Source organism: Molothrus ater, chromosome 7 (genome assembly GCF_012460135.2).
Source record: "Molothrus ater isolate BHLD 08-10-18 breed brown headed cowbird chromosome 7, BPBGC_Mater_1.1, whole genome shotgun sequence".
In the NCBI taxonomy this organism is placed as follows: domain Eukaryota; kingdom Metazoa; phylum Chordata; class Aves; order Passeriformes; family Icteridae; genus Molothrus; species Molothrus ater.
The window spans coordinates 10869133-11137648 of NC_050484.2; the positions used below are offsets into that span (position 1 = coordinate 10869133).

A 268516-nucleotide genomic window follows, 5' to 3' on the forward strand; every position below is an offset into this window, starting at 1 on the left:
AAAGGCCTCACACAACCAAAGAGAGCAGCATTTGGGTCCTGCTGCTGTTGTCTAGGCACCTAATCACTTAATCAAAGCTAAACTCACACCAGTGACCTAGGACAGGAAAAAAGGGCAGAGGTAAGAGATTCTGCCAACAGATTCTTAATGAGTAGCTAACTGTGACCTCACTCCTTTGAAAGTCTCCTTTACCACCAAATTTTGTGTGCTTTGGAATGACAATCCAGCCTCAAAGAAGAGGTGTTACATTTATTGCTTTTTAAGGATCACATCAGACTTTTGAAAGGAATATGTCTCTAATATAATCTTATCAGATCTGCACTGAAACCAAAATCAAACATAATTACTTCTCCTCCAAACCTTGTAGCAAGGCACTCCAGGGAGTGTTTACAGACATCAGTGCTGGCTGTCCTTTACCACCAGCGATAATCCTTGAGCTACCCTCACATGAAACATTATAAAAGGCACAGCAAAGTTACCACCCCTCTGTCTCTGCTGACCTCGCCACCTGTACAAAAGGCACTGTCCCAGTGAACGCAGCAGCAAACACAAGAAACATATGAAGCTGACTGAGCAGCTTAGGAGGAAAAAAAAAAGTTATTTGTAACCCATAATAAGCTCATAGCAACCAGATGACATACTAATTTACTGGCTGCTTTACACTGTGCAGTCCCCAAAACTAGTGTAAACAGTGCATTGCAGGAATGATACTTGGCTATATATTTTCTCACCGAACAGTTCTGAGTTACAAATGTAGAGGTTGGTTTGGTTTGTTTCTTTAATGTATATTGCCCCAAGAAATACCAGCAATAGTAAGACAAGACAAAAAAATTGCCAAAGACTGGTTCAAACATTTAATTTGACACCTATGCCCCAATGCAAGATGATCTCTTAAGTTTGCTCCCCCCATCCTGACTTCATTTATACCTTTCCAAACATGTAGTATCTTCCTCTTGGAATGTGCGGACCCTAAGAAGCCAGAACTGTTGCCAATTTCATCCAGTTTCATTCAAAGACTTTTCCAGATTCGAGTCTATCTGTTACCACTACATTGTGTGCTAAACGTCCTTCTTCCAGAGTCCTCATAACTTACATTCTAGAGTTTGGGAAAAGCATCACAGACACTTGGCCGAGAGCAGCAAGCCAGCCCTGCCTTTACCAGGTCTTCCCATATTTAAAGGGCAAATAAATTATAATATTAAAACAACAGGTTTTGTTGAGCCATTTCTAGGTTCTGAGAGAAACTTGCAAAAAATAAACTTATCTACAGTAGTTTGTGGAGGAATTTAAATTACATCTGGCTCTTAGCCAAGTTCTGCCATTAGAGAGCACTACGCTTCCTTGTCCTTGTCTGTATGCGTCCAGCAGAGGAAAGCCAGAGGACAAGCACTGCATAGCAACACCCCGAACTTGTGTTCTCCGGGCGAGCCTCAAAAGGGTTCTCTCATCCCAGCAGAGCATCTGTCCCAGGCAAATTAGTGCTAGATAGCTTGAAAAGAAACAGAATAACACCTATACCTCCACTTGCCCCACCCAGCACACAAAAAAGCTTTTTTCTGCCTCGCTTGCCTAGAGCATCACGACAGAAGAGGCAGGTCTGACCCTCGCAGGGATCAAACAAGACATCTCATGCACAGTTCCATCTCTTCTGCAGACACACGGAACAATGGCTGAATGGCTGTAAGAAGCAGCACAAAACCCAACTGGCATCTACTCTGCACAAGCTCAACCTCTTACTACGTGAGCCACTTCTATGTCCAAATAACTACCCCTGTTTTTCTGCAAAAGGACTCCTTTTCACACCACACATGCGTAAAGCTGTTATCCTACAGTTTCTCTTCAAATACAGTGCAGCCTTCCAGATTATTCTACCTCCTCCAGAGCACAAAGGACCCACTACTTCTCCTCTTTTTCCCAAAGAGACACCACCGCCATCCAGCATATACAATAAATACACAAAAGTACACAAACAAACCAAAATAAAAGACATTTCCAGACTAAGGCAAAAGGTCTTACCTCAGGAAGATAAACGTGCACTGCCACGCTGTGCTCCAAACAGGTGCCTCTCTCCTGCCTAACTGCTATCAGGCTCCAGCCAGCCCATTAGCAGCTAATTTAAAAGTTCACAGGTGTTAATAGGATAAGTATCAGAGTATTCTGCCGATTTTGGTGTGGCAAAACCCTACCGCGGGGATATGGTGCACTCCATGCAGAAGAGGTGAAATGTTTTCATCAAACTAGATAAAAAGTATAAGAAAGTATAAGAAAAACCTCTCCAGCTCAGAAATCTTTATTTTTCTTTTACAAATTTTAAAATTTTGAAGCCACTGACTGTTTGCATTCTCCCCCTCAGATGATTAGAAGATTGTGGGGATTTCTCTACTTCATTTTCACTTGCCCTTAGCTGTCTGAAACATGCACTTTCTAGCTATGCAACAACATGCACTTTCTAGCTATGCAACTTAGTACAATTGCTTCCTTACCAAGTTTCTTGTTTTTTTCTTCCACACCCCCCCCCCCCCCCCCAATACATATAGCTCTCTAGTGCTGGTTATGCAGAGGGCCAGAAAATATTTGCTTTTTTTGCTTTTGCTTCAGGTTGAAACTTACCTTCTGTTATGATTCCAGATGATGCTGGGAGTAAGTTAGAGACAAAAAGTTAATAAAACATTATTTTCTGTCTTGATTTCCTTTACTTGGACAACTTCGACCAAAAGAGGAATTTGCTTAAAAGGTTATTCTACCTGCTTTGGTTTCCCAGGCTATTGCCAGGAATTTGAACTGAAAAGATGTGGGAAGAATATGCTGTATAAAACAAGGCATGATAATGAGGAAAATACACTGCTGAGTTACAAATGCAAGTGGTTTTGACAGTTGATGCTAATAAAGCCTTTCTCAAATCTTCTATTGCCTTGTTAGGGCTGTGTGGGCAAGACGAATGAAGAAAGCACAAAGAGGCTTTTGGCCTTTGACTTCCACCCAGGAGGTACTGGATTGTGCTGCTGAAAGCTTCAGCCTAATCTGTGTCCCACGGCTTCTCCACAGGATAGACTGAAAGGAAAAGTGATTCAGCAGGACCAATTTTACATGTGGTTTGCATTGTCATTTCCAGGCAAATCCCGCACCTTTCTTGAGCTCATATTCAGGCTGGTAATATATCTTGTACCTATGACAAGAACACCTAGCAGCCTGTTTTCTGGCCTCTACCTAGATCTCAGAGAGAAGTGGCCAGGTGACAGCCCCCAGCACATCCTCCCCAGCATCTTGGGAGCATCTCAGAGGTGGAAGGAGAGAAATAGCACTGTGCAGTTCACCAAGCAACAGCCAGATTATTTCATATGGGTTATTGTGTCCTCTGCCTGTTCCATCTACCCAAAACATGAACTCTGGTTTAGTGGCTGCATAAGCCCAGACCCAAATGTTTTAGATCACCCATATGGAAATGAGTAATAATGTCCTCAATTTGTACTTTTGCACTCACACAACCGTTTTTCACCAGAAGCTCTCAAAATTCAGTCGTTCCCCTTATATGTATTCCATAGAAACAGCCCTTATGTTATTACCCCAGAAACCATACACGTGTGTTTCTTATGTAGTACAGAATAGTTTCAGCTGCACAGTTCGCAGCCTAAATACACAGATTAAACAACAAAAGGCATGGGAACAGAAAAGTAAGGTAAAATCTCTAGCTCAAGACCAACGATGCTACAAAACCAGTTCCACTCCACCCACCACCCTTTGCTCTATCACTTTCTCTTGCACTGCTTTAATTGCTCTTGATCGTTTCAATGAAGCCATATTGAACTGGAAAATGATGATTCCTTCAGGCCATTCACATTATCTTAGCAGACCTAATGGCCTCTTGAAATAGGTTTTTTTTTGCTTCTACTACTAGGAGGATAAATGCTGGAGACTTGGTCCTGCACACTGTTCTACACCTGGGGTGCTAACACATGAATACTTCAGTAGTGGGATAACACCAGTTCCTGCAGAGAGAATGTGGGCAGGGATCCCATAAGTTATGCTTGAAGAAGAGCTGACAAGGGATGCCAAGTTTTGTCCGTGTGTAAATTTACAGTTGGTGGCATTTCCACTGTAAGTGCCATTGTCAAGATTTTAGGATTGGATCGCAAAAAAAAAAAAAAAAAAGCATTTGACTGAAACTTGCCATTCAACTTCTCATCATCAGAGTAAAATACCATACTGTACCAAGAATGAAAAGAGAGAGAGAGAGAAAACAACAACATTTAGCAGGTTTTAAAATTATGCAGATATTTTTAATGGCTTTGGAGTATTCAGACACTCACTCATATGTCAGAAAACAGATTTGATTTATAGGAATGACATTTGGCAGAGCAATTAATCCATACTATGTTCTAATCATGTTTGGTATAGGGAGAGGAAAAAAAAAAGTCTAACTTAGGTTTAAAGCTGATTGTGCCAGGAATTATTTTCAAGGAAGGCTCATAAGGGTTTTCAGTAAGCTCAAGGACAAAATCTGGTCTTTTATTCCTTCCCCACTCCATCACCCAACAGAAGAATGAAGACTACATCCCACTTGCTGGTTGAAACTCAGCAATTAAATCTTCTTGCCTTCACTACAGGTGAAACAGGAGTACTGACCTCTTTGGCTTTTAGACTCTTCCCACATTATTCTTCAGCTCTAATAAGACTGTCTAACAGAAATCTTGAGAGGGAAACTATGGGTGGTTCATCAAAAAACGTTGAGGTTTCATCCAGCAGAACAGAAAATTGCCTTTGCACAAGCACTCTTTGGTCTGCTTTGTCTTTCCCAGAATGAAACTTTAATTGGTTTCCATAAGGTCCATTTTAGAAACACAGTTTGAGACAGGAATTTGCAGCTCCCCACCTGGCACTGCTTAGATCTCCACTGCCAGAGCATTTACACTTGGCTATGGGGGCTCCTGTGCTGCAGGCAGCAGAGCTGCTGCTCAGGCACCTGCAGCAATTTCCACTGCAGCACAGCACAGGCCAGGGGCAGAGTGGCACCTTCCCATCTGAGGCCCTGGGACCCCGTGTTCCCAAAAAAGGGTGCTCTGCTGAGACCCAGAACACCTGGGAGGGCACAGCTCCTTTGCCCAGCACCTGTCCTCGCTCCCTGAGGTTCACCTGTGGCTGCTGACACCTTCTTGTGCTGTGCTGGGTTTGTGTAACCATGAACCTGTTTCTTTTACTCTGTTTGAACCCCTGGTGTTTCACACCCAGTGTGACAGACCACTAAGGAAAACTTCTCTGACAAATCCATTATGTAACACAAGAGCAAGCACTACATGGTAGTTTTCACTTACGGACTTTGCAAAAGCCACGAGCTATCTCACACAGTAACTGCACCATGTCTAACACAGCACTCGTGCCAGTTTGCTGGAAGAAATCTTTCTTAAAGGCTATTTTGTCTTAAATCTATTGGATTTAAATCTAACAGCTGTTCCACAACATACCAGAGCTTTATCTGTGCCTGAGGATGTACCCTGGACTGCTCTCCACTGGTGGTTGGACATTTACCAACAAGCAAACAAAAAAAATGCAACACATAATTTGATTTTCCTGTTGCTGTGTTTTTTTTTTTTTTAAATTATAATTTTTAAAACCAGACCTCCTCCCTTTACTAACTCTACTAACTCTCCTTTACACCCCATCTCCAGGATCTCCTGCTTAATTTACTCACAGATGAAAATATATTCCTCTATACTTCTTCCAGGCTAGCTTTAAAAATCTGAGGTTACACTTTCAAGACAAATAAATAATTATTTTAGCATAATGGTTTTAACACCTGCTATGAAGATTGCAAAACCATTCACATTCTACCTATAACTCAGTTTTGTGACACCCATAACTCAGAAAATATTTGCCTCTGGGTTTAATAGCTTCCATACTCTTTTCTGTCTGAAGATGTATCGTTAAATATTATTACTACTGGAGCTATGTTTGGGCAATATCTTTCAGACATTTTTGAATTAAAGGGGGAAAAATGAAAAATTCTGACCAGATAGACTATTTTTGGAAGATGAGTACAGCAAACAGCTGGCCTGAGCTAGCTTCTACTGAAAATTATACCTCCAGAAAAGAGTAAGATAAGAGAGAAAAGTTCAAAAGACCTTCAGGAGTAACTTTTGTGCCTCACGTAAGAGTTACTGCCTCCTTTTGCAGGCAAACAAGGATTCACCCCTTAGCAGGTTTGTGCCAGCACACACATAAGAGCTTCCTTGCTGCCATACCTGGGCAACTCGAAACTTTTGTCTCAACTAATCTGCCCTCAAAACCCTCCTGTGCAGTCTCGTGCCTGGGAGAGGGAAGGCAGCACTGGGGCAGCTGCTGAGATTTGCTCCTCAGGCTCTCAGGCCACACTAGTTGGGGGGCAAGAGCACACACACAAATGCCCCAAGGATGCCACCCCTTGGGCCACCAGCCAGCCTGGAGTGGAGCTGCTGCTGTCTCAACAGAGTAGAGACTCATAGTTCTGCCCTGTCTTTCTATTGCCTTTCTCTTGGAAAAGCTCCTACCTGTCCAGATGTTAGTCTCTGTGTGTCAAGGACAGTCCCTTCTCTCTTTGCCCCTTTCCCAGCAGCCAGCTTTGTTCAAGCCCTGGCTTTGATCTCAGCATGATGCTGTGAGCTGCTTTCACTGTGTGAAGTCAGCTGGAGGATGGGTTACCCAAGGCACAATTCACAGATGACTTTTAGCACAAATAGTCTGACACAAAAAACCCCCACAACATAAAATTAAGAAAGAATAACCAAATGTGGCATTTCAAGTTCCCTGCCTTTTCCAGAGGAGCATCCCAGGCTGTTATAATCCCACACAAATTACTCAGATAAAATTCAAACAGATAAAGATCCCAAATCAAGCAATATTTTATGTGCAAGCAGGAGGTCTGGTCCAGGGCTCAGCTGAGTCAAAATACACCTATTTGCCTCTCCAGGCCATAGTAACCTGGTGTCTGATTTACATATTTTCACATATAACTTGATATTTTACCATGAAAACATTGCATTATACCTGTCTGAAGCTTTATCTCCTAGATTTACTACTGATCAGTGCTTTTTCCCTGCACTGACAGACAGGCACTGTCTGAGGAGTCATTATTTCTCATACAAGTACACAAAACTGGTGTTTTAGGTTTGATGTTACAAGTGCTCACTGTCACCTTGGTATCTGCTGCTGACAGTTATTCCCTCCACAGAAATCTTTGTCAGAGTGCTTACGTTTTTGCTGGAAGGCTTTCAAGTTCTCTTTGAGAGCTGAAATCCACATCACACGCAGGCATGCACACACACTGCTTTAAATATCATAACAAATGATACCATAAGCCTTTCTGAAGCATCTAAAAGAGCTCTTCTCTTTCACAGGATAATGTATGTGGATTTTTCTGAGGACGATTTACACATTGTTTTTTAGTTGGCTGGTTTGGTTGGTTCCTTGTTGGTTTGGGGGCGGGAGGTGGTTGTTTTGTGCTTGGGTGTTTTGTTGGGTTTTTTTGGTGTTTTGGTGGGGCTTTTTTGTGTGCGTGGCAGGGTTTTTTGTTGGGTTTGTTGGTTTTTTTTTAATAATAGGAAATAAGTGTTTCCTCAATGCCTGGATTTTGAAATCTGGAGTGTGGGTTCTTCAGTAGATGTGGCAGCATGTGGGTATTCTCTCCTGTTTTTAGAACTCAAGTTGCTATAACAACCTACAGCATCTGCTCAGCCCACTACCTAAGCGGCCTTTTTTCTTTCTTTCTCTTTTTTCTTTTTGGGTCTCCTATTCTTCTGAAGTCAAGTGCTTTGCTTTGATTTTTATTTAAGGAGCTAGCTTATGCTCCAATGTGTATATGCAGAATGAGCTGAAAGAAGCCAAAATCTGTGCTGAAAAGATCACAACTTTTGGAGAGTATCTGGCTGAGTGGGACGAGCTCAGGGCTGGGCCCTGTTCCCACTGAAGTGAAGACACACCAGTTCCTGCTGTGAGCCTGAAATTCACTGCTGCGTCTCATGAAAGTGGGGCTTACTCTGTTGAATGACAGACAAGTGATGGACACTACCAGGGAGCCATTGACAGAACAAGAGCCAACAGATGGACAATCTTGTATAACTGGCTCCATATAATTATTATGTTTCCTCCTTATCAACTGCTTTCTTCTCTTCTGGAGAAAATTTTGATTTTTTTCTTGAAATGGATTTTTTCCAGATTGATGGAGGGTGGGCAAGGAAGAAAAAATAAGGAAGATTTTTTTTTTTTTTAATTCATACCAGAGCAACAACACTATATCAGTACTGGGGTTTGGAGGATATCCCACCTCCTCCGTGGGTTAGCTGCCCATATTTCATGCTTCATCATAGAACTCTGCCTGTGAAAAAGAGGAGTTTATCACTGCTAGAATCCCTGGCTGCAGTTCATCAAAGAAGATACAGGACAATTTCAAAGTCCTAAGCACATAAAAGAATGGGAATGTATCTACAATTCTCATAAAGAAGACAGACACTGGCTCCAACAGGAATATTTCTGGTTTAGGATGAAACATTTTGGCTGTGAATTTTTAAAAATACTTAGGATTTTCTATCCATATAAAACCCTTTCATTAAAATTTTTCCACAAGAAATGAAAAAGCTTTTCACAAAAGCATTTGCATTTTTCCATCAGTCCAGCTCCAAAATGCCTCTACTGTCAATCAGCAGATAAGCACTGGTGGGCATACACAGGTCTGCCCAGCCCCATAGCCATGGCTTGTCAGGAACCAGGAAAGGAGATGGCATTCCTTAGGGGCTTTAGGGGTCTTAGGAGCAATGGAGCAGTGTTCAGAGCAATCTGCTGAGCAGCCAATTTTGCATTTATAATTCTGCACACAAGTAACTTGTCAACAAACTGAGGTACAAATTGCCCTGTCCTGACCCAAATGCACGTTTGGCTTTGTCCCCAAACTAAGGCACTGCCAAGGCATGTGCTCAGAGCTGTAGAGAAGGAGACAAGGCTCCTTGTGGGTAGGATTTGCAGGCTCTTGGCTGTCACAGGAGCTCTGCAGGGAAGCAGCACACGAAAGAGAAGCTCCTCGTTATCTCATGCAGCTGTCCCTGCCTGCAAGGAAGCTCTGCAGCATAAGGAGATCACACAGGTGTGAGAGGCCAGGTGTGCTTGAGTGATGTATGGTGTCACTCCAGCCCTGGTCATTCCATGCCACTCTTACATCGCATATTGAAGGCAAGAGTTCAGAGGGACTAGGAGGCTCAGCAGCCCGCAGGGCTGAGCCACACAGGCGGGAGATGGTGCCTTTTGGATGGGAAGAAGCACTTCTGCAGGGCAGGAACTACTCAGAGCTATCCCAGGGACTGGGAGCACAGCAAGTTCTCTCAAGACTTGCCTTTCTCCTGTGCTACCACTAAACCCAATCTTCACTTGTACCTAGATACAGTGCAATATGCACATCTACTAAGGGAAGACATATTCAAGATGTCCTTCACCTCACATAAGGACTTTTAGAACTAACTGTTAAGTGATTCAGTGCCATGAAAACTCCCATGAGGGGCAATGAACCTGGTTTCCCATTTTTCTCAGGAATCATGAAATAATATTCTCTGAAATCACACCTTTCTCCTTCAAAGCTTCTGTGTATATTTGGTAACTTGTACATATGTCATTTCTGTATGACAGCCACAGCTCCCACCTGGAGTTTTGCAACATTGTCCACATGTTACCTTTCCTGGAGAATATAAATGTGTTACTGATACTATTTTTGCATTACAGAGAGAAAATGAGAATAAAGAAAAAAAAAAAGCAGAAGGAATGAAGTTGCATGCCAGCTGCCAAACTGGGACTCATCTTGCCCTGTGGAAGAAAGACAAAGAGGAGACACCACTCCCCTTCACCTTCCAAAGACACAGAGTCTTTCTCTGGGCACAGGGATGAACACCATCCTGATCTTCCAGCAATGCTGTTGCTTGTCAGGGTCCTGAGGAGACACGTCTGAGCTGCCACACCTCACCCCAGCAGGTAGCACTGGCCTCTGAGAAGCTGCAAGGCTGAGGGCACTGCCAAGATGGGAGCGTGAAACCCATCAGTGCAGGAACAGGCAGTGAGAGAGGACCTTCATTCATCAACAGCCAGCAACAGCCTTGGCCCGAGAAGTGCCTGCTGCTTCTTTCCCATAGCTTGAGGGCAAAAAACCTGTGGGCATCCTCACTGTGATTCCAGCAGGATTTTTGTGGAACTGCTTGGAAAGAGGTGGAAAAGCACAGGAACAATTTTAGATATCATAGAGATCACATAACCCAAAGTGAAAGTGGGAAGTGTATCCCCAAGAAAGATTTCAGTGTTAGGGCAGGAGCCACATTTAAGAATCTAAATAGTGTGCCAGCTCCAGATCAAGAGCCAAAGAGTAACTGCAGATGGATTTATCCTGCAAATGCTTCCTAGTGACAGCAAGTTTCACAGTGCAGCACATGGATCCTCACCTTTGGAGACACTCAAGCACACAGACTCCAGAGTAGAACAACAAAACTGGGCTAAGAATTGAAACCATTTTCAATGTGCATATGTTTGGTTCTGCTCTACAGGACAATGACTTCCTCTTAATCTCCTTCAGTCTTGCCCAGGGTTGCAGTAAATGAGCACAAGTTGGCTTTGCTGTGCTCGTTTACATTAGCTGAGGACGTGGCATTCAGTATAAAAGATGTGTGACAAAACTTTACAATGTTCCCAAAAACTGGTTGTTGGAAGGGCAGAAATCTCAAAATTAGTCTAGTGGAGAACACAGCCACACATAAATTTGACTTTCACTTTGAGAAATGCTAGGGTGACCAAAAGATAACATCTGAATATTTTAAACTTACCAATTTATTTCTGTTCTACTTTACCAAGTGTGTGTCTCACTGATTTGGGCAGGGAAGAGGACATGTAGGCATCTGTTCATTCATCAACTTTCTCCAAACCCAGGATTAATAGACTACTACTACTATGAAGCCTGAGCAGGAGACAATATTGCTAGAGTCTGACTTTAGTGTAACTTAATGCCCCAGTCACAGAAGCATGACCTGACTAAAGCCTTAACTCCTGAGTGTAGATTATAAACAAATGAAATAAATATTTCTTTCATTGTAGACATAACAATTTTGATCACAAATGACTAAAGCTCCTTATGAAAAGTTAAGTAAACAATACTAAGAAAACTACATCTTTAAGCTTTGTTTCAAAATTTGATACTTCATTTTCATCCCTATTCTGCCAGAGTTTGAATCCAGACAAGTCAACCAATCTTCTGGTCCTAGCTCTGCACTGATACTTAGAAATTGCAGATATAAAAGAATAGAGCTCCTTTTTTTAATAGGAGTTGCACTAAAGCTTTTAATAGGAGCTGGACTAAAGTTCTGATGAGAAACATCCTGATCAGTATGGCTGTCCTCTAAATTAGGATCCAGAACTGGGTCTCAAATCTACTGGATGTCTTTGGAGGTCACACTGGCTGCAGGAGAATGTGTTCCACCCTGACAATCAGGCAGAATTACAAATCCCTCTGAATATTTTGAGTATTTGGTTCTTTGGTACTGTTTTGATTTCTTTGCAGTTCACTTCAGTGGCATTAAAATCTGGACTCTTCCCTATGTGCTTTCCACTTCAGCACTGACCACTTGTTAAAAAATTCTTCAACCTAGCGAGATGAACATAAGATTGCCTGTGTTCCTTGGGCAAGTTGTGACCAAACACAGACCAAGAGATGTTTAAAAGTATTTTCATTAGGCAGCATTTCCAGCTGCACTACTAACACTGCTCAAAACAGAAAGCAATTCTCTCCCTGGCACTGTTTCAGAAGATTTAAAATGCATCATTCTAATTACTGCCTGACAAATAATCCCGGAATGCTAGCTGGGAAGTTTGCAGTGCAGACAACAGATATATTATCATCACACTGGTATATTGAACTTTTTATGATGTCTAATATCTCTAGATTATAAATGAGGGAAAGCATCCTTTGCCACTGGCAGAATACAGCCCTCGCACACAAACTGAAGGCTCAAACATTATCGTGACACAGCTATAAACCCAAGGTCATTTTGTGGTAAAACAGTCTAAAAGAGTTGCCAATTCTGTCTTTGGACTACTCTTGATCATTTTGGACAGCGATTTCATTCAGTCATTCTAGGAATCCATAGAATTCCTTCACATTACCCATACTCTTTGCAGTTCTGCTGTTTTTATAGAGTGACTGCCTAATCTCAGGAAGATCAGAGCTTCCTTTATCAAGTCCACAGAAAGACCTGAAACTCTTTCTAGAAGCAGAGCTCAATTCACACCTCTTTGAAGGTCAGAATAAGTCATTCTTTCCCCTCCCCAGATTTCAGGCAGCAGCTGGGATTTACAGGTTCCAAAATACCAACAGGAACTTTGTTCTCTTCTTATGTACAGCATTGCTGTGGCAGTTCAGGCAATGCAGAAACTTCACTGGGCCGTGCATATGCCTGCTTTGGCTACATGTTGAGGAAGCTTCCATGCCAACTCTTCTAAGCACTGCCTGTCACCCACGTGAGGTGCACTAAGCATGCAGAGCTGATTTAAAGTCTAAGTGAATCCAAGTGAACAAGTGTGATTCACATGTCAGGAGATCAAAAGAAATTTCAAGTGGGAAAAGCAGCCATTAGGAGAGGTAAGAAAGTGAAGAGAGATTAAAGTCCCCCACGCCCCTGCAATGCCTGTACAGTCATGAACCAAACTGAATAATGTAACTGAAAATTTTGCTAGCTGCCATCTGTAAACACCTCTGGCAGTAACTGCTTATCACTCGGGCTAGCAATGTGGACTCATTAAATGACATTCAATTAATTTAAGCTCCCCTTTCTCTCTGCCTTTTTTTTTCCTTCTCAGAAATAACTATTTGACATAAACATCTTTGTTTGGCATATCACTAGATCTGCTGCTAATTATAATGCTGAACCCAGATGCTTGGTGGAGGAAATTAATCTACGTCCTGCATAGTTTGTTGGGCTTGTTTTAGTAGGTTTGCCAAATATTTAGTGAAACCCTCATATGACTTTTATTATCTGGAGATAGATATTAAAGGGCCAAGTACTATTCTTATTCTCACTGGTATAAACCTGGACAGCTCCATGAAGGGAAATAGTTACATTACTATGGATTTACGTGATGATAGTCTAGATTTGCAGTATTGTAAATCTTCAGCAGTGGAACCAGGAAGCTAAACCACAAATACTCCATCGTGTAAACCTGGGCTCTTCCCTTTACTGAAAAGCACAGCCTTAATCCTAAGAAAAATGACAGTACTCATAATGTATGTTGCTAAATTGGCATACAGAAATCACTCTTTTCTTTTGCAAGTTGGCCTACAGAAAACACCTGTGGAATAATTGGCATCAAAATTCCTCTATTCAGAAAAGCAAAACTGTTCCATTACAAAACAGTTGAAACAGTTCAAGCTATGAGCTGCTTCAGGAGCCAAAGAACTCATTTGCCTGCTTGGCTCACCTGAGCTTCCCATAAACCCTGTAGCACATCACTAGTGGAGGAAAGCTGCTGGTGGTGGAAGCTGATTGTGAAGGCACGACAAACCCAGGATTAGCACTGGCCTTGGATACATGGACTGAAGACCTGAAGTCCGAAGGAACACCAAGAGACCATTGGGCCCAAGAAAACGTCACATTCCCCCAAAGGAAGTTTCACTAGAAAAAATAGTCCAACCATAGAGAATACACATTTCAGCTACAGAAAAATTGACTATATCTCTGCAGAAAACACTGGGGTTTGCTAATTGCCCTTTCCCCCATCCATTTTTACAATATAATATTTTCCCGGTGAATGAATGTTTGCAGGCAACCTGCAAAATAACTATTATTTCCCACACAGAAAACAAATGTAAACTTTTGGCTCTAAGCTTTAAAGTAACTAAAAATAAACAAAAAATGCCAACAAGCTTTAAACCAAAACCCCCTAAAGTCAACATTTCCCAGACAGAGGCCAATATATGTAGTGAAAAGTGTATTTTCTATGAGAAACAGAACTGACAGAAAGCTTTCCATTCTACTTGCAGACAAAACTGAGTAAGCCAGAGGAGCACTCCTGTATCCAACTGACATTTGAGGATCAGTATCATTTAGGCAATACAGACCTAAAGACAGGAAATTTCTGAGAGAAAAAAAATTTAAAACCCTGCTGAGAAATTATAACCTCTGGTACAATGAATGGCTATTAGCCCCAGCTGGTCATAGTTTGCAGAAATGTCATATACCTTAGCTGGGGTGATTATTTTAGAAAGAAAATACATATTTTTAAAGTAATAATGTATTTTTTAAAATTTAAATAGATAATTTGGCCTAATCTATAGCATTTACAGTGCACAGTTAATTGTAGTTACACTGTTGGAAAGTCAGTTTTCAGAGAAGCACCAGGAGCTATGATTATGAGTGTGAACCAGACTGCTGCTGTCAGAAGGGGCAGCAAGACCCCTGCCAGGAAGGCACGATTTCCCATCTCATGGAACAGGCTGAGGAGCTGAACTCTCACAAGTTAAGAGATCCTCAGGGATCCATGTAGATCAAAATAATTTACAGGAGCCTGAGGCTAGAGCTGTACAAACTGAGCAAAGTCTAGTTCTCAGCCCAACAGTAATTGAGTGGGACAGATTTTAGGCAAAACAAATTCCTGCTTTGTGCAGTACTTAGAAAGCCTCCCCACTTTGTTCCTTCACAGGTACAGTAAGCAGCAGCAGAAAAAGTTCCCTGTTGAGCTGATCCTCTTTCATTGCAGATTTGAAGACACTGCCACCAACTAGTAACTTCAGAACATTTCTCTCTTACATCCTTTTGCTCTGATATTCTCCATTAAGCTGTTTGCCACCCAGGTTTGTTCTGCATTTTGCCCAGACCACACAGGTTTAATTTTCAAGTGTCTTCTCCAAGCAAGAAGGGGAAAAGTAATTTGCTACATTAGCAGGAAGTTAAGTATCTCTCCATGCAGTGGCAAATGCTTACCCTTTTTGATAGATGTGTCGGGAGCAATGGAGGGTAAGTTCATCTTTGATGTGGGTTTGGAGAGCTCCAGTGCTTTGTGTACTCTTTTGGGCTAAAGCAAATACAAAATAATTTGCCTTTCTGCAGCATGGTTTCAACTCAAGCTAGAATTTGGCACAGAAAAACAATGCTAATAAAGCAAGTGTGAAGGAAATCCAGATATTCATGTTGTGCATGGCAATATCGTCTACACTCCTTTGAACATTAGAATAAAAGCAGGACCTTAGACTTGCAATATTTTGCTAAAAGCCCAGCTACACATCACAGCTTCCCCCTCAGTACTATCCAGAAACCAGAGTTCAACCTTGTTTTCTAGAGGCAGGCCTACAATTAACACCTCATGCTGCAGCTGCTGACAAGATAAACCTTTCTCCTTGCTCAGGGATCTGAGGGACAGAGATTTCCCCCGGAACACCTCTGAGGACAGTAGTAAGAGTACAGAACCCCCAGACTATTCTAAAGTACACTCCATATATGCATGAATGGAGTGAGGGTATAGAGGGTGCAGTTCAAAAACCAGTCCAATTACCAGTCTAAAGGGAAAAAACAAGTTTCAAAAGCAGTCCAGTTATGAGTCTAAAGAGCTGGGAACAGTGCTGTTTCTCCCTTTTAAACTGCAGCAGGGCTTCCAGAAATCTCAGCAGAAATGCGGTTGCCGTACATTTAAGAAACTGACTTCAGGTGGGCAACCTGCTCCAACAGATTTTGCATTAGCACACCAAACTGTACTTGCTAACACTTCCCATGGAAAAGCAGGTGCCTGCGCAAGCAGCAAACCAGGACTCCAAGCCATGATCCAGTTGGAGCTCACTCCAAGGAAGCATGGGACACTGCCAGGGTTCGAACATGAGGCTTGGCTCCAGAAAGGATGGGAACCACTAGACGACACACTCTTTGGCACAGGTGGAGCACAACCCCAGAGATCTGGAAGACAATCAAGTACAGACAAGCCACTGCAGCCAGCACTCAATACAGCTTCACACAAGCGTCCTTCTGTAACCCTCCAGCTTTACAATCCTTTGCACGGTGAAATGGCAGCATCAAACTGCAATATACAGAGCAGCCATGCTTTCAGAAATCAGTGTGATATACGGCCCTGTAGAATAATTCTTCATACAGGTAAATGTTGTCCAGTTATTCCTGTTGCATGCTTTTGACTGTCATTCGATCCATGGTGAATGCTATCAGTGGAGGAAGGTAATAGAGCTGAAACCTTAACTATTATTGATAGTGCCCTGTATCTAGTCCTTTATAATCTCTGCATAGAGATTGTGGAGTTCATAATAGCTAGCAATAAAATATTTTTGTTCATAAAGCAGGAAGATAAACAATGCACAGATACTTTGCTTAGAAGTACTCAATGTTTTAAAATGTAAAAATATACAGTTCTTGTTCCATCTAAAATGGCATTATTGTTTCATTAAAAATTCACTGTCCTTTTAGTTAGAAATTTTGCTTTTTCAAGGACAATCTAATACAGAGTCATTTAAATTGCTGGCACTTATATCTCTCATAAACTGTAACCTGATAATCAAGGACCATAAAGGATTATTTTTTTCTCTTAAATTATTCCAGAGCAGCTGTAAAAGTACAAAATCCATGGAACTGTGTGTACCTAGTCCTAATGATAAACACAGGGCTTCATCCTTCTGGCCTCAGCAAAACCCAATAGACCGGGCCTCTGAAAAGACTAAAACGGTTGTTGCCCTCAAATATTTACTGATACTTCCTCCTTTCTCAAAACAGATGCCAAGCCCCTGCTGCCTCTTCATTTTCAAGAGTGTTTGGCTCTTTGTTTTAACTCTCCTGGTGCTCTGCAGGAGCAGGAAGGCCTGGTGCAGATTGCACCCCCTGTCACATTCACACCAGGAAGGGACTGGGAGGAGAGCTGCCGCTTCTCTTTTACGAGGGTGCTCTGGGCGTTGGCATCTACATACACAAAGGGGCTGTTTTACTTCCTCACAAGGATAGATTTTATTGACTTACTTATTATGCCTTCATTTTACTCAAGGTGAACAGAAACACTCAGTTTAGATTCACTTTTACACAGAAATCCAGTAACAGCAGGAGAGCTATGGCTCCTGGTGCTAATACAATGAGAACCTAAAGATGGCCTCAATGAGTTTACCCTGTGCCTCAGCCCGACCTGGGATCTTTCTCCAAACATTAAATTAAATGCCCTAAACTCTGCATCAGCCAGATACTGATGATTTACTTTGTTCACCTAATTTCCATCCACTCTGAGTTCCAGCCATCAGCACCATGTTCCCCACACCTTTCTCCTCCCTTTCTTGAATGCCCTTTCCCCATTTACTTTTTGTTGCCTAAATTCAAGCTATAGGATAAATTTATGAGAAGAAGAAAATAATTTGTGGGCCAAAATAAGCCAAGACAGGTCTGAAAGTAAACAAGGTCCATCCTTGCCTTGGGCCAGTCACACATTCTTGCTAATATGGGGGGAATGGCATTGTTGGCAGGATATCTGTGGGGAGCACAGCTGCCCCATGTGCTGTCTCCCCAGAGACAGACAGCATCACTGCTACAAGATTCTCCTGGCCTTTCCTGTTTTAAAAGGACAGGTAGGAGATGACTGTGTACAAGCAATATAAGTAAGTCCAAATAGAGATGTAATTAGCCTGTCTTTGCAACAATACCAAGAACAGCAAAATCACAAGTCTTTAGTAACAAATGACATTTTTGGTCTTGAACAGATTATAAGTGCTATGGAATTGAAAGTCAACATGTTCCTTCCATTCACTAGCTCACATTTCTCTCACAATGGAGCCCCCTTTATTAGCTAATCACAGTCACCACATCCAAGGAAAGGAAGAAGCAAACTCGCCTACAATCTTCAGCTCTGTGAGATAGCAGCTGCATGAAAGATTTCAGGGAGGGGTGAACTCAGCAGAGGCACACTGGGGACACCAGGGACAGCTGCAGCCCTGGGTACTTCTGCTACTTAACACTCACCAGAGTAAAGGCTCTGAGAGCCACAGCCATCTAGGAAGCCAATAGCTAAATCCTCTTTCATTGCAGTTTTTGTTACTAATGATTTAATTGTTTCTCCGCAGCAATGCCAACAAGCATTCATTCTTCTTCCTCTTTGTTTCCTTCTGTGCTGGTATCTCTCTTCTCAGTTGCAATTTCCTCTGCCACCCAGAAAAGCGTGCACAGGCCACGTGCAGTCACTCACACCAGTGCACAGCAGATGAAAATTGCTTCAGGATCAGGATGGCATTTGGTACCTTGCTGCACTGCAGGCATCCATCCCCCCTCAGCCAGATGTGGTGCAATGGTGATTCCAGCCTCAGGCCTTTAAAGGCTGCAGCTCTGCTCTGTCCCATTCCCTTGCCAAAGGGCCTGTCTATAAAGTTTTCAGCAAGACACATTTATTGAAACTCTGAGTAAACCAAAGATTCATTAAATGCCCTATCAGATGTAAAATACATTTTTCATGGTCCTGCAAAGGAAATTTAGCAGTAAGATTAAAAGAAGTCACTGCCAAATATTTCAGAAAACCAATGTTTATAGATTGAGACTGATTCTGTCCTCCCTGCTGGAGCAACAGGCACACAGTCAGTGTAAGCCCAAGCAAAACCAGGTTCTGGCTAATTTTAAAGTGATGCATTGCTGAACCTCTAACTAGGCAGGGCAGGAGGGTGGAAAAGCTATTAGTAGCAAACAGATAATTTTGGCTACCTGGGAACTAGGAACTCAGGGAAGAGAAAAGTGGAAGGAAAAAATACATCAAGAACAACCAATCACCTTAAATGGGTCAGCATTTAGGAATGCAGAAGTTTGTCATGCCCTTTTAATTATAAGGGTAAGTTTAAGAATAAAAGACACAATTACAGCTGAAAAAACACTTCACTTAAAGACCAAGGGAATAGTTATGCTTCCTGCAACCTTCCAAAAGAAACATTCTAATACATATATACATTAAATACCATCAAAAACTCAGTAACAATTCTTTTATAACTTCTGACCCATGCAGGAATCCCTTCCTAAGAATGTACTCTAGGTTTGGAAAGTGACTTTGTAAATGCATTATGATTTTACAAAGGCTGTGTGTTGGAGCAGAAGTGTTCTCCAGTCAAGCAAAAGAACAAGACCAATCTGTAGAACTCCCCAGGGACAGTCATCCTGTCCCCAGCCACAGCATCTCTCCATAGACCTTCAGAGATGGACTAAGCAACATGGCACAACATTCATCCTCTGCTAATATCAGGCCCATTATCTAGCCTTCACCTTTTCAAGTTCTGGATCCCAGTTCTGCTCACTCTGGTATCAACAGATACTAATGCAAAACTCCTTCTCCACTACTTTACTCCCTCGTTTTCTAGCCATAATGCACCCAGCTAACATGGGAGTCACAAGCCTGCACAAGGAACTGCAGCTTTGGGTCTTCAATTAGGTTCTGAGGTTTCCCTTGATTCTCAGAATTTTGTAATTTTAAAGTCCGACCTCAAGGGGGAGATGCCAGAGTTAAGGATTTTCATTGATCAGCATGCGCATATTGCAATAATCCTAAATTTCAGGAAGGCCCAAATTGCATTGCCAAGATAATCCTTCTCCTACAATTTCCCTTAGCCCTTGAGCTGTGCTTTCAGTGACAACTCACACTGACCTTCTGCCAGCTGGATGCTGACCACCACTCCTGAAACGTAAATCTACATGGGTGAGTCAATTCCACAAGCCAGTCTTGAAACCCATCCTTGTCAATGGGTTTCAGGAACTGAAACTGGCCCCATTGCTTGGAGCAGATTTATGCATCAAGCATACACTGATCATAGGAATGCCAAATGTGTTGCAGGATTACATCCTTAGTTTCCATTAATTTGCAGTGCATCTTTCCAGACAGCTAAAGCAGTAATCTTCTGCTTAATTTTCCACAGTTTGAATGAAAACACGGCTATTCAGCATCCTGCTCTCAGCAGCATGGACATCAATCCAAGCCTGGATCGGTTAAATTGATCTATACTCTCAGCTTCATCTGGCTCCCCATGGCACATTTGGCTTTCTCATCAGGACAAACTTGATGCCATGCACTTCATGTCATCTATGGCACAGGGCAGCATATTTACAGTGTTTGCAAAAAAGAAAATATTTACCTTGTTCATTTGATCAGGGTGCCCACAGACTCCACATTTCTAATGACAGATGCACCACCAGGCTGCTTTAAGGAGTCTGAGGTAATAGGGAAGATCCTTGACTCAAACTGAGGTCAAAAACCTGTAGATGGTTTTCGGATAGATTCACTAAACTGGAATGCATTAGGTCAGCAATACCTGGAGAATACTCCTGCAGGGGATTTTGTTACTGAATATGAGAGGGAGTACAGATGCCTGCAGTTTCTGGGCTTGCAGGAAAGCAGTCATGCAGGTGATGAAGCAAGGTGGATCAGTGAATAACAAACAAAGGCTTAAATGTATTCAGAATATCTGGTCCCAGACACCGTCCCTACATCACAAGAGTACACTCAAAAAACAAGGCAGACATTTGTGCGTGGGTCAGGACCCTGTCTCAAAACTCACAGAACTTAGATGAGATTCAGGGACAGAAGATTCTGACAGTTGAAGCTGAGTTTGGTTCAAGCCTGATCTCATCCTTTATTAGAAGTTGGACTTTATCCTGTTCATTCAGTATGGCAAAAACATGCACCTTCCTTTCAAACTATGGCCACATAGAAAGATCATATTTCAAAGGTCTTTTGCAAGAGAAAGAAGGACTCTTCTCAACCATCATAAAGTTATGGGCAATTGTATTTTGTCCTCTACATTTCTCTAACATTCCCTTAAATGTAAATCTGTGCTGTAATCATGACTCATTCTTACTCAGCTTTTCAGAGATTTCCATAAGCAAACACTTGAAGCATTTGCATATTTGTGCACTGAACATAACCTGACTTGCCTAGGTCTAACATCATATAAAAAGCTCAGTATTTGTATCTAGCTCTGGCATAACATTCAGATTTGCTGAGGAGGAGATTGGAAGGTAATTCAGGGGGTTAATATTCTGGTGTTTTTCCAGCAGTCCCCTGCAGAACAGGCAGGCTTTCTCTAAACAAAACCAGAAGGGAAGCCATCCATGCTGCTGGCAGCAGCACACACTGTTTGAGGTGTCCCCTCCTGCAGGCAGAGCTGGTGGGGAGCTGTGTGGGTAGAAGGGAAAGGCCAGCACAGGTGGGAATGTGGCCTCTGCCCAGCTGGTCACACGCTGCTCCCAGGCAGCCCATGCAGTCACACTCTGCATCCATGGCAAACTCTCAGTGTCCAGTGCACATGGTGAGGGCTGAGAAAGCAGCCAAGCTAAGGGCAGTCTCAATACTGTATCATTTGTCCATTCAAGTTTTCCACAAATATTAATGGGACAGATGGAATAAGTGATTGGTCTCTAAGTGATCCAGCTTCTACTGGCTCAAACTGGAGCTTGAAGTTAACATGTACAGGCAATAAACTCTTTAAAGAAGATTTACAAAGCAACAAATAATTTGGTTGAACAAAGCTGAGTTATAAGACATTTGCAAAGCCCCAAGCTCACCTAAAGGCACAAAGAACTCAAGAAAGTATCAAAAAAGTTATACTAGGAAAGAGAGAGAATAAAATAAATTCCCCTAATGTACCACAAATATCAACCACCACACACTACCTACAAACCATATGTTTTGCCCATCTGTTCTGTTATCTTCAACTAAATTTATAGTATTTGGGCTATCGGAAGAATTGTCAAGCCTGAGCTGGGCAGGATTATAAAACCTAGGTGTTATTACACTTTAAAAGACATTTTCCCCTCCCCCTACCACACCAGGCACAAGATTATACATTTCTCTTGCTGCCTCCTGGCTCTGGTACTACAGAGGATGCTATGCTTGTTCCCAGCTACAGTAAGCAGTAGGGCATCCCAGCCCCCAACAAAAGAATAGTTCCTCTGCCTTTCAGATTTTGCTCTTTTCCCCATCCTTCACTCCAGACAGGTCTAAGAAAGAGGTGCCAAGGCTGAGTGTGCAGGGTCACTTCCTGTGGTGCTGCAAACCCCTGAAGCTCACGTTAAGTCAGGAGAGAGCTCCTAGCTCTGCCTCAGCAGGGGTCAGCTCTCTGGGGCAGGGCTCCAGGAACAACACCTAAATTATCCTGCTGCTGAGACAGAGTTTCAAATTTGAAGCATCAGGGGTTGTAGATCAGGGCTGTGATCATAAAATGGCAGTGCAGGCAAAGGATTAGAGCAGGAGAGCAGCCATTTACTACAAAAGCATATGTGCAGTGGATGTCTCCTTGGGAAGAAAACAATAAGGCCCCCTAAGTGAACCCTTCCCACCAGTCCAGATGCATCATAAGCCAGAGAACACTGTGCTCCTAATACAGAGCCTACTTCCACAGACTGCAAGTTACTGCCACTGAGAAAGCCAACAGCTTTTAAGCTGGTCTAGGAAAAAGCGCTTCGAAACACAACCTGGAATGGCTCAGTCTACTTCTTCATTGCTAATCCTATACCCAGTCTCTTGGGTAGAGCTCAGCATGCCAGATATTCAAGACTTCAAAATAGAGCCCAAATCTTGGGGGCCTGCATTTCTAAGGGCTGTTCTCCACTGCATGCTTCCATCCGTGGTTTGTTAGCTCTCTTCTGCATGTACAGCAACAGTGCTTTTCAGAGTGTGCACACACAGAGAGAAACTGCTTGGAAAAACTCAACTCTGTCAAGTCAAATAACAGACCTTACTGCTGAACCCTCCCCACCTTGTGCACCAGACCCTGCAGTTAGTGCATCGCTTGCAGCAGCTGTCTACCTCTCGGCACCTCCTTCCAGAACACAAAGTGACTTGCACAGCTCCAAAAGCTTCCTAGGAAGTCCCCAAATAAGTACAGCAGGGAAGATTCCAGTTTGCTTTTTCACTTGCAAGGATTAGGATAAACGTAACGATTTTCCGCACAGAAGGGCTTTAAAGAGTGTGCAGAATTCCAATAGGTGTCTCATTAATGCCAAGCCGTGGAGCACATGGTGCTGCACTCCTGCTGTCTGGTCCACCTGCCCAGTGCCAAGTGGCTCTCTCCAGTGCTGCCTCAACCTGCCCACTGCCAGGTGATGGTATCCTGCTGCCCTGGGCCCTGCTGGGCAACCAGTGCTGCCTTCACCATGTTCCCTCCTTTGCTTCAAGAGCTGATTTCTGAAAGGTGCTAAAGCTCAGCATCGACCCCTGGGAGAGTCCAGCTCCCCTTTTGCCCTTAAACAGCATGTACAGAGGACATGCTGGCACAGCATCATCTCCCTTCTGCTTTCCAGGATGGATGGCAGATTGCAATGCAATTTTCCTCCCAGTCCCTCTGTATTCATGATTTCCACCTATTGTAATCAGCAGTCATTTCTGAACCTGTCACTGTCACAGAAGAGGCAGATGAGTTCAGAAATAAGTGAGAAGTGCTGTTCCATTTTTACAAATATTGCTGCACACAATGGAGTTGTGGATATCCATTCAAACTGCACGAAGTTGAGGACTGGGTTTTATTTTGATTTGGGGGTTTTGGGTTTTTAATAGACCTTTTCAGTAAGGGGAAAGACTTGCATTGTGGACACCCATGTACTAGAAAGGAAGGCTAGGCTACACAGTGAGTCCTTCTTATACTGTTCAATCAAGTCCAGGCAGGTGGAGCATCAGACACCCTAGAATGCCCTGAAGAGTGGTAATCAGAGCACAGAGGCAATGTGGAACAAATCCCACTTCTAGGCAATAATTTCCCTGGCTTTTACTACAAATAGAGCTGCTTTCAGTGGCTCAGAAGAAATACTAAAAAATTAAATTTTACAATGAATAGGAAGACTTAAGAAGATCTGCTCCTGATGAAATGTTTCCTTTTTCAGCCCTCTGAGAAAAATCACCTAGGTTTAAAAGAAAAAAAAATTCAAAATATTCTATCCTTTTTCTTTAGACAGCAGGAAAAGATATATCCATTTATAAATCTGAGTTCTTAAGCTTGAATTGTCACTGCAGAAAAAAAACCTCCATCTCTACTTTACAAATGCCCCAAACTTAAATGCTTTGAGAAGTACAGAGCAGAGGTTTTTTTATACAGGTATAGCTATATGGATATAATACAAACTATTTCAACACTTCTAGCCAAAACTATTAATTGAATTTGATCCAAAGTAATATCTGTCTTTCATTGCTTCAAAATTGCATTTGTGGCAAATTAAATTGATTAGGTAACAAGAATCAATTTTTTAGCTAAGTTGTTTGTCTTTTCATAGGTTTAAATTCAATGTTGTATTACAAACATACTAAGGTCATAAAAGCTGTTCCATCCTTCAAATCTTCCTAAAATCTTATTAGCAGGGTTGGGTCACTTTTTCCTGCACACATCCCCATTAATAGCTCTAAATATGAGTCCAAACCCCATCCCTCATAATATCTGGGCTGAAAAAGTCAACCACACAGGCAAGAGAAGAGATTTCTTAGAAAGGAATAGCTCTGCTCATCTTTATCCAAGGAAGTGGGCAGAGGGTTATGAAACATCTTCACTTCTGTAAAGCTAAGAAATCTGACCTAGAACTGGCAAATGTGAATCCAGGAGTCCTGCAATGCCATTTGGACAGAGTCACTTTGAGAGTGGAGCAGGGCATGGAAACCACCCATATTTGAAGGAAATAAAAATTTTATTCCAAACTTAATCCAGGATTTCAGAAGTCTTTCTGTATATATGACATGAAAGAGTTCATTGTATGGGATAAGCAAAGATAAAATCTTGCACAAGGGCAGGAGAGCAGGCCTTGGCACACCAGGATTTAGGAGCAGGGCTGTGCTGCATTCATTCCCCTATGTGTGCACACCTACAGCTGTGCTCACACTCTTGCTCTGTCCATCTGAACCCTCTTCTCCTCCCAGGAACTGCCCCTCAGGAGCACCATGTGCCGCCGATGTTGCAAGACAGGACAGTCAGTCTGTGATCAACCAGCCAGCCAGAAAGAACAACACCACTGGGGATGTACAGCTTTGCCTTTTCCCACATTGAATGGGGCATTAACTTCAAAGTCTATGATCCTTTAAATCTTTAACAATAATTAATAGGAGAAAGATGACTAATATTTGTGTTTGCCCTTAAACCTGCTCTTGGGAGAGAAAATAAAAGCTCAAAGAAAGTGACATTTTGCCAAGCAAAGTCAACAGTATTAGTTATTCCTGAATTAGTTTGTCTTAACTCTGGTGTTAATGCTTTACTTGGCCTTGTGCTCCCAAGTGGAGTGAAGTGCATTTAGCACTTCAGTTCCTGCAGCATGAAATATTTCACTGCATGGATCTCCCAGTGCTAACTAGAGCAACCTCAGGGCTGCAGCAATGTCTGCTGGTTACCATGGGCTACTGCAGCCCTAAGAAACTGTCACAGTCCAAGGAAAACCAGCTCACACTGTCCAGTCCACTGGATTCCAAGCCTGGGGTACCGGACCCTTGCTCCAACACACTAAGTGGGCTGATGCTTTCCTAGCCCAGAGGAAGACTCACATTATCATCTCTAGGCATTGGCTTCAGCACTGCTCACAGCCAGTCAATATTTCACTTCAGAAAGTTTGTTTCCTTAAGATATAAATAGTCTGGTGGGGTTTGGGTTTTTTTCATCCATCAAGACCAATGTATCCTAGTCTAGACTGTAAATTTACAAAATGAATTTAAGAGGACTCTGTGTTCATACCATATCCAAAGTGCCACCTCAGGGAAAACTGTAAAAAATTGGAAAACTGTTCTTCCAGAAACAGCAACCAGAGGTCTTATGGGCAAAGCCAGGTTTCTCCCACCCTGTGTGTAACAGCCCTACCAAGAGACATATGTGCACATGTAAAGAGTTCAGAGTCCAAACCAATAAAAAAGACAAACTCTCCAGTTTTTTCCTGTGCCAGCTTTAAGCAGCCCAGGGAAAGAGAAGTAGTAAAGTTGTATTTTTTTTTCCCTAAGCTTTCACTGCAGATGCACACAGGGCCATTTTAAGATGCTGCCATTGCTGACCAGATCCTGGCATTGCTTTTTGCATACCAGTATGTTAAGCCAGGTCAGCAGATTCCCTCCACTGCTCAATCCTGAGCCAGGGACAGCAGGCAGTGAGAATTTGTTCAAGTCTCCTGCAAAGATCATGGGGAAGTTGGGATATATAGGAATGTCCTGTGGTAAGGAGATTTTCATATCCAGCTCTGCTGAGTGCTCTGAAAGCACAATCTAAAGACATGCCAAAACAAGTGGAGCCTGGGCCAGAAAGCATGGAGCTAGCAATTGCATTCCATGCTCCTTCTGTCCCCTGTTCGGGAAAACTTGCTACCACATTCAAGATTAGGATGAGCCCCAGGATCCAGAAAATAACTGGATGAGTAAACTAGCACTGCAATCCAGCCCATGTTTAAAAGATGTCAACTTCCTCTGGAATTTTCAAGCCCACAGTTTGGGGTTTTTTTTGTTATTTTTGCTCTATTTTAGGCATCACTTTATGCCAGGCTGCCATTTAAAGGCTATTTAAATTACTGTAGGAAAATTTAAAATCGATTTTGTCCCATTTCAGATTCCTACCAATCAATAATGGAGAAAAACTGAGATGGAAAATGAATGTCCCTTATTTGAGGAGAGCCCACTGTGAAGGCCTGATCCAAAAACCACTAGGGAGTTAATGAATTACATTCTTAACAAGTTTCAGATGATCAGTCATTTCCATCAGTCATTTGCAGAGATGGGAATGAACTTCAAAGGGTTTGATGTAGAACTGAACTTCCAAGGCTTTCTATCTGAACATCCTGGGACTTATAGGTATGTTTCCAATCATCTGCAGATGCAGCCTGCAATGAAAGGAAACAGAACCCTAAAGGCTCTGTATTTTGCAGACATAGAGGTAAAAAAAAAGTGTTTTGTTTGCAGGAGATGGCCAGTTCAATCTCGCACTGATTCTTATCAGGCACTCACCAAAGCCGGCAGTGAACCACAAACAGGAGCCAAACTACTGGAATTTAATGGCTCATTCTCCAAAAACTGTATTGGCTTATAAAGATACACTGTGTTCTCATTCAGTGCTAATTTACTTTAACAATAAACTTATTGTGACTTGTATTCCACTTCAAAGAGAGTTTTTATGTGGCAACTGGGAGGGGCATAAGTGGGAGTTTTCCTCTGTGAATAAAATAAAGATACAGTAAGGTGAAGGAAAAAAAGCTCAGTAATTATCCTCCATAGGGTGTAAGGCTATATAATAGCAATACCTCAAATTATTTGCAGACATGTCCATGTATTTGAGAGAAATAAAAGCTTTCAGAGGATAACACACCTGTGCCATGGGTAATTGCCTTCACTTGCAAACTAGAACTGCCCAACAGATGTTTATTCCACCACACACAGACAGCAGAAGCAGTAGGAAAACCTTACCTCTTTGAGAAGTGGAAAACTATTAAGCTCACCCTAAACTACAGAGTAGCTTTGCCTTTACCTCCTTCTCTGGTAGCTGCTTCAGCCAGAGAGCTGCTCATCCTTTGACAGGACAAGCCCGGGTGCGAGCTGGCCCAGAGGCTGCCCGTGAGGTGGGCAAAACTCCGAGGGGACGAGAGAGGTACATCTGCACCTATGGGAAAGTGCCACCAGGCAGGGACGTGCAGGGAGAGCAGCCTTGAGGTGCCCAAGGAAGAGGCAGGTGCAGGAGGGCTCCAGCATTCCTACAAGACTCAATCAAGCCCATCATGGAGCCCTGGCAGCAAAGGTGCTCATTGATTGCTGAGGCACGACCAGCCCACCCCATCAGAACAACTTGGATCCAGCAGCCTGAGCTTAAGGCAAACTGACACTTCAGCATTTTTGAGCCACAGTCCAGGATTTTCCAGCATGTTTGCAACCCCACTCCAGCATGTCTGGCTGGGCTAGTCCTTCACAGCCATGCAACACTGCAACACATTGAGGGATGGATTCCTAAAGGCACCTGCGGCCTACTCCCATTGATTTAGCTCCAAAACCACAGTGTGAATATCTGTGAATAGCAGGGTCTAGCATCTCCCCTTTCTGTTAATAATATGCCCAGAGCAAAAGCATTTTGCTCTCCTCTCTCCTCCTAAGCAGTCCCAGCTTCCTTTCACAGCATTTCATTCAATCCAAGCGCCCCTGGAGCACAATGCCTCCCCAGGCTTATCAAAAACTCTACTCTGGAAGAGCAACCCAACAGAAGAGCTCTTTGCAGGATGCTGGAAGAGACAAGGTCAGCCTGACTTCTACCCCATGGTCCACAGCTGCCTAGAAAATTACTGACTAAAACAGTTTTTCTGGAAAAAGATCAATAACGTTTTGTTCAAACCAAAATGTTTGGGGAAACATGTCGATTATGATAAAACTGTAATGGGGAAAAGAGTCCAAACATTCCACTGCAATCATATAATATAGTTTATGCTACAGTAAATATTTACATTGACCCTTTGTAGCCGTGCATTCAATATTTATTATGACTATTACATTTAACATTAAAACAAATAGAACAATTTCTGGGGAAATAATCAACATTTCCCTGAATTTGCTTAACACAACATGCTGAGATTTTAATTTTTCACTTCAATTAAAAGTGAATTTTAATTTTTAGACACTTAGACTTCCTGCCAGATAGGAACTTTGGCTCCTCACCACCAGCAGTCCAAGGTCAGAGTAGTTCACTAGAATTGCTGATACACCTCCAGCCTCTTGCTCCTGCAGGAGCCACTGGGAGGTGGTGCACCAAACAGGTTGTCACAGGGCAAAGATGCTGCAGCACAGAGCTGACACGCTCAGCACAAGTGAAGAGGCATTTGTCTCCATTGTAATCACTTAGCCTAGCAAAATATAAAATCCCAGAAGTATCTGTTTCCTCCCTTAATGGTGGGCATGGAAAGGTGCTTAATTAGGGGCATTTAAAGCATGTTTAGAGTAGTCTTTGAAGCCAGCCACATTTTCTTTTCTCCAAGCCCATCACCCTTTCTTCCTCTTCCTTGCCTTCTGACAATTTTCTGAAATGCCAAGTGCACTGCCTGGTATAACCAGCCTTATTTTTCATCAGAAATGCTCTAACTGATCCTGCTTTTCACATGGAGCTTGTACTAGATGGTCTCAAGAGGGCCCTTCCAGCCTTGCCTGCTTTCTTTCAACACAAAACCAAACCAATGTGGGAGAAAAATCTGAACAATAAAGCATTGTTACTTCCAAAGGAAAAAACTCTGTTCTTCCTGCTTCATTCACAACCTGCTGCTGCAGCCTTTTCCAGAATACCTCCCAATACTTCATATAGTTGAAACCTGATGCATTATCTATCAGCTGGATGCAACTGGGAATCTCGCCAAAATATTTAACAGGTGTCTTGCAATATTTGTCAAGCATCTTACAGCATCAACTGTGAGTCAGGTGAATCTGGGAGAATTTTAACTTGCATTTGTTTAAACCACACATTGGGAAGCTGTCCCACTTACTGGAGTGGGTTGTGCATGCTTAAAACAGAAGCCCAGTGCACCTGAAAAAAAAAAAAACAACCCAGAAACTGGGAAGCAGTTGAGGTTCTTTCACTCTAAACTCTCATAAATTTTACTATTCTATTTGGTGTGCCTGAGTTTACCAATAGCTGGACTTGAGAATATTGATATTATCAACTGAGAATGTTTTTAAAACATTATAATGTAAAATAAATAGCTTTGCCTTATAACTGTCATTTTTGTGAATTGCATGCAGTACACATTATAAAATCTTTCAACTGGATTAGGAAACCCAAGACTCAAAGGAGGCCAAATAAGATGCAGGTAATTTCCTGGTATTTACAGGGTAATTTGAGGAGCTTCTTTTCTCTCTTCTCTTGGTTCACCAAAGGACTGTGACTATGCTGACATGCCACAAATCTAGTACCCTAGAGGGGATTTCTGACCAAACTGTATATGTATAATTCCAATTCTGCTTTGGCCATGGTGAAAGTTAACAATTTTCAGGTTTTTCCAAATGATGCTTTGTTTGTATCTACTGATATTTTATTCAGGGGAGGAATGAAATGATACCTTTTAGTTTACCTTTTTTACTCTGCAAATACCTCCATGCCACCTTAGACACTTCTGAAAATGACAATTCTCTTACAGGCAGTATAGATGCCCTCCTTGGGTATGCTTGTGGGTGCAGTCAGGTTGTCAGTTTATCAAGAGAATTTGTCTACAACACCCTACACTGACCATGAAATCATATTGCACATTATTTTCCTTTCCCTCTGCACTTCCCATGAACCACAACAATCTACAAGGAAGCATGCCTTAATACTTCCAATGCATCTTTGCCTGACAGCTCTGTTACTTGAATATGCTCTGTACTCCCCACCTGGTATCCTCCAGTCCCCTCTCCCTGCTGGCACAGAGCTGCCCACTCTGGTCTGCTCCCTGCCAGCATCCATGGGCAGTCATGGGATGCAAGGGCAGGGATTTGAGGCAGTGAGTTGCCACAGGCAGCAGAAGGAGCACCTCAGACACTGACATGGCTTCACCCAGCACTCACTGGGTGAATAGAGCTGCACTGTGCTTGGGCTTTTCTTGCTCCTGCTCACCCTGTGAAGCAATGCTTATGTTTTGTTTTCCCTCAGGAAGATTCATGCCAGTGTTTGTGTGGGATGGAGCAAAGGCTTTTGCACCCCTGTTCATGCAGCTCACCCAGGCCTGCCATGGTTGTGAACTCCACACTGCTGTTGTTGCTAGTCCTCTATGGCCTTGACCTTACAGTTACTCCTGTGCCATTGAGGTGGCTTGGCCTGAGCAGAGGAGCAGAAAGAATTCCTTAACCTGGCAAATGAAAAAGGGAAGACTTAAATGAGGTGCTACTCAATCAAGGGACTTTGCAAGGACTTCCTTCTGGGAGCTCCAGTCCAGGGGGCACAATTTTCCACAAGAGAGAAGAGGGAATTGCTGTATTCAGTTTAACCTGCTGTCTGTGCTCCCATGTGCTACCACCATGATAAGAGTCCTAAGAAGCTGCTGATAATGAGGGTATGTACATTCATGCTCCTCCTTCAGCTGCAGCATAGAAATACTCTGAGATGCCCTGTGCCTCAGTTTATCTGTAAATATAGCCTACCTAATAATATTTCCCTATACCTTATTTACAGCTGAAAGGTGCTGAGATAGCAGAACATGGGGGGGGTGTAGGACTACAGCAGTGATGTGTTCTACAGCTGACTCAGGTTCTCCAGGTAAAGGTGTGAACCACCACTGATTGAAAGAAGTACCTTATATCAGACCTATTGCTTTAGACAAAAAAACAAACAAACAAAAAAAAAAAACAAAAAACAAACAATCAAAAAACCTACCACAAAAACAACAACAAAAAAAAACCAAAAAACCCCAAAAAACCCCAAAAAACCAAAAAAAAACCAAAAAAACCCCAAAAATAAAAACAAAAAAAACCAACAAAAAAAAAAAAAAAAAAAAAAAAAAAAAAAAAAAAACAACAACAAAACAAAAAACCAAAAAAACCCCAAAAACCAAACCAGGAAGAAAAAATAGAAAGGTGTTAATGTTTATAGAACAACAGAACAACACCATCTTCTAACACATCTTCCACTTCCACAGAAAGTTTTATCCAGTTATCCAGCATTAATGTCAGTGATATGAGAAACAGGTGCTCTTTCTAGGAGAGGTCCAGCAGCAAAGGCAATTTGTGTCTCTGCCATTTAAAATGACATGTCTGCAGGAGAGGAGATGAGAGCTATTAGATGAACATTCATTTGCTGCATTTTTAAACTCTGGCACACTGTATCAGAAGACACCTTAGCCTACCTGGGATTCTGGTATCAAGGAGGCAGCCTGTCAGTTAATGAGTTACTTAATAGCTCATAAAAGTATCCCCTAGACTCCCCTCAAACTATAACCATTCCCATGCAGCAAACCAAGCATTGATCACACACTTACAAGCATTTTCCTTATCAAATGTCAGAAAGCAGAAGAAAGATGGTGCTAAGATCCAAGATTAAATTCTTGATACTTTTTGCTGAGGAGTAGACTCAGGCAGGGAAGACTGGCATCCTGTCTGCATGCTGGGGGACAGACCCTTCCAGGCTGCCATTTCGTTTGGTCACCAAAATGTGGAGAGACAACTACTGTGTAATCATCCCACTTCAGCCCAAGCATTATACCAGGATTCTAATACTGAGCTAAATCAAGACACAGTTTCTCTTTTCCTGGAGAATAGGCGCAGCCTTTGGTGGCTCACACAGACTGCAGCAGGAGGAGAGTGTGGCAGAAGCTACGCCTGGCTTCCTCTGGATCAAAGGGCACTATCCATTGGCACAATAACCCCAGCTAAAGTGTCTGGATGGACTTTGAAATATGACAGAAAACGTGAAAGTTTGCAAATTAACTTTTATGTTCCACCCTATTTGGCTTGTGTGAAGTGCATAAATGCTACCATGGAGTGTGTCAGAGAGGATACTGGATGGAGAACATTTAATATGAACATCTGCACTTACAGGGTCACTGGCAATAGCAGTGGTTATCTAAGTGACTGACAAGCCAATCCTCCAGCTCAAAGGTTGCTATTTAATTTGTATCTGTGATTACATCCTACTACTAACACGTATTTCTTTCCTCATACACAAATCCTCAGTAAGAAGCCTATTTAAGTAGAGCATCTGATCAATAGTAGAATATGGTACAGTCATAAACTATAAAAAGTATTAATGAGAATTTGAAACTATCCAGCATGTACTCAGAGAGCTATCATGCTGTCCTAAAGGGTTCCAGGAGAGGTCTGGGGTAAATGAGTATTCCACATGTAATGGCTTATGGATATGCAATGTATGCCTAAGCTAGTATAGCAAATAATAAATGAAGTCTTAGCAGGAGACCACAGGTCATTTAGGAAAGAAGGTTTTTCCAGACAACTGTGATTTCAACATTAGAATTATAAAATACTTCAAAAGTCAACATTTCTTCATAGTACTTGATTGCTATACTTCACAGATTCAGCACTGCATGCAAAGCATGAATCACAAATGATGCCTGCTCACAAGCAAGTAGCTTATCTGTAAACATGCATCCTCTGAACACATGCTCTGTACCTGTGCTTGCAGGCACAGTTTGCAGCATTCAATGTTCCTTAACTTCCAGAGAATCTGTGGGCTGTTTTAACAAGAGAATTAAATACCCTTTTCAGTAATAATCTCTCCTTCCTCAGAGCCTTCTTGAGAATTTTGTTGGTGTTTTTTGATTATTTTTGCTGCCAAATGCACACAGAGCTGTGTAAGGCAGCTTTTGTCTTCCACAAGAACAAGCTTCATTGACCCAAGAACCTCCAAGGCAGTGTCACTTCACTCGTGTTAGTATGCATGGCTGTGCTGCTGGAGCTGCAGAGAAGGCCTCCAGAGCTTGGCATTTCAGCATGATGCCAGCAATGACATCATCTCTCAGTGAAACCTTGGAAGAACCTCATAAGTTTGGACTGGGCTGAGCAGATCTGGACAGGTGCTGGTGTGTGGTCAGGCAGAGCTTTCCAGGAGCAAGGCAGAACCTTGTCCCACTGCAGGCTCACGGAGCCCAGCGTGGCCCTGGAGCCTCAGTGCACCCACTTGGGTGAGCTCATTCCTCTGCTACAGCTCCCAGGAGCCCCTTCTTGCTGCTTCTGCCTTGGGCAGAGTGAAAGGGGTAACTGAGCTGGAGGAGGCCTGCAGAACCTCTCTGTGCAGGGAGACATGTGCCAAGGAAAGAAGCAGGTTGACTTCAAAAGTGTGACGATGCATTTAACCAAGCTGACAGAACAGGAAGAACGAACAAAGAAACAAACTCAAGGCAAACTGCATTTGATCTGGAAATTATTAATATTTGAGACAATAAAGGCAGACCCCCTGAATACTATTTGCATAGAATCCCTCCTCAGAGCCAAACCACACTTTAAAGCACTTCATCTCGAAAGAGCTCTGCCAAATTGAAACTGAACTACTACCATGACTAGAGGGTTTTGGTGCCAAAAGATGTCAGATTGAACACAAAACAGAATTTTCATTCTTTTGTGTCCTCCATAAATATTAACAACTTGACACCCCATAATGAAAGCAAAGTGCACTTAAGCACGGGCAGAAAAACAAAACTAGCCAACCATTCTTCTTTTAGGATTACAATTGGAAATTAGCTGTAGAGGTCAGAGTTTTCCAGCATCACTGTAGGTTGGGATTAACTCCACCGGACATTGAGTGCCCAAGAGGAGAATGTGGCATTGCATGGTGCAAGAGGATTACAATTCCATTAAATAACCACCCCATCCTTCCAGCCCTTAGCTGGATGGAAGCAGCTGCAAAATCCTTGTCTACCAACTGGCCTCAGCCCAGACTCATGGCCAATGGGCAGAGGATGGAAATGCAGCACAGGGTGGCCACAGCACCTCGCTGGCCTGCTCAGGACCCCTCCTGAAGGGACCCAACACTCTCTGTGTGGCCAAAAGGCAAGAAGTGACAGGAAAAGCACAACAGCCAGGATTTTCTGACACATTGCTTTGATTCACTTTTCTCATGTAACTGATAAAAGTATCTGAGTCTCTTTAGGGGGGAATAAAATGTACCTCAATTTAAAGCAGAAAATAGTATTTTTGTATTCGTCTCCATGCCCATTAAAAAAAGGACACTTCCTCTAGGCAAGAACTTCCACTCTCCAAGGCATGCAACAAAACACTAACTGCAGTGAGAAAAATAAACACAGAGTGCCCTCCTTCTCCCAACATCCCCCCCACCACCACCAAAAAAAGAGAAAAAGGCAAGAAGGTAAAACCAAATCAGTCTTGGCTATCTACAAACCAGAGGATGTTCTCAATTCTGTGTTTCTCTTCAAATATCTCTCAATAATATTTTTCTAAATAGCCCTTGCAGAGAACAGAGGAAGGCAGGAAACTTCCTCTGTAGGAAAATATTGGGGAATAAAAATAGGGAAATATTTGTTTCAGTTATTCCTCCTGCGCAAGCCGACAAAGGCTTTTGCACACACTATAAGGAAAGAAACATTTAAAACACTGAGGTTCTTGACCAGAGCAGCACAATTCACTAAGTAAATCTCTGTAGTACCTTGATGTTACTCAAAATAATTTAAAAAGCAGAACATTGCTACTACCATATTTACTGGTACCTTCAGATATTTTCTTCCACCAGTTTTAGAGCCAACTTCAGAAAACAAAATGAGAATTAAAGGAGCACTGGTGCATCCGGCAGTAGAAGTACCCCCCAGCCAATCACAAATATTTGAACTTTTTACTCTTCAGGCTTTGCAAGTGCCCAGAGAGTCTTTTGAATGCCTATCCTGCTTACCACAGAGTTTCACTTGCTGTGTGTGCAGCAGGAGCAAACAGACCTCACTGAAGGCTTCCAACACCAAAACAAAGAGCAGCTTTGCTCAAGGAGAGCTCCTTCTCAATAGTGAGGGCATGCATGAACGCTTTGCCTGCAATGTCCTGCTGCAGGAATCAGGGCCTGCCTTAGCTCCAGGTTATGTTTCCACATTCTCCAGTACCAAAGGAAGGGACTGAGAAGTCTGTTACTTCAACAGTTTCTTTGTGATTAATTTCTACATGGGAAGAGGTAAATTTCTGAACCTCAAACTACATGCTAGAAAGATGGTCCCAGCATCGAAGAAACACAGGAGACAACAAATCCTGTTGTTTCTAGCATAAAATGAAGTTTGTTTAAAGTCTAGGGAACCCAGCAAACAGCTCTGTGAGGGAGATATTTCTGCAGTGAGTCCCTAAAATTATCTGTGGTACCAGTTACTGCCATTGCCCTGGCTCCTTCTTTAGCACAACCTTGGAAATGCTGACTTCACCCATCAAACACCTTCCGTAGATATCTCAGACCCTCCTGAAGGGAACCCAGCCCTGCCTGGAAAGTCCTGCTGTCTCCTACTGAAATAAATTTTATTTTCATGCTCCAGTAAATACAAACTGTGGGTGTACCCCCTTCAAGGAAGGGTTAGAGCTCTGCTATGTTCCTAATCTCTAAATTGTTTAGGTAATTTCATTTGGCTTTGCTGATAGATCAGGAATGTATTTTGCAGAATCATTTACTGATTGCCCATTTCATTCCTTTTGAAGTGTTTCCAGAAAGGTAGGGAAAGGACAGGGACATTTTTAATATTGTCTTTCCTCCACTTGCACAACTATGATATTTGTTCTTAGGTGTTCAAATATCCTCTCCAAGTGAAAGAGGATGTTCACTCTCTGGCCCCTGGTGCCACCACTGCCTTTACTGCTCCCTGGCAGCTGCTTTGGGGGGATGTGCAGGAGCAGCTGTAGAAGTGCCAGGGGAGCAATGACCTCTGGCAGAGGTACCTCACACCAATGCTTCTAAAAGGGGCCACAAGCCATCTCTGACACCATCACCCGTTTAAAACTCCTGCCACAAAACTGCTCTGAGTTCCCCCAGCTGCCTGTACAACACAGCCTCCAATGTTTGACCAATCCCAAAAAGCGTTTCCCCAGGTCAACCTACATTTATTTAAGATCATTTTGATGAGGTTGTGCAGGTATTTTACTGCACAGTCAGCAACTGTTCAGGTGAGGAACTTCTACTCTAACCCCAGCAACCAGATCCCTGTCCTATCCAGCAGATGCTACTACCCTTCCCAGGTTTATTTGATCCAGGCTCAGGTTTATTTGATCCAGCTTTTATGCAAAAGCACATAAAAACAATATAAACACATTTATATAAGAGACAAATGTGTGTGTTTAAATTAGCTCATTCCACAAACACAGGCTATTGAACAGCCCCATCTGCACATGGGGAAGGCAGCAACGGCCAGGTGCACACGTAGGAGAAAGGAAGGATGAAGCAAGGAGGAAAAAAACAGGAACAAGAGCTAAGTGCAACATGAGGATGTACAGAGAAGGAAAGAAGATAGACCCTCTTGTGTCTTAGCCACAGATGGGGCTGACCTGTGTCACTACTGCTAAAGCTGATGTGGAAAGGCAATTCCAGGGCTGTGGGTGGGGATCCTGCAATCCCACCACCATCAAGCTTCACTCCTCAAGGGCTTTCTGCAAGATGCTGGGCCTTGGCAAATCTGGCATTCACCTGAGTGTGTCTGGCAGCCCTGTGGGCTTCTATGCTGTGATGGCCGTAGCATTTTACTGGGAATGAACAGGAGTCTGAAAGAGCGGTAAAAGAAGGAAAAGATAAAAAAAACCTATCCAAAAATCGTGGTGCACCTGCCTGCCATCTGCTGACATGCAAGTGGCCTGTCCAGAGAAAGATTTATAGTAGCCCTGAGAGTGGCCAGACCCCAAACTTCTCTGGGAACACCAGCTGAGACAGAGTCCCCAGCATTACTTCATGAGTTTGACTTAGATATGTCATTTCAGTTTGAAAGAGGTTTTTTGAAACATCCTAAAGTTGAAGTAGAAAGTTAGAACTTCCAAAGGGGCATCTTCAGCTCTGACCAAGAAGCCAAGATGATAGGTGCTCAAGGGCAGCAGGGCTACACCAGAGCAGAAAACCCCTCCTCTTGAAAAGGAAAGCTGCACTGAGACAGAATCCATAAATACTTGATGCCTGGAGTCTGGTCTGGATGAAAACCACAGCAAATGCCCTCAGGACTTAGTCTAACACTCCATACTTTAATGATACATATCCCTGCGTTGTTAAATCTGCTCTTTGCTAAGGTCTGGACTAGCTGAGCACTCCCTTGGAAAACCTGGGCATTACATAGCCAAATATTTGAAATTTAATGGACATTGGTCCCTTAACTCCCACAGGACTCATCTCAAGAGCTTATTCTCAATTCCTATGCATCTCCCCCTTTATGTGTGTACTTAAAATGAGCAAATATCACTGGATCATATTATGAGTATCACTGAAATTGACATATTAAACATGCTTGTCCTGAGCTGGCCTTAGACAATCCTAGCTTTTTAACAGAGAAAATGTCAGTATTTTTTTTTTAAAAAAAAACCCTTTAAAATATACATAGATAAATTACTCTGTTAAATCTTTTGATACGAATTAAAGCCACCATTTTAAAAAAAAAAATCACAATGTTGCTAATTTAATTTAAACCAGCCATGAAAACAAAAGATTTAACTACAGTGCAGTTAATGATTCCAATAAAAAACCCCAAAAAACTAGCTTACTGTTTACATGTTTTACACAAAGACTTTTCTGGCCCCTTTTAGCTGTCCATACAATACATTGTTAAGTTAACACTTAATAACATCAGCTTAATATATAACAGAGGGAAAGTGCACTGCAGCCTCATTTGCTCTACTTAGCAAGTCCTATTAAATTCTGGTTTTCTCCCTCAGAAGATTGTAAATATACCAATGTTCACCTTTGAGAATGAAAGTCCAAAGTGCAACATAATATGGGCAAATCACTCAACAAGTAATTTGTGACCCTCAATTTGAAACCACATTAAAAGTACCTATTCTGCTAAATAGGGGATCCAAGGCCAACTGGAGCATGAAGCAGAAGAAGGCATAAGTTGCCATTTGCCCTCTCTCCCGAAGCCTGAGAGCCCAACTGAGAGCCAGGCTGACTGTGACACTGCGTTCCAGCCTTGGCTCCAGAGGAGTATCACTGTGCAGACTGGCACAAGCCAAATCCCCCAAGAAACAAGTGTAGGAGGAGAAAATACATTCTGGCTAGGACTTCAGCAGAGACACTGTTCTCTTGTCAATAGTTGGTGGAACACCTTCAAATGTATGAAAGAACTATAAACAAAGCTACAAATACATCTGAGTTTGAGTAGCAACAAAAAAGCAGAGCTCCTGCTAGTGCATTCCTGACAGCACTGACTGACACTCAGTGTGGGTTTTGGGTGTTTTTGAGGGTGGTGGTGGTGGGTATTAGCTCCTTTGCTGGAGTCGAAATTCTTTCAAAGGATATTTTACTGCAAAGCACTTAGTGCCTCAAAGCCTTGCCTGAATTCCCAGACAACACAAGCACCCTCAGACAGGAAGTTCCAGGTCCAGCTCTAACATGCATACATTTCTTCCAGTTGTTCAAGGTATAATGTAATTAATTATAACAATTCAGCAGCAATTGAGCATGCATTTTACACAATATTTTAATATACACAAATGAAGAGATAATTTCCAGACACATCTTTTCTTTCTAAACTTCAAACTTTTTTGTGATTTGTTCTAAATGAGGCAAATTGATACAGCTGCAACATTACCAGGGCTCTCCTGCCTCATACTGAGGTTTGGCTGGCAGAACCTGCAAATTCCCTTTGTTAGGAAGAGCAGAGAAAGCCTCTATGCCCTTTACTTCCTGGTGGCTATATTGTAAATGCAAAGCAGAATCTACAGCTACCCCAAACAGAGAAATACAGGACATTTCTAGCTTTGATTCTTCATCACCAAGCTGCACTTGGCACAGGTGGTGACTGAATCGTGCAATTCAGTTCAGGGCAGACACCCAAGGTCACTGGGGACCTCAAGTCCAGCAGGGTGCTCTGCCCAGGCTAATTATTTGGTCTGCAAAGGACTAAGGCAGCTCAGCTGCTGTCCCACTCCTATCTCGCTCCAACGAGCTGCTCTGTGCATCTGTTCAAACCCCAGCCAGCCAGCAGGTCAGCTGGGCTGTAACTACGGCACGCATGAAGCAAAACACAGAGGCAAAAACTGCAAGTTCTCCCTTCAGGAGGCTGTACTGGGTTTGGCTGGGATAGGGTTAATTTTCTCCATCACATAGGTTTATCATGCTATGTATTTGATTTGTGTTGAAAACAGTGTTTTCATTGCACCCCTGACATCCCTGGTTACTCACTCCTACTAAACACAGGCCTGCTGCAGAAGAGCTGTTCCAGCTAGAGAATCTCAAAGGATTTTTTTGCCTCAGAGATTCCCTGGTGTCCCCTTGTGAGGATTAACTCCTTTTGTAGATGGTACCAGTAAAAGTCACCCCCACTCCCCCACACATGCAGCACTTACACTGTGATCCAGCTCTCTAGAAACTGTTGCACACAGCGTGTAGGGATGCTGTGGATTTCATGAGATGCAGAAGACATACAGCTATAATATTGATACAGGGTGGATCACTGGGCTCTACATTTGCAGAGACATTCCATAATCAATTGTCATCCAACACTACAAATTGCTGGCCTTCAGAATCTCTGTCAAATGCATAATTGGGAGTTTTAATTAAAAGACTACCCACAGCTTTGTAAAGAGCAAAAGATCAAGAGCCTGCAAAAACTGAAGAGAGATGAGGTTTGTCTTCTTCTTTTTACCCTCAGATTCACTACGAGTGGTGGCCATGTACTAATTACAGGTTTCTTACAACAGCACACTGGGCAGTCTTCCAGACTGGTATCTCCACTGCAAACAGAGCCAAACTGCAGCTTATCAGACTCTGTTCACTTTGTCCCAGCTGGAGATGTTCTGACACCTCAGCTTCAGTTCTGGGGAACTAGAATATTTTATGCTTCAGGCATTTAAGCTCTATAATGGATAAACTGATGGATTTATTTCTCCTTCTGGATGCTCACCAGAGCAAAACTTATTTTGAAGAGGCTAAATGAGCAACAGAACCCACATCAGTAGTGCCAATACACCAGAGGTGATCATGCAGTTCAGAGTGCCTGCACTTGGGGCAAGGGGGGCTGAAACCCAGGCTGGCCATCTCCCAGCTGCAGAGGCATTCAGACAATTTTCAGCTGCCAACTTTTGGCATAGAAAAGATTTGTGGAGAAGCATTGATAAGGCAGAAGAAGCCAGAACAGCTGCAGAGACTGGTGAATGGATCGTTCCCTCATGTAGGTGGAAAACATAAGAGTTGCTCCTTTAGGCCTGAGCTCTGTCCCCTTCCTGCTTGGTAGTCCCATGAAAGAGCTCACTGCCAACTGCAGCATTAGCTGCTTGAAATACACACCTTGCATGCATGTTACTTCCCCCAGCTAATTTGTTCTTCTGCAACTATTTACAATTCCATTGCCTAGGCATCCACTAGAAAAGGAAGGTAGAGATTTACCCTATAAGACTTCAGTGGATTTTCCCCTTTCTCTCACCTGATTCTCCCCACATTTTCCCAAGGCTGGAGACCCAGTGTTATGCCTAGGCTCTGTTCCTCAGCTGCTGCAGCTTTCCTGTACAACCCCTGCCAATTAATTACCAGTCAGTCACACTACAGGATGGATGATGAGAGATTCTCATGGCTGGGCTGGAGAAAGCATGGGCTGCAGAGCAGCACTCACTGGTAAGCAGCACGTAAAATACCTGAGAGCAGCACAAGGACGTTGGACAAGGCACACTATTTGAGCTGAGTCTAGTTTGGTAAAACCCAAAACATGTTTCATGCCATAGCATCTTCAGGTTAGTGGACAGCTGCAACAGCCCTGATTGTGTTTGTCTTTCCTCAATTCTATGGTGGCAGCACCAGAGAAAAGGTCTTTCTGTGAGAGCAGAAATCTTGCTGCATTTTGCAAGCTAGCCTGATGTCATACAAGGGAATGCACAGGAGTCTTTTCTAACGGCTGTTGAGCCTCCAGAGTTTACACAAAGTGTGGTTTTCTCTCTACACCCTAAAACATGTCTACCTTTTGCTAACAGTGATGTTTAGAGAGATGTTGGCATCTGATTGTACCATTTCATATAAGCTTCAGGTGCTATTTGCAGTGGACTCCCAAGGTGTCTGAAAATTTTTGTTCAGTTGCCTTTCCAGATAGCAGAAATTCTAAATTCTCTGCATTTGGCGCTGCATAATCTGTCAGAGACTGAATCCTAATGCACAAAACAATGACTATACATCCATTTACCAGTGGAAATTACATATTAACAGCTGTTAATACACAAATATAACTAAATTGCTAATTCTGAAGTTTATCTCTGTTCTCTTGGTTCACTTTGGTCCACTAAACCCTATGCATTTGTGAGCTGCTCAGTAAGGATTCACAAAATGTTCTCTCAGAAAAGCAGTGTCAGATTTCAGTCAGGATTCACAGCTCTCCAGAGAAAGACTGCTTGACATTAATAAAGAGGAGAGCTGAGTCTGTGTAATGAGGGCTCATATCACATATTACCATGTATGCTTAACCTGCTGTCTATAATATAGACAAGAGCCTGTAGTTCTGGCCACTGCATGTTTGGCAATATATAGGTTTAGATTTTAAGCATTTATAGAACAAAACTAATTCCACTTTGGAGCTAAAAAACTATTATAGGCAAGAGTCTTTCATATCAGAAATCCTTCACATGTTTGCTATTACATGAATCCTCCAGAATATATTCTAGCAGAAATACTTGGCACTATTAGAAAGCTCCAATGTACTTGTTCAGTTTAAAAAAAAAAAACAAGCTAAGATTGCAAGGCTAGAGATGCAGTCATATCCCTGAATATAACCTGAGATGCAGACAAACCAGTAGTGGGAGGACCATTTATACTTAGTGACTAGGTTGTCAGCGTGAAAACCACAAGTGGGTTGTAAGTGTAGGGTTGGCTGTATTTAGCTTTTTTGTATTTGCTGATTCAGCCCTGACAATCAAGGGATGTTGTTGCTCAATCTGACTAAGCAGACAGTTTTGTTTGCCTTATCTCAGTCCATTTGGCTGATAACTAGGCCTGACAAGAAGCACCAGCATTTTCTTTAAAGATCATCTTCTCCAAATCTGATCTTGCTTGTCTTCACCACCCTTGAAACCAGACACATGCAAGAACACACAAAACCAGAATTGAAGACACTTGGTTCACAGGAAGGATTTGGATGCTAGTGTCAGTTGTGAAACGCACTGCCAAACAGATCAATAATTTGGGTTTTTTTCTGTTTCAGAAGTGTTTTTAAAGTGTTCATTAAATGCCAAAACACTTCACACCATGTTATTCTTCAAGCCTGGCTGTATGACACATGTTGACCTTGCCCACAGTTATTGGTCCCTATTAATCAGAAACAGCTCCTCTTCCTTTTCCCCTTCATTCAGGAAACCTTGTTCTCAAGCAGTTTTGGTGCCATTTTCCGAGAAGCAGTTCAAAAAACTAAGGACTCGATTTTTTTTTTTTTAAGGTCTAGTGCTATTTTGAAAGTTTATAAACAGTCAGAAGTGACATCACTTTTCTAACATATGTTCTTAAGCATAAGTGGTGGGTATTTCAAAGCCCATTCAGCATTGGTCTTTTTTTCTTTTCCAACTGAATCAACAGTCAAACTTCTATTGACCCTAATGGTAACTAAATTCAGCAAATACTGTAAAAGCCTCACTCAAAGTAAAGCAGTTAAGGAGTTTGATAAAACCTGCAGTCCTGAGTTTCAGGATTAAAGGCAGCATAGAACTCTTCACGCTGTTCCTCTTCTCCATTCATGGCCAGCACCATCTGCGCTCCTCAGACAGTGTGTGCCTCTGCACAGCCAGCAGACCTGGTCAGGGGCTACTGAAGCTGGGTTGCCTGCCTGAGCCCTCCTGCCTTCATAAGGCTCTCTCACCTTCCTACACAGTATGAAAAAAATAATAAGGCACTGTTTTGATAGAGACAAAATGGTTGTTCAAATACTTCTGCTAATTTCACAAAGATGCATGATAATGTTTCACATATGGCTCTGTGCCTTTTAATAACAGAAATTGAACACACATTTCAAGACACAAGTTTTGTTGATATGCTGCTGATAGTCCAGAGTAACTGTTTGCCTTGTGGTTTTAATTATTCTAAAGACAGCCCAGGGATCATTTACCCAGAGCTAATGGGTTTACAGGCTCTTTAAGGAGCATGATAAGCCCACAGATGTGGCAGGGAATGGCACGGGGGTCAGAGCCACCGTGGGGGCCTACACTCTGGAGGATGAGGAGGTCATAGGGAAGGCTTTCTCCAGCAGCCTCCAGCCTCTAATTATCACATGGCCGTTAGGATAGCTGTGTTCTGTGTAAACATCCCTGTTTTCTCTGGAGGGGACTCTGATCTGCAGAGCACAGTCCACAGCCTCCAGAGCCGTTTCCTGGCTTTGCGGCAGCACACCCGGGGACAGGGCCAGAGCGCTGGTGTGGGGGCAGCCCTGAGGGCCGGCAGCCCTGAGAGCCGGCAGCCCTGATCCCTCATGGAGCCCCAGCATCTGCCCCAGCAGCCACCCTCACCTGTGCTGGCCAGTCCCCCACACCGCCACAGTGCCTCAGGAGCCCATCTGCTGGGCTGCTCTGCTCTCCTCACGCAATGCCTGCCTTGCCAGTGCCTCATGCCCATCCTGGGCCCATTTGAGCCGGGGCGGAAGCGGGCAGCTGGAACAGGACTGGCTTCAGCTACTTGTACCAGCTAAAATGACAACGTTTTGGCTACATAGAGAGCTTTGGGTTGCCCTGCACAAGGAGCTAGGCAGTGTTGTCACTATCTTGGTCTTCAGCTGCACAGCTCACAGGGAACACACCTGGGCATTTCCAGAGCCAGGAGGACAACCTCTCCCATGGCTACAGCTTCCTAGTTGCAATGCTTTTACCTGGATAGCAAGTTTGGAGGGTTTAAAGCTGTATCAGGATGTTTTAGGCCCAGCTCTCACTTAGCACTGATCTAGCACAAAGTCATGGCTGCGATTCCTAGATCACACACACAACAGAAAAAGGTGGGTAGGAATCTGGCCTCTTCTATAAAGACTATGTTACACAGCTTCTTTTAGAACAATACTTGTTAATTGTTCTAGATAATGACTTGTATTTTATGAATTAAACATAATGAACTTATTGTATAAACCCTGGAAACATTTTGCAGGCAGAAGATGATTTTATCAAGCATATGAAAAGTACAGGTACAGAATAGATGAAGCCCTAGCAGGTAGACACCAACAATATTTTAGGATTCAAAGTGAAAAACAGATTTAAAGCACTGGAAAATGCAACAGGTCAATTCCCCCTGGACTGGGAGTAAGTAGGAGGTCAGCAGCTTCACAGACAGAACACGCTCATCCTCTTGTCAAGAACAGAAGAGCAATCAGACTTGCCAGCTGCAAAGAAATCTTTGCAGTTCATGTGGACCTTAAGAAAGGGATCAGGCCTGCCACATTATAAGTTTCTCCTTCTTTGCGAGAGACCCTATCAATTTTGCAGAGATTTTCAGCCCATTATCACATTACAGGTAGACAGTTGTCATAAAGCATTAGATCTAAGCAAGGCTGACAGCATAACTGCAGGCTAGCTCCAGGCTTGGCAGTCTGTGCAGCACCTGCAGGCACAGGACCAGAGTGTGCTCCATCAAGAGACAGGCTGGTGTAATCTGCTGTGAATCACTTTGAATTGCTGCCCTTAATTGACAGCGCACTCAAGACCTGGCCCACTATGTAGACAAAACTCTAAGTACGAGTATACACACAGTCTTGCCAGAAACCTGCCTGCCCTTGGATGAGCAATGGCTACAGACCCACCTTTTTCACTAGAGCAAGAGCTCTGTATTTTGCTCTGCTCCTTCATTATTGCAGGCTCATCAGCACTGCAAGAATAAGCAAGAACAATGTTTCTCCTAAAAATTGCTGGGGGTTTATGGAGGAAGAGGAGGGTAGGGATTGAGCAGTCAATGTGCTACTGTATTGAGGAAAAGGAGGCACACACAGAGTTCAGACAGGATCAGAAAGCCCAGATCCTGGAGAAGTGCACAACCAGTATCAAAGTGCTATAGGACAAGACCCTTGGAGTGACATGACAACCCTCTCTCTCTCTGGGGATACCAACATCCCAATTCAGGTATCTCAGCATCTTTTCTTACAGAGTACATAGGGAAAACACATCCAGACAGCAGAGGCCAGAAGGCTTAATTGTCATCCTTGCACTCCACCTGAGCCTAATCCTGCTCCCTCCAGATCTGCAAGCATTTGCTAGAGATTTAAATAATCGGGTGCTGAAACTTCCTTGGCCAGGTGAAGAGGATTCCTCTTATGACTGCTGTCTCTAAAGCAGTAATAACAAACTCTCACCTCCTTTTGTCCCAACCTAGGTTGTAAGAGGGACATTTCCTTGGGCTTCAAAGTTTGTTGTCGTCTTTGATATCAGAATTTTAATGGTCTTTTAGATCCAAATTCTTACATGTGCTCTCCTGGAAGCATCAAAAAATTGAAACTGAAAGTGCTTAAATGCCTGCCTCTCTGCTGCCAATAGAGGATGTAGAAAGGCCAGAAAACAAAGGCAATTCAGGCCTTAGAAGCCCTTTAAGAGTCTCAATTTTTAAATTGAAGTTCCAAAAATGTTTGCTGAAAAGATAAGGAGGAAACACAGAGCATGCTGGGTGGGACATTCTGGTTGTTGAGCCAAGTCCCTTCTCTGCCATAGATGCAGTTTCTGGCTTCCTGGGGAGAAGCCAGCTGAAAGAAAGGCCACCAAGAGATTGCATGGCTGAAGGAGCAGTTTCCATAACCAGAAAAACCCTTCTCCTTATTCTCTCAAAGTCTGCAGGGCCCAGACTACAGTACCTGACCAGACTGGCAGCAGCTTGCTCAGAGCCACATGATCAACCCAGGGCTGCCTGCTGCATCCTGCATAAGCTCTGCCTCCCTCAGCACCCACAGGGATCCCTCAGCATCCAGTCCCATCTCCTTGGCATTTAACCCCACATGTTCATTTCAAGAGCAAATTTGTATGAGGGACCACCAGCAATAATGTCAGATCTGGGTTAAGACTTGGTTGAAGGCATTTAGATAGAAGAATAATCGCACAGAGATGTGGTTTACTCTGGAGAAATAGAGGCTGTGTTTAAATGTCTGAAATTCCTGGTGACTCTAATAATTGTAAACTCCACCTCAATAAAATGCACAAATGATGTTACTGAAACATTTCCAATCAAAAGGTATCATTTTTGGTTTAAAACAGATGCAGTAGCCAGTATTTAAAAGCAAGACGTCTGGGCGGGCTTACCTCTTTCAGGGGAAGAGAAAACTACTGGAACGCTGGTCTAGTCTCTCCTCTGTTTTTATAGCCTTCTTATTACAACATTATAACCTTCATACAGTTCCTCTGTTGCTTTTTCTTACTAACCAGAAAGTAGCTCTACAGTCATCCACTGGAGAGCTTTTTACACTAATATGTGTTTCAGAGCTTGACACGGGAAGACATTACATCCCTGGAGAAACACTGTCCCTGCAGTAGTTGAGCATCCTCAGTACCACAAACCCCAGTGGGCACCAGCAGTGCTCCAAGCCTGGTTATCATGCCAGTCTAGCAGGCACCAAACAAATTCAGGAACCTGAGAGCCCCTTGCCAATTTTGACTTGGCAGATCACAGGGCTATGAAACAGTGGCTTGTAGGATGAGGATTTTATTTTCAGTGGCATCTTGAGACTTTATGACACCTACAAGGAAGTCTCAGAAGGTATAAGATGGTAAAGTGGCCACCTGCAGCTTTAAGTGCTTAAATATCAAGTGCATGTATTTCTTCTGAAAAGAGACTTCAGGATCCCCAGCACTCTTGGAATTTTGCCTTGAGCTCTCTGCTGACCTGCATTGCTCACATGAACAAAGTCAGATGCATCTCACAGAAGCTGGCAGAAATTGGGCCAGTGTTTCATGATTCACATGCCTATAGGATTAGTTATAATTAGTGTCTTCAAGTAAGACAATAACCATATCATGCTATTGCACTCCATGGATGCACTATCAGCACATATGGAAGACATTTATTGCTATAAATATTCGGGCACTTGATAGTTATCCAAAAATATAAAATCAGGTTAATCATTCTATCCTACAATCCCTGGCAAGAGATTTGAACTCAGGTTTTTCTGGCTCAGCCTAAAGTTTCACATACAGGATCACTTCTGCCAGCTGGCAGCACTTAAGTCTTAGGCTAAAGTTGTTCTCCAGGAGCCAATCTGCACAGTAAGGTTACAGAGCTTAGCTTTTTGCATGCCATATACTACCTAAAGCTGTCTTGCTGTTGCATGGAACTATGAAAGTTTATGTAGGCCAGATAGAAGAATTACTTTTCTTTTCACAGTTAATCATTAACATCTCTCAGGGAAATAAACAACTGAGGTTATTGTCTTATTTCCTAAGGTTGCCCTGGAGCTAACGAAATAGTCAATTTTCCACATAATACAAGGGTAGCTATGCTGTCCTCACATTTATACATGTAAAATTGTTTCCAAAAACAGAAAGAGAATAGATAAAATGGAAGAAAAAAATTCTGAAAATGTATAGCTACCCATTGGAGCAAAGGCATGGGAGAATAAACGAACAAACTTCCCTTTTCAAAAGCCACCCAGCAACAGGAGCATCAGTGCTTATTTGACTTCCAGTAACACAGCACGCCATCCTTGGACTCATCAAGTCTCCAACAAACGCAATAAAATTCAATGGCCATTTTACAATCTATTAGGTGTCATAAAAGCTACAAGACCCATGTATTCCTCTCTGGTGCTGCTCTTCAAGGGAAACTGCTGGGGTTTCACAGTGTATTCAGCTCATGATTTGTGAAGTTACAGCAAATGCAGGTCTACCCTCAGCCTCTGGACCTGCCTCAGCCCACCTGCAGCATCACCCATGTGTATAAAATAAAGTCACTTCTCAGATACCAAATATTCAGAGGCCTGGCTGTAGTTCATGAGCCCAGTCCCAGCACCACATAACACACAGGCCAGGAGTGCTACTTTCACAGGACACAGAGTTAGAGCCAAAAAAAAAAAAAATAAAAAGAGGCACTGAAGGATCAGTGCCAGCCCAGCATGGAGGCACTCCTGCAGGGAGCTTCTTGAAGTGGGAGGCGGGCGCAGAACCAGCAGGACCCACACACAGCCAAAGCCTCCAGCAGGAGCCAAGCTGGCTCTTTACAGAGGGTCTGTGACACATCTGTGCCCCATCCTTCAGTGCATCCCAGAGTGGATGTACTACCTAGGTTACTGCATCAGCCATCAGCTTATGGGCAGTTGACAGAAACCAGAAAAGTTGCTGGAACCTTATTGCAGATGATCATAAAAAGAGAACAGCAACTGACACCTGGACAAAGTGATGCTGGTGTCTCCCTGGGGTGGGGATTCCCCCCAGTCACAGATAGCTGCTCAAGTGTTTGCTTTTGAAACTTTTTTTTTAATGAGCTGTGTCAACCTGGCATCCTGAATACCAAAACTTTCCTGTATCATCAGAATAACAAGGTGCCAGTAGAAAAACACTCACCCTTTGAGCCACGTGCAAAAAGGCTGAAGCAAGTGAACGCATACAAAGGTTTTGCGCTACATAACATAGGACCTCATGTTCTCTCCATTCACTGGGAAACCTCAAGTAACTCAAATAACCTGTCCAAGGAGGTTCAAGTTTCCCTCTTCCAGCCTTCATCTATTTTACAGCTTAGAGACTCATCTCCATCATCTCACATCCATGCTCAGAGGGCATCCAGGCTCCTCCTCTTTGTCCTGTTTGCTTTCAGAACGAACCCACAAGCATTCTCACCTTCTGTAGTCCTTCCTGCTCCTCCATCAAAATGCTGTAGGTAGGTTTCCCCTGCTTGGGGTGGCAGATCAGCACATACCCGCAGGCTGCAAAGATCCCAGGAGACCACCTCTTTCTCTTGCCTGCCACTCTCCTCTGAGCCCTTCATCACCTGCTCAGTAAAAGAGCTGCCTCAAGCCCTGGCAGCGAGGCAGTGGCTGAGCTAGTCAAACCTCCTCACAAACACACCTTGAGGCATTTGAGTGGCCCCATCCCACACACCCACCTGGGTCAGGTCCTACAGCTGAGTGAACCCCTCCCTGGGCTGAGCTGCTCCTTTGAAACATCTCCACCTCCCAGTTCAAGCAATGTACCTCTCCCTGCACACTGCTGCTCTTTGGGCTGGGGGACAAAATACCCAGGGCACTACACTGCAAGTTCTGTAGCTCAGGGGGGAAGGCTGGATCAGCAGCTGGATATTGTAGTGGTTGATGTGTTCCTTTGCACACCATACATGCAGGATATGCTGCATTTTACCACATACATGCATTTGCAAGACAATACATTCTTTTTTTTCCATAGAGCCTTAACTAACATTGATCATGCATCATAAAGAAAGAATGATTTGCAGAGGATAAATGCCTGTTAATCATAAGCTAAAGGGGAAAGGAAAAATTTTAAGTGATATATAAAGGGAGGAAGTGACTCAGTGGGTGGGAGGGAGGGGACAAGCATTCCAGACAGATGGGACATGAATAACTTTTCCCTCTCCCTCTCTCTCTTCTTCTTGCAGGAGCTGCTGTGTTGAAATAGTCAGTCATTAACTATTTGATGAGGTTTTAAAATCTGAACTGAATTCTCTGGATGTAACCACTATTATTACAGGGTCTGCATCATAGCAATGCAAGTGCTGGAGCCCTTTGGCAAGGCACAGCACTGAGGGCAGGATGGAGCACTCTGGAGGAAAAGCCACTAAATGGCGTCAGCTGTGTAGCTCTGCACAGCCCTGGGAATGCTGAGGGAATCAGAGCAGTAGTGACTGGTGAGCTGCAGACCCGCTGTGACCAAGCAACAGGGCATCCATGCACACAGCCAGCGCTGCTCATCCCACGGGAGAGACACCCTGGGCACACTGGGTTTCCTCCAGTGTGGAGGGAACTGCTGTGCTCCTCCCAAAACCCTCTGCCTTTTGTTGTCCTTCTGCGGGCAGTCCCTGGGGCAGAGCCTCCCACTTAACAGCATCCACCTTTTCAGAGGGCTGGGGCACAACAAAAATACCCTTTTGGAGCCAGTTCAAGAGCAGGATTCAGACCATGGGGAACCTCTCCTGCTCAGTCCACCTTATGCTACAGAAAGAGTGTCTGAGGAAACCTGAATGAAGCCTTTCCTTTCATGGATGCCAAAGGCTAATTGACCAGCACAAGACCTGCTGAACTTGGTGAACCAGGGTGGATATAATCACTCAAGAGAGCCAATAACCAATTAACTGAATGGCTCCAGCAGTTTTGAGGTCTGCCTTTTTATTCAAGAGCAAATCAAAGATCAATTTCCTAATAAGCTTTGTAATATCTGCTATTCCTTCTCATTATTATTATTAGCTTTGCAGCAGTGTTTTGTGCATATAATGAAAGAGTGAGATGAGTTGGAGTGACCTCAGTGGTAGGAAAGGAGTGGGTAAAGTCTCAAGCCAAAAAAACATATACACATCCACACACATATATAAAATCAGGAATGCTGTACAAGCCCTTCATAGCACAGCTCAGGTCATGAGGGGATTCCGACCACAAAATAAGAGTCTACCCCTGCTGATAACTTTTGCCAGTTCATCAGGTTTTGCACAAGGAAAAGCAAAAACCTTGATTACATTCATCAAGTGTTGCAGTGTCATGGTTAGCCTGGCTGTTCCAGCACTGCTGCACTGTGCCATGGGCCTGGTCAGTCGCTGCCAGCAGGCAGAAAGCAGTGGGACCAGTTGGGAATTGCATGGCAGCCCAGAGTCTGGCTGCTCCCGGCCCTGTGGCAGTGACAGAGCACAGCACGCAGGGCACAAGGACATGCTCCCTTCTGCCACAGGCCTCTGACAGGGGGTGGGGCAGGTAATACTTTCCTCTGTTTCCATCACATCCACCAGAGCCCCAGGAAATGTGCTCCTCAAATCCCATCATTGCATTGCCCTGCAGTTCCCCTATGTGTTTTGCTTTTGAAACTGCAGGTTCCAGTTCTCTCTGCAGCTACACCACCAGCTCAAATCATGTTCCCTTTGTCAGAAAGTCTCCAGCACTCAATACAGTCTTCTCTCTTGCAGTAAGGCAAGAAAAAGTAGCCCAAGGTACAAATTCCTCCCCTGCCTCCCGCTCCCTCCTTTTTTCCTCCAGTGACTTCAGGGCTCTTTGGAGATAATGATCTCACCTACAAAGATCAGTATCATTACATTTTTCGGCATCTCCAATATATTCCATTGTGTGTTATCAGGCAGCCTTCTGGTGAGAATGAAGCTTTCCCTTTTGGCTACATGGCTTTGCATGGCCCTGGGAAAGTCCCCTCCACAACAGCAGTGCAAGACTGCTTTCATTTCTCTCACATGCATTTTAGCTCAGTGTTTTACTAGACTGCACAATAGGAAAAACATTGCAAAATAAGTCTCTGAGTGAGAAACTGAGAACTCGGGAGGAAGGGGATGAAGCTGGAGCCCTTTTTTAGAGGAGCTGTAGCTGGATAATTGTCCAAGATAGACTGGCTTGTTGACTTTCTCACAGCAAAAGGCACAAGGCTGTTTAATTGATTTTAGCCTGTAACTAAACATATACTTCTTTCAATATAATGAACAACAATGCTACAATACTGCTCTCCTAATGTAAATTGATCCATTACAGATGAGTGTTTAGATCAATGTGTGATGTCCTGATTGAAAATAAAACTGTTTGCTCAAGATCACTATAAAGACAATGGGCACTGATAGATGATATTTATGTGACAAGGAATGGCTCTTCAAAAGGAGATTGCCAAGACCATGTCCATCAATTATGAAACCAGCATTCACCCGGCTGCCATGCAAGTATTTTGAAAGACAAGAAGAAAGGAAAAGATCCCAATTACTTCTCTCAGCCCCACAGTCCGGCTCACTCTCCAGCATGGAAACTCCTTAGCTCCAGGCTCACTGGTGTGGGAGCCACAACCGCCTGGGCAGGGCACCCAGCAGCCTTGTCATGTACGGCTGAGCAATGCTGTTCATCTGCCTGCATTGCACTGGGGCTCATTTCCTCCCAGAGCAGCTGGCTTCCACTGGGGAACTCTGCCATGCTCTGTGCCCTGTATGCTCACAGCCCGTGCTTTGTCATCTCCCTGCATTCAGAGAGAAGCTAATGGCTCCAGATACCTTCCCAGTCCGTGGTGATCAATCCACGTGCCTCTCTTGCTGGTGGCTACTCGCTGTGGTCTTACATTACCTCCCTTGCATGGGGCACTCCTGGTTTTCCCTTGTGGACTGAGGGGTTGCTGGAACACGGGCTTGCCTGGACTGCGTCCCAGCCATTCATTACCGGGGCAGCTGCAAGCACTTCTCTCTCTCCTGGGGCTGAGCATCTCCTCCGAAGGGCTCTGTCAGTGCTCCTCAGGGCTCTCGGTGGGACGGGGCAGCTCCTGCGCCCCGCCGGGGCCCGGCAGCCTCCTGCCCACAGGCAGCCCCGCCACAGCTCGGGGCCGGGAGCGGCGGGGCCGGAGCGGCGGCCGGGAGCAGCAGCCGTGCCTGTCGCTGCGGGCCCGGCAGCCCCAGATGGCCGTGCTAGGACAGGGCTGGGCTGGCTCGGCGCAGGGACACCCAGCTTGCAGGGGGTGCAGTTGCTGTCTATGAATATATTGGGTGGTGGGTGGCCAGAGGTCAGGAAGGGACGCTGGGTGGGGGAAATTAAATGAAAGGACAATGTTGACACAGAACAAATGATGCTAAATGGCTTGTGAAAATAGATCCATTAAGGGAATGATATTCTGCAACAGCCTTTTAATACAAATAGGGGAGACAAATGGCCTTTAAATACAAACAGAGGAGACTTGGTGGGTTTGAGAAACCAAAGGCTGAACCCTGTGGTGAAGGACTGCATTTGCTGGTCATATCCTGCTCCACTTCCCTTGCAAGAGTCTCCTTCATGTCAATGAGACCAATCTGCTCAATTTTTTCCTCTCGAGGGCTAACACATTCCAAACACTTCTCTAGTCATCTCTGATCATAAATAGCTGAGTCTGTGATGAGTGTAGCATGCACTTCATCATATGGTAAAGGGGGACCAAGGCTGGACAAGCAGGGAACAGTCTGTTAAGGCATAGAAGAGTGCTCTCTCTCGCTCTCCCCTCTGAAAGCCAAGGGAATGTAGTCCCGCTGACCTGGTCAGACTTGGGCCACAGAGATGCCACCTCCTACGTGTTCTTGTAAGGAAGCTGTTAGGGGACATCATGGTCGTTGTTGCTGCTCAGGCATCATGGTTGATGCTCAGGCTACTCGAATATTTTTTCTCCCCAAGAGCAGATGTCCTGAGGCTGAGCATCACCTCCAGCGCTGTGTCCTGCTACCTCCACAGCTCTGCAGTGCACAGAGAAGCGTGACAGGAAACGGATGAACACTGCAATGGAAACAGCTTTTGAGTGAGTGGCTGTGCTTTGGGGCAATGGCAGCAGTTAACTTTGTACTTGCAGTCCTACCATGGCATGGAGCACATCCATTTAAACATGAGACCATGGGTTAAGGAACAGGCAGGCACTGGCCTGCTGACAACACCTCAAACAGGGCTCAGACTGGTGTCGCCTCTGCAGGGGTCGACAGAACTTTCTGTCTCAGAAGGATTGTGGTCCATGCATGTGCACTTAGTTTGTGTTTGGCTGTCCCTTCCCACCCTGAAGGAAGCCAGTTCCCCAGAAAGCCCCCGGCTGAAAGTCGTGCCCAGAGTCACTCGAGAGGAGACATTGGCTGGTGGCACGTTTAGTCTGGTGCTGTAACAGGAGTGAACACCACCTACATTTCTGCTCTTACAAATCAAAACTGTTAAGATTGGTCATAAAAATAAAGTCTCTTTTCTGAGAATATTTTGTTGGAGATCTTCACCCTATGCCAAGGAATGTAATTCTTCATGGCTATGAGATGAAAATCTACAGTTATGTAGCATTTATGCAGAATAGAACTAAGGATACCTTAGATGTGACAGATACTTTCTGTGAGCATTCCAGTCTCACTAGCAGCAAATAGCCTTTTTTTCCTAAAGCTTTTCTTTCTGTCATTATCTCGATGGACTCTCAAAAGGAGTACAAGGGGGAATTCCCTCACCAGCCAAAGCAAATTTTTCTGTGAAACAGCCACAGCTGAACAATAAGGCCTCAGTTCAGGAAAATTCATTTGATCAGGACAGCTACTTCTGAGGGAAACAAATATCCTTCATTACCAGGAACTTTGACCCAGGAGAGAAAAGCCTGACAAAAGACAAAACCAGGAAGGGAAAGCCAAATCCCCCTTAGAATATGGTAAAGATTTAGTAGGGAGAGAAACCACCATTCAAACAAACTACTGAGGGCAACAGTGATTTTCCAGCTCCTGAGGTCTTCAAATCAAGACCAGATCCCTTCTGAAGGGTGTATTACACCACTCCTCTTAGGAGGAACCAGCTGTAGCTCCTGAAACTGTACCACGGGACAGAGGGGATGACTCTCTCCTTGAGCGAGCGCTGCCTTGCAGACAGAGCCAGCAGTTGCAGGGCTGGAGCGTGTTGTGCCTGCTGTGTGTTCCTGACCCTGGCAGAGGGGAGTGCTCAGGAGAGCCTTCCAAAGACAGACCTGCCAGGGAGCAGCAGCCACAACTCACAGCTCAGCAGATGAGCTTCACTTTGCTTCCCACCACCTTCCTTCACCCTGGCTCTAGCGAGCCACCCCTCCCAGTCAAGCAGGACCAGTGTTCCCCAACAACAACCAAAAATTTTGGAAGGAGGGGAGAGCCTGCAGAAATCTGCACGTGAACCACTGCTGTCTGTCCCTCACCCAAATGCTCTCTTTGCCTGAGGTAGGGCTGACTCACCCCGAGCACGCTCTGCTGCTGGCAGGCTCCCACCGCCCGCACCGCCACCAAGGAGGGAGCACACAGGTTCCTGACATCCCAGAGACGGGGCTCTCACTCCTGCACTGTCTGTATGTGAGCAACAAACATGGGGGTCTTGGCAGGGATGCCAGAGCCACCTCTTTCCAACCTTGCTTCTGTGAACTTTCCCAAAGGTTTCAAGGGTATGGCCTGCATTTGCTGTTCCCTGTTGGCTTTGTCACATTGCCTGCTCCCCAAGTCTCAGGCTGCCAGTGTCTCTCCCCTGGATGACTTGGCTTGTGTTATTTTGTGTTAAAACCAGTATGTTTTTTTAATGGCTATAAATAAGTTAAAACTGCATCTTTAATTAATCACTGCACTTTATATTGTAAGTGGAGATTTTTCGTAATGATTCGTTTATGATTTTAAGATGCCATTTGCTTGCTGTCAAATGTATCCAGCTTTTATCCCTCTATGTTTAACAGGTTCAGGATAGAAACAAAATTTCATCATTGAGGGATTTTAATCCATTTAGTCTAGAGCAAATAATTGGTAATTAAGTGGGAAGAGATTGAGTGGATACTTTTATCTAAGCAACAATGAACTTGAGACACTAGTCAGTATGTTCATCATCTTAAAACATTTTAAACTAATCTTAGTATGTTTATTTTTCACTGACACAGGTTTGAAATTGGAAATACATATGTCTGGATGACTAAAACATGAACAACAAATAGGAGAAGCAGCATGTAAAGTATAGAGAAATAGAAGCATTAATAGAAATATTTCTGCTATAGCAGCTATTAAATGTTTTTTTTTTTACGGTTTGGAAGAAGAACCCATATGTTTATAGGATTTTCCCCCCAATTAAACTATTTGTGTATGAGTATGTCTTTCTCTAAATATTATTTAGCTACACACACACACACAGGGCTCATGTATAAAATTCTCTCCCAGTGAAGTGAGTGCTGCTTCTCCTTTAGTTTCTTGTCCTGCTGCCAGGCAGAAAGGACAGACACCCAATCCAACACCATCAGCACCTTCACAGTACCTGCAGGAGCAGTTTTCAAGGCCAGTTTGTGCCCTCTGTCACCTCCCATGCCCGCTAAGGCCGGCAGAGCCCCAGCCTTGGGCCACCTGCCAGCAAAGACTGCCCAGAGTTCAGAGCAGAGGCAGCAGAGCCAGGCACCAGATCTGGCTGTGCCAGCCAAGCGCTCCTGTGGGAAGGGCACAGGCAGCCCAGGAGCCCTCAGGGGTGAGTGCAGGGACAGCAGTTGTGCACCCCAGAGAACATCACAGCACTCCACAAAGGCTGCTGTGCACAGCTTCAGGTGCCCAGACATTCCCCGAGCACACAGAAAGATGCTTGGTTTTCCCTGGTCTCAGATTAAATACAAGTGGCACACACGTGGCTGGGTACACAAGGATGTGGTTACTCCTGAACCTTCTCTTATTTTTTTTCTCAGGAGAGCACATAGATATTTTATATAGAATATAAATAAGCCACCAAAAAGGGAAGAACTATTGTATTGGAACTACAGAAAAAATAAAAAATTATTTTGAAAACTGCTGTACCTCAATTCCTAGACAACTCAAGTTTGATGTGCGGTATATGATTTGTCTGCTAGGATTGAATCCAGATACTTACCACTTTGTTAGCTTAAGAATTTTGAGCAATTTTTTCCATTTATCTGTATTCTCCCCAAAAACATTTCACACATTTCTCAGATACATCGATCCTTCCGGCATTCCTCTACGCACTCAGTAGGATGCCCTGCTATAAATACAATAAAGCCTTTTATTATGTCCATTAACCATGGACATGTGTGCTCCAAAAGTTTCCTGACACGCAGTCATTTGTGGCTTTTTAATTATAAACAGAAAAAAATCTACCAGTGAAAGAAGACAGCAGACTGGGAGTGGATCTTTAAGTGTGTGTTTTGAGTATATTCTCCGACAGGCTGAAGGCACCCCTACCCTCCTTCTGACCCCACCAGAAACACCCAGTGCAGGCACCTACGAGTGCACAGAGAGCCCCTCACACAGCAGGTTAGTCCTGGTCATACTCATTTGTCAGATGTGCCAGCTCCAGGGGACTTATGCAGGTTTTCAAGATCCAATAATATTGATCAAAGCTTTTCTCAACATGCAAAAATATGCCCCCTCCATCTTGCAGACCTTGTTCCACTTGAACTCAGGAGAAAAGAAAAAAGGCCCAGTAAATTACTTGACAAATTAAGTCATATTTATTGAATGCGTTTTATTTCAACAACCAAAAAATTCTAACAGCCTAACAATGCACATAAGTTAAAAATTAATTATCACTTAGTGATAACGAAGATAAAGTTGATTTACATGGAAAAATGAACATTTACAATATGTTAATCCTTATTCACATTGTTGATACCGCAATAAAACACAATTTGTTTTTTTTATTTTTTATTTCACAAAAAAGGCGGAAAATTGTGCTTTGTTAAGAGGCACTACAAGAAAAGTTTCTTTCTCCAAATAGATATTATATGATGGATATTGAATAAATAGACATATATGCATTGTAATTCGCAAAGTTCTGGCAAGACCACAGGCTAAAATGCCCACAGATTCACTTAGAACCACTGCAAAATTGGCAGTGAAATTAAAAATAAAAAGGCAAGACTCAGCATTGAAAAAATACCTAATAAAATTTTTGGTTGAAGTGTAAAAGATACCAAATGTCGATGCCATCATCAGATGAACAACTTACATAGCTTGGCAAAATTCAGTTTCCTTTCAAATGTATGGAGTGATTTCAGCTACAGGATAAGAAGACAGTTTTGAAAGCATAGCTCTGAGAGAAACATAAAGCAGCAACCATCAAAATTCTGATTAAAGCTGCAGCATACTACAGAACTAAAGGATGAAGAGCAAAAGGGGCATTAAGTAAGCAACCCACCATAATTTTGCAAAGGTATATGAAATTTATGCAGAGATACTCATGTTTCAAACATTAGCTCTGAAAAAATCTCATAAAAACTCCAGAGGTTACTGAGCAGCTAGAATTAGCTTGTATTGCAACGTCTTCTCCCTGTATATTGTCTGTTCTGAGTAAATATCTACACGTAGAGGTTTGTTTTTCGTTTTTAACTCCTACCTTTTATACCTTTCAAATATATAAATAGTATTAACAGTTATATTACATTGCCTGGTGTAGTAAACAGAAAGTAACTTTCAAAGTGATATTGCATGAGGTCTTTGTCAAGATTACATGAAAAGCCCATGTGAAAAAAGGAAGAAAAAAGCCAGAAGCCTTGTTGGTACCGTTATAGCTGCAGTTAACAGGCGTCTGAAATCAATCCAGCTGCAAGGTGAGGTCTTTGTCTCGGAAATCATTGCACGAAGTGAAAAGTAAATGCTACTTGGCGTCTCTCTCGACAGGGTGCCTCAGAGCGGGTGGATGCTATGGCAGACTGCAGCTTTAGTGCTCAGGCCATCCAAGAGTCAGTCGGGACAGGCTCTGCTCTGTAGCTGCTACCTGGGCGCTGCGGAGCCTCGGCCCGGGCGGGCTGGGACCTGCGGCTGAAAACACTTCATTGCACTGGCACGGAACGCGGGACACGAGGAAGCCCAGCTACAACAGGAACACGGGGAGGCTGCGAGGAGGGCGAGAGGGAAGGCAGCAACGCAAACCCTCGGGCTGTCAGCGATTTACCTGGCCAGGGTTCTCGGGATTGTGGCATTTTGTCTCGCAATGTAACTTTACATGTGTGTGTGTGTGTGTGTGTGTGTTTCACTTCAGTATAAACAAAAAGCAACAACAAGAAGGAAGCTTATAAATTTTAAGATCTGAAACAGAGAACAGGTAAATAAAATCCACGGTAAAATGTGGTTGATAGTATGAATTCCATACATCAAATCTCAACACATTTATCTTTTTTTCCTCTTTCTATAAAGACCTCATTAATGGACAAGTCTTCTATGCACTGCATTTCTGCTTTAGTCATTCTGAATCCCATGAAAACTCATCTGTTCACTACAGAAAGTACTATCTGGAGAGTGGAACATGCTGTATCCTTTTAAGTGTGCATTGTGTTCAAAGTACTTTTAACTTACTAGTTTTCTTTTTAAGGTGCCCTGATTTGTTTTTCTATTTTCTCTCTTTTTTTCCTCTTTTCTTTTTTTGGCAGTGTTGATTTATGTCTTTAAATACCTCAAAAATTACCCATCAAGTTGCCAGATAGGAAGCCATATAATAATGAAAAAAAAATCAGGGATAAACATAGAAAATAAATAGGAATTCAAAAATAGTCACCACACCCTGAGAGCAGGCGGCAGTTTATCAAAAAGCCAAAGCAACTCATTGTGAAGTGGTTTTAAAACATAAACAAGTCTCATCTTTAAAGAACTCATTTCACAGTCTATACTTTCAGGTTGTAAAGTTCCGTCCCATGCAATTTAATATATATATATATATATATATATATATATATATTATGTAAATATATATATACACACACAAAGTTGTAAATTTCCCTTCACTGATTTCATAGGACTTTTTCTTCCCATTTACTTGCTAGCTGTCCCTTTCATAAGTGCAAGATTGATGAAGGCATAATCCTATGTGACTACAACGATTGCTTCAGTCAGATGTAGCAAGTGTAACACTCGAGTGTCTGTGTCAAGGCGGTGTCTGATCGGGCAATGCTGAATTCATTCGGTTTGCACATGGATCGTGCGCAACGGAAACAAACAAACAAAAAAGGAAAACGAGGAAAAAAATCAAAAATAAAACCAGAAAATCCTTGTATCAATGTATTGCTTTCTGCACTCCTATCTCACATTATCTCTGGTCGATGTCTGCTGGAGCTGCCTTGCTTTTGTCAGGATTCTCCTCCTCAGCCTCCACTTTGTACATTTCCTCAGAGCCTTCCTCACTGTCGTTCTCCTCCGACTCCGTCAGCAGCTCCTCATCCTTGTACTCTGCCACGTCAACCACCGTTCCCAAGTGCTCTTTTAGCTTCCCATGGTGCTTTACGTGGTAGCGCTGGTTCTGGAAGAATTTGATGATGGTGTGTTTGGGGAGATCCAGCTGAGCAGAGAGGGTATGGATGGCTTCCTGATCGGGGTAGAGACCCACGTCATGAATAAAGCTTTGAAGGATACCTAGAGCTTCCAAGGAGATCTTGGTACGGGATCTTGGCTTTTTGGCACAACTGTCCTCAGCAGGTGGAGGAGGAGCCTCTTCTCTAGGTGGGGAATTCTCCTTGGCAGGCTGGGACTGCTGTCTGTGCAGCACCTATAAGATCAAACAGACACACACTTCACATGTTGACCCCCTCGGTGCTTGACATAAGGGCACTTGTACAGGTCTGTACACAGGACATACTTTGTTCTGGTCAAGAAAAGTACAATTAATGTGCATTTTCCACTGCCCTTCTCACCTGTAAGACAGCTACACCTGTGTGCACAACCAGACTGAAAGGAGGAAGTCATATAAAAGGCAAATGATATAAAATAAATGCAAACCCAAAAATAAGTAAGAAATACAAAATATAAGTAATAAAAAATAAAACAGCCAAAATAAAAATTAAGTCAAAAGGTATTACAGTCTCATTGTCATGATGATTGGCCAGTTGTCCCATCCCAGAAAAGTCATTCTCCTGCTTTGCCCCTCTTCTGCCCACCCTTGTTTCCTCTCATCTTTTCAGGCTAGACACTTTGACCATTTCTTTAAGATTTCAAGTACCACGAAGGCCTAGGTACGTGTGGGATTGTCAGGTGCTACTTTATGAATAATGCTTTTGCATTAAAATCCATCACAACTACTTTATGGAAGAAAAAAAATAGAAGTGCAGAGATTTGTTAAGATTTCCCTTCTCTCAAGAGAGACAACAGAGTCAATTCAGTTGCTTGACATAGGTAGCTTTAATGTGTCTCCTGAACAGATTTCTCTGTATTACGTTCTCTATAGTAATTTCACTAGTGGAGGAGTTCTGAGTTCAAATAATAACAGCCCTCCATTCTGAAACACCCTCTGGGCAAACACACTTTGCAGTCTTGTAACAGATTTTCACCCACAGTATCTCCTTTTTGGCAAGTTTAAAGAAAGCATATGTAGCTCTTAATCTTCCTAACAGCCACTTAAAATGACTAAGAAAGGGCCTCGTGCTGCCCTTATTCCAGGGGAAAAAATACCTGCTCTGAATCGTTCAAAACACAGAGGAGCTCCATACGCTTTCCTTAAAACCAAATCTATACAAGGGAGATTAACAGAAAAAATCCCCTACAGGACTGAGGGCTGTATTTGCCCAGGGGTTTCTTCAGATGCAGGGAAATAATTATTAGAGCTTGACACTCAAAGCTAACAAAATCAATATGGATAACTATTTTCTTCCACAAGTAAGAGGGAATTCTGGCTCTTTATCCAAGAAGAAAATGTCTTTGCTTCAAACTGTAACATCCAGAGAATCAACCCTACATTAAAGCTCTCTAAAGAAAAAAAAAACCCAAAAGCATAAGGATAAATAATGGAAATGTGCTGAGAACTTACACTGAATTTTACACACATACCGAACCCCCAGTAAAATCCTACACTAGTCAAGTTATTACCGCAAGAGGGAAGTCCACTGTGGAATATCAGCCTGTTATGCAAATAAATGAAAAGGCTCTGTGCCGAAGAGCCCTTTATTCACTTCCTCCATCAAATGTTCCTGCCATAACGATCTGTAACATCAGCCATCTCCAGTCACAGCTTTCAGGAAGCAGATCGCAGCCCGCAGGCGCTGCCCACCGCCGAGGAGCCGAGCCTGCCGGGGATGCTGTGACCGGCCCGGGGCTGCAGCCGGCCGGGGCTCTGCTCCCCGGGGATGCTGTGACCGGCCCGGGGCTGCAGCCGGCCGGGGCTCTGCTCCCCGGGGATGCTGTGACCGGCCCGGGGCTGCAGCCGGCCGGGGCTCTGCTCCCCGGGGATGCTGTGACCGGCCCGGGGCTGCAGCCGGCCGGGGCTCTGCTCCCCGGGGATGCTGTGACCGGCCCGGGGCTGCAGCCGGCCGGGGCTCTGCTCCCCGCGGGGCTGCGGCTCCCCGGACACGGAGGCAGCACCCGGCACCATGTCCCGGTGCCTCGGCGAGCAGCGAGGGCGAGCGAGGGCTGGCAGTGCAGGAACACAGCTGCACATCCTGCTGTCCCCACGGGCACAGCCGTGCCAGGACAGTGGCAGGAACACCCCAACACGGAGCAGCTCCACACGGACAGCCGAGAGCAGGTGCCAGCACAGGACCTGCCACCCACGGGTGAAAACTGAGGCTGGGCAGAAACACCGCAAACTTGTTTTGGTGCCAAGGTGAACATTTTCCTCCCAAGCCTGTAAATACTGATGGTGCCACAGAAATGGCTAACCAAGGAGCGGGGGAAAAGGGGGAGCTCAAATGGAAATGACAGATAATCTGGTTTATGTTTTATTACATCTCTTGCAATAAAAGAGCATAATGTTCCAATGAATGGAATCGCTCAGCTGCTCTTTGAGGATTTCTTTTTTGTCCATGGATTGCTTTCAAAGAGAAGGGCTGACGTTTCCAAACAGACGGTTACAGATGAGGGTGGGATCCGTACCTACGTCAGTGGGGAGCACTGAAAGCAGCAGAGCCAGGAACTCTGGCTCTAGCCAGGGACCAAGCCCCATAAATGTGTCACACAGACCCTACCTAGTCTCTCCTGTTGTGGCTTCTGGCCCTGTCCCCTGACGACGAAGTAAGGCCCAGAGCAGCCAAAATCGAAAGGATTTAACACCACAAATAAACTGCCAGGGAACTTAGAGACAGCGTCACACAGAACGCTGCAAGTAGCATTGCTAATCAGAAGCTGGATTCAAGTAGCATCTAACAGAGATAGAAACACATCCAGAAAGGGTGTGAATTACTCAGTTCATTCTTGATGGAGTTGGAAAGGGGCTTTTTTTCCCCTTTTCAGTTGACAAATAGCATGAGAAATGATCCAGCTTGAAAAATGTTACAAGACTTCCAATCAAATATAATGATGAAAAAAATCCAACAATACAGGATCAGCAGCAGTAAAATGTTTAATTTGAAGGAGATGAAGAGATGCCTACAGCATCTATAAAGCAATCAACCAAAGAGAGGGCTGAGTGCAGGAGGGAAGAATAATTTCAATTAACCCTTCCTTTTCCATTGTGACCTCACCACCTTCTCCAAAAGGGAAAATGCAAAACGTGTGTGTTATCAGTGTAAAATACTAGAAGAAGGTTGTACTTTATTTCACCTCCCGTTATCTTAGGTAATGAAAAAAACTAAATCTGCTCTTATAACAGATAAATTTCATTATTTTACTAATTTCTGGGGGTCTCCCTAGATTGCCAGTAGCATTAACAAAGGATTTCAGCCACACTGTATTTTTCAGCAATAGAACTTTAGCCATGTACAGAGAGATGGATAAATGCACAGGATATCTTCAGATTTGGGCTGTGGTCAGTTTTACAATCCCTTCTGACAGGACAGGCTATTTAGCACAAAAGAGAACACTCTTCCATGCAAACCAGATCAACTGCTAAGCATACAGTACAATATGAAGCCTAAATTACCTTTATGTTAAATATTTGCTTTAAACAACACTTGATTGATGAGTATGCTGGCCAGTTTGAGTGATTGGCTTACTTCATGTCTGGCTCTGCATGCCACAGCCTCACAGAGGAAATGGACCATTCTTGGAGTTGCAGATTTTCAGATCCTGGGTCATTAATAGGCTCCTACATCTGCAGGTAAAATGTCCAGCAGCTTCACAAGCTGCTGTGCACACCCTGCCACATGTCTTTGGGTTTTGGGTCAGTGCTGCTCTGCCTCTGCCCTGCCAAGAAGGAAACATCCCTGATCCTCCATGTGCAGGGGTGCATTTCCCAGTGACCCCTCAGTGGTGGCCGGACCTACCCCAAAGCACCACGTACAGGATGGGCTTCTGAGATAAGGGATAACAACAGTGGCCCTGCTCAGCTTTCCCTTTCCCAGGAAAGCTGCTGCTGGGCTCAGAATGGTGCATTTTATGGCACAGATGTCCCAGACCCTCCTTCCCCACTCCCATTTCCATCCCACATGCCCTTCCCCACTGCTCCCCAGCCACAGGTGGGACAGCCTCCTCCTCCTCCTCCTCCACAGCCAGCACCATCTGGAGCTGACTTCCCTTCCCCTTCCTGACTTCTCATCTACTTTCAACAATGTGAAGATACAGATTTCCTTCCATGCCCAGAGGATTTATTCTTTTCATTCCTTCAAGAGATTTAATTCTTAAACTCTACAGATAGGTATGGCTGCCTTTCAACATTTCAGAACAAAGTATCTCTGGCAGATGCTGCTTCATGAAGGTTCATTCAGGTAGACTTTCTCCTCACAGACAAACTTATCTTTCTGAAACAAATTCACCAGCCCTGGGAGAAAACATGCAAGAAAATGACTGTGATGGAAGTTGACTTTAAATGATAAAGTGACTGGTCTTAGATCGCACTGTACTGAAATATGATTTAAAGGCCACAATGAAAAGCAGCTGGAAGCCATGTGTTAAATATAATAGTACATGCCTACAGGGAAGGAAGTGAGATATTGAATGATTGAATTTAGGAGAGTAATGTAGTGTATCATTACGGGAGTGATCAGGATTATTTGTAATAAGCTAAGGGTTTGTGGTCTATCTAAAATCCAAAGCCAAGAATTATCGGGGGAAAGGACTGTTGCACTGTTTTACATGCATCCACTCCCCATGTCTCCGTGTGCTCCCTCAGGAGGAAACTGACTTTGGTGCTCCCACAGAAAAGAGAGGTGACCAAACCCAGCTGTAAGATGAATGTCAAGTAATTGCAGTCTGTGCCTGTACTGTATTTAATTTTGGCTGGATTCACTATGCCACTGATGTTTGTTTCCATTTCCACCCACTTTCTAGCTGGAGCTACACACATGACATTGGTGAGAGGCTAAGGGAGCCAAGCAGGAACACACACACACCCGGGCACCACCAGCAGTGAGGCACCAGCTGAAAACACCAGCTCTGGGATGTGTCACCCTCCATTGCTTGGACAGCCTTTTGAGCACACTGGAATGAGGAACTGCATTTCTATGTGAAAACCCCAAGCTCTTTTGTTTCCTAGTGTGGTTCTAGTTTTGTTTCCTAGTGTGCCCTTCCCTTTGCAGAGAGGATCAGTCATGTGAGCTCCCTTCCACTGGGATTTGCTGAGATGAGGAGATGCCCCTTGCTAAGAGAAACACGAAAAATGTCACATTCTTGAAAGACTGCATTTGCAACAGAAACTGCCCCTGCTGAACAGGCACCATCTGCCTCTGTGCACAGCCAGTGTGAGCACTGACAGGTACCTTGATGGCATGAGATAGTCAATATTAATTTTGATAACCCAAACCCACAAGGAGCAAAGTTCAATGGACTGGCCTTCTCTTTGCCAGAGGAGGTTTAAATTGGATATTAGTGAAAGGGTTGTAAAGCATTGGAACAAGCTACCCAGGGAAGTGGTAGAGGCACCATCCCTAGAGGTACTTAAAATATATGTGTAGATGTGGCACTTAAGACATGGTTTAGTGGTGGACTTGGCATTGGTGGATTAATGGTTGGACTCGATAATCTTACAGGTCCTTTGGAAAACCAAGTAATTCTACCAATCTAGTCTCAGTGGTGGGGAGGGGTCTCACCTTTCAGCTTTTCTTCACCTTTACACTGCTCTCATAACCAACCATAACACTGTATCACATCAAGGACTTCTATGTCAAAGACAGCAAGATTTTAGCCCACTTAAGGACCCCAAAATAAAGGCAGAGAGAACAGACACACACTACAAAACACAGGTCCAGAACCTTCATTTCTTGCACCTAACACCAGTGATCTGTTACTGTCCTTACAAGCGTTCAGGGCTCATCAGCAGGAGCTGCCACCAGTTTTTGCCTCCATGCAAAAACAATTCATCACACCCCTCCTGTCAGCAAGCCACTGGAAAAGCTCCTTCCCCATGGCCAGCTGGGCTCAAAGGCAAAGCAGAAGACAGGCTTAAACAAGGTCTCCAGCTGCATTTTACTGAGCAACACCACACCTCTGTAAGCTGAGAGCCCCTGGGCAGTGCCCAGCTATCCTGGTAAGAGTTTACCGAAGAGACAAACTTCATTTTGTTGCAACAAAATCTCACACTGAGAAGGAGACGCTGTCCTCTTACCAGAGTTTACAGGAATAATCTGCAGGAGATTATCTATTCAAATAAACAGCCTTACACTCCCTAGCCCTAGTCTCTCTTCACATACAGAAATGTGCAAGAAGAGAAGAGAGGCAGCAGCTGCCATAACCAGGCCTCCACCCTGACAGCCTCCCAGGCTGGGGCTCGCAGGGGAAGAACATTAATTACACAGCCAAGACTCTTTACAGGTTTCTAGGAATGTCTGTACAAGAAACTGTAGCAGAAGTTACAATTTGCACCTGTGTTCATTTCTTTCCTATTAAAAATGTGGTTCTTAAGACTACTCTTTTTTCTTCCCTTGCAAAAATACATTCATTTGGGTAAACACTGCAGCACTAGTTGCAGCACCAAAGGAAGTATTTTCTTTGGGCTCATTCACAGAGTGATTTCACACCTTGACACCATAAAGCTGTGTTAAAGACTGTGGTTTAGTTTCCTTGCTTTTCTTGGATTATACAGTATCCTAAGGTCAAAACTCAGGGAAATCCAAAACTGTTATTAAAAAAGAAAAAGTATCTATGAAGTGATGACAAATTGCAGACTACAGGTGTTAGATTACATTTTGACTCCAGGCAGGTTTAATATACTTTAGTTTCCTTCTACAATTGCCCTAGCAGGTACTGTTATCGGTAAGGGATTTAAAAAAAGATATGGTACTCAATAAAAGAAGACTGTGTCAAAAGAAATCAATATGAGCGTGCAAAATGGTAGGAAGTCTGACATGGATAAATATGTTCACTTTCATCTAACTTCAGTCTGAGCTTCTTTTAATTTTGTAGCTCAAATGCTGGCTGCACATCCTGTGCATTTTCCAGTGCAGCTTAGTAAATGCTTCACAAGAGCAAACACCCTTATTAGAGGTAATTAACACATCACGTCTGTGATGTGATGGACCCCATCTCATGAACACCAGACCAAACCAGCCAAGAAGAACTGGTGGCTACACACCACCTTGTAAGCCAGCAGCCCTGGGTGCCATTCATTTTGTCTGCAAAGACAAAGCAGTCACACACTAAAAAACCCCCAAATATTCAAGCCTTTTCTATCACTCTTCATCTGTTCCTGACCACCAGTGGAGCCAGTATATTGGATTAGACAAACTGTATCCTAAAACTATCGGCTCCAAGGTACAAGTCACGCCAAGCTACACAAAAAGGGACTTAGAGAGGACTCTTGAGGAGAGAAATGAGTTCCACAGGGAACCCAAAGTCAGAGGCAAGCTTGGTTTCCAGGCTGGAATGTAAGCTGGGTGAAGTGATTCATTCCAACATCTTTGGAGCACACTCGCCACATGCTTCCCTTTGCTTTATGGCGGCTGCCTTGCTCAAGGGCAGGAAATAGGCAGGGATTTGAAAGCATGGCAAGACACTGAACACACAGCCTCTGAAACAGCAGCCCCATCCTGCAATTCTCCAGGACCGAACTATCAAAAATGGTCAAAAAGGTGACAAAAAAAGGCAACAGGAATTTAAAAAACCCACAAATTTTTCAGCTGTACATTGCTTTTGGCATCCCACACAGTGATAAGCATAAGCAAAACATAATTAATCTTGACTTGAAGGCAGGGGGAAGGTGTCTCTCCCCCTCCCCAGCACACACTGCTTCCATTAATGCTAACAGGAGCTTACCATGCATCAAAGAGCAAATCCACCACAAAACATTTTTAAGTGCTATCATCACTGAAGATAAAATATAAATTACAGTCTGATTACACTGCGTTGCTAAGAGGCTACATGTGCATCATAGCTTGCAATGACAACTTCAGATGACCAGATAACTTTGGGACAGGTCTGTAGGTTACTGTAAAACATCTGTGCAGTGGAATCTTTCCTTGTCTTTGCTTTCCTTTCAAGAAGCTGTGGCACTGCTGTCTGCACAGTTGTTTGAAGAATGTTTACAAATCAGCTTGACAAAGAGAAAAAAAACTTCTGCCACCACTTGACCACAATCATGATCTTATTCTTCAGTAATGCGTGGTTTATTTCCCTTTCCTGATCTCTGTTAATAGACAGCACGTGCCTACACAATAGCCACTATTTTGTCTGTATAATGTTAAAAAAATAAATCAGAAAACTCTGACAATGCAGAACAGTGTCCCGGTGTTTCCTGGGGTAACTGCTCTCCCTCGAATGCTAACTCAACTCTTCCCACAAAAGCTCAGGCACAACTTTCATTGCTGTTCAAGTGCCTGAGAACTGGCTGATTTTATGGGGCAGCATAAATGAGCTCATGCTGATGAACATTCATGCATTAGCTCTGAATTTCCCATCTTGGGCTGGTTCAAGCCAGATCCTTAGGTTCACTGCAGAGTAACTGCAACCAGCACTGGGTACCTCTTTCTGAAATACCTGGCTGCAGCCTGGGAGAGCTGCCAGCAGCTCCTGGCCAGCCCTCAGGTGGAGCTGGCACGTCCCTCCTGTGCCCACAGGCGACCAGCCAGATCTGCTCCGGCTGCTGCTGGCACAAACCAGGGCCCTGGTGACAGAGTGGCCGATGCGGTCAGGAAGTGTTGCACAACCTCGCTGCAGACTCTCTCCTGAAGGCATCACTGATGGATGGCTCCATTGTCTGGGGATGGGGCACAGCCAGCACAGCTGGCACAGGGGCCAGTTTGCTGCACCCCTGGCAGGCAGGCAGCACTCTGCTGGCCCTGGAGAAGCCATGCAAGTCTCTCTTGCCTGTAACCTGTGGTAGCGAGGCAACCTCATCCGCAAGGGAAAAAGCAACAGCCCCAGAAACACTGCCCTTCTTCATGGTGATGCTGAGTCCCCTTAAGTGGGACTTTTCACATCTGTGTGCACCTTGAGGGCCACAAACTTTCCAGTTAACACTCACCTTCTCCAAAACTAGACCATAAGCTCTGTGGGCCTCTGACTTGCCTCTTCTGTGCTTTCTCTCACAGCCCCCAGCAAGGCTCCCTGGGGTGCTACGGTGTGCAGAGCTTTGCTTAGCACTTTACACACAGAGCCTGAGCTTGGTTATGGCTAAAGGGAGGGTCTGCCAAAGATTTCAGGTCAATTCTGCATTTCCCTGTCCCAGCCCTGATAATCCTAATGAGGAGCTGGCAGAATGTCACAGGAACTACAGAGGGAACAAAAAGTCTTTTGGTTTGGTTTTCTGCAGACAAAATACTTTGGGTGTCCTCTATGCTTTCTTGTTTAATTAGCACTACACACGTTCCCCTCTTCTTTTGAAAATCAGAAGAGTATTTGTGGGCAGTGTGAGCAAGATCGACCCTGACAAGCCCCAGCCCAGAGTCATGCTTAGGGTCAAGCCCTAAACCCCTAACTATGGTGGCACGAATGGCGCCACTATAATCACGTTGTTTTCCAGTTACTCAGACCAGGAGTAGGCACTGCATTATTTCAGGAAGGATATGTTTGGATTAGACACTGGATTCTGGTGGGGGGGTAATTATTTGTCCCATCAAACTGTTTTAGGTCCTTACAGATGGCTATTTGGGGTTTCAAGAATACCCAACTGTACTGCTAATTTTTACAATGGGAGCAGTTAGAAGTCAGGAGAACCTGACTGTTATGGTTAGTGAAAATAGCAGATTTGTGCTGATAAAACACTACTCAGCATGTTTTTTGGCTTTTGAGATGTAACCACCAATGCACTTAATAACAGGACTTGTGCAAACTATACTGTGTGAATCCAACACATAAAAGTATAAATATTCCTTTTTTTAGAAAGCAAGTCTTAAAAAGTGCATTATAATCAACTTCCATGGTAAAAGCAAAATATCCAGTATTACCACACACACAACTGGCATAATGTGCTTTATTATACCCTTAGCTTGAAACTGGATAAATTAAAATCAAATGACCAAAGTACAGTCTCCTGCACAGATTAGGTCATTGAAGACAGGACGCCTCAGAGAATTAGATCTGAAATCCTTTGTCTTCCTGCTAAAGCCTTAGAAAAGGTGGGCATGTGCAGAAAACAGAGGAAGCTACCCTGGCATCTCAGCCCGATGCTGTTGAGCTCCATGTCTCACTACTCTGACCTGTACCTATTTTACAGACTCTGGATGCTGGTAGAAAATTACTTTATAGAAAGTCAACAGCACGTGCAGTTTATAGTCACAGGTTTTTAGTTTGTTTAAAATAAAACAGTTTAATGTAAGGCCAGAGGGGTAGTATTAGGACAAAGCAGAAGATGACATGGTTATGGCCCTGGGATCCATCCAGCTTTGCTGCTGACTGCTGTGGGGAACTCCATGGACTGCTCTGTCCATGGCTGGCTGCACACATGTAATCGCAGGGGTAAAGCTCACGCTTAACACAAGCCTGCAGCTACTGTAGGTCTGTGTGGAAGGAGCCACAGGCTTTTGCTAGAAATGCAAAACACTATTCTTTGCTTCAGTAAGGTTGGGATTGTGTGGCATTTTTCAGTCAAAAATCTTTTGGTCAAAAATGTCGGCTGAGTGACATCAAAGTATTGACTAAGTAAAGTCTACTTTGCCAAACTGTATGCCTGGGGCAGCAGAGGGGTGAATATTCTGACAAAGTTCAAGCAGTTGTTTAGGCATTTTTCATGAAACAGCATATTTTGGTTGCTTTTATTCAGAAAAATTTTTGCTCTTCAAGTTCTTCCTATTTTCCTTCAAAGCATTATGTTGCTTGTTGCTCTAAACTGCCGCAAACCTTTTTTTTTTATTTGAACTGAAAATAATAATTTAGAAAGGACCAACATATTTTTTTTCTTCCAGCATTTCAGAAATGTCAGCAACCCCTTTAACTCAGCTCAAGCAGTTCTATAGCTCTAGGCTGTACCACCCAAGAAAGAGAAGCAGCTCACTACCCACCTACGTCCTTCACCATCATATTTACTAAGGGCTGTGCTGATGGGAGCTCTGAAAGAACAAAATGTAATGCAGTTTATAAAAGGAGATGGATGAGAATCTTTTCGATCTCAAAATCCAATAAAGCTTACGATTTTTAAGTCCTTTGGTTAATGTAACACTGATTAGCAGCTTGGCCAGTAAGTCTGATAAAACCAGAAAGTACTTCCTAATATATTCTGGCCAGAGACACCTGGGAGCAAAGTGTGAGTGTGGCAGCTGATGGCCCCAGGGTCACACATGTACCTTGGGATTTCTTCACTTGTTCTGTTCTGTCTGGCTATGGTTTTTATGGTTCCATTCTCTCCAGAAGTAACTATTCCAAACCTCTCTTATCCTTCAACCTTCCTAAAAAGGGAGTATCATCTCAAAACTATTCCCCCTCACCTTTCCAACATGCATGAATGAAAACAGAAGATTTACAATCTGATTCAGGCAGGGGTCCAGACTGGACTTTAATGGATCCCAAACATAGCAATGCAGCATTCTTACTCCTCATCTCATTTAAACAAGTGAACACCAGGAATAACATTACTTCAAGTCAGCAGTACTTCCCTGGTGCTAATCAGGCCATTAAAAAGGCATAAGCAGTTTGTTTGATGCAGAGGGACAAAGAGAACCACAGAAGTGAATCAAAAACCAGAGATTAAAAATCAGAGATTAAAAGTAATAATACTCCTTCCAGCAAACCACAGTCTGAATGCATTATAAGTGGCTAAAAAAACCAATCACTGCAGATCTAGAGACAAAAACGTGTCTCCTGACTGCATGAAGTGTAAATTAAACTTGCTCTGATACAGAAGCATTTCCTTCACATGGCAGTTAGTCACTGCTATCGGGAAATCCAGACCCTTTGCTGCAAACGAGAGCTGCCATAGCTGACCCTCCCGATCCCGCCTGTGGAAAACACAAACGCTCCGAGTCAACAGTTGGAGGGAAAGGAAGAAAAACCCAAATGCGGCAGACTTGCTAGAAGAGATTTCCATGGAGGTTTCCTCCCCAAATAAGCAGATGGTTTCCAGTTAGTCAGGGTCAGGGACTGCCCGTGTGGTTTCCTGCCTGCTTGCCTTTGTAGCTTATCTGGGCCTCATCAAGATATACAGTCCAAAAAAATTAGAATGGCTAAGTACAGGAATTAGGGAAACTAAATACAAATGAGCTCTGGTCTGCACTTGTGCAGAGGAACAGGGGAATTCATGCCCGGGGGTGGGATGGAGGCAGCAGTGCCAACCCCTCTGCCAAGGTAGCCACGCTGGGCTGCAGCACTGCACATCTGCAGGGCCGGGTCAGGTCTCGTTAATGCTGCAGTGCCTCTCCAGGCACCAAAGCTGTGCCTGACTCCATCCAAAGCCCCCTCGGCAACAGCCCAGCTGCTTTCAAAGTACCCCTGACGTCAGTTTACAACCCTGCCTGCTTTAACTGTGATGCTGCTGCCCGGCGGCAGCCCAGCTCCATGGCATATTCCCAGCCCAGCTCCATGGCATATTCCCAGCCCAGCTCCATGGCGTATTCTCAGCCCAGCTCCACGGCGTATTCTCAGCCCAGCTCCACGGCGTATTCCCAGCCCCGCTCCATGGTGTATTCTCAGCCCAGCTCCATGGCGTATTCCCAGCCCCGCTCCACGGCGTATTCCCAGCCCCGCTCCACGGTGTATTCCCAGACCCGCTCCATGGCGTATTCCCAGCCCAGCTCCATGGCGTATTCCCAGCCCAGCTCCACGGCGTATTCCCAGACCCGCTCCATGGCGTGCTCCCAGCCCAGCTCCATGGCATATTCCCAGCCCAGCTCCATGGCATATTCCCAGCCCAGCTCCATGGTGTGCTCCCAGCCCAGCTCCACGGCGTATTCCCAGCCCTGCTCCATGCCGTATTCCCAGCCCAGTGCACGGCTACGAGATTTGCAAAGCTCCAGGCACACACTGGCTCTCGTAATGCTGTGCAGGGGAGCAAAGCAAAACTCCACCAGGAATGTATGCACAAGCTGCCATATGGAAAGGGCATTCTCAAATTAAACCCTGAAACCCAGATGAGATCTGAGCGAAGGACAGTTTCACTTAAAGGAAATGTCTGAGGTCAACCAGCAATTAACTGAAAGGTTCTGATTGAATACGCTATTGACTGCGCTCACATCAGACAGCTTCCTGTTTATTATACCTTATGGGCTGTCTAGGTGCCAAGACATTAAGCTGTCAATAATCTATTAATACTAAACAGCTCCTCCCTCCTCACTCCCCCCTTGCAAATCCTCTTAGGCTAAGAAACTGCACTAAAAAGATGGAAATTTTTGAAGTGAGATGGAAATTAGCTTTTTAGGGGATTTCTTTGCTTGGTTCCAGCTGAAAGTACAGCAACATTCATAAACAATATAACACGCAGTCTATAACTACATGGAAAAAATTGTGTTAAAAAAAATCAACCATGATTGAGACCATATCCTGAAATCTGGCTTTCTTTTCCAAGACATCTTTAAACAGTCTAAGTTAAATTTAATTAACAATTTACAACAAGGAGAGAGAAGTTATTTAAAGACAGGCCTACAGGTCCTTAACATTCAGTGTCTGGGAAACAGTTGTATATAAAAAAAAAGTTTTAATGAATTTAATAGAGAAAAGCACTTTAATTAAATGCTGTCAAAGAGGATTGTATTAATGACTGCACACAAAGGAATTTAAAGCAAGCCAAGTATATTTAGCAAATAGGAAGTAGGCTTTCAGAGGCTGCAACTATTTATGTTTCTGCCATTGCAATGCATCTAGGAGATCATGTTGCCAATTGAAAGCAGTTATGTTATTAGATATGATTTTATTTATTATGGATTATTAAAATTTCAAATGCTGCAGGGAATACATTTATTTCACTTCTCAGATGAAAGAACAAAGATATTTCCTCCTTGTTCAGTAAGAGGAAAAATAGGAGAGGAAATAAATAATAAATAATAATAATAACTTAGCACTTAACTAGTAAAGTGCTGTCCAGACAGATCTTTTTATGGGGCTTGTTGAGTCCTGAAATTTTAGTGTGTCTCTTTCTTTCTGCTACAACTGGATGGATTTGCAGTTGCTACCACAGCTTCCCTCAACACAGCACAGAAAGAGGAGACAACTCTTTCTTCTCATGGGTACAAGGGCCATCTTTGACATCCTGCATGGTTCAACTCTAAGGTACCAAAACCCCAACAAAATAAATCCTGGCTGCGAAGCTTTAGCAAGCAAGACTGAGAATATCAAGTTTTTTCAGATCTAACCATGAGACTTAGCCACATACTGCTCATAAAAAGCCAGAACAATTATGGCTCTGCACTAAGACTTTGTGCACAATGTGCTCACTTTCCTCAACATACACATGATGGAACTTGTAGCAGGAAGGAAGGGGCTCTTCACAGCTCTCTGTGCCCATGTGCCTTGGATTCAAGTGTGGCACATCAAATGGGCATGGCTTAATAATCTGAGGAAAAAGCAGCTAGAAAATTCAAGGGTGTCAACATTATTTTGGACTATATTGGCACAATAGTATAAAATAAAATTTAGCCTCAACAGGAAACAGAAAATGTTTTTAACACAAATTAAATGAGATGGCTGCATCTGTAATATCCAGGATGTGTTCTATGATTTACCACATCCTTTTTGCCATATGTAATGGTAAAAGGTTAATAATGATTTTAGAAGACTCAAACTTCCAAATGTTCCACCAGAGGCACCTTATACATGCTTGTATTCCTTTACTTCTGAACACCAAATCCTTTTTAAGTTAGGCACCACAGTAGTCCTAAATTACTGGTGTTTAAATGTACTTGTTTGTAGTTAAGATTTTCATCTTCTCATTTGCAACGTGAAGAAGAAGTGAATAGAACTGGGAGAGAAGTCATTGGAAAGGAGGCACAAGGGGATACCAACTTCCTTTCACAATGTGAGTAGCATCATAAATGATGAAGTTTAATTTTCTAAATACATTATCTGATTTTTGTTTAAGACTTTAATAAAAGTCATGTGTGATGTGTGTTGAGAATGTAGCCTTTGTTGTTCCACAGCTAGGGATCTTGCAAACAGCTTCACTTTGTCTGTGCCAAGATATTTTGGAATATTCTTTGAAACACTGTAAGCATAGATGACTGTGAGAAAAAATATGTGCTACTGTACTTCTGGATACTTCATGCGTGAGAATAGTGCATGCACACAAAAACACTTCTTTCAATCTGCAATTCCTATAAAAGTCCATACAAACATGGAACAACATACACAATATACTGACCCTGAAAAAAACCTTATCTCTGCACACATTACAGTCTCTGGGTATTTCCAACCATTCAGAGGACCAAAAAAAAAAAAAAAAGGAAAAAAAAGAACACACCAAAGAATTTCCAAAAAAAGACTGGCCCTGGGCAAGGAGACTGACCATCTCTGTCCTGCTCTGTCACAGCCTAACTCCCAGCACTGCCCAGAATCTGCACCATTTCCCTGGAGGATGCTGTGCAACGAAGAAGGAAGAGTAGCTCCTTGAAGGTCAAGCAGTGCTAAGTGCTCTGGTAGCACTATTCTCAATGGTTTCCCTCCCCATGTAATTTTTATAATTGCCTATCTGCAGAAAAAGACCAGCTGAAATGATCCAGGCCTCTAACTTTATCCCAAGATTTTTGCAGAGAGCCTGAGAATAAAATGTTGCATACAGCCAATAACCTATAAACATTTACACATCTCTGAAGCCTGATACTATAATTTATGAACAAGTGTGGGGGACACAGAGTAATTAGGAAGCATTAAAATTAAATTTAAAAGAGCAATATTTTTAACTGCAAAAATTTTCAAATGTAAATGGAACAGAGGCTCATCTAGTGGCTTTTCAGCCTTCAAGGTTTGCCTGCTGGCAAGCTTCAAAGGTTATGTGAATTTAAAGAGCTTTATTTAGTGATCTTGCTCTCTATGTTTGCTCATCCTCGACCTACTACAGCTCCTTAAAACACTAGCAGCTTAGCATTTACAACGGGGCCAGGACTGTAAGAAATGAGGACTAAATCTGGTCAGATTGTGTGTGAAAGGCAAAAGGGTGAGACAACAGGGGCCAGAGCTACAGTGATGTCATTTGCTAAAACGACAACTTGTCAGAGCAACACCAACACAAACCACCACCCTGCTGCTCACTGCCAAGTCTCAGCAGCGCTAAATCTGCACATTCAGATTTTAGGGGAAGCTTCTGCCTGGAGCATTTTGCCATACGAGCCAGGGCAACCCAAGCAGAGCTGCTTTGGGACAGCCTCACAGAAGATGTACCCTCAGAGTCATCTTCATTGTAAGATGCTGCTGAAGAAAAGCACTAGTCATATTCTCAGGGCTCCTTCATGTCCCACCTCATTCCTGCCCTGTTCTCAGCTGATTCTGGACTAAACAAAAGCTGTCTGGGAACAGGTGTCACTGAAGTGGCCTCATGGTTTCAGGTTCTGTACAAATGCGAAAAGGATGTACTATTCTGACAAGACTAAACTTGCCACCACAGGAAAACTTGAAACTGCAGTTTACTTGATCTCCCATTTCTAGGGCTAAATGGAGCAGTACTAAACCTAAACTAATTTCAGAACAGAGGCAGTTTGGCTTTAATTGGAAGTACACTCCCAGCTATCATTCAAGGGGAATAACAGGCCTAACGTTAATAAAAATCAGCAGCATTTTCAGCCACATTAGATATCCACACTAAGCAGAAACAGCTGAGATGGTGCAGTAGGCAGGTTTGGCTGCAGCAGTCACAGCTCAGCACTGTTCCCTGCAACTGTGGCAACTATCAATCACAAGATCATCCGCTGGATACTTCAGAGTCAAATGTAAGGGGGCTGTTATCTGATTTGTGCCTCTGTTGCCTCTGTCAAACTTGTGCAAGGCTCCTGAACTACTGTGACCCATCAGAAAAATGGTGTGCACCAAGAGGATGGAGAACCAGAGCATGCAGCCACAGCTGGTGGCTGAATGCACCATCTCTGGCTGTAGGGCACAGGCACTGGAGAAGCATGAGAAAGCAGCTCAGAAGTGGAAGATGCCTGCGATTTTTTTTTTGTATGTACCACATGCTTTAAAGACAGTTCCTTTACTCTGACCCAAAAGCAGTCACACACACAGTAGAGATAAATGCAGTGTGAGTGACATTTGCAATAAATATTACTTTCAGCTTTAACACTGCATAGAAACAGAAGTTACATAGTTTGAGGCTTTTTTTAGTGGTTTTTAATAGTTTAGACGGAAAGGAGATACTGAAATTGACTGTTGTCTAATTTCGATGAGAGAAAGAATAAAACTCCAAGTAACTAACAACTAAAAAAGAGAGATATTCTCTACTCACAAAATTCACAGACCTCATTCTGACACACATTTCCCTCTGTAATTCTAAATCTAAGAAAAAAAATAATCGAAGTGCAACCCTCCCAAACCAAAGCTCTGAGCATTTTGAGTGTAATGAATAACCTACAATACAAGTTTCTCTTGAAGTCCACCTGGGTTTGCTGAGTACAAGTTGTGTCACCAGTCTTGACCACTCCTGTCTGAGCAGATGTCACATCCAGCCATGGATTAAAGAACTGGGGAGTCAAACAGCAGTGGGTATCAATCTATGGTCTGTATTTTGGGAGCAGAGAAATGATCAAAAAGCAAAACGATCACAGCACAGCCACTAAGAATGAATCACAGGGCACAGCATCCCCGCAAAAAATGTGTATCAAAACATTAAGGACCAGAGTCAGAGAGCTAGCACGGTTTGGGAAAATAATTTTGTCTAAGTCTCACAGACAACTCAGTCCTAATTTCCAGCATGCAAAATCCCCTGATGTAACTCAGATAAACACAGCAAAACCTCACTGTGCACATCATCCTATGGATCATTGAGCCCACCATGTTACACTGTGGAATAACACAGCTTTGCTTCACTTATCATCTAAGATTTCCAAAGTATTATTAATTAATATTATTTTTTAAGAAATTTCAAGTCTTGCTGGTTTATCCGTGTGCTATGCATTATGTGACCCATGAACTCCAAGACATTATTTAGAATCAGATATTTCATTAGGAAGCACTACTGTGGTGTTCATCCCCCTCTTTATTACTTCTAGAAAGAGAATATGAAATTAGTTTCATTGGATTGCCACTGCCACTTGCCTTGACCCATTTTTATGAGGGCTCCATGTTCTGCTCTTTTGTATTTCATTGTTATTTCTAAAATACTCATTCCCTTCTATCCCTCACAAAATTATAAAATTAGTATTTAATTTACTTCTGTGCTGTGTTATTTTCTGCATATTTAAAGAGAGATTACAATGTTTGCAGTGAACATACAATACAGAAGAGCTTTCCTAGAGCTTTTTACTATGCCTTCTTTTATTTACTAAAGTTCCTCCACAATTTATGATCTGAACAATTATATACTGCCAGATTTGTCTAAATCAAAGCTTCTGAAAAATAAAAGGGTGGAGGGATGTCATTTTTAAAAAGTGACAAAAGTAACAGTGTATCAGAAAGCAACATTTGACTGCTCTTAAATACGTATGTACCTACTAGCTTCAGATCTACTTGTCAACTTAGAGAAAATGAGAGGCAAGGCTCCCACATTCTCTGAATAGAAGGTCCTTTGCTGCAGTGGTGGCTCATTACTCCAGAGAACCAGCTTACCCACCCGGACACTCCAGAGACAACAGCCTGATTCATGGCCCTCCCAATGGAGTCAGGTTTCTCTGCCCCAGCAATAAACAATGAATTAGCACTATATTAAAGTGCCAGGCAAGATGGTTACTCTCTGGAGTGGTCACCTTGGACACAGCAGACAAACAGTGGGAGAAGGGAGAGAAATTAGATTTACTGTGTCCCAGCATGTCTGTAACAAACACGGAATCCCTGGCTGACAATGGGAAGCAGCTGTAGGCACTTGTCAGCATTAACACTCCAGAAAGGTCCAGTGCCAGCAAACAGCCAGGGAATGGTGGGATTTAGCAAGGGATGGAAAGACAGGGAAGGAAGGTTCACCTCTGCAGAGCACAGAGCTAAACACAGAAGCATGAGGACTGCTTGCTGCAAAGGGACTACTTGGCACACTGCTAAAAGCCAGGCCAGATCAAAGGGCCAGCGAGGATCCCACTCCTGCTGGTAGTGGAGGGAGAGGATGAGAACACAGCAAAAATGTAATAATGCTTTCCAGGATACCCTCCCACCCTCCAGGAACCTGTGGCTTAGGCACTGTGTAATTCAGAGGTGATGTCCTTATGGTACCCAGCTAGCAACAACCTCACTGCTCTTCTTCCTACCAGCACTTGGCTATTACACCCCTGCATGGAATGAGGGAGAGCCTCTTAATGGATACCTCAATTTCCTTAAAAACCAAAAGAGAGGCTGTGGCATGCTCAGCCTGCATGCACAGCAACATGTAGGTGTAGCATGGATGCCCCATAACCAGCGTGTGAAGGAAAATCCACACTCTGACATGTCCATATGGCCACACCCAATGCTGCCAGAGAACACAGCCATGTCACAGAGCTCCACAGGGCTCACATTTTACGACTCTTCAGCACAATAACAAACAAATCAAGTATACAGGGAGGAATTTTTAAACACTCAGCTTCCACTATAGACATTATTCATTTCAGAAACAGTAAAATAATTGATTAAATGGATTAATGTATGGCCAATGGAAAAAATGTAATGGAAGACAGAAAAATAAACATGTCTGGTTTTAAAACACTGAACTTAAAGCTAAACAGTGAAGTGCAGGCTAGTAATACCAAACCAGTGAGAGCAAGAATCTCTCACAAAGGAAACAACAATCCCTTAAAACATGAAGAACCAGCCTGTGTCCAGCTGACCTCCTACAGCACAACTGCCCCACTGAGAACACCCTGCCTTATAGAAGACAGAAACCATACCCAGGCCTTGGGGTAATTCCCTCACTTGAAGTGTCCCCAACCCTGTAAGCAGCAAGTGAACTACACAAAACCCATCACAATGATATCTTTGCCATTTCCAAGAAGCCATACTGATGAAAAGGCTGCAGTGTAGCCACATCTTTTGCCTGGTCACGCCTCTTGTGATGATAGCTAGGATATTCATCCAAGTCTGACAGGGGATGTCCCCAGCCCAGACAGGGTTAAGTCATGGGGGTTGGTTAAGTCTGGCAGCAGTGTGGGACAGCCTCTCTGTTTTCAGGCTCTCCCAGTCTCTCAGCTGAAGGAGCAGGACACTCAAGCATCAGAGAGAAGTTACCGTAACACACCTAAGCCATCAGAGCAAAGAGAAAGATGGGCTAGGCAGAGAGAGAGAACAGAGGTAAGATCCTGCCTGCTTCTATGTTACAGGTCTGCACCTGCTGCTATTCACAGCACCGCTGCTTGTATCTCCTTCAAAGGGCTGTCATTTTGCCATCAAGGCTGCAGGTAAGGGCTTGACTTACAGCACACTTCTCACCAGCAAACCTGCAAAGCAAAGTAGGTCGGTGACTGCAGCTCTTGGATGTTTTCACCCCCTGCTAAAATGCAGCCAGGCACTGTGGCAGACATTCTGCATCCACCACTGCTTTGAGAAGGAAATGAGAGTTGCTTTCCCACTTGACACTACAGGGGGAATTTCAGATAGGCAGAATGTAATTACTTGGCCTGGATTTCAGCCAGGAGCAGGGCCCAAGACCCCTACCCTTATGTAAAGTGTCACAAAATCTCCAATGACTGCAAGTGTGAGGACCTCGGCTTTACATCTCTGGCTGCTGTCATTGGTTTTTCATGGCTAATTACCTAATAGTGACCCTTGCAGCAAAGCTAAAAAACAAACCTTGCTTCTCAAAACAATTCAAGTCCCAGAGACTGAAAACTATGCAGAAATTACTTAGTCTTGGGTATCTTTTGACATTAGGGAGCAGGTGGACAGCAGATCTCCTGTGCCTGGCACTGGTAGCGTGCCGCTCAGAAACCTACTGGGGTTTTTGGATGGCCAAGCATAGCTTTAAAATGCAGCACCCCCAAAACACAAGCCTACTGTATCAACTGCATACCAGCCTCCAGAGTTTTGTTGTATGAACTTGCCAGCTGGTTCCATTTATTTTTCTTCATTTTTCGTATTTTGACTGTAATAAATAATTAATCCATGGCTTTGTAACTTGCTGACAAATACAAATGCGCAGCATTCCAACCCAGTGTAACATGTCACTCACAAAAGCCAACCTGCATGATGCAGAAAAGTGATGTGCAGAAGGCTTTGGAAAGTAGGCTAATCATCAAGGTCACTCACAAGATCCCAGGGAAACTTTTTGTGTCCCTTAGACGATATTCCCACTTGCTGTGGGCATCAGAACTGGGTTAATATGTTTAAGTCTACAGAGGTCTAGTTGTCTTCCCACATTTCAGCTTGGCCCTTTCTTTACCTGCTTGCAGCTTCTTGCTTCCAAGATCCCATAAACTTTTTGGGACGTGGAAGACAAAACTTGCTAAAATAATTACTTAGAGGGCTTCCCCTTCTTTACAGCCCTGAGAACCTGAACCCAAGGAAACAGTTTTTTTTTTTTTCTTTTAGGCAAAGACACAAAGGTGAGCAAGGAGAAAGAAGTTAGCAGAAGAGACAAAAGGGTCTGAACTAAGCAATAATTAATCTGAGTGAGACCTACATGTTTCTGATGGGCAGGACAAGACAGAGAAACCTCTTGCCTTCAGAAAAAAGGGGGCCAGAAAACTGGCAGCAGTGGTAGCAGCATAACAGCAGCAACAAAGAATAGAGGCTGAATGCCAAGTTCACAGCAAGAGTAGCAAAGCAGTGCAATCCACCATCAAACAATGGGGAGAGTAAAGGTGGGAGGAGGAACTGCAAGATCATCAGAGAAATGCACAGTACAAACAACCCCCAGAGTGGTCACATAATCTGGCAGCAAGTGAATGGTACCCAGTACCAGGGGCTGAATTGGAGGGTTGAAGGGAAGCAGGGCTGCTGTGGAAGGTGTTGCCTCAGCTTTTTAGACTGAAGAAATGTCTCGTGAGCCTCTCTTGACCATCTGTAGATGTTTGAGTTTGTGACATGCATTACTAGTTAGTAGGAATACACATGAATCTGATTTTTTCTTCTGACTGAAACTGGAATTGCAAAGAAGAGAGTCTGTATTTTCACTTGGTTTTCTGTACACATATTTGTATTTTTTTCTCATTCTACTAATACCTGAGGACAAGACTAGAACAAGGGTGTACAACCAAAAATTCATACTAGTCAGAAATGTAGAGAGAAGTAAAACAATCCCAATGAGGCTGTGAAACAAAGGCCCATTCCTCACAAAATGCTCAGCATGGTCATTTCAGAAGCACTTTTAAGGTTCAGTCAATCCATAAAAAGCCCATCTCCATGCTGCACTCTTGACCCCCCTGTGTTACCCCAGTCCTCCCAGACAGACACGCTGAAGAGGCAGAAGGGCTCTGACCTGCACAGGCTCTGGGGTGAGCTGCACCACGTGCTGCATGCGCTCACTGTGGTGGTGCCTGGACTCCTCCTCATAGATCACATCCCTCTCGTGCTGGGGAAGGTTCAGGAAGCGGCGAATGGTGCACAGGTTCTCCCAGAGGGTGCGGTTTTCCGGGCTTGGGTTTTCCTTCCAGCGCAGCAGTTCACACAGCCAGCCCTGCAAGGGTAGAGTCAGCACAGTCAATTCACTGAGCACCAAGGAACCAGATGTGAGCGGGAGGTCAGCTAGACTTAAAGCTCTGGGCTGGAAGTTTTGCTGGTCTCACCTCACACATAAACCCCCACCACCCCAAGCTGTCATTTGACAAATCCATGATATATTCTCTTTCCTGCAAGTTGGTAAAACTGAAACAAGCAGCAGTGCTTAGCAAAAACCAGCATCTCGTCCTCATCATATACACACCATGTTCAAAATGCTCAGATATAAGTATTTTTCCTACAGAAAAGCAAAGATGAAACAGAAATGCATCTTCACTTCCATTTCAGAGCCTCTTCATTTCTTCCTCTAAGCAAAAGAAAAGGAGACGTAACTCCTGAGACTTGCTAACAATCCTCACTGCAACCTGCAGCCACAGAACCAGAAATTCAACACTACTCCAAATGGCTAGTAGAATATACTATCAAGACTTCTGATTTGCTGGCACTGTGTTGCACTGACTCCCCCAGCTCTGAACTCCACTAAAATTTTACATCTTTAAATAATAAAATCTAAGAGAAGATGCAGCCTTACATAAAGGGAACCCTCAAGCATCTAGCACAAAAGCAGAAAACAAGGTCATGCAGAAGTTACTAAAGATACCAAGACACTAGGCAGAAGTAACTCTAAAACAAACTACATATTGTAGTAAGAGCATATTTTATTTGTGCTGTCTTGTTTAAGGTTAGTTTGAAATGCCTTTAAAAGGCTACTGCTATATGGAAGGAGCTGTAGGACCTCTCCACAGGCACCGACTGCTCAGACCTCTGAGGTGAAAGCATCTGCACTCCAGGAAGAGGAAATGACCCTGAACTCCAAGGGCAAGGACAGCCAAAGGGCAAGAGCTGTTGGGGTGAGGACAGCCCCGCGTGTGCCGAGCGTGACCCGGAGTCCCCAGCAGGTGAGCCAGGGATGGCGGCTGCTGCCGCTCCTGCGCGGCCTGGGGACACAGCCAGCCCCGTCCTGCCTGCCAGCAGCCGGCCCACTGGGGGCTGGGGACAGTGGCTCCCCTCCTGTGCCTGCACGGGAGACGCAATGCAAATGACAGAAGATGAGAAGATAATGCCGAGGATGCTGTCAACGCGCCTTACTGACTCCTGTCAAAATATTTTACCTAGTAGCTTTATAACCCATCATTTTCAAGCTACAGCTCAGCATTCTGACACCATTTTGACAGGCACCTTACAATACCTAAAAGATAGCTTGATCAATGTTAAAAATGTTTGGTACAAGAAGTAGCCAAAATTGTTTTTTTCTGAGCAGTGACCAGAGCAAGCTGAACAGCCGGGTTCATTACCAGCCCACAGGGGGGGCTTTTTGGTACTGCTTTTTTGTGTAACAACTTGTAAGCCATTGACAACTTCTACCGTGCACTCTAAACCCCGTGTATAATATCATAAGCCGTTGTTTGTGTTACTCTCCACTGTGTCTTCTGCCTTCACCCCCCCAAAAAAGGCAAGATTTGATTATCTCCGCTGCATCAGCCAAGACAGCAACACCAGCTGTTCTCATTGTGCAGCCTCTTCCTCACGGCCTACATGTTAATAACCTGATCATTCCATTTTCTCCTTCAACTGCCGGCTGCAGCACAGCGAAGAGACAAAAACCCAGGCCCATCTGCAGCAGCTGTAGGCACTGAACTGTGAAGCCACCAGGGATTTATAAACTAATCTGTAACACAACACTGCCTTGTTTTTACAAGTGAGAGGCCACATTTGTGCAGACCTGATCTTTTCTTGCAATAAACTTGGAGGGCTGGGGGGTGGGGGGGGGGGCAAGGATGAAAACAAGATATATAATAATTTACTTAGGGAAAAAAAACCCTCTGTGTTGTATTTTCAAAGTGTTTTGATTGGTATTTGGGCAATCTCTCAGCCAGGTAGAGTCTGCATTTTAATGTGGTTTGGCCACATCCCTTACCCTCAATTGTCCTCCTTCCACTGCTCAGAAATCTCCCAAAACTTTGTCTCTTTTAGAGAAAATATAGAAATAAAATCTCCCATCTTTGCAATGTTTTCTCAGGGGTTCCCTACCAAGGAAATAATTTTTGAAATGGAAAATAAACCATCTGTAGAAAAAAATCAATTCCTGTTGCTCCCTGTTTTCAGTGATCTGAGTAAGTCTCCAGCTGAACTCTTTCAAGCTGTTTCAAGCAGGTATGTTTAACACCTCCTGGGGGATGCTGCAGCATGAAGACCCATCGTGTAGCAGAAAATGCAGGGTAAGCCCTGTAGCTGGTGGAGCTGGAGCCCATTGCTGGGCAGACCTGTGAGAGGATGGGGTTCCTGGCTCTGGCAGAACCCAGGCCCAGCTTGGCAGGGCCAGCTCCCCTTCCCAGGGCTAGACCGGGCCGCCCGACGGTGACTGCGGTGCTTTGATTTATCTGTCCCCTTATAATCAGTGCTCATTACAATCACTTAGAGCAACACTACAGGCCTCATTACGGACTAGGCACTCGCTGCCATTAGTCTTTTAGAAGGACAGCGCTCAATTTGCCTGGCAACATGCGAGGTCCTGACCTTGGAGCTATTAGGGAAAAGATTAGACTGCAGTGTGACCATGTGTGCAGACATGAGCAAACCAAATTAATTTCTGGCAAAGGGAGGCACCAGGCAAGGACCCCGCCATCCCGAGGACACCTGAGAACTTCTCCATTTCCCAAAGGAGATAAGCTAATGGCACGTTTAAAGGAGCCTGGTTCTGAAGGTGAAGCACATCCATGGTATTTAGAGAGATATTAATCCAGTTTCCCCACAAAGTATTTGCTTGGCTGATCAGATTAAGGGATCTAGCCTTCAACAGCACACCCCCACCACAGCAGGCCCCAAGAAATCTGTGATACTTCACAGCCTCAGACATATTGCACCATGTGTACCCAGCTGCTACAATAATTAGCTTATGAATGTATCAGCTGGTTCTGTGATTTTTATAAATAATAACTAACCTACAGAGCAGAAAGATTTCCACGAGCCTAATATTAGCAAGAAATTGCAAGGTGCGCCTAACTGAATTGTCATTGTGCTAAACGCCCTGTCTTCTCTCATGTTGTGTGAGACTGGATCTCCCCCAACACCATTTATAAATATTTATTTTTGCAATGTATTTGTGTCAGCTTTCTTCACAAGAGCCATTATTCGCTCACCCCCACACATACACACGCATACCCACTGCGTGCATGTGTACACTTATCTGCATCAAGTCTGTCCTTTTGCTACTCTTTTTCTATCCTTCCCTCTCTTTATTCAAGCATTCATTCAAGACCCTCTCTATCCATCTATGGGGCTGTTTATTAGGCAATAGCTTTGACTAATATGTGAGAAAACACAGCGTGCTGCAGCTTACTCACATGTTCTTTATGGCTGCAAGTAACCGCCTTCCCCATGCACAGATGAAAAGTCTGCATCGGCTTTTTTAAATTATTTATTTAAATAATCTTAGCACGCCATCCAAGAAAGTTTTGCAGTACCAGGCAAAAAAAAAAAAAGTGTAAATGTCAAATAAAACAGTGACAGATGACAGTATTCTCTATTGAATAGCACCGTTTCTTCGTGCATGTTCAATGAGAACTCATGAATTATTAATACACAAAATCTCCTTTTACTGTTAAAAATCTCAACTTGGCATTTTTTGGTTACAATTTTTAAATTTTGTTTTATTTATTTCTTTGGGGTCTGTGTATGTTACACAGAGCTTTCCAGGAGAATTATTTCATTTAAGAAATGCTAACATACAGAAACTTTTGGAGCTACAGCCATTCACAGTGAATTTTCATCTATAGCTACATTTATTGGCATGAAGAAGGAAAAGTGAAAGAGACACTATCTCACCACCTTTTCCTCCACTCACCCACAGCATCTGAGCTCACTGCATTGCAAGTAAATACAACTTCTGTGAACATATTCTGAAAAATCTAACTAATACTACACTCCTCCCCAGGCCCGTAATACACTCTGTTTCTGGTCCTGCCTCCTCTGCACACCACAGGTTTCACTCCACCACACAAACAGCCCCCCGGCTGCCAGAGCTACCAGAGAGCTTGATACACACCAGTGTCAATATGGGTGGCAGAATCCAGCCCTTAATGTCAGCTTCTAAGGTTCTCAAATGGGAATGTCTTCCATTAAAAATAAGAGGAGGAAAAACAGCACAATTAAAGGATGCTCTGGGCTCTACATTCAGGCACACCCAGGGCTTGTGGTTTCAAGGAATTCTGCTCAGAACTTCCTTTATTTCACCCCAAAACTTCTAGAGGCATCAAGAATGCAGCCCAATTTAGCTCATTAAAGAGAGCTGCAGAGAAGTGGTGGCCTCTGTTTTTGTTGTTCTCATGAGACAAGATAAACATTTTCTAAGCATTTTGTTTGATTAAAAAAATAGTATCATAATAATGTCCTATTTTTAACCTCTCTGTCTTCCAATCAAATACATTTACACATAGCTAAGCAAACAACAACAAAAATCTGCAGAAAGCCAGCCATTCCCATTGTGCTTATATGCTGCTAAAGAAAAAGCATGCTTAGAACACCAAAGTGTGAGGCTTGGCGCCCTCAAACCCCCTCAAGGACAGCGAGCTGGGTGCAGCAATCCTGAGCCATATCTCTGTCACTTATCCCAAAGCCCTGTTAGCAGCTTGACCCTTTCACTTTTGCTGGGCTTACCCTGGAGCAGGGCAGCCAGACGTACCAGACTACAGTAAGGTCAGTTTTTCCAGCACTCAGTACAGATGTGCACAAACACACTGACCCCCAAAACTGCTTCCTGCAGATCTGCTGTCCTGCGGCCTGCCAAGGACCACATTTCTGACCAAGGACAAAGAAGGCACATGGGAAGAGCTCAGGCTCACAGTCATGCTGGAGTACAGGCCCATGTTTACACTTTGCCAAAAGCCACTGCAGGAGGTGGCAGTTGGGTGTCCACGGTGACTTAGTCACAGGCAGCTGTTCTGCTTTGAGCATGGATAAACCTGCAGCTTAACTGACCTTGTGTTTCCCTGCACTTACATTAAAATTAATAACAATAATAACAACAATAATAACAATACAGTTAGTCGTCTGCACTGACATTTTCTAGGGTCTCCAGTGAAAGCATGAGTAGGCAAATGAAGAGGTTTTTAGTAAGACTGATTCAGGAATAAATCTCAAAAATAAATGTAAAAGGCCGTTTCCTCACCCACATCATCAGTGCAGAAAATGTCAACATATGTGACAAAAGGAAAAAAAAGCAGCAATGATTGACGCAAGTCTTGAAAGATTAGTAAAGAAATGCACTCTTCAGAGAAGGCTCCCTTCCCACATGGGATCACAGGAGTCTTCTGGCCAAACTTCCCCAGCATCTCTTCTCTCTGCTTAGTTTGGGACTCCACAGTGCAAAATGAGCTAGATAATATTCAGCTCTTGTTCCTTAGTCGCCAAACTCTCTTACCACGAATCCAATAAGTGTCTATTAAAATAAATAAACCCCCTAATGATTCAAGATAACCTAATCAAGAAAGCTGAAATGGATAAAAGACTAACTGTAATGGAGAGTTCTGTCATGACTTCAATGAATTCTTGATGAGGGCCGGGGGAGGGGGACTGAACCTGAGAAGCTTTACTTGGAGAATTTTGATATAGTTCAAGGTTAATCACTCAACAGTCTGGATTTTCTGAAATGCTTGGTACTTTTCCTCCCCAGAAAATGCAAAGCACTTTCATGAGGGCCAGTTTCTCACTAGCCTCATAAAGCACGAAATTATAAGAAAAAAAAGGGAATGAGACATGAGTCCTAAAGTACCTTAGGTTCATGGGAACACCAAGTCTGCTTAGAGCTCCCGGCCTCAGAGGGAAAGATGCTGTGCACTGAGGAAATATCCAGCATTCCAAGTTCAAACTGGCTTCTCCCCACACTAGAGAGGAAGTGTGGGATTGTGGCTAGGGCAAGCAGCCCACCATCAGCTCCTGGGTCTGCCAAGGGCTCTGTGAGCAAAGTCCCAGCTCCACAACTGTCCCTTATTCATTCAGCTGCTGAGAGGCCAATGCACTGCTGCAGATGCTGTCACAGAATCACAGATAGTTTAGGTTGGAAAGGACCTTTAAAGGTCTCTAGTCCATCCCCCTTACAATGAGTAGGGGCATTTTCAATAGATCAGGCTGGACTCAGAGCAACCTGAATGTTTAAAGGGATGAGGCATCTGCCATTTCTGTGGGCAGCCTGCCCCAGTGTTTCACCACCCTCATTGTAAAAAGTTTCTTCCTTATATATCTAGTATGAATTTACTCTATTTTAGTTTCAAACCATTTACTCTTGACCTGTCACAACAGGCCTGGATAAATAAGCCCCATTTAAGTACTGAAAGGCTGCAATGAAGGCTCCCTGGACCCTTCCATGTCCAGGCTGAATAGCCCCAACTCTCTCTGCCTGACTTCACAGGAGAGGTGCTTCAGCGATTTGATCATTATTGTGGCCCCCTCTGGACTTGCCCCAACAAGTTGAAGTCCCTCCTGAGCTGGGGACCCCAGAGCTGGATGCAGTGCTCCAGAGGGGGGCTCACCAGAGCAGAGGGTCAGAATCACCTTCCTCAACCTGCTGGTCACGCTGCTTTGACTGCAGCCCAGGACAGAGTTGGCCTTTTGGGCTAAGAGTGCACTTCTATAGCTCCTTGCCAGCTTTTCACCTACCAGCATCCCCAAGTCTTTCTCGGCAGGGTTGTTCTCAATCCCTTAATCCCTCAGCCTGTGCTGATACTGGGGTTGCCCTGACCCAGGTGCAGGACACTGTACTTGGCCTTGTCAACCCCCATGAGGTTCATATGGGCCCACTTCACTTGTCCTGGATGGGGTTACACTGTGATATACAAGTCTGTGAAAAATAAGTTCTAGTCTAAAGATACATAGAAGAAATTCTAAGTTCAGTCAAGGAGAGAAATGTCTTTCTGCATTTCCTCCATATGTGACAAGAACATCAACATATCAGCACAACAGATACACCCCAGCTGTAGAGATTCAAAGCATCATAAAGAAGGCACTGAGATAAGGCTGTAAGAAATGCCCTGTATGCACACACAATACACACTCCACATCTTCACCACCAGCTGCTTTTTCTAGCTGCTGTTCATCATCACTGGAAGCTAATTAGTTTAAGGCCAATAAAACACCTATTATAAGCTAAATGGGAGAGAGAAGGCATCCCATCCTATCAAATGAATACAAGGGAATGTAAGTTGGGAAGGAAACAGAGGAAGGGATGAAATTAAGGGTTTCTAAAGCTAATCCTTCCTCAAAGTGCCACTGCTCATTCCTCTTGCAGTTCCCGTACTTCCCTTTTGGAGGATGAGCAGGAGATAAGGGCATGGGAAGGTAGCCATGGGGTAGACTCCCACCTGCTGTGGGCAAACACCCTCCTTGGCCAGAGAACTGGAAATGAGGCAGGAATCTTGACATGAAAAAGGAAAGTCAGAGGAAAGGCAAAGAATTATCATAGTGATTTTCATCCATAGGCCTGGGGTTTTTTTTCACCACAAGGGCCTCAACTGCAGGGCTTTTCTGCCCCCAAACTCTTAACTCTCACCACGTTTATTGTTTGTTTGCTTGCTTTTCAACAGGATAAAAATATTAATACAGAGACTGATCCTTGGTAGCTTAACATTTTTTCAAATGTTGCTCCAAGGGGTCTCTCTTGCTTTACTGTGGTCCAACTGGAATAAACTCCAGTCTCTTGAACTGGAATTTCAGTTTCAAGGCTATACTTTTTGTTTTCACTGGACTGGTGGAGGTTCCATTTGCCCTTCCCAGGGCTGATCCCCAGCAACATGCTTCCCTATGCCACCCCAGGCTGATTAAGAGTCTCTTACCCTGGCAGAGCTGTGGGAAGTTTGATCTCCATGTTCAATACAAACTCTGCCCTCCCTCAGACTGTCAACAATGGCTCTGGCCATCAGTGCCCACTATTTATTTATTTTGATAGTCATTGTTTACTACAAGCAGAACTACATTCCTACTACCCATTTTGCAAACACTAAGAAAAAAAAATCTGCTGAGCACAGCACAGCCTTTGACAGGACCCTCACTAGCAGAGGTCAAAGGGGTGATGCTGTGCAGCAGCACCAGAGTCACACAGTCATGGGGAAAGGGTTTTCCTGGAGTTGTACTCTAGAGCAGTTGAGGAATTGAATGTAGAAGCCAGCTGTAAAACCAACAATCCAAAAACAATCCAAAGTCTCTGCCTGTCCCACTGCCCAGCTCTGCATACACACAGGCCACCAAAGCTCTCTGAAAAAGCACACCAGAAACCTGTCTTCTCGTGAATTAAGTACAACCAGGGCAGCCTGAAGTGTAGACCAGAAACCAAACCCTGGTGTTTCAGCCACACTCAGAAACATTCCCAATGCACTAATACAGCTCCCAGGTTTAGCCACTAAAAGGGCACTAGCAGGCAGTATCCCCAGACAATCCTGCTGTCCATTGGTACATCCCTAAGAGCTGACAACTAAAATAAGAGGGCAGCTTTGGAGGATGTATTGTGAGGGCACTGAGCTCTTAGCTCTTGCTGGCTTAAAAAATACAAAGGGATGCACAGCACTTCACAAAGGCTAAAAAGATCTAGATATAAGTTGCAAGGAATAAAATGCATATGAGATGAATAAGCAACGAATAAGTCAGTGTCTAAAATGAATGGCTTGAAATCTTTATGAAGGTGTATTCCCTTAAAGAATTCTCACCATACTACCTTGGTACCTCCATAAGGCCCTGAAACTTTCCTTTATGTTGACTTGTGAGCTCTGTGATTTGCAACGTCAGTTTCTAGAAACTGCCTTTCTCTTCAGTTGCTGAGACACTGCCATGACTTAAGAATGAAGATGGTTACTTGTTAAATTAGAGATCAATTAACTCCACCAGTAGATGATGCCTCTTGCAATAACTGTTCTCAGTGGGTACCGCTCTTCCTGTACAGAGACAGAAGAGGAAAGGAGGTCTCTGTAGCCTCTGGATGTTCTCTCGGGTACATGACACACAGCCCTGCGTATAAAATGTCAAAACATCCCTGTCGGAGATTCAGTGCCTGCTAAAACTGTGAAGATCTCACAGCACCGTGGATTGCTGTTGACAGAACAGCAGCGCCCAACATAACACATGCCTTGTTAGCAAACTGGAAGCCTCTCAGTAGTCTGGGGTGAGGGAATAATAGAGGAAGCCAACACAACACAAGCCAGGCCTGTGGAGAATAGCAAGTGAACGAACCTTGGCGGAGAGTCCAAGCAAAGCCTCAGACTAGCTCTTTTTTCCCCCCTTTCAAACTCTCTCTTCTGCAAACATGGGCAGTTTTCAATGAGCGCTTCCCACCATGTAACTCAGCTGCTGAAATCAGCAGCATTTGCACCAGAAATTCCCACAACTGGCACAGCTTGGCCTGTGCAAAGCACTGGGAACACCCAACTGCTAGTTTGCATGCAAGCCAGACCTAAGGCTGACCATGCCACCGTGGCTCTCCCCCATGCAGGCAGCTGTGTCCTTGCTTTTTGGCACTTCTCCGGGCCACAGAGCTCCCCAGCCAGCGGCAGGACACCACAGGCACACCAAGCCAGGCCAGGGGCAGGCACACAGGTGGGCTTTGAGGCAGGGGGTGGCCCTGAACACTGTGGTTCTTGGCTGTGACTTCCTCTGTCCCTGCCTTCCAGTGTCCCCATAAACCACTTTCATGCTCCAGCAGAGCGCTATGACATCTCAGCATGGCGAATGCTGGGCCATCCCAGGGAGCCAGAACTGCTTTGGCAAGGCTGCGAAACAAAAGAAACATCAGCCTCAGAAACACTTCTTTATTCGCTGCTGCTGAAGAAACAAAACCTTTATGTGCAGTAACTCTGCTTTAAACAGTAACATTTGTGGATCCTGCTCTTAACCTTTTGCATCTGGTGTTCAAAATCTGCCCTGCTTTTTTTCCACGTGAAAGACTACAGATCTTATTTTTGTTTTGGCGCTGGTGTGCAATGCTGCCAGAGAAGTGCACTCAAGCTGGCACAGACCAAAGCTGGTGAGCCACCCAAATTATTGTTGGGTGGTTCAGTCCCTCTCTATTTCAAGAAGCCTCTGGGTATAATGACAGGAAGCTTGCAGGCAATTTTAAGCCAAACCTCAGAGAGGCTGGCATTCGGTCTGTGTTAAAACACTCCTTATTAAAAGCTGTCCAGTCCGGATTCTGGGTGGAACTTTGATATCTGCATGGAGCAAAGAATAAGGGGCACGTTTGCAAAATCAATTGTGCAGTTTTTATATTTACTGCACGTTTACCACATATGTCATTTATTACACAGTGGAAAACCGTTAAATGCACAGTAGTTGTGCCAAGTGGCATTATGCTTTTAACAGCTTTATTCGTTTAACAGCTCCAGTTCTCATTATATTTTGCCATGTGGTACATGAGATTTTTATGCATTTAACAGTTTAAGAGGGTTCCATGGTATTTTCCTTTTATGTATTTCATACTGAGCCTGGGATTTGGTTTGGGGGTTAGAGGGACTGTGACCCCTTTATCCTGACAAGAGAAAGCAAAATGCAAAGAAAATAAATTATTACATTAAGAAGGAAAAATTAATCAGATCTCCATGTGTCAGGACACAAAAAAATACCTGTAAGAAGGACAAGGCTTTCCCATGTGCTTTGATAGCCTTTGATGCTTTCTTTATATGCCTTTCAACTGCTTATTTTACATCTGCTTTAATTACTATAATGTTGTTTCCCTGCACAGAGGGAAGTGTGTGTTTTTCAGAGTGCATGCACCTAGATACTTCTATCGCACTCTCTCATTGTCACGTGCACATTTGTGCATTTTCTGTGTGCATACTGATGCCCTCTCCTTGATGAACTGAATCATTTCATCCAGGATCAGAAGCAGCTCTTTTCACTGAGTAAACAATTCCTTCCAACAATCCACTTGCTGCCCTTCAATTCCTTCCAACAATCCACTTGCTGCCCTTCAAAAAAATCTGTCCTCCTTTCCACAAAATCCCGTCTGGTGCATTATATTTTTTTTAAGAGCTGGATGAAATTTTTAAATTAATGGATTCTCTTCAAGAATTTCACCCTGACCTAGGTTTGCTCGCATGTATTTTTTACACCCAAGGTAGAAATGAATCCAGCAGAACTCACTGCAGTGCCTTCTCATGCCTTTTTGTAAAAATGATTGGATCCAATGTGAATTATTCACATGGCAATACCGTATGCAGCACATACAACATGCTAAAAAGGAAACACCTGCCTAATATTGCCTTCCCTCAGTTAACCACTTGAGAAAGCAATTTCATTACCTGCTGAATGAGTAGGATACCACCATTTTGGAAGTTCCTTGTCCTACTAGCAGAGGTGTAAGTTATATACCACACGTGGGAAAAGACAGACATGTTTGTACAAAAAGGGAGAAAAAGCTTGGCTGTGAACTGACCCTTTCCTCAGCCACTTTTAAAAGGGAAAAGGAAACCACTTAAGCAGGCAAAAGCCAAACATGACAGGTTCCCCAGAGATGAAAATTATTATTATGGTAGGAACAGATGTAATTTTATTGGTAGGAGGAAGAGATGGATCTAGTCCCAAACCCAGCGCTTGCTTTAAAAACAAAACCCCACAAAGCCCCACAACAATGAAATCCCCTATACCACTCACCTGACTTTTGTTGGCAGCCACTTTGGCAAACAGAGCTTGAGATACCTTGGCCCTTTTCATCTCCTGTTGGATCTCATCATAAATGGCAGCTGTGATGTTGACGTTGGCGCTGTCCGCCTTAATGGGGAGGTCTGTTGTTGGTGTCGAGGTTTTGGCCTACCAAGAGACCATGAAAATAATAATTAAAAAAGTGCTGCTTTCAGCCCAGCCATCTGTGCAGAAATTATCAAAGGATTTCAGTCAGCTGATGCCAAACTGCATTAGCTACAGAGGGACACTTCCTGTCCATTATTCTAATCAGGTTAATTGTGATTGGAAATAATTGCAGTGCATTCCTATAGGACATGCAAGGCCCTGTCAAGCCTCCCCCTCTCCCTCTCCCAGCATGTTTATTGAGCAGCTCAACAACAGGATAGGTAGCTGGGGCACTGGGCTGCAGACACACACTGACATTGGCTTTGCCAGCCAGCTACTGCAGCACAGCCACCAGGCTCTACCTTCTCCCCCTCTCTCTAGAAGTGGCCTACACCTTGGAGGAAGAGCCAATTCTCCCAGAAAAAATGAGTAAATGGGTAGAGGTCTCTAAATAATAAATTATTACTCAATTTAATGCACTCCCTCAAGTCTCCCTCATCCTTTATTAAAACTATACGTATGTCACTGGAGTATGTATGGTTTCCCAGCCTTATCATCATTATGCTAGCCAGACAGTCACCTAATTTCACCTAGGAAATCAGTGGAAATGGAAAAAAAAAATCATTTCATAAAGCTGGGCTTTGGCATGCCTTTGATGTGCTGCCCTCATTCTCCTAAACTCATATTGAGATTTTGTGTATTCCACTGCACTCCTTTTAATTGAATGATTTCCCATCAGCCTCTGTGACAAATGAAGGACAATAACAGACGCTGCCAGTGCTTTCCCTGGGCTGGACTACCCCTGCAAGGCTTCTGTCAATACAGCCCAGAAGACTGCTACAGGATGTCCATTTTAAAGCCCCCTGGACTGGTGGTCCCCAGAATGCACTGGCAGGAGAGGGAGTGAGGGCAGTGTGCTGCTGGGTGTCTCCCCTGGAGACAGATCTCATTTACCTTCCTGGGCTGAAAGAAGAGAGATACCAGGGCTGATCACTGTACCCCTTAACATTTTAAGGGAAATGTGGGTTACTGATACAAAATCTCTGTTTTGTCTTGAGACATTTAGGCACACAACCTAAATGGCAAAGCTCACAGTTCCCAACAGACCCAAACCACACATACACCCCAGTGACCCTCATATTTGGCCCAATTATGAACCTTTTCAGATGGATCCCGTTTTTGTGTCAGAGTGGACGTTTGCTAAAGTACATCTAATGTTAATTTTTAACTAGGCAGACATGCTCAAATGTTTACTTGTTAATAGGAAGGTTAACTAGGCAAAACCAAACCTTCTGAATTTCTTCTGTTTTGTTGTACTCCAAATCTTCTTCTTCCTGACATCACTTCTGTATGGGGGTCACATTAATAATGGAGCCAAAATCAGTTAAGACAACCCACTAGACTAATCACTCTTCCTTACGACTTTGAGATAAAGCCTTAACCAACCTGTGTCTTCTCCCTTTCCAGGCTCAGCAGGCACTGCTCTGGGCTTGCTCCCTGCCTGACACAGGCAGGACACACACAGAAAGGGAATAAGATTTTCCTGTTCCCTGAGGCTAGCCCCGTGTGCAGGCAGAGGCAGCTGGACACCAGCTGGGGCAGAGCCCAGCCACCATGGCCCAGGAGGCCAGGGCTAAGCCACTGCCAACAACAGGCCATGAGCTGGGTACAGTGCAACACAGGGACCCACAGGGACGCCCTGCTCTGAAATTCAATGCTTACAGATAGGTGAGAATTAGGGCAATTGTGGGAAATGTAAGAAAAAGAGTTCATGGAAAGGAGGACTGTCCAAGTCTGTCAGGACTGATTTAATGGAGATTTGTTGGGTATAAAAAAGTCTTCCCAGGCACTGGAGCCTTTGGCTAGCACAGCAGCTGAGGCCACCATGGCCTCAAAGGCTGTTATGGATGTCTGAGATCCCGAGAAGAACAAAATTAGCATGTAAAAGAAAGATTTAAAATATAACTCCATCCTGCATTAATCTCCAACACTTCTAGGTCCACAGCCACATGTCAGGAAAAAGCCTGCCCTGCACACCCTGAAAGCTGCTTTTTTATTTAATCACCAAAATAGGAAGGGCAAATACCAACCAAAAGTCATTAAAATAAAGTATTTAATGTTAGAAGTCTAGATTCAAAGCTGGTCTTGATATTTAGAAGGAGTTTGACACTACTGAAACATCTTATTGACAACAGTGGGGAAAAAAAGAAAAAGTGTTTGCAACCACAGTGTCAGAGCACTGCAACCCAGCCCCTTACTGCTGGAGTTCTGTGTGCATACAACAACTCCCAACAGCTCAGAGTATCTTCCCCACAGCAACTGGACCCCATTTTCTGGATTAATCTCTCATTCTCACCTTGAGGCAGGTCCTGAGCCAGGGATATCACAAAAGGGTGGCTTAGGGCTGGCTCAGAGTCACAGAGAGCTGAGCTGGGTTACTCTGCATGCCCTTACACCTGCCTGCATGACAGCCCCAGCACGAGCACTTCCACAGGTATCTGCCATTCCTCTCCCAGCCAGCACACTCAATCCCAAAAGCCTTGCTGCAGGGTATCAGTATCTATGGAAACCACGTCTCCAATTGCCATTCCATCACCTTCTCTGGCACACTGACACAGTTCCTGCAAGGCTGGTACAGCTCCTACCCCTGCTGCCCCAGAGCACCCCAGAGCTGCAGGGTAGGTTAGGGAGCTGTCTGGGTAGCTGCTGCCTGCGAGGATGGCGTTTGTCTCGTCAGAACTCAGAGCAGGCATATGGGGAAGCACAGTAGCCGTGCTGCCTGCCCGGGAGCTGGGAAGAGCCTCATTTGCAGAGGTGTCCAAGTTGTCAAAACAGCACCTGTGCTGACTGGTGCTGGCCCTCTGAGGGCTGGGGAAATGTTACACAGCGGGCACAAGGCAAGCACTGGGTACACAAACCTTTGTGTGCTGCTTTTGCTGATCAAAAACCTCAGAAAATTCTGTTGGATTCTTTGAACTGAAATAAGGCAAATATGTGCTGGTTTATACTTCTAGACTATGGCTTTTTAGCAACATTTAGCTCTTACAAAGGCAGGCAAAAAAATCCATTCTTTTAAATCATGCTCTGGCTGTGGCTAGAGCATGGGAAAATGGCATATTTCAACACAGGAATAAAATGGGGCAAGAGTTCGTATTTTTTTTTTCTCACCAGATTGCATCTAAACTCTCAATTTTCTTTTGGTGCTTGATTCTAGTACAAAACCTATTGCAATAAATGTATGCAGGAGTAAGCTATTTCTTTAATGAATTGATACCAATGCAGAAAGTGGCTACACTATTTAAATAGTAAAATAGTGTACCCACTATTAAAATCTCTCTATATGTTTATTTTCACCTAAAGGTAACTATAAAAGATAAGGAGCATACAATGAGTTTCCCATGTAATGAAAATTCAGTGCCAAATTTGGGTTGGCAGGATAAACTTGCTTTCATGAAAACAGTTCTTTACATCACATATTCGGTGAAGTGCACCTACATGTCTGGGTTAAACTGAACAACCTCAACAGTTTCTACAAAATCAACACACCTTCTCTAAGGATGGTCAGTTTGAATGTAAAACTTCACTCCCCCAGCAGTGCTTGATTGCTTACTTTTAGCAGCTGTGACTAGAGAATGCAATGAGAAGTGATCATTGATATTATTAGAAGGGTTATACGGGCCTATTTACTAAAGATCAGTTAAGTGCTAGAGCTGACACATCATGTCTGTACTGTTAGAAACTTCAGACTCAAGTTAAGCAAATGTCAAGATAGGAATTCATCAGCAGCCCTGTACAAGCACCCACACTTTGCAGAGTACACGTGTGGGGCTGCATCATCCTGGTACAAGGGGTGGGTGACTATTACAGTGTAGTTTGTGGATGCTCCCTCTTAGTGCAAAGAACAACCTACCCAGGGAAGAGTGGGTGGCAAGAGCACATTAATAAACACGTGCAGTTAAGTGAATGAGATAACAGCTGCTTGGGAGCTGTAAGCATCATCTTCCTTCCCAGCACACTGTCCATCTCCAGTTTCTGTACCTCAAACATTTGCTTGTAAAAATTTCTAATGCAGGGACCATGATCTCCTATGCAGAATATGGAGCACAGTATTTTCTAACAACATCCATCTAATGCACTATCGACCTCTGTTCACTAGACACTTTTATGGCAACATATATGAACCAGAAGCCCAGAAATTCCCTGTGCTCTGAAGAATGTAATCAACACAGGTAAAAAGCTACATGCACTGTCTTTCCATATAATATATTCTCTAATAGCCATTTAATGGACATATATCATCAGCCTGCATGTAATGCCCACATGCACTCCTCAGGCACTAATGCTACATAATCTTTTGCCTCATGGTATTGATTAAAGATAGAATGATCATCACAGTGTCCTGCTGACATCCACTAAATGTCTCTTAACAGCCACTACAAAATCTTACAAAAGATTTTCCACAACTCATGTGGGCAAAGGGAGCAACAGATAGGGCAAGGGTGGAAAGAAACTCCTGGAATTATCTGGACAACAAACACGCAGCAAAGGATTGCATCTTACCTGGGGTGTTCTGGAGGAGCTTGGGCTGCTGGCAGCTGAAGACACCATGCTCACGTTTGGGTTCATACTCCTCTCTCTCTCATCCTGATAGATACGATCCCGTTCCGCGTCAGGCAAGTTGAGGAAATTCTGCATTGCCCGTAAGTTTACCAGGAGGGACTGGGAAGCTGTCCTAGGGTCTTCTTCTTTACGCAGGATTTCTGACAACAAACCCTGGTTTAAAAAAAAAAAAAAAAAAAAAAAAAAAAAAAGCCAGTCATGCGTTGATGGGTTTCTTTGGCTTTTTAAAAATTTGTTTAGTGTAACCAGCTGGGTTGCAATACTGAGAATCTACATCAGAATCTCATGGGCTCTCCCTGAGGGGATATTTTGTAGGAAAGTGTTTGTCTTCTGGGGGCTGGGGTTTATTTTGGGACTGTCCTATTCTGGCACAGTAATAAGCTTCTGAGTATGGAGATGCTGGATAGGAAGGTAGATGCACTGGTTAGAAGAAATTGCAGTTATCACCAGGTGCTTGCTGCAAATATTTTAGGAGCTGTTAGATCTCTCTCTCTCTCTTTTTCTCTTTTTACTTGAAGCAGGGAACGCTTGGCAATCCTGTTCATCTTTGACAAATCTGCCAAGGTTGGTAAATTTAGTTTCGACATTTAAACAGTGCAGGAGGTTTATAAAGAAAAATGTTTGGCTGGGTTTTGATGTTACAGTCCGCTCATTTCAGTTTGGACAGTCATTTCTGAAAGGAGAAAAATGAAGCAATAATAAAACCTTCGAATCTAGCTTCAGGGATTTAACCCATTCTTTCATGCCTCATTTTAAAATACCACAGGCTTCTCATTGCAACTGTGAATGAACATCACATTAATCTAGCTTTTACAAAAGCCATTACACAGCATTTCTAAAAATTAAAGAGTAAAAAAATAAAAGAATTGGAGAGATAAAATGTCATTAAAGAGGCTTACATCTAATGATGGGATTAAATTTATGTGTAAGAGTATGCACTCACACTCAATAGTTCCACGGATTATCTAAAAGTTAAAGGCACAACACACAAGTCTGGATCAGGGCCCACAGAAACTACCAAGGACACAGCATGTGCCACCAGCTTCCCCCAGGCACTCCCTCATATCCGACACTTCACAAACTGAGACTTCATTCCAAATAGCAGGAACAGCAAATTTCTGAACTATTCCTGTTTTAATGTACTGGGGTGCAAGGAAGCAGAGAGGGAGCATTTCTGTCCATCAAGGCTACTTACATCTTAAGGTAACATATCAAAATGATATCTTTACTGTTAACATGCAATTCGATGTGCTCATTATTTCAAAAGGCTATTCTGCCAATCTGCTTCCCTGAGCCATGTGACACTGCTCCTGCTCCCCTGTCACCCACAGGCTGCACCGCTGCTCCCAGGAACGCTGGCCACAGAAGCCCTGTGAAATCCCAGTGGGAGCTGGTGGGCTCACCTTGGAGGGCTCCTCTGGGAGAGGAGCACTTCAGCAGCACAGGGACCCTGCTGGCCCCGACACGGCCCCGCTGTGGCTGCTGACACGGGTGTTTTGCAGTTACTTCACAGCCAGGACCCAGGCAAGGGTCCAAGGACAGGCAAGGCTTACTCCTTTCTTGTCAGAAAAATGTTACTAGAAAGCAGCCACATACCCCAAGCCCTGTAGTATTTAGTTTTCATTTATTTTCTTCCATATCAGACAGCCTCTTTCAAAAAGCCTTGCTAAAAGCATTGTCACTACAGTTGGCCAATTAACCAAACACCAACATTTTTAGTATATACTGACCTTATTTACCAGTCTTCCTGAGAAAACCAACTGACCAATAAATGACGTACCTGTACCTGCATTTATCTGCCATTCAACACCTATACTAAAATACACATGTGAAACCTCTACTTCAGCAGAATTTATACCACAAGTGCTGTGCTCTAAAGCAAGCTCCACACACAACCTGAAGGTAGGCTCCATCTTTTCAGCTTCTCATTTATATAATCAAGCTGAGACACTCCCAATTATGTTTTTCTGCAATGATCAGTGTGGGCACCAGAAGGACTGAAGCTGAGAATGGAAGCATGGTTAGCACCACTCAGAAGTGGGATGTTAAGAGAGAAGCTGGCTGGTGAAAAAGGTCTGCTCTCTGGGAACCAGCAGTGCTGGGCTGTCCTCTGGTATTTTGTGTGACCTCAACACAACTGCATGCTCATATCTGGCTTCTTCTTCAGGGTTTACCACTTCTCAGAGAAGCTAAGGACATTTTGAAAAGCTTTGTAAAGTTGAAAGGCTCATAGGCTGGGGGAGGTTAACCAAAAAGTACATACAGGAGCTTGAAGCCGCAACCTGCATGATTCCAAGACCAATGCAAGTCCCTGTTAAAATTTCCCCTGAAGTGAGTGAAAAAATCTTTAAATGAAGAAAATAAAGGAAATATTGGTTCCATCGATTCTCTAAATTTCTAATTCCCTGTGTCTTTGAAAGGATATGTATATAAAACTTTTTTTTGAAGAAAAACTCAACTTCAAAAATTAATGAGTTTCGTTTGAAAGAAAGGGACCTGAAAGCTACTGGAGCTGACTCTGAAACAGTTTTTTTTCTCCCTCCCATTTCAGCCTCACTAAATTTATGGTCCAATTTCAAAAATGGAGAGCAGAAACATACGTGAAAGCATGCCAGCAATTACTTTTCCATGCAGTCATTGACTCTGTATGTAAATCAGAGGCTCACAGGTACGAGTGGCTTGCTCATGGCACTAAGATGTATCTCACTGCCTGAGATACCAACCCTTGTGCTTGCAGGCTCTGATTTATCACCACAAACATCTTTTCCCGCTGTAGATTTGGTGCCTGTGCTGCTGCTCCCACGAGGGTCTCAGCCTGAGCTGCCAGAGGGACACAGCAGTATTTTGCAGGACGCCTGCTCCATCAGCAGGCTGGGAGCCTCTCCTCCTAAGGCAGGCACCTGCTCCAGGGGGTCTCGCTGCTTCCCCAGCAGCCGCTGGCAGGGGCGAGCCCTGCTCCCCGTGCCCCGCTCCAGGCCCACAGGTAGGAAACCTGGCTGCCAAGAGGGTTTTTCTGCAGCTCCTCTAAGTGCTTTGGCAGCTTAGGAACCATGTAAACAGCAGGAGAGCTAATAAAAAAACTGACTCATGAGGGACAAATCTCGTGTCCTCCTGCAACTGAAGATAAACAACAACAGCGGTAAACAGCAGCAGCAGATAGCTGAGTGATAGGGGAGGATAATAAAATAAAGTGTCTTGAGAGCAATAGCGTTGACAATAATATAATTCTGAGCTACTGAAGTATACGCAAACTAACCAGTGAGCAACATTATAAAAAATAAAGTGATATTAAATAATCTGTTCAGCCTTTTTGTCACCTGCAACAAATTAGGCTTTCAATATGCAAAACATCTTCCTTCCAGAAAAACAAATGATCATGATTTCATTTAATTGTAATTTAATGAGGCATAATGTATTTTTTAAAGTGATATACACCAGGTGTGTGGTGAGGAAACTGGCCCAGCCAGACAAACCCTACTGTTTCTATTTTTGAGAAAGCCCTAAAGCCAGCCAGAGACTGTTTTCATTTCTCCAAATTATGTTTCTACTGGAGGGGGTGAGGGAGGGAAACCCACAGCATTCACAGATTTCTTATAAAATTCCATTGGCTAAATTAGCTCATTCCAACTTACTTACATCTCACGTATTAAAAAATAAAAATAAAAAAATTGGCAGTTTGCAGAGTAACCAATTCTGCAAACCTAAAAGATCATCTTCAGGGACTAGAAAGTCTCAGTATAACTTTAAATAGCGAAACAGATCTTCTACATAGAACACAGCTCCCAGGATACATTTTAGGACATGTAGCTTGATAATATCTTTGCTTTTCCACTCCTCTGCATCATTTTTAAACCGGCTGCTGAAGAGGCAACTGATGAAGTTTAATGTTCACACAGGCTGTGCTTGCAAACGAGGGGTGTGATCGCCCTAAGACAAGGGCTCTGCACAGCCTGGTTTACCCTTGGAACTTGCACTATTTTTAAAATTACACACTGGATCCATAATTGACTTTAAAAAAATAATACCTGTGGTGGAGAAAAAAAGCACATATCCAATCAAAACAAAAAAGTCACTGAATCTATTTAAGGCAGGAGTAATTTTAACCATGTTTTTTCAAACTAGCTGAAACGCAGTCCCCTCAGGCCAGCAAAGTCACTGTCACAGGGGTTTGCTTTGCATTTTTCTATGAAACCCCATTTGTGAACTTCTTTTATTTTTATTAACTACAGCATTTCCAGGACAAACAACTCCAACCTCACTGGCACCTAATCTTTTTTTAAGCAGTTTCTGAGAGATGATGCAGTGCAATGTAGAGCGAGTGTTATTCCATGTGACTCCAACACCCAGGGGACCAAATGAGCAGCCTCTGAGACAAACCCAGACTTGACCAAAGCACACAGAAGCTGAGCAAAGCCTCTGTGCCCTCTTCCCAAAGGGCTCCTGCTAAGGCCTGGAAAGGGTTGCAGTGAGAGCTCAGTGGGACAGCAGACTGCACTACCAGTGACCAAAGGCAGGACAATTTTGCAATGGAACTTTTGAAAAGCAATCTGGCTGGGGGCAAGACCACGCTGCTGGAGTGCAGCCCAGGATGTCGTGTCCTTGATGTCCAGGGCCATGGGGCAGCAAGAGACTCACACACATCACATTCAATTACTTGGATAGAAGTCATGCTCTCCCTCTTATAAGCTGACCTAAGCCATCTGACTACAAAACCAGGCACTAATGTTAAAGAGGTTCAGAACAGGCTTTGGACAATCAAAATACTGGCCAAGGCAAAAATTTAAATAAACCCAACTAATGTGCTAAACCTCAGTTTATATGTTCTGTATAAGGAAATTATATATATGAAAGACTGAAAAAGCATAAACACTTTTTCAGACTTTCAGTCTATTTGTGCCTCTCCATACTTCAGCTATGGCCAAGAGCAACAGAGAAAATGCTGAAATACCAGAAAAATATTGCTTCTGCAGTGCTTAAAGTTCCAAGTATTTTTAAGCCCTGCACTTATACTGACAAGTCTCAATAGAAAAGCTATTCTGCTTTCCATCAGGGATAGATGTGACCCTGAGCAGGATGAGAAAACATAGAGATTTATTCTATTTCAACATGTAGATCTTAGAGGTCAGTGATGTCAACCTGTCCCCTCTCAGCACACAAGGCCTGTTTCCAGCATGGAAGGCAGCACCCAGGGAACCCCTGGTTAGCTACATGTTTCTACGAAACTACATCATAACTGTACCTTGAGCATACAAAAACAAACTTGATTTTGCCAGGCTAAAATGACTATTTATATTTACAGTTGTCTCCTACTTGCAGTTGCAAGCTGGAGACAGCAGGTAAGTCCAGGAGCTCTGCAGCAGAAGCACTGACTTCTCACAACCCTTCAAGGCTTTTCCACCCACTGTGTTTCTCTCACATCAAGGCAGGATTTTACCATGACATCTCTCTGCCTCTCTGCATTTACTCCAGGTCTCACCTTCAGTATTGTATTCCAGGCTGAACAAGATTCAACAAACATTCAACAATTCTGAAATACTTCTCTTTGCCTTTTAAGTATTTAGCACTCACCAAGAACCTCTATATGAAATACCTGTAGGTTTCTTGGGATGCAAGCTCCTTTTCAAATGCTCACTGCTTTGTTTCCATTCCCTTGCATCTCTTCCTAATTCCAGCTAGGATATGAAGCAGAAGTGCTGGAAGTCTATCAGAAATGCTTATCCTGGCAATGTGTCCAGTCCAATTTTGCCGAACAAAATTGCTTTAGATAATCAGTGGAAAAATCTGAGTGGTTAGCCAAACCAAGCACCTTCATATCCATTCTGTCACTGTTTCCATCAGGCAAAAGTGCTTTTGCACCCTGTTCCCTGACCAGTTCTTCTTTCTCAATAGTCAAAATGTCTGGTGCTACATTTTTATCAGTTTTACAAACCTCAGAACTTGAAGGACTCTGACTGAGACTAACTCTCCATGAATGGGAGACCAACAGTCAGTCACCCAGCACACTTCAGTGTACACATCACATCAGTCCTTCATTTAGAAGAAATCTTCTGATCTTCAGATTCAGTGCCTACAGCCAGAGTATGAGCCTTGTTCTTAAACTCATTTAACTAATGCTAAAATGCATACATCTCAGGAGAGAGCTGCTTAGGCACAAAGCATTTAGAGGCTGATTTGAATAAAACTTATACAGGGTGCAACAATGACAATTTGATTTTTATTATTAAAAATGAAGTGTTTAAATCCTCAAAGAAAACGGCTTTATTGCATTAGTTTAATAAAGCCTCTTTTTTATTATGGTATCTGTTTTTATGAGGGAAGACAGGATGTGCATGCGGATCAAAATGTGGATGCAGGAGGAAAAGGAGGCAGAGAAAGACCGACCACCTGCAGTCACAAAGTGCCACCATTTATATGACATGCATGTCAGACCTTTATCCTGAAATATGCTGGGAAATGAGCAAAGACACACAGCTTGTGCACACTGTAGATCTGTGCCTTTGCCTCCAAGGCTCAGGACTCCTGTGCATCAGCTGAGCAGGCAGCAGCCACCTCCTACAAGCACTCATTCTGAAAGCCTGACTCACATGCTACTTAAGATCTTTTCATTCAGCCTATTGAATACAATTTAGTTAATTGAAACTGAAATTTTGGGCAGTGCAAAACCCACTGTTGGAACAAATATCCCATGTACGAAAAATCTGCAATTTATTAAAGTAAGCACTTCCCTTACAGACTGCCTTCCTTCCTACGAGTACAACAGAACACCGCTTGTGCCACATTACACCCAAGAATAAAACAAGCAGGCAGCATGAAAGGGTTTCATGCTATAAGAGAGAGTTTTCTATGAGGGTAAAAACCAACAAAAACTCCCCCAAAAAACCCAAACCAGAAGCCTGGCTAATTGAAAGTCTGTGCACAATGGGGTAGACACCACAGCAATGAATGCAGCGTGACTGTCTCACTAGATACCAGGCAGAGAATTAAAGCTCCTTGTGTTCCTCTCATTTGAGTTAAAGGGAAAATTATTTGCAAAAGGAATTCTGTCCAGGATTTGGCTCACAAGCAAATAGAGGTGGAAGAGTCAGTTATTTCAACAAACCATATTTCTGGCCTTAATGCCTTGTAGAGGACTCTTTTCTGAACCCACTCCTGTTTGGGGGAATTTTGCCAAAGAAAGCAGAATTAAAACAAGGAGTCACAACCCACAGCCTTACTTCCTTAGCAACCACACTCCTGCTGTCAGAGTCCCCAGACTCTCTTATAGGTGACCAGTAACACTTTTGTATGCCAACAAAGGTGTCACTGATCACCTATAAGAGGGTTTGGAGCACCTATAAGAAGGTTTATAGCACCTATAAGAGCTATTTCCCTCTTCCTCATTGCGGGACCCTGGACTTGCCTGCAGCTTCACCAGAAGTTGGGGCAACACCCAATATCAATCCTGTGTTCCCCTACACCTCAAACCACACCTGCAGCCAAGGTGTGACCAAATCCCTTTAACCATGGAGAATCAGTGCAGTTGATTTCATCATAAACTTCACTACATGTGAAGCTGGTGGAGTTTCCTCCTCCTCCTCAGGCTGTTACTTCCTTTAATCCACAGAAAGTGGTTGGCACCAGCTACCCAGGCAGGAGCTGAGCTGGGTGTGTGCTGCTTTCCCATCTGTAGGCTGGGAAGCCAATGCTCCCACATGGAGCTACTCAGGGCAGGAAGGAGGGAGCAGTGCTCTTCGGGAAGCAAGTTATAAGCAGCCTGGATACGATGATGTTTTTATCCGAACCTCTTTGTATCTGGCCCCACAACAACTTGATTTAAAAAGCTCAGATTCAAGAATATTTCCAGTTTCAGAGGCTGTTTAGTTAAACAAGCAGTGGCCACTCGCCCAAACATTTTACTAGTTTTGGCTATTGTATCACAACATTGGCAAAAAAAAGATGCTTGAAAAAAGAGAAAGATACAAACTGAAACACTCCTCCAGTCTGTAGGCTTTGCAGTCCACTGGGCACTCCCAAGGAGAGCAGCAGTTCACTGATCAAGTGATTTAAATTGTCTGGACTCTTTATGAAGAGCACAATAAACTGTCCTGACTACAGCTCCAAGAGCCTGCAGCAAAGAGGAATGCTGAGCCAACAAGGACAAGAATAATACGTTCATTTTCTTTATGCAGAACAGGATTCAAATTACCTATTTTCCAGTTTGTATTCTGAAGAGTGGGATCACTTCAGCCCCTCCAGATATGCTGAAAAGCTTTCCAGCAAAGGACAAGGTGCATTTTCATGCATTTCCTTTAAAATAGTCATCTTAGTCCTACTTTTTCCTGTAACCAACATTACCTACCAATTTATCAAAACATTAAAACCTGCAATAAGCAAGTTCTGGTTATTACAACCTTTTGGTTGCAATCTGAATGCTATATTAGGAGACAATAAACTGCAGGATGGTACAAGGACTCTGCCCCGAAGATGGGCCAAACTCCATGTGTGTATTCTCCTCCAGGAAGAAGTTCATAACCTTGGCTATCAGGTCCCCTTGTCCTGCCTCTCATTTCAGAGTATCTCCACTGGCCAACGCACGCTTTCAGGGGCCACCCATCTCCTAGAAGTTATCCTGATGTAAAGACAATGCAGGCTTCAGCCAGGCTGGCATTTTTGAGAACTCCAGCCTGCACTGGACCAGGACTGCACTGTACTGACAGCCTTTGACTAAACTGCACTCTTTGAGACCAAGGAGAGAGATCAGCTCCCTCTGTGCACTAAAACCTCCTCACCCTCTACAGTCTGTGTATGTAGGAAATGTACAGAACTTGTCACACAGCCTGAAGTGCTTGTTTTCATGTGTGCAGACAACATGGCCACAGGTATAAGCAAATATTGCTGTCTTCAGTTATGTATTTCCAACTTCAAGAGAAGATCTGGATGTTTCACAAACCATACAGTTTTATCCCTCCATCTTCTGACCCTCCTCACGTTCTCCCTCCCACACACACAAGTGTCAGCCACTTGTTCCGATGGATTTAGCCTAGTTTGGATCAAAGCTTCCTCTACTTCATTTAACAGATTTGCTCAGATGGAAGGTCTCAGGGGAGAAATAATGTTAGTAAGAAGGGGCTTTTCAGCATTGAGTATGTAGGTCATTGGACTTTAAAATAAATTAGAGAATAGTTTATCTATTAAACAAGCCTCACAGTACATATTTCATGAAGCTATACTTAATTATAGGCTAATGTGCACCACAGAGCTACCATGAAGAAAAATTAAGCAGTGGCCCATAATGCAGTGATTAATGCCATTATTAGCTGGCTGGCACACAGCATCTATTATTTGGTACCATCAGGAGAAACAACAGACCTCCAGTTTCCAATGCTGGCACTTCTGTAAAATGCAACAAACCCAAACCTTTCCAGAGAGAAACATGCACCTCTCTGTACCTCAGAGGCAGCATGGGGAATGCAAGGAGGTGAGAGTAGACTTAAATTTCCACTCCAAGTGCCTTTTACAGAGTTTGCTTCTCCACCATGGATGTATGGGAATATCCCACACCTTCTATAATGCAGTGCAACACTGACCTGCCTGAGCCCCTCTTAATACCCTGAACAGTTCTTCATGTGAGGGGAGCTTGATTTGAGTTGGAATTACAAGCTGAGGACATGGAAACTTAAGTGTGTATCTACACTCTTTTGCTACAGGAATGGCTCCTGCGGACATAACGCACTGTGTGTAAGACCACTGGTCTTCTGTATTAGGGCACTGTTGACTGACAAAACACTTGTGAGATGTGCAAATCTTCTACGGATGCTGTAAGACCTGCCTGTTCTGGAATCAGGATGTACATCGATTTACTTATGATGGAGGGCTAAGAAGCAGGTAATATCTTTCTTGTTGGGGAACGAGCCCCTGATTTAATAGCAGACTTGGGCATTACCAGCCCAGGTCTCCCAGTGTGGCTGAAGGAGAGCTTCATGTTCCTTGACAGTGACAAAACCCCCACTGGCAATGTTATTGCTGACCTCTCACTCCAGTTCAGAATATGTCATTCTGTCAATACCATCCACCTTGATTATACCAGGCTTTATATACAACAGGTTTATGATCCCAGAGGGATGAAAAGCTTTTCCAAATTAAAAGCAGCATTTTAAAGAGGAAATACTCATGCATTCCTATGTAGTTTTCATTTGATATCCTCAAGGCTAACCCCAGAACTCAAGTGTTTTTTTCTGAGTGTAGCCATCTTATGAATTTAATGGAAGAAGGGAAGTAATAAAATGTGCTCCATACTTTAATTAGTTCCCTCATAACATGGCATTTCCAAAATGGCAGTGCCAAAGAAAATCATTAATCTAGGAGAACAGACGACGGCACTGTATAGGGCATGGGACAGACCTCCTAGAGATATATACTCCCCCTTTTCTTCTCTTACTGGTGAATCTTACCTCAAATAACAACTCCAGCTATTCCTACCAATATTGAATACTAAGCCACATTCTCTTTCTTAAGCCTTGCTACAGCGTATCACATTTGAGAGATCACATGTTGCATCCTGTAGGATAAATGTAAACGGCCTGTCTTTCTGAGCACACATTCACCCTGGTACTCCATGCGCCAGGCTTGAGCTGATACTATCATGCAATCATTTCAACATCTGCATTTCACTAGGTGAGGGAGAAAACCTGTGTCAGATGTATGAAAGCAAACACAATCTGCTACAAAAGGCAGACATTTTTCCCAGCACACTTGCCTTACACACTTCTTGTGGGAGCAACCTCTGGCACTAGTTGTGGCATCAGTTGTACCACAGGAAGGAACTGAGGAAGCACCAGTAGGAATCCCAAAAACACCTCTGACTCTCAGTCTCTCATTACCTCTTCCTGGCAATCAGGCAGGGGGAAATATGGAGGTTTATAACCACAAAGAGGAGCTCAGGGAAGAACTCCCATGAGCAGAATGACTGCTAGAGAACAAAGCTCAAGTAATGGCACAGGAGTGGCCAAATGCAAACAAACAGCTGTTCCAGGAAGAAACAGCCTTGTTCAAAACCGACAGAGACTGGAGAAAAGACTGAGAGTGGTTTGACGTGTTTCAATGGTATGCCCTCTTCCCTGACCTGCAACAACCACACAGCCCCACAAGAGCCACAGCTTCGCCCCTTCTTATAGAATAGAAATTGGTACCTGTGTGCGGTTGAATGCTACTCTTGCAAAGACCGCTTGAGACACACTGGCTCTCTTCAGCTCATCTCTGACCTGCTGGTAAATATCTGGAGAGACTTCCACCGATGAATTTGATGGCTCTGGCTTGACAGCTCTAGGGATGGGTGGATGATTCAAGAACTGCTGGTTGATAGCCTGTGGGTGCTGGTGAGCCAAAAGTCGGCTGACAGCAATCTGCTGGTTTATCAGATGGGCCATGGCTATCTGCTGCCTCACCAGCTGTGGACTGAGCTGAGGAGACAGGAGCCCAGGGTTGATCATGGTTTGCATCGTTGGCACTTGGTTTCGGATTGGAGTACTGTGGTGAATTTGGCCGTGAGGAGACTGTTCATTAGATTTTCCCAAAGTTGCCAGCTGGTTGATATTTGGTAAGTGCATGGGACGTTGACCAAGAACACAATAGTCTGAAAGGTTTTCTCTTTCCACTCTTTCCACTGTTAAAAGAGAAGAATTATGTTGCTGTCATTTCAGTTTGCACTTAGGGCAGGGATTATATTGCAGGTGACTGCACACAACAGAATCTGCTTTACTTTGTAAATCTACAATTGCACAGAAGTATCATAGAAACATAAGCAAAAGAAACACAAAGTAAAAGCAACAAGAATAATTAATATTCTTTCAGACTTCCTAGGCTTCAGCCACAGCTCATGAAGACTCCCTACAAACCAACAGCAGGAATCCTCCCCAGCCTCCTTTCCTTAAAGAAAAAAGCTTGGACACTTCCATTTATACCATTACTAACATTTGAATCTGTCACAGCAAATTGATTAACCTTTAAAAGTGGTCAGTGTTTCAGAATCCCTGGAATCTAGGTAAAGGAAAGAAACTCAAATTGGTATCCACTCACACAAACTGAATGGAAGCAAGGCCATTCCCTGTGCAGCTCATGGCACTGCTTCTCATTACAAACTTGGCAACTATTATCTTTTCCACATAAACTCTACCTTGCACTGTGTGTGGATAAACCTTTCTGGTACCATCAGCTCACCCAGGTGCACCACAGCAGACTCATGTCGGTTGTGTGAAAGCATAGTACAAAAAAGCGAAATTCATGTTACAAAACAGTGAAATTCACACATGAGAAAAGTTTGAAGCTATGGTTCTTTATAGCCAAAGCCTCATTGCCATGAGTTTGTCCAGAAACTTTTAAAGCACTTTGCACAAATGCCCACTTGAAAGAAAGTGCCTTCACTCTCTTAAAAAAAAACTTTGTGTAACACAACAGTGATCTCTAAGTGACATCACATTACAAAAAAATTAAAACTGTACACACTAAATGCATATACTCTAGTTTTATATACTGATGTGCATTGTCCCTGTTAAATATCTTATGTCAGCAATATCACAGTATCTTTTCAGGTAACTGCAAAACTAAACACACACATCACAAAATAAAATTTACTCTAAAAGTACCATTTGAAATAGGAAATGGAGTTTAGCAAGTGCATAAATATTATTCCTACCTAGGTAATTTTAAGCAATCAGAAGTCCTTCTACAGTAGGTTGCAGATTCCATAAGCCTCCCTACATGCAATTGAATAGGCATTTTTATATTGATCTGATATGTAAGTGTTTAGAAACATGTCATCGTAGAAAACCACTACCTCATCCCTGTATTGGTCTCAGCAAGTAACAAGATAGGATTTATTTCAGAAAGGTCATAATACTGTTATAACTTGTGCAATGATTAACAACTGTATGAGGTTTTGAACTCTTTTTAAAAACCTAATCTATATAAAGCTTTACACAGTTAATACTCAGAATGATAAGCTTACTGATGACTTGCTCTCTTTTCTTCTAAATAGAAAGAGAGCTCTTTTCTCCTCCCAGAGTTAATCTAAGGCAGAGAGGGTCATGCCCTGAACACATACATACACACAGTTACTATTTTTAGAACTGTCACTCTGGAACATCACAAGTACTGAATTTTATAACTAGGTGAATTAATACCCAGAATTTCCTTGTAAGAAATTTTAACTCATTCTTCCCATTCTTTAAAAGGAAAACACTGTAACATCTTTAGCCTTCTTTAAATAATTGCTTTAAAAAATTCAAAATGAAAATTAATTTCTAAGAAAGCTATGAATCCTACTTTCCCACAAAACCCAATGCTTAAACCCAACTGAATTTATAAGTAAGTGTTTATTTGTATTTCAACTATGAAAAGCAATGCAAAATGTGTGATACACAAATATTATTGTCAGGAAACGACCATTTTGCTCTGTTAGTCACAGGCTGTCAGATACATAATGCAATACCTTCATCTTACTGAAAATCCCTATTCAAAAGCTGCTCCTCATGATGTCAGAAGGCCTCCATGATATGAGGCACACAAAGCTCTATACCAGGAGTTCTATACCAGTTCTATATTCAGGAACAGACATGTAATCAATGTGAAATATGCAACAAGAGTAGTGCTAATTCCAGGGATGGACCCATCATCAATGCAGAGATGTGGGCAGGGCAGTGAGGAGGGGCTGCTTTGTCACAGCCTCAGACCACGTTCTGCAACACAGATGATTCAGAGCCAAAATGGCAATACTATCGCCTCCTCAGCCTCTCTGCACTAAGCTGCACCTGAGTAATGCCATTAAACACACACTGTTGCTAGCCAAGTGCAATTAGTCCAAAGGTACAATAGCTACTTGGCAGGTGTAAGTAGCATAAAGCTGTTGTTCAGTATAATGAAATACTTGGAGCATCCTGCTACATCACTGACAACCCTAAAAATAAAAGAGTCCTTCCGCTAGAAGTTTCAGAAGAGCTGAAAAAGTTCTGAACTATTTGTAGTTTGAGGAGCACACAGAGAATAAGTCACTGAAACCAACAAATTATTACTTGTTAGAACATAAAAACAGTAACCAAGTGTTTTTGAAAACTTGGTGAGAAATAAATATAAATAACATTCACTTTCTGGGCTGAACCACATTTGCCAAGTTTCCACCCACTCTTGACTTCAATGCCAAGTTATAAACCCCTATAAAAATAAACTTTAAGATGAAAAGGCTGCCAGGCTGTTAATCTCTGCAGTGCTACTTGGAATTACACAGAAACATCACCTGACTTGCTTCCGCAGGTATATTTTTCCCTTATTATCAGTTTCCTTTTTTGATCACATTAGACTACCCAGCCATGCATGTACTCCCTATAAACAAACCAGATTCTAGTCACTTCGACCACTTCAGTAATAAAAGGTTACCATTAGCAGTTACGCTGGATGGAAAAAATGTGCATTACTCAACTCCTCAAGACTCTTTCCTTCTTTAACACGCTGCCTGTATCTGATTCCCTGTTGTTCTTTGGTAACTATGGATTGGTTACCAAATCTGCAGGGCTGAACAGGAGCAAGACTGAGACAGCCTGGAGATGGAGAGTGGCACTGTCCTGAGACACAGGCCAGCTTGCCAGCAGTGCTCTAAGAAGAAAGGGATACAGGAGCCACAAAGCTTCTTTGCAATCAGCATTCAGCCTCAGATCTTCCTGAGACAGGGCTTTTACATTTGCATCCTCCGTTTTCCATGTTCGTACCCAATTACAGGGGATAGTTTCAGACCTCTTGTAGTCCTGTACTGATTGGAATACAAAGCTGTACTGATTGGAATATAAATATGTGAGGAGAGAGCAGCAGGACCTTACTGGGAAGGAAGGGGTTCCATGGATATGTACTGTCTACATTCAAGTACTGCTCATAAACTACTTCTGCTAGCAATGCCTGTGGTAGTTAAATAAAAGCTGGTTCAGGAGGCTGTTACCTACCTCCATCTGTGGTGTGACCACAGCAAAAGGCATTGCAGTGTTTTCATTTTCTCTCTGCATCACTCGCTTGGTATACAATTCTGCAGTTCTTTGCTTGAAGAGCTTATTTAAACCAAGTACAACAGCACTGTCATATTGCAGAGCCACCCACCCTTCTGAAGCCCATCACTAGGTAGGCAGATACTTGTGTCTGGACAACAGGTACTGCGTTAAGCTCAGCAATTAGCCCTGAGAGCACTCTAGAATAGCATCTGACCTTCTTTTTTCTATACCTCCCTACAACATGTCACTACCTCTGCAAGAGTCAGAAACCAACATAATCCCCAGAATGGGAGCAGCAAATTATTGTATTTGAATATTCCGTTCTCATCTTGTAACAATTACCATGTGTGTCAATGTATTTCAACTCCATACTGAGTTAAAACTTCCTGGATCCAGCACAAAAGGAATTCAGTGCACCCTTCCCCTGTGTGATGCTCTTAACCTCTAGCCCAGTCTTCCTTGCACAGTCAAGCAGCTGACGCAGACCACAGCACAATAGCTTGGGGTGGTCTGCATGCAACTTTCCATTTAAAATAAAACCAGCTCAAAAGATTTAAAATAAGATTTATTTCTCCACCTTCCCTTCCCTTCATACTTTATTTGCACTGAGTTGTTAATAGGAACATTCTGACAAACAGCCCGTGGGGCATTTAGGGCTTATGCGTGGCACTGAATTGACTGACAGCACTGGAAACCAAATTCCTGTGCACAATGAGGGATGCAGCAGGGAGAGCAAGAGTGTAACACGTCTCCCAACACTGCACTGCAAGCAGGGACACAGAGGACCCGCCAGCGTCCATGACCCAGCGTGTCCGGAACTTTTCAGTCCCACAGGCACACAGGCACTTTGCCCCAGAGTAAGAAGAAGCTGGTAAAGAAACGTTTTGTAATAAGTTACTAGCCGGCAGAATTGCCATGCTTCAATTGTGACAGGATGTCACCACCCAGGGCTGTTCTCCAGTGCTTCAGTTTGCTTCTTTGTTTTATTTATTATTTAAAACCTGGTGATCACAAAAGCCATTTCTAGCAGTGGTCACGGCCAAGCCGGGAGAGCTCTGTGAACTCTGGTATACCCTGCACTAAGCTTGAGACAGAAAGGTTTCCACAATTTCTCCTGGCTTGGCACCATCCTGCTCACTGGAGCAAGACCTGAACTTTGGAGTCATGTTTGGGGGACAAAGCACAGCACCAGCTCCACCTCGGAGAGACAGGGCTGCTGCACTACACCCAGAGGGTGCCCTCTTGCTTCTGCTGCATAATTATGAACTACCACTTTGTAAATAACAGAACCACTCCAGAGCACAGGAGGTGCTTTTAAAGTGGTAATTCCATATCTTTTTATCTGTAATTGGGATAATTACTCATTTCTTTTAATCACAGCCCACTTAACCACTTCAGTGGCAAAGGGCTGATCTGAGGAGTCTCATTTCAGTCAGCATCTAATCTTTGTATTTATCCATAGTCACTCACTGGCTTCAGTGCCTGATCTCTGCCTAGGCCACTTGTTCCTGCATTCAGGACTGAAGGAAAAGCAGGCTGACCAGAGAGGCAGATGTGATAAGAAGCTGTAACTTTTAAAACCTTTCTCCCTACTCCTACAGGACAGCACAGAACCTCAAAACAGCTATAGAGCACATACAGAAATTGTTTGCCCGCCGGCTGTGGGTAGCAAAGGCCTTTATCCAAGCCTAATGGAAAACAGACAGGAAAGGCCATTGTCTGTTCTTTGTTGAGTTGCAAACCGTTCAGTTCCCACCATGCACAAATTACTATTTTTTAAATTTAGAATCATCATTAAAAGTGAGCCTTCAACCATCAGTCTGAGGTAAACTGAGCAGAGTGTACTAACATTGCTGAGTCTCTTTGTGCAGCTGACCTGCTCACCCCTTATCCTCAAGACTAGCTCTAAGTCATCCCTTGGGACACAGGGATGCTAACATGTCTTCTGCCAGTGCTTAAGTATAAGAAGTCATATTCTTTACATGGGCTTTGCCTGGACTGCACCGCTTCCAAAGATGCCTGTCAGAAGACAAGTATCATCATCTCATTTTTAGGTTTTTGGAGTTTTGTATAGGTTCAAGAGGCACACAGAAGTATGAACTCAGTTCTTCATAATCATGTTAAGTTGTTTGTCAAAAGGACATGCCAGATCCATCTGGCAGAGAAAACCATGATACTGAAGGTATTCTAGTGACCACCTGCTCTAACCCATGAATACTGGTCAGGTGAAATGGAAAAGGAGAAGCAGCAGAATCATTAGTTAGAACACTGACAGAAACACAGGCAGCACTGGTTTAGATGGACTGATGTTACCATTTGATATAAAAGTATCTCCCTTCCTGTCAAACTATTTTAACAGTAGACTCAATCTTTTGTGAGAGCTACAAACCTCCTAGATGACCCAGGCAATTGTGCAATTCCTCTGAGATACATACGGGCATATTCCTGATTCATACCACCAGAGATGGTGAAGGGAGGGAGACAGAACACAAACATCACCAAGTCAGAGATACAAATTCATCACGCATTTCAAGCGAACAGAATGCCACTCTGCTCTTGGACTTACATATTCTATGAAACCCACAGGATCAGAGAGACACTTTGCAGCTTTTCACATAGGAAAGCTTATGCCTGTACCTAAGCTTCAAGTTATCCTCCTGTTTGAAACTTATCTCCACTAATGCTTACTTTGTGAAAATAACTTTTCTTCTAAGCTAACATGTCGTTGTTTGGCAGCACACAATTTTTAAATATGAAAGAAAATTAATTTTGAGATTCCAAAGGTTAAAACAAAAACATGTTTTCTTTTTAGAAAGTGGAGATGACCATTCTTTACTAAGAATTCAAAAGGGCAGATGTCCCAGCTGCAGCACACAACTGGTCCTCTCAGAGAAAAGCCCAGTACTGGAACAGGAGACATTTAAAAAAAAAAAAGTTCAGTGACATCCTTTGAGCAAGACATGGGACAAGTGGCTGGACAGCTTCTCCACAGAAGGGTTTCCAGTCTTTACTGCGTGGCCTGTGTTGCCTACAGCAGCACTGGCTGCAGCTCCAGCCACACACAGGCACAGGAGATGCCACTCAGCAAATCTCACGTATCCCTCTGTCACAGCACAGGCACTGTGAGCAGTGAGAGCCACTTACCCAAAACAGCCACAAGCCAAGGAAGACATTCTGAAAGCTGAGATTCATATATGCATTTACCTTAGATAAAAATTACTCTTAATTAAAGAAATAAACCCAAAGCATGTGTTTTAATTCTCTTTACAGAGAGGAATAGCCAAGAGGGCCACAATTCATACACCCCTGGAACACAGAGCAGTGGCTAAATTGGTTTTTAACAACACATGTACAAACCCCCAAACTGGCACTGAACATCACTGACAATGCTGAAATGCAAAATGCTAATGCGGGTGGGGAAAACAGCGGTCAAGTGGTCTATAATTCTTGCTGAATCTTGACACTTTTAACTTATATTTAAAGAGAGAGGCCACTTTTTCCTCATCATTAGTGACAACTGATGAACTACTCTCCTCATAAAATAGCAAAGCAGGCTACTGACTAAGAGGACATCCCTGAGTCAAGAGCTGATCTTCAGGTCATGTATGTTACCTAAATGCTGACAAGTTTGCTGTGACTGATGTTATTTTCCTTCCTTTTTATTTAAGAAAGTGAGAAAAGTCCTGGTTTCAGGGAAATGAATACACAGTAAGGAGTATAAAAGTAAGCAAAGAAGTTACAGTAATGTCAAGAGCCTCACAGCTGACCCTAAATGCTTTGGTGCCAGAGCCATAACCAATATCCAACCAAGATATGATATGTACTTCCTTAAAAAACTTAACATTTCTGCAAAAGGCCAAGATATATGCATATAAATACATACTATATATAAACCCCTCTACTTACATAGAGAAAGGTAAATACCTATGCATGTATCAGTAAAAAGAGTATTTTCAAAAGTCAGAAACTCTGTTCAGGAAAGATCTGGTGAGCCTCTTCATGAGGCCTCTACAACATCTGCTTCAGAGGAACGATTAAAAACTCTTCCTCAAAGCACATAATGACAGTTTTCCCTAGGCTCACACTGGCACTATCACTGTGCTGCAATCCTCAGTTCCTTCAGCCTGGAAATAAGAAAGCTGGGAGCCTTTCTGAATCACGTTTCTAACCTCTCTGAACCTACACTGGCCTCTAGGAACACATTAAAAGAGAAACAGATTGCTCAGTCTATCCATTATTGGATGTGAGCAAACAAACTTTCAGGAATAAAAGAGCACATAAACAACAAATCAGTAATATTGGAAAAATCAAAGAGGAGCCAAAGCAGATTCTCAATTTAAGGAAGCTATGAAAGCTTTTTCTTACATTCATGATCTGTTGAAACAGAAATAATTGAGGCCTCCTCCTTTAAACTGCAAAGCCTCATCATTCCACAAAAACTTTGAGACAGCCACAGCCTCAAAACTCACATCCACAGAAAGCTATATTTTGACAGACACTGATGGCAGGAGCAAAGATGACGTGTTCTTCATACACACACAAAAAAAAGTAAGTCTTTTTAATTTTAAGTCCACAATGCATTTATTTTTTCCTGCTGCCTTTCTAACTGCCTCCCACTGAGCTAAGTTGTGTCATCAGGCAAAAAGAAAATATCACACCAGTTAAGATTTTCAGTTGTGAAAGAATTGTGATACAGTGATAGTCCTTCTGATAAAAATAGAAAGCATGACACTTTGAAGTGAAATATCTATTGAGAAAGAGAGCTAAAAAATATTTTAAATGCTATGAACCCAAAGCACTGGGACACAAATAGGTAACTGGTACAAGCTTGATCCCTTGAGAATTACCTGAATTGCATGATTAAGTTCTGAAATACCTCTCTCCATACATACCCATATATATATACACACATGTATATAGTTACTTACAAAGCGTTGTTTTTTATTCCTGTATCTATTTGTAAATCAAATTTAAAACCAATGCAAACCTTTCAAGCAATTATTAATATCCTGCATTTCAACAGTGTTAAATGCCTTCTCCCAGCTTCAGCAAGTTCAGCTTCTAGAGAAATCAGACAAGCATTTCTCAGACTGACAGAAGCATCCCCGTGGGACTACCCAGGAGAAAGGCAGCTTGAGAACCACTGAAATAAGCCATTGGTCTGTAGTTGTCATTTATTAGTATGTATTCTTTAGTAAAAAAGGGGGATCTCTAATTCTTCAATGAGGTAGGTTTAAACATAATTAAGCCTTGTCATGTATGCACAACTTTGTACTATAAGGTCTTGCATCCCTCAAAAAAAAAAAAGAAAAAAGTAAATAAAAAAGGGGAAAAGAGGCTTCACATAGCAATCTTAGATTAATTCATGGTGCATATTTTGAACAAAATTACAACACACACTAATAGCTTAATTACCACCTCAAGTGATTACAGATACCCTAAAGGCAAAAGGCCCAGAGTAGAACTGTTAAGCCTTTTGTTTCCCAACCACTGTACACATTCCATTATAACTGGTTTTAATATAAGCTCTTCTTCAAATATATACGTGTATGCCAGAGAGACTGGAAAGAGTGGACATCCCATTATAATCTCCCTCACATCTTCACACATACCCTAAGTGGCAGACCCAGGGCCAGGAGGAGACAAAAAGCCTCTATCCTCATACCTGAAATTCCCAAATCTGGCTGTACACTAACTCTTGTGCTGCTGAGTAAACTGTGAACGTTTTAAAACCTTAAGGGGATGGGACAGGGTGGGAGAAAAAAAATTAAAGCAGAATTTTATTCCAGCATCATCTGACATAAGACAAAACTGACATGCTGAGCTGAACTAACTGAAAACTTTTCTAGAATTATGAGCATAAGTAGTTTAGCTGTCTTTTCGGTGAGTTCAACAGAATGCACACCAAGAATGTTTACTTGAGATTTGATACAATTCCATTTGTATACAGCTTTTACATCTGTTGCTAATGATATCAAATTATTGATTGTTCACTTTCTTATATTATTTAAACATTAGCTATGCACTCAGCAACCTGATCCTTTTCTTTTTTTTCCTTTTTCCAGAGAACTTTTTATTTCTGTCTTTGGTTGTAATTACTTTGATCTTCCAAGGAGTATGATTAATTTACTGTTTATTTATTTCTATGAGAAAGGAAAAAAGTTTGACCTAGTAGATCTATATGTGGCAATTTGTAACAGAATCACATAGCTTATGTTTAGGAAATGATGGTTTTGATTAAGAAGCAACCATTTAGTTCCCACTGTTTTATTAAAACAGACATTAGCAGATAATATGAAACACATTTAACACTGTAGGCTGCATTTAGTTTGCAACGTCAATAAAGTTATTTTGAAGCCCCTTCCTATTTTGTATTTACCACAGCTCATGTGAATTGTTTTTTGCCTTTACTTTCTAGTAACCAGCTCTAGAGTTACACGAGGATACGGGTGCTGGTTCCAAGAACTCTAAATCATAGTTTTACCTAATCTATCCAGCTACAGCCCAAAAACCAAATCACTTCATCATCCATTCACCTTCATGAAAGTCCTTTTTTAAAATATTATTAAAAGGAGCACATGATGACTGATGCATGTAACTTGAGTCACTGATTTTTGCACACTGAGCTGTCCTGCAGGACTATCTGGCTATAGAAAAGAAACAAAACAACATTAAATGAGAGATGATGAGAAATTGGCCACCTAAAGCGTAGAAGTCTTCCTGCTTGCAGGCAGTTAAGATTACTGCTCTGAAGTTGCTGTTTATTCTCCATGCACCACTGTACCTGCCACAGACTCTTTGTTTTCTCTCCCACTCATATGGTTGATGAATCAACACTACTTGAACTGCTTTATAGCAGCTTGTGTTTACTTCACACATACCTTAACCTTCCTTTTTCTCCTCCTACTAACACACACACAAACTTCCAAGCAGCAATGACTGGCTATGTCTCTGAATAGCACAGATACAGAGTTATCTGGCAAACTCTTCGGGTTTGGATCCTTGACCTTTTGATTGAGGTTCCATTCTGCTTTTACTGCACTTAAAAATTTAACTGTGCACTTACTAAATAAAGAAAAATTAAGAGCATAAGCTCTAAGAGTGGAAGAAAGTAGAAGACAACAGTGTACTAGAAATACTCAGAAGCTGTAGTAGTGTCTCTGCAGTTAAGAACACTACAGTTAAGAGCTTCCAGTGCCTCTGCAACTGGCACCCTTGCACAGTTTAAAAAAAAAAAAAGGCAAAAAAAAAAGCCTATTTCTGTTCTCCCAGAACAGCAAGTAAAAGTGAATGGTGATGACCTTGAAGCTGTTTGATTCTTTTGATTGCTTTTTAACCAAGAGGATATGTTAAAGTACTTTGAATAAAATTCTGTTATTAAGAGACACCATTTAGAGAAAAGAAACACTTCTCAGTCATACAATGGCAACTTACAGAGAAAAGAAAATATCCAGTTTATTTGGCACGAGGGTAACCACATACTAAAATGTCCAATCAACATTTTTACTTCTAGCCTAAACCATTTTAGTAGGTGAAAAGCAACATCTCCATTTCCTTGCCTGCACTGTTACCCCAATCCTGCCCGGACAATTTTCCTTCTAGACACAAATAATTTCATCACAGAACATTCTTTCTTTTTTCCCCTACTGAAAATCTAATCATTGCAGAGCCCAGGCATAAATGTCTTACAGGTATGCTCTGCACAAGCCAGATGTGCAGAGAAAAAACAGATGCCTCAGAACTTGTTCTGATGTTTCATGCAATTTTGTTTCATGTGTTCCTAACTCAAGCAGCAGACTTTTTATGATATTATTATGCAGATTTCTAGCCTGTCCTAAGGAAACAAAACAAGCAACCTTTTGTGGCTTATGCTTCCCAGCCTTTTATGAGCCAAAGACAGCACACTCTTTTTGAAAGATGCTAATCTTCACAGAACTGAAAATACAGCAGTTTCTCAGAAAGGACATGACATTACCCTATTTCTTCATAATGTTTGTGAATTCTGTTATGATTTTCCTGGCTACTGAAAGGATCAAAGACAGAAATGACAATAACAGTCTATGCCTTCTTTCAGACAATGAATCTTCCGTTCAGTGATGTAAGAGAGAGAAAGAGCGGTAAGTGTGGAAAAACCCTACCCCAGCACAGAGCTAATGTCCAAGGGTGATGGAGATTTGGAGAGAGAGGTCCCAGGTGGAATTATGGAAAAGCTTTTCACTATACTCTAAGTCCTGAGCACATGAGCGTTAAAAAAAACAAAAACCTACTAAAACAAATAGTCCGGTGCACACTTAAGTCCCTTGCCAAAGGAAAGGAGCAATAAAAGAAGAAACCACACACGATGGATGCTTGTCACATCATTTTGTGCACCACTGACAGGTGATCAAGACAGTTCAGTGGTGAGAATGGGATGAACTTAAAATAGTTTTCCTGCCTCAGGCACTATGGACCTACTAATACAATTTCAGTACAGAAAAAATACATACAATGGGCTATTTTTCTCATGACTTCAGTGGGTGCAACACCTTGCTATTTATAAATGTCGCCCAACAAGCAGTACTAAATCCTCTGTATCCAGATTCCACAGAATAAAATACAGCAGGAATGCCAGTACATTTCGTAGTACTAAGAACAGAGAACAAGGGTACATGTAAACTTAAAAAGTCAGGTTTTTAGCTTTCAGGAACAAAACAAAACTAGGGCAACTTACATAGTAATTTAACTTTTAAATCCTGAGATACTAGAATGTTTTCTTTCCAAAATGTTTTTGCTTAATTCAAAACACAGTTGATCTTTCAGCACAGTGAAATGGGATATTTTAAGCATGTTTTGTGTCCTGTGTTTTCATGCCAGCCTTGTTTGTAAAGTATCAGATTTAATTACAAATGTGCTGTGACTGTGTCCTCTTTGTAGACAAATTCACAAATATTATTATTGCTTATTATTACTTTTATTTAAATCAAATAACCTCCAACCGTGAACAGAATTTCAAGAATTTTGAAAGCAACAAAAGAAATCAATTTACCTTTAATCTTCTTGTACTTTTTGTACCATCTCCCAAACTCCTGGCACTTGGTTGCTGACACATTGGCATAGTACGTACTATTTACAATGGATGAAATCATACTCTGGAAGTATAGAAAGAAAAACAAAAAGGATTTAAAATATCTTCCACGATTAGAAATCTTTTCCAGGGAAAGCAAATGACACGCGAGTGCATAATGATCATCCAACGTGTGACTTTAAACCCAAAAGAACCATCTGATGAGTACAAAATATTGGTTTTATTCTCCATTCTATATGCCCAGCCATGAATAAAATCACAATAATAATTATTTTGCACAATTACGTAAAAAAAATGTAGTACAAACCTACACTGAGACCTGCAGCTCAGGATGGGGGGGAAGTTCTACTTTGCTTTGTACTTGTGATACTGCAATAGCCAAACTTCAGTTGCATAACAACAAGCAGAGCTGGGCTGAGTAACACATGCTCACTGCACCAAGCACAATTTAGGAACCAGGTCCTAAAGGTAAGATTAGATGCTCCAGCATGCATAATCCCAATAATGCTTTTCAGATGTCTCTGTTCTGCTTCCAAATGCAGCAAGACTGCACAGCCAAGAACTGGAGAACATCCGTGCTACTCGGTGCAGAACAACAGTTAGGCAAATAAGTTAAATTAATATAATTTATAGAAACGTGTGATTAGCTCTTGTGTGAAGAATCACCCAGAAGAGAAATTAGCAGTGCCATTCAGAGCACAGGGAGCTACACATACTACAACACAGAGCAGTCAAAACCCACAAGAAAGCTCAACAAAACTGAAATACCACTTGCCTAACCAGCACCCTTCCCTACTCTGCAAATTCCCCCTAAGCAACTCCATACAAGCTGAATGAAGAGATGGCTGCAGACTGGTTTTCAAGCACCTGATACCAATAAAAAGGGTATTTTATACCTGGGGTGCTTCTGCCCATAGAGTGGCAAACAGCCTCGTTACTGGTAGTTCTTCCCTTTCTCCATGCTATAGATAAGGCATCCTTTCAACAACATTGCACTGTCTTTTTCTCCTTTCTGAACCCTTCCAGGGTCAAACTGTTCCCAGCACATGTACACTGTCAGCAAGGAAATGCAATCTAACAGCACCAAGACATAGGAGTCAATGCACCTTCTCCACAGACTGTATTTTATTTTCCTCATGCCCCCCTTCTGCACTTACAGCAAAGCTCAGAGAAAGCTGGGCCACCTTGTGCAACCATTCTGCACCAAGAGGAAAGAGCAAGGATGATCTCACAGCTCAAACCATGGCTTCAAGCTCTGGCCTACGAGCTCCTGCAGGCTCTTGGCCATCTCTGGAAAGCTACAAGGCTTATGCATTGGCTCACTAAATTTAACAATGCTTTAAAAACAAAATCATCCCATCCCTCTGCCAGATTTACCCAGCCTCCTGTCCTGTTCACTGCAGTATCACAGGACTCTGTCCCTCACTCTTGAGTTTTAGAAACTTAAAAATTATGAGCAAAACTGAGCAACTTAAGATAACTGGGTGATACAGATTACTTTCAGTCTTCAACAGGTAATTTCTCTTTCTGAAGAGGCCAAACTGCCTTTTCACTCTGCCTTTTCCATTCAAAGAGTGCTATGGTGCAGTGCAGCAGAGTTTGCAGGCTATGAAGTAAGAGCCTTAAGTAGCAGCTCCAATTTCTAAAACTGAGATTCAATTTTCTAATTAAAATCAATATTTTGAGACATAAACCTAGCATTGTGGCAGTCAGCAGCAATTCCCTGCCCATAAATCCTCCCTTGCTCTACAGCATTTTAACAAGCAACAGAATTCTGAAAGCCTGACATGGCGATAGCCTCTGCTGAAGAGGGCTTTTGAACAAAGTTGAGCAAACCCAGGGGTTTTTTTTGTATCGCTTCAGTTAAATTTCCATTTACTAAAGAAGGGTGGGGAAATTGTTGAACTCCGTCTACATATCAATTTGGTTCTCTAAGTTTGTTTTTTTTTTGGGGGGGGTGGGGAAGTTTCCTTCTCCAAATCACCTAGCTCTACAAGAAATCAACACTACTGAAATCATGAGGCTATTATATATCACAGAATATATTAACCCATTAACCTTTATTTGAGAAAGCAAAACTTGAACTAAATAAAAAAGTAAAATCAAACAGTAAATCAACCACTGGTGAAAAAATCCCAGGACAGATTCTCTTCTGCAGGGGAAAGAACTATAGCAATTTTCAGACCACATATCCTCACTATTACATGTAAAGGAACACTAGGGGTATCCATCTTAGGAATCTTGTTAAGTCTGAAGAAAGGAAATACCCATTTAAAATAGAGTGGGGAAAAAAAAAAATCACTCACTACTTACAAACTTCTAAATAATGCGTGATATTTCTAGAAAAATCCTTAACAAAGGAATAAAGCAGCAGATATGTTTGGTATGTGTATGGCCATGACAGCCATGTGGAATGAATACTACTTAGACCAGGAGCTAAGAAATACCCACACAAAGAAAATCTGGTGCAGTAAGTTCAAGGAGAAAAACATGGGACACACTCACGTCCTAATAAAGCTTGTTCCAGCAAAGAGAAAAAAATGCATGGTCAGTTCTGAAATAAGTGATATGGCACAGGGAAGACAGATCTCTATGAAAGATGGAAATATTGAAATAATTGGATTTCTTTCTGCCACATACACTCCCCCTACCTACCCTCCTTCCCCCCAGCTTGGTTAACCGGGATTTATTTGTTTGAACAGGAGCCGTATGCTAAGGGTAGCTAAGCTGCAGACATGCAATACAGCTAGCAGAAAAAAACCAGAACAATTTTAAATCAAAGTGAATGATTACATTTCCCATTAGCAGCAATCAGAATCCCCATCTGGGCTGCTTGGAGAGCTGGGGCACTGAGAACCAGAGACAGAGCACCGTGGCTGGTGGGAGCAGCAGCTCCCCACGCTGCCCCTCTCTGCTTCTGTACTTGAGGCACTGTGAACACATTAATAAACAGCAGCATTTACTCTGCAGTTTCACTCCTAAGAGACCACTCTGCAATTTGCTGCTGTCAATAATATATTAACCACAAGGGGGTTGTAATGACATTTCACATTTGGCACGATATTTTTTTAAAACTGATTTGGGAGAAGGAATTGTATTAGAGGCATATTCAGATGATGGTAATAGACAGCTTCTATACAACCTTCCATTGTATCTTCTGCATTTTGTGAGCTAAACCAAAAGAGACTGAAACTTTTTATGGCAATAATAATAACAATACAAGCTGCATTCTGCAGTCTTAGTTGAAGGGTTAGTCACTACCCAAGGTCATTTATACCTGTCCTTAAAAGTAAGCAAGCTCAATTTCCTACAGAAGAATCGCTTTTTCCACCAAATAAATACTGGGGCAAGGATTTTGGCTGCTATGCATCTACCATCAGTAATTTTGTAAATATATGTCAGACTAAGCCTATAGAAGGAGTAAACCAACTGCAGTGTTTCCACCTGGTAGGCTTTGAAACTGAAGTGGGAGGAAACAGACCCAGACAACAAATGAATTCTGCATATGAAATGATGCATAGTTTAGTTATGCTGGATATTGAAGAAGACTGGGCAGAGACAACCATATGCTGCAATCATCATTAGCTGACCAGATTCCACAGATAATTCTATTTTAAAAAATGACACTTAAAACTGTGTGAAAATGAAAACACTTTCGTATTCAACGTGCATTCCACACTGCGCATATCTACAGTGTCTGTTCCTCCTTTACTAAATCAGCAAGTTCCGTGGCTTTTCCTCACAAAACCCTTCCATTCCTGTTAGCTCTGCAGATCCCACATGGCTAAATAAAGTGAAGAATGTGATTCCTACCAGCTCCATATTTTACTTCTGTGCTTTCCCTAGAGCTGTAATCATAACACAGCGAGGCAAATTTGTGGTGAACAGAGAGAATTATCTTGGTTCATGGAGGCTTTGGATCATGAACTGCAGGATGAACATAGAGTGCAATGGAAGACACACAATCACAGGAGAAAAAATGTTGGATATGAGCAAGCAAAGCACTGGCTTTTCAGGAAGCTGGAATTACCCATGTTTTGACTTTTCAAAGATACAATGGACAGATTAACCTGATTTCAGTACACATTTTAGAAGGCAATATATTTTTCATGCCTAGCAAAGTTACCTGGTCTGGGTGTTAAAGTGTTATTCCATTTTTTCTGAGAGGCAAGGAAAAGTCATAAAAATTTTATGAATGTCTCATTATGACAATCTGAAGTACAAATAGAGCTCCGTGGCATCTGTAGGAACCCATGTCTTAGACATGACATCAGTGCCGTTTAAAAAGCAGTCATGGAGAATGAGGCTGAGTTTTTGTTCTTTTTTTAACATAATTACATATACATTTCTTTGTTGCTGTTTCCTAGAAATTGGGCCACAACTGTTAAAACTGCATACTTTTTATCATGCTTGCAGGCTGATGAGAGCTACCCATGGGTTAGTGGGGGGAAGGCAAGCCTCTGCTAGTGGGAAGAAGCCAATCGAATCTTGTATTTGAGGATCATTAATCCTATTGCAATAGGTTCAGATAAAAATCTAAATAGTGCATTTACATCCCTATGAAATCAATTAATTCATCATTTTTACCTCGCAACCCCCTAAGAAAACATGGTGTAAAGATACTACTATTTAACATATTAATTAGTATTTCTCCTTTCTAAAGAAAACAAGAAATTTATTTGGTATTTATGGAATTGTTTAGCGTAGGCTCTTTACAGAAGAAACATGAGCTTTACTTCTTGCAAATCTTTCTTTCCCTAAGCCTGCTGAAAGCACTGACCTGTGAGAGAGGGCATTCTTTGGCTAATGTGCTCTGATTCATCTCTTTGAGCAGTTCCTTTAAGGCATTGCGAACTGTGGCATGGTTCCACTGCTCTGCTGGCAAATCTTCCAACTTTGAACAACTGTAAAAACAGAAAGCAAAAAGCAGATAGAAACATCACCTTCACAGATGCCTACTTTTTGCATACAAGTGCTATAGACCTTTAAGCAACAAGCACAACCCTGGAGCTTCCTGCTTGGCCAGTCCATCAAGGTGCTTCTCCCCTCTATCTCTCTCCCACCAAGCACGATTACCAGAAGATGTGCAGTTCAACATGCAGCTGCTGATCCTCCTATGGCATATGTGTGCGTAACCATTCCTGCTGGGGCCTGATGGAGAGCAAAGAAACTGCATAAGTGAGCCCCAGGAATGGCTGAGTAAAGCCATCCTCTCCAGACAAAGATACTCCTGCTGGGGTAGAAAAATAAACATATATGCTGCATGCACTGCCACTAACAAAATCCCTGAACAGTGAGGGCCCTCATTGTGTGGAGGTGAGACTTTGAAAAATTAGTTTCATTTTATACAGGTTCATATACTGCCCTTACCACCGAAGTATCCAAGAGCCTTTCAGAAACACGTCAAGCCATATGCCCAACATCTGTCACATGCAGTTCGTTCTCACTTTCATTCCACAAGAACTGCATATGTAGTGAAGCTATTGTCTTCATATGACTTGTGCCTCTTTTAATTTAACAAGCTTATGGTTTCTGTCTACATGCATGGGGATAGACCCAAGAAGCACATCAAAAAGATAGGAGAAGCTTGTCACTGCCATTTCTGCTGCAGAGCCTTAATGCATGCTCTCCAATGGCCCCAGAAGGTGGCTCTGCCTTCTGCCCTCACAGCCTGGCTTTTGCCTCAGAGCTGAACCTTCAGCTGTGCTTGAGGAGTTCAAGTAGTCAGTGATCATCTTTATGCCAAAGTCATGGACTGTCTTTTATTTATGTGGCATCCAGGCACTTTGAAGATAAAGAATGAGACCTTAATGTCAGGTTCATACCCTTTGCTAATACAGAGGTGACAACAGACTACATGGACTCCTGGCAGCTCTATAGCAGCTATAGGGTCTAGACACTCTTTTACAACTACATAGCAGAGATGCAGCCCAACTGAAAAATTTTCACAGTATATAAAACCAAGGAAAGACCTGTTCATGGAAATCAGAAAACCAAGCACCATCAGAGATTCAACAAGAAAGAAATGTTTCTGCTTGGAAGTTTAATGTCAGTGAGGCATCAACTATTTCCAAATTCTAAACTGAACGGAACAGTTGGAGGGTATGTACCTGTCACCAAAGGACACACACAGATCCCTGTGGGCCCCTCTTCTGTTCAAGCCAAAGCTTCAAAGAATTGTCAGTAAGTTATTCCAAACTGTCTGTTACTTTTTACTCTTTGCTCTGTCATGTTCTGGCCACACAGCTACAGGAGGCTGTGCAATGTAGGCTTATCTGCAGCTCTGGCATATGCCATGCACTGCCAGGGACCTTACATTTGAGGACCAAGGGAGAAAGGAGAAGAAAAAAGGAGGGAAGAGTGGGAGGAAAGGAGGGTAAATAAGTGTAAAAATGTTGAGAGCTCTTGCTTTGCTAATCAGAACTAGCCCTCAGGGAAGGAAAATATTTTCCAAACACCAAATGGAACTGCAGTGACACTCTCCTTCCTTGTCTTCTGTTTTCTGGAAAGACCACTGGAGAAAAAAAAAAGGAAAGTAAAAAAAGATCCCCTCTTCCACATCTCAGCAACTGGCTGCAGAAGACCTGGATTTTCACAATGCAGCTTCTAGAAAAAGGCAAGGAGTTTATTATTTGATAAAATTAGAATTTAAGAATCCATTAAATCATGGACTGTAGAAAGGTCTGCCTCTAAAAGCCCCATATCTTTACTTGATTGGGTTTCTGCCAATCCCCTCTCTGTTACCATATTGCTACTTCAGAGAACATACAGTATCAGTTGGAACATGCACCAAAAAGCTGCCAGGTGACCCACCCTTCTCTCCATTTTCTTTTAATTTCATCAAAAGCCCAGAAATTAATGAAGACAGGATGTGCTAATCTCTGTAGTAATGCTGTAACCAACAGAGCAGCTCAGAGAATAGGGAAGGACAGATGTTCAGAAACACCCACCTTTGTAATTGGATTTTCAATGTCACAACATGATAGACATCTTGTAGCATGTCGGCTACTGTCGCATCTGGTGCATCAGTCACATAACTGAGAGGGAGGGGATTCCACCTCCCAAGCTTGATTATTCCTGAAAAGAAAACAAAAAATCCATACTTTATATTTTATCAGCCATTTATTAAACCCTTCAGAGCAAGGTTGATTGCTCCCACAATCCAAGATCTGCCTTGAGGTTTACTGCAGTCTTGCACAGAAAGACATGTTCTGCTCACTCCTGAGCAAACAGTGGAGAAGAGCAGGAATAGGTTCAAAATCTTAAGCAGACAGTTGCTGACATGTTCCTGACTCTTAAATTACTGCAAGGAAACACAGGAGACTTCCTTCACATCCTTCATCATAGCTCTAAAGCCTAGTTCTTTAAGTTAGAATAAGCTTTAACCACTTTCTAGCCCTGATTTTGCAGTCTACAAAAACTCTCCAGTAAATAAATGCATTACTTTTGACTTGAACAGGAAAATTCCTATGCATGGGCTTTCAGCACTGTTACAATCTAAGCATGGTATGATTCTCAGTGTGGATAGAAACCCACCAAGCAGGAAGAGTTCACTCCCAGATACAAGTTGCACTATGCAGACAGTTGATTTTCTTTGTGGGGGAAAAAAAAATAATCAAACAACTGCAAGCTGCTGACCACAGATCCAAAATAGCTTTTTGGAGGCGGGGGAGAATGCTGTATGTTCTATTTCTACTTCTGTTCATTCTTTAATAGGGATCATCACCTCTTCTGGATGAGCTTGTCACAAAGACTGTAAACTTGGATGGTAAACCATTTGGTGCAGAGGTATTATTTCTGTTTAGACAATTACAGAGGGCCCACCCACACCAAAAACAATGACTAATCCCGGGAATGACTTCCAGGAAGACACCAAACAAAGAAAGCCACAGTGCCATCTTACATGACAGCAAGGCAGTTCAGTCTTGTTCTGCACTATTGCCACTACTGCTTTTATTCCCTCCTTTATTGTGCTCCCATTGCCCCACTGTTCTGCTCACTCAACTCTCCTCAGCTCAGCCCTACAAGACACCATTCTCTCATTCAAACTGATGCCTTCTGAGGTTTCTTAATATACTGTGTGATCTTTGAAAAGACATCCATAAACTCAACTGCCAGAAAAAAGTAATACACTGATACATGAGAAGACTCCTTCTTCTGAGATAACAGGCACGCCAAGAACTCCTCTTGGCTATCTGGAAGGATGCTGTGGTGCCAAGAAACCTCAACCATCTCCTCCTCACTTTCTAGTCCCAGCTCTTCACCAGCTCTGGAACTAATTGAACTGCAGTAAATGACAAAAACCCTGTTATCCTGGTCTCCCAAAAATGATCCTAAGATAACCACCACACTGAAACAGTGAAACAAAGCTTCTTGCAGAGACAATAACAGAATAGAAGGAGCCCATGAACTACCTGCTATAGAGTATTTTCCCCCACTCCTACACAGATTGAAGAGGAAGTAATTTTAATACAAGTCCTTTTCTGTAGCACTTAAATCTTTGCATTTACCACCGACATGCTTTGCAAGGCATTCTGTCACCACACACTGAAAGAAGCTGGAAGTGACCTAGCTCATCCTCAGTGGCACAAAGTTTCACTGTAACATACTGGTACAGACAGGCTAATACTTCAAGAGCAGATTAAGAAGCTTTTGGCAAAGAAATATAGTGTCCAAATGAAACAAAAAGTTACTAAGTGTTGCTTGAGATCCAATGCTTGAAAATGGGACATAAACAGAACAAAAACATTTCAATGATGCACTGTTTCAGTATTAAGATTTAACAATCTGGTGCTGAATATGCTGCAGTATAAATAGTGCCTGGACTCAGATCCAGTAGAGTAACACACAGCACTCATTCACAGCACCGTATGTCTCCAGTGCTGGCTCCTTGAGTCATATTCCACTTGCCAAGAAAAGCTGTTTTTCTTAAGGGGATAGTTTACTTAATGTTATCTCTGGTGACAACAAGAAATGCATATAGTACAGCATATATTAGTCATGAAATGAGCATCAAGGGTCCACTGCGTAAAATACATGCTGGAAAAACACAGTTTAGCTGCTGACTTCCTTTACTTCCTCCTGCTATATAATAATTTAAAGCAAAATCACCTAAAAATCCAGAAATCTATACCAGCTTCACAGAACACTTGGCTTCCTATGTTTAACACCGCCAAGTTTTCATGTAATTGAAAAAATAAGCATCATATGTGCCCCATAAGTCACATCTAAATTGGTAATATTTTACAAGAGGCTTTATTTTTCATTCAATTAAGGAAAGCACTCAGAGAGCACACCATCTGCAAGTGCTCGGGCCTGGCAATGCTGGCAAAGGACAAAGAGATGGTTGGGAAGCACTGAAGTTACTAAAGGTGTCCGCAGACTAAAAGTGTTTAAAGAAAAAAAAAAAACAGTGGAGTCAGAGTGCACCATGGGAAATACTATGCAAATTGTTTTACAGGAATGTCTGCTACTACTGGAAGTTAGGGAGATTTTTTATTTTTTTTAATCCTCCTCTACAACTGGAGAGGAAATTGTTTTGGCTGGATTTAAACAAACACAGGTGTTACCATAATGCTCAGTGCCTCTGCACGTTAACACCTGCTGAGAGTCCTTTACTCTGTGTTACAGCACTGCTGATGCATGCTATTTTTTCAGCCGGTGTGATATGACGTGTGAAATATTTTTTTCCAGAGCACATTAAGCTGGTCCAAACCATAGCCAGAAGCCATGGTTTCCATTCAGCTCCTCAGCAGACTTCACAGGTGCTTATCTCATGGCACCAACACTGTACTTAAGGCAACTCCTAGGCTATGTTTGGGAAGATGATGCCAGCTTGTTGGGCAAATATGTTCTCAGCATACTGAATGACTACTCAATAAAAACTGAGCAGGCCAAAATTTTCCCCCTAAAAAGGTCCCTTCTTATCCAGACTGGATGTTTCTAGCCTAACAGCAACCCCAAGATGAAAACAGCGTGGCAGCAAGGGGTCACTTCCACATACACATTTTTTATTGTTCCTCTCACTGACTTTAAATGGTACAGCTCAGGCCTTTAAAGAAATCACTTTAACTGGCCTGGCTAAGCTTTTATCCTACCACAACTGACACTTGGGACAGGAGATAGGAATGAGGAAAGGTCACTGTGTTATTAATGAACATACTACTTCTCTGGGAGTATCGCTTTTCTGTCAGCTCCAGACCTTCTCAAAATTATGTGTGAATAAAGCACAGCAGATCAGAAAGCTCAGGAAATACAAAAATACGTCTTCCTTGAGTCCCTAAAACTCTCCTGGTAACAAATCTGGCTCTCTTTCCTGTATCTGTTGGGTCTTTTCTCCTGTGAAAGTTTTTTAAAGGGAGAGCTAACAGATTTCAATGCTTGCACAGACTGAAGAAATGGCCATACAGTAGAACAGCTCTCATCTCACCAAGAAATGACTGAATGCAGCCCAGGCCAGTTAGGCAGTTAAAGACAATAAAGACATCAGTTTTCTCAAAAGGTTTTTTTTCAAACCTTATGTTAGAAGAGATTCTCTATCCACACTGGTTGTTGGTTCTTGAATGCCATGTACTTCTACAGTCAGGTCTTTTATTAACTTTAAGCCTCAGCTTCATCAAAAAGCAGACAGGGAAAAAGACAGAGTAGCTTTGTGTAAAATGGGTGTAACTCCCTTTATCCACAAGAATGGCAGAACACACCAGTGGCAAACTTCTGTGAGCTCAAGTGTCAAGTCTGTACACATAACAACCACTGAATTCACTGCTGTCCCTCCACTCAGGCCAATGATGTGCCACCCTGCCAGCATGTTTCCAATTGAGTTTCATTCAAAAAGCAGCTCCTTTGGAGAAGAAAGTGGTAACTACACAAGTGAGAGCAGAACTCTACACTGAACAGAAGCCTTGCCCTGCTGTATCACAGCTAATCCATTCTATATCCAGCAGAACTCATCACAGGATCATCACGAGCTTTATTTTATCACCTGAAAAAATGATGCACCTAAAGCACTGGGATTATTCCTAGGACATCACCCTACTGAAATTTGAAATGAATGGATGCAAGGCTGGGGCTAAAGCAGACTTCCAGAATAACTACTTTGATCAGGACTATAAAATTACTAAAAGCAGAAAGCTGCTTTCTAGAAAAACGCTAAGCTGGCAAACCCTTTCCATTATTATGTAGTTCACGTGAAAATTTCAAGTGCCATGAAAATTATTCATCTATATAGACTAGAAACCTCATTTGTCATGGCAAATGGAATGGTAGCCACACAGCACACTCATTCTAAGAATGCCACATCTGGGTTTTAGAATGTACATATCACAGTCTGGCTATGACAATGGAATAGGTCCTAAATGGAATGAAGACCAGGTCCTGCATCTCCCACTCACATGCACAGGTAACTTTTAATCTGGATAACCCCGTAACAATTACTGGAGCACCTCAGGTACCTTCCAATACATCACTGCTGTAAAATTAAACTCTTCAAATGGGGCATTTTCCAAATTCCTTTTTGTGGCTAAACAGAGCAAACAGTACCAGAGCATACCCTGTCACTGGCTCCCTTCAAACCATCCCCTGCTCCCACCATGGCTATACTCTCGATTTCAAATTATGAGCACTCCTGAATTACAACTTAAATGGATAGTTGTAGTATTAATGCAAATGCATATGCAGCATTAATGTAATTTTTAAAAAATGCTAATCTGCCATGGTTAAACCTAGTCAAGTGTCCTAGAGTTTGTTTCCTTGCATCTCAGGGATCCCAGGACCACAGCCTGAGAGTTGTGGACTGCAAACACAAGGCTGGTAGAAGAACACAACCAACATTTGCTGCTGCCTTGTGAATTCAATCAAGTAGTTTTGATCAAACATCGTGCTTTTCAACAGCAGCTCTTATCAAAACAACAGACACTCAGGAGAAATTGCAGGTTAGCATTAACACCCAAGCACCTCTGATTTCTTTTACAGCTCCAAATGAAAGACCTCAAAGAGACACCCAATAAAAACCCCACTTCTGGGACCACCAAGCCATTTCTTTATCAGCCACTATTGCAGACCTTCCTTCCAAAATGGGTAGGCTCCTACCACTACCACCATGCAGTGGTAGTGACTGCTTCTGTTTATCCCCTTCAAAGGAATCTTGTCCCTATGCTTTAGCATGAAATTTTCTTTTGTTGAACTGTATTTTCTACAGAAATTGAAAACTGCCTGTCCCATGTAATAACTACAAAGAATTATTTATTCATAAACCAGATGCAGAAAATCACTACCCTGCAGTACATAACAACTCAACCAGTGTTTCTTACCTCTACACTGGCTGTAGTATATCATCACACTGTAACAACATAAAGCCATAATTTGTAGTTATTACTGTTAATCCAGCAAAGTGAACAACTTTTCAAGCAGAAAGGATGAAAAAGTAACAGGAAAAATTACCAGAAGATAAACTGATTATATTAATTTTGTATTATATTATTGAGCCGTCTTTTCTAGCTTTTTGGAAAATCTAAGAAAACAAAATACTGCCTTTGCCCATTGTTATAAGGGTGCCAATATTATTCTACTGAATTTCAATCAATGACACATTGGGGTAATAGATGGGAAAAATAATCAGCAGAATACTCCCCCCATACTTCTAAAGCATCTTGCGTCAGAGGGTCCCAATGCACTTAAAAAATATTAATTCATTGAACTTTGCAACATCCTAAAATGTGAGGTAGACTGTATTCTGCCAATTGACATATCAGTGATGTAGTGATTGAAAGCACATAGTGAGCATAATCCTATGCTTATGCCAATACAAAAGAATCCCCCTCCTTCCTCATTTCAGGCCTTAATAAATAATTCAGTGAGAGAGCAGGAATAAACTATGTGATTACACTGTGATATACACAGCCACAAATCAACAGGAACACCCACAACCCCCGAATGACAAATGCCCCACCCCAGCTCATGAGACTTGTGCAACTTCAGGGCTCTGCACAAAAGTGCGACCTTCACCCAAGGGGAAAACACAGCCAAGCCACACAAAGGTCTGCAAGCACAAAGCCCCCTGAACTGCTGCTGCTGGAAGTCTTTGCTCTCGCTGTTTAAAAATGCTCTCATAAACTCTGCGTACCAGTGATGGTTTTGAGCACAAAACAACACATCTATGAGCCGGTCAATTTAAACACTTTCTGGCTTGCACATCTCTATCAGTACACAGAATTTAATATAGACTATGCAATTACATTGCTACATATGATATTTATATGATTATATATTAAAAATTTTATGGAATTATGGGTGTAGCCATCAATAGAAAGACTGTTAGTGTTACAAGATTTAATGCCAAACATCAGAGTACATTAATAGATGAAAATCATTTTGATCCATGAAGCTTGGTTTTGTGTTTTAAATTTTCTGAATGTGAGCATTGCCCCTTCCTTTCCTCCAGCATGACTGTATTGAAGTATTTGACTTAAGTAACATACACTAAACAGTTTAATGGCTTGTAATTCCACATATCGGGTTTACGTTTTACAGTAAAAAGATTGTGCCTTATGTAATAGATGCTACTTCACATTTGGGAAACATTATGTGAGGACCCTGACTTTTATTAGATTAATTTAATATAGGCACTAAGTTACTAGACTAAATTAATTAAGATCTTCTTAAAAAAAAGAAAAAATGAGGTGGGGGAAGAGAGAGTGAACAGAATGAACCCACAAATTAAATAAAATTTTCTGGAGCTTGTTATTTTGGAAGTCTTTATTTAATTTTCCAACCTCTATTCAGTTTGAAAAAACAGTCAATAATTGGTAAGGAAACAGGAAAAAAAATTGATGTTATTTACTTCAGGGGATTATTTTTAAAACTGTTATATGATAGAACAGGAATACCACAAATAAATAGAAGGGCAAGGAAGCACAGGAAGTACTACTAAAAAAAACCAAGACAACGGGCCATTCACTTACGTTTCCAGAGTGGATTCAATGATCCTTGCAGGTCTCTTCCAACTCAGAATATTCTGAATATTCTGTGATTCTGAAGTATTTTTTACATTTCCTGTATTACTTATAAAACTACCACCTCCACTGAGGAAAACTACATTCAGTCCTGCATAATATCTGTCTTTTGTCATTTTTGGGCTAAGTGTGCACTTGCCTTGGACAGCAAGAAAATGCATAAAGAGAGAGAAACCCACTTCTCTCATCTGAGACACAGAACCACTCCTCTAAGTATCACTTCCAGGGCAGAATACAAAGTCTTTCAAATCATGACAACTCATGACAGAAAGGCTACTGCATCCAGGTGTCTTTCATAACCCTGCCAGCCTGGAGTTCAGCTTCACCCTCCACCAAGCTGCCCTTCCTGAGAGGCACCCTCACCCCAGGGCAGTCTCAGTGGTAATATTCAGCAGACCCAATGCCCACAGGATTGCAGCACCCACTGCATGTCACTAACATCATCCCCACATAATGCCCAGAGCAGGGCACTCACCCAGTTCTACATGAAATTACTGCCTTTTGGGCAATCTGTGCTCTAATGGTAAGATTGTTCCTAGCTTAACCCTGGGACACCAGGAGCACAGGCTGTGCCTCCTCCCAGGGAGCAGTGCCCGCTGAACACCCTGGAAACCCAGAGTGTCACAACTCAGCTTCTTCCTTGATCAAAGATCTTCTTTACCTGCTGCCATGAGTAGAGGTTTGCTTTGGCATCTTAAATCATAGCTGTTCCTCTTGTTTTGGACTTCAGCTGTGTTTCCTTGAGTCCCAGGGTCCCTGGCCAAATGTGCTACTCCTCTGCCATCCCAGTGTGGTACCAGGACTTGTCTCTAATTCAGGGCCTCCCAGGGAGCCAACATAAGCAGATACAGCTAGTGGGGACCTGCAGTGGGCTTCCAGCTCAGCCTTACAGACTGAGAACTGGGGCTTTAGTGCAGTTGCCTCAGTTGCTAAGAAACATGAATGCAAGTGTACTCAACAGGTGGTGCTTTTCTCCACTGCACATGTTCCTGAACGGCCATAAACAATGTCGGGATCATCTCACAACAAATTTTGGACCAGGTGACTGTACTGCCACCTCACCACCTATGAAGGCCTGCACATGAGTGAAAGGACCAGAGCTTTGCACAAACATTTGCTGTCCAACCTTTTTTGTCAGCTTTCTGCCAGCCCATTGCCACCAAGACAATCTGCCTCACGACACGTTCAGCAAAAACAGGGTATCTGGGCAGACAGCCTTTGGTCCCTACCTTCCTGAAGCCTTTCTTGAATTTTATGTATTTCCCAATAGATAAGAGGAGAGGTAGAAGACATTCTCTCTCTTTGGGGAAAACCCTGCATCTGTTTTTAAAAAGATGCCAATGCCCCTAACTCCTTCAAATTCACCCAGCTTCAATGCTTGCCTATAAGCTTCACAAGGAAAGTCAGTCTACTGAGCAGAGGAAACAGCACAAAAACGTGGCATTGCAGCTGAATACATAAAACACATTTTAGAGGTTATAAAAGGTTATAAAGGAGCATTGCTAACAGGACATTGTAGAGGATAATAAGCTTAGAATTAAGCCTACAGACATTATCTGGCCTTGTATGAATCTGAATATCCTGCCCACTCATAGCAACAGCTACAGAGAGCACAGAAAGTCTGGCTCAGACTGCAAACATACAGTAGCCAACTATCTTTGTGTTGAGTCAACTACAAGTAGATTTGAAAATTCATGGGTCTCAAGTCCAAAGAAAAATAAGGGCATACAGCATGCTGTGCTGCACAAACAAACGCCTAAACTAATGCAGTTTCATATTCTGGCCTATGTAGTTTAACAGCTTAATCTCTTTAGTCTAAGATTTGTGTCTTGGGGTTTTCCTTACTCTGTATAAAGACTAGCAGAATGTTTTTTTCACTAAATTACTACTTTTGGTTTGCCTTCTGTCTTTTCTTTCTCCCACCAGACATTCAGTTCTTGACTTCTATGAGAAAAAAACAGCATGAACAACTGAAAAACTAGTAGGGCAGCATCTAACTATCAGGACAGAAAAGCAAGTACTGCTGAGGAAATAGAGGGATTGAGGACTTTACTGATAATCTCAAATGACTGCTTCCACTAATTCAACATGAATGCAGTAAGTGAAGACACAGTTGCTGTAATTTTTGCCATTCAACTCTGAAGCCCTCTGCTCTTTGTAGCTGCCTTACTGTAAGAGTACAGCCAGATCCATACAGGATCAAAAAATATCCACAAGCTTAATCCCAGTGTCTCTAATAACATTCAGTTAAGAACAAATTCCACCACGAAGCAGTTAACAAGGGAGGCAGTAACACCTCTATTTTAGCATTTTTATATGAAAAATTTTTATGGAAGCAGAAGTATCCATGAAAATCTGCATGCATATGTATATTTAAGAACAGGCACTGTTTGTTGATACTCAGGCTCAGATCTCACTCATAGCACAAACAGGTAGAGGGTAAGGGACTAAAACTCCCCCTTGCCTTACAAATTGATCAACTAGAGAGAGATAGGAAATAGTATCTTTAAGGTTATAATATTTCTTTTCAAAATACATTTTAATAACCCTAGTTCTTAGTTTGCACAGCATTGCAAATTCAGATGAATTTGATTAAATTAAATAAGAAATTTTCCTTTACTGATACTTATTTCAGTTGATAATCTGATCTCAAGTCCCCCATCTCTTTCTTTTATTCCCAGGAAGACCAAAAAATTCTGCATTTCTGACAAGTCTAAATAAAGCTCTGCTGGTTACTGAACTATGTTACATTTCCTATCAACAGAAAACAAAAGCAGAAAAAAAAAGACTAGTTCACCACTAGAGGAGATGACTCAGAGCAAGCAGGAACTGTTACCAGACTCAGAAAAACAGTTTTCCCTTGTACTGTTGATGAGCCCACATTAATGCTGAAATGAACCTAGATTTGTTTTCTTAGCCCACATCTTCCTAGAACTGAACCTATTTTCTTACAAAGCCACCAGATCCTTTTTGGATCCTATTAGCATTTTAACTTCACGTTAGTCATTTTGTGAAGAAGAGAACAAAAAATAGAAAGACAGAAATAACTATTTTTTTAATTTAAATTATAAATTTCTGTGCACATGGTAAAGACTGGAAAGAGTTATTAACATTTTGGATCTGAAACTTTGCTGCACACACACATCATGCTCAGAAGCATTTCCAGTTCCCCACTTCTTTAGTAGCAGCTAAGATTGTCACGTAATCACCACATATAGAAATTGTGGATCTGCTATGTAGAAAAGTATCTCCATCCCAGCCAAAACCAGTGTGAGGATTTCATGGACAGACTCTCCAAGCCTCAAGCACTGGCGGCACTGTGAACACCCTTGTGAGATGGCGTAGAGTTTTAGTACCTCCTCTCACCACTTCTTTCTCTTTCCTAAACTCTACCTCATGTTCAAATCAAAGAGATAAAAAATGCTGCAGGGTGATATTTCAAGAGAAAAGGGAGGAAAAACTGTCATTTCTAATCATCTCCCAAAGCCCCAGGTGTCTGGGGCCCACGTATGCACAGCTTCTACGTGCAAAAGCAGAAAAGGAATCTAGAAGCCCATTCCCACTTTGGGGGAATATAATTAAAGAAAGATACAGTGGGATGATGCCTTATTCAGAACATGGCACCAGCACTGGAAAATCCCTGGAATCTATCAGAGATACCATTTCACCATAAGGCACAACCTATACTGCTGCCAGCAATCTCCTCTGTACCACAAATACAGAGTATCTGACTAGGGATTTCAACTAATAGTATCATGCCATAGGAGAAAACAAGATATAAATACCTACTTCACAAAGTCGTATGTAGGAAGATGAAGACTCTGCATACATCTCCTCAAAGAACAGGCTGAACAGCCCTCATATAATCCAGATATATTCTCTTTTCCTTACTGGCACAGGGAACCAGAGCAGACCTCAGCACTGAGGGAGCATTACTAGCCCAACACACCAAGGCAGCTTTGGGAAGTCTATCGTTTTCACAATCTGATTGATTTCAAAGGTCACCCTGGAGGAAAAGCCTCAATCTGGTTCCTGCCGACACAGTCATTTCCCACAGCCAGGATCTACTCTCTGCTCTTGGCACTCACTCAGGTGGTGGGACATGGGTTGCACTGTGGGTATCTGCATCTTAACACAAGTCTTTTTCACTCCCCCAAAGCCTACTGTTCATTTGGAGGCATGGGGTGTTACTGGTTGTTTCATATTGGAGGTCTTAAGACAGGTATGCACACCAAAGGAATAAAGACTTTCTGAGTAAGAAAAAACTTTGGAACTATAGAATTAGTTTTGGACAACTTCCTTTTGCTTCGTGCTAAACACTCTACAGACCTCTGTACAACTTCTAGAACAAGATTGGGGATGTTTCTGTACTGTGTAGAATTATCCTAAAAATCTGAGCTGCCTAAAATACTATAGTAATTGACACGTAAAACTAATTGTAAGTCTTTCTAACCAGCAAAAAAAATACCCTCCTTTCTTCATTTGACATCTGAGTTCATGGTGGATGAAAATCTAATCAGGGGGGCCTATCAGCACTAAAACAGCTCTCATTTTCTCGTGATGACCCTGGTTTACAGTTTATCACAGATTAACTCATTTGAAAAGCTCATGCAGTAAGGGTCCCAATCAGTGTGACGAGTCATCACTGTAGTGTGGATGGAAAAGATCACAGCCCCACCATTAAAACTGCAATCTAGAGAGTAAAATTAAATATTAAACAAAATTGATAAATTAGAGATGAATCTATAGGATTTTGTGAGAAATGGCTTAGTCTAGGTAAACTGCTCTAGACTAAACATGTTGCATTGATGAAATTCAAGAGGTTGTCCAGTCAAGCCATACTGATAATTAAGGTCCACCCAATCTTCATAACCAGGATTAATTTTATTGCTGGAGGCCCAAATTGTTACCTCCTTTACCTACTTCTCAGGTGAAATGTTTTTTGTCACATGTTCAAAGATGTGAACTCAAGACACAGAAGCCTCTCATTTGGAGATGTCTAAAGAACGCCCTTCATTTAGAAAAAGTAAGATAAGAGTTTGAAATCTAAATACTCTGTGTTAAGGCTAAGCTAAAAAGCTCTTTACAAATGAAATGGGGGCATTTAGGGACTTAAGCCAGCTTTTATCCAGGTATGCAGTGTACAAAAAGCTTCATATTCCATTAACTGTGGTGAGTACCTCCATATGCCCTACATAAACAAAAGGAATGTCATACCCGAAGCGTCTTTTGAGTAATTTTTATCTTGAAAAAAAATATTAGCCAATGTAACTAAGTATCACAACCAAAACTTTTGAGCAATCTTGGCAGAACTGCAAAATTATACTATTATTATGGCTGAGGAGTTTTCTGTCAGTAAAGGAAGAGGAATTTGCTGTGTCTCACAAAAGACAGGAAGGCTTGACAGGTTGATGGGCAAGAACAATGCATACTCTCCCTCAGCCTTAGTGAGACAGCAGAACTCCCCACCAGCAACTGCCTCCAGCCAGAAAATGGTCTCAACCTTGTTAACAGCCTTTTAGGCCCTTCTTGGGTACAAAGAAAACCATTTCAATTTTGAGCTTGAAAATCAATGAATATGTTTTCTTTCCTGCCAAATCAGACCTCAGATTTGTCATAGTGAATACGATGAAACAACCCTGTCTGAGAATCCCTCATGGCAAGCAACTCTGCTGGTCAGTGCCTGCTCACCCATCCACTCAGGACCACATCACTGTCACCTTCCTCCTCCCACCCACGCCTCGCTGCTCCCATCTCTGAATGACGGCCAGCACCTCCCAGCTCTACAGGAATAAATCTCTAGACCACAAACCCCAATATCCCTTCCTCCTACCCCCAAGGCAAGAAGTTACACTCTGTTTGGCTTGAGTCATGACTTTTCTTCCCATCTTCTTCCCATGCATTTTACTCAAATTTATAAGCAGAGGAAGAGAGCACTAGAGGTGCCATAAGAGGGATGAGCTACGGATGCCTGTTCCAGAAGAGCCATGCCCAAGGGTGCCTGCTCAGTCCATCCAGAGCGGGGCAGCCCAGAAAACACCAAGGTGCAGTTCCTAGGGCAGGGAAAGCTGCAGTGGTAGATGAGGAAGGAGCAGGGCAGGCAGGCATGGTGATGGCTGCCAGTCAATTCACAGCTCGGCATTAGCCCTCTTCACTGTGCTCATATGGGCTGCACAGGCAATGGGCCAGCTGCACACACCCCCTCCCTCACTGCAGCCAAGGACAGGAAAACATTCCATTTTTCCACTAAAATGACCCACTTTACTGCCACAACAACTCATTTTTGATACATTCACTTTGGATCTGCTGTCATGTATGCAATATCAGATATTCAATAGAATAAGTATTTCAAAATAGCAGGTGTGATATTTTAAGTGAATGCAAATATCATGTGCATAGCCGCAGTAAAGGGACAGAACACGGCAGTAAGTTTAAATCCTGCTTCCTTTACTGATTTTCACAGTAGAAGTATTTGTAGGGAGCTGATACAATATAACACAAAGTGAATTAACATTTAAAGAAAAAAAAACAACAACTTACTTCAGGAACTAACACTTTTCCCCCTTCCTGCACATAAAGATATGTGTTGTTGTGTTATCTCTGGACACTACAAATTTGATATGTATGTTGTAAAATTAGACACAAGTACACAGCTTGTTGTTATAACTCAAAAATAAAGCACATAAGAAGTAAAAAAAAATATTGAAAAGCAAACAAGTTTTTTTCAGCCATTTCTCCAAGAAATGCCAGAAAACTCTTTGTATTTCAAATTGGAGTATGGACATTCTATGACAATACTTATATCAGAAGCTTTCAAGCTATACAAAGTTGGTTAAGTCATTATTCCTATTGCACAAAATTATGTTCAATCCTTTTTTTTGCCAAAGCACCACCAAAAGATGACATTATTTCAGAATATTCCCTGTATAATGCAGAGCAGCAGATTGTGAAAAGTAACAGATATCTTGCTTTGGTGGATAAAAATCAGGGGAGAAAAAGAGAGAGAATCAATTCATAAAACCACAACTTGTGTAACTGGTTTGCTTAAATGAAAAACAAATCAACTGATCATTTCCTGGCAGATGAAGCATTACATTCAAACAGAATTTAAGAATTTTAATCTTTAATTATTTAGCCATATTCTTACTCTCTCTCACTGCTATTCCCTTTTTATTTAAAAACTTGTTTTTAAGCAGATAAATTTTGAAGGTGGAACTCTGTCTCAAACTACAAAAAGTTTGAAAAGGAAAACACCAAAACCAAATCATCTCAAAACAACACATTTTTTAAACTTATGTCCGTGCCTCCTCTGCTGTTTAACTTTCTCTCTTGGCAAAAATATTCTAAGAATTTTAAAAGACTACTGATATATTTGTTTAATCCCCCAGTCCCAGCCCTCCAGAGACGGCTTTGAGGTGGATTTGTTAATAAATTGTTAATACTTTGTTAATAAGCAGTGGCACAGCCTTGGCGAGGGAGTTTCCCAGGTGAGAGCTGAGCCCTCATGGATCCAAGTTCATCACTCGCCACATTGCTAATGAGACAAGTGCAGCCCAACACGAGGTTAATTGTCAGAAGCAATAATCTAAATTAAACTGGCCAACGTTCAAGTAAAAGGTACCATTTAAAATATCCTTTTCCAATGAAAGCAATCTCAAGAGTTTATTTGCCTACTCAATATAGAATTCCAGGTTTTAAAAAAACCCTTCTTCTTCCCCTCTAAGGAACCAAAGTAATTATTTTTAATACAGTGACATATGTTAGACAAAAGTATTAAGGAGGGGGCTTCATTCCACTCCAAGTCTCAATGGAATTTTCCCTTATGTGATCACACATCTGAGCTCAGATTTTACCCTAACCAATGAAGATTTTTTGTTAAACAACTGCTATTAGCTGATGAGAAATCTTCTCACAAATAATACCAAAACACAGAAGATCTAGTGTGATGTTCCCAGCACTGAGAAATATAATTAAAACAACATGGGGAATTAAAAAAAAAAAAAAAAGTGAGAGTTCACAAAAACATTTGAGAAACAGCTCAAGTCAAGTCCAAGCTCACTTGGTTTTGGCTGGGACTGCAGGCTCACAACAGCTTCAGCCTGCCAAAACAAATATAGCCACCCGTTTGTTCCCGGTGCTTTCACCCAGGGAGGGACCTGCTCCTTTGCTTTCCCCTGCTACGATAATGACATGTCTGCTAGGATTTAACTGGGATCCATATCCCTGCCCACCTCTGACACAAATATTATTCTGTTAATTGTGAGAAGGAAAGGACTTAGTGCCACCTTGGACTGAGATAATAACTAATATCTTCCAGATAATTATTATGGGCTGTAAAAAAAATAATGCACATAATTCAGGCAAAAAGTTTAAAAATACCTTGGGAGGAAGTAGTTGGGTATAGAATTCCACAGAGGGAATCTGTTTAATTGTGGTTGCAACCATAGAGTAAAAATACAGCATTTAAGATAACTATTATTCATTTACAATGCAGAGACAGTATAAAAACACATCTAATAAACATGAATGTTGTGGTTGAAGCCACAACATTTTATGCATATGTTTACCAGTAAGGAATGACTGCAACACATATTAAAAAGTAGTTTTCAATTAACCTTTTTTGTATTTTTAAAATTATTTAGTTGTCATTTTTAAGAAAAGTTGTTAAGTGAATACAAAACTCCTTTTCGAAGCACACAGTCATCTACAACTAATCTCTGCACTAGTGACCATTAGAATATCCAGGTTTTCACAACTCCTTAATTTTATCCTTGAAAATGAGATCATTTTAAGCTAAGTAACACACTGAAAAATCCCTCAATTGAATAACAACAAATGCAACAAGGAAGAAAAATGCCTCACAAAATACTAGGAAAGACAGTGGTTTCAAGTAAGTAATATTAAAAAAAAATTGGCTCAGCTTTTAATGATATTGCACAAGTGCCTTCGTTTTTCTAACACAAAGTTGAACTCTCGAATCACTACAGATGCCTTAGTCTAAGAGGTAGCTGGCAAACATAATGGCATGAAAAGCATCTTGCATTAGACACGGCCAGTTCCAGATTAAGATGCTGACATGAACTAGTTAGAAACATTTTTACATTCCTCTTTTTTTAAATTCCCATTTGGGAACCTGCTGGTCCCTCTTCCAAACTTATAAAATTCAATCCACAACACAGAAGCTTTGTCCCATTCCATTCTTTGGATTCATTGGCCAGTCTACTGTCTACTCAAGAACCAAAGGGACCAAGGGGACCAAGGCACTCCAAGGGGAATGTACAAAATGACATTCTCAGGGTAATAAAATGAACTCTGGAAGTTTGACAGCAGCATGTATTTACCTCTGCTAACCAGCAGAACCACCTACAGCAAGCTGTGCTAGTAGTACAGCTAAAGATGACTTTTTGAAGACAAATAGGGAGTGGCAAAACTGACAAGATTCTAGAGTTCCTGAACTTTGATATAGGTACTAATCCAAGGCTACTGCCAGTGCTCTTCCTGCCCGATTTTTAAGTGCATACAAAAGCAAACAGCAGATGGTCAATTCATAAGGCTGGCGATATTGGCATAACCAACACAGAGCCACCAGCTCGTGCCCGCTTTCAACCAAGCAGAGGCTGATTGATCAACTGAGATCAACAGAGCAAAGACCAGAGATGCTTGGAGAACACCTACAGAAAGGACTTCGCTCACCAGGGCACCCTGAGTGAGGTGCTTCATGGTCCAAGGTAACGCATCTTCAAAAAACGTTGTTCATTTCTTTTTCTATATAGTGGTTTGTTTTCTTTCTCCTTTTCAATCTGAATCTCCTATGTCAGATGTGGGAAACAAGCATTTTAATCTTCATTTCTCCCCAAATATTATCAAAGGACAATAACACAGACCCACTTAAAAATGTAAGGAAATGCTTGTATGTGTAAAAATGTAAGTGAGTAACTCTTACAGATATAAGGAGAGAAAACTGTTTTGTTTTCAGAATTTAAAGTGAAAAAAAAGTCCAAGCAGCTTTTCTAATTGCACTAAAAAGACACTAGGTAGCATCCATTTTATCAGTTCTGTTTCTGGAGCTTATTCTTCATCACTTCATTGCTGATTTGAAGAAGGGCACAACTGCAGTAAGATCAGACCTGTTAAGTACTCAGGACAGGGCGGGCTGAATAAGACAAGCAACAAAAAAAGCCTTGGTTTTTTTCTTTTTCTCTCAAATGAAGTAATGTACCATAGAAGTCTCCTTCTTGCCTGACACTTTGTACCTCCAGCAGCCAAGGAGCAAAAGGCTCATTAGACACTGTAGGACTTCTATCTGGAAGAAACGCAACATTTCCTGTCCAAATCCAAACACAATGATTTCAAACCAGCGAACTATCCAGCAGCTGTGTAGGCCAGATTGGTGAGGTTATAGTTAGCTATTTCTGTCAGTTTAAAGCCCAAACTGCAAATGCTTATTCAGTCTTCTTACAGATTTAACAACTCAATCACACCGGATGATGACCATCTTTGCAAGGCTAAGCTACTATTTATCATTAGTTAGAAATAAATAAAAGCACAAAGACAGATTTTGAAAACCTAGAGCACATTTAAAAAACTACACTCTGCTCCAAGACCTAACACAGTAATAAGACTCTCACAGGAATAGCTATTTTGCTGGCAAGATAGTGCAATAATGCAATTACTGCCATTTAATTAATTTATATTCTCAAAATCTGTCTTCTTACAATTTCTAAGTATTTCACTTTAACATCAAGACAGGATTTTCTGCCCTGGTTTGCCATAGCAACCCTTGCAACAAATGGCAGTTGTCTATAAAGAGGGGGGATTCTGAGTATGCATGCATGGTTTAGTATGGTTTGTTTTAAAGCAGGTCAGAGCACAATGGACCTTTTCTACCGTGTGGGATTGAACACCAACAAATCTCACTTCAAGGGCTGCCACGCTCCTTTGCAAAATGAAATGACACTGCTGCTAAGTCTTGATGTAATTACAGATATGAAAGGATGGCTATGAAAGTTGCTTGTATCTTCCTCTCCCTTCTCTACTCTAGATGCATTTGCCATACAGCTGTTAACATCCTGAACAAGTAACATGCAGTAGACTTAACATTTCCTTTCATTTTAAGTATTAGTATACAGTGGTGGCTATTAAAGCACATTTACCACTAAAGAATGAGACCTTTGTCTGTCTATTGCAAGCAGAGCTCTGCCCTGCCTGTCTGTGCAGCCCAGGGCAAAAGCTGTACCAGGAAGCCTTGACCTCCAGCCCAACAAGGACACTCAGTAGGGCTAAGGGTAATCCCAACTTCTCCTTGCTCATTCAGCTTCTCAAGCTGTTTGAAGTAATCATTACCAACACAGCTACATTTTGCGGTCATATTATAAAATGAATCATTGTTCAACAGTCCAAGATTGCTAAACTTGTTTTATGTGTGGTTTAGAGTAGAGTCACTGGTAGCTCAGGCCCCTCAGAGATGTACTCCCCCAGCCCAGTCGCAGCAGGGAAAGCACTCGTCTTTGGCACTACCCCAAACATAGGATGGTATAAGCAAGCAGCATTTGGCCTCGAGTGCTCCTTCTCACCAGTTCCTCACACGATAGCCAAGATTTTTTCCAGCTGCTTCCATAAGAAGAGCCATCACCTCAAAGAATCTCTTTCCTACAGTTTTAACACAACAACTTCTGGGAATTAAAATATCTACCACTCTTTTTGAGGTACTCTGATTATACCCTGCAAAACATTACTTCTCAATACATGCTCCTACAGGCACAATTTCTGTTTTAAGAGAGCCTGTGGAATATCTGATGTTGGGATTTGGTAGGAGTGAATGAATGCTCCATTATTCACCCTGGTGGTACAGCAGTGGTTGCTCTGAAGTTTTACAATGCAGCGAATTGCTGTAATGACATCATATGACATCAAATCTCCCACAATTTCTAAAGCTTCTGATGACTGTTTATCCATAAGCACCTTGTTAATAATTTTTTTAAAAGAGTTAATCAAATGAAAATCTCTTGCATATTATTTATAAGTCTACAGACAAGTACTAACAACCTTGGGCTTTAAAACTCTTTTACCTTAAGCTTCATGGAAGAGAAGGCACCATCTTGATTTATAGATGCAGTCAGACAAGGTACCCTGCTTTCCACCCTACGTGAAAACCTCACAAAATATATGAATCTTAATTTGAATTAATATTTCTAAAAAGCTCTCTGGAAACAAAAAGTTACTGTATTTCTCCTTGTTTCAACGAAAAATAGCCCAAATTAACAACTATTTTCCCCTTCTTTTAAAACCTTCCTACATACACATACATATTAGTCAAGTTAAAGACCAATTTCTCAGTCCTTGCCAGAACAGTGAATATTTGCTATCCCCACCTTCAATCAAACACAGACATACACACACAACTACAGCAACACCTTACCCTACTTTAAGGTTCTTAACCCCAGGCTTCATGTGTCTCCCAACACTCTGCAGCTTTTTCCTTCCTCCAATTTTAAGGAAAGTACTTGAAAGCAAATAAAATTTTATATATATTAAGACACACATGGCTCCTTACTTTCAGTCTTAAAGAGTTTCCACACTTCTGGCCTCTGAGGACACAGGTTGTCTTTCTCCGTGACTCTGAAGTGGTAAGAGGACTCCTACAGGCAATCCCTATTTTTTTATCCCAGTCTTAGTCACTGTCTCAGATATTCACATAAGCAAGCAAGAACCCAAATCCAAACTTTGATGATATATTAGAAATAACAATTAAATTACTTTGAATATAATTAAACAGAAAGTATTCTGTGAAAGGATGGCTTTCATGGAAGGAAAAATGTTCTGTAGTAAAATGGCTTTGGCCTGTATCTCCTGTAGCTAAACAACTCACTCAAGAATAGCTGTATTGTGTTTGGCTTTCCATATTAGGATACAGATGAAAACTTACATGGATGGAAGACCTCAAACAAGCTCTTTGCAAACCATCGAGTATAGGATCAGTAACCACATACTAATATACATTAAATTATGTCAACCTGGGCTGCCTATGATCCCAACCTACCTCAAAACACATTATTTACTTCTTCATATAAAACAAGTTTGAAATACAACTGGAAACATAAATCATGTTTCAACCTCTGCCCTCCACTGCATCAGTGGAAATCAAAAACTCCACTGACTTCAGAAGCATTTGACTTTATTTACAGTTCTGTAACTGAAAACATGGCTTAATTTTCTGGTAAAGGATCCCTTATTGAAGCTACAGCATCAACAACTATGAACTAACAGCAATGTGTGAGCTGATTTTGGACCCTACGTCACAGCACCAGATGCCTATTTAATTTTTCTATTTCACTTAGTCTTCACACCAAGTCAAAACTTTCTAGTTTAATTTTTGGCCTTATTACAATTGCAGCAGAACCCTGATTTCAGTTTCCACCATTGTGAGGAGATAGGCACCTCATGCTTACGTTTTAAGAGGTCAGGACATTATCTCTACTACTACCAGCTTTTTCACTCCTGTTCTTAACTCCTCCTACTAAGGATGCAAAGTTCCAAATGACATTGTCAGCCTGGACTCCTCTTGGCTGAAAAAGTCATGTTTGTGATGAGCAATTCCTGCTTTGGCACTGCGGGTGCTTTCCCACCTCCCCTCACAGTACATCTGTTGGAAAGCACTGCTTTTCCATAACCTTCCCTAAACTCTGTTAGCTCCCTTAAGTCACCTTCAGGCCCAGTTTCTGTCAATCCCTGTGCTGTTCTCCCAGAACATCTGTAAGATGCTAAATGGTATGTATAGTTTTAGGGAAATACCTAATCTGCTATTTTTGAAAGTTCAAATTGCTTTGCTGCCAATAGTTAGAAATATGATAACAAGGTATTAGTACTGAAATCCTCTTTTTTCTGGGAAGAAGTAGAAAATGTATGAACTGTCCTACAATACTCAGTGGTTTGCTGAGCATAACTATGGTCCAGCCACATGCCATAGTGTATATATAGCCTTACAAGTTTATAACATGCTGAGGTTTCTACTTAATTTAAATCTGCTACTGAATTCTAATATCCATTTCTCTTGTTTCCCCATCTCCACACATCCCCCACCAGCACTTGGGGCCAAAGGCTGAGAAATAACAAAAGGGCCACAGGAGGCCCCAGGCATGTTTGAAACCAACCAAGCCCCATGTAGGATCACACTGTCACATGCCTGCATGCCCGCAAAGTAATGTGCTTCAGAGAGCAAGACTGCATCCCAAAGTTACCAACCAGCTTCTTTTTGTTCCCAGCAAATTAAAATGCTTGGATTCTTTTCTCTTCCATATTCTCATGCCAAAGACAGGATCATGCTAACAAGCTTCTGATGGAATCCTCTAAGAATATTTTTTTAATCTTTACAAATTAAATTTTTACAGAGAAGATGAAGCTCCCCTCATCAAGAGCCCCAGAAGTATGGGAAACAAAATGTCAAGAATTAACAATGCCAAAGATTACACTCCCACACGGGGTTAATTCTTTTTTTCCAAACAGAAATCTGTCCCACCCATCAGATGAGCTACTATAGTTCTATTAGCGTTCTGGCACCTCCTTCTGTACAAACATAGCCCTTTTGCTATAAAACATGTTATATAAAAGACTTAATCTATCAAGCACAGAAGTAAGGGGTTGTTTTTTTGCTTCCAGACGTGAACTGATCAGTCCTCCTATAAAACAGCATCTTCTTCCCTCCAAATACTACATCATACAACTAGCTGGATGTAAGAAGACATTCAGTAGGTGCTTGAGATAGGGGAAACCAGGACCTCCAGGGAAACCAGCCTCCCTTTATACAGAGAAATTCCTATGACACAAGGCCTGACTCAATGGGCCCATGCTCCATGACAAAATTAGAACATACTCCATCTTTCTCCCTGTTAAGTGACAAACTGCACCTCCCAACTGTTCTGGGAAAATAACTGCAGGTTTTGTAAAAGATAAATGCTATGCCAATATAAGAAGTTATTTTGTCATAAACCAATTAGGTTTTGTATCTAAAAATATATGGACAAGGGGCTGCCTATCTGCTACAGGATACACCATGCCACAGTGACATTGCTGCAAATGCACATTGAGATACACATCCTGCCATACTGCACATATAATGGTTTTAATAGTCCCAAATACAGTTCAATTAAGAGCAGCTTGCATCCATACCAAGCTCCTGGATACGTGACCAGATAAAATCTAGAGAAAACGCTAAGCACTCAAAGGAAAACAAAGTACATGCTGTCTATTAATTGCACTGGAGTTAACACTGCCATCACATAATCCTTGGTGAAAACATGACTTTTTTAATGTATTTTTTTAATTTCTTGTGAGCTATTAAAAGACATTCTATTTAAACAGCATTGCACAATTTCCAGACAACTCAATCTGTGAAAACAGCCTTATGGCTTTGTGTCAGGTCTTGCCATATTATTATGGTGCAAAGGTTACATAAATTTATCTCCTTCTAATTCTGGATTTTTTTTTAAATATGAAGACACTGGAGGCTTTTTTTCCCCCCCATCTGCAGCTAAGATTTCTCCATCTCCTTCACATTTACATGCAAAATGTGAGTTTGTGCACAAGAGACCCAGATAAAAAAAGATAAGGATTCAGGAGAAGCCTTGAAGATGTATGATGGTAATTTTGTTCTGTAGCAGCTCCTCCTTCCACAAAATTGGTGTTGCAACCCTGGGGCATCACAGAGCCATGCCAGTGCTACAGCTGTACCTGCAACTGCATCCCAACTTTGGACAGCAAGGAGAAGGGTGGGACAGGGATTTGCTGGACCTCAGTGACCTGGTGCTGGTGCTTACTACACTACCAAAAATCACACTGCTGCCCCTCACAAAGTCATGATATTGCTATTACACAGAGCATAGAAAAACCTCTCTCTCTTCTTTTTTGCTTTCTCTCTCCCTACTTACCTGTACTGATACACACTCAGAACTGTGTAGCATATGAAGTTCTTGCAAAATAAAGTTTTAATACAGAGCTACAGAAAGCTAAGGGGGAAAAAATCTCATGTTTGTATGATTACAAAAGTGTTCCTTAACCTTGTTACTGAAACCACTTTGGATTATAAGGCATAATTTTTTTTTAAAGGGTAATCCACATTTCACCATAAATGCTGAATTTTTTGTCTCATACCACTCAAAAGAGACTATAGAAGCTCTCTGGCTAAAATTATTACATTTCTTTCCTACTCACCTTTATGAAGTGACATACTACCCTTTTGGCCCCCTTCTAGAAAACTCACAAATCCATCAATACATTGGGATTTAGACAATTTGGCATTGATCTTTTAGTATCTAGGAATAACAATCAGCTTAACAGAAGCAGCTCTGTATTAGTAAACTTCATAATGAAAGTACTTCTGGATAAATAAATAAAAGAACATCTCTATTATGCAATTTCAAACTAATCCTTGTGATATATTTATTAATTCAACCCTCCAAAGATCAGTGTAATATTAATTTGTTCCTTGCACTAAATAATTATTAGGGTTTAATCTAAGCTGGTTAAACAGACGTTCAGCAACATTCAAACAGCCTTGGCACCAACACTGATACAGGGCAGTACAAAATAGTAAATGTACTATAAAAGATTTTAAGCTTTCAATGCCAGAATACAATTCTATAAGAAGCTACAAAAGACAAATCTTCAATAAATACCAGTTTCTACTGAATTCTGCCATAATGTTAATATTCAGTTCTCAGATTACGATGTCACTTGGTACTGTTTGACACTCTGTTGTTTCCAAAAGACAACCTCCTGTGTTTTCAAGGCAGGAGGGCAGAGTTGTTCAGGATTCCACCACAAGTCCCCAGGAGGGAGGGACATCTTAATTGTGCAGCAGAATGGCAACCCCTCAGGTTGTGTGACACCAATGGAGCCAGGACAGGACCCACATTTCCCTTTGCATCAGGAAAATGCTCCACATCCAGTCAACTGTTCTATACATCACGCCCAAGAGAAACCAGACATGAAATCCTTCACCTGTGTGCTCCAGTCTACACTACAGCATCTCTTGCCTAGCTGGAAATCATTTTACATGCAGCAAGTCACTTTTTTGCTGAGCTAAAGCACACTTTTTGAATCAACAGGTCTTTCCTCTGGGAACAAAAGAAAAGTTGTATGTTTGATCCAAGAAGCATATCCCACTTTTATAAATGCACATAAAATGTATTTCCCTTGGAACAGATTTATCTCATTCTGCATAGGATTTTATTTTATGGGTGGGCCTGGGTTTTGTTGATTTGGGTTTCTTCGTGGCAATTAGCTGAAAAACACCATAAGATGCATTGCTAGAATGACTGCTCGACAAATAGCACTTTGCATCTTATTGTAAAATATTCATACACTCAGCCCAAACAAATGTTGTCTGTAATAAAAATACTGCCATATATCTTCATTTGTACTAGAACAAATCCATTTTATTTGTTCATTCTGTGTTTTAGTGTCATAGGTCTCTTAGAAAAGATAATTTATAATTCCTTACGCAATTAGATATGAAATTAAGTTGTCTTACTCTGCAGAAGAATTTATAATGAAGAGACCAGGTTCAACCAGTTCCACGGAAAATATTTTGATAGCATCAAAAAAAGAAAGCATAAAGATCTTTAGTGTTTTAACAAATTAACACATGCCTTTTGGGTAAATTACTGTACATGCTGTTAATCTTTTAATTAGGTTCTCAATTTCACATACACATTTTTATGGTAGGGAGGATTTTTAGTGATCAGAAAATGCAAATATATGGTGTTGCTCTGCTCTTTTAATAGATATATCAAAAAAATAAACAACCTCAACCCCTAAAAGAACCCTAGTAGGTGCAGTCCTTTATTTGAAAGCATCACAATAAAATATTAATAATACTCTATTAATAATCACTAACAAAATACCACTCTTCATTTCATTATTCAAACAAATACAGCTTTCAGATTGAGAAAAGTAAGACTCGTTCTCCATGGTTATGCCACAGAAAAGGAAACTTTTATGTTTGTAACGTGTGTAGCTTTTAGACACATCATGAACACTTAAATCTATGTAATTGATCTTATCTATATACATGGATATATAAATCCATGTATATAATCCATAAATAGTGATGTTTGAAGCACATTCTGCGGTAGCATTTCACGAAATGCCAATTTTCTCATGCTGACTGCCACATAATACTGCCTAAGCATCTCCTTCCAGGATCTTGAAAAAATACAGTATTATCCATAGCTCATTATTTGATAGAATTTTTTCTTCAAGCATTTGGTCCATCCTCAGCTTCAACACAAGATAAACACACTTTTCCCCCACAGATTATTTCATAGATTCTATAGCTGGTATCGAAGAAAAACATATTCAGAAAGGCAGACAAATTGCCATCAGTTAACGATCCCTATGCCAAAGGACATTTTTAGCATGGTGTTGTCTCTGTAAAAGTAGGAATTATCTACTAGCTACACCACATAATGATTTTTGTTAGAAAAAGGAAAAAGGCCAAAATGTGGCTTAGCAGTAAATATATTATAAAAACAAAGTATGAAAGCAATTTAGCTGCGAACCCTGACTGGCACATGCATCCTCCTCCTAGCTTGTTTGAATTTAACTCTTTGTAACTTGGAAACAGCCAGGTGAAGACAAAGGTGCTATACATACAAAACAGTATGGGAAGTAAAAACAGAATAAAATACAGACCCCAGATGCCAGGGTTATTCTAGCTTTATTGACAGTTACTTCATTCTAGAAGAATTATTTTTCATTTGGAATAAGGTCGAAAGTAAAATTGCCCATAAATACACAGTGAAAAATGCCCCAACCTCATCTTATCCAACCTCATGCAATACCTTTTTTTTAAATCACACCTGTATAAACATATATTATTTTAAATTGTCTGGATAAATCAAAGGTATTTACTGGCCAAAAGATAGAGTATGAGCAATCCTCCATAAGCCCTCCACCAGTAAAGGAAGAGACATGTAGCCTGAACAATCAGGTAGCTCAGTGGATGGGAGGAGGGTACACACACCCACTTCTCCCAGACATAGCTTGAATTTGAACCTTCACCAGTACTCTCTGAGTGGGTTTCCAGTGAGTCGGATAGTAGGTAAAAGGAGGTCACTAATAGCATTGTCTTCTGCTCATCCTTTCCCATTCCATTCCATTAAATGCAGCCATTTAATCTGCTGCAGACCCCTGATGACAAACAATGCAGGAGGGCAGATTGCCCTTGTAAAATTCAACCGGTATGAAAGGACCCAAATGTCAAACACAGCTGCTGATTGACAGCTTCATTTATATTCCAGCAAGGACCAGGAGGATTAAAGCCAGGTCCTTTCCACAATGCTCATGTACAGCAGTGAGAAACTGTCTGAACAGACCCTTTGCTGTCACTGCCAGGAGGATCTCTCCTGAAGAGACAGAAGACACTGAACAAGGGGTCAGTGTGCTGGCCTCTCTTTTGCCATTTTAAACCATCTGTTTAGCCTCCTCAGATTTTCTACACCTACTTTGTTGGGTTTTCAGTTTAAAACCAAAATGGCTTTCATACTTAGTTTGTCTACATGGTTAAAGGGGACTGAGAAGTATTGCTTTACACCACAAGCTTCCCTGGAGCCAAGCAGCTTTGCTCTCCACATGCTCAAACCAATTTTCCCAAACACGAGCAGCAAGATTCAGAACGGGGCACTGATGATAAACGTGTCAGACCAGAGACCAGCCAGCAGAAAGAGCTCTGCTTGCTCTACAGCAGCACAGCCATCACAAATGCTGCACAGGGAACCTGCACCCAAGGCAAACGAGGGACTCTGAAAGGTGGGATTTACTTCTAAATAAGCAGAAGCTGATCTGGGGGATGTGCCCTACCTCTGTTAGGTTAAAGAAAGAAGCAGCTGGGGGTGGGCTTGGTTTTGTGTGCCTGTGGGAAAGGCAGATGGGGCAGGGCAATCTGCAGCTGGAACAAAAAGACAAGCTCTTCACGCCACTGGGTTAAAATGCTGCTTTCCTTATCTAGAGGAGGGAATGGAAAAAAAAATTCAGCAGATAAGAATATTCTTAAAAATCTAAAAAAGAAAGGAGAAAAAACAAGGAAAGAAGGAAAAAAAAGAGCTACTCTAACATGTTAACCAGCACCAAGCTTTGCTCATCCTACTGAGTGTTTAAATATTTAGCTTGTTAGCTAGCAGGCTGTTAACTGCACCTCATTCTCCTTCTTAGGACAGGGGAAGACCTAGCCTAACCTAATTTATTCCCACTTTTAAATAGAGCACTGCTTCATTATCAGATTCATGAAGAAAAAAAAAATGAGATCACAAAATTTTATTTTTAATTAAAACTAATAAAGACCATTTCTCAGTTTTACTCAAAACCAGTAGTGTTTCTTGGACTATAAGAGGATGGGTTTAGCTGAGGGGTTGGGAAAGGAAACAGGAAAAATCTAAATTTATTATATACTGGTCTAAGTTTTTAATCAAGCACACACAGACCTTTCAGAGTGAACTTGATTTTCTTTTCACCCCAAATGACTGTAATGGTTGCTGTGACACAAAAAAGCCTGTGGCTCCATTTCCCTAGCATTTCTTCACTGGTTTATAACACTGACAGAGTACAGGCAAATCTTTCCCTGAAGAGTACAAAGTTTCAATAAACCTCTGTCCTGCAGTGTTACCTTTTTGCACACAGCCTGCAACAGAAAGTGAATGGAAAGCATTAAAGAACGTGGCCCTTACTGAACTAAAGCACTGATTCAGTGTTCAGCCTGAGCAATATTGCTCAGAAACAAAGGAGACAAGAACAAAAGGTTTAATGATTTCTTCCCAGAGCATAGCCCGAGTTTGATCCATTGTCACCATGGAACAAACAAATTACACACACACCACTGCAACAGGTTCACTGGAACTGGCAGAGCTGTCACCAAAACGTGATGTGCTCCAAAGCACTCAACACCCAAGTCCCTTTGCAGGTATGTGGGATCTCACAGAGACAGGGATGAAAGGGAGTCTCACTGGAACAACTAAAGCCCATTGTGTCCCCTCTGCTCCCTCCTTTCCCCCTGCCCCCTCTCCTGCTTACGAGCCTGCTGTGCTCAGTCACAGACCGCAAATGAGACGGAAAGCAGCGTCAGAAGTGCTGAGCTGTTCAGGACTACCTTTACTTACCCTCCTTTAAGCTGTTCAAACACTAATAAATTACCCATTTACTTATACTACCCAGATGTTTGCCATCTAGAAAAATAGATTATTATTTGTAGAAGGTTTTGTTACATCACAAGAATCCTGTAAATAATATATTGGGATCAGAACGTCAATACCACATGCTAACTTTTGTATGCCAGTTTGAGGAGGGGTGGCAGGGAAGAAAAGGAAAGACAGACACTTGCTGACCACTAGTCAGAAGTTAAGAACTTTCAAAAAGAGCTTATCAAAACCTCAAGTATTCACTGGAGATTATGCTGTTGGGGTAATGATGTTCTTTAAAATAACAGCACAAATGAAGAATAAGGATGGCAAGTAATCTGAGATTAATTCATTAATTTAATTCTGAGTTTTTGCGTCCACATATATACTTTTATATAAATATATATTTGAATGCATGTATATGTATAAAATGTGTGTATACTAAATTATCAATATATCATATAAGTGTTTATATATATACACCAAAGTAAAACTTAAAATATATTCCATTTACGTATCTATAAATATGACATTCTAACATTTCTTTATATATCATGTTTTCCATAAAAAATGCAACACTAATTTTAGCAAAGCCTACAAATACAAGGAGCCTCAATCTTTGTTGCTTCTTTTATTTTTTATATAAGATTTCTTAAGAGTTCTGAGGAACTCTCAAAGAGAATTCTAGGGCTTTAATTGAAATGGCATGAGATGCTGAATCGTTAACAACAGTGTCTTTCAACCCCTGTGTCCATTATGCACAGAAATGCCTATCAAAACCCACAAAGAACGAAGAGTTTTTCAATATTCTCATTAAAATGTGACTTTGTCTCATAGTTCCATCTAATTGAATTTCACTTACAGTTGTCATGAAGTTTTGTAGGGTAGACAAAACAGTGATTTGCTGGTAAATGATGTATATAGGGAGAGAAATAAATATTTGAGAAGTTCTTAGCCCTCTTTTTTCAAACATCAGGGAGAAAGACAAAGAATACAACTCAAGCAATGAACAGTTCAAGAAGGAGCAGCTTTTACAAAGAAAACTTTGATCTGGATGGCTGAGTATCACTGCAAGAAATCCAGTCTGCTTAGCAATCTCAGACAAGTTGTCATGGAATTGCACAGCAGTTTACTGCAAGATGTCAGTACGAGCTGCACCCCTCAAACATACTACTGCTAAATTATTTGATTTGGGCCTTTTATAATGCCACTGCAAAACTGGAGAGAAGAAAGAAGAGTTTATCCATTATAAATATCCCCAGTAGAGGCAAGGGGGACAAAGGGGATTACTAAAGGTAAGGAGCTGTTAATTAGAGATGGCGTAAAACGAACTGATGGAAGAGGAGTGAAAAGGGTCAGGTGGGTTTCCTTCATTTCTTTTGGGGTGTTTTGTTTTAAATCTTGGTTTAGCAGGGTGAGAATAGTCTGTGTCAAAAGAGTTTGAGCTCAGAGAAATACAGCAGCTTTCCACAGACTGACAACTCTGTTAGGTGAGACCAATACACTGACTCTATTAAAATGAAAAAGTAAGAAGTGGCAGTAAGGCGTGACAGTTAGGAAGTGACCCAATATTTAACTGGTTGATCACTGTATCATCTTGTTATTTAAAATATTGTCTCACCAATGTCTCTCCTATTTATTAAACTCTTCTCATTAGAAAATCTTTGATCACATAAATAGGGAGCCATGACTCAGACATGAGTGACAGTGGGCTGAGGGGTCAGAACAGCTCAGATTATAGCAGCATTGTAATTTATTGCAAATTACTCACATAAGAAACCTGAACTCAGGTTTCCTCTCAATTTTTCCTGTACTGCTACCTTGCACTTGTGTAGAATATAGCATATCTGGTCTTCCCAGCTACAGCAAACTTGGCTATATTCATCAAGCACAGTTCAGCAGGGTTTCACCACACTTTTACTGTACCTTTCTTGATACAGAAATATAAAACCAGCTTGTGCGTGTGTGTTCAATACAGTCCCCAGCTGGTATGTTCTCCCTTTACCTGACATTCAGTTGGAAGCTATTGTGGTTCTGGAGACAGCACAGATGGGAATATTTCACAGGATCTTTCCCTACTAATCATCTGCTCAGGTCCTTCCAATTGCCTCAGAGCCCTACCCTCTTGTACCAGCTTAGGCAAATCCATTCTCTCATTGGTATTTACACCCTTCAAATATTTGTACACATGGTTATAATCCCATAAGAGGCAAGATGGTCATGCTGCTGAGTCTCACAAAGGCTAGTCTGAGTGAAGGAGCACAGCACTCTGGCTGCCACATTCTTACACACAGCAGCCTGGGGCTTGGAATGATTGGCTGAACAACACGGTGTCACCCAGATCTGGTCTGTGCTTTGAGGTAATACTAAAAAGCACGCCACAAGTGCAAGGGGCTTCCAATTAACAGCAGTGAGCAGGGCTGAGCACACACATTTAAACCCTTGAAGGAAACGAACACACTTGCAGCCTGGGTTATTTCCTGCCCCAGCTATGTGCACTATCAATCCAGAGGAGAGTTCTTAACATATCTGTGCCTTGGTTTCCTTCCTACACAGTCAGGAGAGCCACCTTTCTCTCCTACAGCAGCTGACTGCAAAGACAGCTCCCTCAGTGCTCCAGAACACAGTTCTCTGTAGAAGCACCGAAGCCAAGCTGACCTTGTGACTGCAAGCAATATCAGAGCTTCACAGTCAGGCAGCTGGAGTAGGACTGGAATAGGTCCTCAGGTACCTCTGGATGTTAGCTACTCTGGCCAGGCACTGACTGGCCCAAAAGAATTCTCCTCTTCTGCACTCCAGTGATGCAAGGCTGACAGGGCTGAGATGTCTATCTCTGCTCACTAAGCCACAGTCCCCAGAGAGCATCACTCACCTCCTGAGTCCAGCTATTGCAATTCCACATGGCACAACAAGATACTTAAAACCTTTTTCCTGTTTTGTTCTTGTGCTACACCTTCTCCACCAACCACTGCTAGCCTCTCCTTCCAGCCTTTCACTCCAACCACCCACACACAGCTCTATGCAAGCACAAATCTTCCTCCCTCTCCAGTGTATAGACAGCATTAGAAGAAACTGGGCACAAGAGAGGTCTCTGAGGCATAAATGCAAGGCACTGCCTCTTGCAATGGCTCTGCTCAAGGTAATGCATTGCTTAAGAACCAGAGCTTGACAATCTCTACAGCGACAGGGACGGAAGGATCTCTTGCTCTGTAATAACTTCTCTCCGCTATTTTCTCATTCCTCTTCCTCTTCAACTTGACATCTGAGCACCATTTCACTCTTCTGTGCACCCCTTTCCTTGCCATGGGCACACACAGCAACTAACCCAAGCCAACATCCTGCCACTGCCTGGCTAAAGCTGCCCACAGAGAACAGCCAGGGCAGGCACTCCACACTGCCCTGCCAACACACCCAGCTCCAGTACCTGAGAGAAGGCAAACTCCATCTCAATGGCCCATTCAGCTCTGCTAACTTCTGCAGACAATTCTCATCAGTTCCATGTACACACTCAGAACAGCTAACAAGGAACTGGTCAAAAGGAAAAACGTGAATCCACAGGAAATCACACTATTTTCTTTTTCCCACAGATTCTAAGAAAGTAGATACTAAAAGCATCAAACTAACACTGTTCTTCTTCCACCCCACAGAGGAGGGAATCAGCTTTCACAGCAGGTCTCAAAGCCACAGGAGAGCAGGCAGGGTATACCAGATTGCAGCTACTTTCATACTTTGGCCCCAGCACTCAGCACTGCATATTCTATGTACCTCCTACCAGCTCCCTTCTCTTGCATAGCCCCGTTAGAATACCTCACTCACAAGAAAAAAATTTCATCAGGGCACGTAAACTTTATTAAACTACACATAGAACAGGTGTCCCTTTAAAGCACGACTCTTTCCCTCTCTAAAAGGCACATGCAGCAGGTTCCCTATTGTCAGGTGTAGACTCAAGTGATGAAAGAAAAATACATAAATGTTTATTAAACCTTTGTTGCCATTTACACCACCAACTTTCACACCCCAGTGCCAAGCTGTTAACGAATTCCCATGCTGTTCCAGAAGACATTTCACAGCTCCTGTCAGAAAAGGGAAGTTTCACGAGGGCAGCACTCACTGGAAAAGTCTCTTCTCCCACCACCATCAAGAGAAAAATCACAACCAGCTGTTTGTGGAATAAATGTGTTCTGCCCAAACTGTGTGGGAATAAAGAGCTTCTTCCAGGGAGGCATGGGACCACCTTCATGTATACCACCTGATCTATTTTTGTCCCAACACTGTTTGTGCTAAGACTTATCAATTTACCGAGCAGCCAGGAATAAAAATGATCCATAATAAGCCAAGTGACCACAAGCCAGTACATGAGGCTCAGGCCAGGTGACCACTGTGGGTGTGTTACAGCTCAAATATTCAGACACAGCATCACTCCTAGGGAGCTCTGCAGCTCCAGGCTGCAGCCCAAAAGCAGGGCCCCTCAGGGAGGCATATACCACCTACCACTCTGTGCCATGTTTCTTTTCTGCCAGCCAGGCTCTGCTGTGCTGCTGTACAGCTGGGAAAGGCGAGGCAGGGGCCTGCACACAAAGCACACACCAACTCCAGCCAGAGCAGCTCTGCAGGGCTGCCATGGGGAACTGCAGCAAAGGTGGAGTGAAATCCTACAGCAATTCTCTCCTCTGACACAGCTCTTCTTTCCCCTCCAACCAGCTCTTCAATCTGCCACAGAAGACCCTGTTCTAAAAAGAACAGGCAAAGGCAAGATGCTTCTTGCAGGATGAAGTGAAATTGCCATTCCCCTCAGTGTCATGGGGCCGAAATAAAGCACTTTCACAACTCAAAAGGTGACAATTGTTACATACTAAGTTACAGCTTAGACAGCTTTTACAATACCAAAGCTTTGACAAACTCATTTACTTTGTCCCTGGAGGACATGGGGACACCTACGCATGTCACTGTTTTGCAGAGCATGATGCTCAGAGCATCTTGAAAAAAATGCACCTGAGGACCTTCAACCTCTCTTGCAGATCCTGTAATTCAGTTGATCATAAAAAAGAACTAAATAACCATTTATTACTATGTTTTGCTAATGGAAATCAATTCCAAGAACTAGAACAGAAGCAGACTTGTCCTACAACCAAAATGAATGAAGTAAATAGCTTTACTTTTCCTACCTTTTTAATATCAGAAAGTTGTGTTCGCAAAAAAATTGTTATAATAGCAATTTAGTAGCACGCTTCTGTCAACTCTAGTTAACAAATTAGGGCCCTACATTCTATAAATTTTTACATTAAACAAAACAATCTCAGAAATCTATTGGCTGTCGCCATCTGTACCTCACCCCTCAGCTTACAGACAGTTAGCACAGAGGCAAGATACTGCAGAACATGCTGCATACTTCAGCTTCATACCTTAAGATCAGCATGGCCTGCAGTATTTGTTGAAGATGTCTAAAAGATATTGATGAACTGGCCCTTCAGTGTGAAGGTAAATAACCTGACCAAGAGATTTGTTAGCTGATGGATGTTTAAGGTATTTTCTGTCATTCTCAATACAGTACCATGAGATGTTAGAGGAATGTAATAGTTGCCTTAAAGATGAAAATACCTTAGTCTTTTCTTTTAGACTAATGGCAATAATTAGAGATTCAACTTCTATTTTCTAGTGGAGTTACTGGAGCAGCACATCAAGCGACAGATCAGTATCTGAACCTGCTCACTGTTAAAGCTCAAAAACGCAGTGGCCATTTCCTCCCTGCACAGTGACTAATTTCCTTCATGAGTCAATCTGTCTCCTTCCCTCTATTCCCACAACAGAGCAATGCCACAAAAGCAAGGTTCCCCCAAGTGAGATGCTCAGCCTGTGTGGGTCACTGCACTGGATGACATGCCCCCTTGGAGCAGGTTTTCTGCAAAGCCCGTTCCCCTTCGCAAGTGCCAGGAATCAAATCTTGGCCACCTAATGCAGCATGTTCCACATGTTAGCTCGCAACACGATGAGCAACCGTGTTAACTGAGATGGATAGTGCTGTCAAACAGAAAGCTGGCTCACCAGGATGGAAACAGTGGGATATGCTGACCTTCTACATTCAGGAAAAAAGAGTCCCTAAGATGACACAAAGCATTTTGCATTGAAAACAAAACAACTACCTTCTTGCAGGGCTTTTACTACCATATTGTGTAAATAAACACATGTATATAAACTCTGCCTATATGAAGAATCTGAGCCTCTCTCACAGAGCAGAGTCTGACAGAGGAAATGAATCATTATCACCCTGCTTGGACAGAAGTTTGCATAAGCAGCCCATGCGATTAACCACTGCCTGGAACTCCTGGATTCAACACCACCATTGCTCCTTCTGTTCCCATGTTCAAATGCCTAACTATACAAAGTAACTCAAATCACCAGACAGAATTCAAATCCTCAGGCAAATTGCTTTTAAACTACTCTAAATGTGCACAGGTTTTATTTGTGATATGGAGAGAAAACAAACTTACAGGCTTCTCATCCAAAAGAATAAGCACTGAAATAACTTGTTTTAGTATTAAAAATTCTCTTGAAATTTGAAGTTCATTCTGGAAAGATTTTTCCCAACCCACCACCTCCTGCCCATCTCCCTCAACATTATGATTTTAGGTTTGGGTTTTTTTTAAGCTTATATTTTGGGCAGAGAGAGGAAAGCTTTGTTTATTTTAAGATTTTGCTGCTAACAGAGAATAACTAGAGTGGAAGGGACTACAGTGCTTTACAAAGGGTTTTGCAGCAATATAGTAGGTAAGTGAAAACAAAAATCAGCCTGCACATTTAGTCCTACAACTATTTGCCATAAAGACAGCATGCATATATACGAAACCATTGTCTACAATGCATAATTTAAAAAAATTAAAGACTACAATATGCTGTTCAAAACTGCCCTGATGCAAAGAGGAATACTGGATACCATCCGGCTGTACACCTAAAGGTTCTATCTTCTGTGCTGACTTCCTCGAAGCAGCAACCTGCCTCGTGGTGCAGAACAAGTGTGTCATGAATATCCTGACTGATCATTATCAACAGATTTCACACTTCAGCAAGATCTAGCTAATGCTTTCTAGACAGGCTAAAAATGTCAGGCTTGTTATTCACCTAGTTTAGGATTAAGCAATTAACACAACTGATATAAACACTTCCAAGATTTGCTACCAATTTTCTTACTTTTTCCTTACATCAAACAACCCCAGGTGCTGTCTTCTGCAGTGCAGAGAAGTGGGGAAAAACTATTGAATACCTTGTGCCTGAGCTGCAGAACTGTGGGAATACCCCAGAGCCAGGAGCGCTGTCTCCACCAGCTGGCTAAAGAGCACATCTTTGCGAACCAGAACGAACTCAGCATGCTCTTCTCGATTATCGTATTCAAGAGAGGCGTCTGACTGCTCCACCACACAAAAGACTGGAATCATCAAACCTACATGGAAAAAAAACACCAAAAAAAAACCAACAAAGCATCAATAAGAGGAACATGAACTGTGTCATACATGTCTAATTAAACTTGTAAATTAACACACCTCCTAGAAAACTCATCGTAAGTGAAAATCTGCCTTTCTTCTTTGTGGGATAACTTTTGTTTGCTTTCCAAGGAAAATACTAAAGTCTCATCACTTGACTCATTTAAAAACCACACTAAAACCTCTAGAGAATACAGTTCAGGAACAGAATCATAGCCAGCACAAAGATGAAAAAGACTTCCTAATGAGACTTTTTCAACATTGCAGAAGTCTTCTACAGTTCCATGAATGTACCTATTTCTTTAAAGTCATTTCTCCACATTCAAGCATATAAAAGCCTGACCCGCAAATGCCATTTCTGCTTCTCTCTACACAGTGAATGTATGGAGAAGTCAGCAGAGGCTGGTCCTCTTGGGGGACCCTGGGATATTTGTGCATTTTCAGACCATGGCACATGGTACATTCTCACTGTACAAGGAAAATACTTTTGAACTGATTTTGTTGAAAATTATAATCTTGTGTTGGCATCTGATGGTCACTCAGACCCAGAGAGACCCACGGCTGCCTTTCCACTGCATCCATGAGGAGTGTGAGAACAACTCTTTTGGAAAAAGAATCAAGGATGAGGAGGAACCACAGAAGTGAAAAACTCAGGGGGTGGTCTGGATTCAATTTTGTTGTGTTTTATTGCAAATCTATTTTTGCGGTTACAGGATCAAGTTATCTATGGCATTAGATAAATTGTGAGGCATGAACTTTAAGGGATTCAATACTGCAGGCAGTAGAGAAACGTGCCAATCTGCAGGGAACAGCCCCACAGCACATTCCCAAAAGGAAGAGGGAACAGACTGAAAACCTTCAGCACTGCACAGCCATTTCCACCACCTGCTACAGGCCAGTCTACCTCCAGTCACAGACATTTTTTAACTGGTTACATATCACTTGTTAGTCCCTAGGTAAACTAGAAAATATCGGCGCAGAGAACAATCTCAGCCTGAAGCAGTTTTCCAAATGTGCCATCTAAGGCTCAATGTTACCAGCAAGTTCACTCTAAATCCTGTTCTTCAGAATGAAATATAATCATTTCCAGTAGACAATAACTACAAAAAATATCTGAGTGTATTTGTGAATTTCGGACATAAATCACTGTATTCCTGGACCAGACACTTCTTTAAGGGAAAAAGAAGAAAGAGCCACATTTCAGTTTTCCTTCATGAAGTCTATTAAATATTTTTGAGCTATGGCCAGTAGCTTCAAAACCTAATATCTACAAACCAATACATATGTATCCCTTCAGAGGAGTCACCCTGTCCTGGAATAAATACAGTCATATTAGTATCTGCTAAGGAACTTAAATACTCCTTATCTTGAATTTTGAGAAACTAGATCTACTTTAAAAAATATTTTAGATACATAATTCTCTGTTAGGGACTTACCTAGCACAGAGTGGCTCTCAATTTGACATCCTAACTGCAGAAGCTACACACTACAATATCCACTTGACGTGTTTCAGTTCTTTGTTTTAAAACACATCTCAAAGTAACATGAAAGAAGGTTACAGCATCACATTGATACTGCTCCCTCTTCACTGCTTGATTCTGGGTTAAATTGATGCATTTTGCAAGTTCAAGTAGCCAAATTCTAACACATAGTGCTAAAAAAAAAACTCAGTGAAAAAAAAAATCTCTAGGTGCTTTCCTGAAGAGACGGCACATGGGTAATCATGTTCCTCTGAAGTAAGTGACAAAATTTCTTTTCCTATCAAAGGTTAAAATTTGAATTCTATTTGTCCATACACCATTTAACTAGTTAAAACAAAAATAAGTCTCTTTAAGTGACAAACTTCCAGTCCTGTCGAACATACAGGCTGTCACAGCACTTTTGATGGGGCTATTAATGTCTTAGCAAAAGATTAAGATAATTGGCCAAATGCTGAGGCTGTAATATCAGTTGTGTAAATTACATTTTGGCAAGACAGAAAAGGTGGTGAAGCAAACTGATGAGAGGAATGTCACGCTGTCTTTTATGCTCCTGCTGGAAGCTTTCCTTGTCATACAACAGTCTCTCCTTTTCAGCACAGGAGTAGCACCTATTCTCTGCACTCATCCTTTACTGTCTGAGTACAAACAGGATCTCAAAGGCTAGAATGGATGCCATACATTATATCACTTTATGGACAGCACAGAGGACCCCACACAACTCCTGACCATGATGACTTTTCTGCCCCTTCCTGCTGCCCATGCCTGCAGGAACCCAGCTAAAGAAACAGCTTTTGGCAAAACATCTCTGAACTCAGTGACCCAGAGTAACTGATGATAAACTGCTATTAGTACCTTCAAAACAGAGAGCAAAGGGCAGGTTACCACATCTGTCTGATGTGATCTGACACTGACTTATTCTCATGCCTCTCACTATAGCACCTGGAATCTTAATACTGATTTTAAAAATAAAATAAAAAGCAAAAGTAATCAAACTTATTTCCAAGCCAATCTCACTCCAAGGAAGTTTCAACTGCTTTGCTCTTTATTTCACATGAGAGAGTTAAACTGTTGTATCTCCAACAAACTCACTACCTCAAACTTATCTGTTTCTTAATGTTATCTGAAAATAAATATACTTTCAGTACTTTCAGTTGGAATCAAAGGAAAAACTTCTGCAGATGCCAACATGCTCTCTACATGCAGATATACACCATGGCTTGCTCCTACATGCATATATTACACCTCCAGTTCGCTACAGGGCCCTTAGAGAGCAATACAAGTTAGTCACTACTCACTGTCATTCCAGCTGAAGAACTTGGAGCAGTACTCAGAGAGCTGGAGACCAAGCATCCATAACAGTCTCACATGCGGTGCTACTGCAGTGCAAGCCAGCCTTACTCATAAGTCCTGGAGCTCCTGAGCTCTTTCCCTGAGGAGGGATCAGCCAGAATCGCTGTCACCCTCCCTCGCCTGTGCACACACACACTGAGCAGGCTGGGCCCCGGCACTGAACTGGCGCGCACCCGCTCCCCCAGCTCCAGAGAGGCTGCAGGCAGCGATGCTGCACAGCCCGTGCTACATGACACACCGCACTGCTTTTCACACAGGGACAAAACAAGCAGTTTTCCGAGGGCTAAAAAGGAAAGAGTTTGTTTCCTTCAAGGACAAACACAATGCTAGTATGCACACAAAACATTACCAGCAGTCGCAAATCACACGACAGGCTTTTACTCCTGGATTTTGATTAACGTAGCTGAATCACGAACAGCTCTTTCATGCTTCCCACAGAGCTCTGACCCCATATAGATGGCATCAGCATAAAATGTCAGGGGAGCATAAACCAAGAGCTACAGATAGGCTTTTATAAAGACATCCATACACAGCAAGAATTCCATCTAACCAACGAAAGAGAGCAGTGAAAAACTGTTCCCAACATTACCCAGAAGAAGAGAATGGTTAGCAGCAATCATTACCTCTCTATAACATACACAATTAAAGCAAATCAGAGATGAGATTTAAGCTCTGCTGTTGCTTTCATGGAAAAGCTTCAATGCACAGAGTGTCTCTGTAAACACACTTGCACTTTTTGCAAAGATTCTTCTAACGGCCAGAGAAATTAAGAAGAAATTAAATATGTATCAAAGAGACCAAATGCGCATTTTCTCCTCCTTGCCCATTTTAATCTACAGTTTTATTTCACTGGGGAGTAATCGATTCTTTAAAAATTAAGGAAACAGAAACAGGTATTTCATTAGAGAAGTGAAAATCCGAGATAGTCTGCTGCATACAGCATTCGTATTTACAAAAAAGGACTTAGAGCCAGTTAAAAGTATTATCAACCTGCAATCATATAGCTCCCTGGAAAACATTTTCCGCTCTAAGACTTCCAAGTAAAAGCTGCAGGTTTCTAATGACAAACTAGAAGGAAGAGAAGAAAGCAGGTATTAAAAATTCCTGCACTGTCTCTTTTGTTTATTTACAAATAATACTTGGTCCAGCACATGCTTTCTCAAGTAACAGAGCTCTAACAGCCACCCACCTCTCCAGCCATTAAATAGGGAGCAGTGCTTGTGCATCCTAATAAGTATAAAATGAAGATCAACTAGAAAGAAAAAGCACCAATAAAATTCATGTCTTTTTAAATTAAAATCTCTTTCCATCAGGACAAGTTTTGAGTCCCATCTAGGTGTTATTTAATTTTATCTAATTTGAACAATTTCCAAACATCAAGTTGATTAATTTCAACAGCATGGTGTTATGGAAAGATTTACTGTACAGGGGTTGTCTAGCAGGGAATTAATAAAAAAGCCAGTTCTTTGCCCTGAGTAACATGAGGTTTTAAGACTTCCCAGATTTCTAGTGGGAATACTTCACAGCACAAGCATGTTTTCTTCTGGGAGTGAAACCCACCAAAATTATTAAAAACTGAGATCAAATGGTGGTGTCAAACCCAAAGGAAATCATTCTACAGTGGAGAGATTTTTATCAAGTGAAGAAAGTGGAAAATAAAGTTTTTGTTGTTGCTGTTATGCTTTGGGTTTTTAGGTTTTGTTTGTTCGCAATTTTTTTGTTTTGTTTTAAACAGAACAGACACACATGCAGAGTAATCTCCTCAAAGACAAAGAAAATTTCTATGGTTTGGAGTTCAGAAACCAGGACATCTACTTGAAAATTCATAAACTACTGAAAATTCTTAATTACTTTATGTAGAAAACATTTTGCCTAGCCGAGACTGCAACATAGGCCATTCTCTAAGCTGGCCTTTCCATCAGAGAAAAAAATAAATCTAGGTAATAGCAAGAGCAGAATCCACAAATGCTTATTTCCACACACACCTAAAAACCACTGAAGTACAAGTAGCTTTGGCTGGACTTCTAAGATGAGACCCTTACTCTACAAGAGAAACTAAGAAGCCCAATTAGCAAAGCATGGATTGTCTTGAGAAAATGATCTAGATGAAGATTCCGTACAGTTAACAATAAAGCATGCTTCCATAACTGGCAGTAACCACAGGAAGCAATCAAACTACAAACATTTCCTAAACCTAATCTGCTTCTGTTTTTTCTTTAGAGAGAGACCTCTATCCAGCAAAGGCAGTCATGGGGAAAGCAGTCCATTTATTTATTTCTCTCTGCACTGCAGTAGAACTGACCTTACATATCCAGATTTGGTATTTTAACTGTCTTTCCCTTTCTTCTAAACAAATTTGAAAAAGAAGCTACACTGAGAAAAATGCTTTAAAAGGCAGAATCGGCACAGGAGAGGTTTGCCAGTTCTTTTTCACATCCTGCAGCTCTAATTGCAAAGGCAAAAGCCAATTCAGTTTGACCACTTTCATTATGCAGAAATACCTGAATTTCTACAGCAAAGATGCCATCCTGCATCCTGAAGCATACACAAATCCATAATTTCCTTTTTCAAAAACTTAACCCCACTACTAAGTTCATTTAAAAAAAAAGAAAAAGGGAAGCTTTAAAGCCTCAGTATGCCACTTCTTCAAAACAGTGTAAACTGCAAATCCTGAAGTGATCAGAAATTAAAACCTAGTTAATATATTAATAAATCAGTAGATTTCTACTAAAGACTTTACTAGTTGAGCAAAAGTAAAATCAGAGAATCATTTCAGCTGGAAAAGACCTTTAAGATCACATGTAACAATAGAAGATAAATTCATAATTAGAAAAATTAACTGCACTCCAAAATGTGGGGTATTTTGTCCAGTTGGCTGGGGCTTTTTCAAGAGGAAAGACATCAAACAGTATTTGGAAAAAAAAGGTGTTTTGTTTTGGTTTTTTTTTTTAATATCAACACCACTTCTGTTTAGATCACAGCATAGATCTGCAGCTGATGGTGATGTGAGATCTTCTCCAGAAAATCCTGCAGAGTCCAGCTGAGGGCTGCAGATGCAGGAGATACAAGGACAGGCTAAACAAACACAATCAAACCGTTTCCACACGGCCACACATACACAACTGTTCATGCTCAAGAAGGATCTGGCTTGAAGCAGATCCCAGGTTCAGCCTATAGCAGTGCAATTCTGTGATAAGGTGGAAGAGACAGAGCTCCCTTATTTCAGCAAACATTAGGATGTCCATTAAGGCTCACTTTCAAGTTACACCATGAATTATGAATACAATTAAATCAGACAGAATGTAAGTTGATGGCACTTAACTTATTTACAATAAATGCTTGGTTTGGGTAAATGGACTGTGTTTCAGCCTTTTACTTATCAAACACCAGCTTACAACAGTTTTATTATGAACCTGAGAATTCTTTCACTGTAAATCTTTTTTAATAGGGACTGAAGGAATGACTCTGCAGTAGTTTGTCACTAACCGCTCGGAACCACGTGAAGAAAGCTGTGTGCGCACACTGACAGGCGGCCAGCGGGAAATCGCTGTGTCAAATACAGGAGACTGTACTCATACCCCTGCAACTGTACAATCCTGTGCAGCATCAAGCACCTCATTACAGCAAAAGGTTTTGTTTAAAACCAAAGACCCTACTTTCTGCTAATCCTCTGCTCTCCAGTGTGTTCTAGACAAAATGCAAGATATCTGATTTTGCATATAAGCAGTAATGCGATGCTGTTAAACTCCTACTCTTCATGGCTTTATAAGCCCGCTGCAAATAATTTGTTCCAGGATGCAATTTAGTAAAGAAGAGCTCAGTCCACAGATGATTTTAATACAGTGTTTGCCAAAGAAACAAAATCATGTTAAATAACATTACACTGTAGAATTTTTCTTCTTAGGAGGGCCAGAGGAAGTAAAACTAAGGACAATATCTTTCTACTCCTCCTCGGCTATTTTTTCTGGCTTTACATATTCAATAAATCTGTAGGCAGGAAATGCATTTCTACATTTTATGTTTTAGCCAATGGCAAATGCAAACCACAAGGTATTATTTACATCTTTCTTCAGCTTCCAGTCCTTTCTGTGGCTTCAGTCTCCCAGCCATCGCAGCTATCCCAGATCTCAGGAAGTCTTATAAATAAGTCACTACCGTCTCTGCAGATGTCCTCTGCTTCTGACAGCTTAACTACCCAAAGAATCCTTCTCCTAGCTGAAATAACAGCCTTACTATTTAACACAAAATATTTCAGGCCACTATCCCACCACAGAAACATATTATGAAACTCTTAACTTGATTCGATAATGCTTGAATTTCTAAAAAAATGGTAAAAAAGAAAAGCCACATTTAGAGCATGTGCTGCGACAAACAAGAAATGAGAAATAGAAAAACACCAAGCATTTACCTCTGGCAAAGCCTCTCCTGCGGCGTGTCTGGGATAGAAGTGCTGCTCGCAGGAGATGAGACCTTTCTTAGTCAAAGAGAATCAGCTGTTTCTGGTAACAAATCTCCTTTGCTAAACCAGCTGCACTAACTCAACCCTAAGTTTGAATCTGTCACACCTGTTGAGTTCACTGAGTGGGAGCAGGAGCAGCCCCACTGGGGCTTAGTGCCACCCTGTTAGCCCAGCACGGGGCAGCCAGGAGGCAAGAGCAATTAAACAGGAGAATAAAGCACTCCCACCTCTCCAATTAAACAAGCAAAACTGAGAGCAATGATAACCCAGAGCTCAAAATACTGCTTTGAGGGAGCCTGAGTGAGAAGGCAGCACAAACAGCTGTCTAGGTTCCTCCAGCAGAAAGCTCAGCCCCCCTGTGCAGCAGCACCCCCGGCATGCAGGAATCCTGGGGATACCAGCACCGTGCTGCCCATCAGAATCACACAAGCCTTCCAATCCACGGAACAGAACCATAGAATCAGTTAGGTTGGAAAAGAACACTTAAAATAATGAAGTCTAACTATTCCAATGGAAAGGAAAAAGGTGAAGACACTATAGTTACATTTTTCCTAAATAAAACAGCTCAGTTGTTTCAACTTGTTTCCCAGTTACAAAAGAAAAAATACTCCACAGCCATACTTCATAATATTAATTAAATGGAAAATATACTCCTTTCACTCAAAATCAGTGGAATGAACACTTCTAAAATCAGATGACTTTTTGTTAAAAAATCATCTTAAGCCATTAATTTCCTGTTAGTTTTAGGTTTTGGTTTCTTTAACTTAAAAACAAGTATAGGGTTTGTGAGGAGTTTTTAGTCTGGGGAACTACTTTCTGTTCCTTTTCTCTCGAAAATGTAACAGAACTTGCCTAAGGGGTTAAGACTCTCTATGCCAAGTTCCACCCAAAATTATTTTTAATGACCAACATTTTTAAACCCTGAAAACTGGAACCACTAATAAGCCCTTAAATTCAGTGGTGCTAGCAGATGCCACCATATTATGTAATTTTTGAAGCAAAAAAAACATCTTCTAGCAAAAGCATTTTAATGAAGGTTCTATTAACTGGTCTCCTGGTACTGGGATAAGTCCCCTGGAATGCAACAGAAAAGCCTTCATAGCTGGCTTGAGGTTTTATTTCTGGAGAAGTGCTGCAGACCACACTCGTGCCTATTTTGGGGTCTCCACTGGGACCCACCAGCAAGCTCTTTTCTCCATCATGTCCATTCCTCTGTGAATCACTCCCTGGCAAGCAAAAGAAGAAATCTTATCACCTCTTCTCCATGTTACAAGATAAATGTCTGCCAACCTATATCTCTGCCTTCAAACCCACTTGCAGGCTCCAACAGAGAGACAAACTGAATTATCTGCAACCACTGTAACCACTGCCTCTTTCCTCGTATCTTAGAGATACTGGCAGCACTAGAAAACCTAATTTCTAAGTGACAGTGCCAACAGATATGGCAGAAGTGGCTATGGGCAAAAGTTACAAGTACACACGCAAGAGGACAAGCCACATTAAACTCACTCTGAATAAATGTTGTCAAACTCAATGGTAACTGATGAAGCTCTTCATCCTGCTTCACTTTCAGCAAGGGTAAGGCTATTGCTACAGCAATATCATTACTAGATGGTATTTTTCTGGTAGAAGACGACCACAGAAATCTTCATCAAATCTTCAGCGTGAAAATAAGTGAAGGAGAGAATCACAAATGAGAAAATGTAGAAGCCATTCTGTCCTCCAGAAGGCAGCCAGCTTCCCCTTCTGCCTCCCTTTTCACCAGTCAATACAGAGTCTTCAGACAGTCTGCACCTACAGCCCATTATGGGTCAGCAACTGCCCTCTGGGGCTTGGCCTTTACTTCCAACTCCAATCTTTCCCACCCTTGGACCGAGGGCAACTTCTGAGTGGCCTTCTCTTGTACTGTCTTACCACAGAGTTGTGGGGGAACCACTCTACAAATGTAAGATCACACATTTAACAGCTATCAGTTGAATCTTAGTCCTTTAGGAATATATACATTTATCTGCCAGCAGGTCACATTAATCTAATGGGTTTAATAACTACGAGATCTTGATCAAACAAGTCATGAGGTCAAGGAACAAAAGTCATATACATTCTCTTTCTCAGGTGAGCACAGTATACTTCATCCAGTTCGGAATATTGTGGGGCAAGGGTAGAAAAACCTACCTATAGGCTGACCTTCAGTGTGTGGATTCACTTGTGATGAGTCAGCAATGCTTTTGGGGCTCAACAAGCTGAATTGCTACATTATTATGTACACAGACCTACACCAAAGAATTAGATACTTCTGCTAGTGCAAATGCATGTGCTCACTGAGAGGTGTTAGCCAAAGAAAGCAGATTACATCTGTGCTCCAAAGGCCGAACTGGCTCCCACTTCACTTTTGGATGCCATTCCAAATGTTGATTTCTAAAGCTGTATGATACAGGACTAGAGCCAAGGCTACTGTAGCAAGGCTCTCTCTTCCCATGTAGGGTACAGCAGAAAGGACACTTCTGCTTACAGCTCTAAGAGTCAGAGAAAATGGAGAGCCAGGATCGCTCAACCTCAGGCCTTCAACAACAGTCTGGTCCCTTTGCAGGAGGCACACAGATGCATGGCCCCTTGGTACAGGGCCCTTCTGCCTTTTGGGTTTAAATCTAAATCCTGAGATGGCAAGGGAGCTGAAGGGCCATAGGAGAGTCTCTCCCCGGGAGCAATGGCTTAAGAAACCAAGTACTCTTATATGCATTCAGGTCCACACATTTGAGGAAGGCACAAAAAACCAAAACGCTCCCCTTACATGAAGCAGCACAGCTTTCATTCTGAAAGAGAAGGAAGTAGTTTTTACTACTTTCTACCTGTCGTCCATGGCATTCTCAAAGCTCATGTAGCTGGCAGGTCAAAATGACACTGTGATCATATTAATGTCATCACAAAGGCTCAATACATTCATTATTATGCCAGACCCAGACACTCAGATAATGCCTAACTTGAGCATTACTGTCAAGCAATACACCTACTTACTGCATACGTGCTCACAGGAGCTCATATGAAGTCTACTATCCAGATTTCTAGGTTGAGAAACAAACTACTTGAAAAAAAGAAAAAAGGAAAATTTTAAAAAAACCCTCACACTTCTGTTACTCTGCATTTTCTCTAAGTCTAAAAATTGGTAGCATGTATGACAGGTCCACCTCATTTTTCTTAATGATGTTTTTATTATTCTTTCACTCAATTAAAACAGAAATGGATATTGCATCTTCTGACTGTATAATTGTTATTGTAATCTGTTTTCGATCACTGCTTGGGAAATGGGTCCAAAACAACATAAACTATCCACAGCCTCAGAATACAAGTAATTTTCTTTTACTACGATACTTAAAGAGACATCTATCATGTTGCTCCGCTAACATGTTTGTAATATGGCAAAGAAGTTATTTGTAAGTTGGGAAAAGACATTATGAAAATCACCTTTTACTCCAAAGTATTGTATAACTCATAATTTATAACTACATTTCTTAATAACCATTCAAAATAATAAGGCTGGAAATTGTGCACATCTAATTTTAATATATAAATAATGGAAATGCACATAAACCAAAATATGCTCAAAATATGAATTTATATTACTCTCCAAAAAAATAGGCTGATTATAGTTTTGAAAATAACATGCTTCATTTCCAATATACGCCTGTCAGTTAAATTTATGGCAAAACATTCTCCGTGAGTTTAGATTACCAAGATGGTAAATACTTCTTTGTGAGTTTCCTCACTTATCTGAAGCTTCTGTCCAAATGCTGACAAAAGTCAGCAACTTCTCAAGAGCAAAGTGTTGGTGATACCCAAGTAAAGACAGACTAATCCAGCCCCTTCTCAACATTACAAATAGAATGGAACAGCTGAGAGAGAGACTAAGTAACCTTGTGGTTGTATGCAGCCATACAAATCATGCTTTTGATATAAGAAACTCCCCTCCCTACATTTCATGCCAGGTTTAGTATCTTTGAAAAGATCTGCTGTCAATAGTGAGTCTTTTCATCTCAGTGTTTGTCTTTGGGAACAAATGAGGGAGCATGTTTAAGTGGAAGACATTCCTACTGCATTCTGAAAACACAGAGGGTATATGGTTATCTCAAGAGATGCTGCAGCTTCATATAAAATAGTGTCTGACAGGTATTAAGATTTTTCTGACCTTCTTTACCTTGCTGACATTGCTACTAACAAGGTACAGTTGTGCTTAAAATGTTTAATATTGCATGTCCATCTGATACAAGGACATCAGTTAGAGCACAATGACTAAACATTTCTAGCAAGGTAATTACCCAGATAATTTTCTATTTAGAAAACAAGTCATATGCTTAGACTCTTATCTAGAGCTACCTGTCCTTTTTCTTCAAGTTCTTTCTGTTCCCTTCATACAGCTTCTACAAATAATGACAATCTTCTTTTTCCAAACATCACTGCATGAAACACCAATAATCATTTAGCATTCAACAAGAAATTTAAAATATGTCTTGAGTTCAGACACAGTATTCCTTCCCTAGCATCCAGTTTACCAGAACATTGATGCAGGGCTCATACTTCATTTTTTAAACAATCTGTAAATTATTTACATTGTTTTATTCTAAGTAGAAGTGCCTCCCGGAAGGGGGTTTTACGTAAGTCCTCAGATACTAGCAACATCAACATTCACACCTTTAAAAATCAGAGTAAGAATTACACTTTAAAAACCCAAAGCAAAACGCAGCACTAACCAAGCAATAAAACAAACAAACAAAAAAAAACCCTTTCCAACATCTTTTTTAAGAGTATTTTAATGTCAGCAGCTCTAAACTGCTAATAGACAAATGCCAAAATCTTGTATATTTGTAAATCTTCAGGGGACACTCACAGAGCCATCAAATATATTTAAAAATAAAAAAAAACCCAAACAACTGAAAATACTGTTTCATGTTTTTTCTAAAGTTCCCTGAAATAGAAGAAATAACACTGGAAATATAAAATATTTTTTCCTTTACCAATATTCAGATCAATGCAAATGAAGACTAGAACAAAATATACTCAACAGATGCAGTATGTACGTTCATACAAAGCGCAGGGACTCTGGATTAAAAAAAAAATCCCTAACTACAGAATAGTGACAATATGGACAACATGCTTTGCTGGCTGAGAACATATCACACATTAAAGCAGTCAACACTTGGGAATGGCCATGAGAACCTCAACTAGGTAGGCTAACAAGTGCCCCCAAATGAAATGGCACAGAGTATTTTGTGTCTTTCATAGCACTAATCAATGTAAACTCATTTGTCTTCAGCCCTGCAGCAGAGACGCTGCTGATGAGCATTCTGCAACAAGTACAAAGCTTCTTGGAGGGCAATTTTTTTTAGTATCTCTAGAGGCTAGAAAACATTTCTCAAAAGCCGTCAAATACTCAGCTGCCTTTTGTCTACTGTGACTATTTCTTACATCTGCATTAGTGACACATGCCACCGTGGGGACTGATGCAGCTGACCCCGGACATTTGGTACAGTAGGAACCAATTACCACAAGGAGATTTTTTCAGAGCTAGAAAGGGCTCTGGCTCCTTGTTCAACACAGCGGGCTGGTTTCAAAGCCACTGCGAGCTTCAAAAGGAGAGCACACTCCTTTGGTAGTTACAGAGTATGAATCAGACACAGGTTATCTCCAACAAACCCCCGTCCTATCAATTCAAAGGGACTTGGTAATACTTTATACCTTGAAAAACTGAGCCTTTAATCTGAAAAACACAGCAGTAGTTACTAATTTAACTAAATTATGAGGGGCAGTAATTAAAGGCCTAACTTAGCTATGCCTTGCAATTTGGGATTCAAAAGAAAATCTTCCCAAGTTTTACAGATTTTCAGCTATTTTGAAAAGTTTAAAAATAAGATTTAAAAGCAGGTTGAGGACTGCTCAATCACAAAAATAAGAATTTTCCTAAACAGGTCACACAGATGTTTGGTGAATATAAATACATGACTGCAATAAAACTTTTCATTTTACAGCACCATAGTTGTCATATTGTATTACCATGTTCTGTGTCAACACGAGTGACAAAAATCTTACTGGTTCAAGTATTTTACTTAAGCTCCAGACCACCATTGTGGCCCTTCTCCTCCCCATTCCACACAGACAGCTCTAAAGAAAACATCAATAATAGAAAGTAACTGCAAAAATAAATATTCAGGCTAGCCTCTCCATGAAGAAAACTAAACTCAAATACTTTTAAAGGAATCCTAAAGTAAGTGATACCATCTGAAAGTCTGTGCTACAAACTAGAAAGTTTCGGTATGACATAGCTGTCTATTGAAATGATGACTTGATTACAGTTACATTATGCCAGGTTTTTTCTATTTTTAAATCAAGATAAAATATTCAGAGCAGAAGAGCATTTAAAGAGAATATAAGGATTCCACAAAACTAGGTATTTGGGAAAGGAATCTGCAAGCTTTACCTCTAAGTGTTTCTTCATAATACTAAAAGGTTAATACTGTTGGCCTTCCTTTGATATCCGAACTCTTCATCTAAATTGTAAGTGGCAGATAATTCACTATTTAATTTCTTGAAAATATGTTACCTCATTGGCATCTTTTTAGTTTTTAATATGGTTTTGCCATCTTCTTTAGGCACAAAAAACAGTTCTGAGGAGTTACTGAAACCTCCTGTTAAGGTGAGTTTGCCAAAGAATTGCCCTATAAATAATTGACAGTAAATATACTATGTTCTATCCCAGTGAGATCAAGAAAAAGCAGGACCCAACTTAAAAAGGGAGGAGTAAACAGAGAATTAATATGGATAATTTCAATTATGTTGGTTGCTTTTTCTTTGCTTTGGTTTGTGATAAGAATAACAGCATGCATTTAACTAACGTGGCCATGGGTGTGGAAAAGAAGCACGGAGATGACTTGAAACACTTAGGAACTGTTGCGGGGGAAAGAAAAAAATCTTACTACCACTAATCTTAAATCTTGAATTCAAAATTGTTGGTGTCTTTTTGCAGATGCAACTTAAGGATTCCAAAATTACCCTAAACATCAAATTATGTCTAAGTCATTGAATGGGTGGATACCCTATATTCTGTTTAATGCGTATGTTCAATTGCACATGCACTTCAACCAACTGTATCTTTATTTTAATAACAGACCAAGTACCGAAAACACATAAAGAAAGACTATTTTTCTACCTCAGCAAAAATACAGCTGATATACTGCATGACCCTTCGGGAATGACTGCTCTGTTTGTTCTATTTACATGATATAGCCTGACTGGAAAAGGGAGAGAGGGGTGAAGATCAGCAAAAATACCAGAAACTCATTTTTAACAATCAGTCCCAAAAAAAAAAAAATCACTGTCTTGCTTTTCTTACTGTTCCTGTTAGAGGTTTCGTCCTCATTATATATCAGAAACATGTAAAATGCAAGATTTTACATTTCTTCTAAATCCCTACTGAATAATATAAAATTAAAAGAAACATTTTCCAACTATGCAGCTACAGATAAAACATAAAATATAAACGTAAAACATAAAAATACATCTATGCTGGTTCCTGAAACTAACAAGGGTTTCCGGCTTTCACGCTTCTGTATTTCAGCGCGCTTAATTCTTTCCAACAGCTACATATTTCTTTCAGGCAGCAGGAAGGTATTCTTAATCTAGGATCTGGGCAGGAATCGAAAACTTAAACCTTTCACTTTGCTCAATTCCTAAGGACAAGTGAAACACACTTCCTTACTGCGCTCAGGATGCCATGTTAACTAACCATTTAGAACAGAGGAGCAAATTTGATCAGGCTGTATTCTTCCGTTTGCACAGAAGTGAATTTTTGCTCCAGTCAAGTACATGCTTGTAAAGATATAAAAGGTAGTACAAACCCTACCATATTTTTACAGAAATATATAGAATGGACTTTGACAAACAGCTCTTTAACCATCAGCCTGTGTTTCTGTCACCCCAGAGATATATTAAAACTGATTTTTAACTACACTTAGGCAGACACGACCACGATACACTGAACTTCAGGGGGCTCACAGCAATCAGCAGCAGCGCTCCGAAGAGTCACTGCATCCACATTTCTGTTACATCTGACTTCATACAAGCTCCCTAAGTACAGCTACTGATTAACATCCTGATCATACACTTTGGTTTGAATTGCCCAAAAGCTTTTCCCTCCATCAATATTTTGTAAATTGAATCACAGTTTTTAACAGTTAAATGAATATGAACATATTATCAGACTGCATCAAACTAATCTAAACAAAAAATGTTTTGCCATCATTTCCTGTTTCAAATTTGAACATGCTCCCTTGGCTACCATTTGGTTCTATGCCTCTTTTTCAGCAAAATCAAACTTCAGAACAGCTCACTGCATACTGGCATTTTAAACTGCTTTCAGAAGCTTTTGATGCTTATTTTCTACACTCTTCAAATCAACACACACATATATATATGTACATCCACTCTTACACAAACAGGTTCACGAACTGCAATCAACAATTCTGTAAATATAAGTTTCCTAGTCATTAATCATCCCTCTTTTTTTTAATCCTTATGGAGTGAATTACTAACTGAGAGGAGACGCCAATCCTAGTAAGTGAATGTTACCCAACAGGGATATAAAGCTGTCAACACCATAGTGCTCTTGCTTGCTCTAAACTCTCTCCCAGGCTTCATATGTTTTTTAAAGCGATATTAGTCTTTTTTTTCCAAGGAACCTTACTCTCCTTAAAATCTGAGCACTTGTGTTTTATTACATACAGGTTTTAAAACAGACTGGTCAGATAACTGTTGAAATATTTCAGAAGCACTGGGTTAGTCAGGCAAACCAAAACTGGACTCTAATACATTGGGCTGACGCTGACAACATTGTAAACAGTACCAAAACTTTTAAATCCCCTATTAAACACAACCTTTAAGACCTCGTTTATCTTTTTAGTGACCTTCACTAGATTATTATAGCTGCTGTAATAGCCCTCTGAATTAAGGACATTCATGTTAGGAATAAAAAACTAGGAAAGTCATAATGCAAAATTTCTCATGAGAACAATTGATTTTCTGTCTGCATTACACAAGCTTATTTTAAAACACTTTTTCACTCATAAAACTAGTGAGAAAGCTAGAAACACCAATAGCATTATATTTCTCTATTTCTCAGGGAAGTCACTAGAAAAATAATTACAGCAAACAGTACGATTATAAAACTGGTTACCAAAGGTCATCACACTCATCATAGCTGCAGATAGTTGAGAGCTTATTGCTCTGTTCTCACGATTAACTTCAGAAACTGATATTATTACAACAAAAAGCCACTTGACAAATAGGAAGGAATTTCAGCATTTACATATCTAAGGCCCAAAATGAGATGAGAAAAAGAATTGCTAGCATTTGGCGTTGCTTTCAAAATCTTCAGATACACATTATGGAATTAGAAATAAACCAAAAAAACTGAAATGGTCTCTAGTTTTCGGTAAAGTATTTCCATTTTTGTCCTAAATACAATTCACATTCAGTAAGTATTAGCACTTGTTAAAGCCCAAGAAATAAGAATAAATAGAAACACTGGCAGCTGAAGCCCTGGATGTCACTTCACTATGACTTTCAATAGTTTCCTTTTTGTCAGACTCTAGGCACGATAGCAGAAGAGTCCCTATCAGCATTTACTTCAAATAATTTTTATACTAATTTGCCAGTAAATTTAAAGTAAGCCCATCCACAAATGTCTACAGATGCATTTCACCACTCCAGTGAAAAAATTACTAAGACCACAGTAATCACTGCAAAGATACAGACTTCCAAAAATACCTGAAACAGGTGTGATCTGCATTCAGGAAAAGATCACTTGATCGTAACAGGTTCTTAAAGATCAAACTTGAAAAAGACCAGAAGGAAAATATCTGGAAATTAGCTATGTTGATTTATTGTAAGAGTATTGCCAGGAGAAAAAAAAAATCAATTTTAAACAGCACCATTATCTTATTAAAAAAAATCTGCCTTAACTAATTTAGTATTGAGTATTATAGAACCTAGGTAAGTATCCAGAAAGGAATAATTTTTTTCTTGCTTTCAGTATCAATAAGGAGTAATGAATAACCTTTATTATGAACAGCCTAAATCCAAAGAGACTGAGACTGTTTAAAGAACACCAGCTAAGGAAAAAGAAAAAAATTACTCCTGCATTTCTTATTCCCCTACACTTCTACACTCGAGTCTACAACACCTTTATAAATGAGCTGAAGAGTAATGAATGAAAACTCAGGCTCTTAAAAGTTTGCTTTCAGAAATGAAAGTATTTTTCTTAAGTGGAAGAGATCTTCCACAGCTTAATAGGCCAGATTCAGGCTGAACCACCAATGTAACTATAAAAGCTGCTGAATTTCTCTTGGATAATACAGCTGCAACTAGAAAGCAAACATATATTCCAAAACATTTAAAAGAGTTTTCCTAAAGTAGATTTCTATAAATGCCCCAAGGAAAAATATTTCAGCTCTAATTCTAACATTCCTTTAAAAATCAAGCAGATTTAATGCCCAAGTCTCGAAAAAGGCATGTAAAACTACATACACTACTTTTTATATGATTAACTAGTTCCTTTTTACAATTATTCAACAAATTATTTCTTCACCAATTTCTAAGTGGAATAGTATTACAAGTCTTTCACTGCAAAGCTGCTTCTTCTTTTTCCATACATTGGAAGAACACAGAGAAGAGGATTAAAAACTAGATATAAAGAAACGTAAAAAACTAGTGAGCTCTCTTACCCTTCATTAGGTATATAAATGAATCCTACGTTTTTAAAATAAAATCTGCAGCTCCTTAGCAAACTTCAGCAATTAGGAAGCCTATTGAGCCAAAGAGGTCTAAAACAAGCATCTAATGGTAAAATCGCTAAATAAACCTCACGTAATAGAGAGTCATGTGACGACCATTTCAATGTATCTCTCGAAATGCCAGCTACACAAACTCCTTGTGTATAAACAACTACAATTATGTGTTACCGCTCTGCTCATTTTAGAACACAAATACAGAGGGGTTTTTTTAACGTAAAGTTATTGATGGCCTTCCCTGCAGTATTCTGCTCACAATGTCTGGTTAATTTCAAGATTTTTAAATATACTTTTCCTAACATGAGGCTGCACTGTCTTAAACACGACAGCATCAGAGTTAAGAGGAAAAAAGAAGGCATTTAAGAGAAGTGACTGGAAAGTTTACCTGCTTGGAACAAAAGGAGGGGAAAAAGCAACCACGCACTTAACACGCTCTTAACACAAAACTGACCAGCAACTTGATAGCAAGGTAGGAAAGATTAAGTATTCTAGAGAAACGCAGGAAAACTGTAAAACTAATGCTCAATATATTTGCTGAAAGAGCTAAACCTTGCACATGCCCTATCCTCTTTTACAACAACTGCTACAAAATTCTACTTACCGAAAGAAAAATAAAACCCCAAAATCCAACCATAAACGCTACCATTTTTCCCACCCTGGTGACCCTTTTCTTAAAGCTGTGACGGTGGGTGTTAACGCACCTAACTGGTGTCACCTATATCCGCGAAGGCAGCCCGACCGCCCGCACCCAAGCCGGACGCGCTGCCCTTCGCTGCAAGCGCTGCCCAGGCCCGCCGCCCGGCCGCTGCCGTGCCCTGCACAAGGGGCAGGGGGATGCCCGTGGGCTGCCTCAGCGCAATCCGCACCGAGAAAGCGCCAAGCGCAGGACACGCTCTCACCCCGTTACCCTCTCGCCTTTTGAGAGCTGCCCGGCCAGAGCCCGGCCCGGGCTGGCCTCTTTCGGCAGGCGGCCTTCTAACGCCGGAGGGCTGCGCGCCGCACGCCCGGTCCAAATCTTCCCGTGGATCCCCATCACCGCAGCGGTGCCGAGCAGCCAAATACTAGCCCAGGAAAGCGGGCAGCAGCTCTCCAGCCGCCACTCGGACCTGCCGGCCCCTCCGCGCACGGTGCCGACCCGCCCGCCACACGCTTCCCCCGGGCCCGCCGCCCTGCGCGCCCCGGGCGGCGGAGCCGCCGCGAGCGCGGCCGCACGGTTACCTCCCACGGGCTTGGTGACGGCGCCGTTGGGCCTCCCGCGGGTGCCCATAGGGCTGCCGTTCTGCTCCAGCCTGGCCACCTTCCCGGGGGGGGGCCCTTTGACATCGGGGCTGCCGCTGCCTCTGTCGGGGCTGTCCCGCAGGCAGGGGCTCTCGCTCCTCCGCTCCATGCTCGGGGACGCTGCTCCCGCTGGCAGGTCGCAGTAGAAGGAGCACGGACCTAGGGCGAGAGAAAGAAGGGGCGCTTCAGTGGCCGCTGGCCAGTACCGGGCCTCGCTCATCCGGCCGGGCCCCCGATGCCCGTCTCCAGAGCGGTTCAGCTCCGTGAAGCCGGGCGAGTAGCGGCCGGGTGTGATGCCGCCCCGCTCCCGCCGCCGGAGCCGGCCCCGCTGGAACCGAGCGGTTCGCCTCACCCGCCCGGCGCCAACCTGCCGCGGGCGGGGGCAGGCAGTGCTGCGCCCCAGTTCCCATCGCGCTCGGCAGGCAAGCAGCCCAGCCGCCTGCCGCAGCCAGGTGCTGCGCCCCGGGTCCGGCCAGTCCCGGCCCACCCCCGGGGGCCGCGGGGAAAAGGCTGCCAGTCCAGACGGCCCCGCTGGCACGGCCCCCCCGCGCTGGCCAGCTGTGCAGCCACGGAGTAGCCGGCTGGCTGCTGGCGAGGAAGCCTCTAGCGAGCGGCTCCCGCGAACTGCCGCTGTACTTACTGCTTATAGCCTGTCTGTAAGTTGGCTGAGTTGGGCTCTGTCCATGGATCAGAAGTAGAGAATCCAGGGTGGAAAGTTTTCCTGTTTCCTTCTCCCACGCCGCGTTCTTCGCTTCTACTCCTTCCCCCCACCCCCAGCCCCCTCCTCGCCCTCCTCCGGGGGTGCTGAGGCGGCGGGGCCGGGGCGGTTTCCCGCGGGGCGGCAAGGGTAGAGCCCCGTCCCGGAGGGTCCCGGGTGGCGAGCGGAGAGGTCGGGACGAGGGGGCGGGGAGGCGTGGGGCCGTCGGCTGCGGCGCAGAAGAGAAGGGAGAGGGAGCCGACTTCTCACACCTTCAGCGGAGAAAATCAATACCGGGGGAAACAGGGGGAGGAGAAGAGGAGGGAGCGCCGCTCTCCCGGGCTCCGCGGCGGCGGCGAGTGCCTGGCGGCGCGGAGAAGTGGCGGCGGCGGCCCCCCGTGTGTCACTTTCAATCGCTCCCTCCTCTGCCAACGACAGCAGCGGCAGGAGGGACTCGCCACAGAGAGCAGAGAAACGGTTATTAGTTGCGTTGAGTCATCGAGGCAAAGTGAGTCCTTTTTGGGGTTGTCCTTGCTTTCGGGTTTGGTGTATGTGCACGCCTGTGTGTGTGTGTCTGCCTGTCTGTCTGCGCGGCGTTCCCGTCCCAGGGCTGTGCATCCCAAACATCGCCACCCCTCCTTGCCTTGACACCCCTCCCCCTCCCCGCCCCCCCGCAAAAATCAAGTCTCGCTGCTACCTCGGAGTCGGGCACGGACGGGCACGCAGCAGCCCACCTCCTCCCGGCCCGGCCCGCCCCGCGGAGCCCCGGCCCCGCTGCGCGCACGGTGGGAGGCAGAAACCCACCTGGCAGGAAATTAAACACCAATAAATAAATAATACATCTCGCACGCGAAAAAGGAGCGCAGTGCCGCGCGAAGGAAGGGCGTAGGGCAGGCTGGGTGGGGAAGGGGAAGCGTGGCAGGACGACGCGGCAGTGACAGGAGAGACCCAGGGCAGAAAGGCGCAAGGGCAGGGGCAGTCGGGCTGGGGGAGGGCTGAGAGGGAAGGAGAGGAGGAGGAGCCGGGAGAAGGGGAAGGGCGGGGGGGCGGATGGTGGGGAAGTGGGAGTTGGGGACACCGGACCCACCGAGGAGGAGCAAAGCTGCCTCCGGCATTCAGTCCAGACGCGCGGGTTGGTCCGAAGCAGCCCGTGCGGCCTCGCCGCGTCCTGCCACCCGCCCCCCACCCCCGTCCCCCTGGGAACCGACCGACGGCGGGGATCCTCCCGCAACCTCTCTCCGCCGGGGCGAGGCAACAGTAACTTTTCGCGGTGCTGTGGGGGCTGCCGCCCCGAGGGCCGGTCGCGCTTCCTCCAGGCCTCCAAGAGCCAGCGACCGGCCCCAGGTAGGGCCCCGCCGTCGCCCTGTTCTCCGCGCCCAGCTCCAGGCAGTTACCGGGATGGTCCTGAATAATTGATGGCGGGGGCCGGGAGAAGGTGATAAGCGGGCAGGAAAGCGCTGCTGCTGCCGCCGCTAAATTATTTAATAGCGGAGCTCCTGGTAGGGCATGACAGCGCTACCTAAGTGCAGCCAGTGGTGGAGGCAAAGCTCCGGCCGGGAGGTCGCAGCGCGGCGGGATCGAGCCCCTCACCAGTCCCGGGGCAGCGAGCGGTCACCCGGCAGGCAGGCAGTCCCCTCTCTCTCTGATGCAAGGTGCACCGCGCCTCTCCCTGGGGCCGGCGGCGGCGTGGCCGCGTCTCCCGGCGGGGCCATGCCCCGCGGGCGCCCCGAGGACCCGCAGCGCCCCCTGCCCGGCCCGGGGGGCGCGGGGGAATGAGCCGGCGGCCCCGCGCCGCCGAGCCCTCGCCGCCCGCCCGGCGGCGGAACGAGACCCACGTTAAGGTGGACCGAGGGAATCCCTTCTGGTGGGGGGGGCGGGCGGCGGACGGGCGGCGAGGAATGAGCCGGCGGCGGCGGGCACCCAAAGCGCCCCGACACCCCCCCTCCGCCGCCTCCCCCGCTGCCCGTCCGCGGCTGGCTCCCTGCGCGGCGCCGCCCTCCCCGCCGTGCTCCCTTAAGAGCTCTGTCTTTTACGGTGGCGCCGGAGGGTCAAAAAAAAGGGGGGTTAGTGGGGAGCGGAGCCCCCCGTCCCGGGCACGGTGACACTGGGGACCTGCGGGAGCATCACGGCCACCGGGCAGCCCTGGTGGCAGATCTTCGTTCCCCCCGTAAGCACCCGGGAACAGTAGGGCGGGCAGCGGTGGTTGCCTCGAGCCCGCATGCAGCCGTCCCAGTGCTGCCTCGGGGTTTGCGGGAGGGTCAGGTCCCCACAGGAGATCGGCTGCCGCCGGTCCCGGTGCTCCCCTCCTTCCCTCCGAGTGGCAGTGACGGCCCACCCGAGGGCTCGGGTGTCCCGGTGAGCTCCGGGCCGCCCCTGAAAATAGTACCGGGAGAAGCAGAGGATCCCCGGGCAGGGTAAGAGAAATCATCCCTTCGTTCCACATCCGACCTCCGGGCCGGCCCCGAAAAGCAGTGCCAAGTGCGGCTGTCCCCGCCTCGGCCGAAGCACTCGTGTCTCTCCCCGCCTCGGCAGGGGCAGCGGGACCCGCCGCCGAAGTCTGGACGCGGTGCCAGCCTGGCCCCGGGACAGCAAGCCGTGAACGCGGGTGGGAGCCGCGTCCCATCGCCGGCTGAAGTCGGAGGGAGCCAGAGAATATACGGGGAGCAGCGGAAGGCCGAGGGCGGGGGGCCGGGATACCGCCAGGGCCGGGGCTCCGGGAGCGGCCGGAGAAACGAGCGGCGGTGCCGGGAACGCGCAGGCTGCGGAGGAGAGAGCGCGGCGGCTGCCGCCAGGCAGGTCTCCTGCTTTCCCTCTCAGAAACGAGCCTCAAAGTTTGGAGAACTCTCTGTTTTCTTTTTAAAAAACCCGATCTAACTTTTCTCCCTCCCCCCCCCGCTCCCCATTTGATAAAGCTCAGCAGTATGGAAGTTAACGTTCTTACATGGAAGTTAACGTTTTCCACCAGCTACTGAATAATTGAATAATGTTTTGTTCTTACCTTTGATGTTGAACTACGAATGCCCGAGGATCAATGGCCAGAAAGTTAGAAGAATTGGTGATTTAGGACTTCAATACTTCTGGAAAAAAAAAATGCCAATGGTTTAGCCAGGATCTTCCCTGTCTGATTCGTTACTATTATTATATCTGATGATGTGGATGGATGGAGAGACTCAATCCAAGCCCATTAATGAGGTATTTTATAAACACCACCGTCTGAAGATCTTCATTTACATTTTGTCACTGATCCTTTCCTTAACAGCGGAGACGTGTGGCGACAGCGCGATTACAGGACTTTAGTAAAGCTCCTATAAGAGTACAACTGGCTTGTTAATCGATTAATATTTTATTAAGTGTAAATATTTTATAAAGTTTTTAGGAAAACTATCGATTCTAAATTATTAAACTAGTCAGAAGGGCATTTGAATAATGCATACAATTAAATACATTTAAATATATATGTAGCGATTGCTTCATTTGCAATGAATCCCCTGCACCTTTCTCTTGCTTTCATTTTTTTCTCCACCGGCAGCTGGTTTCTCATTTCTGCGTTCACTGGAATATCTGGATTACCGAATATGTGTTTAGTCCGTATGTATAAACTGAATGTTTACATAAAATACTCTAAGAAAATAACTTTGAAATCGGGAGCCGTAATAATTTGAAAATTTTGACGCGAAAGCAAAGGGGCTTGTTAGTGAAACCGAGGGAAACGTAACCGAGTTCGTATAAATGTTGTTTGGTAACTTCTGTTTTGTAAACATCACATAATTTATACGGATTTTATGAAGTATGACGCTTATTTTTCTTTTACATATTTTTTTCCAAATAAAAGACTTTTCTCTCTGTTTCGAATTACAAACGCTTTTTCCCCCCATTGCATGATTTTCACATGTCCTTATTTCCACTGGAAAGAAAAGGTGATTATTTCCCATTGCTTTCCTCACCCGTCTTCAATGTCGCAATTAAAAAAAACACTATTTGAAAAAATATTAATAATATTAATAACCTATTTTTCTTTTTCTAACACGACCTCCGGTACGAGAATTTTCTGCTCTCTCACTCTGATGGGAGCAGGAGTTGATGAGCTCCGAGTGCCCAGCGCTCCTTGTTACTGAAGTTTGCGGACCCCTTCAGTCGTTGATTACCAAAAAAATTTGAACAAAAACACCTCGTTGGAAAGGTTTGGTTTTCATTAACTACCGCTTTTAAACCCAAAACGCATGGAAGCGATCGCGGCTCTTGCCCACACAGACTTCAGAGGCAGGCGGCTGCAGCCGGGGCTGCCGCGACCTCCGGGGCCTTCCGCTGCCCGCGATGCCGCCCCCCGGGCCGGGGCGGCTCTCGCCCCACGCAGCCGGGCCGAGAGCCGGCCCCCGTGGCTCTCCCCGTGGCAGGATCCGCCGGGCGCTCTCCTGCCTGCTGCTTTCTCCCCGTTCCATCCGGTATTAGCCAGGAGCCGCGGCGCCCGCGGGACGACAGCCTCACCGCGAGGCTCGGCCGGGGCCGAGCGCTGTGGCCCGGGCCCAGGCGAGGTCCCCGGCGCCGCACGCTGGGGTCCCGGGGGACACCGGCCCACCGCCCGCGGGCACTGCCTCGAAGCGCAGAGGTCCCGGGCTACCACGAGGGCACAGGGGCCGGCGGGCTGGGAGCGGGATGGCCCCCAGCACCGGCGAGGCAGCTCCGGGTCCCTTCGGGGTGGCGGCTGTAGTCCGCACTGCCAGGACGCAGGGTCAGGAGGACAGCGGAGAGCGGATCCCACAGGCGAGGGCTCCGGTATCTCCGCTTGGCCCAGGCTCCATCACGGCGATACCCGAGCCCCCGCGGGCCACGGCCAGGACCACCCGCCCGACCCGTCCCGGTGCCTTCGCCTTTGCACAGCGCCATCGCGCGGGCACTGGCGCCGGCGCAGTCCGAGGCGGCCGCAGCTCCCGCCTGCCCGCGGCCCCGGCGGTGCGGGCACGGCGCAGCACCTGCCGCAGGCCGAGCGGGCCCCTCCCGCCGCCCTCTGCTGCGCCCTCGGCCCTTGCAGCGCCGCTCCGCCCTGCCACCTTGCCCGCCGCGCCACATGCCGTCGAGGCTCCGACACCTCTCCTGTCCCGCGGCTCGGGGGCAGAGCGGCGGCCCAGGCAAACCTGCGATGGGCAGCGCATAAGGACCGACGTCCTGATCAGCCGCGCCTTCTTCGCGCTCTCCTCGCGGTCCGAGAAAGGCGCTGGGCAGCCGAGGAGCCAGGCCGCCGCTGCGGGGTGGCCCCGCCATCGAGCGCTCGCTGTCGGGGACGAGCCATCTAACCCTGCAGCCGTAGGACGGGTTCTCGTCCCTCCGCACTACCACGATCCCTCTTTCGGCGGCAGGTTCACGAGGGGCAGCCGAAATAAAACGAAAATGTCCTTTGAGCCCAGTGGCGGGAGGAGCCCGACTCTTCCCGCATCATTTCGAGGGGGAAGCTCTGGCTCCAGCCGACAGTGCCGGCGGGAGCACGGTGCCAGCCATCGTCCTTTCCCAGCCACAATCCTCTGCTTTCCCCCTGCAACCCAAGCCTAAAACGGCGACTGTCCAGAGGGGGAGCGCGGCGGGCGCGGGGCCGCCTGGGCAGTGCCCTGGCTCCGCGGCATAACGCCTCGGCCCTCGGGAGCCCGCTCTGCATGCCCTGAACACCGCCGGCTGCCTCCAGCCCCTTCGGGATCCACGCGGCTCGTTCGTGCTGTGCCAATGGAATAACAAAAATATTTTTTAAAAAAACAAACCCAAAGCGTCTTCACGGCGTCCGAGCTCCGACCAAAGGGTTTCGGGATAGCAGTATCTCTGCAGACCTACCCGCGCTTCCATCCTTTCCCCCAGTGGTTTTATTAATGAGCCTTTTGCTGTTAACGCTGGTTTATATGGAGAAAGAGCTGCGGACAACAGAGAAGCAATCTCTGCAGCCAGACGTACACAGGGAAGGGAACGACTCGGCCGGAGCCGAGTAGCACGTAACAGGCTATTACACCGTATTTCGGTGCCCAGGAGGCAGCGCAGCTCCGGCCGAGGCGGGCGCGGGGAGCGAAGCTCACCGGCAGGCCGGGCCGGCTGGACGCCTGGTGCGGGGTTGAGCTGGCCGCTGCCGGAGTCGTGCTAGGCACTCTCCTAGCACGGAGTCGTGCTAGGCACTACGATCTGCAGCTTCCCGTGTTCCTCATACACGTCTCCAGATCTTGGCTTTCCCCCTGGCCCTGGGTTTGCATTTTCCCATAATCAACGCTGCAATGCTAACCGCAAGGGATTTCCTCCGTGAGATATCAAGCTCATCGACCTCACCTTAACAGACTTCGAAATACCTCAGTATTGCATGGCGTCTTTAAAATACTTCTGTTTATATTTGTCAGGAGCAGAGAGCACAGAACGAAGCGTTTGTGCCCTGTGGGTCTTTTCCTTCAAATTAGCAGCTTATAGCTGGAAATGAAGGAAGAGTTTTCCCACCTTCGTTGCAATTAAAGAAAGTTCCCTAGATCCGAGAGAGAAATAGCTAGCAAGCCCCTCCACCCGAGCACCAACTGCGGCTGCTCCTTCGCCGCAGCCTAAGGCCACTACGGTGCCGTTTGCCCCGGGCCGGGCGGTGTCCCCCGCTTCACCCCGAGGCGGCCGCTCCGAGAGGCGCCAGGACGGGAAATGAGCGTTCCGCCTGCCGCGCACTGCCCGAGCTGCGGCGTGAACGAATGCGGGAAGGGGCTGCAGCACAGAGCCGCCACCCTCGGTGCGGGAGCCAGCCTAGCGCCTGCCTTTACACCCCTAATGTGCCTACGGGGCGCAGGGCTCCGGGGAAGCCCGCTCTTCCCTTCCAACCGCGCTCTCGCCCCAGGCGTGAGAACGAGTGACGGCGGAACTCCGAAGGAAGGACATGCCGAGCGTGCTGGGATGAGGACTCGTACCCCGAGGCACGAATCGTTTTAATTACAATGATTTATATAAATTAGCAAGATAGCATCCTTGCTGCCCCGCCAGGCTCCGACCTAGAAGCAAAACATAACCCGCCCAGGTTGGACACTATCGCCTCACAAGGGCTCAAGCGCTCTTCGAGTTCCTACGGCCGGCGGAGACACATGAGAGTACGGACCTCAACAGAGCCAGGACAGAGCCGATTCCGAGCCCCCTCCCCGTGAGCTTCCCAACGGGCTGAGCTCAGCCCCAGCCCCGCCGCGCTCAGGACGCGGTGCTCATTAGCGACTGTCCTCTGGACAGAGCAGGGTGCTGTTTTCCTCCTAAATCCAAACTTTGCCTCTCAACAGATACTTTTATCTGCGCACCCCCGTTTTAATTAAAACTCCAGTAAATGCGTAGGGAGAACCCTCTGCTCTAAGGCACAAGGCAGCAGTTCCCGCCGGCTCCTGCCACGCGAAATGGTGCTCAGGGAGCAGACTGGTGGCGGGACCGCACGGGGCCCCGGTGCCCCCAGCTCCCGCCCTCGCTCCCCGCTGTTAGGCTGAAGCCAAAGGCAGGGGCAGCCTGTGACAAAACAGCCCGGCCGGCAGCTGGGGTGCCCGGCTGAAGGCTTAGAGTTTTCTGAGCAAGTAACTGAAAGCTGTGGATCTGCTTAGAAAAAAAAAAGGGCAGATAGTGAAGGGGATTTCGAAGACAACCAACAGGGTTTATTGAACTATAAAGGCTGAAAACGCCTTTGAGCAACACGAGGAAACGCATCCTAATACACATGAACCGCAAATATCCCGCAGCCTGGCTCCTGCAAGAAGGTAGCTCAGATCCTCCCGACTGCGCCACGAACCTGGTTTGTCCCTGGCGGAATCACCGCAAATGGAAAGCTGACAGGGTAATGCTCAGTCTTTCTAGGCTTTCGCAATCCCTGTACTGCTACCTACGGGGCACAGCAAGGCGCTGTCTGCAGAGGGGTCACACATGGGGCCCGGGAGCAGGAAAGGGCCAAATCCTATCGCTTTTCCTCCTGCAAATAAACCTATAGTCTTTTCCTGCGACCTCAAAACTTTGCCAGGCAATATGCGCCAACACTTAAAAATATTTTCGGGGCTTGAGTTCGTACTTGGCCCGTGAAAAGGCCCCTTCGGGGTTCGGGGCTGTCTGCCCGCTCCCAGCACCTTAAAGGGTGACCAAAATGTGGCCCGCCGCCCGAGGCAGCCCCGGTAGCTTTGCCGAGGCGGCGTCCTTCAACCTGGACGTGGCTTCTCGAAGCAGCGGAAAGAGGCAGAAGCCTAAGAAGCAGATACCGGGGCAGCTGGGAACTGAGGACCCTACCCTGAGCCTGCCCGCCTTTCGCCCGCTGGGCTCCGCAGAGCTGATCGCCCTCTGCTTCACAGTCTCTGACGAGGCTGTCTCCATGCCACCCCTGCCCCGCTCCTGAGAAGCAGGCAGGGCGCAGAATGGGCCGGAAGCAAGTGCCCGGCCGCCGGCGGGGGCTGCCACCTCCCAGCCCCGCAGGACGGCCTCAGCCGCCGCCGCCGGAGCCGCCTGGCCTCGGTAGCTGCGCGGCCACCGTGCCCAGGCAAGGCACCGTTGTCGCCAAGCAGCGCTGTCAAGCAGCGAGAGCAATTCCACCTAAAGTCTCTTCTTCCTCCAGCCCTTGCGTCTCCCCCGGCCGCCCTGCCCCCTCTCTCCCCCGCCCCCCTCCGCCGGAGGGGCCGCCGGCCTGCGCGCAGCCAGCGCGCTCCCGTGACAAATTTCAGGTTTGTAAAAGGACGGGTGAGAGTTATCCACCGTTTGAAATCCCATCATAAAACCAGAGCAGACGCAGTGCTCGTGTGTTCCCCGTCACGGAATCGCTCCAACCAAATCAGCATCTAACAAGAGAGTTTGTCCCCAGTGGGGACAGCAGCTCTCACTTACTCTGTTCCGTGAGCCGCTGCACTTCTGCCCCGGGAAGAGCCCTTCAGCCGCACCGTCTCTGCGGGAAGACACTGTTATTTCCTCCTTGCCAGCGTTTCGCTGGGATCCAGCAGCCCCCCAGTTCCCCGGCCGAACGGGCCCGCGCCGCTGCCCCTCGCAGGGGTCCCAAGCCCCCGCAACCTCCCACCCCCCGAAAGACGAAACGCTCCAAGATCTCTGCGCTTTGTCAACGCAACGAAGTATTTGACAGTCACAATTACCTGTAAATATTCTGATCGTTTTGTATACGGGACACTTTTTGCCTTAAGCCTGGCAAGCCTCACACAAGCGGAACTGCAACACTACCGCAACTTCACCGCGGCAGACGGCAAATTCCGCGCTCCGCTCTCGGCACTGAGTGCGATCTTTCTCGGTACCGCAGAACCCAGGAGCGAGAGAGAGAGCTACCGCTTCCCTCTCTCCACACCCTGAAGCGCAACAGCTAAACACTCAATTTAAAACGCTAACATTTAGGCGAGAATTCAAATCAGTCACAGGAAAAAAAAAAAAAAGGAAGAAAAAAAAAAGATGCCTGTTATCAAAACACGCTTTCGGACAGAATAAACGGGTTCACTCGCTGGCAGATAAGGTGCCAGATTTGCTAACATATTGGCATCCGCAGTTTAAGAAAGAAATAATCATGAGGTCTGAGATGGTCACTACTAGCTAAACTGCGAGATTTCATAATCGGTCTTCCCATTTTCCACTACAACCTCTCCCTTCCCTACCCATCACATCACAATAATTAGCAGCGCGGAATTACCTGTCTGCTTCTTTGTGTCTCCTTCAAGTAAAGAAGGTAAAAGTCACTTTACCTATTAGCTTGTATAAGTAATAAAGAGGTGGTAACTTGGAGCTACCACATTTTGAAGATTATGTCACATGCTTTAGCATAAATAAGGGTGTTATAGCCCTAGCGATTACTGGATCAATTCATTTGTGCGACAACCCATGGCGCCTTTGGTTCTTAGCAGGTATTTGTTCTGTCCCTGGGAGTAGTTCTGCACATCCCTCCTCGCTAAGACGGACATAAACAATGGCAGCCTCCTGATTTCTGAGGCATCTTTGCGTGCGTTTACCAGGGAATGCCTGTTTGTTAGCGTCTTGACTTTGTATCAACCTATTTTGAACGAGATACGGCGGGATTTCTGGGGCTGCAGCATCTCCCTCCGCAGCCAGGACAAGGCGGAGTTGCAGCAGCTCCCGTCCGTGCTCTCACTCAAGAGGGGGTCATAGCGTGCGGCTTTTTAGTCTCCCCTCACACAAAAGGGACGAATTTGCCCAACTTTCTCAAAGCTTCTCAGCCCTGTGCTTTTCCTAAGTCGCTTTCACGAGAGCCCTAGCTCCTTGACGGTCAGCCCCGAGGAATTTCACAGAGCTGACTCGATCCGATTGAGGGACCGCAAGTGGGCGCCCAGACGCGAGCGAAGCGCACGCCTCGGAGGGGCGAGCTGACGGCACCCCGCGCCCCGGCGGCTCCGGCCCTACTCGATCCATTCCCAGAGCTCCAGGCACCCCCGCGGGCCAGTCTCAAGCCGAGCCGAGTCCTCGACAGCCGGGCAGTGAGACGGGCAGCGATCCCTTCCTAAGCAGTCACTGCTGCTCCTACTGGCGGGAGCCCACAGCCCTGCCGGCTTGCCGCAATATAAAGGAGGGGACACTGAGCCTCGTCAGGCAGGACTGACGGGGAAGCCTCCACGCAGGTGGAGCCGGAATTCGACTCCTACGATATGGGGAGAGGATGGACACCCCGGGAGGGAATTGTTAGTAGCAGCCGGATTTTGTTACTTTTGAGCTCGGCGACTCTCGGCGGCACCGGCGCGACACGAGTGCCCGCGGGAAGCGGAGCAGGGCAGGGCGGCAGGTGCCGCGGAACGAGGCGCGGCCAGAGGCCAGCACGGCCATACACAGGGCTGGAGGCGACTCCTGTGCTTTCGGTGCCGGCGGTGACCCTCCGCTCCGCTTGCACTTAGCGTCACCTCTCAGGCAGGAGGAGAGGGTCGGGAGTGGCCCAAGGGTGTGGGCCGGGGCCCGCCGAGCGCCTCTTGTTTCCTCCGCTATTTCCCTTGGACGGGCCGGGCCTGCCGCACTCTTCGCCGCGCACGCCGCCACAAGGCAGGGTCACGGGAGAGGGTCCATCCCCAGCCCCCGCAGACAGGGGATAACCTCTGCCCCCCCGCCTCCTCCAGCGCTCAGCCCCGTCACGGCCGTGAGAAGCCGAGCGCAGGCCGGCCGGCCGGGACAGGGGGTTCTCGTCCCCACTGGCGAGGACGAGAACCAAATAAATAACTTTCTCAATTTTCACCTTGATTATATGGTCCTGCTTTTATAGGCCTGCCCGGCAGCTTGTGCACACACCATTTACACCACTTTAGAAAGCTTCGACAGTAAAATCCCAACGAACTCCCAGCGCCTGTCCACTCCCACAAAGCAAATAGGGGAGTGCAGCACTGGCCGGGCCAGCTTGGCCCCGAGGGCTGCACCCTTGGTGCCCCAAGTTTTAACTGTCATATTTTCCAGATTTTGTACTGCATTAGTATACAACTCTGAACTTCATATAAAGTGTTAGCAAGTTCTCATTACAGTTTAGTTAGACAAAACAATCCAGCCCGAGAACCAAGGACACCATTGCAGCTTCAGGCCCAAAAAGTATAAACAACAGCGAGCTGAGGAGAGCAATCTGGGAGGATGGGACTTCATACCTGAAGCTGTAATTGGACAATTAACCCCAATATGTAAATGGACCAAAACTTATAAAAGTGTGAAAACGTGTGATCCATCCTCCTGTAGCCTCAGTCAGGCTCTTGTACTGCCCAAGGTGTATTCCTTGAAGGCCTTTTTAATAAATACCTACTTTATTCCTTTAACACTGTCTAGCCTCTGTTCCAGGTACCCTCTCAAAGCATCACCCTGAGCCCCACCACCTCCCCTCTGCCGCCCAACAGGCCTCGGCATCACTGTGACCATGGGTGGCTTTCAGCTTGGAAAGAGAGAGGAGAGGAAGTCTGAAGTCTATTTATATTAATATATTTTCAATTAAGTCAATGTACAATGCCTGCACAATGTAGCAGGCCCTTCCTCTTAACTTTTCCCTCATTTCTGCCAAGACAATTCACTCCCTCTAGCTAAAACAAGCTTCCTGAAGCCTTTACAAAAATTAGAAACAACAGCTAACACAGAATCAAAATAGGAGGTAGGCTTCATGGGAAACCAGGCATGTAAAGTAACTGTGCAACTGCCAGGCTGGATTTCTCTTTCATATATTCATGACTGATGAAAAACACGCAATTCATTTCCATTAGTTCTTAAAGATTTAGCCCAGGCTGCAGCTGGCCATCTGAGTGGGCATGTACAGCAGGATAAAGCCATCAAGTGGCAGTGGGGTGACTTTTTTCTTGGAGATGGCAGTGGGAGCCCCTGGTAGCTTACAATTCAGTCCCTGCCCCCCAGTTCTGTATAATCAAGAATTTCCTAGGAAGATGGTAAAGGGTCTGAGGAGACCTGTGGTATGTGCCCTCTCAGGGGGAATAAGACTCCAACATTTTTTTACTCTCCAAGCACAAAAAGGGTAGAATATACAATAGAAACCTTTTGGTGATTCCCATTGCCACAAAGAGAAACTATGCTAGTGCCCACAAATTAACAGGTTTCTTTCTGAGATAATTTCCACCTATGCCTGCAAATAGCATCAGTCACTTTTTCTGTCCTCTCAGTTTCCTGTAAATCAAATCTCACACAGTCATGATACATTCACAACTCCCTCTAAAATCCTGTGGGTGATGGCTCAAACAAGCAATTGTTTAAAATTTACAAGAAAGACCTGAAGTACAGAGTTGAAAGGGATCAGTAAGTTCCTGCCAGCAATGAACAATAAGGAGAAGGGTAGAGGAGGGAAGTCCTGTCATTTCTCCCCCAGTGTGACCTGCCATAAGAAAAGTGGCAAGACTAACTGTCTCATTAGATAAGAACCAACTGAGAAGGAAAGCAGATAGAAATGGGCCACCTGCAGCAAAAAACCTGTCATGACTCATAGTCCGACACCAGACAAAAGCCATGAGAAACCACATGTCAGTATTCCTGGTGTTCATAAACTTCAGTGTTCAAGATGCCAAAAGTGATCATTAGTGATTGTAAGAGATATCAGGGGATACTTGAGGTACCCCAGGTTTAACTGTATTCAGAATCCTAGCTCAACTGTTGACTTATGTCCTCCATAATTCAACACCCAACAAAATTTTAGTTGCAGAAAGAGGTAAGGTTTTTTATGGTTTATGGTTTTTACTTTCCTGCCTTAAGCAACAGCTAAGATAGACAATACTAGGCATTTTGCTCCCTTTTCTCTCGGTAGTTCCTGTTCAGCACAAGTTGCAGTTACCACAGTAAATAATTTGTCTCTGGGTGAAGGTCATGATCCTGTGTCAGCCCGAACACAGCACTGCCTTTGAAGCCAACAGGAGTCTTACACAGGCACAGTTAAGGGATCATGCTACTAGCTTGTAATGCAAGCTGGAATGTCTTAGAATGAGAAATTATCTAAGATCTGAAGTTACTGTATTGATACAGCCTATTTGTGAATGGCAAAAGAATTATTGGTACCATGCCTGCTGTTCTCTCTCTATTCTCATGAGATCTCTGCTCTAGAAAAAGTGCCTAAAAGTTCTTGGGTAATGGCTGCCTTTATGCAGTTTCTATTGTGCTGGAAAAGTAAGGTTGTTCAAAGATGCATTTGGTGTTCCTTACTGCTTTGTAAAAGGTTTTTGTTTGGTTGTTGTTTTTTTTTTTTTTTTAATAAACAATTAAAGCTAGCTTGTCCTCTAAAAACATGCCCTTTCAAAGCACTAGAACAAGCACAAGCAGGGGAAACAGTCTTTGAAAGAAAAATTACTTTGGACAAGTTTCGAATTTCAAACATAGCCTTTGTTTATATGTCACTGACAAAATGCCTCTCAAATATTCTTTGAAAGGTGATTACATTAGGCAGGGGCTATTTTAGCAATTTCACATCTCATAGCTCTATTGTATACAGGGATCTGTCCACCCACTTCCTTTGCTGCAGACACAGCTCCTTGAGCCTCTGCTCAGCTATCTTTCATCACTTCTAAAGCCACGAAGACTTTCTTTTCTTGCAAATTGAAGCCAACCTTTTCTGTGCCACCAAGTTTTCTCTATGACTTCTGGTGGGCTTCAGAATCACTTTCGGCTTTTTGGTGATGTTCTGCCTAAAGGTTTATCACAATACTTTGCTTAGAGTTGGGCAGAAAATACTTTCCTGGTTTAATGAAGTTTTTAGGATAAAATCCCCCAATTTCCATTTCAAATCTCAACAGAAAGTTGAGATTTTGAGTATTTCATAATTTTAAGGGGAAAAAGTAATTTTCACTGCCAGTCTTTTTCAAAGCACATATCCTTCCTTCCCCATTAAATTTTTCCTGTAATTTAGGAAAAGAGAACAAAGCTCCTCCTGCAAAGGCAGTGCACAGCTATGATAAAGCAGCACATCTAGTTATTCCCACCATCAGCTCAGGTGGTGAAAGCTTCAATACCCATTTGAGTTCTAGAGTGACAGCAAAGCTTTTAATATTTTTACTTTTTGCATAGTCTCGATACCATCATATTTCAATTTTCTGGCTACACTTGTTCATCTCCACTGCAATAAAAACTAAATTTGTTGACATGTTTGACATTTTTAAATACTCTTTAAATACTTTTAAAACATCTTTATCTAGAGAAGTCCTGTAGCAGCTTGGGATCTGTCAATGTCAGAAATACCTTGCATTTTCAGCAATGTTCCTAAGCCCCAGAACACAATGGTCTGTGCCACCAGACATTGAAACTGATTCTTGGCATGAGTTTGGAGTAGGCTGACAAGTACTGTCTGAAACAGCTCTTGGCCATATCTCCAGAGCTGTCTGAGGCCAGACTTCAATGTCAATAGCCAGTTCACCTGAGGCTATCTTTTTTTGATGGGCAAGACAGTAGAGAAGGGTCAATGGAGGCTGTTGTGGGCAAGCTACAGAACCTCAGTGGCAGAACCACTCTGACACACCAGCAGACTGTGCTTCTGCCAGTCCTGCAGAAGAAAGGCGGAGTAGCACGAGGCAAATGTCAGTGCTGGTTTTTGAACTACAGGCTCCTGCACAGCGTGTAAAAATGCACAGCATAGTGCCATGCATATAAACTGGCCAAAGATGAACAAAAATGGCCATTTAGTGTGGCTGGGATGTGCTTCTGTATGGCTGCACCAAAGCAGATGAAGTCAGAATTTTGCTCTTTGTTGTGCTATCAATATTTAATTCTTCATGTCATTACAACATCTGTCCTTTCTCAGGTACAGCAGTTATGTATGTTTAGAGAAAACTGACTACACACCTATTTCAGTAGTTTTGTGAACGCAGGTAAAACCTCAAAATTTCTATTTTCCATCAGACGTGACAAAACAAAGGCTTCATTGGTCTTCACTGCTCTGTCAATGCTCTCACCATTCAGAAATCACTGGCAACCACTTACATAATCAGACCTTTTTTATAAACGGATCCATTCTAAAATTGTCTCAGAGACTTGTGATCTATTATTTCCCCTGTCATACCAGAAGAGACAAACTAATGTGCATTCTTGGGATCTGATTGCAAAGGCTGCAGAAATTTTGCTGTGGGTCTTCACCGCATCCAGTTCATTCTGTTCTGTAGTTCATTAGAAGGATTCCAAAACTTGGTGGATGAGGGGGGAGTTGGAGAGAAGAGATGAGAGGTATCTCTGATAAGCACCGAGATTCTCAGTAAAGCAAGATATGCTAAGAATTAGGAACAACACATAAGATGGGTGTATTTTTCCTTCCAGTGTTATAAAAGCAGATGAAATGCATTCCACACATCCAAGTTAAGGCCTATTATTCCCCTCTTTAGCACAAGTCTCTGAAGAAAACAAGCCCACACCAACTGAAATCTGACCTTAAGATATAAAGTGTGACCCAGGGAGCAGTGATATCAAGGGTTGCATATGTCCCACACAAGAAGAGCCAGAGTGGTCTGGGAAAGATTTACTAGATATGGGTTATGGCTTAGTAGGGGTGAAGCTACAAAACAAATAACAGAACTTATCCTCTGAGATGCAGTAGTGATATTTGAAAACTTTCACATGAGCACTTACTTATTAATGTCTGGTGGAGCTCAAGCCTCATTAGCTCCTATTTAAAGATATGGTACAAAGGTCAGTACACAACCTGGCAATTTAGAAGCTTGGGCTACACTCATAGTTTTGCTCTAGTTCTCTTTCTATAGAGAAATTTCTTGAGTGGCTTTTTAGAAGTATGTTACTGATCTGGGAGAACAAGACTGACTAATAGTATACCAGACACATCCTCCTAAGACACAAAAGCACAACTGAGAACCTCTCAAGTCACCTCTTGTTTTTTATATCTGTAAAAGGAAGCAAACCTAACCCACTTAGCAATCAGAGAGGGTCTGTTTGCTGGAAATTGTAGTCTTGACACTGAACTTGCTAAGGCAGCTCTTACCCTTTCCCTGCCTAAGGAGGAACAAAGTGCCTGCAGAACGGTCACACTTCTGTTCTGCATGAAGGCAGACTTGGGAAAGTCACCAAGGATTCTGCTGTGCTGCTTCCCAGCTTCTTGCCCTGACATGCACCCAAGGTCATTTAGTGTGAGAAGAAAAAGAGGTGAGGAGCCAAGTGACTGCCCAAGGCTGTGCAGCAGGTCACTGGAAGATTCCCCAGTCATTCCTGATTCCCTGTTCTGTGCATTCTTCTAGACCAGTCTACCTCCCAGTCTGGGAGAACATTCCCAAAATGCAGGGCAGAATTCACTCTCAGAACATTTTGAATGATCTGCAAACTTTGTGTATTTAGGATCCTTTTCAACTGTTCCTTGGGACAAAATATTTGGATTACTATAAAAGGAGACTGATAAAATGTGCAACATAGAGAAATTCCCTAGGAAAATAGTATGTGCTTATTATCTCTTCTTTCACACATTTCAAATATTTTAAAACTTCATTCGTCCCATCACCTGGTTTGAATCAGTGATCAAGTCAACACAGGAAGGAAGCTTCAAAAACAGGGCTGAATCTTACATGTATCAATGCCAAAAGTCCCATTCCTACAGTTGCATTAGGAGCAGCTTCTGCAGTGTAACACAAGTAACCAGGCTAAACTTTGCCTTTCAATGATTTTAAGACCCAATTTACTGAAGGTTTATTGACAATAAATATAGTCGTATTTCCTTTCCTACATTGACAATTGTTGCTGCACAGTGCATTCAAACTTTGAATAAGCATTCAGATGATTCCCTTCTCATCTGTTCTGTTTCCAAAATCTGGAATTTTTGCAGCCTGATACAAATGGAAACAAACTTGTTGATAAAGTCAATTAGAATTTAGAATAAGGAACACTACCAAAAAAGTTTTGCCAAATTTTCTGTCTTCTGTTGTATTTTGGATTACTCCATCAGGCCTCCTTAACTCAATGAGTCATTTCTGTCTAACACAAAAGTACTTTTGCTGTTACTAAATCAAAGGAGTTAATGAGCTGTAGGTTTCACAATCTGCACCCCTTTCTACACAGTGAATAGCAGTAGCCAAAATCAAAGAGGTTTTAAGCAACATTTGCAGGCACATCGACTGCTGTGTCCATCCTTCCTTCCCTCAGCTCATGAATTACAAAGACACCAAACAACGATTATCACTGCAAAAGAAAATAAAAAATAAAAATCAGGTCACCCTGACTACATATAAAGTACTGGGGGGGGAAGGGGGGAGGAAAGGGCATCGCATCTTCCACACAACGAAGAAACTCCCACTTGTTTACCAGTCTCTACCTAAAGATGAATAATGTTCAGCTATGAAGGAACTCAGCCTGGAAGAACATAGCGTGGGATCCAAGACTTTAAAAGAGTGGCTCTTTGGCAGACATATGCAGAGTTTCATTCCCCTGGACTATTCAGAAGGGTAATAAGTGAAGCAACTCAGTCACCATTCAGACAGCACCGTCTCACTGTGGTACCTGACTTGAAGATATCACCAATTTTCTTTTTTGTCCCACTGGCCAAGCTACAAATCTTGGATAAACTCCCCAACATTTGCAACTTTCCATCTTGTGTTCACCTTGACTTTAGATGGATACTATTGTTTTGCTGAATTATTCTCTTGCAGATCCTGCTGCCTTAGGTATTTGAGACATTCCGTTTAAACAGGTGGCTATAATTAATTATTCAAAATTATTTTTTAGGAATTTGGATTCTTTTTCCTGACAGTGCATTAGTTCTAGGCATTGTACAGAAATAAGGCAATTGCATGCTGTTTGGAGTATTTGTGATTAAAAAAACATGCTCTAGCTCATTGTAATGTTTCTGTAGGCTGGCATTCTTTGTGAGAAATTTATTTCTTGTAGCTGCTTTGGGTTTATGTCAGTTGTATATTTTAAGAACAACATCCGCTAAAGCCGTTTCATGTGAAAAATGGAAATATACTTACTTCAAGAAAGTATTTATACTCTCATCTTCTTTCCATTCTCAGTGGGTCTTTAACAAATACTTGTTTGCTAGTGGAAAAAGGTCAAGAAGATTATTAAAAATAATTAGGGAGTCAACAGACGAGGGTGCTGCAATATATTGTTCTTCCAAGCAACAGTATGAGGAAATAGGAAGAATAAAAGAAGAAGCTAAAACACACATAGAGAAACCATTATTCAGAATGCATAAGACACTGAATTCTTGAACTTGTAAAGAAGTGGGCTGAATTTAGCCTTCAGTTAAAAAAGTCTTGAAAAAGAGAAGGCAGTAACCTGCAGTGTGCAGGTCAGGAGCCATCAACTTCCCACACAGCTTCTACTGTAGGTAGGAACAATAGGGAAGGTGAAAAGATCTTTGCACTACTGGCCTTTTCCCCATATTCCCCCAGCCAGATGATGTATTTGTAGACAAAAAACATTCTAGAAACAACTATTTCTTCACAATATATTCTAGGCATCACTTTTCATTTTGATGTGATTTTTTTTCAGTTAAAATGTAAACAAATTAAAATCCAAATTATTTAAAAGTGAGGCTAACAGCTACAAACAAAGAGGGAAAAACCCACCAAACAAACCAAGCCAAAAAACCCTACAAAATATTTACTCTTTTATTCCAGTATATATCACATTTGTAATACATTAGGCTAACATTCTCCATAAGTTTTATTCTATTTCTTTAACCACCACAAAAATCTTTTAATCTGACCTTAAGCACTTCTTTTCCTGGGTGGAGTGTTTGCTTCCTGAATCACAAAATTTATTATTCTCAAGAAACAGCCTGAACTAGCATGAGCTGAGCTTAAACAGAGCCCCTGGCCTATGCTTCTGTGTCTCTATGGGCATTTAAGGGGAAGCCCCAGGTGAAGCTGATCATGGTCCCTAAACCCTTTTGGCACTCAGGGCCCTGGCAATTATTGATCTAGCACTAAACTGTGGAAAGAAACTGAAAAGTAAAGTTGAAAAAGAAATTTTGGTGTCCTGGAAACAATGTGTACTGTTGCATTCATGGGGTGCTTAGACCAGGTGAGATGTGGAGTACCTGTGCATACCCATGTTGTGCTTGGGTTGAAAGGCACCATACGATTTATCTTTAGCCTCAGTGTTAATTAATCTACCTGAAGGATTTTCTTTGGTAATGTGAGCACTGGAACTTCATCCCAATAGATAACAATTGTAAATACTACGGAGGCCGAGACTTTGGTCAGTGGTGCATGATGCCCACTATAATACTGAAAATCTGAGATGAAATCCTGTGTCCCTACACTCATGCAAGATTTGCCACTGCTTTTCATGGAGCCAAGATCTTGCCTCAGGCAAAAGCAAAACTGCAGAGGTTACAATATCTGCTCTTCCACTCCAACTCCCAGAAACAAGACCTGCATGGCAGATGTATTATTATTTATTAATATGCAAACTTGCACAAACCTTATAATCTCAAACTATAACTGAGTGCTTTCCTAGTTGATAAATCACATTTCAAGAGTTTTTCAAATAAAGCTTAAACTATTTTTCTTTCTGGAGTAAAATGGGATGTCAAAGTATCAGCTCAAATAGCAAGAACTGTTCTTTTCAGATATACTGAACACGAACAAACTTCAATTGGCAAAATCTGGTCATTGTTACAAAGCAAACCTTAGCTGGAATTGTATAATGGGTTTGGACTTTCCACCTCAGAAGATGTCTATATTGATTTGTTTATATGGGAAAACACAATTTCTGAAAGAATTATCTAAAAGAGAATATTAGGAATTTGTCATGGCACAACAGGAGAGAGGGATACCTAACAAAAGAACTGTGGGATAATTATAAGAAAAATAAAATACATCAGTAGAAACAGATTTAAGTCACTGCTGAAACTGCATGTAAAAGGTAATTCTACCTTTTGCTTTTCCTTTCTTAATGATGGAAAATCTACTTGTACATTGTCTTGGCTAGGACCTGACAACAGTTTTACCAAGGGAAGGATGAGGCTTTATTCATCGCTGAGGACTGGCCAGCCTGGGACATGGTATGTGTGTCATGCAGTGCAGTCAGGACAGTCTTGTCCTGCCCTGTCCACCCTCATTTGAACTGATTTGTTTTCCTCCCAGAACTGCTGGTCAGTTGTTAATTGTAAGACCACAATGAAACCTGACAATTGTCTCTCACACACTTATATTTTACAGAAAAAAAAAGCTAGCTCTTACAAATGCTCTGGGAAACCAATATTCCTCTGTTGCAAACAGGAACTGGGGAACTGAGTCAACTAACACTTTCAAGGAGATGAAAACCCTCATCTCAAGGCCACACACCCCCTTCAGTTCAGAGATGTAAATGCCACTGACAGCAATGTCCTCAGGAGGACCAGTACAGTTAGAAGGTCACTGAAACAGATTACTTTTCCCATCATTTTTCACAGTTGCTTTTTTATTTTTTTAACCTGGCATCTGTTCTCCCATGTGTGCATACATATAAAGGCCGCTAACTCTAGCTGTTTCTTTAGGCACAATGCTGGGATGGGGATGGAAAAGACCTTTTTGTTGAAGAAAAGGACATCAAGATTTGAGGCAGCAAACCTTCTCTTGCTTTCAAATGCTTTGAACTGCTGCAGTTACATGACACAGCCAGACAACTGGCTTAGCTGGGTCATTACATTCCTTCACAGGTGAGAAGGTAATGGCTTAAAAGAGAGAATAAAATTCACAACTTGCAAAGCACCTTTGGGTCTTCAATATACTGTGTACATCATTTGTACACATGTTTGTGAGATGGGGGAGGCAGGCCTGGGAGAGATATAGAACAAGCAGGAATATAATTAAACCTAAAAACTAATAAGGTGAAAGATCTATAGGAAGCTAATATCACCGTGTAGTTTCACAAGTTATTTTTAAGGACTGTCTAAAATCAGTGAGAATTTGATTGTGGCATTCACAGCTGTGATACTAATCAGTGGGCTCAGCTACAACACAAATCTGGCCTCAGGTTGATATTGATTGAACATCTATTCAATCAATAGAAAGCCATAACTCATTCCTTTATTTCATCTAGTCTCAGAGTCTGCTTTCCCACACATTACATCTGAATAAACTGCAGCTTATGCTGTTTGCAGCAGGAATGACTAAATACTACAAAGAAAAGGTTCTACCACCTTTTCCACACTCTGAGCTGTGCCACTGGTGCTGCTGTGCTAACCAGCAGGGACAGATGCCGAGTGAAAAATTCTTCTGATAAGAGCTTGTGACAAGCATTTTCCTCCTAGTCAAAACTTGCAACAAAAGGGGGTGGGGAGAATGGGACCAGTAAGGAGTATTTGCAAAACAGCAAGAACTCAACATCTGTGGCTTTTGGGCCTCGGGACCAGGAATTTACAACCTGGGCTGCTTTTGGATTGCATGACAGGGCCCTGAATTTGGATTTAGTCCCAGCAGGCTAATTAGATATGCATGATAATCCAAACAGATTTTGGTCTTTACTTAGGTCTTTATTTAATTAGGCAAACAAAGTACTGCTTTTTTAACCTTCTCCAACTCACTTAAGTGTCCAAAGAACTTATTCTCTTATAAAACTAACACACACAAAAAAAGCAGAGGGTGCTTTTACAAGATATACTTGATCTGAACAAAATGAAGAAAGATACAAAATGAGAGAAGACATAAAAGACAGAGAAACAGAATAAAAACTGCTATTCCTCCTTCTCTTTTGTGAATATAGCTTATAGTTTATTATTCATATCACTTCTGTGCACCTCACGAAATGAAATTAAAGTTGGTAGAATACAGTGAATGAAGAACACAACAGCTTCACTTTCTTGTGAAGGTGCATGAATGTACATACCAGAGTGGACATTCCCACACACAGGAGCCCTCACAGGGAAGGGAGAGAAGCAAGGGCTGTGAGCAGGACTCCTACTGGGCAGGGGTCGTCCTTGTTCTCACTCTTACCGAAATTCAAGTATTTACTCAAAGCCTGATTCTTTGAGACACCCTTCTTTAATCCTGCAATGTAAATCAGAAGCTTGAAGTTCTGACACCCAAAGAAAGGATGGGTAGGGAATAAGGGCAGGTTTCAATGGAAAGATCAGGTTGAAGCAGAAGGCAGGCATGCCCTTTTTTAATTTCCAGGAGTTTTGGCTTTATAGCAAACATGGCTACTACTAAACGCAATAGAGAAGTACCTTCAATTCTGGAAACACAATAGGGCAAACAACCCGAGACAATCTGGATTTCCTTTCAGAACTAAGATGCATGGGGTATCTCCCTATAGAAACAAACAATGGATAATTTTAATGGATAAATATTTTTATGGAAGCACTGCCTATATAGCACAGATGAAGCCCTCCATTTTACATCCCACTAACAAGGATGCATTCCAGAGGAAGGTATTCTAGAGACTGCTGTTGAGTCTGCCCTGGAATGCCTTTGTGTAGCAAAGCAAATGATTGCCCTGAGGGGATTTTCCCACTGCTCATAAAAAATGTCACAGCCTAGCCTTGTCCCATCTGTACTGTGCTTTCTCAGGGCAACATCAGTGCAACCCATTTGGAGAAGCTTGTGCTGTAAATAGTGATGTTTAAATGTTACACAGAACAGTGGCAATTTTTTTTCCCACTTAAAATGTTAAGAAATGAATATATAAAAAGCAGAGCACAACGTGGTGTTTTACCAATAAAAATGTAGCAGGGCCAGATCAGCAAAGATTCAGAGCCTGTCTTCATTTAAGGGGGAAGGCTCAGGAAAACAGGGAATTGACAGGAGAAATGATGAGTGTACTTTGCACATACTCTCACAAACCATACAGCTTCTACTAGAATTGCAGCCAATAACTCTGCCCTGCCTGGCCCACCTTGTTTCCTTACTGGATGAAGGGAGATCTGAAATTTGGCACAAGAAGTACTTCCAGCAAGAGAGGTCTAGGATGTGGTAGGGTCCAGGCACATCTACATGTGTGCTCCATGGTCTCTCTGTCACAAAACCCCCTGGATTTAAAGTGTAAGAGCAAAATAAGTTTTGGTCTGTGTTATCTCTTCACTTCCAGCAAGCGCTGGAGTGCAGCTTAAGGCTTCCTCTTAGAACAGACTGTAGGATATGGATATGAATTTAGTATGTCTGAAAAGGAGAATAAACTCAAAGCTGTAGAGCACTCCCAGGATGACATGAGAGGCCAAGATCCCCATCAGGCCTCTCTTTTAGACCGAGAGAGGCCTTGAAATGGGATATGGGAACTGTGTCCTGACAAAACCTTCCAGGTCTATCTATTGGCTAAAGCATTACTCCTACATATAATCTGTGAGGCAGCATGGTTCCCTCCATCACAGTGTCCCAGCCCTGCACTGGGCATACAGAAAAACCCCATATGCCCATGAAAATTTCTAATTTGTAGTGGCACTTAACACAACAAGCCAAACATGCCCACAGCTATCAGAGGAGCAGCCTACTAGAGCAAAACCACTATAATAATATTTACAATTGACTCCTTGCTACAATTACATAGTGGCTGCCAGGAGGCTTTGAGAGGTGATTAGAACAAGGCAATAGTCATAGGTCAAAATATCAGTAAGGAAGATAATGAGGGATTATTTTTTTTATACCCTTTGACTTAAATCTTTTCCCTCACTCCTTCCCGTACAACATAATGACATAAAAACATGAATCTCCCCACAGTTATCTTAGAGGTTTCCACTGCACTTCTACAAACATTTCTTCATGGTGTTTCCATTTAGATACAAAATTGTTTAATTGTTTAATCAGAACTGTTTAAGTGGAGTGTGACTTACAAAATGGACTTCTGCTTTTGACAAAGTAGAGATAAGCTCATACCTTTAGCCCGAATTCACTCAACAAATTTCTTGTTAGTAGGCAAATTTATCCGGACTTGCCAGACTTGGATCTGTGCAGATGTGAATCTCCAAGGTGAAACTTTTTGATTTAGCAATCTAAAACCTTGGGGAATACAGACACTAAAATACACACTCTCTGATTCTTTGGGCCCTTTTTGCCTTGTCTGAAATCCCTGTTTGTCTCTTACTGTCTGCATAAGAGGATAGAAATCCCTGTAGAAATAGAAAATGGGCAGAACTGGAAACAATGGATGCTGACAAGCACACTATCATTATAGGTATTTATGTGCTGAGCATCAAATTGATAGTACCTTCATTTGTAACTTTTGCTCATCTGTTCACTATTATTAAATGAGCTCAGAAACCAGAGGAGATTTGAGAGCGACAGAGTGTAATTACACACTTTAGAAGAAGATATTTTTCATTGTGGTTTTAGAACATAATAACCTATTTAAAAAAAAAACAACAGCAGAAAGAATGTGGGTATTTCAATTCAGCTACATTGCTGTCCTCAGAGAGTAGATGCATTTAAAAAAATCTGCTTTTCACTTTGGCTCTAACTAAATGTACAAACAATGCAAAGGCTACTAAAAGCTTTTCCCTTGAAATACACAACTCTACTTGATGTAGAATTTTGAAAATCCTTGTTTAAATAGTGATTTTTTTCAATGTTGATTAACAATCTTATTATTTTTTAATTTTGTTGAGTGATTTATTTGCTTACTTTCATAACATCCATCTATACAGGAATTTGTATCATCTAGTTGTAAAGTAGCTGTGTTTTATTTGTTCTATTTGATCTAGCATCAAAAAGCTAAATATTTTATAACATTGAAGTCAGCAGTGGCAAATAGGTATATTGAGGATGAGGATCAGCAACAATGGATAAGAAGAGATATGAGGGAAAACTAGCAATCCTATCCATATGATTGTTTGAAATTACTAGCTTCAGCTTAAAGAGGATCATGTCAGAAATTAATTCTTTAGGAAAAATGTGGCACACTGTTATTCTTGGTCCTGTGCAGTAAGGTTCTCCAGTGGCAACTAACCATTAGTTTGAAGGTCCCATGTCACATGCTGAGCCAGGTTTTACTGTTCATGGGGATCTTGTTGTTCCATGCTGCCACAGAGAGCCAGAGTAATCTGGCTATTGCTTTTTCATACAGAGATCATTTGGCTATTCCTCCAAACACCAAGCCTGCAGTCTATCCAAAAGCCACAGGAAAATATATGTCGTTGTGCCTGAAAGAAGCACAGAAGTCCCTGGCCAAGGGAAATTTCACTTTGTATATTTTCCACCCTTATCAAAAGTTTATTGTGTTTGTCTCAGGGTAGGACGTGTTTGCAAAAGCAAAGTACTACAGAACTACTTGAAAACTACCAAAATTTGCCTCACACCTAGGAAAAAAAGAAAGCAACCTCAAGAAACAGACTTCCTAAATTGATTAAGCCAGCACATGACAATCCTGAAATGATTGTCATTTAAGACCCCTCCGGTTACCACACACAGTCTCTTCTCTGCAACCTCCAGTGCCCCCATTTCATATCATGCAGCATCATGTTGCTGAGGCTCTGCATAAGCAGAAGGTTTGAATGGTACCAGTGACCTCAAGAAGATGGTATCTATTTGCCTGGCAAAGGTATTTAGCACCTGTCATTTGAATACTTTCTCATTTTGTGCAGGGTCTAATGAGCTAATGTAATGATTTGAATTCAAGGAATAATCAGAACCATTATTTCAGATAATAACTTTTTAAGCTACAAAACCTTTCTCCCCATTTCTGAAGAATACATGAAAATCTGAATATTTCCAAAGGGAAGGAACTTCTGGGAGGACTTGTGATCAGTGTGTATGGATACTTCTACACAAGTTTGGTCCCATTTCAGAGTGAAGCCAAAAAAAATAAGTTTTTGGTCTTTTTCTGGTTATTGCTAATCCACTGCAAATGGAATAGTTCATCTTTTCCCGTCTCCTGTCCTTTAGAACTCTCCAACCCAATCTGATACTGGTGGCAAACTAACTTAATAAGATGTTATATATGTATTTGTGGATAAAAATAAAGTAAAGCATTAAAAGCATTTATTGTGTTGAAATTTTCTATGCCAATTTTCTGCTAAGAAGCAGAGATTCAAAAGGTCAGGGCTCTTGCAGTACAGAGTTAGTGGTATATTAGTTACAGTAATTCAGCCTGAAAATTCCAGGAGAAACAAACACAATGGAATGCCCTGAATTATAGGAGGCGACCACAGCTTTAATCAGCTCTTGGGAAAAGAGAAACATGCATTTGGTTATTGACAGTTGATAAACTCTATTATGAGGTTTGAAGAAAAAAGAAGTTCTATGGTTTTTTCTTTAAGTAAATGAGCTTTTGTTTTCTTGCTTTTCCCTCTGGCCCTGATTACAGAGCCTTTTTTTCCTCTTTACTAGACTGATACCCTTTTAAAACTTATGATTGTTTCTGGCATTCAGGATTTTCAGACCCTCACTGTACTGTAAAGTCTGGGATGAGTATGTCTCTAAGTGATGTCTTGAAATAAAGTCCAGGAAGCAGAAGAGATCCTGAGATGATTGATTCTGTACAATGGAACTGTGCTGATTACACAAAGGTCTTAAAATCCAAGGTCTGACTGAAGCCTTTGAAAGACAATTTAGTCAAGCCTTCTAAGTCAGCTTAACATGCTTGTTTTCAGGAAACACCTATTGCCACAATTCCATCACTGAGGAAGTTATCACTGAATTTTTCTCTTTGTAAAATGCTCCACTTCAAAATATAAGTCATTATTTAAAAATTAAGATGGAGGAGGAAAGGGTGTACACTGTCATGGCTTTCTCAACAGCATAATTATCATCAATATATTAAGCCAATACAAAATGATCACCAAAAAAAGAAGCAGTGCCTTAAGGTACTATTTGAGTTTGCATAGAGCCTGAAACACAAGCTTGAAGAGGTACAAATGCCCCATTCATTTCCAATGTTTGATTACTCCAACTTTTAAGTTAGCATGTTGATATTACATTAAATTGCTAATTGTATCAGAGAATTTCAGAAGGTTGAACAACCTCCTATGAGGTTGTTCCTCCACTGTCCAGAGTGAAATATGAGATGTCTAAAGCAAGCAAACCCAACTTTATTTATAAGTGTAGGGGTTTAAAATTTCATTATTTTCAAGCCCAAGGAGTGATATTTCTTCCCTTTGCAATTGACTATATTTCCAAATATTTCATCAACATTTTCTGCCTTGTCCAGAAGCATTAGAAATTCATACACAATACCAGAACAGTGTGAATGGCAGAAAATGAAACAAATAAGGAATTACCAAATCAAGGAACATCACAAAGCCATGAAAGGAGGAAACCAAGGCTGTTTGACCATCTTTTTTTGATATTATCCTCTGGCAATTAATTCGAAAGGACAGGCTCTTTTTAAAAAAATAATGTTTCATTACATTGCCTTGCCAAATAGCAGTGTATACCAGCTGTCAGGTTTTCTCCTCTTTAAGCAATGCTGCCACAATTTCCTATCAAGTAATTGCCCTCACAAGCAGGTACTGGAATAGCATGGGACAAAGAGTTTTGTTGTGTTCCTTTGAAAGACATTTGAGTCAGAGGTTAAAGAAATCACTGCTCCAGAGGCTCTTAAACATGTCATTGTCATAATATAAAAACTGACTTACTAACTTAGATTATTTGGAGAGTTAAGTGCTTGTGTTATTGCAAATTAAACTAATTAGTATCGTTTCCTGACAGCTGCAGTGAGCGATAGCAATTCCATGATTTTTTCTTCAGCCGCTCATGTGGGATGAAGAGAAGAGTGGAGACAGCTTTGTGATTTAATGGAATGGGATCAGTTTATCATCATAAGGGCACATCGTTCCATTCTTAGCACAACTCTGCTGTTTCCTCTGCTCCCTCTCCGTTCATCAGCTATTATTGCACTATTAACTTACTACATGGAAGCCAGGGGAGACAGATGGAAGTTGCTGGGAACTTCACAAATAACCAGACAAAAAACTACACTGGAATTTGCTTGAAGTATTTCCTGCTTTTGGAACTGTTGCAGATTATATTCGCCATCCTTTTAACCAAGATTGTTGCTGCCAGTAGAAGATACAAGAACCCATTTCAATACCATAACTGGTTTAATTGTTATAAAGGCAGAATCGTGAACTAGTGATGATTGAAGTCTCTTATATGAATAATTGTGTAAAAAGGGAAAGTTACAGTATTTAATTGGCAGGCATTTAGCAAATCACTTACATTTATCATGTGTGGAAAATGTGTACCGATCATGGTGGTAAAACCATTGTGCTTACCGCTGCCCAGAATTTCCATAAGATTATGTGAGGAACAATAGCAGACAATCCCAACAAACTCTAATAAAATGTCATACAGAAAACTAAAAGTAATCTGATCAGTAAGGAAACATCTAAGATTTCTTTAGAAAAGCCAGAATGAAATAAAACTCTTGTCCATCTCCCACTTCACAGAAGCCCACACAAATGGATAAAATTACTCTGAATTCAATTATTTTGGAATTCTTTCTAGAGACCATTGGGTCGTGCTTGAACTTTTCATTAGATCGCTTTGGTCAGATTTATGGTCTACTTATGTTACTAAACTGGCTCCAAAGATTTGCTATATCTTGGAGCCATTGGAATAGACTGTAGCTTTGTGGTTCACAGACTGGATTAATGTTTTCAGCTACTAATTAATTGCTGATCACCAGCATGGAAATTCAATTATCTATAATCATATTAAAATATGGGGTTTTGTTCCTCTCCTCCATGAATCACTTAGCTTAGAAAAAATCTTGATGGAAAGCAATGCATATTTTTTGAGACAACACAATACTTAAGTAAAACACTAAAAGAATTAGAGAAATAAATCCTCTTCATCATTGCTGAGCAGATATTTATGCATAATACCAGCTATCTACTGTCCTAGTATGGTCACTGTTTGCACACAGTCTGAGTACCTTCCACTTTTCATGCATTAATTTTCAGAACACTTTACAAAATCGGGAATTTTTATGGTTTCTAGTGACCCTTTGCCAAGGGAAGAAGTAAAGAACAAGTGAGAATTCTTCAAGGCAGCACTGGAACTATGTGAAGCAAGAGGGAGTTAAAGCTGCTTTCTCCATGTGCCAGATTTGTATCTGTAACCACATGATTTTTCATATCTATAATCCAGATGGCAATAAAAAAGTCCATCAAGGGAGAAGTGGCTGTAGATCCAGTTTCCATTCACTGGTTTCAGGGACCTTACACATTCTGAACCAGGAAGAATCTTCCATGGCCACTTAGGAAACACTGCTTTCCCAGCATCTTAACATTTCCAGTCATTGTTTTTCCATGAGGATTGATTCTCATCAGTTATTTTCCTTATGTTTTACCAGTGTAAAGGGCTACAGTAAAGCTCTGCCATTCTAGTTGCTCTGCATCACTGAAAAGGAAAGATACTGTTCATCCTACACCCACCGGGCTTCCTTCTGCCACTGCTCTTGACCAGAGACTTTTCTCCCTCTTGGCCAAGGACACTTTGGTGAACTCCTTGGTGAGATAATTCACCTTGCTGACCTGGCACTATTTCCCTATATTTTTTTTCCTTTCACAAAATGCATTCCCAACCACTGTCAACCAATCCAACCCTTCACTTGAGACTGTGTTCATTGCCATGAGATCTGTTGGCTTGCATTCCCACAAAAAAAAGTTGAATTCATCTTTGCAGGAAGTTTCCTTTGAAAGACAAAAAGCTTGTGCTGTTACACCAGATCTTAACAGATGATACTGCTAAAATTTTATTGGGCAACAGAAACCTTTTTGTCACCTCAATGATAAGCTGATTAAAAATATCAGTTATTTTCAAGTGAAGATCTTAATTAAGAGTAAAGAAAATAATGAGCAGTAATAGTGATTTTTCCAAGATAGTACGGTTCTTCTCTCTGCATAAATTGCTACAGGATAGCATGAAAAATGCCTGTTCCTTTTCTTCATGAATGAAGGGATTGGTTCAATTAAAGCAAAAGAATATTGATAAGACAGCTACACCTACATGGAAGCCTTCAGAATGAATTAAAAAATGAAAGAACATCAATATGTTCCTCAGTACTGCCCTGATGTTATTTCATAATCTCTGTTGCATTATAAAAGCGGTTTGGTCAAAGGTGTAAGAAAGGTATAAGTGCGTAAAAGGGAGATATTGTTACTAGGACCAATATGTACACTTTTCAGGTACACCAAATGGGAGAGGTTACACACTTTCAAATTTATAATTGTTTAACTGAGTGGTCCAGCTATGAACAGTCTAGAAATAATCAGCACATTCTATACTTAACTATTTTAACTCAAATATTTATGGTCTTTAGACAACTTTTAAGAAAAACAGTATGTCTCAAAAAGAGGAGATATAAAACATGTACTATTAAAATGCATTGTATATTGTCATCTGGTAAAGCTGCTTCTTTATGAAGCTCTTGCTCAATTTGTCAGCCAGGACACAAACCAGGAACACACTCAGCCTGGACCAACCAGAGCTTTAATATTAGAGATGGGTGAACCTCTAAGTTTGTGATTTTGGGAAATTCTCATGAATCATTTCCATGGCTGACTCAACTACATGGCAGTGGGACTTCCTTTTCCTGTGTTTTAAAAGGCATGCACTGAGGGTTTTTTTACTCTGTAAAACCACATTTAAACATCTGCATAAAAACTTTCCCTTAGTTAGAGACACCATGAAATCAGAGATGAGAATACCTTACATCCTCTAGGACAATATCTGTTAGGTAAAAGGTAAAATCAAAGGTACATAATAACAAATCAGTTTTACAATCAGCCATGTAGAAGCAAGTCTGGATTCTAATTGAGTTTTCCTTCATTGTTTCCAGCAACAGGATTCTACTTCAACTTCCTGTCATCAAACTTTACCCAAGGTCAAGTGATACATCCCTGCAGAAATTAACTAACAGGGACTTTGCCCCATGAGCTCCTCATGACTGAAGCAGTGACAACAACTGAGAAGTTTGACTAAATGCTCCTGCTGCAGGCAAAGCCAAGTCTGCTCTCTGTTTCTGTCTCCTCAGAGGTCTTCAGAACTGTGCCTGTGTGTCCAATTTGTTTTAGAAATCTACTAACTTGTTGGTAGTTTGATTATTTGGGCCAATCAAGGTGTTTTTTAGTGAATAGTAAACACATCTCAGTGTTTCCAGACAGCAGATAGGAAGTTAACGTCAAATTTCTATGAGACGTTTGCTCATAGAAATTCAGCATAATGCTTTTAAAATTTTAGAAGAGTAGTCTGATTTTAATTTAAATTCAACTTTTAAAAATAAATTTTTATGAACTATTGGCTCATATAATTCTAGATGTCTTAAATTATTATGAGCTTTAGGAAGTAATATTTCAACATAATACATCATGGAAAAGCACTCACCGAGGGTCTCTAGCTCTCAAAACTGACTAGCCATTTTGAGTATCTGATATATCTGAAAGGAGACTGATTGTATTATGTTTTAGTATCTATCATCAGAGAGGCAAACTTGCTTAAGACATCTCAAGACAGTGTTTTGCAATCTGATTTCCAAAAGTTCTTGAACATTAGTGAATTGATATCCTAGATGGAGACAGGCATTAAAAACATACAATAATTACTTTGAGATTCTGTGAAAATTCAGACAGAGCAACCTTTCATAAAATTTTTGAGGGACATAATCTCAAGACTGTAGTCTCAAAATTATTGAAGAAGTGAGATCTGGTGGACACAACGTTTCTTTATGGACTGGAAGAAATAAACAGAATTGGGTTTCTTTACCAGAAGCACATTGCCATTTCTTTATTATAAGATAAATTAAAACAAAAAAGTCAGCTATTGACTTCTTAGGTTACAAGGGTTACCACAATAGCAAAACAAAGCTCACACTGCTGATCTATTCCAGGGGTTATGGCCAGTCCTGTCTGGAACAATAGCCACAGCAGAACCCACACAGTGCAGTAAGGATGTGCTACTTGAAAAAATATAGCTTTGTAGAACTCATCGTGTTTCAGTGGCAGACATTCCTGAGACATATAGTTCCCTCATGACAAATATTGTCTATTACTCAATTAACACATCTTTAAACTGAGAAGACAGGCTCTTGGCAAGAGGCACTTGCATTGTGTAGTTAAACAGATAAAATAGTTGCTTGCCTCGTTATAGAAATATTCTCAGCAGAGGCACTGTGCACCCCTCCCAGCTGACAGCATCTCTACACCAGGCTACTACCCCAGCAGCTACAGCTCCCCACCAGCACAGAACATGCCTTGCAGTGGCCTGACACCACTGGGAGTGAGTTTGCAGTGTCGCAGTAGATCACTCCAAGAGCCAGGAAGCCTCAATGCCTATCAGCTGCATCCACTCTCCATCTGCTTTCCTACCAGCAGTCAACACTGCATCTTCAGAGAGTTACACAAGGCTTTGCCACAGACTCTTCCTCTGGTCTGAGTTGAGGAGCACGTGTCAAAAGTTTATCCAACACAGCTGTCTTAGCATACCTTGCTTTTCCTTTCAGGATCAGAAAGCGCTTCACATCATCTCAAAAAAGCAGCACTGCTAGCACACACTAAAAGTGCATGTCAGCATTCAAGAAAGGAAGGAAGGACAAAAAGAAAGTCACAGTAATGAAGCTTCTGCCTATTACTCATCCCAGCCAGTAATTTAGAAATAAGAAAACAGTTGACCAGAGAATTACAGTGTGGTTGTCTGATTCTTAATGAGCATCCCAGGGCCACAGACTCCCTCACCATCAGAAAGAGCCTTCAGAATCCTCTCCAGGGGAGTCTATTTCTATTAAACCCCACAGAAAACTTCCTTTTTGGAAGACCGTCATTTAACATCCTGAATTCATCAAGAATAGAACTTTCTCAGCCACTTCTTATTCCTTACACCTTCCCTTATATCTCCCACTGGAGAAAATAGGACCTGCAGGTTACTGCTTTGATATCAACACTGTGAAGCAGGCAAGCCTCAGCCCAAACAGTCTGTGGCCTCCATGAAATGCCATCTGTGACTCCCAGGGAGTTGTTCCTGTCGCTGCAGCACAGACAAGTCAGTTTGGCAGCAATGGTCTGGTTTTGTTTGGACATTGCAGGTATGTGGACCAACCACCAAGCTCCACAAACTTAGATTCAACATTTTAAGATTCAGCTTTATTTTGGTCTTGGGGTCAGAAGCCAGTCCTGCAGACTTCCTTTCAAACTCATATTCATGTGCCCTCCCTCTTCTCCAACCCTCTCCTCCCTCAGGCAGGAGATACTGATCTATGACATTTGATCCAAGATGAGTGATCAACAGGCTTTTTGATTGGGCTGGAATGGGATCTTTAGCACGTTTTTCCACTGTGAAGCCAAACAGGCTGAGGCAATTGCCATGGATCTAGAATTACATATGAATGTACTCTTCGATGGATCACACCTTCTCTCACACTTCCTTGCAGATTTTCAACTGCTTCCTATTTTATTTTAATATCCTAGAGCCTCTAAATATTTTTGCTGTTAACTAACTTGCATCTTTAATACAAATGAAGAAGTAGTAATAAAATGTCCACCCTTCTAATCTCTAGTTTCAAATTGATTGGCTTGTGCTTAGAACATAAAAGAATGTACACATAGGAGACCTTGATGTCTTATTGTGCCAAGTACACTCCTCTCTAATAGAGGGACTTGGAAATGTGATCATGGATTAAGACCAAAGACTAGAAATATAAAGCCTCCAGGCTGGACAGCAATGTCTGCTTTTGCTTAAACAGTAGACAGGAGGGGGGTTTGAAGGCAGGAGATCAAATGCTAATTATCAGAATTATTGATGAATACAATGTCTATTTCTAAAAATGTTAGCCATTTATTTAGGCACACAGACCCATAAGCAAACAAATCTTCTGTACTCTTTGCCCCAGGAATGTTTCCTACAATATTAATCAGTGTATTTCTTTGTCTTAAATAGCCACTATCAAGCCAAATGCAAAAATTTATGTAGTTACTTCACAACTAAGTGTTTGTTCAAAAACTCAAAAAAATTACATCTGTTCATCCATTTTTTTATTAAGAAAATTCAGGTTTGCATACACACTATTCCTATGCATGGCTATTTTTGAAATAAGAATCTTCTGCACAAAAGTTACTTTTCTGTGCAAAACTTGGTCAAAAATCCAGAGAAAAAAAAATTCCTGATGTTCCATCAAACTCCACCAAGCAGAATAATTTTAAATTCTATTCCAATAGAAAAATTTTCTAACCAATCTTCAGTCTGGAGAAAAGACAAACTTCTACCAATATCTTTCTTCTAAGGATCTATAATCTTAAATTTCAGAGTTAAAAGAATCAGAAAAGAACAGATTTCTTCTAGATTTCTATGACTGATTCTCTACCTGGTATATACTCAATTTCCTTATTTAAAGAATTCAAGGTTTTGAAATCAGGTGATCAGTCTGTGCTCTTCCTTTCAGTGCTTTAATACTTACATAGCATTCTGCTATTTTAAAAGAGTTAGTGAAAGTGGTGAGAAGGGCAGGTATTTAGGGCTGTTATCTTCATTAGCCATCTCTTGGCTTTCATGTAAGTTACATTCTGCTTACTGGATTTGCTATTTTAATGATTTAAATAAGAATAAATGCTCTGAGAAGAGGAAGGAACTAAAAAGTTAATCGTAGGGGTATTCTCTGATCCTATTCCTACTTGATCACATAGGATTCATTAACCATTTATTCTCATAGTGTATCCAGACATCAGAAGTGGCAGCTAATACAGGAGAAGTGCAATCTACTCTGGAAGTGTACCCCACTAATGTTCAAACAGCCAACTTAGGAAATGCTGGGTTATTTTTAGAACAACAACAGCAATAATAATAGCTATTCAGAACTGCAGCCATGCAAACTGATTAAAACAGTACTATTCCTGGATTAGTGAGATTTGACTCTGGTAAGACCACTTTTTGCTGTGGCAGAAAGAGTTCCCTTTTGTGTGTTACTGCTTCAGTACAGCGCTATGCCTTGGGCAGACAGTCAAGGGCAGTGAGGAGGATTACTGCTGCAGGACTCTGCACTCTGGGCAGCATGATGCATTCTAAGGCAGATTGCTGTGATTTGCCACCATGCAATCCACAGATATGATTGCATCTCATTTCAGAACTAAGTGGAACCGTCTGCCCCTTTGTGTTCAATCAAAAGCCACGCATTGACTCTCAAATTACATCTGCATTTACCACCTAAAACATTAAAGGGAGCTTGTTTTTTCCAGCAGTATCTCCACTCTTTGTGCACCAAATTCGGTAACCCACCTGCTCCGGTGTGCACAGCAGTTCCCTTCTCCTCCCACAGACAAGATGATGGGATTTATTTAATCCAAGAATCTATTCTCCCATTTTCCCTGTTGGGCAGTTCCAGGTTCTCAGGCCCTGGCTCTGGCCAGTTTTGTAAAAATACAAGTTTCTGAATTGTTTAATAAATCTCCTGCCTTGGGGTCAGTATATACCTTTTTCCTTTAATACACTAAGCTTATATAATAGGACAGCTGTATTTCACAGGTACCATTATTAGTAGCAAAGAAGGACAGCTGTAAGGCTCAGCTGAAATGACCTTCCATCCTAAAGAATACTTTGTATCCCCGTAGGGTGAAGCAAATACCTGCTGTCAAACCTCATACATGAAAACTTAAATAAAAAGAGCCTTATCACTGCATCTTTTTAGATGGGAACAGAGATTAAACAATGTGTTCAGGTCACCTAGGAATTCTGCAGTGGAACAAAATGGACACAGATCTTCGGAATCCTACCTCAGCAATTTAACTGCAAAGCTTTTCTTCTTTTTAAGCAATCAGAAGCAGTTTAACCAGCATGACTTTTTATCCTTTTACAAACCAACTAAAGTGCTTATATAAGACCATATATTTTCTGGTGGATAAAATACCATTTCTGGGGACGTCTCTGCCATGTTGTTTTGTAAAGTTTTAATCAGTTTGATGCCAGCAGTGATAAGATTTACCCCTACCCAGAACAACACAGAGCTCAGCCCCAGGAGCCATGGATCTGTGACTGACATTTGAAAGACTGTAGACAGTATTTTCTATTCCTAGCATCATCAAGCAGAGCCCTGCAGGAGACTGTGGCTTCCTTGGATTGACAGCTGATGGCTGCCAAGGGGAACAAATACTGGGTATAGATTTTCCTATTTCCTCGTGTAAGTCTCTCACCAAGAGAAGGCTCCTTAGGAGGTGGGCGGGAGGGGAGAGAGGGTGATGCAGAAGATAAAAACAGCAGCACAATCCCACTAATCATATGTCTGAAGATAGCATTGTTTGAAACAATGAAAACAGACAGGATAACACCCACCTCTACTCATTTCCTTTTCCCAGAACATCTTCCCCTTGGAATACATGAGTCACCTGGAATAAGTGTCAGGTCCGATTGCTGTTGCAGGTAGTCTTGGAACACATACCATAGTAGAATCAGAGTTGGAAGGGACCTTAAAGATCATTTAGTTTCAACTCTTCTGCCTTAGGCAGGGACACTTTCAACTAGACCAGGTTGCTCAAAGCCTCATCCAATCTGGCCTTGAGCACTTTCAGGGACAGCCCTGTGGGGCATCCACAGTATCTCTGAACAACCTGTGCCAGTGCCTCACCACCCTCACATTAAAAAATTGCCTCCTAATATCTAATATAAACCTATAGTCTTTCAGTTAGAAGCCATTTCCCCTTGTCCTGTCACTACATGCTCATGTAAAAAAGCCCCTGTCTGGCTCTCTTGTAGGCTCCCTTCAGGTACTGGAAGGCTAAAATTAGGTCACCCCAAAGCCTTCTCTTCTCCAGGCTGAACAAACCAAACTCTCAGCCTTTCTGTGTAGGAGAGATGCTCCCTTCTTCTAATCATCTTGGTGGTCTCCTCTGGACTCACTCCAACAGCTTGATGTCCTTCCTGTGATGCAGGAGTCCAGGTAGCATCTCAAGAGTAGCTGCTACAATAGACAATTTCATAACTGTTTACAATTCTAAAAAGCACTCATTTTAAAACAAAGCAAGCCAAAATTTCCAAAACCAGAGTTTCTTTTGCCATTGCCAGACTAGTTTCTAGCCTTCCATGTCAGTCACTAGGAATCCTCATGGCTTAGCATACTGAAAAACACCTCATGGCTGCTTACTAAAAACCTACAGCCTAGGTAATCTAATCAAGGAACTGGCATGTCCATGTGTTAGTGCCAGCTTCCACCCTCCAGGGGTCAGCCGTGCAGATGTGGAATGTGTGAGTCAGTGCACATACAATAACAAGCAATGTTCAAAGCAGCACATGCTGATTTGTGAACTGTATATGCCTGAGACCTCCATCCCAGCACACTGATTGCTACAGCTTTCATTCCCTTTTGTTCATCATCACGAAGCAACAACCTCTAGTGTTTCAGCCCAAGAAATAGTGCTGTCTCCTCCCCACATCAAAGAGACCTCTAATATTAGTGCCTTGCAAAACAGGACTTCAACTGCTATCCAGAACTACTTAAAAACAAACTGAAAACAAAAGCCAAAGCCTCCTCATCATTATACAACTGCAAATGCTTTGGTCCTCCATGCCAAAAAAGCTTAGTTTTGACATAGACTTCTAAAGTTTCTGCTGGCTTGGCAATCAACACCCCTGTCTCACAAGCTTCTTAATATCCTAAAATTCCACAGCTGAACAGCAAAAAATGATGTGATGAGAAACGGCGGATTAATTAATCTCACATATCTGTTTAAGAAAATGACAGGAATGAAATAATTTAAAGCTAAAACTCTTTGCATATCTTTCTTCTGAAAGACTCTTTGTATCAAATGCTATGAATTCATGTTACTCTGCCACCAGTGAGGCTTTTGCAATGTACCAGTGGCAGCAAATAACATATAATAACCTGTGGTGAACTGTCACCAACAGTTAACTTGATACTAAACACATTTCCAGCAAGTAATTGACAGACATATTTTCTAGGTGCTAAAGTATTTTTGTGTCACTGAATCAGTGTCACAAATGTCTTGTGCCCTCCAGTAGGAAGAAGTATCTGAAACCAAGGGGATTTTTTAAAATCATGGTTTTGGCACTTTCTAGAGGCCTCCTATTCAGCTAATGGCTCTAGCACAAGTTTACAAGCACAGAGGCGGGCTGGATGCTAGGAGAACATTGCCATTCCTCCCAGGGAGCAATTGGAGGTCTGTCAGACCAGCTAGGGGCAATGCAAAAAACTTTCCAGGAAGCAACAGACATTTTTATTTCTCTCTAGCCTTTTAGCTGTCTGGCAAGCATTAGAAACTCCTGCTTGCATCAGCCCTAAAGAGGACTGCCCATGCTACCATCCCCTAAAGAAGACTCTGGGGTCCCAAGACCACCACAACATCATATGCTGGCCATGTTCCCTGGTGGCAGCAGTCTCCATTCCATGCAGATATTTTAATTTGCCACTTTCAAAGCAGCTGTGTCAGTACAAGCAAGCTTGGAGGGGGCCACGCTTACCCCTGAGGAACCAGCTGCAGGAGCAAACTTTGATAAGCAAACTCACACTTCTGCTATTACAGCTGATAACATGGCAGGGGTGCTTTCTTCCCTCCCTGCACTGGCTGTCATCATCATTTAGGCAGTCACACAGTCCTGCTCCTGCTTGGCTTCACGATGGATTGGAAATGCAAGGGTTTGGTGTAACACAGTAAGGAAGCCACATGCTAAGGCTCTACATCAAGTCATTCAAGAATCATGTTCATGACATATTGTATAAAGAGATAAATAATGCTCTTCTGAAATGCTGGTTTCCATCTACAACAACACTAATAGAACACTTATTAAAAGAGCAGCTCTTACAAACTTTGGAAAAAGGGCAGAGAATAAGCAAAGTGCTGTGTATTTGCATTCATACTGAGATCCTTGGGTATTAAAACTGCTATAACTTTTTTTTTAAGTATCATCTGTTGCATTCTTGAATACAGTCAACCCCTACAGTCCAGGGACTTGAGCAGAAACAAAGCAAGAATATGGTTTGTCCCACAGAAATTTATATTATTATTTTTGTGCAGAAGTATAAGTTTTCATGCAATTAAAAAGAATATTTACCATACTTTTACACATATATCTGTACCTCAAATAATCTATGCAAAGTCAGAGGGTAGATGGGAGTCTGATGGGACTATCCCTCTACAGGGAGGACCCATGACCACAGAGAATGCACTGCATTGTTCTAGGAAATAGAGAAGATCAAGAAATGCTATTATAAAATCCTATTTTAGCATCACTGCTTGAATTGCTTAAAAGTGCCTACATACCTAAATACCAGATACATGAAAAGCAGGAATTTTCAGTTGATACTGATGCAGGGATCAACATAGATACATTCACAGGACACCCATCCTCTCCACATTCTGGATTTCTGGGAAGGGATCAGCACCATGAAAGCTGGGAAGGCCCTCATTACCAATGGGACACACACAAGGAAGAAGATTTACAGATGTATAATTCTTAACATATCTATGTTTTGGGCTCACTTCTCATGGAGTGTTTTCTTCAATTGTGCCTGTTTCAACCATGATTATCCTGAGCCACAGGAGTTTGTTTATGTTTGGAATGTGCCCTTTGCCTGTCAGGGGTCTGCTTTTATCTTTTCATTCCAGGTGGACTTTCCAAAGCAAGGCATAGTAGATCAAGGCAAAGTTTTATATGGAAAGTGTATGAAGTGAATTTAGTGTTTCAGTTTCCTGGTGGCTAATCTGAAACATTTTATGTTTCATCAGATTAGGCATAAGTGTTGTGATGCTCAGAATCACACCATATGCATCACACTGTGAACCCACATCTTTCAGATGTCTAAAATCCAGCTTGGTCAAAACAAAAAAATTATTTCAATTATTCCAAAATTAAAGAACAATGTTCATACTGACATACCAAGCTGAAGAGTCAGTCATAGAAGCCAATCTGTGACAGAATAGTGGGAAAACCCTAACATGACTATATCCAGACATCTTAAACACAGGTTTGGCTGGCAGTCTGGAAAATGCTAAGTTTAAATGCCAGTATTTGCACTTGATAGTATACTAAATGCATAAATCCTTCAACATGATACTTTGCTTGAGTCAGAATTCTATGCCTATAAAGCTATTAACACAAAACCACAAATGTCCCAGCAGTTTAAGAGGTGGAAACTGAGTTACTGACATGTTATTGGGGTTTTATGGAAGCAGGTACATTACGGAAAACTATTGGAAAAGAATTAATTTTAAAAATAATGCTTTGTTAATGACATATCATCCAGATATAAAAACTATCATTTGCTTTTAAAGCACTTGGGTTATCATACATGTGGCTGTTGATGATTTTTATGATGAAATAAAGACTTGCTCTCAACACAGAGTAATAGGAAAAGTTCAAACATGGAAAATATTTTTCACGTTACATGAAGAATCAGTTTTCTCAGGATTTTCACTTCTATATTTTAGGGGAAACCAAAGTATCCAATTTGTCTTTTTTTTTATTTATTTAATTTTTCCCCTGAAAAGATTTTGACATTCTGTACTCACTTGTTTTAGAAAAACAAAGATCTTTTTTTTTTCCTTAAACCCACATCTCTTTGGTAAAATAAACAATAGACGTTTAACAGAAACTGAAAATTCTTGTTAAGAAAAAATAGAACATGCTTGGTTTAAAAATCTTTTGACAGAAAACTGTTGGCCAGTTCTACTCCTAGAAGCTTACTGATCCTTTATTTGTGAAGAATTAGCAGCCTGAGAGCCGCCAGCAATTTGTAGTGTGCTTCATTGCCTAATGAGCATCTCAGCACATTTCAGCAATAATATCTGCCTCAAGTTGAGCAATTCAGAAGTGAGAAATTGTTTTGATGCTTCTGATATGCTTTTCCTCTTTGCATCCCAAGAGTAGTGGACAAGAGAAGTTCTGGAATAAACAGATAAGCCAATTTACCTGATGAAATGATGATGGCTCTTAACAAGAGCAGATTTCAAATTCCTCTTTAGAAAGAAGGTGAATTCTTTTCAAACACAAGACAGTGATGCGTCCTGTTGAAGTGATTACTGCCTCTGACACATTAGTTCATGTAACAAAGAAAAGGCCACTATATTAGTTAGTACACCTTTTGAGTACAGAATCTGACATTTGGCTCCAATCTCAGACACTGGAGAGCTTTGCTCCTCTCTCCTGCACCACGACTCCAAGGGCAATGCACGTGAGACACTGGGTTTCAGGGACCTGCACTAATTGTGCTCTGCCATTAAAAGACACCTTAGAAGAGGCTGTGCCTCTGCACTGCAGCCCTGAGGAAACAAAACCGTAACTGCACCAAAACAAGAGGTGAGAGTCTACTTATTAATGTGCCTCTTGGTGTGTGTGACTTATTGTGTGTGCTGGTGCATCTCCATGAAGAGGATGGAGGGTAAATCAGTTCCACTGCAGCTGGGTTACAGCAACTAATGGCATATTCAGGCAGACCCTCATTTTCCTTAGTGAACATGCAATAGGACAGGCTCCAGAAAATAATCTGTGGAAAAACATCCTTTTCCCCACAGCATTTTGTCATGTTACTCAGGTTCTACTCCCAAATTTAGATAATTACTTTCTCTTTTCTATAACTTTTTTCAGATTCAAATCACTTACTTCACTCTAGTGCTGAATCAGTGTAGTTTTTCTTCCTTTGCAAGAAACATGGAACTGAAAAAGCAAGATTCTTATTGTTGCCAACTGATTCCACCTTCCCTCAGAACAAGGAGAGCGTCCATGCAAGTGAAAATAAGCTTACTGCATAAGGAGCACATGGTACAGAAAAAAATTGTCAGTCTATTATTTTTGTGTATTTCCACTGCACCATGATTCTGTGCCAAACTGTGTCTCTTTCTCCTGAAAACCAAATTAAAGTATCCTTGCTGCATGGCATGATTTCTTGGTGGTTTTTATAGGCAGCCACAGGAAAATTAAGTTACGTGAATTTTAGTCAGAAAGTCTTGTTTCAGGTTCAACAAAACTGGGAAGTGATTAATCCTCTTCTAAAATATTCCAGATGAGACCTGATGCATAAAAAACCCCAGTTCCAAAGTGGTTACTCTCCAGATTCCTTGTCTAATGGCTGAAACTGTACATGCAGCAGTGAATAAAGCAGCTAGATTTTTCAGTTCCAATAGAACAGTACATTAATAAAAGATTTCACCTTATGTGTTTCCTAAAGATATGACAGTAGCAGACATTGAAATCATCACATTTTGCTGAACTTTTCAGTGAGCTTAAGAGGAAATGAAACACCCAGGCCAATTCCTAGAGACCAGGTAACAAAAAGTAACCATGAGGAACATAGGCCATGAATCCAGAGAATCCTCTTCTTGAGCACTATGTCATATAACCTTTTTGAAGACCTCCTTTCAGTGCATGCCCAGAATTAGGGTTTATCTTTAGTGTGGAAAGAACACACGTGCATTTCTGCATTGTCTCTGATTGCAAACATTAAAGTAAATCCTCATGAAGGTCAACAGAGCAGCAGGAGGGAGGGAGGTCATGGTTACACGGAGTGCCCCCTATGCCTCCCTCTAGCTACCTTGCCACCAGCCTGCATTCCTGAGCTTTCCCTGCTGCACAGCACCAGGGGTATAATATTTGCAGTTCACAAGGCCATATTTCTGGTCCTCAGAGCTAACTTGCTATAGCTACACAACGCTGCACTGTGTCATGTCGACATAACTCACATTTCTGGTAATGCAACCTCACTCCTAGATGGAGTTATGATGATTAGGTTTCAGCAATCATGCTGCTCACAACAATCTAATTATGAAGAAGAAACCTGACAAGGCCAAAAAATAGCAGACTGAAAGACACCTCAGATATACAATTGTAATCCCTGTTCTCAGTCAGCTAGCATTGCTTCAGCACTGTGCATTAGCACGCTTTCATGCGTGATCCAGTCACTACTGATCAGTAAGAAAGTTCAGCCAGGCCAGTCAGGCAAAATGGAATTAGAAAGCAGACTGCCATCTGTATGCTGAAAATATTCCTCACCTTTCCAAAGGACTCATATAAGCATTCTGAAGGAAAGAACAGATCTTTTGGAAAGACCTTATTGAAAGAAATCCTTGGCATTTTCATTTTCATATGTGTGTAGAGGATATTGTTTTGTAATCTGAATCTGTTAAAAATGCATAATTGAAACAAATCTCTCATTTTTTCCAAAGGAAGGAAGGACGAAAGAAAACACTAATAGTTTGCTTTCAAAGCTTTGACATTGACTTGGCATTCTGCTGTACTTAATGATAGCTCTACAAAGAAACAAGTTACTGTCTTATGTGGGAAAGCATATTTGTGGCTGAGAAAGTGCTGCAAAAATTGCAGAGAGCTTTGATAATTTTATGCCACATTTTCACCCCTGTTTTTACAGCCAATTCATTTAGTCAAAAGTCATGTTTTCTGCTACTTATTTTTTTCATTTCATATCTCCCAATTTAATGTTTTAGTTCTGGGTTGAATATCATTTGTGTGATGAAAGGTACCAAGACACAACTAAGGCTGTAACACTTTGTGAAATTTAATTCCTTCAGCTCATTCCATGAGAGGGGTCTTGAATCAAAACACAGGTTACATTGCATTGCTTTTATATTCTCAGCTCTCTCCCAACCCAGTCAGGCCTCTTTCACTATGTAAATACCTTTATCACAGCCACGCTTTCTAGCAAATCAGTTTTGCACCAGCACATCAAAGTTCCCTTGGGATCCAAAAGGGGGTGTCTGGCTGAAGTTCAGGCACAGCTTGTTCTTGTGTTTCATTCCACTTCACTGCAGACTTTTTCCTAGCAGGAGCTAAGGAAAAGAAAAAATTCCAGCTCCTATGTTTTGGGAAGAAAGACCCCAAGTGATTTTGCACCTGATTCAAGCCTCTGCAGTTTCTCGGATTTTTTTCTCTTGATTTCAGACAATTTTCTGAGTTTTCAATCTATTTCTAGAAAAAGCCAATAGATTATATTGTCCTCCATTGCTTCACCATTTGAGACTTAATAGAAAACAGATAGTAAAGGCCAAACCCTTAAATCATACAAAGCTTTTGAGAGGAGCAGCTAAAAGTTGGTCATAAGCTTCTTGATTTTTGTTGTGGTTCAAATGTCATTGTGTTGTTGCTATGGCTGTTGTGTTTCCTATCAGAATGTTTAGTTTTAAACGTGCACATTTCCTAGGATTCCCTATTTCTCTGAATTTCCTCAGAACATATAAAATGAAAGCTTTTACAACTTAGCTCAAGAGATAATGGCTCTCCGTTCTCTAACAAGGCCTTCTTTTCTCCACTGTGTTAGCTACTAAAGCTAAATAAATATTCAAAAAAAAAAAAAAACCCAAGGAAAACATTTAAAGGGCTCTTTCTTTTTTCCCCTTAGATTATATGTAATTATTTTATTCATTTCACAATTATAGCCTTGCCTTCAGGCTGGGTAAGACCTTTTTTTTTCCTTAAATATAAGGAACAAAACCACAACTTTTTGCTTTCTTTACTTTAAAATCTTGCCTTTTCACAGGCCAAGCCTCCTATAAGGAAGAATAAATATTGCTTGGACTATGGGAAAACTGGACCTTGCTCTCTTTTCTGTAGCAAGCAGCTAAAAGCTATCTTTTTTAATTTTTGTCTTAACCCCTAAGCATATTTTTTGCCTCAGTTTAGTAGACACTGACAAGAGAAATCCAGTTGAAAAAGCCCATTATAACCATTCAGTTGTGCATCCCTCTTCCTGCGCTAGTGTGGAGGATATGGCTCCCAGCAAGGTCCAGCAAGGGGAACCACAAGGTTAGTGCTGAGCACTGCTACTGTTCAAGTGACCCTGGCTTTTTTGGATAACAGTAATCAGACCCCTCATCCTCTTTCTTTATCATCAGGAGTTGCTACTGAGGTCCAGACGTTCAAACATAAAGAGCTGATGCAGGGATTCCCTCTCTCTCATGGGATTAAAGCTGCATCAATTCTGTGCAGCCTCCAAACTAAGGAGCCCACCAAACTCTGGTGCTTCTTCAGGTAATCTTTTAGGCAGGAAAGAGCTCCACATCCATGCTTTCATAAGCAAAGCCCACATCATCTTGCATTCACTCTTCATGTCTCCGGGAGATTACATGCAGAAGCTGGGCTTGTGATATGACATATTTTAACACAGAATCACTGTGGTATGATCCCCAATGTGATTAGCACAGTTCAGTCTTATTTGGAATAGATTATTCCTATTAGTTTCCAACTGATCTTGGAATACAAGTATTACATCTGATTTTAATGAAACACAAGACTTTGTTGTTTCCAGTCAGCTAATGAAACACTTGAACCTCCTCATGGCTTGCTGTAATTATACCAAAGGCTGTGCATTATCATGAACAATGCCAACCCCTTTACAAGATGCAAAGTTAATCCTCCAGTACTTGTGTATTGATATGTTTAGAAATGTAAACTGAGGAGTAAAAAGAAATCAGTGCTACCCTGCTGAAATGTGACCATACCTGGCACAGAAGCTTTCACACAATATGCTGTGGCAGCCTCTTAGTTAAACGTAATTTTATGTTAACAGGAAAAGTCACTTTAAAATATGTTTTGTTCATGAAAGCCTCAAGCATATACAGAAGTTAATCAGATTTTAGAAGATCATGTTAAAGTACGTGTAAAAAACCAGAAGAGCAATATGAGGAAAAAAATTCAAGGTGGAGACATTATTATACAAGGAATTTCTTGCTTTTGACAGCTTTTTCAAAGACTCTGGCAAGATGCTGTACTTTCAAAACTAAAAGCTATTTGCATTGGGTGGCTTGTTTGGCTTGTAAAACAGCTTGGTGGTCCTGGGACAGCTCTTCCTGGACTAATGTTCTTCACACAAAAGCCACTAGTCTAATTGACATTAACTATAATTGGCATTAACTGTTCCCTGCTTTGGCAGTCTCATCTGAGAAACCAAAAATCAAATCCACAATGTAGATCGAATTGCCCTTAATGGCCCCTCCACACCAGGGTTAAGGGCATGCTGGGAGTAAGGAAATGCTTTTGTTTGTTGAGGCAGGCAGAGAACTGCAGTTTCTCCACCTGTCCAGTCTGAAGAGAGATTAAGGATCTACTGAGTGATCAATCAAAAGAAAGAGCACAAACAGATCCTCCTTGGAAAAATGGGGCATTTTAGTGGCAAGCATTAGGAAACTTCCCTCTGCCACTGAGTTGCAAGGTGGTCTTCAACATATCAATCTCTGTGCCTTCTAGCATGTGTACACCTGTTTTAAAATATCATCTCTCTGGCAAAGTATGCACGGATGGAAAGGGCTGTTTAAATACCAGCAAACTCTAGCACATGGTTTCTCAAAATGTAGAGATCTTATAACCCTTGGAGCCGGGGTGTGGGAATAGCAAGCATCATCCTGTGTGAAGTTACCCTGTTCCTGGTTACAAAGTAATGCAAACTGGAAAGGGTTCACTCTTTGTCTCTCTTTTTCCATTTAATTTTTTTTTGCTTGTGAGCAAAGGTATCTGTGCAGGTCTTTTCCATATACATATATATATATAAAGACCCCTCTGCAAGGGACCACAGATCAAAGGCTGATAAGCATAAGCACAGACCTGCAATAAACCCCTTAATGACAGAAAGAGGAGTGAATGAGGCTGAACTGGGTGTATTCTGGCCAAAGACTGCAGCCACACCTTTTGTAGCTGCTCTGATGGCTGATAGCCACTGCTTCCAATGGCTCGCTTTATGCAATAAGAAAACTCTAACTGTGGAAAGCATTTTAAAACCACTGTGACTTTCTCCTTCCTGCCAAGTTGAGTTAGGGAGGAACTACATAGGTTCTGTGACACCAAGGAAGCAGTACAAAACCATTCTGCCAAAATCATGATCTCCATATTAGCTGAAGTCCACTGACTGCACACAGGGCCAAGGCCATAAAATGTTGACCCTGGATTTTGGAGGGTTTCCAGTGACAGCAACAGCCTGTACTCCCAGTTCTCCTTCCATCCAGATAAACAGTTCTATACTAGTAGTTAGTAAGATTTTAACCACAGCCTCATAACTATATCTTTTCCTTTAAAAAACCCTACATTTTTCAACAACAGCACAGTTAAGAACTACTCCTTCAAATAAGTTAAGAGCATTAGCAGATGGAAAATCCAAATGCTGTTACATACAAAAGACAGAGGCAAGGTTCATGCATACTTGCATCAGAAATTTGAGTATATGGCTTTGCTCAGTCTTCTTATGCCTTCATACCAAATATCATTCAAAAAATACTTGTAAATGCAGTATGAACAGCTGTCCATCTTGCCTGCGCTGTATTTTCACACAGACAAACATACATACTAACTCCCCAGCCACTAAGTCTAACTACTAATTCCAAATGCAAGCAAACCAGCTGTTGTCAACTATTCATTTATACGGCCATGTCACCAAGGATCTCAAAGTATGAGACCACTGTTGTGTTAGGTCCTGAACTGCTACAGAAGAAAATAACCTTCTTCAAGGAGTTTCAAGGATGTAGCTATTCACACTTTTAAAACTTCACAACCTCCCAGGCTCACAACAAAAAAACAATTACTGATAAGCTAACAGTAATAACCAGTATTTAAGGCAGAAACCTTAAGCTTCCACAGATGTAACCGTGTGGCTATTTTTTAAGGTCAGTTAACCAACTTCTATCTAAAGCAAAATCACCAGCACAACTGTATAGGCCAAGCTGGATACGCTTTCACTGCTGCTGTCTGTCTCCTGCTGTGTCATCCCACTTGGAAATAAGAAGGGCAGTTGGTCTGGAATAGATCATGTCCCTTTGCTGTTAGTGTTTGGGGTCAATAGATAATTATGAAGGAATTAGCTTCATAATATTACAGGGATCAGAAGACTACAGACAGAAGGTAACTTGTAAATATTGTTGATTTATCAGCACTTAGGATTGCCCTCCTCACCATTAAGTTCATAATTCCCTTTACCCATAATTGAGGACATTATGTTTCTGTAAATTAGTTAAAGTACTCCAGTCATTTCTGTCTTATATTCATTATATTAAAAATATTTATATTCAATCTCTCTCCACAAATATGGTGGAAGTATTTTTTTTCAAATTTTCCGTAGACACATTTGTGCTGAGGTCTGCTGTGGAAGAACACAAAATTTTCAAAGTAGAATTCTCTCAAACTTTGAAGTCCCTAAAAAAACATCCCCAAACAAATAACTATCTTATGACCTAGACTTTCTTAAACCATAATTATTTTCCTTTTGGGATTAGGAATGCTTCCTTTTCCTCCTCCGACCTATTTTACAGTACCTGTTTTGTTGTTTTCTGATAAATACACTGTAGAAATAAAAGCACAGATTTATATTAAAAGGACATACATTTAGCTCATAAAACTAGTACAAAAATGGCAAGCCTCTCATGACACCCTTCAGACACTGGTCAACATACTGATGAGTATTTAGATGGAGCTTTCTATGGGAGCAAAGCACAAAAGCTGCCATCTCACTGTTGCTACACAGCTTCTAACACACAAGACATCATCATAATAATGGCTGATACTCCTTTTCATCAGTGGCAGACAAGAGTTTCTGCTTTTGACTTCTATTGCTCCTGAGGCTGTGAAGTTCAGCCTTTGCAAGGGTTATCTTTCTATAGAGGAAACGAAGCAACATAAGATTGCTGCTCCTTTGGGGTTTGCTTTTCTCTAGCCAGCTTGATATAGGCCATTTGAAGTTTAATTAATCTGAAATGAACTTATGGCACTTTGCAGTATAAACTGAATGAAAACATCTTAAGAAACCTGCACCAGAAAACTGGTAAATTAATGAGTGAAGAAAAGCAGCATTTCTGTGTGAAGAAAGGATTCCACTTGCATTATCTGGTAGTCTTGAGAGCTGCAGGCAGTAAAATGTTCTCTTTGCATTTCTCAAAAGCCTGATCATTGCTTGTTCAAAGTTCTTTTTCTTGACTGATTACTCCTACTCCCTGGTAGGGAGTGACAGAATGGGTGAGGTTGGAAAGCACCTCAGGATATCACCTAGGCCAACACTGCATCTCAAAGCAGGGCCAACAGAGCAGGCTGCCTAGGATCTTTTCCTGAGACAGAAATACTGCCTCTTTTTCTGCCATTAGAACAAACCCCAGGATTCCAACGAGAAGGGAAGAAAGAGTTTGTAAGCCTTAACCTAAGATCTCTTTATGAATCTGTGTGTCCTTTTCCACTCATTCTGCTACAGGTCAATACTTTGATGTCCACTCCGAACACGGTGAGCACTACTGACAGCACAAACTGTGTCAAAGCTGTTAGCCAGAAATCAATAAACCTCCTTATGCTTAAGGCCATGAGAGACACAGAAGTCAAGTGGATAAAGCTGAGCACTCAGAAGCCTGTTGATTAGCGTTCTGTTCACAGTTCATATCAAGTTACTTTAAAAAAATGTGCTGCACTGTAGAGTGTTTTGAGATCCTGTGAATAAAACAGGCCTCAGTCCCATTCAGACACACAGGAATTCACAGCAGGTCGTGAAGTGCTGTTAAAACTACTTGCACCCCTGAAATCATGATGCACGTGCCAATTTTTTAAACTGTGCTTATTATCAGATCATACAAAATTACATGCAGAGAAAATTACACTTCATTATTTAATTCTGCATAAATGATGTTGAACTGCTCAGGAAGATAATTCATAAAGAATGCTATGGTTTTTATAGTTCAAAAAGCCAATCCAGCCCATCTTCAGCAAGCATTAGAATAAACCTAGGAAAGTTCTGTTTTCATGAATGTGGGTAGTTTTTACATCACATCTTATTTATTAGGCAGTTTCACCAAAGATGCGTTACAGTGTCAAAGTACCAAAATTTAATGATCCCTATGAGAATTGTAACTGACTGGTGATATCCTCATGCAGCATCTGCTGATAGATGATCTACTTGAAAAGAAATGCTGTAGCCAAAAATCTCATACCAACAACTACAAACACAGAAGTTACCATTAGCAAGACAAGCACTTCAGGAAATTACCAACAAGGGGAGACAGTTATAACAGTTCTACTGACTCTCCATCAAACAATTCTGGCTTTCTAAAACAATTTGTAAGGAGCTCCTATTCCTCATATTTTCATTAAACTAGATCCTGTACAGCTAAACTGTGTGCTAAGCAAACAATTGTGGGAAGGTCTGGTTAGGCCAAAGTAGCTAGCTAGATTTTTTTTCTCTCTAGTTTTTAGTTATTTCCTTGAGTACTAAAGAAAGCAGAGCAGCTGCTCTTGAAAGAAAATTCAGAGGTCTTTTGTCTGTAAGTGGATTTTCAAGAGACGGAGAAGTTTGACCTTTTTTTAGGACAAAAAAAATGAACAGGCTGATTTTAGAATTCAAGTCAGTAGCATACAGAAATACGAAGTGATAAGTACTGAACAGTAAACTGATTACATTTCATAAGCTGGAAAATGCTTCCATGTGAATTCCTCCTGCTTTGTTGTGAATGGGAGAAATGGAAAGCTACTTCCAAATTTCATCTAACCTACCAGTTGTTTTAAACATGCTTATGCACAGCCTCAGAGTGGAACTTACAGCTTTGAAAATTATTAACTTCCTGCCTTCTAAGAAATGCAGCTGAGTGACAAGCAGGCAATTTTCCAAAGACGCTACTTTACTGAGAATGGTCAAATTAAAAAACAGAATAATAAAAATTCCCTCAGTGTAGTTTCTTCTGACAGGCACATCCAAATTGCGATACCAGTATAACCTTAATGCAGAGAGAAAACAGGAGGTCATAATATTGCATTGTTTTTCAGTAAAGCAGAGGATTAAATCTTTCCCTATACTATGTCTAACATTTAAATATAAATATGCCAGTTATGAAACAAGAGTACATGAGACAAGTTTGCAGGGTTTCTGACTTATAAGGAACTCATCTAAATTGATATTAAAGCAGATGATCCTTTTTTCACTGTTTTGTATTGATTCATTCATACAGTACTAGCCTTCACTATACCATTCACTATGTATACTAGCAATGATCAGCACATCTTCCCATGATAAAATATTTTGAAAATAGAAAATTTTATTTCTAAAATAAATCATCCATAAAGGTATGAAAAAACATCTGATAGCCTGCTTGCTCCTTTGCTTTATGAGATTATTTTTTTCTGAGTAGGTATAATTTTCAGTGTCAAATGATGAGTAGCCTTGTTGGACAATCACAGAATTGCCTTACAGCAGTTCATTGTATTATCATATACTTTAAAAAGCTCAAGCTAGTTATCAGTTCTAGCCAAGAAACAATAATGTTCTTTTAATAGGTAACTTCATCAGGTTAAGAGAGTCTGTTGTGAAGTGATTATATCACCTCCAGGGTTCATCACACAAGTTCCACATGCTGGACAGTGTTTTGATACCCACATTTAACAAATACTCATCATGGCTCATCATAAAGTTCAGTTGGGAGGTGGCTACAATAGGTCAGGATACACTGGCTTAAGAATCTTAAATAATTGTTTAAAACTGTGGACAAAAATGGGGTCATTTAATTAAAAGTTTGAGGAATTTCAGGTGACTAAGGTCTGATCCTGAAATAAAGTTCATATTGGCACAACCTTTCTTCAAGACGATAGATTTGCAGCATATTTTCCAGGGACTGCAGCACAGAAGAAACACAGTAGTGCTGTAGGAATGCAACAGCTGGACTAAAAAGAAGCTATTAATACTACTATACTCTGAGCAAGAGAGTTTATTGTACTTTAATAATGACATAAATAGTGTGTTTGAATATTTCGTAATTGATTACTAACAATCTATTATTGAATTCTGTAGCTGCAAAGGGTTGCTGTGAATTACTGCTTAAAAAAGCAGCACAGTGCAATGAGCAAAAGATGGAACAACAACATTGCAGCCACAAGGACATCACATTTGAAGGCTAACTCATACAGACCCTCAGAACAGTACAATACCCAATGTCAAGCAGTCACAGGATTAAGTTAGGCATAGTCAATGGAAGGACCAATGATGAAGGACAATAAAAATTAGTGTGAAAAGTACTGAAAATTGGCATGCCACTCATAAAATCCCACTCTTGCAAAAGCTTCTCTTAGCATAGGCAATTTTCTCCACTTCAAAGGTAGAGAAAAAACCCCACTTGTGGCAATCATAAGACCATACAGAAACACCAAGAATTTCCAAGGGAGTTAGGCAGCCAAGTGTTATCCCAGCAGTATATGGGAAGAGAAACAAATTACTATCTTACCAGATCTTCTCAAAGCAAGGTAAACCAAATGGCAGTCACCAGAAGACCTCCTTAGAGCTATTGATTAAGTGCTGTTGTAGAATCAGAAGAGTTCAGGCCCAACAGAACAGCAGGTAGGATGCTAAAAGCAGAGAGGTGGTTTTCACTCAAGCAGGGTGAAAAGGAGAGAGAGAAAGAGAAAGAGAAATGGGGTGTGCACATTCCTGCAGCCTGAAGTGCCAGGCACTAGTGGTCTAAACCAATAGAGTAAATTCTGAGCCAGGAAATACCTTGAGTAGGCTACCTAATAGAAATTTGCCGTTAACTACTCCTTTTTGTTTACAGCAAGTAGTGACATGTGTCAGGAGATTTCAATCACAGCACAATAATTGCCTCAAACAGTGGTTGCAGGTTCTTCCATTACCACCCTCCTGCACTGTCTTTTGTTGCATACTATTAGAAAGGTGCTCCCATAACGACAAACCAAGGGTTGATGTTTAGAATTTAATTCATAGTTTAAACTATAATGCTAATATTATTTTGTCCATCTCCTTTCTCATAGTACCTTTAAAAGATTTGCAGACTTGTCTCCCCAACACACTTAATTGTTGCCTAGAAAGTTTATTACATAGTTGTTAACTTTCAATGCTTCTAGTAGTCAGTTGGAATTTAATTATAGTAACTATCCAAATAAATCTGATTCTGTAGATTAAATAACAGCTACTCTTAAGTAAATAACATTTGAATATCCTCCCCCTTTCTCTGTCATACATAAGCATTACTTGGAATACTAAAAGCCTTGCACAACATGCCATTTCCTAGCTGTTTTTCTCACTAGATACTGCTCCAGCAGCCATTTATTTTATTAGAATCCTAGCATCATTTGGGTTGGAAAGGACTTCAGGAAGTCTCTACTCCAACCTCCTGCTCAAAGCAGGCCGAGATACGATGAAATCAGATCTAGTTGGGATAGATTCACCGTCTCCCATTTTTTAAATCATGATGCCTGGAGCCTTGACAGGAGGCAGGAGCAGGGTGACTAATGGCTGATGGCAGTGAGCATTGTGCCTTTAAGCAGAGTGGGTGTTCTAATTCCAACCAGCATGGACTAAGGAAACTGGTGTTATAGAGTGATCATTTGGGGTTAACGTATGATATTTGGAACATCTGAAACCTGTTATTTTTCCTAGCTGAGGTTTATCCTGAAGCTTCATAAACTTTCCATTTTAAATTACAGAGCTTCCTTTTTTAACTATAATAAACTTTTATCTTAAAATGGTGTGTGCCTTTTAATCATTCCAAAGTATTTACTTTAATTAGGTTTTAAAAACCCTGCAGAAGACAGCACTGTTCTTAATTTTGGCTGTGAGACTTTGCTCTGCATTCAGCTAGCAGCAGTTCCTAATACCCCTGCTGAACTTCAGCCAAACAGAGCATTTGAGGCAAAGCAAGATGGCGTGAATTCAAAGAAGAATACTTGTTTTCAAGAAAACATTGGTCCAGTTTCATGGCATTAGTTGTAATCCACTGGTTTAGTAGAAGAAAAGAGTTTTCATCTTTCTTTCTCTAGAGACATGCAGCATGTGGCATTCTCAGAGTGTCAATGTTTTCCTTGGTTTTCCCATGCATCATTAAAGATTTGAAGCTCAGAAATCCTGTGTATCCCCAACCTAGCAAAAATGCCTGGGAGCTGCAAACACTTACCCCTTAGCAAATTTGGTTCAAATGATATGTCTAACCAGATGGAAAAAAAACCCAAACAACTTGGGGTTGGGGAATAAAAAAGGTTGTTATCTGGGGTTGCTGGGACTTCCTTCCTGAGGCTATAGTAGCTTTCTACCTGAGACTACAACAGCAGCAAAAACAAGACAACTAATATCTAAACTGAGGTTATCAGTTCAACTACAGATAATTGAGCAGCTCAAAGCAAGCACTGTCCCAAGATAAAAACCAAGATGCCTTCTTTCTCTGGCACTTTAAATCAAGGTAGTTAACCTGGCTGAGCAAGTCTGAGTTAGCATAGGCTACAGCAGATTTTACAAGTGTTAGAGTGTTAGTCTTTTCTATCCAGGCACTCACATTAGTTCTGTCCCTTTTCTGGTGTGGGATCTTGCAAACAAAGCCTGAGATAGGAGAGAGACTACAGGCTGAGTTCATTTCTGCATCACTTTCTTATCAAACCTGAGGTTCTCATACTGGACTGACTGCTGGCCACAGCCAGAGGTACAGAGATGAGCATGAAGAGGTGTGGGACTAAAGTTCTCCTGTTCATTCTGCAGAGACATTCTAGCAAAGAAAAATTACTTCTGCTTTTTCTTTAGGATACTTTTCAGTGGGCCAGAACAACTGAAAAACATTAACTCCTGCAGAGCCATTTTGTAAGGATTTTCTATTACTCCAGCTGTACAAGCAGAAAGTCTTTCCATCTGCAGATACTCTTTGATATAAAAAAAAGAGAATGTTGTTTCCTCCAGTTCTGTTTGGGAATATTGTAAGAAGGAATATCACACAGTGAGGCCTATTGGCTCTTACCCTTCTCCCACTCAATGCATCTGAAACTTCACAGGCTTCAAAAACAGATTTCTTGTAAACTGGACTGGGATACAGGATTGTCAGCTTCAAGGACGTGGATGAGGGAGTGCTTGCTTTGGCTGGGTTATAGACCTTAAAAGACCTTATGGCCCTCAAAAGGAGAAAATGGGAATCAAAATACCTTAATTTAAGGACCAGCTTCATGTAAGGGTCACAGAATAATTGTGTTTTCCTGGAATGCTACTGCTTGAAAAATAAAGATGCTTGTAATGTAGATTCCTGGGTTTTAGATTGCCCTATATTCAATGGTATGTAAGACTTCTGCATTAGCATTAGTCTCTTTTTCAGTTGGTCTTTGTTCTTGTCTGTGCTCTTAGATGTCAGTTCTGCACAGGAATAATGAGGCTAATAAACCTCACAGATGTATGCTTGCCTAGTGACATTTAGGAATTCCAGAAAGTGAATCATATGATTTATTAATCTGGCCTCTAGTCCTAATTTAGTCTCAGAACAATAGACTCTGGTTTCCCACCTAAAAAGAGCTAACGTAGCCCTTAGATGAAATGACTTAAAGTAGACTTGTAACTGAAGGGTAAGAAACATCCAAATAAATCACACACTCTGAAAATGCCAACCTGACTTTTTCTTCCAAATTTTGCTGAGTTGGGCTAAACATGCTCTCACTTCCACTAGTGGAAAGCCTCAGTTTGCACTAGCCTAAGCAATATAAGGACACACTGAATTTTATACACATCATTTACTTCAGCATGCCAGCAGGAACTACTGAAATGCGTAACACTTGCTATGTGCTTAAGAATCTTTCCAGTGCAAGACCCAAAATAAAGCTGCATGCCACTAAAGTCACTACAGACTTTGAAACAGATTCAACCTGATAAGTTGCAAAATCAATTCATGGGTTCTGATTACTTTTTCTACGACATGGATATGCTTCTCTTACAGTGTGCAAACACCTGAAACCAAATAGCTTACCAATAAAAATTTATAACAATTCCTTTACAAACTGGTGCAGCACATCACTTTTGTCCACACGGAAAGCACCAACGAGGAAGACTTTTTTGCCAATGAGTGATACCTTCAAACTAACTTAATTCACATCAACCATGCAAAGCTTGAGACAATCATTGAAAAAAATACTGCCATCATGTTTTCTTTTGTGGTTTTATTCTCAAAATTTAGAGCAGCACTGAGTTACTCAACAGAAAGAAAACAAAGAGAAGATGCTGACAACAGTGTGGAAAGAAGCTGAGAGGAGAGTACTTTAGTTTTGTTCTGTGCTTCTGAGAATTAGCAACAGAAGATTCTTAGCTGTAGAAATTAATTTCTCTTTCCTATTTATTATGTAAGTAATCCCAGATTGATCTTCAAAATACTCTTTCAGGTATTTTTTACCTATTGATCTATCCTGGAGGAGGCAACTGAAACCAGAATTGGAGCCTCTCTACAAAAAGAATTCACAGGACTTTTAAGAACAAAAGTGATGGTTTAGTGGCATTACAGTATCTTTCACTTCTTCCTTGCAGACATTTATAGGAGTAAAGCTGTGCTCACAAGAAAATTGCTAGAAAGCAACAGGACTAGGAATGCTCAAGTCACACCAGGGTTCAGCAGGTAAATGGTCAGGAAGAGGGAATCATGCCACATGACTTAAGTGATGAGGTACACCATAAATTTCAACTACTTTTAACAGCAGGCATCCCAGGAAATTAACAAGTGATTCACAGGCTGAAACATATTTTTAAAAATCAGTCAGGGAAGTTCAAGTAATTAAAATAGTAAAGTCTGCTCTTAAAAACCTCAAACTGAAGTTACAGAAACTGATGTTTCACTTGTTCCAACTGAAGCAGGAAAATTCAAAGGGAATTGTCATTTGCAGTCTTTTTGCAGGATCCTTAACAACTAGAAAATGTTCATAAATCCAGTAACTTCAGGGAACTCCTAGACTTATCTTGGCTTCCACTGAACCACACAGATTCAGACCAGCTAATCACCTGATCTTACAGAGAAGTTGATTCATTGCCAATTTTTATTGTGCTTTTATGAATAATATATAAGCACCTTGAGTTACAAGTAGGCACTATTTGTTACACCGAAATAAATAATAAAAGCAATTTGGCATTTTTTTTTTTACTATGAAGTAGTATATAATTATAAGTCATTGGGAAATTCTAAGAGAAGCAATTTGGAACAAATGTTGCTTAAACTAATGTTTAATATTTAGACTGCTAAATATCAACAGAAAGAGTTAGAAAAGTCATTTATGGTAGCTAATTGTAGCCTATGAAAAATATATTTATACTCAGTGGTTCTCCCCTTTTTCATCTAATAAACTTACTGATCTATAGATTCACTATTTGATCAGTGCATCTGGCTCCACAGGCTTCAGGGTTTGCAAGCCACAACCTACTAATAAGCACCCTGCTGCCTGTTTGCTAAACAGATCAGTGCTGGCAGGCACCCAAAACTCTAGCCTTTGAAACTTGGAGCTTTTTTGACTTGCCCAACCTATTGTGTGGCAAGAAAGACAATAAACTATGAACCTCATAAATGCTGAGCAATTAAACATAAGTTAGTAATACAGTTGTGGTAACAGAGACTGCTTACCTCAATCCAGTATATGCCTTATTTGTTCTTTGTGTCATTCCTGCTAAAAGCCAGTCGTGCTCAAACCCTAATGGTTGAGATTTCCTTGTAAACAAGATGGTGGCCACTTACTAAGGGAACTCCACTATCTAAATAGCAATAGGATTTTGCTTTCATGTCCAGAAGAAAAATCATTCACTCAAGCTCCCAACCCTCATGTTTTAGCACACTGAGAGAACTTCCATTGTCAATGGAAGTTCAATTCCATGAGCTGAACACCTCCCTTTGCTTCTCTAGAGAAAAAGTGATTTACTTATGGAAACAAGTTTTCAGAATCAGCAGCTCTCCTTAAAACCAATGAGCATCAAATCAGCTTGATTCATGAAGGACTCACTCCAATTTGAGAGCAGATAATACAAGAACAAGACTCTGGTTTCACAACTAGGCACTGCTCTAAGCACCCAGAAGTGAAATCTTCATTTCTACCTAAGTCAGTTCTGCCGTGGTCAGACCACTTTACAGCCTAGTAAAAAAGTAATGCAAAATGTTATCCTCAGATGCTCCAGGGACTGGAGCATCGTTTAGGGAAAAGCACTCATAGAAAAATTTAATTTATCCTTCATACTTATCAAGATTCTCAATTCAATAATAATTGTGACCTGTGAATTACATTCAGCATAGGTATTTTGGAGGAACTTCTAGAGGACAGAAAAAGGTAGGAAAATCTTTCTGAACTGTTATCCTTCTAAATATACTTTGTGCTTAATAAAAACAAAAATGGAAGAACAAAATACAGGAGAGAGGGAAGTCTCCTATAAGTAACAGCTCCATTTCTAAGCATTGAAGTTATTAGTTTTCAGCTGGATATTAGGTCAGATACTTTTCAGATATTTATGAACTATATTGGGTGCTCAGGGAACACCTTTGGAAGTACAAGGGAACAGCACTGTGTGCTAGCCTTACTATTTTCAACAAAATCAGTTGAAAATTCTGCTTTCTTCAGACAGGACCAATATGACATGCTCTTTATAAAAAACAATTTTTCATTCAGTCCAAAGTTTTCCTCTGAAGCCAAACAACTACATTTTTAAAGTACCAAGGCAATCTAAATTCTTATTCATAAACAGAAGACCCACTAGGTTGATTTTTCGAACTAAATTACTAGAATATTTTCAGCATCTGTTCATTGAGTGTGGTCAATGAAGAGCCCTCTATCATAGCAGACCTTTATTTATTATATTTGTTCTCTGTCCTGGGCTTTTAGGCTTCTGTGTACAACGGTGCACATATCAAACACGTCACTCTAGGATGAGAGGCTGTTTTGTTTCAGCAATGTCCCTCTGTGGCAAAGTAAGGGGTGTAAAGGTTAGAGCACAGGTATTTTCTCCTAGCTTATACTACAAATCCTATTAGTGAAAAGTCAAAATGAGCTGCTCATTTATATATGTCCCCAAAGTACTCATCATCTGGGGAGCTCTTGGACTGAAATAGAAGATGATTATGTCTCTGTGTGTTGGCAGAACAGCAGTTTAGCACATAAGCTTACAGCTCCACAGAGATCATTCATTCTGCCTTTGTATTTCAAATGCTAACCCAGAGAGGCCCCTGCAGGGATGGGGAGGGTGGTGCACATCCTGGATTACTCCATTTCAATGCCTCCTTTAAAAAGGTCAACAGTGCCATTTACGGGGGAGGTTTTAGGGGTATACACATTACTGCTAAAAACAGGACAGATGCTATCCAACTACAAGTACCTAATAACCAGTTCTAGTTAGTACTAATCTTGGTTGGATACAAACCTGTAACATAATAATAATAATACCATGCAATATCAACTCCCAGAGACTTTGGACCCTCCCTGAAATCTCTTGTTGGAGTTTGGATATTGCTGATCTAAATTTTCTTCACAGTACTAGTATCTTTATTTTGATAGAAAGCAAAATTATCTGCAATGCCTTCATGTCTCACATGAAGCAATCTATCCATAATGTTAATTGCTTGGATTTTACTCTGCCAGCAGTCCAGTTACTGGAGAAAAAGAAGTAATCAATTTCCTTATTTGAAAGCCAGAAGCATATAATGTTTATTAATAGAGAGCATGGTTTACAAAGATTTTACTGTTATTGACCATAAAATGTTGTATACTATAAGCAAGGGTAAAATTTCTAACTAATTAGCCTGTGAAGATCATATTTAATGGCGTATATAAACTTGGGCTCTTTACAAATCTTTAGGGTCTTATTCATTAAGCGTATGCATGCATAGACTTTATGCTGAAACAGGATTATGATACAAGGTTAAATAATCCACCTTGAGATTCAAAAAATACAAGAGTTTACATGTTCCAGTTATTTTAGCCTGTAAGAAAGGATTCAGGTGAAATATGATGCACCTTCCCTAGCCAAGGAATTCTAAATACATCCAGGGAAAAAAGCTGTAATCACCCAGATACATTAAAAATGTTGTCAGCAGGAAAAAAATAGTGGTTGCAATATCCAATTGTATCTCCTGGTGCCCTGATTCAGAATACAATATGTTAACTCTCAGAAGGAAAGCCCCTGCACATGTTTTGCCTGGGTCACCTATTGCCACTCTGCAGGCTGACAGCCTGCCTGTACTGATGACCAAACGATTTGCACTTCCCATTGCAGTTTTCATCTCAGCAAAACAAGCCAGCATTCACAGAAGCATCACTGACATCAGTGGCGCTTGTGCATTAATTTGCAAGCATTTTGTTTAAGCAAAATCATGTGGTAAAATGGCTAAATCTGATGTGGGCCCATTCCATTGGGACAGAACTTAGTCATGGGCAGCTAGGTGAGGAATAGCTAACCTCATAACTCTGCACTGAGTGCAGTCCTTGGTCAGTCAAAACTTCAAGCAAATTCCCTTAAGCCTTAGGCCATAGTGTAATTACACAAGTACTTGTCCATTTTAGTCCAAATCTTGCATCTGACTCTAGTCCTATATCCAAAGCCAAATTAACATCCTTGAATTTTCCTATTAGCTGAGATCCTCAGGACCAGTGTGCCATCACCTGTATCAATACCTAGTTCATATAAGCTGTGACTTCAGCAGCATTTCAGTCACAAAATGCTCAGAGTTCTGATCCTTTTTAAAATTTTGTTCCGTTTTTATTTTAAAATACCTGTAAGTAGAAGGCTGCATGTGTCATAACAACTAAGGTGTGGCAACCAATATTCTGAGAAATGTGTTACTATTGGAAGTTAACAAATATATTATTGCAGAGACACTATAATGCTCAAATAATTCTAAGTTAAGGATATTATTTGTTGTAATATCAGAATATAAACGAAATTCTGCTTTTAAACTTAACAACTGTATTGGTCACCTTTTGGAGTTTCTCCCGTTTATATTGAAATCCTTAAATTAGATGTGTTCCCACTTGTTTAGGTTGATGCTGCCCTCTTCTGAACATAGCAGATCATGACATTCACTACCCAGAAACTTCAGGACACTCAGAAAGAAGGTGATTAGTTATGCAGCAATCTCCAAATAAGAATAAACCAAAAAACTTTTCCTTTTCAATGTCACATACTTTTTAATCTCCCATAAATTTAATCAGCATTTATTAGAAAGGACTAGGCTAAGAAACTATTTTAGTCCAATCTGCAGTTGGAAAGTCAGCCTTTGAAACATACAGAATCTGAGTTTCTCATTCACCCAGTACAAGAATTTAAACTGAAGCAGATCTGTATGAATGCGAATCATAATTTGAGAGTGCCTCACTCAAATTTGTACAGGATTCTTTCCTGACCCCAAACTGACATTATTCCTTCCTTAGTGGTCCTTTGACCACTCAAAGCACATCATAGCATTTTTAGAAGTAATTGCTAATGTCTGTCATTCTTCTCTAAAAAGTACTGTGAAGGTTTTTTTTGTATTCACATCCTCCAAGGTTTGTTTTGGGTTTCATATGCAAACAAACTGATAATAATCCAAAATCACCAAGGTTCTTATGCCCTGGGCTATATAGTCATGGGAGCTATTCATGAAACACACAACTGTTTTTATTTTGGTGGACTCAGCCTCACCAATCCCACATAATCCCAAATACTTCCTGATCTTTTTGGAGCAGTTTCTTCACAGCAAGCACTTGGAGGATCAGACCTCTACCCTGCCAGCAATTTAATATTGTATTTTTAGGGCAGTAAAACAGCAAAGTGCAGTTCATGTGGCCAAATGCCTGTCCAGACCAGGAAAGATAAAAAGGAAATAGTCTTGCTTAAAAATGCTCTTATTTTACTAGTGCTGAGCTACTATCATGTTAAATGTTTTAATATCCTGTTTGCCCCACATCACAAAATAGGTTCTTGAGCAATGCAGTCGAGTATGTCAGCACTTTCTGCCATTCTGCATTAATTTAAAAATTAACCTTATGTCTAATTTTGTTTTCTATTTTTCCTAATTAAATATTATTTCAGGATGAAGCATTACCTGCTTCCTTCAAGATACAAATTCATCATATATATAGTTATAATTAATATAAATTCTTGAAGTCCACTCCAATGCTAAGAGGCTCTAAAACCAAACATTGCTAAGTTGCTTTTGGGGATTAATAAAAAGAGAATAAAGACAGAATAATTACAATTCTTTGATGCTAACAACAGGATTGCGTGCATTCAAATGGTTAACCATATGCAGCCAGAAATTTGTTAAAATAACACAGAAGGGAATTGCTTACCAAAAGAAATGGAGCAGAGATCTGAAATTGTTCAGCTATCTGATATGAGAAATAAGTGAAGGTAAGAGTGGTTTCTCTGCTTCTTTACCATGGAATTAAATGTGGGACCACACAGACTGCCATAATAAAAGCCACCTGATAACCTGGCCTAAGGCACTGATTATTAACATATTAAAGCTCCTTGCCCAAGCAGTAACTCTGTAATAAAGACAGTACATCACTGGAAGTCAAAAGGGCTGACCCATTAGGCAGAGTATGTGGATTGCACAGCCTGCAGTTTTGCACATGTGTTGTGGCATAGCCTGTCTTAACAAAGATGCCAGACTTGGGTCAGAGCCCATTTATTTCCTTTATAATATCTCCTATTATAAGTCTTAATAGGAATGAAAGATCACTTAATATTCAAGACTCTGATTTGCGAGCCATCTACAGTGTTTGGTGCCCAGTTTCTATTCATCTCAATGGGATTTGAATTCAGAAATACTTTATGTAGCATTGGAAATCTCAGCTCAAATCCTCATTTTGGGCCCATTTGAAACTTGCTTCCTCTTCAAAGAGACCTTGATTGGGATTTATAATTAATCCTACTACGTGGGCCAAATTACACTGGCAATTTCTCAGACAATTCCCTATAGTTCCTCAAGTTCATCAAATCAGGTCTTTAAACTGATGGTGAGTTATTTAACCACCACACCAGAACTAGCATATCACAGTGGCTTCAACAGCTTCCATTCGTGTTCTGAATATGCCCATGTAGCAGCTGTTAAAGTGAGAATAATGATTTCCATAGAGACTTCTTTGCCTTCCTGTACTAAGCAAAAACTGAAAGAATGCAAACAAACTGTGTGTTCTATGATTTGCACATCTCAGCCTTGAGTGATAATAATCACCACTGGAAGAATTGCTGCACCAGGGAATGCCATGATCTTACAAGTCCCTGTGAGGAGCCACACTGTGCGCCTGAAAAGCAATCAGGTCAAAGTGACCACTTTGGCACACTACAATGAACAAGATTTTCAATGAAAAGAGCAATGTCAGTCAACATGTTCAAAATATGCTTTTGCCCATCATGTTTCACTATCATAAAAATTATTTGGTGTAGAAGTGCTATTTTTTTTCATTCATTACATGAAAACGGAATAAATTTGGTCCAAAAATATTCATTCAGTGCTAACTAGACTCAAAAATTCAAATGAATTCAAAACTGCTTTGCAAATATGCTTTAAAAGCCTACTGTAGTTAAGGAATAATATATAAAATTAAGAAACTTTAAAGTAATAAAAACACAGTGAGAACAGTGCAAAATTTTAGCAAACATACTTTCGAAGATGTGAAGTCAGCTCTGAAATACATTAAAAACAAGAACATGTTAAAAACTTGGATTCATTTTTGCACTATACTCTGCTGAACAGATAGTCTGAGGACAATAGGAGGTAACCTGGAGCAGTTTTAGAATTCACTAATTTGGATTAATGGTCTGTTTGGCAAAACCTCCCCAGTGCAAACAATGTAACATCTTCAACCGACTGATTGCAGAGAATGTTGCCAGCAAAACTCAGTTCATGGGGACTACATAAATATTGTTCCATTTTGCATGTGCTGCAGGCAGACATTAAGCAAGTTTATAAAAGGTACAAACACTAAAGGTGACACTTTGGCTCTACAGAGATGAAGAGCCAGTTTCATCAATGACTTCAATGAAGGCAAGATTTTTTCAAAGTGATGTATAAATCTCATTATCATCTCTGCTCCTATTGCCATACAGACCTGGACCCAAAAATGAGGAGTGAAAAATACATCCTTTGTCCTTGCCAAGCCACTCGTGAAAATACCATTATAAAAGTCCTTTTATGAAATCATAAAAAGGAAGCCTCCTGAAGCTCCCAAAGCTATTCCCCACTCCACCAGTACCAGTCAGTCCTTCTCCCACCTCCTCGTTTTTATGAAAGCGGACCGGCAGCAGGAGTCAGAGGGAATTTACCACTTCCTTTCACAGAAATAAAGTTCTGTCTCCAGTCCCCTCATTGCCTGTCAAGTTTTCAAAGAAGTGTTGCTAGAGGGAGGAATACTTTAAAAAAGCCCAACAGATTTCTAAAGTCAGCTTTAAAAGTGTCCTTTAAGAGCCTCCCTGAGGTGTTTATGGCTTATATTGCTCAATTAGCTATTTTATATTGCAGTTTTTTCTTCTAAAGCAATCTTTGACTAATTGTAAATTCTTAGAAATAAGCTTCAGATTTTAAAAGTCCTATTTTTACAGCTGCAATAAAGTCCTCTAGGGCACATATTAGAGGCCATAATGGCATATGACTGGACTTCAGCACTCACCCCATCATCATGATGGGTGTCTCCAACTAATTAGCTGTACCTAGTAACAAGCTGATATTAGCACCTGTTCTCACAAAATGGATTTTAATAGAAATGGGGCCAAGATGAATGCATCTGGGGAAGCTCAGCTCTGAGAGCTGGCTGAGTCCCTCATAAACATGGGAAGATTTTGTAAAATCTCAGTGTGCACAGATCCCAGGGTTTAGTAGCTTTGTCACTGAACTTCAGTTAACAAACTGCTTGAATGACAGCCCAAAGCACATTCCATTATCCAAATACACTGGACAGGTAAGCATGAATGCCATGATACTGGAGGTAGCTGAAGTTTCCAGTCTTTAAAGGCAGTTGGCTGCAGCACCTATCTCTTGGGATAACTGCTTCCAAGCTGAGTTCAGTTTTGAAAGAATTCTATATTCAATTCTGTTTATTTTCTATAGGGTGCTTTTACTTGACTATAATGGAATATTACTATAATAGAAGAACTAAAATTTTATAATGTCTCAATTTGAAAGTAATGTTCTCCCTATAGTCACTTGTGTTACAACAATAGGCAAATATAATACATATTGCAGGAGACTTATGTTCATCTGAAACAGTCTAATTTAGTTTGCATAAAGAAAACTTTTCTACCTTCCTTTTTTCTCCTCACATAAATAAACATTACAATTATGTTTATAGAGACTTAATGAAAGATTTGCCTTGACTTAAATGATTCCTTAATATTTCCATATTGCACTATTTGGAGTATCAACAGATCACTTCTGCTCATGCCTGTTGGTTTCCATTTGATATGCATGTTTGTATTATCCAGACTATACTTCATATGCTCTCCTCACTGAGCTTACAAATGAGAAGTCAACATCCTTCAGCCTGAGCTGCATGGCAGAACTGGGGCTCCCATTCAGTACAGCAGGCAAACACACCCTGAATTTTAAAGCCAAGGGCACTCACACTGTCACAGTTCATCTATTCCCATAGTTTCCCCTTGCTCTGTGTTTTGGTAAAGTCAGATTTTTTCTACACCTCTGTTTACCAACTGGCACTGCATAAACACCTGAGCTCTGGGTGCATCTGCTATCAGAATGAAATATTTCTTTAATTCAATTATAAACATTCAGGATACAACTCTAACTATAAGATGTCTATTAAAATTAATAAACTCAGATTCAATATATGGCAAATTTCCCAGATAAGACCAAAAATTATTTGATTAATAGTACTGCAGCACAGTAAAGCATTTACATGATGAAATATTAATACCCTTCTAAAGAAAAAAGAAAATGTGGAAATGAGGCAAGCCATGATCATGAGGTAATGATCTGTGTTTAGGATTAGTCTAGGATTCAGGGTAGCCCCCTAACCTGTATGAAAAGCCAGAGCACTGCAACTGAGAGATGAACACAAAATCTGAAATATCCAGAGCTTTATGCTATCCTATCCTAATTCCTTTCATAAAATCCCTCTTTTCATGAAGTATGTGAGTGACATTAAGAAAAATTGTGAATCACTCACCAATAACCTACCAATTTCCCAGAATCCAGACTTTTAAAAAAGTTTAGTGCTGAAGAGACTAGTTATGAATTTCACTGTTAAGAATATCTATTTATGCAAGACTCCCCACTAATGTTCTATGATGCTCTTTTCTGTAGCAGAGAAGAACAATTCCCATCAGACCATGCACTGTGGTCTGGAAGAAGGCAAAATAAGTAACCAAGATTCTTGCTCCTCCTGCTCATGAAAACTCCCAAGTGATGTGCTAGGGGTGCTGAACCACACAAACAGGGCAGCACAATCACCCAAACACACACCCCAAGAGAGCAAAGTAATGCTTTGCTTCTCAGCTCTTGTTAACCTGAAGAGATCTGATACAGTAGAAAAAGCTGACATTGATTTTTGCCAGCAGAAAACTGCTCAGAACCCTAAAGTAGCTTGAGAACATGGCTGAATATCAGATGCCTTCAATTTACAGTACCTACCATTGTCCAGCTAAGCTCTTTATTAGACAGCTGTACTCCTTGACTAACTGAACACTGTTTTATAAAACTGATCTATACAGTGGTTGTCAAAGCATAGGCTTTGTGTTTGGAGAGATCTGAACATATTAGCCAACTTAATATCAATGGTCAAAAAGCATGGACTCTCCCTGAAGGTAAAGAACACCTTCTTAATGAAAAAAAAAACCTTGCAATAATCTTAGATCCATCTTCAATTTAGACCATGTATTTTCCCCTGTTGTCAGAGTTTCAATCGCCTTTGCTATGAGCTCTGGGTTTCAATTCACAGAGCATTAGCCCCAGGCTCCTCATCAGCATCTTCAGGTCTACTGGGACATGCATTCCAAAATACTGAGCAGTTGGAAGAACAAATCAAAATTAACAAATCCTAAGTGACAAAGCAGACCAGTTGGTCAAGGAAATAGGGGCTTTCCTCAAAATTTAAGAGAGCCGTATATATCCAAAACCATAGAGGCCAAAACAGTCTGAAGATGTTGACAAGAAACTGTCCCTAGAGAATGTCTACCAGTTAATTCAGATAAGCAGCCTGCAAGTCAGGGAAGACTAAAAAACTGAAAAACAAAAGCATCCAGATGTAGGCATCAAAATCATAGGTATGCAGACATTCTATGCATTTTTGTAACTGCGATAATCACAACATGCCATGTAAAGTGAAGAATAACATGCATTATAGTAGGAAACAAACAAGAATCACAAAGGCCACTGCAAACAAAGGTGATTAGGTCTCAGCTGGCTTCTCTCAGCAAGCAGCCTTTTTAAAACAAAGGTGAGCACCCACATATAAACCTCCCTGTTCGATGTCTCACTCCTCGTTAACCCGTTTTCCAGCCCAGCATAGCAGTCCAAGCACTCAAAGGAGAATTTGAAGTGTGCTCCTTTTTGGCACTGACTGCACATAGCAGCTGCAAAGCTTGTAGTCAGTGAATTTTGCAGCTGGTCTGGTAGCAGTTGGCAAAAACCTAGTGTCCAGATGGACACTAAATTTGCATTATTTATAATGCTTCAAAAGTGAATAAACCGATATGAAAGTGACTTACAAGGACATTTATTTAGGGACTTCCTTGTGACAGTTCTGAAGCCACTTTCATCCAAGCAATGCTTAGATGCTGAAAGCTTTACTGGCCCTTAAGAAAAAGTTCTACAGCTCTTGATCACTGTTACCCTTATACAATGCACATGTGCAAGAACAGGTTAATCCTGTAATATTCACAGATTATGACCTACAAGTTAATAGACCCACCTACAACTATAGTGCTTGTTTTCAACTGCATATATATTGTACAAAGATCTGGCCTGCTGAAGTTTTCCTACCTGCAGTGTGAAAGAATGTAGAAAAAGCAGATTACAATTTGTAGTTTTCAAATTAAAGTGAACAGCCCCTAGAAGGGCAAGCCACTAGGACAGGCATCCTGATTTGGGCTGCAAGAAAGTTAATTTTCTTTTTAGTTGGCACAGAGCAGTGTTTTGAACTCAGTATGACAATAAAACTGATAACACACTAATGTTTTGATTGTTGCTAGGTAGTGCTTACCCAAATCAAGGCCACTTCAGTTCCCCACGCTCTGCCTGTGAGGAGATGTGCAAGAAGCTGGGAGGGAGCATGGCTGAGACAGCTGACTGGCCAGTGGGATATTCCAGATCATAGAACACCATGCCTGGTATAGAAACTGTGGGGGTTGGCCAGGAGGGTCTGACCCCTGGCTCAGGGATGGGCTGGGCATCAGCCAGCAGATGGTAAGCAACTACGTTTGGCATCACTTGGCTTTTTTGGGTTTTATTCTTCTCTCTCCTTTTCATTGCAATTATTATTATCTTTAGAATAGTTTTATTTTGTTTCAGATATTAAACTTCACATAACCCGCAAGTTGTATATTTTTCCTGATTCATCTCCCCATGGTGGGTGGCCACTGCTTGCACAGTACTTAGTTGCCAGCTGAGGTTAAACCACCAGAGGCCAGTGCCTGATGGACTGTGTGACAGGAAGAGCTACATTGCACCAGAAAACATGAATGGTTTCCTGTAGTGTCCCCATCTCCCAGCCAACTTCAAAAATGACCCTTCATCACATAGATGGTAAGATCCACAATGTCCTTTGTTCTTCAGAATTTATAGAAAACAGTAATTCTTTATGTTGAAAGTCCTTCAGCTGTTTAAACTGGGCCAAAATATAGCAGTGGCGAATGATCAGGAATGTCCTTTTTCTGAACAACTTGAACGGAGAAATATCATCTTTTTTTGAAACTGATTGTCTTTAAAAAGAAGGCAATATTCATTTCTATCTTCAGTTCTCAGCATTTCAGGACTGTCATCATTCAATCTATTTTACTAATGAAGGATTTCAAAAATCTGAATTAAAACTCTCTGAAAACAGGTCACTTGGGAGATCACTTTTGTTGCTGCAGAATGACAAATCAAGACTTCCTTTAGCCCAAGCAGTAGAACAACCAAGCACATTATCTCTTTCTGAAGCTACTGTCAGATCAGGCCACTGATACTGCTCCAGTTCCTTCTCAATACCAGCTATGAGTGCATCATCATTCATATCATTTTTTTTCTCTCCTCACTCTGCTGTGGAGATAAAGCTTACTAATAAAAGACTTTCAAGCATGTGAACCCATGTAGAGTACACCACCACAAAACTCTCCCTAGTACTTTGGCAGAATAAGCAGCCCATGATATTTTAGCAATCCAAGGTTGCTTGCCTTACAAATTACTCATTCCTACATTCCACATCATTAAACACCTGATTCTGCTCACTGAAAAGAGTTCAAGCTTCACTGGGAGAAACATTATTAAATCAGCCATGACAGCTTTGCTATAGACTTGCTTATTCAGTATAAACAGAGTGCCAGTCACAAGTCCAACAGGATATAGTTGAACAACACATCTCCAGTAGTGGCTGTTAACCACAGTTAAGTAGCTGTTTGATGAAGATGACAGCTCCAGTCTAACAATAAGGCACTTCAGAGGCACATGGTGCTGAGCCTGCTGTCTGTAGCATATCACCACAGATTCTACAGCCAGCAACAACTATTTCTATCTTCACATTACTGAACTGTGCAGTAACACAGAAAAAAAAACCTTGAAAATACTTAATAATTATGGTATTGTTCATTGAAGGATACAACACTGGCTTGCTGTTAAGCTTCCATTTGGAAAAATAATGCTATAAATACAAAATGCATACTGAAAAGCACAACTTAGTTACAGTAGTACAAAGGAAGGACCAAGGAGATCTTAAGAATCTGTTTAAACCAGACATCCCAAATTAAGAATTTGCACCAAGCTTCACCCTTCCAAGATACTAAAGTGCATGACCCAAAGCCTTCTACAGACAAGTGTTACTTCTTCAAGCTATGTGGCTTTGGATCATGCCTCAAATCACGGACTTCAGCAAGCTTTCCCTTAAAACAAAGCTTTGGTTTCATATACAGAAGGGCCTTACAGTCTAAAGCAAGTCAAGGCAAACCCCTCAAAACCACCAAATCTCCCATTCTATTTCACACCACTACTGAGCAATTCCTGCAAAAATACATGGCCATTGTGAGAGATGTGCAACAGTGGTGAAGTTAAGGCTGCTGCTCTCATGAAACTGTAATGTTTCTTTACATTCAAGTTCAAATATAATTTCTTTACATTTTACTTTGAAAATTGTTTTCAAACTTTAGTGTACGGTACCATATTGTGCAACAGCAACTGAAAAATTGAACCAAAATTTGAATTGTGAATAAAGGTATAGGACAAGCAAAATATGAAAAAGGAGGAAAGAGCCCTAGAGACAAGTGTAGTCTCAATAACCACTAGCTTCATGATTCTGAAGGGGAAAAAATGTTTCCTTAGGTGGCAGCTAAAAGAAGGTTTGATTAGCTCAGGGAAGCTACTGCTTGTTGTTTGCCTACTCCTGTGTTCTGAAAAGCAGGACTTGCTCTTACTTCTGAAAGGATATCATTGCAACAGGAATTTTTGGGGGTTTTTTTGCTTGCTTGGGGTTTTTTTGTCACTTCCAATGCACTAACTACCGATGGTCTCTCTACAGTGCAGAGATAATCTTATGTATTAACTTGTGAATATACAGTTTATTATATGAGACATTTCTTGGAGCTTGCATCTCTGCACAAGAGTTATTTTGTGAGCAACAACCCAAGCATTTGGCATGGCATCAAACTGAAGACAAGGTCTTCAGCCAGTATAACATGTCTCATCTCCATCAGCTTTGTGCTACAGTATCAGCTGCCCTTTGACAGTCTGTATAAATAGAGGAGTACATGATTTCTCATTTGGATTAAGAAAATTGTACTGGATGACTGCAGAGACATTGTCTTATATTTCAAAATTAAACTGTAAGCAGAGTTTACACATAAGAATGTCCTTACTGTAAATGCATCAATTGTCACTCTCCTAACACATGGTTTACATTTGGCACAGCAGCAATACAAAAGTGTTTACAAAATGGATTGGAGCCAACAGATGGCTCCTCCAAACCATCAGTATCAGAATCATACTCAGTTCCCACTCCTTCACAGAAAAAGTCTGGGAAAACAGATTGGGATGATGCCTAAGTACATACACATGGTGATTTATATCTGGTTTTGCATGTATGAGCATATATATGTATAAGTCTGTGTATAATCGTGCACACATGAGCAATATGCAGTGCTCAGGTATCTGGGCTCTTCCGCTCTCTAGGACCTGCCCAAAACCAAACTTTATGCAAAGAATTTTTCTCTGTTCAGTAGAGATATTTTATTAAAAGACAATGCTATTCTGATAAGATGTCCTGTAGCTATTCTGGTTTCTGCTAACAGGGTATTCCACTTTCACAGACCAGTTTTGCTGTTTCATATCTTGGCTGAAGGCCTGCCAGGGAAGGACTGCAACACCAGCTATGCTTACGCTAAGCTGAGGAAAGCTGCTAAGCCATTTTCTGGAAGAGGTCAGCAAGAGGCACTTCTGAGCTGCATGGCAAAAGTAGAGGCCACATGATGGAAGCACAGTTTTGAGCTGGTGACTGCCACTTCCCATACTTCAGAAAAGAATTTCTCTCTGGCATTGCCATGGGGAAATTTCTTCATTCTGACAAAAAAGAGCAGTTTTACTCTTAAAAAAAATTCAGTAGTTGAATTACCCCTTTTTTTTGGTGCTGATCATCACTCTTAATGCTAGAAAAGAAGTATGTGCCTTATTTGTAAACCAAATATTGTCAGACATAACTTGCTGAGATGACTACTCACATGCTTCCAGCTGGAGCCCATTTCTCTCCTAAATGCCATCAATAAAAAGAGGACCCATCCTCTACATGTGATTCTTGCTAGAGTAATGTACATATGGTTCTCTTGAAATTAGTTCCTTGCTTGTTTATTTTTGTATCACTGATATTTACAACACTACACATCTGTACCACCAGCCTCCAGAAAAACACTGAGTGTGCACTGCAGATAAGTTTTACTGATAAAATGCATATTAACTCCAAAAAGCCCAACAACACACAAGTCTAGAAATAGGCAAGTGTGCAGGGTTTCCATTACAGACCTTACAAAGAGTTATTTTTAACTTTACAAAGGTCAAACACACCAACTCACTTTTGCTTCTTTAGCTTTATGCATTTACTGAAAACTCATTTTGAGGTGATTTATCCAATAAGTGTCTCCTTAAGAGCAGCACAAATACTGTTTTATCATCATACCATCTTCTTAGGAGGTTGTTGATTACACAAATGACTCAAAAATTGGCCATGTCACTGTTTTCACATGAGGAAAGCAACTCCTCATTCATGCTACCAGCTCTAAATTCTCTGGCTCCTTTTATACCAGGATCAGCCAGTTCACTCTTTCTAAAGATAGCAAATCAGTTCAGAGAGAACTATGTGCATAAACAGTTGGTTAGAAATAGAGCAAGGGAGAGAAAAATGATTGGAATGATCAGATGGTTGGAATGAGAGTATAATTACCTCTGAGCAGCAGCATTGCTTCTTGCCAGCTTAAGCAGTTTGTGCAATTACTAAGTTACTTTGCAGGATGAAGATGTTTTTAGTACTTTGAGAAGCCACCAAAGCCTTGTTCAAACAAATGCAACAGATTAACAGCATGGCTATATACTTTGGAAGAATGAATGTCCTTCTGGCAGTAATTGTTCGTCATTAGAAAACCTGTCTATCTGATAATTGCTATCCAGTCATCTGATCTTGGACACAATTATACAAAGCCAATGTCCAGGTTTCAGCACCAACTGGGGATGCCAATTCACATACTTAGACTGATTACCTGGCATGAATCCTGTCAGTCCCACTGCCAAGGTTACCTCAGTGAAACCTACTTCATCATGAGCGGTTCACTGTGTTCCACCCAATAACTCAAATTATATCAGCATCTTCTTAGTCAGAAACCAAACATTAAAAATTGAAAACCTCTCAGGTCTACAATTTAAATGGCCACCTTATTTAAAGTGTCATGGGCTTTGAACCTTCAATGACTGCAAAATGTGCATGATCTGAAAAATAACACTAATGCAAACCTAATGTTGCCCTTGCACGGTTCCTTGAGGAATTCAATGTGAAATAGTCCAAGAATAAAGAAACTTACATTTAAATTTCATTAAAAATTAAGCATCATAACAGAACCAACAGCAAAACAGCATTAACTAAAGGCAGTATTTCTGAGCACATGATGAAGTAATAGTTTTCACTGAAGGAGGTATGCTTGAATATTTGTATGCATACCCATATGCTTTGTATTTATACGTACACATAAGCCCAAAAGTTCTACTTATACTACACCATACATTTCATTAGATTACAAATTTCAAAGAATGCAGCCTCACTTATGGGAAAGTATTGAGATGCTGCATCATGCTTTATTTTTACATTGAATCAGATAAGTATATATTTACTACTGGTTGTCACGAATATCCTATAACTGCCTTGGTTACAGCATCCTTAGGGAAGCAATAAGGCTTGTGTTAGTCATGTAGTATAGCAAATAGATTATTAAAATAATACAGTTTATTTCCCTGTATCAAGAGCAGTTAAAATTATGTGAAAATAGGATCATGTAATTAAAAAAAAAAAACAAAAAAAGCACAAAATTTTACGAACATTAAGTTTTCAATGTCACAAGATGCTGGAACATTTTTTCTACATTTACAGGAATTTGTTCCAACTGTGTGAACGAACCAATTCACTACTACCCTATAAAGAACTGAAGGTGAACTGAAGGCTGCATTTAAAAGTAGTTTAGAAATAGTTATGAATACTAAAGTATTCTGGTGGTTGCCATTAAAAAAAACCACTTCCAAACTCAGCATACAGTATCCAACACACAGCACTGTTGTCTGTTTCAATTCACAGAAACTCTTTCAATACTTTTCAATGTGTGGTAACATTAAAAAAATAACAGAAAAGATTTCATGTGCCTACTTTACTGCACAAGATTGAAGTTGTTAGAAGCAAACTTAGTATTTACTTCTAAGTCACGAAAACTGCACAAAAGCATAAGGTTTACTCTTAATTTCAGCAAATGGACTCACCCCTCAAACATAGAACACAAAATCATTTTAAGCTGATATTGAGAAAAGAAGTAGGAAAGCTTTTTTCTTTCTTTCAAGCTGAAGGTTTAACAGCTCTGAATCCCTCTGGAAATCCTTGTAGATTTTAAATTTAGGGGGTTTTTTGAGACAAAGAGCCTAGACTTGCTGGGAAAGAGGTAGGACTCGGTCCGCTGTACCCAATGTAAGCAGGAGAGAGGCTTTCCCTAAAAGCAGAAGTCTGATTTCCACATGCTGCAGGCTTCCCCCTTTTGCCAGCAGGTGGCAAGGAGGCAGGGAGAGGCAGGATTGCTAAACCCGTGCGAGCCGCACATGAGGAGCCAGCAGAACTGCATTCTTGCAGTTCAAGCTAGATGCACTACCCTCACAGGCCATAGTATTCCAAGTAACCAGTACATAGAATACAAACATGACTGGCATTCCTCTTGTTCCTTAAACCCTTGATTTCTCCCTTCTGATGTAATGAAAGGAGAGGCAGCTCCGTAAACGCTGAGAGCCCAGAATAATGACATTTTCTAGGTCCACTAAATGCTGAGAAGCTGAAAGTAATTAAGTTGCACATAGCTCTACAAACCAATTTATAGAATGACTGACAAGCAAGGGTTTCGTACTGCAGTCTGCATTGCAATAGAAGTTGCACGCTACTCATCTTCCCACATACCGACTTAAGTGCTCAGCGCTACTCAGCTCCAGAAAAGACACAACGAATGAGCAAAATGAGAAGGAGCAAACCCTAATTTTTAGGATCTCAATGAAGTCTTATGTATGCAAAAATATTTCAAAGTCTGTCCCAATATTCATTTACAAAAATATAAATGAGGAGGTATTGAAGTCAATTCAATTACAGAAGTGGAACAAGAACAGGTAAATAAAAACACAGGTGACAAAACAGAAGCAAAGTTCAAGTTAAAGGAAAAGATTACCAAAGAATCCTTGCTGAACTTGTCTAAATGCTTACTCCTAGAATGTGAAATTTTATATGAAACCCATGACCATGAGCTCCTATTTTAAGTAAAACATAAAAAAGGATTAATTTTCATTATAAAGGAGAGTATCTGCTCTAAAAGAAAAACAAAACCCCTCTTGCTACTGAAAACTTTAAGATATCGCTTACTAATAATTTTGGGAAATTATTTCAATTAAAAAAAACTAAAATGCAATGTTTCTGGTCTAAAGGGCTATCTCCTCACCTATTCCTCCACTTCTCAGAACTGCAGTGTACTGTACCAAAAAACCAACTCCAAGACCCCTGCTAGCAGCGTTGTTCTGTAAGGTACAACTAATTGAGGTCACAAATCCAAAAAAAAGCCTTTATGAAAAGTAAATTATATTGGGTTTCAGATGCTTTTGGTCAAAACCTACCTGCAAATAGAATGGAAGAACAAAGAGAGGGCAAACTGATGAACCTCCCTCCAAAGAGATGCTAAAGAGCTACTTGCAGTACCTTATTCTATACTGACTAAGTCAGGCAGCACAGTGAGAAACAACACTTTGAGTAGTGACCCAGGTCTGATCCCACTGCACAAACCTGTAAAGTTTGTGCAGAAATCATTCAAGTTGCACTATTGTAATGTTGGAAACAGCTCTACAGTGCCATTATGCATAACAATGTGCAACATGTGGATGAGACTTAAATATCGACAAAAGATTCAGCAGAGAAAATCTGAAGGACCTGTAAACTGAATAACAATAAAAGGAGTGCCTATACACAAGATTTATTATTTATAACCAAGCCTCTTACTACAACTCAGTGTTAAAATAAGATGTTTAAGCTGGGCATATATTCTTCTTCCACTCAGAAAAACGTTTAATTCTTGCAGTTCAAGCTAGATGCACTACCCTCACAGGCCATAGTATTCCAAGTAACCAGTACATAGAATACAAACATGACTGGCATTCCTCTTGTTCCTTAAACCCTTGATTTCTCCCATAAAGCTCAAGCACTGTTTGCAGTGCAACATGGTAAACAATTTGCTGCAACAACAGTAAATCGAGCCATGTTTAATTCAGACATTGCCATTACATTTCCTTTAACCTCTGCAAAACTGCTCCAACTCTCTGTCTAATCCACATGAAATATTCTAGTGATTTCATAAAGTACAGGGCTGTGCCCAGTGCTTTTCATCTCTTTGTTCCTTACTCCACAAACCTCAAAATTAGTAACCAGAATAATAGGTAGAGTTGCAAAGCTGGGTGCATCTGATCCTATGCTGATAGATACAATTTTTGATGACTGGAACTCTGACAATGCAGCTTTAGAGAAAACCACACAGGCCAGGGCACTGGGGAAAGTACTGGAGCAGTTACCAGCACACACTTAGGGTAAGTGTCACCACTTCCTTTGCTTTTCTCTGTATATTTGATTACGTTAGGCAATAAGAGGGTAAAAGCCAGGCTCTGCTTCCCTTACTGAGGAAGCAGAAAAGTTTAAGGGCTCAGGAATCACAGCAACAAATTATGCTTCTGGTCAGGTTAGTTTTAGAAGGGATTAATAACCAATTAAGAGATCCATGCTCCAAGTATAAACTGAAAGATGACTGAAATTAACATGACTTGCAAACAAGACAACTTTTACGCATGAAATAAAGATTCAGAAAATGTAGCACTATCAGAAGGGACCAGTTCTTTAACAAATTGTATTATTAGAAATTTAGGAGCTGCACATCAAAGGTAATAAATAAAAATTCCTCTGCTCTTCCCTCACACTTTAATTTCATTTCCTCTGAGAACCCAACTATCCTGCATGTTACTTCTAGAATAAGAATGTCTGACACAAAATGCATCCAGCCCTTGAAGTTAGGGTGATAAAACTCTTGAGATCAGCCAAGTGGTAACAGCTATGACAATACTCAAAGTCTCCCTGTAAGCTGTTCATATGAATAATGCTGCTTTTCACTCACTTCATTCCAAGTTGTCAAAAAGCACACATCAGCCTTTGTTCATCTGTGTTAGCTTGTTAACTATTAAACACATGGAGATGAAAACCATGAAGTACACGAAGCTGCATAATATTGTTTAAGGCAGTGCTTTTCTAAGAAGCATGATTTCACTAAGAGGTTTATTTGTCCTGAGAAGATTATATTTGCTTCAATGAATTTTGAATTCAGAAGTAAAACTTCAATTCCATGACTTAGATCCATTTTACAACCCTAGCTTTTCAATATTTCTGGTGCTTTTTCACAGATCAGTTTTAGAGCAAACATATAATGCTGTATGAGAAGTGCCTGACTTCCCAGACAAGAATAATATTTGGAAATCTGGCTCCTCAATTAATGCTAGTTAAGCACTCAAGATGACTCCTGAACTTTAAAACTCTTGGTCTACAATTTTGTCATGAAACCCACATTTTTTGTGGCTATGCAAGTTTACAGTGGAAAATATGAGTAATGGCTACATTTAAACAGAATGGACTTCAGGAAAAATACTTGTGTCAGATCTGACAAAACAAAAGCAAACTGCAAGCCAAAATCAGGTTAGTAAACATATCTCTTACTTTAGCCTTTATTTGGTTCTTATTTCAAACACCCACACAAGTTAAAAAAAAAAGAAAAGTTAGTACCTGTGGCACAGAAACAAAGAAACAGTACTAAAGTAGGTAAGATCAACTGTTGAAATGGTGAGGAACTGGGGTACCCCACAGGAGGTACAGCATCAGAGAGATCGGCATGAGTGGGATCAATGAATTCTGTGCCATGGCATGCCCTAACTTTGCCAGACACCAAGGTGTGCTGGGAGGTTTGCAACACAGCTGTTACAAGGACTAGCTCCACTTGCTATTTATTTGTCTGCTGAATGCTTGCTAAAAAGTAGCTGCAAAGGGATGTGTTTAACATCAAAATACATGTAACAAGTACACATAAATAGGTTAAACATTCACAACTAAAAGAAACTAAAGTAATCAATAGCCAGAGTACTAAAAAGCATAACAGGTACTCAAAGGAAAAGTCAGCAGAATTCCCAGCCATGCTGCAGACTGTATTTTTGTACTACTGGAATCAGCACCTACAAATTCAATGAGGCTGAAGTTTGCTGTACAGATGAAAACAGTAATCCTTAACAGTATTTCAACAGAAAATGTAATTTGGGTCATTGTATCCTTGCTAATACAGCATCCAGTTCACCTGACTTACCGTAATCCTTCTCTGGCTTAGAGGACTACAAAACACAGGATTATTTATAACAAATTTTTTTCAACAGTACATTCAAGAACATCTCCTGCAATAGCTCAATGACAGCAACACAGCATAAAGTCATAAAAGCAAAACCATATTCTTTCACGTAGTTTTAGGCAAATAAGATCATTTCAAAGAACTTCAGGTCATTTGGGGCCTAGTTTCACAGATATTCATCCAGAATTCAAAGCCTAATTTTTAGACAGCAGCTTGAATTTGCTGCACAGCAAATAATTCAGCACTGCTACACAAACTATAGCTAACAAAGGCTCAAAAACATCTCCAAAAAGCATGGATTTAAGGCATAGACTGAGAACCTTACATCCCACAAAGTAAATCATCAATGGAGCTTATTTGAAGAAGGTGTAACTTATGGCGTCCTGCTTTAGACACCCAGAAGAAATATTAAATTTCTTACAAATCTTTCCTAAGAACTCTTCCTGGCCACTGACCCCAATTCCAAGACATGAAGCCATTTATGGCTAGTCAAGGCATTCTATTCCTGGCAAGAAGAACAAAAAAATCCTTTTAATATACATGCATTTCCCTTTTGTTGACTTGCAGTGATGTCCATTTTCTTCTGAAATATCAATAAGAAATGCAAAAATTTTCTTTCAGATTTAAGATGCCACCCTTTTTATCTAGCCCAATCCTCTTCCTCTCAGAAAAAAAAGCAAACCAGAAAACTCTAAAGAGGTAGATTACTTACATGAAGAAAGCTCATTGTAGGAAAATATATCTACCCAGTAATTCAGTTCTGTTGACAGCCTCAGTCACTAGTGAGAACGCCATTCTGTAGACTGATCTGGAAAGAATGATTTAAAAAGAGGGACACAGTCAGGAATTTAAATGCTCTTGACTACTGACACACTTTGCTAATCTATCTTGAGAAGGTCAGTTAACTTCATTGTGTGAATTTCCAAAAGGATATATTAATTTTATCCATCTTTAAATAAGATTTTCATCTCATCTTCAAAGTTGTTCCAAAAAGGACTGTGCTTTCATTTGTTACTAAAGCCAAAAGATTGTCAGATGGGGGCAGGTAAATTGTGATATTTTATGGCAATATGTGACACCATTCCCTAATTAAACCATTGGAATAAAACACAGTAATTAACATGAAATTATTCTGGATTCACACTGTTCATTTATGCTTCCACGAACACAGCAATTTAGGACTATTTATGTTCATACACTTCACAATTCAATAACGGAAAGCTTTCAATGCCAAGATTTAAAATCCATATGTTTAAGATATATGATTACACATACATGTACCTTATAAAGTGAGATGGAAATTGCTCTCCCTTTTGCAAAATTACCTAGTGCCTTTCATTAAGGCACACAAAGCTTACAGTCCTTCAGAGTAACTCCAGCTAGAGCCATCCAAGCAGTCTTCTTTCCATGTTCAGGACCTGTTCTTTAAAAGCACATCTCTGCTGACTGAGGACAGACACATGGGAGGTATCTTCAAGAACACAGTATTAAAAATATTCAGTCTTCATGCAAAGTCAGTCTAAGTTCCTTGTCTCCAGGTGACATCTTAATCACAAATATCCAATATGTTTCATGCTTAATTTCTTTTACTTTGCTATCTTTTCCTTTATTGCAGTTGCTAAAAATGAAGGCCTTTTACAAATACAGGTCTTTATTGGAAACGGACAAAATGTACTTCATTAGTCCCCTTTTATCCACCCACATCAGATTCATTGTCCATGTTACAAAGTAACACCTAAATAATAATTCATGTTCCAAAGATGGGCCTCTTGGCCTTCCTGTTGAGCGTTCTGCATGAAAGAGCAAGAAAAATGAGCTAATTTCAGAAAGACTAAACTTTCCACTACTCAAAAATGGAGCCTAAGAGATAACTACACAAATTACTTTCAGCAGCAAGTAATGATTGGCATATTTTTCTTCAGGCAAGAACAATTAATTTAATGTATCATTGTGTTTTAAAATGATCAAAACTGAATCAGTGTTCAAGATTTTAGCTCCAAAACTTTGAAATACAATTAATGAGCACTTCTCTCTCCAAGTCACCAATGCCTGTTGCTCAAGAATAAGATGTTAAAGTTCAGTCTCCTGGACTCAGCTTCACACTGCAGAAAAAAAGGAACTATTCCTATGGCTTTGGGACAACAGCACATTTAACAAAAGTTTCCTAGCTGCACACAAAATGAAAACATCTTGCTTGTAACATTCCTTTTAGTAAGCACTTTAACAAGAGCCTCCAGATTATAATCAAGCTTCTAACTGAAAGAATAAATGCTGACTCCTATTTATATGAAAAGTGGGATAAGTCAACCAATTCTAAATGTTCTGCAGTTCACTGCCAACTAGATCAAATTCATGTTCTTAATCAAATATACTAAAAAAATTTAAAATATTTTCAACTGTTTATAGTATCAATCCAAACCAAAATACTAGTACCTTAGAAGACCAGATTTTAAAATGAGAGAAAAACAAAGTGGCATTATATAGACCAAAAAGCCTACACTGCATTCTTGATTTATTTGCCACAATTCTATTGATAAAGGCCTGTGGTCCTGTATGTCAGGCAATCCTTCCTAGGTTTAGCTGATATTTCTTTTGTTCTGGTTTGATCAGAAGTCCTTGTTGGAGATTCTCTAAGCACCCCCTGGCACTTAACTCTTACTGGGCCCAATTCTCTTCTTTTTCTACAAATGACATCTGGCCAAGATCTACAATAGAACCCTTTGTGTAACTTTTCTTATCTTTTTCAGCATATAAAGATTTTGTGTTTCTATTGCTTTGCAAAGAATAAATGTCTTTATAAGAGAGTTTACTTATGCTGACATTCAGTACCTCCCACACCTTACAAAATGGAAGAGGGAATAATTATGTGATTCTAGTGATCCATCAAAGACTGATGAATCACAATAATGGTTTTAATTACTGACCAGCAATCCAAAGCTTGAGTGACTAATGTACATTTTTCAAGTTTTAAAGCTTATCACTAGAAATGTGCCTAAAAGTGCCAGGAGGAGAGACCTATTGTGACAGACAAACTTAATCCATGCTGCAAAGGGCTGAAGATCCACTCATCATGTGTCTGTTCATGAAAAACACAAGAGATTGTATTGCAGATTGACACAATTCTGATCTCTAATTCTTGGCCTACTCACTCCTAATAAATCCCACAGAGGAACACAAAAATTGTTTGCAAACAGTTTGCAAATAAATCAAATTATTTTGGTTAGTAATTCGGTACTAAAGTCCCACTAATTTCCTTATGGATAAAGTAAACACAAAGCTTCAAGTTTCCCTGGCAATCCTGCCACTTAAAAACAGGCAAAAAAATAGGACAAATCCCCCCACCACTGCAAACCATCCAGCTGGTGATCCTGATAGCTACAGACTACAGTTAACTGATAGTGATGTAAACTCCTTATGCCAGCTTGCTTAAGCACAGAAGCACAAATGCACATAATTAAGATCTGATGTTTGCTTTTTCCTCCAAACACAAATGCAGTATTTGTGTTTGAGCACTGGCAGTAACAACTGTGAACTATGCTATTAATGTCTGATTTAAAAATGCTTGTGGCAGAATCCTGTCTAGAGGAACAAAAATAAAATGTATTCAGACAAAGCAACAGTGAAAAGTGCATTAAGAAAATTAAAAGCAGTGATTACAGAAGAAAATAATGTATTCTCCTCTCAGAAAGTTATTTATGTATAACATTTCTTAAAATGGATCCAAACACTGCCATTCTGAATAAAAACTAAATTTCTGAGAGGATATATTTTTAAAGTATATTGGAATCCTTGTTTTCTTAAAAGGGAGAAATATAGTTCAGTAGCCTTCTTGTTTATTTTCCTCAAGTATTTTTCAGGTTAAATAAATTAGTACTAAATGGTCCAGGAACCTAGATGCATTTATGGCTTCATTTATTAACTCAGGTTTAAGAATCCATATCTTAAAAAAATACAGAACTTAGGCTTTTTAACTTCAGTAAGGGACACAATGAAAACTGTATGCAG

General features: G+C 41.9%; 1 protein-coding gene across 4 annotated transcripts; it reads right to left on the reverse strand.

Annotated features, from left to right (window-relative positions):
• Window positions 1-57550: 57550 nt before the first annotated feature.
• On the reverse strand, window positions 57551-195424 carry SATB2 (SATB homeobox 2). 4 transcript variants are annotated; one of them, XM_036386781.2, is made up of 13 exons: window positions 195322-195424; window positions 195062-195119; window positions 189228-189306; window positions 185473-185691; window positions 165916-166092; window positions 130432-130558; window positions 128262-128385; window positions 123443-123545; window positions 110581-111053; window positions 99353-99565; window positions 94658-94813; window positions 82791-82988; window positions 57551-60599 (listed from the first exon to the last, which is right to left on the reverse strand). In XM_036386781.2, exons 4-13 carry the CDS (start codon window positions 185639-185641, stop codon window positions 60144-60146), a joined length of 2196 nt encoding a protein of 731 aa, XP_036242674.1. In that variant the 5' UTR covers window positions 185642-185691; window positions 189228-189306; window positions 195062-195119; window positions 195322-195424; the 3' UTR covers window positions 57551-60143. The 4 variants fall into 4 exon arrangements, with proteins under 4 accessions (XP_036242674.1, XP_036242675.1, XP_036242676.1 ...); XM_036386782.2 differs by lacking the exons at window positions 195062-195119; window positions 195322-195424 and adding an exon at window positions 190236-190763; XM_036386783.2 differs by lacking the exons at window positions 189228-189306; window positions 195062-195119; window positions 195322-195424 and adding an exon at window positions 186173-186483.
• Between the last annotated feature and the right edge of the window lie 73092 nt (window positions 195425-268516).

Coding starts and splice junctions, on each gene's coding strand:
- SATB2 (XM_036386781.2), bottom strand. CDS start 185,641: ATGGAGCGGAGGAGCGAGAGCCCCTGCCTGCGGGACAGCCCCGACAGA. Junction 130,559..165,915: donor TTCTGCAGCTCAGGCACAAG/GTATTCAATAGT, acceptor TTTTCTTTTCAG/GAATAATCAAGCTTGGGAGG. Junction 60,600..82,790: donor TCACCCCAGAGCCTGTGCAG/GTCAGAGCCCTT, acceptor TTGATCTTATAG/GTGCTGCACAGACAGCAGTC.